General features: G+C 42.5%; 4 protein-coding genes and 1 pseudogene across 14 annotated transcripts; 3 read left to right on the forward strand and 2 right to left on the reverse strand.

The window, feature by feature from the left end:
* Nucleotides 1–15,764: 15,764 nt before the first annotated feature.
* Nucleotides 15,765–17,694, reverse strand: LOC137375703 (adipogenesis regulatory factor-like). Its single transcript, XM_068043089.1, has 3 exons — nucleotides 17,616–17,694; nucleotides 17,448–17,510; nucleotides 15,765–15,868 (listed from the first exon to the last, which is right to left on the reverse strand). The coding sequence occupies exons 1-3, from the start codon at nucleotides 17,692–17,694 to the stop codon at nucleotides 15,765–15,767; spliced, it is 246 nt and encodes an 81-aa protein (XP_067899190.1).
* Nucleotides 17,695–21,577: 3,883 nt separating this feature from the next.
* On the forward strand, nucleotides 21,578–163,326 carry LOC137375880 (eukaryotic translation initiation factor 4E-1A-like). 10 transcript variants are annotated; one of them, XM_068043503.1, is made up of 10 exons: nucleotides 21,578–21,666; nucleotides 46,168–46,286; nucleotides 121,097–121,151; nucleotides 128,570–128,684; nucleotides 144,374–144,474; nucleotides 147,513–147,608; nucleotides 149,979–150,042; nucleotides 150,784–150,897; nucleotides 151,794–151,933; nucleotides 162,074–163,326. In XM_068043503.1, exons 5-10 carry the CDS (start codon nucleotides 144,452–144,454, stop codon nucleotides 162,186–162,188), a joined length of 552 nt encoding a protein of 183 aa, XP_067899604.1. In that variant the 5' UTR covers nucleotides 21,578–21,666; nucleotides 46,168–46,286; nucleotides 121,097–121,151; nucleotides 128,570–128,684; nucleotides 144,374–144,451; the 3' UTR covers nucleotides 162,189–163,326. The 10 variants fall into 10 exon arrangements, with proteins under 10 accessions (XP_067899604.1, XP_067899600.1, XP_067899602.1 ...); XM_068043499.1 differs by lacking the exon at nucleotides 21,578–21,666 and adding an exon at nucleotides 42,712–42,800; XM_068043502.1 differs by lacking the exon at nucleotides 21,578–21,666 and adding an exon at nucleotides 42,823–43,140.
* Nucleotides 67,078–126,402, reverse strand: sncb (synuclein, beta). Its single transcript, XM_068043090.1, has 6 exons — nucleotides 126,231–126,402; nucleotides 125,663–125,701; nucleotides 120,643–120,788; nucleotides 73,279–73,287; nucleotides 68,294–68,395; nucleotides 67,078–67,134 (listed from the first exon to the last, which is right to left on the reverse strand). Exons 1-6 carry the CDS (start codon nucleotides 126,349–126,351, stop codon nucleotides 67,078–67,080), a joined length of 474 nt encoding a protein of 157 aa, XP_067899191.1. The 5' UTR covers nucleotides 126,352–126,402.
* A 5,332-nt stretch (nucleotides 163,327–168,658) lies between the features above and the next one.
* LOC137375879 (tetraspanin-17) lies at nucleotides 168,659–229,761 on the forward strand. 2 transcript variants are annotated; one of them, XM_068043496.1, is made up of 10 exons: nucleotides 168,659–169,041; nucleotides 179,340–179,390; nucleotides 188,535–188,681; nucleotides 197,685–197,855; nucleotides 206,240–206,365; nucleotides 208,821–208,868; nucleotides 213,502–213,618; nucleotides 213,908–213,969; nucleotides 214,639–214,759; nucleotides 229,578–229,761. In XM_068043496.1, the coding sequence occupies exons 1-9, from the start codon at nucleotides 168,961–168,963 to the stop codon at nucleotides 214,733–214,735; spliced, it is 900 nt and encodes a 299-aa protein (XP_067899597.1). In that variant the 5' UTR covers nucleotides 168,659–168,960; the 3' UTR covers nucleotides 214,736–214,759; nucleotides 229,578–229,761. The 2 variants fall into 2 exon arrangements, with proteins under 2 accessions (XP_067899597.1, XP_067899596.1); XM_068043495.1 differs by lacking the exon at nucleotides 229,578–229,761 and having other exon boundaries at nucleotides 214,639–215,391.
* A 31,194-nt stretch (nucleotides 229,762–260,955) lies between these two features.
* On the forward strand, nucleotides 260,956–261,258 carry LOC137375705 (macrophage migration inhibitory factor pseudogene; annotated as a pseudogene).
* Nucleotides 261,259–288,358: the final 27,100 nt, after the last annotated feature.

Genomic DNA, 288,358 nt, shown 5'->3' on the forward strand with positions numbered 1-288,358 from the left:
TCCCTGCCGCCAAGAGCTGCCAGCCAATCAGAGGGCCAGCATCTTGGCAGTACAGACAGTGCCACTGGGAGCGGTGGCCAGTGCCGGTGCTGCAGAGGCTTTGGACTCAGGCCCAGCGGTGGAACCCTGAAACAGAGGTAGGTGAGGTGTAGTTGTCAGGGCTCGTCTGGAAGGCCCCGGCAAGGGCGGGTAGGGGGCTTGTTCAGTCCAGGTGAGGGGTTCATGGAGAGGTTAAGCTGGTCCTGGAGGAGGTCCTCCAGGGGCCACAAATTGCCCTCAGAGGAGGAACCCCCCCCCGCCCCCCCAAGCCTGTAGGGAGGGTGCCTTGTTTTAAGATGTAAGATCTCAGCAGCAGCAGGAAGAGGCCCTTAATTGTCAATTAATAGGCCACTTAAGGGCCTCAATTGGCCTCAGGGCGGGAAGGCTATTGTTGGCCTATCCTTCCCCCAGGAAGATCGCTGAGCAACGGGGAGGTGACTGACCCTCTGCCCTGCTGCCCCCTCCGCCACCCATCGTGATACTTCATGCCTGCCCCCCTGTCTCCAATCCCACCTCGGGGTGGGACCTTAAAATCCTGGCCTTTGTGTGGCAGCACGGCTTTCATCGTCTGCATGTTATACATTTTTGTGTGAGTTGCGCCCGGAGTCATAATTCATGTCACCAGAGTGTTGCCAAGTTGCTATCCTTTGCTAATCCTTGCTGGCTCAACTGCAACTGGCACTTGAACTGCTGCGGAATGAAGGCATCATCAATGCTGACACAAGGCAGTGACCTACATGATTTGCTGCCTATGGTCACACGTTGGTTGGACATTGAGGTAGTGGATTCCCTTTTGTTTTCGGTACAGGGCAGTGTTGACAGTAGCACCCACAAAGCAATGGGCATGCAGTCTACAGCACCCTGCACCATAGGGAAACCTGTACTCCTAGCAAAATGGCATGCTCGCTCTGCCTGCTTCTGTCTGGTAAGAGGGATGAAATGTAGTTAGCTCTCTAAGTAGAGAGCCTCAGTGACCTACCTTCTGCAACAGTGGATGGCAAAACATGAGATGTTGCAATTATCTCCACTTCCAGTATGGAAGGAGCCAGACACATAAAAGTTCATTGCCATGGCCACCTTCACAACCACTGGAAATATGGTACTTGCCCTGCTCTGAGGTTGTAGTTATGGCTGCAGAAAGTGGCAGTATTCAGTTCGGACATTGTTACTGAAATGCAGATGTCTTGCACATTGTTTTTTTGCTGTGATTGCTCCCAAACAACCTGGGCAGATATAGTTTCCTTCTGAGATCCCTTCTCCCCCCACTCCTCCTCCTCCTCCCTCTTCCAGCAGCTTATGGCCTCTGTTCATTCTACAGGTAAAGCTGTATTCATGCTGGAGGGGAATGCCTACTAGCGCATTCATGTTTGGGGGCAATTGGTTTGTGCGAAAGTCAGCAACAACTCCTTCAGCAGCTGCTACACCACTCACTGCAGCTTTTGCAACTTGAAACAACTATAGGTAGCAACAAACACTTGTACAATTGTCGTAAAAGCCAAACAATTACTTTAAATAACCCTAGTGGGGTGTCCTTCCAACTACATTAGAGAGGATGTCAGCTGGAACGTTGACCTCCAAAATGACATCTCTGGCATCAAATCAACATTGCACGCTGATGGGCATCATGTTTGGCCTGCTTTGGATATTTCTGATGGGCATTCACTGCACGCGCTAATGCCTGCATCAATATGGTGTCTGGCGTGATTCACTCCAGAAGTGTGCATGCGCGTGCCATTTTGGAGCTCTAAGGGCACTTATTTGCCCAAATAATGAGCAAAAGGAGCTCAGTTTCTCGCTCTATTTGTTTTGTTTCTGTAATCTTATGATTTTTTTGATGATTTGTGCAGACCCTGATGTATCTGCTACTCAGGCCCGTTAAAATATTGCAATCTGTTACTCCTGTAATGGACTTATTTTTCCTGTATGAATAAATTTTGTACTGCTGACATGCCCACCCATTTGAGCTTTCCTTTGAACTGTAAAATAATCTGAACATGCAGATGGAGAAATGTTTTGGCATTTCCAATGTGCACAGAACAGATATCTTTACACAACCAAAGACGGCAATATTTCATTACTTTGAAGAAAGGTAGAACAAGGTCAAGTAGAAAAGGAATAATTTCTGTTGCATTTTCTGAGTTTTTGAAACAGTCTATGCTGTAGAATATATTTAGAGTGGTGATATTGTCAGTTTAAATGTAACTAGACAACTCTTCTGCTTTAAGATAAGAATTCAATAGAACCATTATTGTTTTTTTTTATTTTGCCACAGTCTCAGAATAATCAAGTAATTGTGTACAATATTAGCTCAAATTGGTACCTAGAGCTTTGGTAGTGTTGGTATACATTCTGTCTGTATGCCAGTATAGGCAAAGTTTGTCAGTTGGTTAGAAAAGAAATAAAATTGATCAAATGAGATTAAATATTCTAAAATTGATGAACACAGTAGTTTTGAATTTGCCTTTTATTATGAAATTGTGTTAATGCCTCTTATGATCAATCCCATAAAATTGCACCTCTTCCAATTGTTGCCATTGGCACAGCTGCAAGCCATGTGAACCCCAATGTGTGTTGATCGGTTAGCGTTTTTCTCATCTCTTATTTTTCCCCATCTTGATGAAGTATTGCTGTCTGCATCCTATTACAGCCAAGGTGGAGTGGGTTGTACATTTCTCCGTGACTGTGAGTCCATAATAAACAATGATTCAATCAAGATGCACAGATAATATCAGTTTTTTCTCTCGTGATAGAACAGCATTTTGTAATTTAGTGAAGAATAAATGAAACATACTAAACTGAGACAAGCAAGCTTAAATGACAGGGGGGCCTGGTGTCCAGCACTCATCCCGTTAAGGTACTGTGCTGCCAGGATTGTGCAGATCAGGAACTGATGTTATAACATTTCTTCCTACCCCCTCCCAGTGCAGGGAAACTAAAGCCAATTTTAGGCCCACAGAGCAACAAAGCACATTGTTCATACTCACAAAACGTGAATGGAGTCCTCAAGCCTACTTTGTATTGTGCTTTATTAACCATTACAGAAAGGTTTTCTGAAAAATTATTTTGAAACTTAAGGATGTAATATTTTTGAAAGTGGAAAGGCTGCTTCAGATTGTCAGGTTTGGGCACACTGACTCGTATTAACTAATGTGCATATTTTTCCTCAGTAATAGGAGTGAGTAAAATTACAGCAATCGATTTCTGCTTGTGGAAAGGACAAGTGACCTGTTAAATAAACTGATTGAATTTACTAAATTGAACTATGAATTCAGTAAAAATGACAAAACTAGCAACCTACTTACAACATTTATGAATGGCCAGAAACTGAATTTCCAAAAATACTCATTTTCAATATCTGGATCCAAAGATGTATATTATTTGGATACTCCTTGTATTGTGACCGAGCAATTTGATTGCCCAATGCAGAATAATATAACAGAACTATCTTGGAGACAGAATAGCATCTTTTAATTCCAGCAGCAGGAGAAAGAGAGGCAACCAAAAGGATTGCTTTGTGGATGAAAGCAAAGTTATGGTTGAACATTAATGATGTATTTACCCCATAGGACTATCTCAGGGTTGGATGCTGCATCATGCATAATGGAAATTTGCTTAATTCACAGCGAGGTGAGAGTGACTGCCCTTGACATCAAGGCAGCATTTGATCAGGTATAGCATCAAGGAGACCTAGCAAAACTGAAGTCAATGGGAATCGGGGAAAACTCTCCGCTGGTTGGAGTCATACCAAGCGCAAAGGAAGTTAGTTGTGGTTGTTGGAGGTCAATCCTCTGAGCTCCAGGACATCACTGCAGGAGTTCCTCAGGATAGTGTCCTAAGCCCAACCATCTTCAGCTGCTTTATCAATGACCTTACTTCAATCATAAGGTCAGAAATGGGGATGCTCGCTGATGATTGCACAATGTTCAGCACCATTCATGACTCCACAGATGTTGAAGCAGTCTGTGTAGAAATGCAGCAAGATCTGGACAATATCCAGGCTTGGGCTGATAAGTGGCAAGTAACATTTGCACCACACAAGTGCCAGGCAATGACCATCTCCAACAAGAGAGAATCTAATCATCTCCCCTTGACATTCAATGGCATTACAATCGCTGAATCCCCCATTATCAACAGCCTGGGGTTACCATTGACTAGAAACTGAACTGGAGTAAGCCATTTAAATACCGTGGCTACAAGAGCAGATCAGAGGCTAGGAAACCTGCGGTGAGTAACTCACCTCCTGAATCCCAAAGCCTGTCCATCATCTACAAGGCACAAGTCAGGAGTGTGATGGAATACTCTCCACTTGCCTGGATGGGTGCAGCTCCAACAACACGCAAGAAGTTCAACACCATCCGGGACAAAGCAGCCCACTTGATTGGCACACCATCCACAAACATTCACTTCCTCCACCACCAATGCACAGTGGCAGCAGTGTGTATCATCTACAAGATCACTGCAGCAATGCACCAAGGCTCCTTAGACAGCACTTTCCAAACCTGCGACTTCTACCACCTCGAAGGACAAGGGCAGCAGATACATGGGAACACCACCACCTGTAATTCCCCTTCAAGTCACACACCATCCTGACTTGGAACTATATCGCTGTTCCTTCACTGTCACTGGGTCAAAATCCTGGAACTCCCTTCCTAACAGCAGTGTTGGTGCACCTATCCCACATAATCTGCAGCTGTTCAAGATGGCAGTGCAACACCACCTTCTCAAGAGCAATTAGGGGTGGGCAATAAATGCTGGCCTAGCCAGCAATGCCCACGTCCCATGAACGATAAAAAGTAAGATTTTCTAATTGTCAAAGAGGCAATTGAATTACATTTCATCCTACCTATACTATTTTGTTAGAAATTAGTATTATGCCTAGTGAGTGTATATCAACCTGAAATAGGTAAAGGAATAGGATCCTGTTGTAAGTTTTGTTTTCCTAGAAACTGCTTAAGGATTTGTTTCTCTAGAAAGAAACAAATTAGTAGAATGTTTTTTTTAGGTGATGACAGCTGTACCTAGCCCAGAAAGGGGCCATGGTCAGACGAGGCCTAGTGGGAGAGCAACTGGGTAGATTCTTAAAACAAGCAACTATACCAGAAAGCTGTCATAGTCATAGAGTCAAAGAGTTATACAGCACAGAAACAAGCCCTTCAGCCCATCGTGTCTGTGCTGGCCATACAGCACCCAACTATTCTAATCCCATATTCCTGCACTTGGCCTGTAGCCCTGTATGTTATGGCGTTTCAAGTGCTCATCTAAATACTTCTTAAATGTTGTGAGGGTTCCTGCCTCCACTACCTCTTCAGGTAGTGCGTTCCAGATTCCAACCACCCTCCGGTGAAAAAATGTTGCCTCAAATCTCCCCTAAACCTCCTGCTCCTTACCCTAAATCTATGCCCCCTGGTTCTTGACCCCTCCGCTAAGGGAAAAAGTTTCTTCCTATCTAACCTATCAATGCACCTCATAATCTTGTACACCTCAATCATGTCTCCCCTCAGCCTTCTCTGCCCCAAGGAAAACAACCCTAACCTTTTCAGTCTCTCTTCATAGCTGAAATGCTCCAGCCCAGGCAACATCCTGGTGAATCTCCTCTGCACCCTCTCCAGTGCAATCACATCCTTCCTGTAGTGTGGTGCCCAGAACTGTACACAGTACTCCAGCTGTGGCTGAATTAGCGTTTTATACAGTTTCATCATAACCTCCCTGCTCTTATATTCTATGCCTCAGCCAATAAAGACAAATATCCCATATAAAGAACAAAGAAAGAACAAAGAAAATTACAGCACAGGAACAGGCCCTTCGGCCCTCCAAGCCTACGCCGATCCAGATCCTCTATCTAAACCTGTCGCCTATTTTCTAAGGGTCTGTATCTCTTTACTTCCTGCCCATTCATGTATCTGTCCAGATACATCTTAAAAGACGCTATCGTGCCCGCGTCTACCACCTCTGCTGGCAACGCATTCCAGGCACCCACCACCCTCTGCGTAAAGAACTTTCCACGCATATCCCCCCTAAACTTTTCCCCTTTCACTTTGAACTCGTGTCACCTAGTAATTGAATCACCCACTCTGGGAAAAAGCTTCTTGCTATCCAACCTGTCTATACCTCTCATGATTTTGTACACCTCAATCAGGTCCCCCCTCAACCTCCGTCTTTCTAATGAAAATAATCCTAATCTACACAACCTCTCTTCATAGCTAGCACCCTGCATACCAGGCAACATCCTGGTGAACCTCCTCTGCACCGTCTCCAAAGCATCCACATCCTTTTGGTAATGTGGGGACCAGAACTGCACGCAGTATTCCAAATGTGGCCGAACCAAAGTCTTATACAACTGTAACATGACCTGCCAACCCTTGTACTCAATACCCCGCCCGATGAAGGAAAGCATGCCGTATGCCTTCTTGACCACTCTATTGACCTGCGTTGCCACCTTCAGGGAACAATGGACCCGAACACCCAAATCTCTCTGTACATCAATATTCCCCAGGACTTTTCCATTTACTGTATAGTTCACTCTTGAATTGGATCTTCCAAAATGCATCACCTCGCATTTGCCCTGATTGAACTCCATCTGCCATTTCTCAGCCCAACTCTCCAGTCTATCTATATTCTGCTGTATTCTCTGACAGTCCCCTTCAGTATCTGCTCCTCCACCAATCTTAGTGTCGTCTGCAAACTTGCTAATCAGACCACCTATACTTTCCTCCAAATCATTTATGTATATCACAAACAACAGTGGTCCCAGCACGGATCCCTGTGGAACACCACTGGTCACACATCTCCATTTTGAAAAACTCCCTTCCACTGCTACTCTCTGTCTCCTGTTGCCCAGCCAGTTCTTTATCCATCTAGCTAGTACACCTTGGACCCCATGCGCCTTCACTTTCTCCATCAGCCTACCATGGGGAACCTTATCGAACGCCTTACTGAAGTCCATGTATATGACATCTACAGCCCTTCCCTCATCAATCAACTTTGTCACTTCCTCAAAGAATTCTATTAAGTTGGTAAGACATGACCTTCCCTGCACAAAACCATGTTGCCCATCACTGATGGGCCCATTTTCTTCCAAATGGGAATAGATCCTATCCCTCAGTATCCTCTCCAGCAGCTTCCCTACCACTGACGTCAGGCTCACCGGTCTATAATTACCTGGATTATCCCTGCTACCCTTCTTAAACAAGGGGACAACATCAGCAATTCTCAAGTCCTCCGGGACCTCACCCGTGTTTAAGGATGCTGCAAAGATATCTGTTAAGGCCCCAGCTATTTCCTCTCTCGCTTCCCTCAGTAACCTGGGATAGATCCCATCCGGACCTGGGGACTTGTCCACCTTAATGCCTTTTAGAATACCCAACACTTCCTCCCTCCTTATGCCGACTTGACCGAGAGTAATCAAACATCTGTCCCTAACCTCAACATCCGTCATGTCCCTCTCCTCGGTGAATACCGATGCAAAGTACTCGTTTAGAATCTCACCCATTTTCTCTGACTCCACGCATAACTTTCCTCCTTTGTCCTTGAGTGGGCCAATCCTTTCCCTAGTTACCCTCTTGCTCCTTATATATGAATAAAAGAATTTGGGATTTTCCTTAACCTTGTTTGCTAAAGATATTTCATGACCCCTTTTAGCGCTCTTAATTCCTCGTTTCAGATTAGTCCGACAATCCCGATATTCTTTCAAAGCTTCGTCTTTCTTCAGCCGCCTAGACCTTATGTATGCTTCCTTTTTCCTCTTAGCTGGTCTCACAATTTCACCTGTCATCCTTGGTTCCCTAATCTTGCCATTTCTATCCCTCATTTTCACAGGAACATGTCTCTCCTGCACGCTAATCAACCTCTCTTTAAAAGCCTCCCACATATCACATGTGGATTTACCTTCAAACAGCTGTTCCCAATCTACATTCCCCAGCTCCTGCCGAATTATGGTATAGTTGGCCTTCCCCCAATTTAGCACTCTTCATTTAGGACCACTCTCATCTTTGTCCATGAGCATTCTAAAACTTACGGAATTGTGATCACTATTCCCAAAGTAGTCCCCTACTGAAACTTCAACCACCTGGCCGGGCTCATTCCCCAACACCAGGTCTAGTATGGCCCCTTGCCGAGTTGGACTATTTACATACTGCTCTAGAAAACCCTCCTGGATGCTCCTGACAAATTCTGCTCCATCTCGACCTCTAACACTAAGTGAATCCCAGTCAATGTTGGGAAAATTAAAATCTCCTATCACAACCACCCTGTTGCTCCTACATCATTCCATAATCTGTTTACATATTTGTACCTCTAGCTCACGCTCGCTGTTGGGAGGCCTGTAGTACAGCCCCAACATTGTTACCGCAGCCTTCCTATTTCTGAGTTCTGCCCATATTGCCTCACAGTTCGAGTCCTCCATAGTGCCTTCCTTCAGCACAGCTGTGATATCCTCTTTGACCAGTACTGCAACTCCTCCACCCCTTTTACCTCCCTCTCTATCCCGCCTGAAGCATCGATATCCTGGGATATTTAGTTGCCAATCATGCCCTTCCCTCAACCAAGTCTCAGTAATAGCAATAACATCATACTCCCAGGTACTAATCCAAGCCCTAAGTTCATCTGCCTTACCTACTACACTTCTTGCATTAAAACAAATGCACCTCAGACCACCAGTCCCTTTGCTTTCATCATCTGCTCCCTGCCTACTCTTTCCCTTAGTCACGCTGACTTCATTATCTAGTTCCTTACAGGCTTTAGTTACTACCTCCTTACTGTCCACTGACCTCATTTGGTTCCCATCCCCCTGCCACATTAGTTTAAACCCTCCCCAACAGTGTTAGCAAAAGCACCCCCAAGGACATTGGTTCCAGTCCGGCCCAGGTGTAGACCATCCAATTTGTAATAGTCCCACCTCCCCCAGAACTGGTCCCAATGTCCCAAAAATCTGAACCCCTCCCTCATGCACCATCTCTCAAGCCACGCATTCATCCTGACTATTCTTTCATTTCTACTCTGACTATCACGTGGCACTGGTAGCAATCCTGAGATTACTACCTCTGAGGTCCTACTTTTTAACTTAGCTCCTAACTCCCTAAATTCTGCTTGTAGGACCTCATCCCGTTTTTTACCTATATCATTAGTGCCTATGTGCACAACGACAACTGGCTGTTCACCCTCCCCCTTCAGAATGTTCTGCAGCTGATCTGAGACTCCCTCTTCAGAATGTTCTGCAGCTGATCTGAGACATCCCTGACCCGTGCACCTGGGAGGCAACATACCATTCGGGAGTCTCGTTTTCGACCACAGAACCGCCTATCTACTCCCCTTACAATCGAATCCCCTATGACTATAGCCCTTCCACTCTTTTTCCCGCCCTTCTGAGCAGCAGAGCCAGCCACGGTGCCATGAACCTGGCGACTGCTGCCTTCCCCTAGTGAGCCATCTCCCTCAACAGTATCCAAAACGGTATACCTGTTTTGGAGGGAGATGACCACAGGTGACACCTGCACTGCCTTCCTGCTCTTTCTCTGCCTTTTGGTCACCCATTCCCTTTCTCCCTCAGCAATCCTAATCTGCGGTGTGACCAATTCGCTAAACGTGCTATCCACTACCTCCTCAGCATCGCGGATGCTCCAAAGTGAGTCCATCCGCAGCTCCAGAGCCGTCATGCGATCTAACAAGAGCTGCAGCTGGACACACTTCCTGTACGTGAAGGAGTCTTCCTAACTACCTTATTTACCTGTGCTGCTGCCTTCAGTGATCTATGGACAAGTACACCAAGATCCGTCTGACTTTCTGTACTTCCTAGGGTCCTACCATCCATTGTGTATTCCCTTGCCTTGTTAGTCCTCCCAAAATGCATGACCTCACACTTTTCAGGATTAAATTCCATTTGCCACTGCTCTGCCCATCTTACCAGCCCATCTATATCTCCCTGTAATCTAAGGATTTCCTCCTCACTACTTACAAGACCACCAATGTTCGTGTGATCTGCGAACTTACTGATCATACCTCCTATATTCACGTCTAAATCATTAATGTACACTACAAACAGCAAGGGTCCCAACACTGATCCCTGTGGTACACCACTGGTCACAGGCTTCCAATCGCAAAAATAGCCCTCGACCATTACCCTCTGCCTCCTGCCACTAAGCCAATTTTGGATCCAATTTACTAAATTGCCCTGGATCCCATGGACTCTTACCTTCTTAACCAATCTCCCATGTGGGACCTTATCAAAAGCCTTACTGAAGTCCATGTATACTCCATCTACTGCTTTACCCTCATCTACACATCTAGTCACCTCCTCGAAACATTCAATCAAGTTAGTTAGACACGCTCTCCCCCTAACAAAGCCATGTTGAATGTCCCTGATTAATCCCTGCCTCTCCAAGTCGAGATTAATCCTGTCCCTCAAAACCTTTTCAAATAGTTTCCCAACCACTGATGTTAGGCTCACCGGCCTGTAATTACCTGGTTTATCCCTACTACCCTTCTTGAATAATGATACCACATTCGCTGTCTTCCAGTCCTCTGGTACCTCTCCTGTGGCCAAAGAGGATTTGAAAATTTGTGTCAAAGCCCCTGCTATCTCCCCCCTTGCCTCACATAACAGCCTGGGATACATCTCATCTGGGCCTGAGGATTTATCCACTTTTAAGCCTGCTAAAACAGCTAATATTTCCTCCCTTTCAATGCTAATATGTTCAAGTATATCACAATCCCCGTCCCTGATCTCTACACCTACATCGTCCTTCTACATAGTGAACACCGATGAAAAGTAATCATTTGAAACCTCACCTATGTTCTCTGGCTTCACACAAAGATTGCCACGTTGGTCCCTAATGGGCCCTACTCTTTCCTGGTTATCCTCTTACCCTTAATATACTTACAAAACGCCTTGGGATTTTCCTTTATCTTGCCCGCCAGTGGTTTTTCATGCCCCCTCTTCGCTCTCCTAATTACTTTTTTAAGTGCCACCCTATGCTTTCCATACTCCTGTAGTGCCTCCGCTATTTTCAGTGCTTGGGATATGCCGTAAGCCTCCTTTTTTTTCCTGATCCAATGCTCTATATCCCTTGACATCCAGGGTTCCCTGGGCCTGTTAGTCCTACCCTTCACCTTAACGGGTACATGTTGGCTCTGGACTCTCACTATTTCCTCTTTGAATGACTCCCACTGATGCAATGTAGACTTTCCTACAAGTAGCTGCTCCCAGTCCACTTTGGCCAGATCCTGTTTTACATTTTGAAATCGGCCTTCCCCCAATTCAGTACCTTTATTTCTGGTCCATCTTTGTCCTTTTCCATAACTACCTTAAGTCTTACAGATTTATGGTCACTGTCCCTGAAATGCTCCCCCACTGTCACTTCTACCACTTGACCGGCTTCATTCCCTAGGATTAGGTCCAGTACTGCCCCTTCTCTTGTAAGACTTTCTACATAGTGGCTCAAAAAGCTCTCCTGTATGCATTTTAAGAATTCCGCCCCTTTTAAGCCTTTTGCACTAAGACTATCCCAGTTAATATTGGGGAAGTTGAAATCCCCTACTATTATGACGCTATTATTTTCACACCACTCAGAGATTTGCCTACATATCTGCTACTCTATCTCTTCTGATCCTCTATCTCTGTGTTAGGCTTTTCATTTAAACTTGCCTAATTGCTTACTGAAATATGTAAATTCATTAGTGTGTGGAAGTAGAATAGAAGTTACTTTAGTGAACAACACTATGGTGCAATAGTCTGATAAGAAATGAGAATAGCTCAATAACAGGCCTTACAAACAGCTTAGCGCATAAGTAACTGGAGATAAGACAGATACTGATAATGAAACTTTTGGGAATTAGTTTGATGCTGGAGTGGAATGTTACTGGGGAGGATGGAACTAGTTGGGGAGAACATCTTGAGATTCAATAAGGATGAGGTAAGAGTGATTGATTAAGGATAGAAGGTACATCTGAAGGCTCAAGAAGCTAATGACAGGTGAATGACATTAAAGGCGGGGTTTTCAACCCATAGTTTAGCAAACGAATTCAACATTTTATAAGGTATTTCAATATATGGTAAGGCCAAAAGACCTTGTCAATAATCCATCTAGGTGTCCTCCCCTAAAAAAAGGTATGAAGACTTTGGGAGACCTCAGCGCAGTTAGGCGGTGGTTCAAAACTCAACAAGGAGTTGAGAAAACCTGGGGCATTTAGAAGAAATGGAAGAAGAAGAAAGAGCTGTTCATGCATCCTGTCCAATCTGGACTGGTACTCACTGCTTGTCATGTTTTTTTTTAAACTATATAATTAGTATGGGGGAGATAGTGGTGCAGTGGCAATGTCACTGGACTAGGAATCCAGAAGTTTAGGCTTTTGTCCTAGGGACATGGGTTCAAATACCACCATGGCAGCTGGTGGAATTTAAATTTAATTACTAAAATTCAATTAATTAATAGAAATCTGGAATTGAAAGCTAGTCTCAGTAATCGTGACCATGAAACTATCATCGATTGTTGTAAAAACTCATCTGGTTCACTAACGTCACAAGGATGGTACCAGCAATGCACAGGTATTAGGAATTGATGAAGAGTCTGGGTATCTTTGGTCTTGAAAAGAGAAGGTTGAGTGGTGACCTAATGGAGGTCTTTAAAATTATGAAAGGTTTTGATACAGTAGATACAGAGTGAGTGTTTCTATTTGTGGGGCGGAGCAAAACTAGAGACCATCAATATACCATATTCAGCAACAAATCAAATAGGAAACTTTTTACCCAGAGAGTGGTGAGAATGTGGAACTTGCTACCACAGGGAGTAGTTGGGGTTAATAATATAGATATATCTAAGGGGAGGCTAGATAAGCATATGAGGGAGAAGAGAACAGAGGGTTATGCTGATCGAGTTAGATAAGGAAAGATGGAAGGAGAGCCGAATGGAGTGTAAACACAGGCATGCATTGGTTGGACTAAATGGCCTGTTTCTCTGCTGTATATTCTATGTAATAGTTTCAATATTAAAAATTACCCCAATGTTTTTAACAACTATTGTCTCCATATTTTCAAATATTGCTTTTCAAATTTTCAATTCCTTTTCTCCTATAATATTTACAGACATTATTCTACTGGTGTTCTTCCTCCAAACAGATGGTCATGAACTCATATGTTGTATATTTCAATTGATTATTTTCCACTAACAGAATTTATAATGTTGTGTGGCAGTCTTGGAAAACCATCCACAATTAGCTGTTGTCAATGTGGATAGAATGTGCTTTCAGACAATTCAATGTGATATATTAAAAATGTTTAATATCATCTCAGCAGCAGTCAGCTAGAAACTATATACAGGGAAACTACATATCAAATTATATGATTTTCAAATGCACAGAAATCAAATATATTCTGAATTATGTAGGTTGCTTTCAGTATAATAGAGACCACATTATGGTATAATATTGACCACATTACGATTTTATAATTAAAAGTCTTACATCAGCCTTTAGCCCATGAATGTTAGTCTTTTTTACCTGTAGCATTTACACAAGACTAATCCAGAATTTAACAGTAAGTTCACCCTATTATCAAAATCCAATTGGAAACTAAAAAACACTCAAACCATCCTTACCACAGAACCAAAATATATTGTACAGTACTGAAAATCATTGCTACCAGATTTAACATTTTTATGAACACAGTGCCTTTTTTGCATTCCATTTCAGGTTTTCATGTTGTTTTCCAGCTTTCACTATTTCTTGTCTGGAACAGATGGATGTTCTGAAGAAGGCGCTTCCGTGGCTGATTTTTGGCACCATTAATAATAGTATGTTAATATACACCCAGGCTCAGTAACTCTCCTCCTACACGCCCCCACTACTACCCTTCCCCATCAAATCCACAAATAGTATTAACAGCATTCAATGTTTATAGAGAAAAATATAAAAAACACAGAAAAGACAAAATGATGCTTTTGTTAATCCTAAATCTTTTTAACAGTTTTAAATGTAGCATTAAAAATGAGATGCCCTCGAACACATATCCGTTAGCATTTTTCAACTGAAATTATATTTAGAAACACACTCGGTGAAATGATTCTGATTGAAAATCTATTTCAAATGGTAATATATGGATCAGTAATTTACAAATAGATTTATCTAATTTCAATATTATATGGTATAATGAGAAATAAACAAAACTATGAAAGATCAATGTTAAATTTTAAATTAAAGTTACTATTTTAACAATTACTGATGAGAAGGAGGAAACTGTTCATCAAAGTATCCGAGGAAAAAGTTGTTGGAAAACTAAGAATGAACATTAGTGAAATGCTATGATAAAATCCTAGGTATATGTATTGTGAACTTTAAGTAACAATTTTAGCAAGGCATTCATCAGCAGACCTTGTTTCATTTTTCAGGTTTTAATTGTGAATGTTTTAACTTTAGAGTTGGGGTTTCTCCCACAGATACTAGCTTGTGCAATTGTGATTTTGTGATAAACTAATGGTAAAATTAGCAACACTCAATGTGATCTTTATCCATGGATGTTAGGATAGTAGATTATTGGCAATGGTATCATGCATTTTCAGATATTCCTGCGCACATGTATTTTTTTTAATAGACAGGCATATCTTAGCCCGACAGGATCTAATTTGGGCCACTATCAAGTGTAGCATTCGATCCTCTTCTCAATGTACTGATGTTTCAATGTATAATATAATGAGTGATAGCATATATAACATCCAGATAGCTCTTATTTATAAACAGAATGTGATTTGGTCAGGCTCAGCAGCTGACTGGCCTGTTCCCTTTTCACTTTTCCTTATATTACTGCTATGAAATTAGTTTATGTTCTGAGTGAAAGCATTGTTCCATTTCCCAACCCATTTACTCCTTATTTTGATCAGCAAAAGTACATTGTTCACAATGAGATAAAAAATTACCTTTCATATATGTGGAAAATGCTAAAAGCCCTTGAAGGCTGGAAGACTTTTAGTTTCTAAGGAAGAAATATTTTTCATCACATCTTTTTCTAAAATTATGTTCTTCCAAATCAGAACAAAAGGAAATAAGTTGCAGAAATGGTGAAATGTCTCTCTACTTTAAATGCTGATGATCTTACAATGTTCCAGTTTAGTACTTTTGAACATAATTGAACACCTATTGTCACCTTCAATAGCTTAGCATGAAATGCTTCTTTTGCATTCAATTAAATTCTTTTGTGAATGTTTTTCTCTTTAGAGAATTATACATACAGCTACAAGGTAAAACTTTGTCCTGGGCCAAGGGTTATGTTCATGTAATTAAGAAAGTTTTCTGTTCATATGTAAGTTGGGTACACATTTTAAATTCTGAAGTTCTACTTTTTATGCTCGTGCTGCTTTGACATTACTGCTCCTATCAGAGATTCAGTTTTTTAAAAAATAGTTTCCCTTAGTTTCATATATAAAGTGCTGCCTTAAAACTTGGGAGTTTGTTTAATCTGCTAAATACTAAATATGGTAAAACTCCAAAAGTATAGATTACATTATCTTATTACTTAAAATTATTTGTGCCTGTAATGATCCAGAGTGAGATGGAAGGCAGAGCAGTATTCACCTTATAATTGTCAAAGGGGAAAATGCATGAGTCCTGAATTAGGATTTCATTAGAAACTGTGTTCTGTTTCATATTCTTTTTGAAGTTCTAAGTATTATATCTAATGTAATCCATTGTGCAGAATTGCACGGTACTACGTGTGAAAATATTTGCGCAAGACAAACAAAAGTTCATTTCTGCACAAGTCTCTGCCCGAGACCCTTGATGCTGTCCTGTGCTTTGGAAGCAACAGAGTTGATAGCAGTTTGCGTTTGTTTTGATGCTTCTTCAGTAGCTATGGACACACATGAAAACAAAAATAGGTGAATCGCATTCAGTACCTCTACAAAGTCACTGTAAGCCCCCGTCTTATATCAGCTGACACTTTCGAAATAGCAGTATTGGAGCTCCTATGATAGCTCAGTAAATAGCTGAGCCCAGAAGACTAGTAAGTTCCCAGGTTTGATCCATGGAATGTGCTAAATCACCTGCCCACAGCCAGGATGGCAGCAGCAGCACTAGAGTTGGCCTAAGGACCCCTGGATTATGCAGTAGCGAATTGACCAAAGTTTCCACTGCTGATTATGATCCAGTGATTGCTGTGGAAGTGCAAGTGATGTTGGGTGAGGGCAGAATCAGCCCTTGTTGTGTGGGATGCCAGCTGAGCATATTACTTAGTCCAGGCACAGACATTGATAGACCATTTACAGTAGCATTAATTTTAATCGTTTTGTTTTCTTCTCTAAATAACTACATATTTGCCAGATGTAGCCAGTAGTTCAAAAGGTGGCAATACTACCAATGAGCATGGGTTCAGAGAAAGTCTAATGTCATTACCTAAACATGAAGATGTATGGGAGAAACCAGCATCTTAAGTATGGTCAGAAAAAGCAGTTAAAAAGTTAGTGATTTGGAAGTTAATACTGATATCGCTCTTTCTCTTTCAGATGCTGGTAGTTGTACTTATAGAGCACTTTCTATTTTTATTTAAAAAGAACAACGTCATTCAAGAATATTGCATCAAGAGTTGAGATGTACATCATGATCCAAAACTTAACAAATTAAATAAAAAATTCAAATAATGTTCCCAGAATTTCAATGAGGAGGCTCAGGTTGATGTTAGGACCACATCTCTCCCATTTAAAATTATAACATTAAAATTCTATATTCATTGAATCAATAATTATTTACATCTCTGAACTGGAGGCCAAAACTGTATATTAGGATTCGGTAAGGCAACTGGATTGTTATGGCTAACAGACCAAACAGAAAATTAAATGCTAAAACATTCATTAGTAAGTTAAGCTGTTCCATTAAACTAAGTAATTCTACAATGATACAAAAGCAAAATACTGTGGATGCTGTAATTCTGAAATAAAAACAGAAAATGCTGGAAATACTCAACTAGTTAGGCAGCATCTGTGGAGAGAGAAACAGAGTTAACATTTCAGGTTGATGACATTTCATCAGAATTCTGATGAAATGTCACCGACCTAAAATATTAACTCTTTTTCTCTTCACTGATGCTGCCTGACCTGCTGAGCATTTTAGCATTTTCTGTTTTAATTCTATAATGAACTGGCTTTAACATTTAAATGATAATATTCGAATGCAGTAGTATATTTGTGTACTATGTATTACAACAGAACATTATGTTTCAAAACTTGCCTTGAAAAAACTGATGTATATTTTATAATTTTACTATGTTAAAGTAGTGTTTCTGATCAATTTTCTGTCATTTAATTCCTTTCATATCATTACATGTAATGGAGAAGCAGAATATTTCAAACAACATTTTACACTGCAATGATGCTTCTCAATGTTTGTGAAAGATTGAGTTGTCAAGCAATGGAGAGCTCAGTTCACTGAGATACCTGTTTTAGTAGTTTCCTTGGATGATTCGGCCACCTGTTGAACTGCTTCTTGAGCTGCCTGCACTAAAAGGTGAGGAAAAAGTTTAACTTTAAAAAGAAGTAACGTGATTATACTCTTCTGAGGTTCCATATGAACCCCCCCTCCACTTTGTGTGTCCAGTTACTAACCTGTTGTGTCTGCCATTCCCTTTGCAGCTGTCTGTGTTGTGCTCTTCAGCTCTTCAAATGATTTTTTCACTGATGCCATATTATTCCGTTCTTTCCTGCTCTATTGCAGTATATGAACTCGCAGCAACTTCACCTGGGGGATCTGCTCTGGTGCAAGCGGTTTAATAGTTTTGCTGTGAATGCCCCAAGGCAGAAATTTGACACGGCTACACAAACCATGATTAGTGGTGCAGTTTTCTTTGAAAAGGATGAGATTAATAGAGTGTTCAGTAAAGGCAGCTTAGGCATGTGTTTTGTTTATCTCTATTTGCAAACTAATGCATTTTTAAATGGAGTTGCTGATTTAGCATTTTACAGTAGAATTTGAGCTCATGCAGTAGAGCTTGTTGCCAATGAAAATGGCATCATCTGATTCCTAAATGGCTCAGTCTGAAAATGACAGCTGCTGTAATTGTTGGATCTAGTTGACACTAGCTCAGTAATAGTGAGTACCATATGGGTTGGGCAAGTTGTGAACTGCACTAATTGGTAAGCCTATTTGGAAAAGCAACACAGGTTAATGGTTTGGTATTTTTAAAGAGGTTTTTGTATGTTTTTCTCATAGCTGGTCTTTGATATTTCTCTGTAGCATTGAAAATTAGATATTAATGTGAACTTTTATTCTAGAATACTTGTACTATTGGGTGGTCTTTTAACATAGCAACAAAATTGTTCATTTTCCAATGCTTTCTTTCATGGGTGCATGTTTCATCACTGGCTGGTGCTCAGATTTGGCAGTCAGGATAACTGGTGTGTTTTGTCAGGTTCTGACTGGATTGCTAGCTGATTATTCCATCACAGAGAAAGGAGCCGCCCTGATACCTATGGCTGAGCACCTCACGCTGAGCCAGAAGGTGCAGAATCTGGCTCTATTGTTTGTCTCTGAGCTCAGGTTCCTCCCCATATTTGCTCCATTATCAAAAGCAATGTCTTCCACCTCTGCAATATTGCTTACCCACCCCTCATTATTCTCCACTGAAAAAACCTGAGGCTTTGTCTTCATTGCCTCAAGGTTCAACTTAGTTAACACTTTCCCAGCAGCCTTCCTGTCTCATTCCTCCACAAGCTTCAGCTTCCCCAAAATCTTGCCCTTCCATCACCATAATTCTCCCCAAACTTCACTGGCTCCAAGTATCCCAAGAAATTGACTTCAACTTCTTTGCCCTGGCTGTCAGAACTCTCCATTGTTATAGCCCACTCTATATTAGTGTGCTCTTTTGTCTTGTGTCCCTGTTTCTCGATGTTTTTCTTGTATTCATTCACTGTGAGTGAGTGTCGCTGGCAAGGCCAACATTTATTGCCCATTCCTAATTTCCCTTGAGAAGGTAGTGCCTTCTTGAATTGCTACAGCCTGTCTGATGTAAGTACACTTATGGTGCTGTTAGATCAGGAGTTCCAGGTTTTTGACCCAGTGATGATGAAGGAATGGTGCTATATTTCCAAGTCAGGATGGTATGTGACTTGGAGGGGTACTTGCTGGTTTTGCAGTTCCTATGCATCTGCTTCCCTTGTCCTACTAGGCAGTAGATATGGAAGGTGCTGTCAAAGAAGTCTTGGCAAGATGGTACAGACTGCAGCCATGCTCCATTGTGATGGAGGGAGTAAATAGTTAAGGTGATGGATAGGGTGCCAATCGAGCAGGCTGCTTTGTCCTAGATAATGTTGAGCTTCTTTAGTGTTGCACTCATCCAGGCAAGTGGAGAGTATTCCATCAAACTCCTGACTTGTGCTTTGTAATTGGTGGAACAGCATTAGGTAAGTGAGTCACTTACCACAAAATATCCAGCCTCTGACCTGCTTTTGTAGCCACAATATTTATGAGACAGGTCCAGCTATGTTGCTGGTCAATGGTGACCCTGCTCCCCACCCCCCCACCCCCACCAGGATATTGATGGTGGAGGTTTCAGCGATCATAATGCCATTGAATGTTGAAGGGAGGTGGTCAGATGATCATTGCCTGGCACTTGTGTGGAATGAATGTTACATATGCCACTTACCATCCCAAGCCTGAATGTTGTCCAGGACTTTCTGCATGCGGGCATGGATTGCTTCATGATCTGAAGAGTTGCGAATGGAACTGAATACTGTGCAACCATCAGTTAACATCCCCACTTATTACCTTATGATAGAAGAAAGGATATTGTTGAAGCAGCTGCAGATGGTTGGGCCTAGGACACTGCCCTGAGGAACTCCCGCAGTGATGGCCTGGGGTTGAAATGATTGGCCTCCAACAGCCACAACCATCTTCTTTTGTGCTAGATATGACTCCAGCCACTGGAACATTTTCCCCTTGATTCCCATTGACTTCAATTTTACTAGGGCTCCTTGATGCCACATTTGGTCAAATGCTGCCTTGACGTCAAAGGCAGTCACTCTCACCTCACCTTTGGAATTTATCTCTTTTATCCAGGTTTGGACCAAGACAGTTATAAGGTCTGGAGCCGAGGGCCCTGGCAGAATCTAAACTGAACATTGGTGGGCAGATTATTGGTGTGTAAGTTTCACTTGATAGCACTGTCAACAATATCTTCTGTCACCTTGCTTATGATTGAGAGTAAATTGATGGGGCGGCAATTGGCCAGATTGGATTTGCCCGGCTTTTTGTAGACCAGACACACCTGGGCAATTTTACACTTTGTTGAGTAGATGTCAGTGCTGTAGCTGTACTCGAACAGCTTGGCTAGAGGCACAGATCGTTCTGGAGCATGTCTTCAACACTTCAGCCGTGAAGTTATCAGGATCCATAGCCTTTGCTGTATCTAGTACACTCAGCTGTTTCTTGATGTCATGTGGAGTGAATCAAATTGGCTGAAGACTGGCATCTATGATACTGGGGACTTCAGGAGGAGACCAAGATGGATCATCCATGATGGATCAACTTGGCACTTTTGGCTGAAGATGATTGCAAATAATTTAGTCTTATCTTTTGCATTCACGTGCTGGACTCCACCATTATTGAGGATGGGGATGTTTATGGTCCTGTTAGTTGTTTAATTGTCCACCACCATTCACAACTGGATGGGGCAGGTCTGTAGAACTTTGATTTGATCTGTTGGTTGTGGGATCGCTTAGTGATTTGATCTGTTGGTTGTGGGATCACTTAGCTCTCTCTGTATCATGCTAGTTCTGCTGTTTAGCATGCATGTAGACATGTGTTATAGATTCATCAGGTTGGCACCTCATTTTTATGTATGCAAGTGCTGCTCCTGGCATGATCTCTTACACTTCTCATTGAACCAGTGTTGATCCCCTGGCTTGATGGTAATGGTAGAGTGAGGGGTATGCTGGGCCATGAGGTTACAGATTGTGGTTGAAGACAATTCTGTTGCTGCTGATAGCCTGCAGAGCCTCATGGATGCCCAGTTTTGAGCTGCTAGATCGGTTCTGAATCTAACCCATTTAGCATCATGGTAGTGGCACACAACTTGACGTCTTCACTGTGAAAATAGATCTTCATCTCCGCAAGGATGTGCAGTGGTCTGTCCTACCAATACTTGTCTGCTGCCTCATCATTGGTAACCGTTCCTTTAGCCACTCTATCCCCCTACCCTCCTGAATTTCCTGCCCAGTTACCTCTATCTTGCCAGCTCCCTCCATGTTTTCAAAAATCTTCTCCAAACTCTGTTTGACTTTGGTTCCCCCAAACTAAACCTCTCCATTTTGTCCTTTTTCTCAATGCTCAGCATCCATTGTTTTGTGCCCCTTAATGTACAACCTTTTTGTGATATCTTTCTGTACATGAGGAGTACTAGAGAAATATAATTTGTTTTTCATTTTTGGGAACATGGAGAAGAACTTGGAAAGTTCTCGTAGAGTGCAAATTAGGCAATCAGGCTTTTTGGTTCTTAACAGCCCTGGTTCTTAAGTGTTAGTCAACTATGCATTTCAGCTTGTACACAAGAGGGACAGAATACTGCGGATGCTGGAAATCTGAAAGAAAAACAAGAAATGCTGGAAATACTCAACAGGTCTGGCAGCATCTGTGGAGAGAGAAGCAGTGTTAACGTTTCAGGTCAGTGACTCTTCTTCAGAACCATTGAGAAAAAGGACAAATGGAGAGGTTTAGTTTGGGGGAACCAAAGTCAAACAGAGTTTTGAGAAGATTTTTGAATTTATCACAGGTGATTATGTTGTTTGGGAGATACTTTCATAGGCAGGAACTGCACTTTACCTGGTATTGTATGTGTAATTTTTTTTATCAATACAAAATGTTAAGCTGCAGCTGCAGCAGCTCTTGCAATCCTGACATAAACATGGGAAACTAATTTAATGACCAGCAGCTTTTGTGGTGCCTATCCTGTCACATTAATGGAAGTCTGATGGGCTGGTCACAGTTCTCTGACATTGTAGGATGTAAACTCTTGTTATGGAGTATTCCTCATCAAATCCACTGATATTCAGCCTGTTGATAACCCAGTATAATTTTTCCTTTTGTGCTATCTTCAGTCCCATCTGTTTGATGATATTCACGTACACGCATGTGAGGTTGGTATCATCACAGTCAGTCTTTCTTGATTGAGCTGGTTATCTCAAAACTGAAGATATCACACCATTTGCCGACTGGATTTGATTTACTATTTTAGAAACCCAATCAATGGGTTTTTAAAGTTAAACAAATTAGCCTTTAATAACTCATTAAGGAACTAGTTTGTGTCACAATTCTTCACTTATTGACACTATCATTCAACAAAAATATAAATGTAATTAATTGGTGCCAGCATATAGTCTTAACTGCTAATAACAGAGACATGCTGTCTAATTCAGTTGCATCTCAGGGTGCTAATTTTAAAGGATGGTTATATTTGCAATGCCAGTGAGTGACAGAATTTTACACTAGAAGTGTGACTACTGTGTTGTACTGTCAGAGCCATATATAACAGATTTTCACTTCCCCATATCCTCAAGTATTCATAATTTTAACTTTTTATAATTATAAACCAATTTTGCAATCTAATAATAACAATATAATTGACAGCCAAATGTAAAATGACAGGTCTTAAAGCATTTTATTTGTGTCATGCAGTTCCCTTTCCAGCTATTTGTGATTAATTCTCTAAAGTCATCATTTTCGTCCGACTTGGCATGCGTTTTTTTCCCCCAGAATATTCTGCTAAACCTGTTAACTTTGTAGTTAAAGAAAGTTCTGAACATAGTTTTCCTTGCCCATTTCTAACCGACAATACATTTTGTATTTTATATTTCACAGCACGTAATATTTTCAGAGTTCTGAATAGCAATTGGAATTAGCAAGTAGCTGTAGTAGACTTTTAGATACCTTGGGAATAAATAGTAACTGTCATTAACCAAGTACAAATGTATCAGTAATGTAATAAATTAGTATTAGCTCGGTGGCACACTAGGCTAGTGTGCTTGTAGTGCCAATGAGTGCGAGCAGTCTTGTCTCATTCTCCAGTAATGTGAAAGTCTGATCTTAAATGGAGCCTGTTGGTGAGTTCTGTAAAATTCTGAAAGTTGGTCTTCGAACATTAAAAAATAGATGTTGTAATGCACAATTATATGAGTTAAGAATGTAGCAGCTCCCAACAAAAATAAAGTTTACAAACAGCCTTTGGACACAAGCTTCATTCAACATTTGATTAACTCACTGATTTATAAATAAGAGGCATGAAATTCAGATCTGTAGCACCATGGAAGTTGAACACCCTCCAGCCCCTTCCAACTTGGGCCCTGCAGCGCAGTATGTTGAGAAGCATGTCTGTATGGACATTCCCTTCATGTGCCCGATTCAGTGGGAAAACTGTCCGCTGGTTGGAGTCATACCTAGCGCAAAGGAAGATGGCTGTGGTTGTTGGAGGTCAAACGTCTGAGCTCCAGGACATCACTGCAGGAGTTCCTCAGGGTAGTGCCCTAGGCCCAACCATCTTCAGCTGCTTCATCAATGACCTTCCTTCAATCATATAGTCAGAGTGGGGATGTTCGCTGATGATTGCACAATGTTCAGCATCATTCGCGATTCCTCAGATACTGAAGCAGTCCATGTAGAAATGCAGCAAGACCTGGACAATATCCAGGCTTGGGCTGATAAGTGGCAAGTAACATTTGCGCCACACAAGTGCCAGGCAATGACCGTCTCCAACAAGAGAGAATCTAACCATCTTCCCTTGACATTCAATGGCATTACCATCGCTGAATCCCTCACTATCAAAATCCTAGGAGTTACCATTGACCAGAAACTGAACTGAAGTAGCCATATAAATACTGTGGCTACGAGAGCAAGTCAGAGGCTAGAAACAAACAGAATAGGAGCAGGAGTAGGCCATTCGGCCCTTTGGGCCTGCTCCGCCATTCAAAAAAGATCATGACTCACTTATGACTCCCCAAAGCCTGTCCACCATCTAGAAGACAAGAGTCAGGAGTGTGATGGAATACTCTCCACTTGCCTGGATGGGTGCAGCTCCAACAACACTCAAGAAACTCGACAACATCCAGGACAAAGCAGCCCGCTTGATTGGCACCCCATCCACAAACATTCACTTCCTCCACCACCGACGCACAGTGGCAGCAGTGTGTATCATCTACAAGATGCACTGCAGCAACGCACCAAGGCTCCTTAGACAGCACTTTCCAAACTTGCAACCTCTACAAACTAGAAGGACAAGGGCAGCAAATGCATGGGAACACCACCACCTGCAAGTTCCCCTCCAAGTCACACACCATCCTGACTTGGAACTATAGCGCCGTTCTTTCACTGTTGCTGGGTCAAAATCTTGGAACTCCCTTCCTAACAGCACTGTGGGTGTACCTCCTTCACATGGACTATAGTGGTTCAAGAAGGCAGCTCACCACCACCTTCTCAAGGGCAATTAGGGATGGGCAATAAATGCTGGCCAAGCCAGTGATGCCTACATCCCATGAATGAATAAAAACAAGTAGCTGACCTGGTGCTATCCTGGCCTCACATAACCCTACTGGCAGATAAGATATCCATTTTCCAAATCTGGACCCATGCAGGTTCATTCAATGAAATCACTTCTTGCTCATCAAAGATTAAGCATTCAGTTTCAAGAGGGGCCCAACACTAGAGTTATTTAAAGGACCAGGCACCCAAACTTGCAGTTCAGGTAATTTTGAATAAATTCTGCTATTGCAAAGACTCTGGAAGAACTCTGGAGTGTTTTTGGAGCTGTTGTGGTGAGTTCCTGGAGTTAGCAGATACTGTTGCTGCATCTTCATAGGGAGGGCAGAAGATTTGAGGACTTGTCTAGACAAAGGCTGCAATAGGAATGGTTGCTGCAGTTGCAGTGCTTCTGGATCTGCAGCACATCACGGAGGTTCTGTGCGAAGCCATCTACCAACTTGGAGTCGGACTCCTCTGTGCTTCATAGTGACAGGAGGCTGTCTGGCAGGCCAACCAATGCACCCAGTATCTGTGTGAATGCCCATCAGCATTCTTTTGTGTATCACCCCTTGTCTGGGTCCCCATAGCAGAACTCATCTGTGACCTTGCCCTCCAGTGGGATGACAAACAAACTATCCTTTACCCTTAGCCTGGCTGTAGCCCATTCATGCCTGGCAAATCACTACCTGCTAATCCCAACTTGAAGGTACAAGCAGTGCCAGTATATGAGCTGGTGGCTGCGAGTATCAGATCAAGTGATGTGTTGTTGCTCTCTCTCCTCCTCCTCCTCGGTCTACTGTGGCTGAGCAGGCAGCTGTTTTGGATATCTGAAATCAGAAAATCAGAAGGGGAATGTTGCGGTGAGGGCAGTAGGGTTCGGCTGGAAAGCAAGAGGTCCATGGTGACACCAACTGCAACTTGTTCACCATTCCAGGTGGCAGGGTGAGGGTGATCTGGGAGCTGAGAAGGGGCATAGGTAGGAACATACCAGCATTCTCAATGTTCTCAATGATGCCACAGCCTCTCTTGCAGCCAGCCCCATATGCTAAGAGCCATTGCCTTAGGGCTCCGGTGATGTAGGCATCCATGTTCATCACCAGCTTTGTTCTGCTCCTTTTTATTGTGTGTTACCTTGTCCTGCAAAAGAGATGGAAGAATGCCATTGATTGTGTAGCACTGTGTTTGGGTTATGTGTCTGCCATAGATGAATAGCTGGAGGTATGTGGAGGCAGCGAGGTAGGTGTGAGGCTGGCAACATTGGTAGGTGTGTGAGGATAAGATGGAGTTTCTGGATGTTAGGTATGAGTTCTGAGTGCCAGGGAGTGTGACTGAGCTAAGGGACTGTGCTACATTGAGCAGCATGAGAAGCTGGTGGAGGAATGGATAGGAGATGTCATGTGAAGATGCATTCACTAATCTTGACCACCCGCATGTGGTTGTTAGGGTCATTAGACTACTTGCAGCACTGCTACCATGTCCTTAGGACCAGATGCTGGGCATTGATCTTCCTGGCCACCTGCTCCAAATCTGAGGGTGGTTCTTAAGGGCTTCAGTCCCCATGGAACCATTATGTCTGCCTCCTGTACACCTCCAGCACTAAGGCCTTCAGCACCACATTTGTGAACTTGAAACCTTCTCTCTGCCCTATTATTTCATTTCGTCATTTACAATCATAGAAATAGTATTCAGCAGCTTCCTGTGATTCAGTGCAGCTACCCTTTAAGCCTTTAAGGCTGGCTGCATCACATGCTATTAGTATATGCTGCCTGGCTCCCTGGCAAGCAAAGAGGCAGCCAGCAGCACATAAACATTTGGCCCAATGCTAGAATCAGGTAAATGAGGTGGCAGCACAAAATTTGCCTGCTGTCTACCTTCACCTGAACAGGAACGGGCAGGTCACAATCCCCACCCCCCACCCAACCAAAAAAAACAGTATGGACCAATTTTTAGTCCAATCTCTTCTCAGCAGGTAGTAGATGAATGGTTGAACAGCAAGACGTACACTGGAATATATGCAAGTAACTGTTTGTGGTATTAGTGCTAATTGATGATGTTATGCTGATTACTGTATAACACTAAGCAACTTTCTTCTGCAACCCTTAGCTATGCAGCCTACTAAGGCGTGCCGAGCCATAAGTGTGACTGCTTCATATTGGATAAGGACAAAAAGGTGTCCATTTAACCACACTTGAAGCAGGTGTTAGACTCCATTTTTGCATATGCAAACAGCCTAACGCCTGCTTGAGGTCCCCACTCCAACATTAGTTTGCACTGAGGAAGCTAGCACCATCGCAGACTGCACTTAGGAAAACTAGCCCTATGTAATGCCTGCCAACCAAGAAGGTAAGTTACCAGAAGCAGGAACCACTTACAATTAATATTCAAACGTGCTAAATATTTGAAGTAGAGACAGGAAAATAAAACAGATGGCCAATAATCAGTCTTTAAGACCAATCCCACTGAAACCTCCTAACTTCAAAGGAGTAGAATATCAGCACGGGTTCTCCAATCTTCCTCTATTTACCCTATTTTGCTGAGGCTTCTGCCAATCTCCCACTGAATTTACAGTTGGGGATTGGGAGCTGGACCACAGAAATTACTGGCGAAGATGTTTGCAAGTCTGAATATTTACAGAAAAGTCTACCCATTTTCCATTCCTCTGTTTTTGTATTGTAGTGAGTGACACATGACTATGAAACAAAGAACCTTTACTAAAGTTATGTGCTATGTTCTATATCAGTCAACAATAACACTAGTATATTTCACAACTTGGTTTATGTTAAGAATATAAGAAAAGTCTGGGATGAGACAAGCCCATTCATACCCTTGAACTTTGTCCCTCAATACATTGTTTCTCCTGTTGTGGCATTTAATTCTGCGAAATTTGTTTTTGCCAAAATCTTATTAGTGATGGATGAGTAATTACGTTTATTAACCAAACATTTTATACAGTAAATTACCATTAGTTTAAAGTTTTATTTGAGGAATCAATCAACTCTCCCTGTTACTATGAAGAAGTGCAGCAAATGATGAGCAATTTTTCCGATTTAAAAGTGTAACATAGAAAGTGACTTGATATGTAATTGATAAGCAGCTTCCTCGTTTCTTTCGATTTATATCCCATACTTGTAAAAGTCTAGAAACATTATGAAACCAACACATTGTGGTTCTAGCACTTTATTTACAGGTAGACCTTCTTCTCAGCACAAAGACATATCCCTGTTCAATCTCCTTAATTTAGGACTCACCTGGACGCTTTTATGCCACAATTCAGGATAATAAACATTTTACTCAGTTCCCATTTGATGGTTACAACAAACAACATTGAGGTAAAACAATGTATAAAAAATCAGTCAATATGAAACACCTAGTCACATACAAGCAATGTACAGCTAGATAGCTATCCAATTTAAAGTTCAAAATTGAAGTTTGCAATAACATTGGTCCTTTTTCAAAACACAAAATCACACATAGAAACAGTTTGAAAACAATGTCATCTCTACTAAGTCAAGGTCTCATTTCAGTGGGAGGGATTCAGTGAAATGAGCCATTGCAGATAGAATTGTATAACACTAGTATGGCTAACAAAGAGTCCTTTTACACTGTATAACAAAATAACAAAAGTTAAAGAATCATCGGGTAAATAGAAGACAGTTACAGTAATCATTTTATACCAATTTCTTTTTTATCTTGTTGGTCACATTTTGCTTTATGCCTCTGGTTCGTATTCCTGATACTCCTCCTAAGATGTAAAGAAACAAAAATATCCATTGTTTCCAAAAGTTTATGAATAATTGGTTAGCATTTTCTTTCCACAAAGACAAAATAGCATTAATAATTTTTGAAGTTTTCTCTTTTTATCATATACAGTATATATATACATACATCGATTTAGTTCATATCTTCCAATCGGCTATGGCTTCTCAAGAGTTGAAACTGCCACTATTAATTGTCTGGATTCGTTCAGCAGCTGATTGATATTTCCCTTGGCCAATACTCCAAGCCAATTAAACTCAGATATATGTTGTGTACTTGATACACTGTGAAGCCCTCCACACAAAAAGAATGGGACATTTCACTTTAAATTTTCTCTCTTTGTTGACTGAAGGTCCTTCACTAATTGTCTGCGCTGTGTCAACACCATTTGAAGTAGGAACAAGTTCAAAGCCTAGGATTTTCCATAATTCTGCACTAATTGTGGTGGTGCAAGAAATAGAAGCAAACTGCTTGTCCATGAAAAGTTCTGTGGTGAATTTGTGGTTCTGGAACATTGTGGGGTAATAACAGAGGGCCTTTAACTTCACCCTAACCAATGTTTTACATTTATGCTGACACCAAGTATTAAAATATTCCATTAATTATGATAATTTAATTTAAAATGGGACAATTTTTCATTAAAAATCAATTACAGAATAAATATGGTGAAATATACAAATGACAGATCTCAAATTTAATCTTATGTCCATTTTCTCTAATTAGCATAATATTTGTCTGTTAAGTTCTGCCCAGTTTTATAGTTGCCATTTTATGGCATGTCTTTAATGTTTGACAGCAAGAATGCAGCTGCCTGATCAAATGCTTGAAGCCTTCAGAAGAATTGACATGTTTTGAGAGTGGCAAATGATCATAAGGGAATGCACGTTTTTTAATGGGGCTTTAAAATTACTACTGTTATTAGTTTGTAGTATATGGAGAGTGGTTGATGGGGAAAATTGGAATAGTCCCCAAAAACAGACACGGGGATCATGCTGTGTGATTAACCTGCAATCATTCCTTCCGATGCAGGCAATGTGCAAACTTTGTACTGCCTTCTCATAAACATGATTGTAGTATGCTGGCAGCACTTAAAAACCCCGTTGAGTGGCTGCATGCCTTAGCAGGGGGCTCAAGTTCGTGCAAGGCCAGCATTACTTAAAGCCAGCCTGAACCTCTGGCTTCAGCAGATGCTGGAAGTGATTAGACACAGCACTGGAAACCTTGGTGCAGAGGGTGGACAGGAGGAGAGAGGTCCTTTATTCGTAAGGCACCAGGAGGGCCTCCAGACAGACACTGAGGAGGCAGGGGAACAGACAGCCATCATGGTCAAGGCCAACAGTTTAGCCCCCAAGTCCTAGATGCAGTGCTGCAAAAAAGTTCAATGATCTCACACAAGTGGTCAAGGTGAGAGAATGCATCTTCAAATGCTATATCCTTACAATTAGAGCACTAGCCACTGAACTACTGAACACTGCTCTTCACCACCTGCCTCTTCACTCACCAAAAAACAATTTCTATCAGCCATGACTCATACCTAACATTCATAGATTCATCTCACTCTCACACAATTAGCACTGTTGCAAGCCTCACACCCAAATCTCACAGTTTACACACATTGCCAGCTATTGAAGCACAACAGGCACATCACACAGATTGCACCATGCTCACTGATACATTTTCCTCCCTGCTGCAGGACAAGACGGTGCACAACCACAGGCAGCAACACTTAACCCTCAGGAGACAGGCAGGGCTGTATCTCCTTACCCTGATGGAGGAGATGGTGGTCGCCATAATTGAAGTGGCTATGAATGAGGCCATGGCAGCAGCAGGGTTGACACCATCGAAGGTGACGATATGCTCATACCTAATCTTCCTTTTCACATTCAACCTCCCCTCCACAATCTCTTCTGATTTACAAGCCACAGATGGTCTAAGCATGTACCTTTGTCTTTCCCCTCACCACAACCCTACACTGTGCCTTTAGATACCCAAGTACTACAACCTGGCCAGGCAGTGGCGCAGGAGCAAGAAGTGGAACAGGAAGGAAGGACTGATGATGAAGAGATGCTGTCACTCGATCCCACACTCGCAGGCACCTGTTCAGATACTGACCCAGCTCGTACTTTAGAGGATATCTTAGAGGTGGGATCTGTCTGTGGTGAGTTACCGACATGAATGAGCTGCAGCCAGGCAGGGGAAAAGGGTAGCATATGTACCAGCTCGCCAGAGGGCAAAGCCACACACAAGGTCAGTTGCAGAGGACTCCGATGAGAACTTTGATGGGGCAGTGTAAAGAAAAATGCTGATGGATATGCACAAAGAAATGCTTGGTGAATTAGCAGGCCTGCCAGAAAGCCTGTGGTCACTGACAAGGAGCAGGAAGAGTCCAGCATCAACTCTCCACAGGGCTTTGTGCTGTGCTTGGAGCCCATTCTTTCCAGCGTGGAAGTGCTGGCCAATTCATCACCACACTTGTGGACCCAACCATGATGCAACGTTAGGTGGTCAATGTCTCAGCATCCATTGCAGAAGTCATGCAATGTCTGAGTGCAGCAATGGAAACGCAGACTGAAGTCATGCAAGTTCACCTTGTCATGCAAGTACAGCTTGTTGCCACATAAACTTAGACTGCTCCCATCATGGCTGTGGGATACCAGTTTTCAAAGGGGCTTGCAGGGTCTCACAGCAGTCCAGCGATCCATTCTCCAACACATTGCTAGGATTCCTGAGGCACCTGGAGGAGTGGCATTAACTCTCTCAGGATGATGGCAGTCATCTGCTCATCGCTGCCACTCTGCCAGTGCCTTTGCTGTTGCCTGTCAGCCAGCCAGCCCAGAATGCTGCTGCCCATACTGAAGTGATGCAGTCCAAAGCTGGGCCTTCTAGGGCCAGAGATGCTTGAGCTTGTCCTCCAAGACCACCTGCAGTTCCCCCCCACTGAAAGTCCTCCACCAGACATGCTGCAGCCACTGGGATAGTATTGCATAGGAGCCCTAGGCCAGGCAAATGCACATGGAAGGCAGGCACTAAGCAAATGCACAAAGGTGATTATTTGACTTTTGTAAGGAATATTGAAAGGTTTGATTTATAAAGTTGGTTCAGGAAGTTGATTTATTGGTATCGTTTATTTTAGCATTGTGGCCAAGAGGTTGTTGTGATGCTCAGTAACAGAGGGAAGGTAAGGTGTGAGCCTGTTGGTAAATAGGGAATTAGCATTCTGTGCACTGGCACTGCAGTTGGATGAGCTGATCATGGATAGCTCTGCCAAAAAGGGCAAGTGTTGCCTCCCCCCTCCCTCCTGTTTCTCCTCTTTGCCCTGCTCCTCCTTAACTGGTCGCTGTACACCTGGTGACATGGGCTGTGCCCTCATGAGGTTGTGCAGAATGTAGCAGACCATGATAAATTGTGACATGCATTCTGGAGAGTACTGCAGAGTCCTCCGGAGTGGTCTAGGCAATGGAGGCATTGTTTAAGCCCCCCAATGATTTGCTTGTAAACATTTTGTGTGGCAGCATGGCTTTCATTGCAAACCTGGTGCCCAGATGTGTGTAGGTTGTGCAGTGCAGTGGTCAGCAGATAGCCCTTGTCGCCCAGTAGCCACCCTCTAGTTTCTCATGGTGGTTCAAATGGTGATGATACAGCAGCTGCCACAGAGTAAAGGCATCATGACTGCTGCTGGGATACCGGGCATTGACCTGAATGATGTGCTGAGTATGGCCACACACCAGTTGAATTATGAGGGAGTGGAACACCTTCTGGTTTCGGTACATGGGTATACTTGCACTGGTGGCAGTGCAGCAAAGATTTACTAAATTGGTCCCTGGGATGAGAGGCTGAGTAAATTGGGCCTCTATTCTCTGGAGTTTAGAAAAATGAGAAGTGATCTAATTGAGACATACAAGATTCTGAAAGGGCTTGATAGAGTAGAAGCTGAGAGATTGTTCCCACTGGTCAGGGAATCTAGAACACGGGGACACAATCTCAGGATAAGAGGTCAATCATTCAGGACTGAGATGAGGAGAAATTACTTCACTCAAAGGGTTGTGAATCTTTGGAATGCCCTATCCCAGAGGGTTGTGGATGCTCCATCATTTAAGGCTGGGATAGATTTTTGGTCTCGCAGGGAATCATGAGATATGGGGAGTGGGCAGGAAAGTGGAATTGAAGCCCATGATCAGCCATGATCATATTGAATGGTTCGATGGACCATATGGTCTACTTCTGCTCCTATTTCTTGTGTTCTTGTGTATAAAGTGGCATGTGTGCAGCCAATGGCTCCCTGCACCATACGGAAGCCTTTAAATTTTGCAAAGCTGTGTGATTGCTCCTCCTGCTTCTCTCTGGCAAGAGAGGATGAATTTTATTCAGCTCTATTTTGGAATGCACAGCCTCAATTACCCCACTCATGCAACAGTGGATGGAGAACTGGAAGATGTTGCAAATATTACCTACTTCAGCCTAGAAGGAGCCCAGCGCTCCTTTGGCTCCCTGCTACCCAAAATTGTGCCTGGCGTGGTCCGCACCAGAAATGTGCGCAGTCAGCTCAGAAGCCATTCTGATACCGAAATGGCACCCATAGTGCTGAAAATATGGGCGTTACACAACCAAACTTTGTGGACTTTGTCTTTCAGTAATATTATTTGCATATGAACAGGAGTGACTGAGAAACACACCCTAGACATGCCATCAACCAACAAATCATCTATTGCACTGCACATAGTAAACTAGAAGATACAATGTTATGCTGTTTTACAGTGACAGGAGTATTATATTATGTAGTGAACAATGTATTATTCTGTTGTTAAACTGGACCTTTGTTTTAATGAGAGTTGTCCCTTTAAAGCTGGAAAGTAAACTGAATTTCGATAAAGTTACAGCAGAGCAGTAGCAGATTGTCCAAGGAAATTCAGTCTTTTATTTCTTTTATCAAATAAGGTATTTAAATGAACTGAGCAACTTGTACAGATCACAGCTTTTTGTTACTTTATTCCTTTTAAATCCGACATGGAAATTTATTGTGTAATATTAAAGTGTGGTAGCCAGAAAATGCATGCTGGACATATTGGGGTAGAAATTCCACTTATATGGTCAGTGTTTGTGATTTTCCATTCATTAAAATGTGTTGGTAGAAAATCTCGGGCTGGTGAGTGCAGTGGAATCTTACCCCACTGTTTTTATTACATTACAAGGCGATTTCTTGTTGCATTGCACATGGGGTGTTGTGATCAAGTACTATCTTCAGGTGAAGCAGGGCTTGAATGGGAGATAAGTAGACCATAGCCAGGAAAGGTTACAATGTTGGAAGTCAAAAGGTGAAGGTACAGCATGGTTAAGGGGGGTGGATGCAGCTACAGGCCAAGGGAAAGCAAGGGAGGGTTGGAAGCCAGAACAGGGGCGAGGGTTAAAGGGTGGGGGGCAAGGTTGGATTAGAGGTCAGAGGACAGAAAAGGTAGAACAAAGTTAGAGGTTGTGAGGCAGAGTGAATTATCAGCCCATTTAGCAATGCTGGATGTGTCTTTTCAGAATGTTACTATGTATGAGTTCACTGAGTTGGGAGGGTGGGGTGAGGATGGTGGACAGTTATGAATTCATTGCCTCTTGTGGCATACCCATCAAAGGATACCTTTAAGAAGATAATTAATGTCTTAACATGGAAAGCTGTGACATGATTGACTTCTTCATTTGATATTACAAAACATTGGCCCAGCTGCTTAACTTTAGTTTAGTTTACTTATGTCCTTAATCTCCATGAGATTGACTTAGAAATCATATCAAATGCATGACAGTGAATTGGGAATTTGAGGCCGGAATCCACTCGGCCCCACGGTGGTTGGTCTGGAGGTTGGGGAGTGCCGGGAAAGTTGCGTAAAACCGTGTCGGGACGGCTTCCCGACATGGTCCTGCCTCTGGGCGTGTTTCCCAGGATGGGCTGCCACTGGAATCGGCAGCCTACTCCATGGAGGCAGGTAGGCAATCAACATAATCAATCAAATGCCATTTTCTGTCAATACTGGAATTTTCCTGGCGGCAAACAGGCCACCCACTGTGTTGGGAGCCTGGCAACTTTTGGAGGCTGCCTCTTGGGTTTCTCCTCCACTCTGAGTCCCCTCACAGTTCTGGCCCTTGTTTTTGTAAACTGAGTTTGGAGCCTTTTGTAAGCACCTCCATTTTGAGGCATCCCCCAGGTGCACATCAGCACTCACCTCTCCCAGTGAGGTTGCTGGCCAGACATTCCTACAGGCCCTCTCATTGGCCCTATCACCTCCCTGTTCTGCCTGCTGTCCTTAATTGGACAGTGAATGCGGAGGTGGCCTGCTAATTGCCTGCCTCCCAGAAGATCTCCCGTGCAGGCGCATCACTGAACCAAGTGTGGTTGGGACCCGGAAATGGTCTCGATGCCGAAACTTTTATAAGTGCCTTTCTAGAGACATGAGCACAAAAAGCTACTGGAAGCATTGCATTGTTGGAGATGCTGTCTTTTGGATGAGATGTTATAATGTGGCCCTGTCTGCCTTCTCAGGTGGATGTAAAAGATTCCATTACACTATTTGATGAACAGCAAAAACAAAATTTGTAATGTACACCATTTATATACACTACCTAAAAACCTGCGACAATGGAAGTCACAGAAAGTCCTCAGGTGAACAAAATAATGCCTTTCTTTTGCTGCTGCTGAATGAATACTGTGGAATGCACATAAATTAATTGGTATCTGAGCAAATATTTCCTTTAAATTAATAATCCTCCAGCTGTGCACTGAGAACTCTAATGTGCCAAAAATATGAAATTTAATGGATGACTTTGAAAATAGCAGAATAAAAAAACTCATCAAATGAAAATATGTGACAGTCCAAAGCTCAACAACATGAAATAATCACCACAGCACTCAATTTAGCTTTTCAGACATGTGCTGGTCTCCTTGTCACTGCAGTATCCCTTACTCTTGAAATTTTAATATATCAATATTTTAGATAGTTTGAAATGCCACTTTATGACTGAGTAAAGACTTCAGATGTTATTTGAAATTATTTCTGGCATTTCCTATTGCTGTGTGTGGAGTAACAGTGAGACATCATGGTCGACGTGGCTTTACTTCAGCCACAAAAAAGTTACCTTCACTATGGACCACTTTGTTTCACAATGACTGATAAATAGATCTCAAAACTTAAATATAATTCTTGTCACTACTCTCCTTCATATAAAGTTAAAGCAGTGATATAAAATATTGTATGGACAATTGAAATATGTATTTCCACTGCAAAAAATGAAAAAATGCAATTTTTTACTTTGAAGCCAATGCGCTAATTTCACAATTTTTAATCCATATAATTTTCATATTTTTAGTGTTCAAAAGATGCTAAATCAAAACAAATATAATGCTAAGTTGTACAGTAGAGTACATGTTAGACGAACTCATGCACAAGCTGTATAGTCCTCTGGTCAGACCACAACTTGAGTACTGCATCCAGTTCTGGTCACTGAGACTAGAGGAAGGGAAACATTAAACCCCCAAAGTGAGTGCAGAAAAGACCATGGGTCTGTTCCCTGGTCTTGGAAGTCTAAGTTATGAGGAAAAACTGGGGAACTTGAGAACTTTGGACATTTCAGTCTTGAGAGAGGAGTTTTTGTAGCAAAATTTAAAATAATAAATGGTAATCCATAATTATTTCAAACCAAATTGAGGGTAGTACAAGGGAACATAAGTTCAAACTAGTAAAAGGCAAATTTAGGACTGACCTCAGAGGTTTTCTTCACACAGATTGAACAATGTAGTGAATGGACTTCACTGAAGGCTGGTGCAGAGAAAGGGAGGTGAAAGCTCTGGAATTATTTGAACAACAGCAACAACTTGTATTAAATCTTTAATATAGAATAAAGCCCCAAGATGTTTCTTGGAAGCGCAATTAGACAAAAATGGCTACCAAGTCAAAGAAAGAGATATTAGGAAGGGTGACCAATAGATTGGTCAAAGAGGTGGAATTTAAGGAGGGTCTTAAAGAAAAGAGAAAAGTGGAGAACGAGAGGGGTTTGTGGAAGGAATTGTAGAGCATGGCGGCTGATGAGCAGGGTTTGGGTGGGATATGGGAAAGGACATGTTGGATGAACTGAAATTTGCAGAGCACGTGGAAATATGACATGCTGGCCAGCAGAGAATTAGGATAGTGGGATCTGAAATTATAAGGGCATGAATAAGGGTTTCTTATGGCTTCAGTCTCCTAATTTTAAGTAGTGAGAAATTGTGGTGCTCTGATAACAGAGGTAGTGGAGGAGTTGAGAAAGATAGTAGAGAGGGAGAGTTATGCTTCTTCATCATGCATGTTGTTACAGTCAGGTGAGGCGGGATTGAAGGCCTTTCCATTTCCCCCCTCCCTGTTTGACCACAACAGGTTGAAATCTTTTTTAAAGTGGATGTACCGGCCAATTCAGTAGTTGTTTGATTACTTACTTGCTATGATCATAAAAAGAATCAATCAGATAGGTTTTCTTGAGTTTAACAAAGAAAGAGATTAACTTTATGTACCTAAACCAAACTAATGAAAATAAGAAACTATGTACCAACCTTCACACACACACACGCACACACTAAAGATGTACACACACACAAATAAGTTACAGAGTGGGAAAAGGTAGATTGGTTGAGTTAGAGTCCATAGAAAAAAGGGGTATACAGTCTGTGGCATTGGTGATTCAACTGACTTCCAACTGAATTCGGTGGTCCTGAGGCTTTTAGTTTGAAGAAGATGATGACTGGTTTGGTGGGTCTCTTGGAGACAGTGATGCAGATGATTTCCTCCAAAGGGGTTTCTGATTGTAGCTGGAGTATGCAAAGGTGGTCAGTCAACAGGCAGAGTTCGAAACTTATAAGCGGAAATGGAGAGAGAGAGAAAGAGGGACCCCTACTTGGGTTAGCATGTGTCAGAGTCCGGAAGCTTCTCCTTGCTGCTATAGAGAAACACAAGCTTAAAAGTACAGCTGAGGAGGGGCTTGTCATATGACAGTCACCTAGCAATTCTCTTCTTGCTAAAAACAACAGGTAGTTCCCTTAAACCTCCTGGGTCTTGGTCCTTGCTGGGATGAACAGCCATTTTGTCTCCACCTCACAAGCCTTGCAATGTAGGATACAGTGTTGCAAATTAGATGCCCATCTTAAGCTGATAGCAAAGTCATCTTTTTTATCTGTTCTTTTTATAATTTCCTCAAAAAATATAAATTCAGATCTTCAGTCAGTGGATTGAAGAAAATTATCGTTCAACAAAGCAAGTTGGTGTGATAATGTGACAGCTGATCTTATGTTTTTGTGGCTTAAAATGGGTTTCTCATGTTTGTGCTTTTGGCTAGGGCTCTTCATTATTCTGTCATTAACACCCTCTGTGCACTAATGCTTTGTCTTTCAGCACACCATTAGCACACTCTCTTTGCCTTTGCCTCATGACCTCCTTGTCAGTTAATCTCCCTAGCCCTCTGTCCAACCACACACCTTCCCTTTTGTTCTCTTCTCCCCACCCCCGCTTTACTTGCTTAAAACCTATTACATTTCTAACGTTTGCCAGTTCTGATGAAAAGTCACAACCTGAAACGGTAACTCGACTTCTCTTTCCACAGATGCTGCCAGATCTGATGAGTATTTCTAGCACTTTCTGTTTTTATTTCAGCTTTCCAGCATCCACAGTATTTTGCTTTTATTTTGTCTTTGGAAGGTGTAGATGAAGTGATGGGGCCAAGGATAGATTTTTGGACCAGGTGGGTGTGAGTAGAATACAGGGTAGGAAGAGAAGTCATTACTAAAGGTGTTTTCACTGTGATAGGTAAAAGTAAGGGCAATCCCACTGATTTGCACAACAGCAGAAAGATGTTTAAGGATGAAGATGTGGTTGATCATTCAAAAGCTGCAGAGACAAGGGATAATGCACCACAGTCACAGAATGTCAGTTTTGACTTTAGTTAGGGTTGTATCAATATTTGAAATTCAAGGGATTGTAGGAAAGTTAAGTAATCACCCAAAAGCCCCTTAGAATTAGGATTTTGCATTCTGAATTTCATGATATTATCTAGGAGCTAGGTGAAGCTTTGGAGGGTATGATCAATTGTTTATTCCTGAGTTCTTACAATTTAGTCTAACAGCCTACAGATTAAGTAATGTTACTTCAAATATAATTTCATCAAAAAATTGTGAAGAGGAACAGACAGTTGAAGAGAAGGTGTCCATGCTTTGAAATCTGAAATAGAAATATTTTATTTCCTCAGCCAATGCCCAATGATCTGTACTATAGCTTTCTAACCTAACATTCAGGGATTTTATTCCCATTACAGATCAATTAACAATTTTTCACTGTTGATTTCAAATAATCCTTTTAATCCTTCCTTTTTGTATATGTTTCCTTTTCATTTTATTCTTTAGAATCAGTCAACCTTTCAGTTGCGTCAGTGTTTTTATAAAACTGTGATGGGATGTATCAAAGAAGGTCACATGCATTCATTCACAGTGCAAAATCGCCTCTCCAAGGTGATATCTTAGTTCTGTGGTTATTTGTTAATTTTAAAATTTTATATCTCATCCTCATTTTAACGTGTAACATTCTGTGACTCAGCACATGGGCAAGTAACCTATCTTGAGCTTCTTCCAGCCCTCTCACAGGAGATTACATGGCTGTGGATGAGGGAGAGAGTGTTTAGTTATGATGCTCTGGCCATCATGGTGTGGGGTAGATTTGATGGACCTGGTGGTCTTTTCCTATTCATCATTATATGTTTTCCAGTTTTACTCTTAACGGCAATTGCACCATTTGTGTGACCAACTGGGGAGCACCCTGGCAATCCTCGCGTTTCAGCAGCAAATAGGCTAAAGCTATTGCGAGGCCTGGGCCACATTAATATAGAACTAAGAAGCAACTTGCTGGTTCAGGCTGGTGCGATGTCAGACAGCCCAGAAGCCAACCAGATGGTAGCAAGATAAGTCCAAGGGGAGAGTGAGGAGTGGAGATTGGGGCTGGGTGGTCCTGATCACTCAGAGAGGGGATTCCGAGGCAACAGTGGCCCAGATCATTTTGGTGCAGCATTGGTAGCCCCAGAAATATATATATACATATATAAAAATGTTACACTGTGGCGTCTTCTGCTATGTTGCCTCTGAAACTTGGCAGAGAGTGCACATCTAACCAGTTTTGCCCTTTTTAACAATTCTATTTTTATTCTTTCATGGGATATGGGTGACATTTGTTGCCCATCCCTAATTGCCCTTGACAACTGAGTGGTTGGCTATGCCATTTAAGACAGCAGTTAAGAGTCAACCATATTGCTGTAGGTCTGAAGTCACCTGACAGCAGATTTCCTTTCCTAAAGGGCATTAGTGAACCAGATGGGTTTTTAACAACAGTTGATGATAGTTTCATGGCACCATTACTGAGACAAGCTATCAGTTTCCTTATTAAGGAGTTGAATGCATTGATTACTTGAATTTAAATATCACCAGCTGCTAGGTGGGACTTGAACCCAGGTCCCCAGAGCATTAGCCTGGGCCTCTGTATTACAATCCACTACACCACTGTCTCCCCTGTAATGACAAGTAGGGTTCTATGTATGTCATTGGGCCCCAAATTACATATTGAACCAATGACAATGGACAGAATATTGGAATTAATAGACCATTAATATCTACCCACCAAATTTTGAAGCCATTACCACCCTGTTGATACTGATTTCAGCAATTGAAAATCACCATCTTAATCTTTGATGAGGTATACAGTTTGACTCCCTTTGACTTTACTTTAGTCTTTCTTAACTCTCAATGTGCTACTACAAAGTGCAGCATAATAAAATACCAGCATGCTGTGCCACTAAGCTGTTCAAAATGTTTTATTTCATTACTTAACTGTGTCATCTACCTCCGAATTGTTCCTCAAACTGCCTTTGCTAAGGTGCCTTTATGTCATCCTCAATTTTTCAACAAACTTTTATTTGAAACTCTATTAGAGGTATAAGTTTTGAAGAGTGCGTGCTTGTTTGTTGACAAGTTTCTACACAGCAAGATTCCATAAAATGACTCAATAAACTGCTTTTTGGTGCTGTTGCTTGAGTTATAAATGTTGGCTGGGGCACAAACAAAACTCCAAAGTTCTTCTTTGAAAATACCACCAGATCTATAAAAGCAGGAACACAGAGCCCTGGTTTAACATTCCATCTGAAAGACAGGACCTCCAACAATGTAGCACACTCCTGAAATGTTAGCCTAGATTACGGGGTGGAATTTTCTCACCTTAGTCCCTGCTGAAACGGCAGGACCATTAGCGGGTCAGGAACCCTTTGAACTCTTTAGTGGGCTTTGTTGAGACTCTTTAACTGAGCCACAGTATTAGCATCCCGCTTCCAGGTTCCCCAACGAATCAGGGAGGGTGGGCGGGATGACCTGTCGAATCTGTCAAAGGAAGGATTTCTCATTAAAGGCAACCTAGCATGGGTTACAAGGACCCACCAGCACTTAGATTTTTGAGGCTGCAGCAACCACAGGAATGGAGAGGAGACCTGGGAAGGCTCTCTTACCAGGTGGTCCTGCTGCAGGATCTGAGGGACTGCAGTGAGGTGATATTTCCCAAGGACGGGAAAAAGAGGACAAAACCTATAACTATGCAGGTGTGAATGGAAACAGCTGAGTAAATCATCAGCAGAAGTGTGGTCCCTCCAACCTGGATCCAGGACCTCAGGAGGGTGGGAAAAGTGAGCGGCGTAACACTTTCAGATGCCAAGCCTCACACTCTGACTTTCCCAGCATTCTCCTGCACAGCATTGCTCAGAACGCCACACCTTGTAGTCCACTCATTCCTCTCTCTCCAGGCATCTCACATCCCCATCTGAACTACTTGATGGCCTACTCCTGATCCTATATTCCTATGTGAACAGCCAACACTCACACTCCCCCTCATCCTTTTTCTCTCTTTCACCCATGCCTCACAGTCACCCTCATAAATGCTGTCCTTTCCTGCTACTTGCACAAGCCATTGCTAACACTCATAACTCTCAGATTTCTCTCCTTGCAGAAGAAAGCGAAGAAACTCAGGGAGAGGCAGTGCCCCAGGTGATGGCTCTCCACCTGTCAAGCACTGAAAGCACTCTCTGAGGAGTGCTGTGAGCAGCAGCCTCTCACCTGACCATGGCTGCAACTCTTCAGTTTTACTGATCAAGGCTTCCCAGCCTGTCAGTTTCACTGAAGAAGAACTCCTTGCAGTGCACTTGCTTCAATGACCCTGTTGAGGTTCACGCAGCTTGGAAAATAGGCCTGCTGGCTGTTAGATGCAGAATGCTTGAATAAAACTGAACTTAATTGCTTATTATAGCATTTAAATGCCTTATTCGACAGCTGTACAGGGCTCCCCCACTTGACTTTAAACCCACCTGGGTAAAGCTGGAAGTGAGTGGGATGATGTTGGGTTCTTAGCACAACATCACTTTTAAGGTAATTTAATAACCTGCATGCACCCAAGCCCCACCTCCTCTGATCCAGGAAAATTCTCCCTATGTATTCAGGTCCTGGAATGGGATTGAACCTAAGATCTTCTGACTTGGTGGCAAACATACTGCACTGAGCCAAAGCTGAAACACATTGATGAAGAGGGGGAGTAGGGGGTGGGACACTTCACTGAGGTACAGAAAATAATAAATTGTACAGATATTGTTCAGCTCAGGAAAGGAATATTACGAGAATTTGTTTACTAAAAGAATGGTAAGTGTTTAGAATGGGAGGGTTTAGAATGTGCCAAGGAGAGAGAGAAATATTTGGGGTTTCAGAATGCAACTGGGTACTATAATAGGAGAGTTTGGCTTTTGGAGGGATAAATTTCAATGGGATGAATTTCCTTTTATCAACTTAGATTTTCCTTATGTCCTTATGAGTATGTTTTGATGTACATGTTATGACACATATATGTGTGCAAATGCTTGTTCATTTGTTTTCATATCAACTAATAGCATTCACTGCTCGATTGGGGTTAGCAAATATTCTGATTGACCTTGGGCTGGATTTTATTTTCCCGCCGCAGAATAAATGGCGCACTGCATGTAAGGACTGTGCGCCGCCATGCCGCCGCGATCTAGCGCATGGTGGCTCATTATAATATGTAGGACGGCTGCTCCTCCAATCACGTAGTAGGGGCGGTCTCAGCAACACCATCAACGGTGTCGCCTGCTTCTGCGCAGGTGCCATTTTAAAAGGGCTGCTAGGTCTGTGTTGACAGATCAAGGTTGTCCCTGTTTCCCCCCCGCCCCCCCCAACTGCAACAAAAAATAAAGTTTGACCTACCCCTCCCCCCACCAACTAGAGCAGAAAAGCCCACATTACCCCTTTTTGATCCCAACTGTACTAAGTGCGGAGTTGATTCCTTTCACCCCCCACCACTGACTTACGTGCAGAGTTCAACCATTCCCCTCCCCCCCGCCCACTATGCTGACAATGCAGAGTTGACCCCTTCCCCCCACTTTCCCTGGACGGGAAAGGGAAGGCGCGGAGTGCTGCACGTTGCTCAGAAGAACAGGAACTGCCAGTAAGATTGCTCCAACTTCCATTTAAATGTATTTAAATCGGTTATTTGAATAGTGAAATCCGGGGCCAGCTGTGGAACGGCGGATGTGCCGCCACAGAACTTCCCCGCTGCCGGGCGTGGCATTCCAGGATTCGGACACCGTGGCGGGCTGCGGGTCACTGCCACTGCAATCTTCTGGCACCACCGTACCCACCGTCGCGGAGCCCAACATCGGGAGCTCAACAAAATTCAGTCGCTTATGTGTAAAGCTTCAAAGAATTAACAAAAATTGATTTAAATGCCAGTAATAAAATAGCAACTGTACAGGTGCACTGAATTAAGTAGATGTGGAGAGTGGAAGGTCGGTATAACTTTTCAGATTCTGCTTTGACTAGAAAGTACAGATCTTCAATTAACATAGCTATGAAAATGAGAAAAAGCCACATTTGGCTGTGTTCTTTGTTACCCATTGCTCTTGTAGAATCTCTGCTTTCTCAATTCATTGTTACAACATAATCATCTCTTAATGAGCAGGTAGCATACCTGAAAATAAAACAGCAACTTTATCTCAAATTTTGGCTGTACCCTACTTTTCAAAACAAACACTGAATAGCATTTTTTATGATCAAAGTATAAGCACACAATTCAGTTTGAAAGTAGGTCAGCTAAAATTGAGCAAGGAAAGGGCTGCATTTCTCACAGTCTTTTTTTGCCAGCATCTTTAATCGGAATACTGTTAATCTCCACGGTACTGAAAAGCTTGGAGTGCACACTGTAATTTTACGATCTTGCACACCATCATTATTGATACTAGAAAATATGTTTGGCATTATAAAGGGATGACATCTAGAAGGAAGATTATTGGCTGTCAACACTTGTTTAATAGCCATGGCATTTAATGCCGGTATATGTAATTGTGTTGCCGTGAGAAAGGACTGGTGCAGATGTTTGCTTTATTGCACATTCATCCAGTTCCAACTAGGATCATAGTATTAGACTCAGCATTCTCTCCATGTTTAAAATGACAATGCCTATTTTAGGGCAAATTTATGCCTGAGTTCCATTTCCAACATTTTCAAACTATGGATTAGTATTTCTATTAGAAATTTCATTTCATATTCATATCATATCCATATTATTGTGACAATGGCAATTCTGAAATATAGAATACTTCCACTATTCCATCCAACAGTTTAAAGTATTTGGATGTCACACAAATTAATCCTTAGGTCTAACTTCAGAGGATCAGTCTTACTTCATCAGCCTGCTATGTCCTTCCTCTGCATTACCTGTGTTGTTTTATGCTTGGAATAAGACTATTGAGTAATAGGAAATCCTAGCTGTGCAGAGTGGCAACAGTAACATGAAGCATGCTTTTCAAACATGTTATCCAGCAAGAAAAAGAAATGTTGACTGTGGTAGACCTCTCAAGATGAATAGGAACTAAAATACTTTTTTTGTCAAATTGGTGTTTCTTTTTGTCTTATTATTGTTGTGCTGAAAAAATGTAATCTCAAGGGACATTATAATATACAACATGGAAAATCACTAACTCGACGATTATATACCTGACAAAAAACTTCACATGCTGCAAGAAGGCTTTGTAAATCTGTAAAATATTTTTGAGAAGTCAGATCAGTTATATGGCTGTGAATATTAGATATGTGGTTAGATGGCTCATAGCCTACCAATTGAAGCTGTTCAAAATGTATAAAGTACTATAAATCATGCTTTGTGGTATGACAGTTTTATGAATGATATCATTGTTACATTCATGTATGGTAATGCAAATATTGGTAGCATTTATTTGTTTTCAATCTTTTCTGTGTGATATCTTGGATGCTCTGGCAGAGTCAGTGTGGACTTCTACTTGAAATATGGTTGATAATCAAGATATATAACTCCAACAGGAAAAGGTAGGGATTTACACATAGAATGACACAGGGAGAAACAAAAGCTACAAAGTAAAGGAAATAGCAAGAGACAAAGAAAAATGGCAGAAAGACAGCGAATCAAATAATTATGAAGCTAAAGAAGGATGGAGGAAGAGATAAAGAGCTACAAAATGAAAAAAGCACAGCAAGGGAAGAAGATAAAAGTGGGAACAAACAGATCTAAAGGGTGAAAGAAAGAAAATATAAACATCTGAAGTAAAATCAGAGCCAGAAATCTACAGGTATATCAGCCTGACATCTATTATTAGGAAGATGCTGCAAGGAATCGTAAGAGATGCCCTTTTTGAACACTGGGAAAGGGAAGGGGGCTATTAGAAAGTCACAACATGGCTTCTAAAAAAAGGTTGTGTCTAATGAAATTTTAATGAGATTTTTCAGGAAGTCAGTAGGGTAGGGAATGAGGGAAATCCAATAGACATTGCGCATCAGGACTTTCTGAAAGTTTTGATGAGGTACCTCACACAATGTTACTTCAAAAGATGGAAACTTGGGGTATCAGTAGAAATTTGAAATGCTGGATTAGGAATTGGCTCCAATGGTGCAACCAAGTAGTTGTCACGAATAGATGTAGTTCTGCTTGGAGACATGTTACTAGTGGTGTTGCCCAGGTATCGGTCCTAAGCCTGTTACTCTTCATGGTCTTTATTAATGACCCGGACACCAGTATTGACATTGTACTCCAGATACGGTCTGACCAGTGACCTATATAGTATCAAAATGGTGTCCTTTGATTTATACTCAATGGTTCTATTAATATAACCCAATATAGTAAGCAAGTTTCCAAAATCTGTCTAAGGGTTAAGATGATTGAGAAGTGCAATCAAATTTAAAAAATTTAGATGTACTAGGGAAGTGGGACATACATTTGCAAATAGCATTTAATTTAGATAAAGTGTCATACATGTTGGTCGAGCCAACATAGAGTACTCGTATCATTTACAGAGAACAACAATGAAAGAGGTTGAGAGAAAGATTTTGCTGTTTTTGTGCATAATTCACTGAAGTTTCATGACCAATGTAGAGAAACTGTAGTTAAAGCTAACAAACTATTGGGTTATATTAATAGAACCATTGAGTATAATTCAAAGGACACCATTTTGATACTGTATAGGTCACTGGCCAGACTGTATCTGGAGTACGGTGCCCAGTTTAGGTTCACCTACATGGTGGGATACAATGGCCTTGGAAAAAGTCCATGGGAGAGCTACAAGAATTATTCCTATCTTAAAGAAACTCAGCTACTCATATAGACTCAAGGACCTCAGTTTATTTACTTTAGAGCAATGTAGACTTAGAAGTGTTTTTGATAGAGGTCTATAAAATAATTAAAGGGCTGGATAATGTCTCTATTGATAGAATATTCCAGTTTAACAGATTGTGAAGAATTTAAGAGTAGGAATAGACTGAATGTTAGGAAATTCTTCTTTTTCCAGAGAATTGTGAGTCTCTGGAATACATTGACAGCTGGTGTGGTGGGTGCTGACTCTTTGTACACCATCAAGAGGAAGCTGGACCGGTTCCTGATTGGGACAAAGATTGCATCAAATAGAAGGTAAGTTATTTAGCTAATACTTGGTCCATGTGATCTCCTGGACTCATTTCAATTACCTGAGGGAATTGGAGAGGAATTTTACAGAATATTTTTTCCCTTACTGACCCTGTCTTTTTTATATCTTGTTTGTCTCACACAAGAGTTTATATGGGTGGAAGGGTAGATATGAGGTGTTGGTGGGTGGTGGAATTCAGGGGATGGGAAGGAGTGTTTAGCTATAATGGTCTACCCATTGTGGTGTGGGGCAGGCTTGATGGACCAGCTGGTCTTTTTCTGCCTGTTATTTTCATATGTGTGTCTGAAACAATGATGAAAATATATTTTTTTAAACTGAAGGAAGGAGGTATATCATAAAATTGTAAAATGTGAATTTGGGCTTCTAATTTCCTGATCTTAACTATGTGATCTGAAAAGGTAGGGAAGTCACCTTTTGCAGCAGGCACTCATCCCCACGGAATAATCTATATTGGATACATTTAAAAGTGCCATTAAGGAGCACATATACTGCCTTATTCTTTTGTTCTCCCTGTTGTGGGCATGTTTATATCCTGCTTGTGAAGTATGTCAATGTTTCAATGTTAGGATAGAAAGTTATGCTTTCCACACTTATTGAATATTAGAACAGTGAAAAACAAATGAGGAAGAATGAACCATCATCAGCACTTTCTGAATATATCAGCCTGATTTGAGAACACAGTAAGGTCAAATAGAAGATTGTTTTTTGCTGGTTTGAATGTAATACTGTTAGGTTGTTTACATATATTATTACATCGCCATTATCATTAATGTATTTTCCTTGTAAAGTTAAGAAGTGCTAATGGAATGCTAGTTAGACGTGCACTATTCCACCTCAGTTTTGGCTTAGTGGTAGCACTTTTGTCTCTGACTTAGCAGGTTGTGGGTTCAAGGCCCACTCCGGAACCATGAAGACATGGTTTAGGCTGACACATAGTACAGTACTGAGGGAGAGGTGCTAGCTTTTGAATCAGATAGTAAACTGCGGCCCAGACTGCCCCCTCAGATCAATGCAAAGGATCCCATGGCACTATTCAAAGGAGATAGGTGAATTCTGCAACTGTCCTGACCAACATTTATCCCTCAAATAACTTCACTTAAAAAAAAACAGTCAGTAATTTCTTTTCTGTTTGCGAAAGCTTGCAAATTGCCTAAGGTTATCAACTCAAACCATGTAGTGATTTCTGATGAACAAAGATATAAAAATAAACAAGTATCGATATATTGGGTCAAATTTCAGTTTATGTATTCTACACAGTATCTATTTGGAAATTAATGTTATGGCTTTAATTTGAAAAGAAACAAGGTGTGAGAACAATTTTATTCTCATCGGTTTCAGCATACCAACATTTCCCTGAAAAGAATGTTCAAGGACACAGTGGCGCAGTGGTTAGCCCTGCAGCCTCACAGCTCCAGTGACCCAGGTTCAGTTCTGGGTACTGCCTGTGTGGAGTTTACAAGTTCTCCCTGGGACTGTGTGGGTTTCCACTGGGTGCTCTGGTTTCCTCCCACAGCCAAAGACTTGCAGGTTGATAGGTAAATTGGCCATGGTAAATTGTCCCTAGTGTAGGTAGGTGGTAGGAGAATTAAGGGAAGGTGGGGATGTGGTAGGGAATATGGGATTAATATAGGATTAGTATAAATGGGTGGTGGTTGATCAGTACAGACTCGGTAGGCTGAAGGGCCTGTTTCAGTGCTGTATCTCTCTAAACCCCAGAGCATCAATGTGTGCTTTGACATAACAACAACCACTTATATTTATATAGCACCTTTCATGTAATAAAACACCCCAAGGCACTTCACAGGAGCATTATAAAACAAAATATGACAGTGAGACACAAAAGGAGATATTAGGTTAGATGACCAAAGGTTTGGTCAAAGAGGTAGGATTTAAGGAGTGTCTTAAAGAAGGAAAGTGAGGTGGAGAGATGTTGGGAAGGTATACCAGAGCTTTGGGCACAGTCACCAATGGTGGAATGATTAAAATTGGGCTGGTCAAGACGCCAGAATTAGAGGAGCACAGATATCTTGGAGGGTTGTGGTGCTGGAGGAGATTACAGAGATAGGGAGGGACAAGGCCATGGATGGATTTGAAAACAAGTATGCAAATTTTAAAATCATGGCTTGATCAGGAGCCAATGTAGGTCAGCGAGCACAGGGTGATGGAACTAGGTGCAAGTTAAGACACAGGCAGCAGATTTTTGGATGACCTCAAGTTTATAGATAGTAGAATGTGTTAGACCAAACAGAACTGCATTGGAATTGGCAAGCCTAGAGGTAATGAAGGCATGATTGAGGGTTTCAGCAGCAGATGAGTTGAGATTGGGGCGAAGTCGGGAATGTTACAGAGGTGGAAATAGACCATCTTACAGATGACGTGAACATGAGGTCAGAAGCTCATCTGGGGGTTAAATGGGTTTAATCTCAGACTGTTGCCAGGGAGAGGGATGGAGTCAGTGGCTGGGGAACAGAGTTTGGAGCAGGGACTGAAAACGATGGCTTTAGTCTTCCCAATATTTTATTGGAGGAAAATTCTTCTTGTCCAGTGCTGGTTGTCGATAAGCAGTCTGATAATTTAGCAACAGTGGAGGAGTCAAGGGAGATGGTGGTGAGGTAGAACTGAGTGTCGTCAACGTACATGCGGAAACTAACAATGTGCTTCGGATGATGTTACCGAGGAACAGCATGCAGATGAGAAATAGGAAGGGCCAAGGGGGGACATCAGAGGTATTGGTGCATCGAGGACATCAGAGTATACAATGAGTAATTTGTTACATTAATCTTGCTGTCATGATGCAAATTCCCACACAGCTGTTAATATAATATTATATTGTCCTTCAAAATATCCTGAGGAGCTTCTACTCTTTCTTCCTTGAATAGAATGTTAATTACCAGCAGAGACCTGCAAAACATTTGCTGTCAAATTAGTATCTATGCAACAGTACTTCTTTAAATACAGGATTTCTAGTTATTCTTTCACTAAAGACAAACAGAGCCAAAACTTCTCACTCTGGGAAAAAGCTACATAAAGCTGTCCGTGTGTAAAAGCAGACTGAGGAATATAAATAAAACTTTGTGAAGAGTATGGCCTTGTGATTTGTTTATAGTCATAGAATATGAAAGTCTAATTGGGAACTGATTTCTGCTGAGTTGAAAAGGCAGGTTTATATGAGATGGGCTCAATATTATTCGAGGAATAAATATTCTATTTCCTTGAAATCTGCCAGTTATAATTTCAGCATCGAAGAAAACAGCTTCCTAACTACCATCTTGTCCAATGACAAAGTCCTTGGGTGGTATTTTATGAGCGGCGCGGCGTTTCCGACCTCAGAACTGGAAGTTGGCGGCACTTCCACTTACGCCCTTTTACTCAGTTCGCACGCAATTACAAATATAAATTAAAGGTCTAGTGGCAGACACGGGAGACACGTGCAATCATGTGGCAGGGACGGACTTTCATTGACAGAACCTGCCGTCATTCTTCAAAACACCACGGCTATAAATCATTTGGTGTTGCAAGCCTGAAAGATCAGCAGCCTTAGTGTTTTTGAAGCATCTGCTGAGAAAACCCATTAAAATAGCTGATCATTTATTTCCTGGTTCGTCCTTTGTGCTTTCTCTCACCCCAGAACCAAATCCCCCTCATATTTTTGTTTTTGTTCCAGCAACACCCATAACCATGTCAGGCAGCAGGCAGCGTCACAGCCCCTGGTTAACTGATACCTCCCTGCAAGTTCTCCTCCAGGCCATCAGAGAAAGGAGGAGGTCCTCTTCCCTGCAGATGATCTTAGAAGAACCTCCTGCCTGACCAATGCAGCTTGGATGAAGGTGAAGGAGGAGGTCTTGAACTGTGGGGTAGTGTGCCGGACCTGGGTGCAGTGTCGGAAACGCATTAATGGGCTGGACTTTACAGACTCCATGACATCATGGCGGGGGGTTGGGGGAGGGCTGGAAAATGCCTCCGGGAGAGGCCTTCCATGGGCCTTGACGCTGGGAAGGCCCAGCCCCAGCAGCGGCGAGGCCGCGTGGCAGCACCACCAAACCCCCCCCGCCACTCGGTGACGGGAAACATTACCATAGTCAAAAAAATGCTAATCAATGAATTAAATACTTATCTGCTCCAGCCATCTATTCCGGTGTCATATTGGTGGCGGCGGCTGACACTGCCGCGCCTTTGGATCTCCGTTCGGAGATCCAATGCGGGACACTGATGGGGAAAGGGGGGCAGTTAAGTATTTCAGTGTGGGGGTGGGGTGGAAGGAGCGGGGAGAAACTCTTCTGATTGGTGGAGGGGATGGTGGGAAGGAGTTGAAGGTAAAACTTAATGAACTTTGGGGGGTGAAGGTCAGGTACACAAAGTAAGCATTTTAGGGGGTTAGAGGGCAAGGAGTGAACAAAATGGATATTGGGAGAGTGGGAAAAGGGATAGAAACAGTTCTTTAATTTTTTTAATTAAATCGAAAGTGCATATTACTTTAAAAATTGAAATTAAATATAAGGGCTGGAAGCCCTTTAAAAATGGCGTCGGCGTTGCGCAGTGGTGCCGGACGCCATTGCCGGGGATGGACCACCCACCCCGTGCACGTCATGAGGGGGGACGGTCCACCCCAGCCATGCACATGAGCCGCCGAATTTAATATCGCAGCAGCTCCGCGGAGTAAAGCCTGCGCATGTGCGCCACCATCTTTGAAGCTAGCCGCCGCATGTAAAATGCTGCCTAATGACTTGCTCAGATCGGCAATGGTAAGTGATATTGCCGAAGCTGTTGTAATGTTTTCCTCCTTGGTTCAGTGTGTTTAAGACAGTGACAGACAAGGGATGCATTTGAATGCATGATCAGCCTTGGTGCCATACATCAAATGATTGTGCAGAATAGTGACATCTGTCTTATTTTTTGTGCTTGGATGCATCCTGCGACAGTCATTCCAGAATGAGTGATGTTGACGCATGTAGACAATGGGTGTGATGCACCTTTTGACAAGTCATTAAATCTGCACTGTCTCCTGCAGAATAAATGCACCCATAACCAGCATCAGTGGGCAAAGACAGGTGGAGGATCCCAGACATCAGGGTGCTGACACTGGCTGAGGAGGAGGCAGCAGAGATTGCAAGAGAGGAGGGAGGCAGTGCCATCGCAGACGATGAGGCAAGATCCTCAAGACGTAAGGATGAAGCGTCAACTTTAGTCTTGCAGCCAGATGTGAACACAAGACGAACGTGTTGAAAGTGTTGACCTCATGTTCTGATGACACGTAATGTGCCTCTTTTTTTTATCCACTGCAAATGCCCGCACTCGAGCGACAGAATGCCATGAGGCTCAGGACTCCACCTCTGGGGAGGATGCTGCCAATGCCGCAGAGGGTGCACCATCACCTGCATCTTCTACCACCTCTACCAGCGCCGATAAATCCACACAGTCTTCAGGGGGGTTTAAGATTGGAATCTGGGTCACAATCTGATGGGCACGACATAGATACATCCCAGCAGCTGAGGAAGCATGTGCCAGCTGGGCCCCCTGATAATTGGAGGACATCTGGGGCCCAAGCCCCTGCTCAGCCCCATTCTGATGATGATCCCCTGTTTGTTGCTATGCGAAGTCTGCTGGGCATGCACAAACAGATGTGGAAAATATGTTGGAGATGACTGAGGTCATGCGTGGCTTTGTGTGTGCAATGGAGATGTCCATGCAGGCCATGATGTCTATCATATCCCAGGCATATGAGTGTATGTCTTCTCAGTCGAGAGTTTGGCGAGCTCTGTGGTGAGTCTGATTAAGCACTTGTGCCAATCCATTCTGACTTGCACTCCATCACTGTAGCCATGGGCTCTATGCAGCAGAGTCTATGTGAGAGGGCGATGAGGAATCTGGACCTCCTTCTGGGTGCTCCTTCGCCTCAGGTAGACAGGCATGTGTCATCATGCACCCAGATGGAGGAGGAGCATGTGCCAGCTGCGCCAGGGCCTTCCTCTCAGGACACCCCCAGGGTAAGCAGCATCTCGTCCTCCCCCCTGACATTGACCCCCTTACCTCCAGCAGGCGGGCACAAGGGGGAGACTCAAGCACCAGTGCTGCAGACCCCCAGCAGGATGGAGCCATCAAGGCCCTATACCTCGCGAGGATGCCCACCATGGTCATCCAAAGCAAAGGGGCAGCGCAATGAGAAGACTGCCTCTACCTCAACTGCTAATGTCAGGGTAGCGCCTAGACGTAGTTGTAGAAAATGTAAAATTAAGAAATTATGCACCGAAGGTGGCAGGGGTGATGTAAATATTGTAAATAGCAGTATAGTTTTTCAAAATACATTTATTTGTTTTAATTTTTGTTACAATCTCATACACCATTCGAAGAGTTCCAGCTGAAAAGAAAAATGATTATTGGAGCCCTATGGCTGGCATGCATTTATACTTGCAAAGCATTTCTGGAAGTGTCCAGCATGTCTGTATCCTTGACATTTTTGCCTTCAGTCTTCAACGATGGCTGCTTGTCGTTTGAAGAATTTGCGCTTTATTCCTTAGCAACATGCCTTCCAATGTAAGTTCTGTTGTCCCTTCCCAACATTCCTTGCATAGGAGCTGTTGTGGCTCCATCATAACCCAGATTCGTTTGGATGAGCTGGTCAAATCAAGGTGCTGCAAAGTTGTAGCATCCTCTGTCTGAGGGGTATTGCCTTGATGCAGGGCACTATTTCCATTGAGATGCAGGTAGTTTTCAATGAAGTTTATAGCAGACAGGGCATTAAGCACATTGCCAATGCAGGTTCAAGTGTTGCTGTTAAAAGAGGCCTGCTTTTCGATTACAGCAATGATTCAGGTCACAGAGATATGTGAACATTTGTGGAGATTTAACTTTTTTTTTCCTTCAAGCTTTAATTTAGCAAATGCCTCACTCTTGGCTGAAATGTGCAAAGATAAGGTTCTCTCTGATGTCCCTTGCATGTCTCTCCATGGCCCTAAAATCCATAAAATTCTCATTAGTATTATTGTCCTCCCCTCAGGCTCTTCATAGTCATCCTCATCTGAAGAGGACTGTTGTTCCACTGGTTCCTCTGCATGCAAATTTTTTCTGCGTTGAATTGTCAGGTTGTGCAATGCACAGCAAACAACAATTATTCATGAGACCCTCTATGGTGCACACCGAAAAGCCCCTCCAGACCAGTCAAGGCAGCGGAAGTGCATTTTCAGCATGTTTGATGATGTTTCTGGTGGAGGCGTGAGCAACATTGTGTCGCTCTTCAGCTGTGCTTTGGGGATGCTACATTGGTGTTATTAACCATGTCCAAGGTGGGTAACCCTTGTCACCCAGGATCCAGCCATCAACTTGGGCTGGAACTTCAAACATTCCTGGCAGCTGTGAGTTCCGCAAAATGTATGAGTTGTGACAGCTCCCGCAGAAACGAGCATAGACCTGCAAAATTTGTCTCCTGTGGTCACAAACCAGTTGCATGTTCAAAGAGTGAAAGCCTTTGTGATTGACAAATGCAGCAGGCTGGTCCTGGGGAGCTCTAATGGCCACATGAGTGCAGTCAATCACCCCTTGCACTCTAGGGAAATGAGAGATGGCGGTGAAGGCTGCTGACCTTGCTGTGTGGCTGTCCTCATCTACGAGGAAATAGATGAAAGCATTGACATGACAAAATAGGGCATTGGTCACCTCTTTGATGCACCTATGAGTCGCAGCCTATGAGATGCCACATATGTCACCAGTTAATCCCTGGAAGGCACTGCTAGCAAAAAAATTGAGTGCAGCAGTAACCTTGAGGGCAACTGGCATAGGATTCCCACCAAAACAACGCAGTTGAAGGTCATGCTGAATGATCCTACAAATTTCAGTGGCCATCTCATGTGACATCCTCACGTGTCTCTGGCATTGCCTCTCTGATATCTGAAGGTAATTTATTCTTATCCTGAGGATGTGATGACGTGCCAGTGCCTGCCTTCAGTAATGTCTTTTCTGGATGGCATCATTCTGAGCAGCCTCACCCTCTTGTGCTGCCTGTTGTTGGTGTTGCAGCATCATTCACTGAATGGCAAGATCCCTCCTCAGTCACATCCTCTGCTTATCTTCCCATGGGTAGGAGAAAAATTGAGTCTATGAGACCCATGTGTTTGCAGATTTGCAACTGTTGAAATGAGAAAAGCATTCTAAATCAGCCTTCTTTTGCAGTATCCTTCATCAAAATACTGCGTGAGATTCCAGGCAAGTTTCCCCACCTTCCAATCTCCTCCTGCCATATGCACCCATCATCCTTGACCCACCCCATGTTACCTTACACCCTCCCTCTGTGACTATTGAACCTCCCTCCCATTACTTTGGATTGGATCACTATCAACTTATTCAAGCCATCCCTTCACCCGTTCCTAATCCCGTGACCATCCAACTGCCGACTCTCACCCTTGACCCTCCTAAAATCCACCTTGAAAGTAGTGCCAAGACCTGTTCCCCTCCCTATGATGCCATTGAATACCCAACCCTAAGTCTTGACCTTCCCTCCCCTAAGAAATCCAATTGCCCCCTGTGACTGTGACCATTCCCTCTGCCAGCCAGTACCCTGATTTCGCCCCACAGGACCCTGACGTGGACAGCACTCACCCCTCCCTTTAGGCTCCTCATGACCATCAGTTTACTGTTACGCTCAAAACAACCCCCTTCCCACCCACAGCCAACTTCTGCATCAATAACAACTAGTACACATCCTGGACGCTGCACTCCACCCTCCCCTGCACTTCCACCCACCTGAGACCCCACCCTGTGTCCTGCCCGACTACACACCCCTGCTCCTCCATGAACATGAGACCTCCCCAGCTCCTCCAAGCACGCGATAACCCCACCCTGTGTCCTCTCCATCCCCATGCCTTCCCCACCATCCCCTGAGCAGAATTGCCCTTGCTGGTGCTGAGTTTGGAGCCAAACATCCATTCCAATGTTGACCTTCCTTGTGCCAATGAGTTCAAGAAATGAAACCACTGACTTCAGACACAACTGCACAAAGCCGACTGGTGTATGCTACCTTTAAACAAATGTGAAATGCATGCCACGGGAATATTGTCCGCTGCTAACTTAATCTAGCAGGTAGACTTAATTTGAAATAATTGTAGGTTAATGAGTATTCATGCTGTGGAAATGTATGCAAATCTGCAATTCGCCACAGTGCCAGGTGAACCCTGAACTGCTGCAAACACGCCGCTGACTTAACTGCAAAACAAAAACCCGCCATTGGGAAACTGAAATAACAACTCATGCCTAATTAAGTCACCAAAACCGCTCTTGTAGGGCCCATAAAAGTAACCCCCACCCCCTTTTGTTTCATATCAACATTATAATTGCTCCTTCCTTGAGTCTAAGTTTGTGTGGTGCCCATTGGGGTTGGACTGTGTAGGAACTCTGGAGAGCGTAGACTGTTATCATCTTCTTCATCTACAGAAAGAACATTGATGTTTTCTTTTAACTCATCCGATAGCTTTTCCAAAACTTTTTCATTCAAATCCAGTGAACCTTCATTTTTAGCACAAAGAATAGCTTTTGAATAATAAGTTGCATCAAATAATTGTCCTTGCCATTTTGCCACGCTTAACAAATTCCATCATCTCATCAACCCCTCCCATGCCATTCGCTCCCTCCCATACCATCCGATTCTTCCCATGCCATCCCTCTCTCCATCCCCATCCCATTCCTTCCATCCCTCTCATGCTCTTCCCATCCATCCCATCTCATCCCTCAAGGAAACAATCTCTCCAGCCAGGGTAAATTTGTTGTTGGGATCTCCTTACCTTCAGCTGTTTATATTCTCCACCAACACCACCATCTTGCCACTGCTGCCACCACTAACCATTGGCAACCACATGTGCATCACGCACGCCAGTCCTCTGTGCGGCCCATGTGCCTCTGCGTGTGCCAGGTAGCATCCACTAAATAAACCCGGCAACAGATGTGCTCTTTAAACTGACCAAGCAGTTTGCACAGGCAAAAACTGATTATAATTATTATAGATTTGCAGTGGAAGCTTCTAGATTTTTTTTTAAGTCATAGTGACTTTTAATATTCTTCCTTCACTGTTTGTTACATCATCAATGACCAGAGCATCTCCCTTCTGGAATTCTAATTATTTGACTACTTAATCTTACTGCCCTAAAATTTACTGGGACACTGAAGTAAAGTGCTGAGGTTTTATAAGTTAACTTAGATACAGATGCCTCCATTTCTCTTGAAGGAACAAATTGCACTTCAAATTGAACTTCACCTAGCTGACAATGTCGCCTTTGCCTAGAGTGTAATTAGAGACCTTTTAGTAAATTGAAGATGGAAAAATGGATTCTCTTTGTCGCTCTCCTTTTAGAAATTTTTAAGAAAGACTTTCAAGCATCTTCCAAGACTAAGACCGATGTAGTTATGTGGATAATGTGTGACCCTACAGCGAGATCAGTTCATGCAATGTCTTGATTTTTCTTGACAATATTCTTCCTAGCATAAAATTTGCCATGTAACTGTTGTAATGAGCTTCACAGGCTGAATGGCCTACTTCCATTCCTATGAGATATTGTTCCTATGCACCTTATGACAAACTTTGTTTTTAACATGTACAGTCAAATGTGTACCCAATTAGGACCACTATCTCAACAGCAATAAATTGACGGTTGTAACCTTCTGCATATATAAAGCTTTTGATTTAATTTTTTTAATTCATGCAATATACAAAGTATTAACAGTACAGAAACAGGTCATTTGGCCCAACAGGTCCATGCCGGTGATTATGCTCCACATGCATCTCCTACCACCCTTCTTCATCTAACCCCATCAACATATCCTTCAATTCCTTTTCCAGCCACTCTCTGGGCAAAGACCGTTCTCCTGAATTTGCTATTGGATTTATTAGTGGCCACCTTATATTTATGGCCCAAAAACAAGAAATGCTGGAATCACTCAGCAGGTCTGGCAGCATCTGTGGAAAGAGAAGCAGAGTTAATGTTTCGGGTCAGTGACCCTTCTTCGGAACTCAGTTCCGAAGAAGGGTCACTGACCCGAAACGTTAACTCTGCTTCTCTTTCCACAGATGCTGCCAGACCTGCTGAGTGATTCCAGCATTTCTTGTTTTTGTTTCAGATTTCCAGCATCCGCAGTATTTTGCTTTTATTATATTTATGGCCCTTAGTTCTCATCTTTTGCCCGCAAGTGGAAACAACTTTATGTCTTCCTATCAAACCCTTTTATCATTTTAAAGACCTCTATTAGGTTACCCCTCAGTCTTCTCTTTTCTAGAGAAAAGCCTGTTCAATCTTTCCTGATAGGTAAAATCTCTCAGTTCTTGTAGGATTGTAATACTTTTTTGTGCCATCTCCAGTGCTTCTATATTATTTTTATAATATGGACACCAGAACTGTTCACAGTGCTCCAAGTGTGAGCTAACCAAAGTTCTATACAAGTTTAACATTAACTTTTCTGCTTCTGAATTCTATCCCTCTAGAAATGGACTCCAGGGCTTTGTTTGCTTTTTTATGGTTTTATTAACCTCCATGGCTACTTCTAGTGATCTGTGTATCTGTACCTCAGATCCCACCGTTCCTGTACACCATTTAGACACTTATTTTTCAGGGAGTATGCGGGCTCCTTACTTTTTGTACCAAAATGTATGACCTTACATTTATTTATATTGATGTTAATTTGCCAATTACACACCATTCTGCAAGTTTATTAATGCCTTGCTGTACATTGCAGCAGTCCTCCTCTGTATTAATGAAACCCCCCCCAAAATTTGATGTTGTTCGCAAATTTTAAAATTGTATTTCCAATTCCCAAGTCCAAATTGTTTACATAAATGGTGAACAACTGTGGTCCCAGTACTGATCCTTGTGGATCACCACATCCTACCAATGGCCAATCTGAGTAACTACCTGTAACCCCCTACTCTCTAAAATAAAAGCAAAATACTGCGGATGCTGGAAATCTGAAATAAAAACAAGAAACGCTGGAACCACTCAGCAGGTCTGGCAGCATCTGTGGAAAGAGAAGCAGAGTTAACGTTTCAGGTCAGTGACCCTTCATCAGTTCCGATGAAGGGTCACTGACCCGAAACGTTAACTCAGCTTCTCTTTCCACAGATGCTGCCAGACCTGCTGAGTGGTTCCAGCATTTCTTGTTTTTATTACCCCCTACTCTCTGCTTTCTGTTTTGTAGCCAGCATGCTATCCATTCAGCTACTTGTCCCCTGACTCCAAATGTTCCGACCTTAGTTATAAGTCTACTAATAAATCGAATAGGGAATTCAGAAGAAACTTCTTCATCTAGAGAGTGGCCAAAATGTGGAACACGTTACCACAGGGAGTAGTGGAGACAAACAGCAGGGATGCATTCAAGGACAATCTAGACAAGATCAGGAGGTCACCCCTTTTTGAAGGCTTTTTGCAAATCAAAATATATTATGGCTACTACATAACCCTTATATATCCTTCTGTTACTTTTTAAAGAATTCAATAAGGTTGGTCAAGCATAAACTTTCCTTTTGGAATCTGTGATGACTACTCTTGATTATATTTTCAGTTTCCAGAGGTTTTTCTATTGCATCTTTGATTGAGGATTCTTTGAGCTTTCCTCCCACTGACATTAAGCTAATTGGTCTATAGGTCCCTGGGCTTGCTCAATCTCCCTTTTTATATATAGGAATCACATTAGCTGTCCATCAGTCCTCTAGCACTGTTCCCTTTCTATTTTTATATATATATTATGACCAAGGCAGGAGTAGTGCACTGTTAATTCAGTCCCACTGTTCCACAGGTCATAGCATATCAAGAAAGTTTTTCACCCACCAAAGAATAGCCAAATTAAACACTCTATTTGTCCCCCAGAATAAAGCACATCAAAACCAGGTTTCTTTAAACAACAAAAACATTAACTATTTAATAGAAAAGAAATAATAAGTCTTAACTACTAACGAGATAAATCAATATATATGAAAAACTTCTTATTTTCTCATGCACACACACATACATTCAAAAAAAAACCTGGTTAACCAGGGAAAATGGATTTTGGTTTACAGCTGTTTCTTAGGAATAGAAGGAATAATAAAAATAATTGAGTTTATCATGTTCTGATAGGATGTTTTCAGTACAGTGAGGTGTCCCAGAGTTGAATAGTTGGATGCCACTTGCAGTCTCCCCAGGCGAGGTTGATGAACAGTCTGTTATGGGTAGGCATTCACGGCAATTTAACTGCAGCAGGCGTCACATAGGTCTTCCATCAGGGTGTAGCAACAGGTCTGCTTAGGTCAGCAGCAGTCTAGCAGTAGAAGAATTCTTCAGATTTCAGGATTTCTTAGATCACTTCCAATTTCTAGTTTGTCTGTGGGTCGAATCCCAATGCTAGTCCTCTAATTTCTATTATAACCAGGTGTGAAAGGGGTCTAGGGGTTCCCTCTCAATCTTTGCCTGCTTTAACCGTAACAGGGTTTAATTTTTAAAAATGCCATGTTTTTAGCTCCCCCTCAGTGAATTCTTGTTCACTGCTCTCCAATTGTAAGGCAAAAAAATCAACCAGACAGGTTTTCTTAGATTTAAACAAGAAAGGTGGAAGTTTATTAACCTTAAAACTCTAATTCGGTTAAAACGACTACGAATACGTGACACGACCACGCTAACATACATACGTGATAAACACACACGCAGATAGAGAAAGAAAAGTAGAAAGAATAAAGGGGAAAAGTTTGAAGCATTAGCTGGGGTTTATTTACTGTCCTTTGAGTTCGATGTAGAGTCTTTGATTGCAGGTAAATCTTGACGTTTCGTTAGGGCCCAGTGGACACTTTCTTACTTGTTTCGATGTAGAAGTCTTCTTTCTTGAGGTTTAAGTGTCTTCAGTTGATCTGGAAATTAATGAGAGAGAGAGAGAGAGAGAGAGCCAGGCAGGAGGCAGACTCTTTCTTCAAATTCAGTTGCAGTCTGACCCAAACTGTTCTGTGAGCAGTTCAAAACCAAACCTGGGCCAGCAGGTTAGTAATGTTCCGATGAAGGGTCACTGACCCGAAACGTTAACTCTGCTTCTCTTTCCACAGATGCTGCCAGACCTGCTGAGTGGTTCCAGCATTTCTTGTTTTTATTTCAGATTTCCAGCATCCGCAGTATTTTGCTTTTATTATAGTAGTGTGAGTAGTTGTTTTTTTAACAAACCCTCCTGCATTTTTGTGGATTCCTTTTATCTTAGCAGACACCCGCAGTGGGGGGTGGTGGGGGGCGGGGGGAGTGGTGGTGGTGTAATGGAATGCCGGCTTGTTCCACATTCAATGTCTCATGATCAAAATCCATTTAGGTTAATTGGATCAGGGAACAGTTCTATTGTCTCTCTAGGCAACTGTCTCTTAGTATGTAAAAACATTTCCAGTCACTGCTGAGATTTCTTTAAGCAAGTTATCTTTTCATTCCAACAACAATTTAAAATTAATGTTCACATGACGAAATTAATATGCCTCATTCTTGGCAGGTGGGGTCTTCATGACAATGCCTTTTTCTTTAGTTTCAATTTTGCCCTTATTTCATTTTTCATCTATCTATTTCAGTTCTATTTAGATGGCAAGTGAAACCAATGAACAGCAAATTGGTTAACTATTCTCCCTTCCTATTGAGATACGCTCAAATTCTATTCCTCATCACCTGTCTCTCATTTAAAAAAAATATATTATGTGCATGCATATATATTCAGCAGTACTTGTCTGGACATTTGTAATGTTAGGACACAACTCTATGGGTACTGGTCAGTCTCCAATGCATCATCAAAGTGGCTATGTTTCATGTATCAGCCTAGACAGAGAGTACGGACAGCTTTCATTCTTTTGATTGCAGTAGCCTGATCTAGTCCTCATCTGTAGCTTATCAAATTGCACTGTCCTTCAGAGTTCAATAGATAGAATGCAGAAGCCCTGACTAAATCCTTTTAAAAATTCATTCCCAGCATGTGGGCATAGTTGGCAAAGCCAGCATTTATTGCTCATCCACAGTTGCCCTTGAGAAAGTGGCAGTGATCTTACTTCCAAGGTTTGATACAACTGAATGGCTTGTTACACCACTTCAGAGGACAGTTAAGAATCAACCATATTAGTGTGGGGCTCAAGTCACATACAGGCCAGACCAGGTGTGGATGGCAGGTTTCCTCCCTTAAAGAACAATAACGAATAAGCTCTGCCTCCATTAATATAAAATTATCTTCTGCATGTCCTATTTCACTATGCCCATTGTCATACAGACCTCCAGCTGCCAAGAATGAGGCATGTTAATTTTGCCATATGACTATTGATTTTAAACTGTTGCTGGAGTGAGGAAATGACTTGTTAAGCAGATCAGCCATGGCTGGAAAAAACATTTACATACTAACAGACAGTGCTTGTGGAGACAAAGGACCATTCCTTGACATAGTCAACCTACAATGGACTTTGATCACCATACATTGAAGGTGAAGAAGCTCACAATCCAGAATGACTGTTGAGATGGCTGAATCCACAAACAGCCATGGTCAAACCAGCTAGTCACATGACTAACCTGCTGGGCAACCTGAATTTTTTTGAATTGTATAAACAGCTTGAGAGAGAGAGACTGTTTGCTCCTAGACTGAGAAGACCTCTCCTGTCTGCTCCTATCTCTTTCTCACGGAACTACAAATCCACTGAAGACGTGAACCTCAAGAGCGAAAAGTCTCCTACATTGAACAAGGTTTAAGAAGAATACTGGGCCCCAATGAAAAGCTAGATCTACCTACAATCAAGGACTCTACAGCGAGCTGGAAAAACAGTAACCAAAACCATCTTCAGATATTGCCTCAAACTTTTCCACTTTATTTCTTCTATTCTTTTCTGTCTCTCTCTGCATTCGTGTATCGCATATGCATGCTAGCGTGTGTGCGTTGCATATCCTTGAGCGTTAACCGAATTAGAGTTTAAGTTTAATAAAGTTCAACCTTTCTTCTTTAAACCTACGAAAACCTGTTTGGCTGGTTTCTTTGCCTTATAATAAGAAAGCAGTGAACAAGGATTCACTAATGAGGAGCTAAAAACACGGTGTGTTTAAAATTAAACCCTGTTACGGTAAGAACAGGTGAAGGCTGAGAGGGAACCCTAGATCCTCTTCTCACCTGGTCGTAACATCATAGATCATTGTGTCTTTTATCATTTACCTCATCAACTTCGACACCACTTCATCTCCAGCATTTCTCTTCTGAAATCCATTTTCATTGCAATGCTCTCTTCTAGTTTTTCTATTTCTGTCATAATAAAGACATAATATTCCCAATTGCTTCTCCACCTCTGCCTCTAAGATCATTTCCAGAAAGAAGAGATGCCATGGCTCCTTCCTTGGCCCCATTCTTTAACTCATTTATATTGCCTCCCTTGGCCATGTAATGCAGAAATCTTCTTATCTTCTTCTTTGGCCTCCTTGTCTCGAGAGACAATGGGTAAGCGCCTGGAGGTGGTCAGTGGTTTGTGGAGCAGCACCTGGAGTGGCGAGAGTGACAGACTCTTCCACAGGTGCTGCAGATAAAATTGGTTGTCAGGGCTGTTTCGCAGTTGGCTCTCCCCTCGCGCTTCTGTCTTTTTTCCTGCCAACTGCTAAGTCTCTTCGACTCGTCACACTTTAGCCCCGCCTTTATGGCTGCCCGCCAGCTCTGGCGATCGCTGGCAACTGACTCCCATGACTTGTGATCAACAGGACTTCATGTCGCGTTTGCAGACGTCTTTAAGGTGGAGACATGGACGGCTGGTGGGTCTGATACCAGTGGCGAGCTCGCTGTACAATGTGTCCTTGGGGATCCTGCCATCTTCCATGCGGCTCACATGGCCAAGCTTCAGTTTCCACACATTGACTTATGTCTCTCAGCTGTATATCCCTATCTTTTCCATTAATACAAACCTGTAAATATATTCAAAAGAAAACTACTGCTCATGCTGGAAATCTGAAATAAATACAGAAAAAGCTGGAAATACTCAGCAGGTCAGGCAGCATCAGTGGAGAGAGAAACAGAGTTAACATTTCAGGTCAGTGACCTTTCATCAGAACAGTTTGACTGGCAGAGCAGGCTCGATGGGCTGAATGACCTACTCCTGATCCTATGTTCCTATGATCCCATGATCCTTCCCTTATCCTCCTCTTCCTCCTCCCTCTGACATTCCCTCTGAAGGCCTGTTGATAAGGGCTGCATCTTCATGATCACAAGGTTGTGGAGCAGCGCCAGACCACCACAAACTTGGTAACACGCTCTGGCAAGTAAAGGAGGGCTCCCTCCAAGTGGTCCAGGCAGCAGACCCATTGTTTCAGGATGCCAATGGTTTGCTCCATGAGTTTCTCATGGTTGGATGGATCTTACTGTAGGCAGGCGTCCATATAGGTGGCAGAAGGGAGTCATGAGCCAAGTGTAGAGTAAGTATCTCTTTTCACCCAGCAGCCAGCCTCTGGTTCTTTGTTGTGGCCCAAAGATGACTGACTGGTCCAGGATGAATGCATCATGGTTGTTGCCAGGATAGCAGGCATTCACCAACAGAATCTTCTGGGTATGGTTGCACACCAACTGCATGTTCAATGATTGATAGCACTTGCCTTTGCGATGAAATCTCCTTCTGTACAGGGCTTCTGTCACCACCTGATGCAGTGATGAACAGGGGGTGGGGGGTGGGGGAGAGTGGTGAATTGTGAAATGTTGCTAACGTTGCCTGCTCCAGCCTGGAAGGATCTTCTGGGATAGAAATTTAGGGCCACAATGATCATCACATGCACCAGCAGCACTGTCCTCATCCTGCTGTGCCACTGCGGGTCAGGTTGTAGGAGGTGGTACAGGTCTTTCATCACCTCCTTGGTGATAGGCCCCTCAGACACTGCTCCTGGTTGAGGTGGAGGTAGAAGTTCTCACTAAAGACATTTGATGGGTAGGGTCTTCTGTTGAGAACCCTCCTTCTCCTCAGTCTGTGCACAACTTCCCATCTCTGCTGCCTGTGCTCCATTTCCAAACAATGCTGCAGCCCAAGAGGATCTACAACAATATCCCCCATTACTGAAAGTATGCTTTCTCGTGACAGCCTTCCAACAACTCTGACCTCCTTGTCAAAGTCCAGCATCACTCCCTTATATATCCAAAAGGTTTTCCAAACTGCTCCAATAACACTCAACAGAGTATTTACACTAACGCTACATCGGCAAAAGAAAGTTCGAATCATCTCACCTGGAAGTCCCCTGGTGCTGCCTTTAAATAGAGCTAGTAGGGGAGTCCCTTGTGTAGCTGAACACATGCTCAGGTGCGAGTGTTTAAGAGGGGGCATTAACAGGATCTGTGAGGTCCAAAATGGCAGTTCTTGCGCCAAATCAGCATTAGACATTAATGCCACAATCAGCTCACACAGCATGCTTCTGCTACTTACAGGGCAGGCCTGCGCTTGCACCCTTACAGTGAGTGGCCGCTGCACAGGCCGTGTCAGCAGGCCGGAAGCATTCCAGCCAACATTTTTAGACTTTCATGCTTCCGTAGTGACAGCACGAGCAGCCTTCATCTTTAGCAAGCTATCAAGTTTACATGCATATCAGACAATCTTAATTTGGTCATCAACACTATGACACCGTCAATCTGCAGGTATCTATTTCCACAATTAGATGGCGTTTCATGAAATCCAGAAGCTCCAGTTCTCATACCAATTCCTACAGCATCCACTGTTCAGACAGCCACACCACAGCTCCAGGACACTGCAAGCATTCCTATCCTTCCTGCTGGGTAACACTGTTTGGAAAAACTACTCAGAATTTTTCCTTAATAAAAACAGAAAGTGCTGGAAAAACTCAGCAAATCTGGCAGCATCTGTGGATAGAGAAGCAGAGTTAACGTTTCAGGTCAGTGACCCTTCTTGATTTTTCCTTTCCTTCTAATAGTTCACCATGTTCTATGCTTAAGTAAATGATTCATGAAACATGAACATTTTTCTTACATTGATTCTGCAGGCTATTCCCACCACTTCTCCCACCTCCAGGACCCATTTCCCATCCTTCTGGAGCTTCCTGCTACAAGTATAGCGATGAGTTGATGCATCATTGCATGGCATACTCCAGTTTTGCATCCTTTTCTTAGTCTGTGAGTTGTGAACCTTAGCTTGCGAATTATGTATAGTTTCAGCACTTGAGGGACAGGTGCTACATGAGCTGGAATTTACTGAGGAGGCGGTGGCCCTGCCCACCTGCTGGACAGTCAGGGGTGAGCCTGCCTCTGCCGGTCCTGGAAGCCACAATGTTATTTTGCGTGGCTCAGGCAATTAATTGCCTGAAGTTGTGGTTTTGCCCCTCTGAGGCAGGATGTCCCACCTCCTAGAGCTGCCAACCAATCAGAGGGTTGGCAGCTCTTCAGTCCCAGCAGGGCTACCGGGAGCCCCAGAGAGCAGGTAAGTGGGGTCGTGGCTTGCTAGGGCCAATCAGCCAGGACCAGGCAAGGTGGATGGGTGGTCAATTGCGATTGTTGGCGGGGTCTTCCAACGAGGGTGTCTGTGTCACTGGAAAGACCCTCCATGGAACACAGGTTGCCTGATCAGGGGGGACCACCGCCCCCCCCCCCCACCACCCCTCCACAGCCTGCAGGGAGGATGACACGTTTTACTGGGTGACCTCCTCAGGTGGTGAAGTGCGTATACCAGTGATGGTGGGAAGAGGCCCTTAAGTGACCATTATTGGTCAATTTAGGAGCTCAATTGGCTAAGGGTGGGCAAGTCACCCACCACCTCCCCCGCTACTGGGGGAAATACCAGCAGAGGCAGGTAGGCAAAGGCACAGCAGTCATCTGCCTCCCACCTGATTTTACGCCGCTCCCCCACCTCGCAGCCTGTGTAATGAGATGCTTTTCATATTGTCTGATGCAACATAAAGGAGTTGCATGGAGTTCAGTTGATTGAAGATCTCAAACAGATTTATTAACAGCTAACAAGTAAGTATATACAGTGCAGAGCTATCTATTTACTGGACTTGCCACTTGGTGTTACAGTTACAGAGTGAGACTGACATGAAGTCACATGACCATGTCCTGGTACTCAGCTCATTAGCATACTAAGCTCTTAAAGGTATATTATTCTTAAAGGCAATCACATAATAGCCTGCTCCCGGTGTGGGGCGTAAAATTCTGGCTATAGTTTCACCCATGGAGGAAGGGAAGATCGATATCCAAATAATTAAGGTTGCTTTCATATGGCACCTAATGAACAGTTTTGTGAGGATATTGGTAGAGGACTAAAGTCAGAACACCTGTCAGCTTTTAGTCTGGAAAATTTAGAGAATAACCTGAAACGGGAGCATGTAAATTCCAGCACTAGACTATTGGAATAACAAAAAAGGTGCTTCTGCCATACTGACTTCATTTCACATTAAAATTTTCCAGGCATGTCATCATTTACTCTCACAAAATAGGAAATTGAAATTGACATTATGTAAATTTATGTAAGCATGCAGTACATTGGGGAATCTAAGAGATCCCTATAAGGTAGGACTTGCCTCTTCTATGAAAAATGTTACACCAGAGAGCAGTGGAGGCTGAGTCATGAACATATTCAAGCTGAGTCAGACAGATTTTGGATATACAAGGTAGTCGAGGGTTATGGGGGGGCAGGGGTGGGGGCAGCAAGAAAGTGGAGTTGAGGCCACAATCAGATCAGCTATGATCTTATTGAATGTGGAGCAAGCTCAAGGGGCCAAATGGCCTACTCCGACTCCTATTTCTTATGTTCTTATGTTTTTATATTCATTGTGGGCTTGTGCCAAATCTGACAAGATTTATACTCAGATTCTGTTATGTAAATCCTACTAAATCCTTAATGTTGGAATCAGGGTCACCTTCATTTGTAATCTTTAAATGTTTTGAAATGAAATGTATTATTCTACCCAGAAGACCATTCTGTATACCTTCCAGAAAACTCTGATTCCTCACATCCGTGATTGTAACTAAAATCAAATCCTGCTGATTTCCTGCTAATTCTGGTTCTTGCTAAATTTTTACTTTATGGGTCTCAAAGATTGCTCTTCTGCCTCTAATTGAACTCACAACAGAACATATGAAACATACTAGATGGATGCTTGATATTGACTGTTAGCACTTTGGGAATGGGTTGGTGGGGGGAGGGGATAATTACCAACAAAATTTATAGTGTGTTGGAAAGCTGGCTCCAACTTGCCAATTTCCACATTTGATTCCAATATGTTTAGCTTGTTAGGTTAACTCACACTGTCCTATATTTACTTAAACAATAATATCCCCCTATGATTGGAATCAAATAAGTGTAACTTGCATATTGAATGTGGATATAAAATTAGTCCAATAATACTAATTGTATTCTATATTTGTGCAGGGCAACACTAAAAGTAGTATCATTCTATAGTTAGAAATAAGAAGATGCACTTGACTGAAGATTATATGTTACCACTAACACAGCTTCCAGTGTTAATGATGTTCAACTACGAATAATTGACGATATGTTGTATTACACACACATAAATTCTTCAATATTTTAGGGTATCTATTGCTTTATAATATCAATATAACTGGTCTTATACTCTAGTTTCATTGTATAATGATAAAGCTGTTTAAGTGCCTTCAATGTTTCACATTTTTATTCACTTAATAACAATTTTATTATTCAATTTAATTATATTTTTGTGTGTAGAATACAGAATTACTTTTTGGGGATTTTTTCCCATTATTTCCCTTATGAAGCAGATTTTCTAAATCAGTTGTGACTTTGTCACTTCTTGTCAATCATCAGTTATTAGAGCTATAAATACTGTTTCATAAATCTCCAGCAAGTATCTTTAATCTGATCAATCATTTTTTACAGGCTGTTGGTTGAAGATACTCATCAAAGCAGTATTAGTGTGCGTGATGTAGATTCAAATCAAACCCTGTTTAGAGTGAAAAGCTGTCCTAAGGTTCAATGCTATTAGTTCCAATAGAGCAACTTCACAAATGTATTTACATCAGTCACCTACAGTTAAATATGTGCCTATCTTACCTGTGGAGCCTCTTCATAAGTTTCAGGACCAATTTCTCCTTCTGATTCCATTGTACTTTCCCCTATGATTTCTTCAGCAGCTTCTTCCCCAACCTCTTCAGGCTGTCAATGGAGAAGAAAATAAATATATACTCACAATTTTACACATACAATTACATCACTTGAAGATACAATTATAGTCATAAGGGCTAATTTCAAAGCTGCCAACATGGCAGAAACAGGGCAGGCAGGCAGTATAATCACCCATGGGACTCCCACACCAATCTCACAGGTTCTGATTGTGACCAGCTTTTCTGAGCAACAAGAAGGACACGTGCTGGAAGCCACTGGAGTCCTTCTTTAAATATGCAGATCAGGCTTCACTGGCAGCATTAGAGCCCAACTACTATTTTACCAGAGACCAGCTGGGAAAACCTTCTCGTGGCTTTTTACCCAGGACAAGGTAGCAGAAAGAGGAATCAGGCCAGAAGAGTCCCAAACTTTTAAGCTGTTTTTTCATTCTTTTTTAAACTTTCCTAGTGGGACCTGAAGGAGTAGGGATGCTCCTCCATGCCTGACAAGGTAAGTTTAAATCTCCCCCTGTGCTGATTTGCCTTCCCCCTGTGAGGTACCAGAATGCTGGGGATCATTCCTTTGGTTCCCCAGCAGTGACCTATCACTCACTGGCCAGCTTTCAATCTCACTGATCTAGGGCTTGGGACTGATGGAGACTATGCAGATTATGCCCAGATGTTTAAATTTCCCACAGCCCAGTTCGAGATGGTTTGCCACTCCATCTCGTCTCGTGCACATCCTGCTCCCATTCCACTCCCATTCCAAGTTTAAATCAAGGCTCCAATGCCTTCCAAATATTTATCAATAGGGAGAACTAATTTTTCATTGTATCTGTATGCCATGGTTTTTCTCATAGGATGAGGGTGAAGTGAGCAAATTTCCTTCTATAAGTGTTGCTCTGGATATGGAGGTGAGGCTTAAAGCAGAGTCAGGAATATTTTTTTTTTTTTAGAATATTACAGCGCAGTACAGGCCCTTCGGCCCTCGATGTTGCGCCGATCATCTGACCTACACTATTCCATTTACATCCATATGTCTATCCAATGACCACTTAAATGCCCTTAAAGTTGGCGAGTCTACTACTGTTGCAGGCAGGGCGTTCCACGCCCCTACTACTCTCTGCGTAAATATTTCATCCTAATTTTCATTTTGTGGTAAGTTTGCAGTTGCACCTGCAAGTTTCCCTCCAAGTCACATACCATCCTGACTTGGAAATATATCACCGTTCCTTCATTGTCGCTGGGTCAAAATCCTGGAACTCCTGACCTTACAGCAATGTGGGTGTACCTGCACTCCACGGACTTCAGCGATTCAAGTAGGCGGCTCACCATCACCTTCTCAAGGGCAATTAGGGATGGGCAACAAATACCTGCTTTCCAGTGATGCCCACATCCCATGAATGTATGATAATAAAATAAGTACTATCACCACTGTCCAAGGAACAAGGAATCCATTGAGAGTAGTCATTGTGGATTTAGGAGTATTAAGAGATGGAATGTTACTAGTCTGCTAGAATTCATTCAGCAACTAACTAAACTAGTTGATGAGGAATATTCAAAGGATAAGATTTATTTGAATTTTCAAAAGGTACTTCATAAAGATCACATACAAGATTTTTAAATAGGGTAAACAATGATGGGATTATTTACAATGAACGAGATAAATTAAAAAACTGGTCTAACAATTGGAAACAAAAAACATTGGGAAATGATTAAAATCTCTACCTGTGATGAATGAAATTCTGCAGGGGTCTATTCTGGACGTCTTGTGGTTCCTCATTTAAGATAGCAAGCAGGTTATTAATTTTGTGTTAAATCATTGAATGCTATTAGTTTTGCACTTTTAATCATCTTTTTCTTTGGCCTCCTTGTCTCGAGAGACAATGGGTAAGCGCCTGGAGGTGGTCAGTGGTTTGTGAAGCAGCGCCTGGAGTGGCTATAAAGGCCAATTCTAGAGTGACAGACTCTTCCACAGGTGCTGCAGATGAAATTGGTTGTCGGGGCTGTTGCACAGTTGGCTCTCTCCTTGCGCTTCTGTCTTTTTTCCTGCCAACTGCTAAGTCTCTTCGACTCGCCATGCTTTAGTCCCTCCTTTATGGCTGCCCGCCAGCTCTGGCGAACGCTGGCAACTGACTCCCACGACTTGTGATCAATGTCACAGGATTTCATGGCGCGTTTGCAGAAGTCTTTAAAGCGAAGCCATGGACGGCCGGTGGGTCTGGTACCAGTGACAAGCTCGCTGTACAATGTGTCCTTGGGGATCCTGCCATCTTCCATGTGGCTCACATGGCCAAGCCATCTCAAGCGCCACTGGCTCAGTAGGGTGCATATGCTGGGGATGTTGGCTGCCTCGAGGACTTGTGTGTTGGAGATACAGTCCTGCCACCTGATGCCAAGGATTCTTCGGAGACAGCGAAGGTGGAATGAATTGAGACGTCGCTCTTGGCTGACATACGTTGTCCAGGCCTCGCTGCCGTAGAGCAAGGTACTGAGGACACAGGCTTGATACACTCGGACGTTTGTGTTCCGTGTCAGTGCGCCATTTTCCCACACTGTCTTGGCCAGACTGGACATAGCAGTGGAAGCCTTTCCCATGCGCTTGTTGATTTCTGCATCGAGAGACAGGTTACTGGTGATAGTTGAGCCTAGGTAGGTAAACTCTTGAACCACTTCCAGAGCGTGGTCGCCAATATTGATGGATGGAGCATTTCTGATTTAATCATAGAGTGACGGATAACAGTTAATTGCTATTCTCAATGAGAAGAATTGCCTTTTCTCATTTCGCTTTTTTACTGCTTAGTTATGATGTATCTTGAAGATAGACGTTTGTCAGGGCCCAATGCACTTTACTGTTAAAATAAATGCTGTGCTTTAATGATTAACCCTAAATATAGATCGATGTTTTTCAGAGCATCTGTTAATTATATGAATCAAAATGCTGCTTTAATCTTGCTCTAAACTGTGACCTGATATATATGGTTCTAAATGTAAAAATTGTGTTCAAGTCAAAAATGTAAATTTGTACTCACAGATTCAGTCATTACGGCACAATTATAAGAAACAGTGCACATATCCGATCAACAGATAATAATTCATTGCAATACATGATTTAGATACCAAATTTTACATATGTAAATGAACTTTTCTTTAAATGCGTGAAAAAAGCTTCCACTTTCTCTTTTTGTCACTCTGTCACTTCATGGTGTCTTACTGAATGCTTACACTTTCATTGCTGATGCTAGCTAGGAGGGATACGTAAACTTAATTGAAAATCCAAGACTGTATTTTCTTCCATTTAATACCTTTAGGAAATATGAAATATGTTTTGAGAGTTTAAACCACGAAATATTATCTTACACTCCAATGTGTTAAAATATTGAAACGTATTAAACGTATTAAAATTTTGCATATCTTGACAATTTTAATGCAAAGTGGTTTTCAATGCAAAAATGGTAGTATAACTCAAGAAGGAGCTCAGTGATCTGTGAGTCACATTATGAGAAGACCTTTGGTCTGCTCCAAATCTGGCTGGGGTGGGGAATTAGGGCAAACAAAAAACCTATTAGAACAGGCTGCCGAGGAAGGCAGTTAACTCAAATAGTATTGATTCATTCAAATGTAAATTAGGTAGACTTCTTATGGAATATTATAATTTAGGATACAGTGGGCTGGATTTTACCTTAGGCAGACGGGAATTCAACACCAACATAAAAGTTGGTGGCGAACCCGCTTCTGCCTAGCCTGGGGATTCGTCCCACATTTTACAGGCCCCTGGGCTTTAATTGTCCAGAGGCGGGACTTACACCTGCCTGAGGGAGGAAGTTCCTCCTCATTGAGCTGCCGGCCAATCAGCGTGCCTGCAGCTCTTAGCCCAGCTGACCAGATGGAGCCAGGAGTGAAGGTAAGTTGGGCATGCCTCACCAGGGGGATCGGTCCTTCCCTAGTAAAGCTGGAGTGGTCATTTGTGGGAGGGGTGGGGTGGTTTGGAAGGTGGGGGCGGCCCTCAATCGGCACCCTGTGTCCGGCTGCCATGCCCCCCCCCCCCCACAGCACGCAGAAAGGCCGGCAGCTATCGCTGGGTGGCCTTTCACGTCCCCACGTCCCCAGCACGCTCGGTTGCCACAGGTAAAATACCCATGGAGGCGGGCGAGGGTCCTTAAGTAGCCACTCAACAGCCACTTAAGAGCCTTGATTGGCCTTGGGCGGGTGGGCTGTTTCCACCCCCCTCCCCCCCCAACGCCCCCTCCCCCCCAGCCCAACCGCTGTAAAGTTGACCAGAGGTAGGAGTGGAGTGGGTAGGCCTCCAGTTGCCTCCCGATGAATTTTACGTTGCCCTCATGCCACCATCCAACCCGCTGGGGTGGCGTAAAATTCAATCCAGTATATCAGTAATTTGAAATATGACGTGGTAAGTGGGATACTTGGTAGTAAGAGGTGACCTTGGACCTATGGTTTCGAAACGTTTTCACCTTGTGGTTTTCTTTGCCTCATGCCTCGGCCTGTTATAGACAGGTCAATTGCTATGATGCGTCAACAACTTCATTATCATTGTATCATGCAACTACCAGGGTAGTAGAAGGTGAACTAGATGGCTCTTTGTACACATGCACAATGGAAAATGGACTCAATCATGCATCTGTAAAATGTGTCTTTTCGAGCATTACACAGTCTGTAAAAAAAAAGCAGAAATTATAAGCCAGCCTATTCCTGCTTTTTCAATGCTAACCCTATCAACTGGCCGTTCCTAAAACCAAACTGTCCAGTTCAAAACTGAATAGTTGGTCACTGTAGGTAAGAGGCACAAAGCTAACTCAGGTAGATAAGGTTTCACACCAGTTGTAGGAGTCTAAGTGCAGTCCAGTGTGTGAAGCAAATTTTAAAAACGCCCCAGAATTGGGCCACTCATTAAAATTAATTTTAAATCTTTTTTACCTTTAGTTGCTCGTCAAAGAGGGATGCAAGAGCTGTAACATAAATCTGGTGGGCCTGCTAATGCTATAGATACCTATTGTATTGTTTCCCACAATAATGGAAGACAATTAAATTACTAACTATTTGAGCATAACCCCCAAAAAGTAGGATTTTTTGATTAAAGTCTTTCTATGTTACCAACATGAGGGTTGATTTTTGTATGACATCTCTTTTTTCAGTTGCATCTAGCAGCATGCTGTCAGTTTATTTAATATACAAACATGAGTTCTGAAGTAGAACTGCAGGATAAAATTATATGCTTACATTTGATTTATTTTATATTGGACTATTTCTCTAGAGTGCTTAAAAATCAAAATGGTAGCTAAACTTCACAGTATTCTGGTAACGTTTTGCACTTTAGTTAAAATCTTGGTGTAACGCTATGATAAATGTTTTTTAAATTCAGCGCTTTATTTTTATTTCACTTTCTGAATACTGATTGTAACAGCTGATGGAAAACTATGTTGGAAAGATTACAAGGAAGCTCAATACTCAAAGGGTTAACATGGATTTGTTCCTATGGAATTGAGGTTGACATGATGTAGAAGCAATTTGAAGTAATTAATGGGAGCAGATGGTGTTAATCATTTGAGACACTTATTTAAGTCATCCTTGTTTTCCTCAGAATGGTGAACTCAAATGCAGTCCAGGCAACAGAACCAATCAGTGAATAATAATGAGGATGCAAAGGAAATCTTATTTTGGGAGTCTCTATCCAGTTAAAAATAACTATTAGTCTACAGCAAGAATCACTTCTAATTCAGCTGTTTGAACAGTTAGTGGTCTATATTCTCTGAGGAATGTGCTTTACTAATCAGAGGAAATTATTCTCCAGGGCACCAAGGGCATTGAAAGCTTGAATAGTTGCTTTCCATGCATTAAATGCAAATCTGCTTTCAATATAACTAAATAGCGTAACGGTTATATTTTTACTTCAGCCCAGCAATTATTGATTGGCTAGAGCATAGACTATGTAAAGAATAAAGCCTTTCAAACCTACAGTTGAGAAGTTAAAATATTTTCTCAGACATTACAAAATTCTGGTAACTAATGCCACTCTTTTTAATTAAATAAACAACCAAATAAAGGTTATAAATAAATAAAATAAATCCAGGTGTCAGATTATCAGCACTGAGCTAGGAGGTTGTCACTATGAACCAATCAGATCAGTTGGGAGGGCAGAAATGAAAGCTGTTAGAACCGTTTTGTCTCCACTATTGGCTGTGCATAGAGAGAGTAAAACATTTAAGTTGAACTGATAGTTTTTGAGAATTTTATCTGTAAAGTATTTGCAAAGGAATTATCTTATAACAAATATATAGTTACATATAACAAATCTCAATGGACCTTTCTAAGGCATTCGCAGCCTCATTGATGTTTTACGTGATCAGTTCCAGGCATTTTTTAGCGATAAGGAGGGAGGAGATGAATTTCCATGGACATTCTCTTAATCGTCTGCAGTATCTTCAGCAGAAAATTCAAAGAAACCCCAGAAAAATGGTGTAAACAGCATTACTTAATTTTTGGGGGCTTCCACAGATCTTCCGCCAAAGTTACACTGGACAATCAGGAGAACAGCCAGAGAAATTCAACTCAAATATTGTTTCATACAAACATATGAATTAGGAGCAGGAGTAGGCCACTTGGCCTTCAAGCCTGCTCCGCCATTCAATAGGTTCATGGCCGAACTGATCACTCCACATTTCCACCTACCCCCGATAATCTTCAACCCCCTCGTTTATCAAAAATCTATCCACCACTGCCTTAAAAATATTCAAAGACTCTGTTTCCACCACCTTTTGAGGAAGAGAATTCCAAAGACTCACGACACTCTGAGAGAAAAAATTTCTCCTCATCTCTGCCTTAAATGGGCGGCCCCTTATTTTTAAACAGCAACCCCTAGTTCTAGGTTCTCCCACAAGGGGAAACATCCTTTCCACATCCACCCTGTCAAGCCCTCTCAGGACCTTATATGCTTCAATCAAATCGTCTCTTACTCTTCTAAATTCTAGCAGATACAAGCCTACCCTGTCCAATCTTTCCTCATTAGACAGCCCACCCATTCCAAATATTAGTCTAGTAAACCTTCTCTATATTGCCTCCAATGCATTTACATCCTTCCTTAAATAAGGAAACCAGTACTGTACACAGTACTCCAGGTGTGATCTCACCAATGCCCTGTATAGCTGAAGCATAACTTCCCTACTTTTGTATTCAATTCCTCTCACGATCAACGATTTCAGCTATGAAGAGAGACTGAAAAGGCTAGGGTTGTTTTCCTTAGAACAGAGAAGGATGAGGGGGGACATGATTGAGGTATACAAAATTATGAGGGGCATTGATAGGTAGATAGGAAGAGACATTTTCCCTTGGCGGAGGGGTCAATAACCGGGGGGCATAGATTTAAGGTAAGGGGCAGGAGGTTTAGATGGAATTTGAGGAAAAAAATTTTCACCCAGAGGGTGGTTGGAATCTGGAATACACTGCCTGAAGTGGTGGTAGAGGCAGGAACCCTCACAACATTTAAGAAGTATTTAGATGAGCACTTGAAACGCCATAGCATACAAGGCTATGGGCCAAATGCTGGAAAGTGGGACGAGAATAAGTTAGGTGCTTGATGGCCGGCACAGACACGATGGGCTGAAGGGCCTGTTTCTGTGCTGTATAACTCTATGACTCTATGACACTAACATTCTATTAGCTTTCCTAGTTACGTGCTGTACCTGTATACCAACCTTTTGCAATTCATGCATTAGGACACCCAGATCCCTCTGCATCTCAGAGCTTTGCAATCTCTCAGCATTTAGATAATATGCTTCTTTTTTATCCTTCCTGCCAAAGTGGACAATTTCACACTTTCCCACATTATACTCCATTTGCCAGGTCTTTGCCCACTCACTTAACCTATCTATATCCCTTTGTAGCCTCCTTATGTGCTCTTCACAATTTACTTTCCTACCTATCTTTGTGTCATCAGCAAATTTAGCAACCATACCTTCAGTCCCTTCATCCAAGTCATTTATATAAATTGTAAAAAGTTGAGGCCCCAGCACAGATCCCTGTGGCACACCACTCAATACATCTTACCAACCAGAAAATGACCCATTTATGCCTACTCTCTGTTTCCTGTTAGCTAACCAATCTTCTATCCATGCCAATATGTCACCCCCTACACCATGAGCTTTTACTTTCTGCAATAACCTCTGATGTGGCCCCTTATCAAATGCCTTCTGGAAATCTAAGTACAGTGCATCCACCAGTTCCCCTTTATCCACAGCACATGTTACTTCTTCAAACAACTCCAATAAATTGGTTAAACATGATTTCCCTTTCACAAAACCATGTTAACTCTGCCTAATTACCTCAAATTTTTCTAAATGCCCTGTATAACATCTTTAATAATAGCTTCTAACATTTTCCCTAAGATAGATGCAAAGCTAGCTGGCCTGTAGTTTCCTGCTTTCTGTCTCCCTCCCTTTTTGAATAAAGGCGTTACTTTCGCTATTTTCCAATCTAATGGAACCTTCCCAAAATCTAGGGAATTTTGGAAAATTAAAATGAGCGCATCAACTATCTCACTAGCCACTTCTGCTAACACCCTAGGATGAAATCCATCAGGACCCGGGGACTTGTCAGCCTGCTGTGCCAACAATTTGTTCAGTACCACTTCCCTGGTGATTGTAATTTTCTTGAGTTCCTCCCTCCCTTCCATTTCCTGACTTACAGCTAATACTGGGATGTTACTTGTATCCTCAATAATGAAGCCCAATGCAAAATATCTGTTCAATTCATCTGTCATCCCTTATTATCTATTATTAATTCCCTAGACTCATTTTTTATAGGACCAACGCTCACTTTGTTAACTCTTCTTTTTAAAATATCTATAAAACTCTTACTGTCTTTATAGTTCTAGCTGGCTTTCTCTCATACTCTAATTTTACCTTCCTTATGTGAAGACTTGAACTCACTTCAGTGAACATTCTTGGTTTTGCACTGATGGAATCCACAAGGCTTTGAAATAATGATTGGGGATTTTCTTACAGTATATTGCTGTGAGGTGTGATATCGACCATTATTTTGTTGGGATTTGAATCATGTGACTGGTTAGGTTTTGTAATTTAACTGTCCCTTTATTCCCACAGAGAAAACAGGGAGAGACCCTACTCCATCTATATTAGAGCAGTTAACATTCAAGGAGAAACAGGGGGCTAGATTGTATTTCCGCGACAGGTGTGCCGGCGATGGGCCAGAAGGTGGGGGGTTAGTGGGTGTGACCCCACCTCGGTACTTTATCGGACGCCTGGCCAAATTCAACTGCGGACGGACAATTAGCTGCCCGCCATCAGGGATACCGTCCCTTTAAGAGACAAGATCTTGCCCCAAGGGTGGCCAGCCAATCAAGGGGGCCGGCAGCCCAGCAGCACCACCGGGAGCAGTAGCCACTGCTGGTACTGTAAGAGGCCAGGAGCAGCTTGATGGAAGAGGCCCCAGGTCGGGCTTGCCAGGGCCTCAGGCAGGAACTGGCGACGGGGGGGGGCGACTATTGAAGGAAGGCGGGGTCTTTCAGCGAGCAGGGGGGCAGCCCTTGCCACAGTGGCGGCCATCCATGAGCCACAGAGTAGCCGAGTAGAAGGGCTCACCCCCGAGCTTACTAGGAGGCTCCTGCAGTGTCTCCACGTGGCCCATCTGATGTTGGCTGTATGCCAGCAGAGGTGGGAGGCGGCCCTTATGTGGCCCATTTAAGTAGCTCAAGCAGGCACAAAGGTAGCAGCTTGTGACTGAGTGCAGCTCAAGCCAGAGTGATAGCTTGAGAATTTGGTAAGTGAGGGAATTTGGTGCAGTGAGGGAGGAGGTACTGTTCTGACCTTTTACAAAAAAGGAGTGATCTGAGAAAGAGAGCCACAGACCAGCAGCAAGATATAAGAGCTGAAGCCCTGAATCATTAATTAGGAGAGCAGGCAGGTGAGTGGTTGGTGAGTTTTAAGTTTTTTCTCTCAAAACGTGGGCAGTCGTTTAAACTGGTACTGGGGAGATATAAGTATTGCATTAAATTTATAGCTTATGTTACGGTCAAGTGAGGAGGGGTTAAAAGGCTGCGCTCTTTTCCCTCCCCTTGTCTGACCACAACAAGTTTAATTCTTTCTTAAAGTGGATGTACTGGCCAATTCAGTTGGTATTTGATTACTTACTTGCTATGATCAAAACGGGAACTAATTGGACAGGTTTTCTTGAATTTAACAAAGAAAGAGATTAACTTTATTGTACCTAAACCGAACTTTCTTTTCTTTCTTTTGGGCCTCCTTATCTCGAGAGACAATGGATATGTGCCTGGAGGTGGTCAGTGGTTTGTGAAGCAGCGCCTGGAGTGGCTATAAAGGCCAATTCTAGAGTGACAGGCTCTTCCACAGGTGCTGCAGAGAAATTTGTTTGTTGGGGCTGTTGCACAGTTGGCTCTCCCCTTGCGCCTCTGTCTTTTTTCCTGCCAACTACTAAGTCTCTTCGACTCGCCACATTTTAGCCCTGTCTTTATGGCTGCCCGCCAGCTCTGGCGAACGCTGGCAACTGACTCCCACGACTTGTGATCAATGTCACAGGATTTCATGTCGCGTTTGCAGACATCTTTAAAGCGGAGACGTGGACAGCCGGTGGGTCTGATACCAGTGGCGAGCTCGCTGTACAATGTGTCTTTGGGGATCCTGCCATCTTCCATGCGGCTCACATGGCCAAGCCATCTCAAGCGCCACTGACTCAGTAGTGTGTACAAGCTGGGGATGTTGGCCACCTCGAGGACTTCTGTGTTGGAGATACGGTCCTGCCACCTGATGCCAAGTATTCTCCGGAGGCAGTGAAGATGGAATGAATTGAGACGTCGCTCTTGGCTGGCATACGTTGTCCAGGCCTCGCTGCCATAGAGCAAGGTACTGAGGACACAGGCCTGATACACTCGGACTTTTGTGTTCCGTGTCAGTGCGCCATTTTCCCACACTCTCTTGGCCAGTCTGGACATAGCAGTGGAAGCCTTTGCCATGCGCTTGTTGATTTCTACATCTAGAGACAGGTTACTGGTGATAGTTGAGCCTAGGTAGGTGAACTCTTGAACCACTTCCAGAGCGTGGTCGCCAATATTGATGGATGGAGCATTTCTGACACTAATGAAAATAATAAGCTACGTGTCAACTTTCACTCACACACACAAACACACACTAGAAGTTTACACATACATAAATAGGTTACAGAGTGGGGAAAGGTAGATTGGTTGAGTTAGAGTCCATAGAAAAAAGGGGTATACAGTCGGTGGGGTTTGGTGATTTGGCTGGCTTCTAGCTGAATTTGGTGGTCCTGAGACTTATAGTTTGAAGAGGTAGATGACTAGTTCGGTGGGTCTCCTCGAGACAGCAATGTGGATGATTTCCTGCAATGGGGTTTCTGATTGTAGCCAGAGTATGCTAAGGTGGTCAGTCAACAGACAGAGTTAGAAGGTTGTAAGCTGAAATTGAGAGAGAGAGAGGGACCCCTATTTAGGTATGCACGTGTCAGAGTCCAGAAGCTTCTCTTTGCTGCTGTAGAGAAAACACAAGCTTAAAACCACAGATGGGGAGGGCCTTGTCATATGACAGTCACTCATAGATTCAAGCAAGATAGCAGTGTTTCTCTTCTTGCTAAAAGGAACAGGTAGTTCCCTTAAACATCCTGGGTCTTGGTTCTTGCTGGGATGAGCAGCCACTTCACAAGCCTTGCAATGTAGGATACAGAGTTGAATGTATGGCTCAAAGATTGGTGTAGGAGAAGTGGGTTTTGATTCATGGGGCACTGACACTAGTATTGGGTAAAGATGTAGCTGTACTATTGGGACAGCCTTCACCTGAACAGCGCTGGGACCAGTGTCCTGGAAAACTGTATAACTAGGGCGGTAGACAGGACTTTAAACTAAATAGTGGTGGTGGGGGGAGGGTTCACATGAGGGGAGATTTGGAAAGTTAGAGAGAAAGGACAAGGAAATAGTGTAGGGTAATGATACGGATAATGAGAACCAGAGTGTGACACGAAGGGACAGAGCGTACCAACATAAAAGTGCACCAGCAAATAAGGTCAAAGGGGGCAAAAATGGTAAGAAGACAGAATTAAAGTCTCTTTATCTGAATGCTTGTAGCATTGGTAAGAAGATGGATGAATTGATAGCACAAATAGAAATAAATGAATGATATGATAGCCATTACAGAGACATGGTTGCAAGGTGACCAAGGTTGGGACCTGAATATTCAAGGATATTTGATGTTTCAGAATGACAGGAGGAAAGGAAAAGGAGGTAGCTCTGTTAATAAAGGATTGAGATCAGTACAATAGTGAGAAATGATCTTCGTTTAGAAGATCAAGATGTAGAATCAGTTTGGGTGGAGATAAAAAGCTGCAAAGGTGGGAGTAATTTATAGGCCCCCTAACAGTAGCTACAAGGTAGAACAAAGTATACATTAAGAAATAATGGGGGCTTGCAAGAAAGGTACGACAACAATCATGGATGATTTTACTCTTCACGTCGATTGGACAAATCAAATTGGCAAATGTAGCCTGAAGGATGAGTTCATAGAGTGTATTTGGGACAGTTTCTTAGAGTAGTACATTCTAGAACCTATTAGGCCCCAGGCTATTTTAGACTTGGTAATGTGCAATGAGACTGGATTAATGACGTTATAGTAAAGGATCCTCTAGGCAGGTGTGATCATAACTTGATAGAATTTCACATTCAGTTTGAGGGTGAGAAATGTGGGTTCAAAACTAGAGTCTTAAACTTAAATAAAGGCAATTACAAAGTTATGAAGACATAGTTGGCTAAAGAGAACTGGAAAATAGGTTAAAAATGAAGAAGGTAGAGAAGCAGTGGCTGACATTTAAGGAAATATTTCATAACTCACAACAAAAATATATTCTTTTGAGGAAGAAAGATTCTACCAGAAGGATTCACCATCCATGGCTAACTAAGGATGTTAAGGGTGATACCAAATTGAAAGAAAAGGCAAACAATGCTGTGAAGATTAATGGTAGGCCAGAAGATTGGGAAAATTTTCGAAACCAGCAAAGGGTGACTTAAAAAAAAGGAGACATTGGAGTATGAGAGAAAACTAGTAAGAAATATAAAAACAGACAGTAAAAGCTTTTACAAATATATAAAAAGGAAAAGAGTAGCTAAAGTGAGCATGGGTTCCTTAGAAGGTGAGACTGGGGAATTAAGGGCATTTAAGTGGTCATTGGATAGACATATGGATGAAAATGGAATAGTGTAGGCCAGATGGTTTCACAGGTCGGCGCAACATCGAGGGCCGAAGGGCCTGTACTGCGCTGTAATGTTCTAATTCTAATTCTAATTCTAATAATGGGAAATGAGAAATGGCAGAGGAAGAAGACACAAAAATCATCCCAAGAATAGTAGAAAATCAGAAGGCGAAAGGGAAGAACTTAAAACAATCACTATCACTAGAGAAAAAGAAACGGGAATACTAATGGGACTAAAGGCTGACAAGTTCCCTGGACCTGACAGCCTGCATCCTAGGATCTTAAAGCAAGTGACTGCAGACATAGCAGATACAATGGTCATAATCTTCCAAAATTCCCTCGATTTTGGAAACGTCTCAGCTGATTGGAAAACCTCAAATGTAACACCTCTGTTTAAGCAAGGTGGAAGACAAAGCCGGAAATTATCGGCCAGTTAGCCAAACATCTCTTGTTTGGGAAAATGCTACAATCCATTATGAAAAAGGTAGTAGAAGGACATCTAGAAAATCACAATACGATCAGGCAGAGTCAACATGGTTTTGTGAAAAGGAAATCGTGTTTGACAAATTTATTAGAGAAACAGAGTGTCAGGATAAATGCGTCATTTTCAGGATGGCAAACTGTAATTAGTAGAGTGCCACAGGGATCGGTGCTGGGGCCACAACTATTTACAATGTATATTAATGACTTGGATGAAGGGATTGACTGTACTGTAGCCAAATTTGCTGACTATACAAAGATAAGTGGGAAAGCACGTTGTGAGGACACAAAGGGCTGAATTTTACAGACCCCCCCCACCCCCCTACCGATGCCGGGGGTCATGGTGGGGGGAGGGGGCCGGTAAATGTCTCTGGGAGTGGCCCACCATGGATCTCGATGCTGGGAAGGCCAGGCCCAATATTGCCGGCGGCAGAGAGGCCCCCCACCATCACCGCTCGGCGACGGGAACCCAATTTAAATATTTAAATTCCTTTAAATAAATAAATTAATTACTGCTACGTTCCTGCCATCCGTCCCAGAGTGATCTTCGTGCTGGTGGCCGGCGTTCCTGTGCCTGCGGATTCCCATCCAGAGAACCGAGACAGAACACTGGTGGGGAGGGGGAAGCAGGTAAATGTTTCAGTGCGGGAGAGGGTGGGAGCGGGGTCAAAGTCATATTATTGGTGTAGGGAATGGTGAGAAGGGTTATAGTGTAAAGACTATGCACTTTGGGGCAGAGGATGGAAGGCCAGCTGGACAAGGTAAATGTTTTGGGGGTGGAGGACAAGTAATTTATTCTACAGTTATTGGGGGGGGGGGGCGGTGGGAGAGGGGCAAAATAAATTTATTCAATTTTTTCCATCAATGTACCTTTAAATATTTAAATGAATGTTTGGTCTCAAAGCCCTTTAAAAATGGCATCAGCGCCTGTGTACAGGCAGCTGACGCCACTGCTGTGGACGGACAGCCCCCCCCCCTCCACATCATCAGCGGTGGGGGGCGGTCCACCCCGGCTATTAAAATGAGCCACCGCGCTTAATATTGCAGCAGCTCCGTGACATGCAGCTCTCAAGAGCAGGCCGCCATTGTTTTATTGGCAGTGGGACTATAAATTTCAGCTCAAAGAGTCTGCAAAGGGATATAGATAGGTTAAATGAGAAGGCAAAAGTTTGGCAGATGGAGTATAATGTGGGAAAATGTGAGCTTGTCCACTTTGACATGAAGAATAAAAAAGCAGAATATTATTTAAATGGAGAGAGAATATAGAATGCTGCAGTACAGAGGGGGCTGTTTGCTGTAAAATGTACATGGCATGTAAAATAAAATAGAAGAGTTGTGAGGCAACTCACTCCTGTATTGAAGGAAACTGATCTCCTTTGCACTCTTTGTATTGTTTGACTTGGTCCTTTTTGGAACTGTTTTGTAATGTATTTTTTTTACAGATTTTTATGAATAAAGTATATTTTGGAAATAAAAAAAGGTCCCAAGGTCCAGGACTACGTGCTGAGGGACGCATTAAAGCTTGGGGCAGCCGCGGCAAAGGCTCAATGGGGAAAGACTACTGTGTAAGGTCCCCCCACCAAGGTGAACTGAGGGGCTGGATCCATGGAAAACCCCTCGAACTGTATCCAGAAAATAATTGTTTGCTGAAAAATGTACATAGCATGCAAAATGAAATGGAAGGGTTGTGAGTAAAGTCACTCCTGTATTGAAAAAAAAAGCAGTACAGAGGACCCTGGGTGTCCTTGTCATGAATCATTAAAAGGCATGAAGGTCAGCATGTAATTATAAAGGCAGATGGGATGGAGTATAAAAGTAGGGAAATCTTGCTACAACTGCACAGGGCATTGGTGAGAATGCATCTACAGTACTGTGTACAGTTTTGGTCACCTTATTTAAGGAGGGACTTACTTGCATTGGAAGTAGTTCAGAGAAGGTTCACTAGGCTGATTCCTGGAATGAGGGGTTTGTCTTATGAGGAAAGGTTGAGCAGGTTGTTCCTATACTCATTGGAGTTTAGAAGATTGAGAGGTGATCTTATTGAAACGTATAAGATTCTGAGGAGACTTGATAGGGTAGTTGCTGAGAACATGTTTCCCCTCATGGGGGAATCTACAACTAGCGCGTACAGTTTCAAATTAAAGGGTCTCCCATTGAAGATGGAGATGAGGAGGAATCTCTTCTCTTAGAGGGTCATTAGTGTTTGGAATTCTCTTCCCCAGTGAGCAGTGGAGGCTGGGTCACTGGATATATTCAAAGCTGAGTTAGACAGATTTTTGATCTACAAGGGAGTCAAGGGTTATGGGGGATAGGCAGGGAAGTGGACTTAAAGCCACAATCAGATCAGCCATGATCTTGTTGAATGGCAGAGCAGCTCAAGGGGCCGAATGGCCTACTCCTGCTCCTATTTCTTATTTTCTTATGTTCTTATTGACATCACAGCAAACTTCCCGTCTATCACTGTGCCCACCACAGACAAAATGGCATAGGGCAGGACAACATCGGGCATGCCACCCGAGGCCAGCTCATGCCATTTTGTCTGCACCCCCCGCCCCCACCGCCTCCCAGCCCATCTCCAAGGGCCAGATAAAATCCATCCCAGGAAGATTGAGATTAAAAATCAATATAAATGTAATTGAATCCAAACCCTGGGCTGGAAACAATCTATCAGTTACAGTTGACAGCTCAAATATCAACTCTCCATGTTTGTTCCTGGAAACCACACCAAATTTACTTTAGTTTGATAATTGCAATGGATATTTATCTTTTTATTTCCAGTAGAAGAAAATGAACATTTTGAGAGATTGTTACGATCGAGGCGGGAGGAGTGCATTGTCTTTTCTAGTCCCACTTCTCTTCAGGTCACAACATAGATTTTAAAAATGTTTACCCTTTTACCAAGTCAGTCAGTCATTACTCTTTATCCCAGAATAAAATACACCAACCATATTTCTTTAATAAACAACAAAATTATCAGCTTATTGTCAAATAAGACTTATCCAGTAATGAAGCAAAGCATTAATACACAGATTGAAATATAAAAGTTCCCTGACACACACACACACACACACACACACACACACACACACACACACACTGAAAAAATACAGAAATTCTCTCTATAGAGGTCTGTTACAAAAAAAAGTATGAAAAAAAATACTTTGGCCAAATACTTGCTAATTCTTGAAGAAAAAAGAGACGATATGGAAGGAAGTCAGTTGTCCCTTTTGGTCTGGCATCTGCGTATACAGAGACGAATCACTAGGATATTTTCTGAAGCAGGTCTTTTCAGGCAGCATTGAGAATTAATCTGGCAGGTTTTTCCAGCTTCTCGGGAGAGATGCAGCACAGAGGATTTTAGCTCTCCCACACGGATCTTTGCAGGGTTTCTTCAAAGAGGTAGAGGAAGAGGTGAGCTGGATGTTTTTTCCTTGGCAAGTTAATCTCCAACTGTCTTCAAAACAGTTCACACCCCAAACAGAAAGTCAACCTCCTGACCTCCATAAACCTTGACATATGGCTTCTCCGTAAACATCTTCCCCAGGTCATCAGGGTTTCTGCTGTTTATTGAGCTTAAAGCACATGATTTCCAGCACAGGTTGCTTTCAAACAGCATCGCAAGTGTCCTTTCAGTGAACTTGGTAAAAAAACACATCATGGAATCTTTTCAGTTTTAATACAAGACGTCAAAAACAAAATATTAAAAAATGGAAGCACTTTCATAACAAGGTTCAAAACACAGCAATTACTGTTAGCGATAATAAAGGGCAAAAATGTACTATGTTGATCAAACATTCCTCTGTATATTTTAACGGGAGGTCATTAACTCAGTTATTTTGACTTTACCCTGAAAAGTTGGATTAAAGTCTCTACAACTATCTTTAGTTTCTGACTTAAAATGGCTCAAACTTTTCAGGAGAAACTATTTTTGGTTCACAAAGCATAATTATAGCACGATTCAAAATGCAACAAAATACACAAAAATGAAGTGTCAGAAATCAAAACCTCTTTGGGGAGGGGGGAGGGGGCATGGAACATGTCCCTAGATTCCCAAAGAAAATAGATATCCCACCTTCAGCACTTACATCTTCCTTCAGTACTATTGGTACAAAGTGTGCTTTTGTATAATTTGGGAATTTTCTCCTCCAACAAATTATTACATTTTAAGCATACCTGTAGTTTAAGTTATCACCTGCCTACCTCCCATTGCACTTTCAACTTTCAGTAAAACCTGTCATCTTCATATGCCATAAAGTTGTCATTTTTTCTGGGCTTTGTGAAGCTGATGTCAACTTTTTCCTCATTCTCTAGGTTGGTGTGTATGCAGCATCACTTGGTTCTTGATTAGCATATAATAACTGGACAGCAGGATCTTCAGGCACAGTTCATCTGGTGGTAGCCTGCAAATCCTGATCTGACTGATTATCCCTTGACCTCGGAATGAATTAGAGCTGTCTCTGGTTGCTGTGAATAATGCCTTTTGCTGCCTGCGCAATGAACAATCTAGGAGTTCTTTCTTTGCATTTCATTGTAACAGGATTTCCCCATCTTTTCTATTTACCAATCTAATGCTTACTCATCACTAGGTTCTAATACTTGGAGTATTCTCACCAAACATTGCTGATTAAGATAAGGCTGCTTACTTTTATTGTTGGTCCTTACTATTTTCCTTCTTAGCTATTTTTACTTATATGGTAGAATTTCAAATTCAGTTTTTGGGCGAGCAACTCGGGTCTCAAACCAGTGTCCTCAACTTAAACAAGGGCAATTACAGAAGTATGAAGAAAGAGTTGTCTAAAGTGGGCTGGGAAAATAGACTAAGGGGAAGGTTAGTGGATGAGCAGTGGCAGACATTTAAGCAGATATTTCATAACGCTCAGCAAAAATTTATCCCAGTCAAAAAGAAGGATTCGATGAGAAGGATGAACCACTTGTGGTTAACAAAGGCAGTCAAGGAGCCTATCCAATCAAAAACTAAGACCTACAAAGCAGCGAAAACTAGTGGTAGGCCAGAGGATTGGGAATTTTGTAGGAACCAGCAGCGGAGGACTAAAAAGCTAAAGAGGGAGAAAATTGATTATGAAAGTAAATTGGCAAGAAATATAAAAACAAACAGCAAGAGCTTCTACGGGTATATAAAAAGAGAGTAGCTAAAGTGAGCGTGGGACCCTTGGAGGATGCGACTGGAGAACTGATAATGGGGAACAGGGAAATGGCAGATAATTTAAACCAATATTTTGCATCGGTCTTCACGGTGGAGGACACTATAAACATCCCATAGATATCAGATAAGCAAGGAGCTAATGTGAGGAAAGATCTTGTAACAGTCTCTTATCACGAGGGACAATGTATTTAACAAACTAATGGGACTAAAGGCAGACAAGTCGGCAGGACCTGATGGCCTACATCCAAGGGTTTTAAAGGAAGTGGCTGCAAAGATAGTGGACGCATTGGTCGAAATATTCCAGAACTCACTGGATTCCGGGAGGGTCCCAGCGGATTGGAAAACCGCTAATGTGACACCCCTGTTCAAGAAGGCAGGGAGACAAAAAGCAGGAAACTATTAAAAAAAACTATTGAAAAAAAATTGCGCCTAGTGTAGGTAGGTGGTAGGAGAATTGAGAGAACATGGGGATGTGAGAGGGAAAAGTGGGATTAATGTAGGATTAGTATAAATGGGTGGTTGATGGTCGGCGCGGACTCGTTGAGCCGAAGGGCCTGTTTTGGTGCTGTATCTGTCTATGACTCTATGACTCTATAGGCCAATCAGCCTAACATCGGTCAGTGGGAAAATGCTAGAGTGGGCAAAAACTTGGCAGATGGACTTTAATGTAGGAAAGTATGAGGTCATGCACTTTGGTAGGAAGAATCAAAAGGTAGACTATTATTTAAATGGAGAGAGACTTCAAAAAAAGTGCAGCACAGAGGAATATGGGTGTTCTTGTGTATGAAACACAAAAGGTTAGCATGCAGGTGCAGCAAGTAATTAAGAAAACAAATGGAATTTTGGCCTTTATTGCTAGGGGGTTGGAGTTTAAAAATAGGGAAGTCTTGTTACAACTGTACAGGGTGTTGGTGAGGCTGCACCTGGAGTACTGTGTACAGTTTTGGTCCCCGTATTTAAGAAAGGATATACTGGCATTGGAGGCAGTTCAAAAGAGATTCACTAGTCTGATTCCTAGGATGAAGAGGTTGACTTATCAAGACCGGCTAAACAAGTTAGGCCTTTATTCATTACAGTTTAAAAGAATGAGGGGTGATCTTATTGAAACGTACAAGATTCTGAGGGGGCTTGAAAGGGTAGATGTTGAGAAGATGTTTCCACTAGTGGGGGAATCTCGAACTAGGGGACATAGTTACAGAATAAGGAGACACTCATTTAAAACTGAGATGCGAAGGAATTTCTTCTCTCAGAGGGTAGGGAATGTCTGGAATTCTCTACCCTAGAGAGTTGTGGAGGCTAGATCACTGAAAGTATTTGAAGAGGAGGTAGAAAGATTTTTGAAATATCGGGGAGTTGAGGGCTATGAGGAGCTGGCACGAAAGAGGAGTTGAGGTCTGGGGCAGATCAGCCATGATCTTATTGAATGGCGGGGCAGGCTTGAGGGGCCGAATGGCTTACTCCTGTTCCTGTTTCTTATGTTCTTATGTACTTTAGACTTTTATCTAATATTATGAATTATAGCTTTTATCTGTTGTTTTATCATGAACTGAACTATACTGTTACCTGACCGAATAATATGGCTAGTTATATTTGCCAGATGACTGATTTCAAAAAGTTTGGAATAATAGTCAATAATTACATGGTGCCTTTGTCCCCTGCAACCTTCTGCCAAGGTTGCTGCAGTAATAGTGTGGCTTGTTATTGTGGCAAAACTCACATAAAGATACCTTGAGCCAGATTTACAAAGGGCCATGGGGTAGGGAACCAGGCTGGGCCCGATTTCAAAATTGCATTCCCGAAGATCAGCTGAGGATCTTGATGCCCCCGGGACAGACTGTAATTTTGAAAGGGCCAGCGGGGTGTCGTGGGGAGGGAATGAGAAACCCATTCGCTGCCAATTAATGGCCTCTTAAGCTCCTGAAGGAGCTTGTTAAAGGGCCTGCCTGGTGCAGAATGTAATTTTGAATTTTATTTTGGTGAATCCGAACAGTCCGGCGCATATTAGTGCACATCTGTGGCTCGCCGCAGGGCCAAATACAGCTCATTACTCTTTGTCTTGAGACTGTTTTCTAATGTACCTTCTCGCGCTGGATGTTCATTTTTCCTTCTGGGCTGCTTCTATCCCTGGGGACGCTGCTGGCCTGGTAAGGAGCTGCCTGCTCTCTTCAACAAAGCAGCGTCAGCCCCCAGCATGGCCAGCACCTGCCTTTGCCGCTGGCGCCAGACAGGCGGCTCCTGCCTCCTGGAGGCACTCAGTGCCACTAATTGGGTGCCAAGCTTGCCTCCTGCCTAATTAGGGCATTTAAATTTAAAAATGGCATCACGAGAGTGACACAGCTGAGATGCGGGGTCAGAACCCGGACATCATCTGGTCATCTGGTTCACGACCCCGATTTGAAAATCCAACCCCTTCTCTCTCTGATATCTGGCCACTACTAGGATATGCTTGCCTGTTCTTGGCAGATCATAATACCCTGATGGACATCATGTATTTGGACAAGAATATTGCTCCTTGATGTAGCAGAGATAACTATCCCAGTAGAGTAACAAGTTATTAATTACTGAGCATTCTCCTCCTACAGTATCATATTTTCTCAATTAATCAGAGATACCTTAGGCCACCATTCACTAATGTGCTTTTTAATCTCCCATTGTTGCCTCTGTTTGTAAGTGTAATTTTGTACCCAAACATCGATTTGTTAGTCTTTAACTACCTCAACATAGATTTATATCTCTCAATACAGCATGTTAATTTCAATTCTGACAAATGGATATTGATCCCTAGAGCAAACATTAATTTTTATTTTGTTGCAACATCATCTATCAGTGAATGATGAGGCATTGTGAAAAAGAGAAACTCCCATCAAGATATTCCAGTTTGCACAGATGTGGTGCAGTTAACTACAGGAGTAATCTTTTGATTTTTCTGCTTGTGTAGTAATCTGACGGAGCAAATCATCTGCTTGTTATGGATCCATTAATCTCAATGGAATGTAAATCAAACAGGTTGCATATTGCTCTGCCACAATACTGCCCAGATAGTGAAGATGAAAATCCATCCTACAGAGCGTACATAAGGATTTTAGATCTAGTAACCCACAGGCACTGTCGGTTTTAAATTATGAACCCCCTTGGGAATTTTAAGCACTACAGTCTAGATTTTCCTTTGTGCCATTGCTTCTGCCAGGGGATCATCAGTACAGGATTTCTGCTTGCAGTTACTACCCTGCTCCGACCCCATCTGTTTTCCTGGTTTGGGACTATTATCATATTCAGGGTAGGCTCCCAGTTTAGTAAAGGATGTCAGTTAATTGGAATGAACAAACCCCTAATCCGAAAGGTACATATTATACCTCCATTCAAGCATTATTTAACTGCCTATTTAGATTTCAGACTTAACACTTCCCATTTTAAAAAAACTGCATTTTTCTCTTGCCAACATTATTACAGCTAATTGCATTCCTTATAATGTTTGAACTGACTTTGTCATTGTCCCATATTAGAAAAGCATAAACTTTGTTTGCTGTTCCTCCAGATTATATTACCTTTAAAAAGGTGAGAAACAAAGAAAGTAAATTAAAAGCTGGGTCCTGCAGTTCAAGCCAATTACAGAACATAAAGAAAGCATCATGCTGAACCTATTACTGGGTGAGTTATGTTGATCCTGAACCTGGCCACGGAGCTGTTGTCCATCCTTTTATCATCTAGACCACCTTTTATGCTATTTCCAGGCCCAGCCCATACCAAGAGGTTAGACTCCAAACATCTAATCCATTGCATTACATTGTTCATTACTCTCAAAGTCACCACTTTAATGTAATAATCAACATTATCCTCTCTTCAAATGCTTTATTTTGGAAGATTTTTCACACTTTTTGCTGTAGCTACCCCAACGTTCACATCCAAGAATGACTAAGGGTGTGCAGTTTCACATGACCCTGTTACATTATCTCTGACTGCTCACTACTGTTATGCCATCTTGTATACAAATAAAATAATTTTATATCATGAATATAGCTGATAACTGGGTAAGTTAATATGAAGGCTTCATGATGCAAAGTGTTGGCTCAGTTAGTCTTGGAAGTGAGGATGTTATAAATGTTGATGATGTCTAGGTAATAAAATTGACTATCCAATTCTCTCTCATAAACTTGATATATGTGCTGAATTATTTTAATACTTTCAGAAACTGTTTTAAATTATAAGCCTGGAGTTTCCTGTGGAGGCATAATCAGGATGTTATGTGTGATTATGCATCCGTTTATGTGCCCATTTTGCCACTGACAAATTCCTGTGAGCCTAATTTGACAGTACTGGAATGTGAGAGTCAGTGTAAATAAGCAGCTGGATTTAAGCAAAGCCACTAAGGTCCCAGGGAAAATTGGGCAGAGCGTTGGGGGAGTGAGGAGAAATCTTAACTTTGAAGTGAAGCCGGGGATTGCAAAGTAAATGGCTCACAGCTCCATCTCTTCAAATTCCTCTTTTATTAATTTAAGTTCCTCAATAGACAATCTCCATTGTCTCAAGTTTATACCTTCTTATAGATGAGATGCTGAAAATGTTGAATCTTGGGCGAAGGCCACGAGGAAAACGGCCTGCAAATTTGTGCAGTGTGGCCTGCAGGCCTTCATGAACAAATTTGAAGGGCGGGTGGGACTGGCTCCTCACTCCTCTTCGTCCCAGACCTCATGTGGCCAAGAGGTAGGTGTGATGGAACAAAGTTCTGCCTTTAAAGAAGAGATAGTTCAGGCAGTGTCGAGGTACATTCCCATGAGGGGGAAAGGTAGGGTAAACAAACCCAGAGCTTCCTGAATGAAAGAAGAGATAGAGAGTAAGATGAAGTAGAAAAAGAATGCATATGAAAAATGTCAGGTGCATAATACAGTTGAGAAACAGGCTGAATATAGAAGGTTCAGAGGGGAAGTGAAAAAAAACAAGTAGGAGAAACAAAGAGAGAGTATGAGAAGAGACTAGCAGCTAACATAAAAGAGAAACCAAAAATCTTCTATAGGTATATTGTTACGACCAGGTGAAAAAGGCACCGAGGGGTCTTTTTTAGCCTTCACCTGGTCTTATTGTAACAGGTTTTAATTTTAAACACATCGTGTTTTGAGCTCCCCCTTGGTGAATCCTTGTTCACCGCTTTCCAATTATAAGGCAAAGAAATGAGCACAAACAGGCTTTCTTAGGTTTAAAGACGAAAAGTAAAATTTATTAAAACTTAAACTTAAACTCTAATTCGGTTAACGCCTACGGATACATGCCGTGCCCCACGCTAGCATGCATACACGATACGCACACACAAATAGAGACAGAAAAGAGCAGAAGAAAAAATGAAGTAGAGAGATTTGAGGCGATCTCTGAAGAGGGGCTTTTTGTTACTGTACTTCGAGCTTGCTGTAGTCCTTGCTTGTAGGTAGATCGTGCTTTTCGTTTGGGCCCAGTATTCTTCTTAAACTTTGCTCACTGTAGGAGACTTTTCTCTCGTGGGGTTCAAATGTCTTCAATGGTTTCTGAAGCTGGTGAGAGAGATGACAGCAGAAAGGAGAGAAGTCTTTTCCAGTCCAGGAGCAAACAGCTTTCTGAGTTTTAAAACTCTGTGGCAAGTTCAAATTCAAAAATCTCTAACAGCCAGTTAGTCATGTGACTAAACTGGTCTGACCACGTCTGTTTGTGTATTCGGCCATCTTAGCACCTTCTCCACCTTCAACGTCTGGTAATCAAAAGTCCATTGTGGATTAAATTGGAGCAGAGAGTGGCCCGTTGTCCTTTCCAAGTACAGTCTGTTACTGTGCAAATGTCTTTTCAGTCAAGGGTCTGGTGTTTTTTTAAAAAAAAAACAAGTTCTTTCTTTATTCCAGTAACAGTTTAAAAATCAATGTTCATGTGGCAAAATTAAAGTGTCTCATTCTTGGCAGGTGGGGGTCTTCATGACAATATAAATAGTAAAAGGCTGGTAAAAGGAAGAGTGGGGCCGATTAGGAACCTAAAAGGCGATTTACACATGTAGGCGGCAGCATTGCTGAGGTACTAAATGAATACATTGCATCTGTCTTTACCAAGGAAGAAGATACTGCCCAAGTCATAGTGAAAGAGAAGGTAGTTCAGACACTAGACAGGATAAAAATTGATAAAGAGGTATTATATAGGCTGGCTGTACGCAAAGTTAATAAGTGACCAGGATTGGATGAAATACATTCAAGAATACTGAGGGAAGTAAGGGTGGAAATGGTGGAGGCACTCGCCATAATCTTCCAAACCTGCTTAGATACAGGGCTGGTACCAGAGGACACTCAAAAAAGGGTGTAAGGATAAGCCCAGCAACTACAGACAAGTCAGTTTAACCTCGGTGATGGGAAAGCTTTAAGAAACAATGGGCTGAATTTTATGCTCCATTAGAAGACGTGTTTTATGGCGGAGGGACAGAGAATCGGCGCGGAGTCATTCATTACAGTTTTCTCGGAGGCGGCAAAGTTCCGTAGCAACACCTCCACCGCAACAGACAGGATCATAATTTAAATTTGTTACATACTGTTTTGCATGAATTTGTATCTAAGTCGCAGTGATCCTATGAGATGTTTGTGTTACATGCGGCACTCACATGCTTCACTTTCCCGTCTTTGAAAAGCTGGCGCCACCAAGGTGGGAGTCATTGGTGCCTCCAAAGGTTACTTAAGTTATCTGTTGTTATCTTGTGGAATTTTTTTCCACATTGGACATCGCCGCTGAGCTCAGTCTGCAGATGTGAGCGAAGGAGGGAACTCTGCAAGTGGATATTGGGGGGAAAGGAGGGGCCTCTGCAAGTGGATACAGTTGGTGGGGGAAGGAGGGAACTCTGCAAGTGGATATTGTTGGGGGGAAAGGAGGGGCCTCTGCAAGTGGATACAGTTGGTGGGGGGAGGGAACTCTGCAAGTGTATACTGTTGGGGGGGGGGAAGGATGGACACCTGCAAGTGAATATAGTTGGGGGGAGGGTGGAACTCTGTAATCCAACATCAGGAGACGCCTTTAATGGCACCGCCAATGCGGCATGTGATTGGGGGGACGGCCACCATCATTATGCTAAATGGCCACCCGCCGTGTCACTGCTGTGGTGCAGCCGCTAGCCTCACAGGCACGACTGCCACAATTTTGTGCACCCTCTGCCGCTCTCGGCAGCAGGATAATTAAATCCAGCCCAATAATTCGGGACAAAATTAACAGCCAGTTTGACAAATGTGGATTAATCAAGGAAAGCCAGCATGGATTTATTAAGGACAAATCATGTTTAATCAACTTGATTGAGTTTTTTGATGACGTAACTGAGAAGGTTGATGAGGGTCATGCAATTGATGTGGTGTACATGGACTTCCAAAAGGCATTTGATAATGTGCCAGATAACAGGCCTGTCTGCAAAATTAGTGCTCTTGGAATAAAAGGAACAGTAGCAGCATGGATATGAAATTGGCTGAGTCAAAGGAAACAGAGAATAGTGGTGAACTGTTGTTTTTCATACAGGTGGAAGGTATATTGTGGAGTTCCCCAGGGGTCAGTGTTAGGATGTTTACTAGGCAGGTGCTTTAACCAACTATGCCACTGAGCCAAAGCACAAATCCCAGTAGTGCCTTACTGTTTAGTGGCTAACAAAATAAATTAAAGATTGCATTAGATCAAAGGAAGTGGCTTATAAGGTTACCAGAAAAAGTGGTAAGACCGAGGATTGGGAGCAATTTAGAATCAAGAGGATTCAAGAAACTGATGAAAGAGAAAAAAGAATATGAATGCAAGCTAGCTAGAAACATAAAGGTGGACTGTAAAAGCTTCTTTAGCTATGTGAAAAAGAAAAGATTAGCAAGGACAAATGTTGGTCCATTACAGGAGGAGACAGGAGAATTTGTGGTCGAGAATAGGGAAATGGCAGGGAGACTATACAATTGCTTTGTGTCTGTCTTCACAGAGGAAGATATAGAAAATGTCCCAGAAATATTAGGGAACCAAGGGACTTGTAAAAATGAGGAACTAAAAGACATTAGTATAAATAAAGGACTCAAAAAATTAATTGGATTGAAAGTTGATAAATCCCCTGGACCAGATGAACTACATCCCATAGTATTGAAGGAAATGGCGATAGAGATAATGGATGCATTAGTGGTGTTCTTTCAAAATTCTACAGATTCTGGAAGGGTTCCTGCAGATTGGAAAGTAGCAAATGTAACCCCACTATTTAAGAAGGGAGCAAGAGAGGAAACAGAGAACTACAGACCTGTTAGTTTGACATCAGTAGTAGGGAAAATGTTAGAACCTATACAAAGGATGTGATAACTGAACACTTGGAGAGCCAACATTGATTTATGAAAGGGAAATCATGTTTGACAAACCTGTTGATGTTTTTTGAGGATGCTACTTGTAGCATTGATAAAGGAGAACCAGTGGATGTGGTGTATTTGGATTTTCAGAAGTCTTTTGATAAGGTCCCACACAGGAGGTTAGTGAACAAAGTTAGAGCACATGGGATTGGGGATAATATATTGCTATGGATTGAGAATTGGTTAACAGACAGAAAGCAGAGAGTAAGAATAAACGAGTCATTCTCAGGATAGCAGGCTGTTACTTGTGAGGCATCCCAAGGATCAGTGCTTGCGCCACAGCTGTTCACAATATATATAAATTATTTGGATGTGGGGATCAAATGTAATATTTCCAAATTTGCTGATGACACAAAACTAGGTGGGAATGTGAGTTGTGAGGAGGATGGAAGGAGATTTCAAAGGGACTTGGACAGGCTAAATGAATGGGCAGGAACATGGCAGATGTAATAGGAACATAGAAAATAAGAGTAGGAGTAGACCATTCGGCCCATTGAGCCTACTCCGCCATTCAAACAGATCATGGCTGATCATCTACTTCTATGCCATTTTTCCCCACTATCCCCATATCCCTTGATGTCATCAGTATCCAGAAATCTATCGATTTCTATCTTGAACAAGATGAATATAATGTGAATAAGGATGAAGTGATCCACTTTGATAGAAAAAAACAGAAAGACAGAGTATTTCTTAAATAGTGAGAGGTTGGGAAGTGTTGATGTCCAAAGGGACATGGGTGTCCTTGTTCATGAGTCACCATAAGCTAGTACGCAAGTGCGGCAAGCAATTAGGAAGACAAATGGTATGTTGACCTTCATTGCAAGGGGATTTGAGTACATGAGTAAAAATGTCTTGCTGTAATTCTATAGAGCCTTAGTGAGTCTGCACCTGGAGTATTGTGTACAGTTTTGATCTCCATATTTAAGGAAGGATATACATGCCATAGAGGAGTGCAACGGAGGTTCACCAGTCTAATCCCTGGGATGGCGGGATTGTTTTATGAGGAGAGAATGCAGAAACTGGGCCTATATTCTCCAGAGTTTCGAAGAATAAGAGGTGATCTCATTGAAACTTATGAAATTCTGAAAATGCGTGACAGGGTAGATGTGAATAGGATGTTTCCGCTGGCTGGTGAGTCTAGAACTGGGGACACAGTCTCAGAATAAGGGGCAGGCCATTTTAAACTGAGATGAGGAGGAATTTCTTTACTCAGCGGGTGGTGAATCTGTGAAATTCTCTACCCCTGAGGGCTGTGGAAGCTCAGTCATTGAGCATAGCATGTTCAAGACAGAAATCAATAGATTTCTGGATACTAATGACATCAAAGGATATGGGGATAGTGGGGAAAAATGGCGTAGAGGTAGATGATCAGCCAAGATCTGTTTGAATGGTGGAGCAGGCTCGAGGGGCCGAATAGCCTATTCCTGCTCCTATTTCCTATGTTCTTATGACCCCTGCTTTTCTTGATATATATTAATGACCGAGACTTGGGTGTACAGGGCACAATTTCAAAATTTGTGGATAACACAAAACTTGGAAGTATTGTGAACTGTGAGGAAGATAGTGATAAACTTTCAAAGGACATAGGCTGGTGGAATTAGCAGACAGGCGGCAGATGAAATTTGATGCAGAGAAATGTGAAGTGATTCATTTTGGTAGGAAGAATGAAGAAAGGCAATATAAAATAAAGGGTAAAATTCTGAAGGGAATGCAGAAGCAGGAGGACCTGGGGGTATATGTATGCAAATCATTGAAGGTAGCAGGACAGGTTGAGAAAATGTTTCATAAATCATATGGGATCCTGGGCTTTATAAATAGGGGGCTAGAGTACAAAAGCAAGGAAGTTATGATAAACCTATATAAAACACTGGTTTGACCTCAACTGGAGTATGGTGTTCAGTTCTGGGCATTACATTTTAGGGAGGAAGTGAAGGCATTAGAGAGGGGGCAGAAAAGATTCACGAGACTATTTCCAAGTATGAAGAACTTCAATAATGTGGATAGATTGGAGAAGCTGGGTCTGTTCTCCTTGCAGAAGAGAAGATTCAGAGGAGATTTGATAGAAGTGTTCAAAATCATGAGGGGTCTGAACAGAGAAACTGTACCCATTGGCAGAAGGGTGGAGAACCAGAGGATACTGATTTAAGGCCAAAGAAGTAATGGCAACATGGGGAAATTTTTTTACTTAGCAGGTAATTAGGATCTGGAATGCATTGCCTAAGTGTGGTGGAGGCAGATTTGATTGAGGCCTTCAAAAGAGAATTGGATAATTATCTGAAGAGAAAGAAATTTGCAGGGCTGGAGCATGGACCAAAGGTAAGTGAGGCGGGGTCACTGGAGACAGACTGGCAGGCCCCTGTGAGGAGAGGGCGAGGGAGAAGGGGGCTGTTTAGTGCAAGGGGATGGGTGGGTGGTTAACGTATGTGGTGTTTTTCCCAGCTGGGTCCCTCCATGGGCTACAGATTGCCCACAGAGGAGGGCTCCCACCCACCTGAGCCCACAGGGAGGTCGCCTTGTTTTACTGAGTGACTTCCCCATGTGGTGGAGGCCCCCGCCGCTGCCGGTTAAATCCCAGTGGCAGCAGGAAGAGGCCCTTAAGTGGCCCAATGCCCCTCCTGCCTCCCATTGCAATTCTATGACCCCCACCTCCAAAACCGTCTTGGGTGACCCATAAGATTCAGCCCTAGGTATCATTCTGGCAAATCTATGCTGTACTCCCTCCAAGATCAATATATCCTTCCTAAGTTGTGATGCTCAGAACTGCTCACTGCACTCTGGGTGTGTTTTAACCAGGGCTTTGTATAGCTGAAGATGACTTCTACCACCTTATATTCTAGTCCTCTAGATATAAAGGCCAGCATGCCATTAGCCTTTTTGATGATTTTCAGTACCTGTTGATGACATTTTAAAGATCGATCTATCTGGACCCCCATGTCTCTTTGGACCTCCACTGTTTCTAGCTTTTCACCATTTAGAAAATACCCCCCTGTTCTATCCTTTTTGGGTCCAAAGTAGATGATCTCACATTTGCCTACATTGAAATCCAATTGCTTCACTTTTGCCCATTCACTTAATCTGTCAATATCTCATTGTAATGTTATGTTTCTAGCTACACTGAGGACAATGCTGCGTATCTATGTGTCATCAACAAATTTGGATGTGTAGCTTTCTATCCCATCATTTAGGTTGTTAATAAATATGGTGAATAGTTGAGGCCCTAACACACTATTCACATCCTGTCAATGAGAGCATCTACCCATTCTCCCTAATCTTTGTCTCCTGCTGTTCAGACAATTTCCTAACCAAGTCAATAATTTGCCTTCAATTCCATGAGCTTCAACCTAAGCTAACAGTCTTTTATGAGGGCCTTTCTCAGATTTCTTCTGGAAGACATTCCTCTGTCCACTACTTTAATCACCTCTTCAAAAAGTTCAATCAGGTTCATCAGGCATGACGTACCCTTTACAAATCTCTCTGATCAGCTGAAAGTTTTCAAGGTGTTCACTCACCCTATCAAGTAATTTTCTGACAACAGATGTTAGGCTAATTGGTCTCTAATTCCCTGGTTTCTGGCTTTCACCTTTTTTTAAAAGCAGAGTGACATGCACAATTTTCCAATCTAAAGGAACTTTTGGAAGATTAGAGTTATGACAAACAAAAATCACCAACATGGTGCTCAAATTTATGACCCAGGAGTAAAGTTACGAGACACATCTGAATGCAAAGGGAGGTAGAAGTATTGAAATCTCTCTCAAAAAAAGCAGTAGATGCTAACACAATTAATCATTTTAAATCTGAGATCAATAAATTTGTGTTAGCCAAGATATAAAAAGATATAAATGGTCAAGTAAGGTGGATGGAGTCAAGATACAGATCAGCTATGATCTTATTGGCATAGGCTGGAGGAACTGAATGGCCTATTACTGATCCCATGTTCTTCGCAGGTGTCTGTCTGTCTGCAACTCTGGACTTAATTTTATACCCACCCTGAACGAGAGCAATTGCAGGAAATTTGTGTACCGCTGTTTAGCTTGGGGGCTGAGCCATTATAGTGAGTGCAATGTATCTGGGTGCACAGCTTGCCAAACAGGCATAAAAGATAGGGGAAATTTGAGATAGCGTAAGTATTTGTGTGATACACACACAAATTTACTCAATCTTTTCTACCTGTTTATCAAGCCCCGCACCTGGACACATCATGGCTCAGTGTGTAACACATGAACAGATTTCCTCAATCTTTAATGCTGGAATTGGCTTTTATAACCTAATTGCATGAATCTTTCGGCCAAATTCACGGGAAAATCTGATCCATAATTTAACAACCATAAAATACTTGTTTTGGTAATAGGTTGCAGCCTGTTTATTGCTAGTTTGTACATGATGTATTTTCTTTTATTTGAGCAGTATGCAGATTTGAAACCCCACTGCAACTAGCAAAAATTATGCCTGGAATTGTTATGTTTCTTTGGATTTCCTAGCATCATACCACCTTTTATCATCCTGCGTAGTAGTCTTGTTTTACATTAAGTTAATTAAGTATACCTTAAGTAAGACTTTTAAACTTGAATGCATTGAGTCTTAAATTATACACCTGAAAATATAATACTTGTTAAATGCCTATTGTGTATGAAAATACATTTCAGTCACTGTGTTTAACCATTAAATGGTGGTGTGTTTTTATCATATTGCTAGTGCTCTCATCTAAGATTTTTTTATATCTATGCGTAATGTTCTAATCATTTCAGGGAAGTAAATATTTCTAGATATTAAAGGCATCAAGGGACATGGAAATAGTGTGAGAAAATGGCGTTGAGGTCAAAGATCGGCCTTGATCTAGTTGCATGGCAGAGCAGACTCGAGGGGCTGAATGGCCTATTCCTGCTCCCATTTCCTATGTTCCAAATGCAATTATTATGTTTAGATTATGTATAACACTTATAAATAGTAAAACTTGAAATAAATCAGAAAATGCTGGAAATATTCAGCAGGTCAGGCAGCATCTGTGGAGAGAGAAACAATGTTAATGTTTCAGATCTGATGAAAAGTTCTTGACCTTAAACATTAACTTTGTTTCCCTCTATGCAGATGCTGCCTGATCTGCTGAGTACTTCCAGTATTTTCTCTTTTTATTTCAGATTTTCAGCATCCACAGTATTTTGCACTTGAAACTTGTAATTTTTGTTCTTAGACCAAAGCAGAGGGGTTATCCTCAGTGTCCTGGCCAGTATTTGTCCTTCGGCCAACATACCAGAAGCAGATTGTCTGGTCATTACAATATTGCTTTTTTTTGGAGCTTGCTGCGCGTGGGTTGGCTGCCACGTTTTCTGCATTGCAGCAGTGACTGCGCTTCGACTGCTTCATTGGCTTTGGAGCACTTTTGGATGTCCTCTGTTCATGAGGGATGCTGCATAAATGCAAGTCTTTTTTTTTCTTTGATGCATGTTGCTCTGGGTTGCAGGACACCCAATGGATGTAGAAACTTTTAGAGGAGAAGGCCTCGTTACTGGAATACAGGTAGGCCAGCTTCACCCCACGTCTGCATTAAACCTGGCTGCAGCAGTCAGACGTGCATTGTTGCTAAAATGTAGTTGACTTACAACAATGACACATGTAGCTTCTTTCCTGGCATGCTTCAGTCCCTGTGCAGGCAAGAGTGCAAGTGACTCTGCGACACTGAGGAGGAGAACAGCTTCTTCCTTCAGGATGTCTGTACATCGGGCTGACTCACAGTATACCACCAGTGTCTGTGGCACTACCATATCTAATATACCATCAGCTTTGTTATCTTACCAAGTCTGATAATCCGCAACCTCTTGATATAGCACTCATAATGGTACATCACCACTTTAACATAAGTATATGTTGCTGGTTAATGGAGAAGCCATATAGCACAACCCTCTCTGTAAGAAGTCTCCGATGCACCACATCCTCTGCTACAATACTGAAATCATACTTATGTCATTCTCACTGTTCAAGAAAACCCCATATGCCAAATGAGACATATTAATTTCATTGGTTGAAAACTTACATTAGACTTTTAATGGAAAAAATCCTACAGTAACTTATAAAAAACTAGCAGCCAAGATGGCCACTGCCATTTGCATTTGAAATACCAGGATATTGAACTGCAAACAGAAATCTGAGGACCCCTGGACCCAGAACAATGGCTTGCTCTAAGTAATTGAATTACCTAGGATTGCTTCATTAACACAATAGTCAAGGCCATCCTGACACATTGACTTTGAAAGAGCAAACCCCTCTGAGTGTAAATATTGGCATCCTGGAAACTGTGAAGCCAATTGTGAACCTTGTAGCTCATTAAAAACAAAGGGGATTGAGAGAGCCATGTGACTGTCTGTCCATCCCTGAAAAAACAAAAGCTTTGTTACAATCAGAGGAGACAAACAGTAACTGAGACTGCAGAAGCAGAGAAAGCTGCGTACTTCCTTTCTCCCTCTTTCTCTCTCTCCAGAAAACGTAAGTTTGAAAACCGTCTGCAGCTGTGGACCCTCCAAGCCTACAAACTGCTACAACCAGTGACCAGGGGAAGACAGCCAATTGCTCGCGGATAGTTTGCGGATGACACAAAGATTGGCCGAGTGGTTAACAGTGAGGTGGAGTGTCTTAGGTTACAGGAGGATATAGATTGGATGGTCAAATGGGCAGAAAAGTGGCATTGGAATTTAACGCTGAAAAGTGTGAGGTGATGCAATTTGGAAGGAGTAATGTGACACGGAAATATTCAATGAATGGCCTGACACTGGGAAGTTCCGAGGAACAAAGGGACCTTGGCGTGTTTGTCCATAGATCTCTGAAGGCAGAAGGGCAGGTTAATAGGGTGGTGAAAAAGGCATATGGGACACTTGCCTTTATCAATCGAGGCATAGATTACAAAAGCAGGGAGGTCATGTTGGAGTTGTTACAGAACTTTGGTAAGGCCACAGCTGGAGTACTGTGTGCAATTCTGGTCGCCACATTATAGGAAGGATGTAATTGCATTGGAGGGGGTGCAGAAGCGATTCACCAGGATGTTGCCTGGGATGGAACATTTAAGCTATGAAGGGAGGTTGGAAAAGCTTGGGTTGTTTTCGCTGGAGCAGAGAAGACTGAGGGGTGACCTGATCGAGATTATGAGGGGCATGGACAAGGTGGATAGGGAGCAGCTGTTCCCCTTAGTTGAAGGGTCAGTTACAAGGGGTCACAAGTTTAAGGTGAGGGGTGGGAGGTTTAAGGGGGACTTGAGGAAGAACGTTTTTACCCAGAGGGTGGTGACGGTCTGGAATGCTCTGCCTGGGAGGGTGGTAGATGCAGGTTGCCTCACATCCTTTAAAAAGTACCTGGATGAGCACTTGGCACGTCATAACATTCAAGGCTATGGGCCAAGTGCTGGCAAATGGGATTACGTAGACAGGTCAGGTGTTTTAATGCATCGGTGCAGACTCGATGGGCCGAAGGGCCTCTTCTGCACTGTATTATTCTGTGATTCTGTGATTCTGTGAATTGCAATTCTGCCTTCAAGAAAACACTGAGCAAAGCAGGTCAACCATAGAGTGCACTTTGACCAGTGAGGACTTCAATAATACAGCTTCAGCTGAGGACGACTGGATCATCCACTTCACAGAATGTGTATTTAAGTTCCATTTATTGTGGACTTTAATCCAACCACAAATTCTATTTTTCCCTCTGTAATCCATTTGTGTGTGTGTGTGATTCTTGTGTAAGATGGAGTATGAATTAAGCAGGCTGTTTTGTCCTGGCTTACAAAAAGTTCAATCTGTTTGGCAACAGATTGCTGTATAAACAGATACCTTCTTCACTGCTTTAGTCTTTATTTTTCCTATGTAGCTAATTGGCGTAAATGAAATAGGCCTCAGAAATGTTCATATATTAAAATTGCAGAACAATGCTGCCTCGTAAATTTTTAAATGGCCTTTTTGTTGCTTCATAGAACTGAAAATCATGGTGACCATCCAGACAAGTCACAGTCAATCTGGAAACAGTCATTAAATAAAGACCTTTATTCTAATTTTTATAATGTAATCAAATTTATTTCCATTCTCTTTATCTCTTTCAACACCATCCAATCTTTGATAGATTCCCTGACCATAGGTCTGAACCAATGTCACATTTGAGCTGGCTTTAGGAAGTGTGTAAGGGGTGACTTTCCCTTCTGTTATCACTCCTCTATTTTGATTTTGGTGCTTGTTTTGATTGGCTTCAAGAAGACCAGCACACGACAGCCAGTTCCTTGTGCTTACGTTAAAACCAGTTTCCTTTTCCTGGCAGCTGAGCAGTAGATTCAGCTCTTCCAAAATCTGACCTAAACAAGTATCAATATAAAAGCAGCTTCTGTGGAAATATACCTAGTGTCATTTTGCTGCTTTCCTGCTGAAAGTGCACCAAAACTAGAAAGTCGGTGTGGAGAAAGCACAGGGGAGAACATCACTTTGCAGTACAGTGCATCAAAATAACAATATTTGTATCATCTCATTCTCAACTTTTCAGAATTAAAAAATGATTGTGGTTTTATCAGAGTCTCATCTTTTAAACACTTGATTTGATATAGTCCTAGAATTGCTCCAAGAAACAGTGTTCTACTTAAACTACAGCTGTCTGAAAATAATCTTACAGATTAGCCATCCAAACCATCCATGAAGGAGATTGAATGTTCTCAGATTCATCCAAATTCCCAAACCAACGAGGTTTTTTTTATTCATTTGTGGAATGTGGGCGTCACTGGCTAGGCCAGCATTTATTGCCCATCCTTAATTGCCCTTCAACTGAGTGGCTTGCTAGGCCATTTCAGAGGCAACCACATTGCTGTGGATCTGGAGTCACATGTAGGCCAGACCAGGTAAGGACGACAGATTTTCTTCCCTAAAGGACATTAGTGAGTCAGATGGATTTTTACAACAATCGACAATGGTTCATGGTCACAATTAGACTCGCTTTTAATTCCAGATTTATTAATGGAATTCAAATTTCACCAGCTGCTGTGGTGGGATTCGAACTCATGTCCCCAGAGCATTATCCTGGGCTCTAGATTACTTGTCCACTGACATTACTCTTACGCCACCACCTCCCTAATATAATATTGATCGCTAAATAGTTGCAAGTTAGTGTAATAGAAGTAGTTATATAATTTGAAATACAACTTATACCAATGGGTATAACTGCTTCAGTACTGGTCCTCACACTTAATGGGCAGAAAATGTCAAACTCGATGAAAAATGTTTCCTGATTGTGACGTTGCTAGTAAGCCATTCAAATGGGTCACTGTCGGTATTGTAATCAGAAAACCTAGGCACCCCAAAATCTGCAAAGGTTTTGATGGTGTTCTTCTTGCTTCTTTTAAAAATAAATTTTGCATTTATAAAATGGCTGCTGATGGTTTCCATCCCAGAGATTAAAAGAAACTGGTGAGGAAATTGAAGGTGCATTACTCAAATGACCTGGAAGCACCATGGTTTACAGTCCTGATTTTAATCAGATCTAATTCATCAGATTAATTCAAGTCCAGCAATATCCCTCTTAATATTGAAAGAATCTGGAACACTTGCAGCTCAATATTTGGACAGACTGTTTCCCATAATTTTCCAAAGGAGGAATGCAAGATTTCATGATATGCTGTTAATAACTGGGCTCAATAAGCTTTCTCCCTCCCTCCCTCCTATCTTAAATAGTGGAGTGACATTTGCAATTTTACAATCTAACTGCACAAATTCTGAATCTAGGGAGCTTTGGAAAATTATGACAAACTCACCTGCAATTTCCTCACCTGTGTTTTTTAATACCCGGGGGTGGAAGCCATCAGGTCCTGAACATTTGTCTTAAATCCCATTATTTTCTCCATTACAATATTTTTACTTTATTAAGTCCACTAAGTTCCTCTCCTTGACTTATTTTTAGGTTCCCTTGTACCACAAGTACTCATTTATCAAGTCTACTATTTCCTTATTGCTCGTTATAGATTCTCCTGCATCTGCCTTAAATGAGCCCAAATTTTCCTTTACTGTCTTAATATATTTATTTTTAAAAAATTATTGTTAGATTTGATATTCCTTGCAAATTTTTTTTGCAAATTCTCTTTTTGCATCCATTACTTTCCTTGTATCTCTTTGTTGCTCTCCCTGTCTGCTGGATTTCCACTTTTCCTTGCATTTGTGAATGCCTTTCTTTGTAGCTTGACAAAGATACAAGAAATTAGGAGTCAATGGTTGATTTATTGTGGAATTAAAGACAAATGTCAAATGATCATTACAGGGGCAACACATTACATTGGTACAGCTGTAAAGCACTACAACTGTTGGGGAAAGCAGTTAGATTTAGATCATTTAGATCATTTTCCTGGGCTCTTCTGAAAGCAGTAGTGCTACTATTGTTTCTTCAGCAATTGGGGAAGGCCCATGGCCAGAACTTTAAATTAGAATTTGCAGTTGCAACTTTTAACAGCTGCACGATGACATGGTAGTCATGACGCCATCTACTCTACAGATCATTACTTCTGGTTCCTATGATCCATGAACAACAGCAGCAAACTTCATAGACTTTTTGTAATAGTCATAATTTTCCTAAGGCCCTCAGTGCAGTAGATTATAAAATATTATCAGTGTCTGTTGCTGATTCATCCTGACTCCTGTCATGATTCATTTGTTCTGCCTCAGCCTTTCCTCTGTATGAGATTTGAAACCAACTCAAATTGTAAGGATGGGCATCGAAGGACTGTGAATCCAGGTTGCAGACCCCACCCCTCAATCTATAAGTCCGGTATGATCTGACATGTCAATCTGCTGATAAAATAACCATGCACTTCAGATGCCCACTATTGTATAGTATTTAGTTTAGAGATACAGCACTGAAACAGGCCCTTCGGCCCACCGAGTCTGTGCCGACCATCAACCCCCATTTATACTAATCCTACACTAATCCCATATTCCTACCACATCCCCATCTGTCCCTATATTTCCCTACCACCAACCTATACTAGGGGCAATTTATAATGGCCAATTTACCTACCAACCTGCAAGTCTTTTGGCTTGTGGGAAGAAACCGGAGCACCCGGAGAAAACCCACGCAGACACAAGGAGAACTTGCAAACTCCACACAGGCAGTACCCAGAATTGAACCCGGGTCACTGGAGCTGTGAGGCTGCAGTGCTAACCACTGCGCCACTGTGCCGCCCATCATGTTTCCAGACATATACATTAGACTCAAGTCCACATCTCAAGTGCATAATCAGATTGAGAGATTCTGAAATATCGTATAACCTGAGATTCAGAAGATATGCCAGACTTTCTAACATAACTTGTACTCAAGAATGTTGCCAGTTACTGTGGGGTTTTGATACCTATTCCAAAGGTTAGATTGGGTGTTTGTGGACAACAAGCAGCCAGCTTTCATATTTTTGCTCTGATGGATGTAGGAACAGATAGGACTAGCTCCATAAATGCAGGCATAATCTGACCAGCATTTTAATTATAACTAGGTATCAGAAACCTATTTTATGTGCTTTGTATTTAACAGATTTGTCTCTGGACTGCTATTAACATAAGTTTCTCACTCTGTGCTCGGGGCAGACCCATACACTTAATTGCAATATGTGAAAACCTCCCGAACTACCAAGAGGCAAGAGGAATGAAATATTTGCATGGTCCATTAGAATAGCAGAATTGGCTTGGGAGGCGAAATAGCCTACTCCTCTTCCTATATGTTGGGAGTTTTTTTTAAATGATGTTCATGTCAGTAGTTCAGAAATTCTTATCATTTTTTACCAAATTGTGCATAACTATCAGATATCCTGTCAACACAAAATGCACCATTGAACAACAAATTTTTTTATTTTATTCATGTATCAGGTAGCTCATTTTCCCTGCTAATGCATGACACCAAATTCTTCTCAGACAGATAGATATTAACATTGTAGTAATAGTAGCATAACAACAGTTTAAGGCAGGAGAAGACCTTTGACAATCTAGCCCACCTACCCACAGTGTTCCTTGCATGCATTTCTAATAACCCTGAATCTCATTTGTTGACAAGAACCTGTCATTTTACACACCCATGGCTGGATTTTATTATCCCGCTGCTGGGAGCTGTGGCGGGTGTGCAAAATGGCGGCGATTATGCCTGTGATGTTTACGGCTGCGCACAGTGATTACGCAGCAGGTGGCCATTTAGCATAAATGATGGCAGCTATCCCTCCGATCACGTGGCACGGGAGGCATTGGCACGCATTTAATGGCGTCACCTAATGTGCTGGCACGATCTTTAAATGACTGTCGGCCCTGCATTTACTCACCTTGCATTAATAGCAGCTTACTGCAGCAACGCTTCTATGGTTTGCTATAATTTTGCAACTCAGCAAGCATCCTCCCCCCCCCCCCACAGGCATCCTTCTGACCATGCCAGATGTCAGAGCAAGGGTGGCCCCATGGTTCAGTGATGCCTCCCTGCTGATTCTCTGCCAGGCTGCCAGGGAAAGACACAGGCCTCTTCCCCAGTGATGGCAAGAAGAGGTCTTTCTGCCTTATCAAAAGTTAATAGGATTCCTGAAGGTTATCAGGGTTTTGTATCTGAAGGGGAAGTAACCCCATATCCCTCAAGTGGGGCAAGCAAGCCCATAGTGATTCTCAGGGGCACAGGGGCCACTAGGTCTCTTTTTCTGAGAAAAGGCCTAACCTTTCCCCCAGAGAGTGCAGTGAACACCAAAATGGTGGTGAATGGTATTGGAGGGCAGTGTATGCCTGTACCTGTACACCGGGTGCACCTGGAGTGTGACCTAGTTTCGGGACTAGTGACTGTAGGGATTTTGTCCCTAGTTTGCCTATAGACGGCGTTGACCTGCTCCTAGGTAATGATCTGGCAGGGGTGAAGGTGGTAGCCACCCCAGTAGTGAAAGAAAGACCACAGGAGGTCAGAGAGACAGGGCGGTGGCAGGAGACTATCTCATGCAGAGATCCTGAATGTGTAGTGGGTCAAGCCATGATCAAACCAGCTACCCCAGAGGAGACTGCATTGGCACTGCAGACAAATGACCATGAGGTCTGCCTGGCCGAGACTTTCTTTGGAAAGTTAGGAGACCCAGGGAATGAATTAAATGGATTTTCCCTAGCTGAAGCTCAGCGAGCCGACCCAGCATTGCAAGGGTTAGCAAAGATTGTCCAATCTGAAAGTGAAGCAGGTGGAGTCCCTGACTGACAGAATGAGGTACTGATGAGGAAATGGAGTTCTCCTCACAGACCTGAGGGCTAGAAATGGACAGTAGTTCACCAGTTAGTGGTGCTACAGAGGTACTGGGGAAAAATATTAAGAAGGGGCCACGAGACTACAGCGGCTGTACATGCTGGTATAGGAAAGGCCAAAACCCGCATAAGGCAGCAGCTTGACTGGCCAGAACTCCACAAGGAGGATGTGGCAGAGTATTGCAGGAGTTGACACATGTGCCAGGTTGAAGGGAAACCCCAACCTACAGTGAAACCTGTGCCCCTAAGTCCTGTACCAGTGTTAGGAGGACCCTCCAGCAGACGGCTGGTGACCTGTTAGCGACCCCCGCCAAGAACAAAAGGAGACAGGCAGGCACAAAGCTGGCAAAAATTTTGAAAGAGAAGGGGAAAAAGTGACTCAGAGGGCAGGTTAAAGGAAGTCCGGGCAGAATCCCGGATGAAAACCCCTACCACCTTGTCAACCAACCCCGAAAAATGTGAAAAGTTAGATCCCACATCCTCCTATGTAAATGCAGACTCTAGGAGCACCCCACCAGAGTTGCTAATGGCATTTACAGGAACCTGCAGAGACAAAGAGAGACCTCTAGGGGGCAAAGATGCCTCATCTACTCGAAGAGTCATCGGAGAATGCAGTTAAGTCTGCACCAATACCTGCGGGTAGGAATGACCCAGAGAACAAAGGGGAGAGTAACAGAGATTCCTCCCCCACAGTCAGATGAGAAAGGAACCACCCAACCCCTGAAGCCAAAAGTCCTTGCCTGAATCAGGGCGTTCAGGATGGACACCACCACCTCCACCCCCCCACACCCCACACTACTAACGCTCCTGGAGAAAAAAAAGGGGAATTTAAAGCAGCCCTGCCCCCACCCCCAGAACAGACCATCTTAATGAGCTTCAAGACTGGTGAGTGAATGGAAATGAATGAGAGAAATGCATGGTTTTCTTTCTGTATCTTATATTTCCCTCAAACTCTGTAATGAAATGCGCCATTTTCTTCAAATCACATTTCATTCCCCTGGGTGTGGAGGTGTCAGGCAAATCCCACCTGCCAAGACTGAGGCAAACATTATTTCGCCACATGAACATTAAAACTTTAAAAATTGCAATCTCTGACTGGAAGGACACTTGCATAGTACCAGACAATGTGGAAAAAAAGGGAGCCAGTCCCTGTTCCTCCAATACATAGAAGTGATCAGACCAATTTTTGTCACATAACTGACTGGCTGTGGCAGAGTTTTTGAATTCCCAACAAAGGGATTACCAGGCAGAAAAAGCCTTGTGCTCATGGAGTAAACACCACTCCTGGAACAGAAGCAAGAATTACAGCCTGTCCGGCTTGCCTGCCTTCATCTCTTCCCACGGAACTGATTCTTGTGAAAACACATGAAACTTAAAGAGAGAAAGGTTTGCCACATGAACAAAGTTTTAAGAAGATTACTGGGCCCCAATGGAATGTAAGATCATATCTTCAATCAAGGATTACAGCGAGCTCAAGAAACAATAACAAGATATTGCCTCAACCTGTTCTACTTATCTTTTCTTCTGCTCTTTTCTATTCCTATCTGCACGTTTATATCATGTGTGCATGCTAGCATGAGCGCGTCGTATATCCGTAGGCATGATCCATATTAGAGCTTAAGTTTAAGGTTTAAAAAATTTCATCTTTCTTCTTTAAACCAAAGGAAACCTGTTTGTGCTCAGTTCTTTGCCTTATAATTGGAAACTGTGAACAAGCATTCACACAAAGAGGGAGCTCAAAACACAATGTGTTTAAACTTAAATCCTGTTAAAATAAGACCAGGTAAAGACAGCCAAAGACCCCTAGGCACATTGTTCATTGGGTCATAACACTATCCTAGCCCAATTGAGACTCATGACAGGTAGAGCAGTTTCAGAGCAGCGACATGCTCCAGGTGCAGAAGAGGGGCCCATGTTACCACTGACATAATGTAGAGATGTTTGGAACTTAATAATAACTGCATCCTTGATCCTTCAGGAGAAGAGGGCCCACAACAAAACTAAGGTGGCCAGGACAAATGGTGGGTTGCCCGACCTGCGCCCTCTGTCTCAAGCCGAAGTGGAGGTGCTTGAGTTAGCCAGGAGCCAAAGAGGACATGCTATGTCGGACATCGAGCTCAGGGTCCCAGTTGAAGAGAGTGATTATTGACAAACACAGAATGAATCAAAATTACATTTTATAGAGAAATGCAATGCTGTCATCATTGGGACATGTGTACCATAACAGCTAAATGTCTGTTCTTTACATTGTATCTTGCAGATCAGCACTCGCAAATGCTTAGAGACAATGAAGAAACAATGACAACGTCTGAGGAAGAGCAACACTTAGCGGATGCACCATCCCATGACTCTCCTGCATTTTTTACCAGCACAAATACTCTCACCTCGGTGGGTATCCGATTGGCATTAGATTCGGTGTTACAAGCTGGTGAGAGCACCACACACGCACATGAGCAGCTGGCTAAGGCTGAGACAACCGAGGCCTCTGACAGTTGGAGGATGGTGGGTGTCCAGGCCTATGCTGAGCCCCAGGCTGATGACGAGTCTCTAGTCTCGATAGGACAGGGCATGCTGGAGTTGAAGGGAGAGGTAAGGCAACATCTGGCAGAGATGCCAGAGGCCATACATTCCACAGATGCACAATGATCTGCAAATCCTTGCCTTGGCAATGACTTCAAATCAGCAGTGGCAGGGTGAGAGAAGGACCAGGAGCCTGGAGAGTGTTCCCACTCCTAGTCCTTCCCCAGAGTGCAAGGAGATTCCAACGTGCCTTGAGAGGGAGGAGGAGTGGCTGTGCTCCACATCTGGGGTCTCCCCTCAGGATGATTCAAGTGTGGACACATGCTCCTCAGCCCCATCACCAGTGACTCCAGCTCCAGCAGCCGCAATACCTGAGGACAGCTCTGCACCAGTGCAGGAAGACTTCAGGCAGCCAGGAGGGCCCTCTAGGTCTCATGCTCCCAGAGGACGATGGCCAAGTCATCCCAGGCATAGGGGTGTTCTGACCAGCAGCCTGCCTCCAGTCCAGCTGCTAGCGCAGAGGTAACACCACGAAGGAGCACTCGCGGACATATTAAAAAGACACCTTCACACAAATGGGCATTCACTGGTGAGACAGATATGTCATGTGTACTTTAATTAAATGTGTTTCCCCGCCAATCATCAGCCTTTATTGTCTGAAAACCACATTCCACCATGAAGTGCTTATATATCTTTCAATTACATCATAGGCCTTACAGCATTGCCAATGTGACCATTGACATCATTAGCATGCCAATATGCATGATGTTTAATTTTATGAATGATGTCACATGGGCAATGGCTTAGTGTGTCGCTGCCATTCATGCTGGAGAGACTGATGTTACAAAGGCAGAGGACTTGATGGTGAGTTTTGTTAGCAAACATATTTGTTGAAATTCGTGGATTGTGGAAATGCGCAATTATTAGTCTCTGCCTTGCCTCCCTTGCTCGCTGCTCACCATGTCTGGCCTCCATCACTGCTCTCTGATTTTCCATGGAGGATGTCTCATGCCCCCCGTACTTCTTCATCTTGCAAGGCCTCCCCCCTCTGTAGTGCGATGTGTACAATGATGCGCACAACCCTGTCTGGTGCATATCTAAGGGCTCCACCAGATCTATCGAGGCAGCAGAATCACAACTTCAGCATACCAATGGCCTGCTCAATGGTTGCTCGGGTAGAGCTGTGGCAGATGTTGTAACACTCTTCAGTATCATTGCTGGGATTCCTTACTGGCATCAGAAGCCATATCATCAAGGAGTAGCCCTTATCCCCAAGATTCCACCCCTGAAGGTGAATGGGGGGAGTGAAAAGTAGTGGCATCTGGGACTGATGCAGTATATATGAGTCATGGCAGCTGCCCAGGAAGCTGGCGCACACTTGTAGGAAGCACTTTCTGTGGTCGCATACCAGTTAGACATCAATTGAATGGAACCCCTTTCTGTTTATGAAGGCAGCTGGTTGGTCCTTGGGAGCCTAGATGGCCACATGCGTGCAGTCGATCACACCTTGGACCTGTGGGAATCTCACAATGGCCCCAAATCCAATTACCCTCTCGGCCTGTCTCTCAGGGTTTGTCCTGTCACGGACATAGACACTGGCCCTCCTGAACAGATCATTGCTCACCTCCTTGATGCAGCAGTGCACTGCGGATTGAGGGACCCCACACATGTCGTTGGTGGATCCCTGGAATGATCCAGAGGCTTAAATTCATTGGTTTCCAATCATCATTCAGCAGTGCGCAGAGGTGTGTGGACGGCCTCTATGGACTTCCGCAGTCGTCTCTGGCACTGGCGCTCAGACATCTGTGGTTATGTCATCCAAGTCCCATAGACGCGCTGGCGTACCTGGGCTCTTCTTTGCCTTGGTGGCTCCTGCAGCTCGTATCCAGGAGCTTCTTCTTGAGCCACAGCTGCCTCTTGGGCTCACCTCCAGTGGAGATGCCTCAGCACAGCAAGGGGATCCAGGAATACAAGGTGAATCATGCCCATCTTTATCCTCCTTGTAACTTCGGCTTCCTTCAAAAGGTCAAGTACGCCAGTCTGTGCAAAGATCTGTGTTAATTTTGATTCTGCAGGATTCCGGCATGAGCTCTATGATATGGCTTGATGTTGCTCTCATAACTTTCAATAAGTGCGAGCCATCATGACCATATCAATACCGTATAAGAATTGCCAGACCTTGGCTGAAAAAAAAACATATACATATTAACAGACAGTGCTTGTAGACAAAGGAGCTATTTCCTGCTCCAATTCAATCCACAAATTGATATGATAAGACCAGTTTGTCACATGACTAACTGGCTGCTGCAGAGTTGGAACTGAGAGCCTGCAGAAAACTGTTTGCTCCTGGATTGAAAAGACCTCTCCTGGCTGGCTCGGCACAGCTTCTCCTGTCTGCTCCCATCTCTTGCTCACAGAACCCCAAATCCACTGAAGACACATGAACCCCAAGAGTGAAAAGTCTCCTTCAGTGAACAAGGTTTAAGAAGAATACTGGGCCCCAACAAAAAGCAAGATCGACCTTGAAGGCTGAAAGACCTCTTTCTCATCTGGTCGTAACAGTAATTTGGGTGCTAGCGTCCGGAATTGACCCACAGACAAATGAGAGAAATTGGAAGTGAGAAGCCAAATTGCTCCCAATCAAAATAAAAGCAAGATTTCAATACAGGTTTTCTTGTGGTTGTGCGTCCTTGAATACTAACATGTCTACAACTGAAGCTATTTGCTCTCCAAGCCAGGGTGAACTAACTTGGGATAAGTTAAAAGCACCGTCTGTGGAGGAGTTGAGAAAAATGGCAGAGCAGTGTGGGATCACTGTACACGGCATGGCTAGGAAGTCCGAACTCCTAAGACTAATGGCCAACCATTTTTCCCTTGAATCTGAAGAAGCAGAAACAGGGTATTGCTAGCAAAGATACAATTGGAACAAAGGAAACTTGAATTAGAAGACAGGGAATGAGAAAGAGAAAGAAAAAGACAGGAGAGGGAGAAAGAGACAGCCTTTCAGAAGGAACGTGAAGTAAAGCCTGGTTCAGGTATTAAATTAAAACCTGACCCGGGCCTGACCTAACAAAAGCCAAACCGAACCCGATGCGGGCCCGAGTCCTTTAATTTTTTTAAATGCCCGACCTGACCCCGAATGCTGGACGCAGAATACAGACCCGACCCGAACCCGACACATATAGTCAGCTTTGGTCGGGCTCGGGTTCGGGTCGGGGCGCCAGGCTTTAGCTCATGGTCCCGCTCCCCATTACTTACCCCTCCCCCCCCCCAAACAGCTCTGAGACGTATTGAGACTGGGAGCAGCCCTGTCTCAGCCCATGGTCCCACTCCCCATTATTGACCCCACAGGTGTGAGACACTGGCAGTACCTGCAGCGCCTTTTCCATCCGGAGACGGGGAAGAAACTGCTGCTCAGCCGGAGCCGTGGGAAAGGATGTTGAATGGCGGGGCCTGGCGAGGGGCGTGACCTGGGGAATGGGGTGTGGCCTGTATCTGCATCTGGTCCCATGGTGTGGGGAGAAGGTGTTGGTCTGAGGTAAAGCCTGGCTCGGGTATAAAATTAAAACCCGAGCCAGGCCCGACTCAACAACAGCCAACCCAAACCCGACCCTGACCCAAATACTTTAATTTTTTTAAATCGCCCAACCCGACTCAAACCCGACACATGTAGTCGGGTTTGGTTGGGTTTGGGTCAGGTAGCCAGGCTTTAATGTGAAGGAAAAGAGAGAGAGGAGAGAGAGAAAGACAGGAGAAGGAACAAGAGCGAGAGGAGAAAGAATATTCCAGAAAGAATGCAAAGAAAGAGAGCTGAAGTGGCTTGAGTTAACTCGAGGGTGACAGAGTAACCCCAGTGAGAGCATGGTCAATATGGAGCAGTGTAATTCAGGGCTGGGTACAGAATTGTTAAAACTAGCTCATCTAATCCCAGTATTCAATGAGGAAGATGTGGAAGTATTTTCTGTGTCATTTGAGAAACTGGCAAGGCAGCTAAAATAGCCAGCTGAGACCTGGCTTCTTTTACTGCAAAGTAAGCTAACTGGAAAAGCCCATGAGGTTTTTTTTAGTTTTAGAGATACAGCACTGAAACAGGCCCTTCGGCCCACCGGGTCTGTGCCGACCATCAACCACCCATTTATACTAATCCTACACTAATTCCATATTCCTACCACATCCCCACCTGTCTTTTATTCCCTGTTGCCAGATGAGAGTTCATCAAATTATGAACTGACTGAAAAAGCTATCCTCGGGGCATATGAATTAGTATCCGAAGCCTATCGCCAAAAGTTTAGAAGCCTCAAGAAGAAAGCTAATCAAACCTATCTGGAGTTTGAAAGAAGTAAGCAGCTGGCTTTTGACCAGTGGCTGAGGGGTCTTAAAGTACAGATCAGCTACGAGAATCTCAGAGAAGTAATTCTGTTAGAGGAATTTAAACACTCTCTCCCACTCTCCATAAAGACTCATGTAGAGGAGCAGTGGGTCCAGAGAACCCGGCAAGCGGCCGTTCTGGCAGATGAGTTTGCTTTAATTTATGAGATGGTTTCCCAGGGGAGAACCTTTCCTAATCACCCCCACAAATCCGAAAAGGACAAAGGCTGGGAAGCTGATAGCAGCCCAGGCACTCCTGGGAGAGAAAGGAAAGCAGGAGATACAGTGGGCCCTCCTCCAGCCAAAAGGGAAGGTGCTGTGAGCAAGAGTGAGACCCGGAAATCTGTGTGCTTCCATTGTAATAAAGCAGGGCATTTAAAAGATGATTGCTGGTAACTAAAGGGAAAACTAGTAGGGTTGATCAGGACACACCCTCTCAGTGAAGAACAGACCCTAATGGAAAGCACAGCAGAACAAACAGTGACTTTAACTGCAATAAGAGTGAGACCCAGGAAGGTTACTCCTGCAAGTGCAGGAAAATTTAATGGGATTTCTGAAGGTTATCAGGGTTTTGTATCTGAAGGGAAAGTAACCCCATACCCCTTGAGTGGGGCAAGCAAGCCCATAGTGATTCTCAGGGATACAGGGACCACTAGATCCCTTCTACTGGGAAAAGGCGTGACCTTTACCCTAGAGAGTGCAGTGACCACCAAAATGGGAGTGAATGGTATTGGAGGGCAGTGTATGCCTGTGCCTTTACATCGGGTGCACCTAGAGTACGACCTAGTTTTGGGACCGGTGACCATAAGGATAGTCCCTACATTGCCTGTGGACGGCGTTAACCTGCTCCTAGGTAATGATCTGGCAGGGGTGAAGGTGGTAGCTCTCCGAGTAGTGAAAGAAAGACCGCAGGAGGTCAGAGGGACAGGGCAGTGATGGGACACGGACCCCTGCAGTTTCCCTGAATGTGTAGTGGATCAGGCCATGATCAAACCAGTTCCACCAGAGGAGACTGAATTAGCACTGCAGGCAGATGACCAGGTCTGTCTGTCTGAGACTTTCTTTGGAAAGTTAGGAGACCCAGGGAATGAATTAAATGGATTTTCCCTAGCTGAGGCTCAGCGAGCCAACCCAGTATTGCGAGAGTTATCACAGGCTGCACAGTCTGAAAGTGAAGCAGAGGGCGTCCCTGATTGCTACTACTTAAAGAATGAAGTACTGATGAGGAAATGGAGTTCTCCTCACAGGCCTGAGAGCAAGGAGTGGCTAGTAGTTCGCCAGTTAGTGGTGCCACAGAGGTACCAGGAGAAATATTAAGAAGGCCGGTATACGAAAGACCGAAGCCCGCATAAGACAACAGTTTGACTGGCCAAAACTTCACAAAGATGTGGTGGAGTACTGCAAGAGTTGCCACATGTGCCAGGTTGAGGGGAAACCCCAGCCCACAGTAAAACCTGCATGCCTAAGTCTTGTACCAGTGTTAGGAGGACCTCCAGCAGAGGGCTGGTGAACTGTAAGGGACACCGCTGAAAACAAAAGGGGACAGGCAGGCACAAGGCTGGCAAAAGTTCAGAAAGGGAAGGGGAAAAACTGACCAAGAGGGCAGGTTAAAGGAAGTCCAGGAGGAATCTCAGATGAAAACCCCTATTGTCTGGTCAGCCAACCGCGGAAAATGTGAAAAGCTAGACCCCACATCCTCCTATATAAATGCAGACACTAGAAGCACCCCACCAGAGCTGCTAACAGCATTTACAGGAACCTTCAGAGACAAAGAAAGACCTCCAGGGAGCAGAGAAACCATGAGGGTGTCATAGGGGAGTGCAGTAGAGTTTGCACACATGCCTGCAGGCAGGAGTTTCCCAGAGAACAAAAGGGAGATTAACAAAGAATCCTCCCCCACAGTCAGAGGAAAAGGGAACCACCCTTTCCCTGAAGTCAAATGCCTTCGCATGACTCAGAAAAGCACTGAAAGAGAGTTCAGAATAGACACACCCACGACTGACTCTCTTGGAAAAAATTGCAATTTAGGGCTAATTAAATCTAACTCCCCCCCCCCCCCCCCCCCACCACCCTTGGCAAACCTCAACAGGAACAAAGACCCCAGGCAGTCATGGCAATGGGCAAACTGAAGAAACACTGCCCCATAGAACTACATGTTTACTGGGATGCCAAAAAGGGGGCAATTAAAGCAGCACTGGCACCAAGAAGAGAAAGGCAATTTTAATAAGCTTTAGGATTTATGAATGAATGGAAATGAATGAGAGAAATGCATTTTTTTTCTGTATCTTACATTTTTCTCAACGCTTTTAATCAAATGCGCCTTTTCTCAAATCCTATTTAATTCCCCAGGATGTGGAGGTGTCATGCAGGCCCCCACTTGCCAAGAATGAGGCACATTAATTTTGACACATGGACATTAAATTTCAAATTGTTGCTGGGAAGAAGAAAAGGCCTGTTACAAGAATTGTCAGACCTTGGCTGTAAAAAACATTTACATATTAACAGACAGTGCTTGTAGACAAAGGAACTATTCCCTGCTCCAATTCAATCCACAAACAGATGTGGTCAGACCAGTTAGTCCCATCTCTTTCTCACGGAACTCCAAAAACCCACTGAAGGCATATGAACCTCAAGAGACAAAAGTCTCCTACAGTGAACAAGGTTTAAGAAGAATAGTGGGCCCCAACAAAAAGCCAGATCTACCAACAATTAAGGACTCTACAGTGACCTCGAAGAACCATAACAACAACTCTTTGGATATTGCCTCAACCTTTTCCACTTTATTTTTTCTTCTGCTCTTTTCTGTCTCTTGCATGTGTGTATCGTGTATGCATGCTAGCATGGGCGTGTCGTGTATTCGTAGGCGTCATCTGAACTAAAGTTTAAGTTTAATAAATTCAATCTTTCTTCTTTAAACCTAAGCAAAGCTGTTTGTGCTGGTTTCTTTGCGTTATAATTGGAAAGTGGTGAGCAAGAATTCACCAAGGGGGAGTTAAAAACAATGTTAAAATTAAATCCTGTTACAGTAAGACCAGGTGAAGGCTGAAAGGGAACCCTATACCTCTTTCTCACCTGGTCGTAACACTAAGATAGAGGAGGGATCTGGACATAGTGAGACACCAGACACAAGTTCACAGGTGCCAGGGCAGAGGAAAGGATAGTGCAGGTGCCAGCTTACCGGAGGGTGAGATTGCTCACTAGTTCTGTTGCAGAGGAGTTAGATGGGCCAGGCTACTGAAGAAGGTTGATGAATGTGCACAACCAAATGCTTGATGCACTGGAAAGCCTGCCAGAAAGCCTGTGCACAATGTCAAGGAGCATGGAGGAGTTTAGAACCAACTTGGCACAGGGCTTTGTGCAGAGCTTGGAGCCCACCCTTTCCAACATGAAACGGGTGGTCACCTCCATTAGGATGGTGGAACTTACCATGATTCAGTGTCTGATGGCTGATGTCAAAGTTTGCATTTCAGAACCAACAGTTTCCACTGCAGCACAAACAGCTAACATTAAAGGTATTAGTGTTGCATTGGTAGCTCAGACTTTTGCCTTGTGAGCTCAGATTGCTGCAATCGTGATTCTGGTTACCTCTGTTCAAAGGGGCTTTCAGGGCCTCACAGCATTCCATCAATCTGTCTTCCAACAAATCAGTAGGATTGCAGAGGCAGCACCTTAGGAGAGTAACAGTGGCTTGATGGAGCACAAACCTGTTATCCACTATCAGGATGACACCATTTGTGTCCACTCCTGTCACTCAGCCAGTGCTCTTGCTGTTGCCCATCAGCCAGCCAGCCTGACTGTTGTAGCCCAGGCTGAGATAGTACAATCTGAAGTTGGTGCCCTTTAGGCACAGAGCTGCTTGAGGTCACCCTCCAATGTCATCTGCAGTCTTCTCAATTGAAGCTTAGCAACCTTCCATTACCTATCCTGCAGCCACTGCGGAAGCACCATCTATGAGCTTTGGGATAGACAAAGGCTATACAGCACCCTGCAGACTATTCAAACTTTAGTCAAGCATTGGAAAGTCTCCAAAAATACATACAATTGTCCCGACACAACCAGAAGAAATAATCCAGCAACTAATCTGTAAGTAGTTCATGATCCCTTTAAGTAGCACTGGTTTGAGAGCTGTGGGTGAGGGGATTGGTCCTTCATTCCATTTTAAGTCGTGTTTGTAGTATAATGTAATATAGGGTTGTTACTGGGCAGAATATGTAAATAGACTGTGAGCATCATCACTGGAAGTAATGTACACTGGAATTTGTACAGAACCTCATGTAGATTGTAAGTGGAAGCTGAGTGCAAGACTTGTGTAAATAAACTTCTGTTCCTCGAACCGTCAGACTCTTAGATATTCTGTACTAAGCCTTAGTAAGTATCAAACTATTTCAGTGTTCAGCTGTGCAAGGTTAAGACAGGGCATTGGCTGGAGTGTGGAGTTTGAAAATCACAGCAACGGTGTTAAATCAGTGTTGCACACTAATTGACATCATAATTTGGCTGCTCTTCATGCTGCCAGCAGTCATTAGATGTGCATGCACAAACCCCTTCACCAAGATGGCATCCTGTGCATTTCCTATTAGATGTCAGCACACGCATCATGGACCCTACTTTTGTGCGTTAGGTGGCTGCATTGTGCTTAAAAATGGTGCTACACAGCCAAAGTTAGCTCCCATTGAATTTCTACATTAACTTGTGCCTATAATGGAAATTATTAGGAAGAATATATCTCAAATCCCAAGACATATAAAACAGCTTGCAGATATTAATATCTAAATAAAATTAAGATCTTCAGTTTCCCATATTGTGTATTCATTGTATGCTGGGTGTTCCATGTTTTTTTTAAGCATACAATGTAGCATTAGTTCAATCTGAATGGTTTGATGTATGATTACAACAGCAGAGGGAAGGGTGTGCATGCTTGATGAAGGCTGACCTTTACTTCAGATGGGAAGTCTTCCTTTTTCACCAGACCAGTGGCTGCAGCGATGTTCCCAGCACCATCCACTGTCTTCTGAGCCACAGCTGAGACCCCAGTGATAACAGCACCACCCACCAAAGAGGCCTGTTCCTTTGTCTTCTCAGCCACTAAAAAGCAAACATTTTTATACTTTGATTCTTATTCTGAGAGAGATTTTCTTATTTCTGTTCCTTCTTTCCACAGTCACTTTTCAAATCAATTTAGAATTAATTGCTTAAACTGAATCTATGTCTTCAATGGATTTTAAAAAATAACCCTGTATCTATTTCTTCAATGCAAGCCCAAATTCAATGAAAAGTGTTTCATTTCAATGTAAATTAATTTTGGCATGGAGAAAATAGAATTAATTTATGAATACAGGAATATTTTAAACAAGTTGTCTGACCTTTCACTGTTAAGTTCTATCATTTTTTAGCAGGCAAGACAGAAAGTTCCACCCATAAACACCGATTAGCGTGAGTGCACAAAAGGTAGGAATGTGAATGTGCATATCTTTATAAATATTAGAATAACATGGTTTTGAAGAACTTTAACAATTCAATAGCGTGAACAGTTCAAGATGGTCAGTATGGCATCCTTCAAACTTTTCAGAAACAATGTGAATGTAAATATTACTACAGTGATCATCTGATCTTTCTATTATGGTTTAAGTAGAGTAATTTTGTATCTAGAAATTCAGAAAACAATGCTTCTTTACATAAGTAAAGCTTAACAGTTTCTTACTACACTGAGTATGTTTGTTATCCCTTAATTATTTGAAAATATCATTGTAGTATCTTCCTTCTAAAAAAAACACAAACTTTTTAATCACACAACTCTGTTTTCTCTTCCCCTTTTCTTTTGGTCACTTTGAGCAACAGCAACTATTCCCTGGTCAAATGGCAAGCATAAGATATGGAACAGATTTTGTATTGTAATTTTAAAAAATAAGAATACGCCTGAAAGAAAACTCATATACCTTTAAAGATGGAGTTTGGTACACCATGTTTAGCTCAATAGTGATGTAAACAGATTGACAAATTTGGGAATTTTACATGAAAAACTCTATATGAATGCAGTTTCTATATAGTCTTTTTAGGCTGCAGTTATACTGTCACTTCTATGACTCTGTGGCAGCAAAGCTCTGGGGTCCAGTCGATTCTGTGGTGTTTTAAAGTAGGAGAAATAAAATCCTTGGTGGTTATAAGGTTCAAACACATTTTTCAATTTACAGGAGGAATTATAAGGCTGGTCTCCTAGAATTTGGAAATGTACAACCCCAAATTGCAACTCAGCAATGAAGCATATTTAAAACATACTAATTTTTTTGTATTAATAACATTAATTTTGTCCTTGATTTTATATTTTCACTTGTTATGGGTATGATTTGCATTTATATGCATCACATTTATGTCCATAGTATGCACATAGGTATACACCCTGAATTTTTCTTTTATTCGTTCCTGGGTTGTGGGCATTGCTGGCTAGGTCAGCATTTATTGCCCATCCCTAATTGCCTTGAGAAGGTGGTGGTAAGCTGCTTTCTTGAACCACTGCAGTCCATGTGGGGTAGCTACACCTACAGTTAGGAAGGGAGTTCCAGGATTTTGACCCAGCGACAGTGAAGGACCGGCAATATAGTTCCATGTCAGGATGGTGTGTGGCTTGGAGGGGAACTTACAGGTGGTGGTGTTCCCATGCATCTGCAGCCCTTGTCCTTCTAGTTGGTAGAGGTCACCGGTTTGAAACATGCTATCTAAAGAACCTTGGTGCATTGCTGCCACTATGCGTCGGTGGTGGAGGGAGTGAATGTTTGTGGGTAGGGTGCCAATCAAGCAGGCAGCTTTGTCCTGGATGGTGTCGAGCGTCTTGATTGTTTTTGGAGCTGCACCCGTCGAGGCAACTGGAGAGTATTCCATCACACTCCTGACTTGTGCATTATAGATGGTGGACAGACTTTGGGGAGTCAGGAAGTGAGTTACTCGACACATGATTCCTAGCCTCTGGCCTACTCTTGTAAGCATAGTATTTATATGACTACTCCAGTTCAGTTTCTGGTCAATAGTAACCCCCAGGATGTTGATAGTGGGAGTTCAGCAATCGTAATGCCATTGAATGTCAAGGGGAGATGGTTAGATTCTTTCTTGTTGGAGATGATCATTGCCTGGCACTTGTGTGGCATGAATGTTACTTGCCACTTATCAGTCCAAGCCTGGATATTGTCCAGGTCTTGCTGCATTTCTACATGGACGGCTTCAGTATCTGAGGAGTCACGAATGGTGCTGAACATTGTGCAATCATCAGCGAACATCCCCACTTCTGACCTTATGATTAAAGGAAGGTCATTGATGAAGCAGCTGAAAATGGTTGGGCCTAGGACACTACCCTGAGGAACTCCTGTGGTGATGTCCTGGAGCAGAGATGACTGACCTCCAACAACCACAACCATCTTCCTTTGTGCTAGGTATGACTCCAACCAGTGGAGAGTTCCCCTTGATTCCCATTGACTCAAGTGCTCCTTGATGCCATACTCGGTCAAATGCTGCCTTGATGTCAAGGGCAGTCATTCTCACCTCACCTCTTGAATTCAGCTCCATGTTTGAACCAAGGCTGTAATGAGGTCTGGAGCTGAGTGGCCCTGATGGAACCCAAACTGCGCATCAGTGAGCAGGTTATTGCTAAGCAAGTGCTGCTTGATAGCACTAGCAATGACACCTTCCATTACTTTACTGATGATTGAGAGTAGACTGATGGGGCAGTAGTTGGCCAGTTTGGACTTGTCCTGCTTTTTGTGTACAGGACATACCTGGGAAAATTTCCACATTGCCCAGTAGATGCCAGTGTTGTAGCTGTACTGGAACAGCTTGGCTAGGGGCACGGAAAGTTCGGAAGCACATGTCTTCAGTACTATTGCCAGAATGTTTTCAGGGCCTATAGCCTTTGCATTATTCAGTGCCTTTAGTCATTTCTTGATATCATGTGGAGTGAATCGAATTGGCTGAAGACTGGCATCTGTGATGCTGGGGGCTTCAGGAGGAGGCCGAGATAGATCATCAACTCGGCACTTCTAGCTGAATATTGTTGCAAATGCTTCAGTCTTATCTTTTGTACTGATGTGCTGGGCTCCCCCGTCATTGAGGATGGGGATATTTGTGGAGCCACCTCCTCCAATTAGTAGTTTAATTGTCCACCACCATTCACGATTGGATGTTGCACGACTGTAGAGCTTAGAGCTGATCCGTTGGTTATGGGATCGCTTAATTCTGTCGATCGCATACTGCTTACGCTGTTTAGCATGCAAGTAGTCTTAGATTATAGCTAAAACGGGTTGACAACTCATTTTGAGGTATGCCTGGTGCCGCTCCTGGCATGGCCTCCTGCACTTTTCATTGAATCAGGGTTGATCTCCTGGCTTGATGGTAATGGTAGAGTGGAGGATATACCAGGCCATGAGGTTACAAATTGTGGTTGAGTACAATTCTGCTGCTGCTGATGGCACAGCGCCTCATGGATGACCAGTTTTGCATTGCGAGATCTGATCGAAATCTATCCCATTTAGCACGGTGATAGTGCCACACAACACGATGGAAGGTATCCTCAATGTGAAGATGGGACTTTGTCTCCACAAGGACTGTGCGGTGGTCACTCCTACTAATACTGTCATGGACAGATGCATCTGCGGCAGGCAGATTGGTGAGGACGAGGTCAAGTATATTTTTTCCTCTTGTTGGTTCCCTCACCACCTGCCGCATACCCAATCTAGCAGATATGTCCTTTAGGACTCGGCCAGCTCGGTCAGTAGTGGTGCTAGCGAGCCACTCTTGGTGATGGACATTGAAGTCTCCCACCCAGAGTATATTCTTCACCCTTGCCACCCTTAGTGCTTCCTCCGAGTGGTGTTCAACATGGAAAAGTACTGATTCGTCAGCTGAGCAGGGCTGGGGTAGGGGTGGGGGGGGGGGGGTGCAGTAGGTGGTAATCAGCAAGAGGTTTCCTTGCCAGTGTTTGACTTGATGTCATGAAATTTCATGGGGTCTGGAGTCGATGTTGAGGACTCCCAGGGCAACTCCCTCCTGACTGTATATCACTGTGCCACCACCTCTACTGGGTCTGTCCTGCTAGTGGGACAGGACATACCCAGGGATGGTGATGACGGTGTCTGGGACATTGTCTGTAAGGTATGATTCTGTGAGCATGACTAGGTCAGGCTGTTGCTTGACTAGTCTGTGGGACAGCTCTCCCAACATTGGCACAAGCCCCCAGATGTTGGTAAGGAGGACTTTGCAGGGTCGACAGGGCTGGGTTTGCCATTTTCATTTCCAGTGCCTCGGTATTGGGTATGGAAACACTAAAACATAACTCTGGTATCTAAACCATTTGAACACAGACAGTTTTCAGTCCAGTATGTGCAATATAACTGCAGTTTTAAATTATTAACAGACCTCTTGGTAACCTTATTTAACCAAATTCAAGTTGTTCCTGAAAACAACAGCCTAGAATTATTGAATGCAATATTAGCAAACGTGCAGTTAAAATGTTAGTATGACTTTTTAAAAAAACATGGAATTTAAACCTGTTTATTTTAAATGGTTAAGGCGCCCCATAAAATAGTTGACAAAGCAATGTTACACGAATATATTAAGTATTCATACATTAATATCACACAGGGTAATTCCAAACTTCTATATATGTTTATAACTGCACATTGTATAAGGCAGGTTAATCAGTACATTCATGTACAGGGCAATCTTTCTAAGGAACATTTCATTTTAATTCGTGCATTAAACTTCGCCATTTGCAACACACAGTTACTGTCCACGGATGTACAGGATGACCAGTTACTCATTCAGCTGCAGGTACACTGTAAATACACTCCTGATAAATCCATTCGATTTTCACGCCAGGTTATGTTGAAGTATAAGAATTACTGGTATATTCCACACCGTGTTAATGGATTGATTACTTTCTGAAATTAACATTGTGAACATTCGTGTGAATTTACCTGAAACGACACTTGAAACACCTTCTTTGGTTTTGGACCCTAAGAAAAGGTTAAATATAAACATCATTATCTTAGGGCAATTGTCTGAATTCATAATTTTGCACGCGATCCCTTAAGAATTTAACATTTTTTGCTCTATGTCACGATTTTTTTTTTACTATGTTTAAGGCAGTCGTGTGATATGAATGTGTTGGATGCCACATCCTTGGAAAGAGGATATTTTAGTCTGGGCTGGTAGAGAGTGCCATATGGCTAGTCCATCTGCTTAGCGGAAATAAGACCCATGAATCAGACCGCAGCCAACAACGAAAGCAGCTCTAGATGGAGAGTAGGTCGATCTCTCGAGATTAGACGCTTTCCGTTTATTTTTACCAACTAATATAGTTAATTTGTATTTGTAATATTGAATAAAAAGGCCTCTTTAGTCCATTATAATGCCACGACTGTAAAAGTCACCCATTAGTGACTGTCGAAAGGAACGTTTCATTGTATAACTGGAAGGGACGACACTACCTTTTATATTCTACACTCACTGGCTTTAAATTCAGGATGCCTAATTTGTACATACCAACGTATAGCACTCCCTCTTTAGTCTTCTCTGCCGCTTCTGCTACACCCTGCTTGGTTTTTTCAGCTGCAGCAGCCACTCCTTCCTTAGCTTTGGACAATCCTTTCATGAAAACATCCATTTTGGTCTTCGATCAGTGGAACACTGTGGAATAAGCATCTACTAAATCTGATTTATTCACCCTCAAATAGCCAAACATCAGTGAAGATAACAGGCACCGACAGAAAATTATGCAAGTATCAGTACTGACCTTTGTCAAACTGGATAATAACGAATTGAAAAGATTTGATCAAAACATCGTGTGTGTGTGGCGGGGGGTGGGGGGGGGGGGGGGGGGGGGTACTTTCAGATTAATCGAGAATTAAGATCATCCCGTTCGGCAGTGATGATGCCACCGATTAACTGACCTGTCTGACTGAAGCTGCTGTGTTGTCGTCTGTTGTGTGCTCCCTCCGAGGCTCTTTCCGTCCTCTTCTGTACCTATTGCTCTCCAGAAAGAGCGTGTGATTTCATCAAAGTGCCGTGCAATCACACACGGACACTTGCACATCTTCGCACTCCCCCCTCGTGCATTGTAATTCCCCTAAGACAAGTTACATTATTTTCACCAGTGATCATTTGTCCTCTGTATTACCCTGACTTCTGTCCTTTCAATATATCAAGTGTTTTCAGTTTCATGGTGAGAGGGAGGAATCTCCAGCTTTTTTTCAAATGTATTTGAGCAGTTCCGCTCACCCTCAAATTGTATTACGAACATACATAAACGATGAAATTGGGATAAAAACAATCCGTCAGCACAGCCTGCTCCATAAATTCTGCATTGTACATAAATATGTCATGGATAAAATTTAAAATATAGTGCCTCAGGAACGTGTTCAATTTGGGGCACTTTAGCCTCGTCATATTTATTTTCCAAAGTAAAGTTTCCAACACGTTAGAAACCCACGATAACAACAGGCTATTCGTGAATATGGAAACTTACATAATTCATCGTTCTTATACAAAATTAAAAAGTTTTGCAATTATGCACATTTCCTGCTGTTGTGCCTGTGTCGTGATTTTATATCGTTGTCTCACACCCAAGAGTAACGTTCTATAATCATAGAATGGTTACAGCATATTCGGTCCGTCTTGTCTGTGCTGGCTCTCTGCAAGAGCAAATCAACTAGTCCCACTCCGCTGTCTTTTCCCCATTGCTCTGCATTTTTCTCTTCAACAGTTATATCATTCTCTTTAGAAAGCCATGATTGAATTTGCCGCCACCATACTCTCAGGCAGTGCATTCCAGGTCTAACCACTTAGAACCATAAAAAAGTTATGGTACAGAAAGAAGCCATTCAGCCCATGTCTGCACTGGCTGAAAAAACTGGTCACCCATTCCATTCCCACCTTTCAGCACCTGGCCCATAGCCTTGCAGGTTACAGCACTTCATGTGCAGGTCCAGATACCTTTTAAATGAGTCGAGGGTTTCTGCCTCCACCTCTGATCCGGGCAGCGAACTCCAGACACCCACCACCCACTGGTAAAAAAGATTTTCCTCATGTTGTCTTTGGTTCTTTTGCCATCCACCTTAAATCTGTGTCCTCTGGTTCTCGACCCTTCTGCCAATGGGAACAGTTTCTCTCTATCTACTCTGTCCAGACCCCTCATGATTTTGAACACTCTATCAAATCTCCTCTCAGCCTTCTCTTCTCTAAAGAAAAAAAAAGACTTTGGTAAAGTATTAATTGAAGCTTTCTGATCACCTGAACTCCAGTTGTTGGTTCATCCCATGTGACCTCTTATTCACCTACCTCCGTTTTCACATCTATCAGCATGCCTGTCCCTTTGAAGCCAATTTAATTTTCTCTTGAGCCATCAGACAGCCTGTCCACAAGTTCCGAGCAGGGAACAGTATTTTATTTCTCTTTGGCTGAGCTGGCCTTTTCCCATGTTGCCTCAGCTTCAGACTGGTGTATACTTTTAATTTTTTCTTCAGTTCACTTGGCTGTGTGCTGAGTCAAAGTTATGATTTTTAAAATTCATTTCTTAACATTAACATTGGCCTATTTTTTGTTCAAAGTCACCGTCTTCTTCAGAAAATTACAAGACCTTTATACTGTCAAAGTATTTAAGATCAGGACATTTCCAGCAGTAGTTACAGTGATGTAGCTCATGCTACAGCATATATTTTTCTCATGCAATTAGATCCTTACAAGTATTCTGCTAGCTTTCTATATCTAATTAGAAGGAGGGCACTATATTGTAGGATGGGATATTCTAGATTGTTGCCCAGGGCACGCAAAAATCTTTATATTTATAATGTGCGTCTGTCTTACTTTTCCCTTTCTGCTTGCAGCAACTCATTACTTCCACCTGGATGGAGAGGATGGGTGAAGAAGAGAGGTGAATTCACTGACCACAAATGGGCTGGAGCAGAAGGTGCAGGCAAAGAAGGGGCCTCATACTAGAAGGCAAGGGCACCTCTGGTAACAGCTGTATAGCTAGTGGGTTCAGATCCCTGAGGTATTGATTTCAAAAGGCAAATGCCTCTCAGCATTAACACTCCTCAAAACCATCTTTACCAGTCCTTCAAGCCTGCAATAAAAAAAAAGTCTAACCAACATACATATACTGACATCTACCAATGCTACTATGTAACCACGCTGTAGACAAAGTCACAAAGTCAAAGGCCGTGATTTTTTTTAATGGCTGACAAGAAAACATCATCGGCCATTATTAGCTGTAGCAGGGCACCTAATGGGATCTATTGGGCACTTATTCTTGCACATTTAGGGTTTTTTGGCAAGTTGCTGAAAGTGTGAGCTGATGTCACAGTGAGGGAAACAGGGCATCTGGAATCTGAGTGAACAGGCTAAGCAACTGTGTATATCTGTAACCGATCAGAGTGAAGGACTGAGAGATTAACAGTGCAAGGACTGAGCAGGAAGTGTAAACTAGAATGGGTGAATTCAATGTCAAATCCAATACAGAAAGAGAAATAAAGAAAGAGAAAGAAAGATTGGATTACCGAAGAAAGAAAAAGAGACAGAAAGGAAAAGTAAAATACAAGTAAAAAAATCCAACAACAATTAAAACTTGAAAGAATGCGTTTGTAATAGTTAATTTTCAGTCTCATAGATGTTGATTGGCAGTAATTTTTATTTATCACATTGTTAAAAGGGTGTTTGAAATGGCTTGACTTAGATTTCTATGGTGAGTTTAACTCATATCTACTGCACAAGTTCCACAATCTCATGATATTCAATATACTTCAAAAGCGAGGCAGTAGCTAGATGCCATTTTTGTGAAGCTAACAGTGAACCAGTACAACTTAGCAACTTTTGGGTTTTAGAGTTTAAATACACATTTGCTCCTGTCTGTAGTTGAGCTATTATTTTTACCATGAGCCTCACCATTATTTTGACAGCAAATCCAGTCCCCTATTTACACCAATGTATTCATCCAAATTGCATTTGTTAAATGACTTCTTGCCTATATTTGTGCTCCCAATAACTTCAGCAAGGGCAGTGAAATTGCTAATGCAATGTGCAACATTTGTGCCACAGAAATGCCAGGCAATGACCATCTCTAACAAGAAAGAATCTAACCATCTTCCCTTGACGTTCAGCATGTGGTGGGGGGGGGGGGGGGGGGGGGGGTTTACCATTGACTAGCAACTTAACTAGACCAGTCATAAAAATAGTGACTACAGCAGCAGATCAGAGGCCAGGAATTCTCTGGTGAATAACTCATCTCCTGACTCCCCAAAGCCTGTCCACCATCTACAAGGCACAAATCAGGAGTGCAATGGAATACTCTCCACTTACCTGAATAAGTGCAGCTCCAACAACACTCAAGAAGCTCAACATCATCCAGGACACCCCATTCATCACCTTCAACATTCACTCTCTCCACCACCAACAAAGTGGCAGCATTGTGTACCATCGACAGCGCCTTCCAAACCCGTGACCTCTATCACCTAGAAGGACAAGCGCAGCAGATGCATGGGAACACCACCATCTGCATGCTGTCTTCCAAGTCACACAACAACCTGACTTGGAAATATATTCCTGTTCCTTCACTGCCGCTGGGTCAAAATCCTGGAAATCCCTTCCTAACTGCACTATGGGTGTACCTAAATCACATGGACTACAGCAGTTCAAGAAAGCGGTTCACCACCACCTTCTCAAGGGCAATTAGGGATGGTCAATAACCCACATCCATGAACAAATAATAGAAAAAAAAATGCTCAGATGAGGGTCCCTGCTGGGAGCTCCAGAATTCAGCTGCAGATTGCAACATCTCAACTGCTGACAGGGCAGACTAGCCCAGCTGGTTTTAGAGCACTTTTATGGCCATTGATTGAAGAGTTGGTGACCAAACAGACCTACTGTAATTTTGAGTAAGCGAACTACATAAAACAACACATGGGGCTGTGGTTCCTCACTCTCACTGATCTGTGGGAAAGTGGATTCTAGGAGATCCATAAAGTGGTTGCAGCCCCTATCAACATATTCACAAAATCTTTCGAATGCAGTGGAGGTGGAGGTGGTGCAGCCAAAATCCTGAATAGCACTAGTTTCAATCAACTTTTCAAGAACTAGTGACACAATCTCCTGCCATGAGGGGCTGGCACAGTGTCCAGAGAGGAACATAGGAACAGGAGTAGGCCATTTAGCCCCTAGAACCTGTTTCACTATTCAAGGAGCTCATGCTTGAGATGTGATCTAACTCCATATACCCACCTTTATCCCATTTCCCTTAATACCTTTGGTTAACAGAAATCTGTCAATCTCAATTAAAACTAACAGCTGACTCAACATCAACTGCTGTTTGTGGAAGAGAGTTCCAAATTTTCCCACCCTATGCATGAGAAGTTTTTCCTAACTTGATTCCTGAAAGGCCCGGCTCTAAGTTTCAGGCTATGTCCTCAGTTCTACATTCCTTAACTAGCAGAATAAATTTTTCTCTATCTACTCTATTGGTTCTGATTAATATCTTGGAAAGTTCAATGAAGTCACCCCATAATCTTCTAAATTCCAGGGAAGACGACTCTACTCCTTGCAATTTAATCCTTGGAGCTCAGATATCATTTTAGTGAACCTGCACTGCATTCCCTCCAAAGGCAATATACCCTTCCTGAGGTGTGGTGCCCAGAACTGAACACAGTATTTGAGGTGTGGTCTAACCATGGCTTTCTCTAGTTGCAGCATGACTTCTAACCTCTTGTATTCTAGTCTTGTAGGTATTAAGGCCATCATCTATTAGCATTTTTGATTATTTTTGTACCTATCCAAGCTATTTTGATGATCTATGCACATGGACCCGACAACTCTTTATTCCTCCATTTCTTCTAGGTTTTCACCATGAAGAAATTACTCAGATTACTTTGGACCTTTTTTGGTCCAAAGACGATGACCTCACACTTGCCTTTTTTGACATCTATTTGCCACAGTTTTTCCCATTCATTTAATCTATTAATATCACTTTGTATCTCTTTGTAATTTCGTGTTTCACCTTAGCTGTGTTGTGATCACCTTCAAGATTGCAGAGTGTTGATGTCTTGCAACAGAACACTATACAAGCTGAAAACAGACTCTCCTATACTCATAGACATGCTGCAGCAGCTCCTGAGCATACTTTCCAGTACCTTGTACAATTACAAGTTTGCGGAAAGGTTTCTGGTAAGGCTGGGTCCCTAAAGTCAACATCACTGTCCTCTTCAGCAGAGTGAAGAGCTGAGCTCATTCTCCAGTGAACCATCTCCACAAGCACCTTCTTCTGTTTACTTGTGCTCTGTGATTCACCATGTAGAGACCCCTGTAAATCATTATCTATCCCACCTGGGGTGCAAATTACTGTGCTGATACTTTGGAGGGATGGAACAAATGCCAGTGTAGAAAAAATTGATCGTATATTTTTATCTTGAGTTAATTAGTTTATTGGTAATAATTGATAATTGGCTTTGACATTCACATTAAAACAATTCAAGTAAGAGAAAAGAGACCTGGATGCGCCCTGATCTGCTTTGAAATAATATTGCAGTTTCTTTTATGTCCATGAACATTTCATCCAAGAGATACATCTCTGACAGTGCAGTATTCCCTCAGTACTGCACTGAAGTCTTCTTCTTCTTAGGCAGCCCCTCGGGAACGAGGATGACTTTCTTCCGCTCCAGGGTTGTGGGTCCTTAGGTAACTGAATAGTTCAATTCTAGATCCGCACACTCTGCCACAGGTGGGGCAGGTTGTGTTTGGTGAGGGGAGTGAATGGGATGCTCGAATTTCTGAATGTTCCTTCCGCTGTTTGCACTTGGTCGCTGCCTGGGTATGTCGACGTTGTTCGAACTGGTAGGTAACACTAAAGCCCTGTAGACCATGAGCTTGGTGCCAGGTTTGAGATCTTTGTATTCGAACAAGCTTTTCCTCAGACAACCGAAAGCTGTGCTCGCACACTGGAGGTGATGCTGAATTTCATTGTCGATATCTGCCCTTGCTGAGAGGAGGCTCCTAAGGTATGAGAAGTGATCCACATTGTCCAGTGATTCGCCGTGGATCTTGATCGTCGGGGGGCAGTATTGTGCTGCGGGAGCAGCCTGGTAGAGGACCTTTGTCTTCCGGATGTTTAGCTTAAGGCCCATTCTTTCATACGCATCCGTGAATGCATCAACTAGGGTTTGAAGTTCGATCTCTGAGTGTGCGCGTACACAAGCATTGTCAGCATACAGCAGCTCGATGACAGAGGTTGGAGTAGCCTTGGTTCTGGACTGGAGGGACGTAGGTTAAATAGTTTCCCACTCGTCCTGTAGAGTAAGTCTACTCTGGCCGGGAGCTTCATGGAGACGAAGTGGGGTGTTGCAGAGATCTTCGAAGATCTTCTCAATCATGACTCAGTCCTTGATGCGAGTGCCCTCGACCACATTCCACAGCATGCTATCCACCACAACCTCAGCACAACCCCAGCCAGACATTAGATCGAAAAGGCTATCTGACAGCTAAAGTAACAAATAAGGCCGCTGGCATAGACGAAATTCCTGCCAAAATTCTAAAATACAACGGAGAAGTACTCTTGACACAAATGCATGGTCTCATCTCCAGGGTATCTCCGAGATTCCGTAATTGCGACCATTCTTCAAAAAAGGTGACAAGACCGGCTGTGTTAACTACAGAGGGGTATCCCTGCTGTCTGCCACAGGGAAGGTCATTGCAAGAGCCCTTCTCAACCGCCTTCTCCCTGCTAAAGAGCTCCAACCGGAATCACAATGTGGATTCCGTTCATCAAGAGGCACAGTGGACATGATCTTCACAGCAAGACAACTCCAAGAAAAATGTTGGGTGCAGCAGCAACCTTTATACATGGCCTTCTTTGACCTCACAAAGACCTTCTACTCTATCAACTGGGAAGGATTATGGACATCGTCTTCAAATTTGGCTTCCCGGAGAAATTTGTTACCGTCCTCCACCTGCATGACGACATGCAAGCTGTAATGCTTGCCAAAGGATCTGTCACTGACCTTAACCGAGTGCAAACTGGGGTCAAGCAAGGCTGTGTCATCGCACCAATGCTCTTTTCCACCTTCCTCGCACTGAAGTGCCAACCTAGTGTCAGCCTGCTCAAGTCTCTTGAGTACAACTTGAACCTTCTGACTCAGAGGTGAGAGTACTACCAACTGAGCCATGGCTTACATTCTGTCTTACCTTAAAATAGCAAGTGTTTTGCATGACATGATAAGGAAGATTTGCTAATCAGTTATACCTGATTAGTACAGGTGAAGTGGGCATAACTAACTAACCAGAAAAATGGGCAGAGATCTCAACCAATTTTCAGTTGGAGTTTGTACTGGAACAGGGTATGATAGCTTAGTGGTTATCTTACTAGACTAGACAAGCTAGAGGTTGGGCGTTCAAAATCTCACTATACCACCAAGTTATGAAATTGAACTCCATCTGGCAATTTGTAGGTCAGCATCAGAAAATGACTATAAATGCTACTGTCATAAATAATGAATGTGGTTCACTAATCCCTTAAGGAAGGATGCATCCACCCTACCTGGCGTGACCTTCATGTGACTCAGTCCTACACTATATGGTTGATTCTTAGTGCCCATAGGTGATTGAGAATTGGGTAATAAGTACTGGTGTTGTCCAACTGCAGCACGGTTGTTTGCAAGAACTGCAAGGAGGAAGGCCATCAGACCAAGGACTGTAAGCAGACTAAGTGTTGCAACTTGTGCGGCGCGGCAGGCCATCTCTACAAGACCTGCCCCAAACGTTGCCTCAGCTATGCTCAGGCGGCAAGGTCCAAGGAAAGGCCGGGAGAAGGTTCAACGAAGGCGTCCGCTGTTCGAAAGGAGACCAGCAACCTTCTCCGCAGTGAGGAACTTCAACCTGAGAAGGAAGGGGAGGCGGCTGAAACCAACGACCCAGCACCTACCCAGCGCCCGGAAACCCCTCCTCCACAGACAGAATCAATGGAGGAGGAGGCAGCAGATGGACAAACAGGTCAGTGGCAAGTGGTCCAGAGGAAAACCACAAAGAAAAAACATCCCAAAGCCACCACCCAAACCAGTGGCAAGAGGAGGCTCTCTTCTGAATCAGACTGCAACAACTCCTCTTCACTGGACGGGGAAATGCTGGAACGACAGCTCCTTCAAAAGAGGCGGCAGAACTCCGAGATGGATGATAAGGCATCCGAGCCCCCGGGCACTGGAAGCTGTGATGGGCCCGGCGTGCCCCAACCCCAATGCCCCACACGTAACGACGTGGCCAACGCATCTCAGCTCCGGGACACCGGGAGCAAAGACACGTCTGGCGCACCTGAGCTCCGGGAGACCGGGAGCTGTGATGTTTTCGAGGAGGAACAGATGGAAGCAGCTGAGGACAACCCAATCCTCTCTGCCTACAAGACCCCCCCGATGTCACCCGAGCGGCACAAACCCTGCATGAAAAATCAGGAGGGGTTTCTGAGCCCAACCAACGTGAAACTGCTTGCGCACACGATGGGTATGCAGGAACATCCCGAAGGACTGGGACTAGCGAGGACAAATGGTATGGGAAGCAACAACTAATTTTTAGTAAAAAATGGGTGTAAGAATTGCTTCCATTAATGTGCGTAGCATTAAATCTACTACGCGATGTGTTTCAACCTTGGATTACCTTGCCAAGGTCAAAGCTGACCTACTGTTTCTGCAGGAGTGTGGAATACCACACCTCAGCACCTACAGGCAGTGGTCGCGATGGTGGTCCCACGGGCCATCAATCTGGTCAGGGGGAAATGACTGCCGTTCCTCCGGCCTGGGTATTCTGCTGCGGGGAGGTAACTTCACCATCTCCGAAGTTAAGGAGGTGGTGGGCGGCCGCCTCCTCGTAGCAGACGTGATGTACAACAACGCTCCGCTCCGGTTGATCAACGTGTACGCCCCGGTACAACGCAGCGAGCGGCTGACCGTCTTCCAGCAGCTCCCACTGCTGCTGGCGATGTCCAGGCTGGTCATTCTAGGCGGTGACTTCAACTGCATCATCGATGCGGCTGGACGATCCGGCAGTGACGACAGCAAACTGGACGCTACGTCCAGATTCCTAATAGAAACAGTTAAAGATGCCAAACTGCACGACGTCTTCAGCAAACCTGCAGACGGAGCGCAGCGCAGATACACATGGTCAAGATCGGACGGGTCTGCCCGTTCCAGGATTGACCTCCTGTTTTTGTCCCGTGCTGTCACGGTCGGATCCACCGACGTCAAGCCGGTGTTCTTCTCCGACCACTGCCTCTTACTGGCCGACTGTCACTTACAGGACGACCAGCGGGTTGGCAGAGGGACGTGGAAGCTCAATGCGACACTGCTGACCCCAGAGAACGTTGAGGAACTCAAAAGGGATTACAAAGGTTGGAGGACCGTGAAACCCCTCTTTGAGTCTCCAGTTCACTGGTGGGAAGCGATTAAGGAGAACATCAAGAGATTCTTCATCCACAAAGGTGTTCAGAAGGCGAGAGAGAGACAGAGGGAACTGTCCCGACTCCAGAAAATTATGCAAAATCTACTCCGGTTACAGTCAATGGGGGTCGAGGTCAAGGAGGACCTCCAAGAGGTGAAGAGCCAGCAGGCCTCGCTCTTTGCCAAGGAGGCCTCCAAGATCATCTTCTGGTCCAGAGTCCGCTCCATCGAGCAGGATGAGACGTGCTCGCGTTACTTCTTCCAAAAGGTACACAGAGAGAGCTCTGTTATCAGCAGCCTGAAGGAAGAAGATGGCTCGGTAACGTCTTCGCAGTCCGACATACTAAGGATCAGCAAATCCTTTTATGCTGGGCTGTATGACGCGAAGCCCACAGACAGCAGAGCCTCCCAGTCCTTCCTGTCATCTATCACAGAGGTCTTAGATGACAGCAGGAGGGAGGGACTGGACAAGCCGCTAACTCTGGACGAGCTGACAAAGGCCGTCGAGTCTTTCGAGACGAGTAAAACTCGCGGGAGCGACGGCTTACCGGTCGAGTTGTACTCGGCCCTGTGGGACTGGGTCGGCCCGGACCTGCTGGAAGTATACGAGAGTATGCTCCTGGCCGGCAGCATGTCAGAATCCATGAGAAAAGGCATCATCACCCTCATTTACAAGCAGAAGGGGGAGAGGGCAGAAATCAGAAATTGGCGGCCCATCTCACTGCTTAATGTTGATTACAAGATTCTGTCCAAAGTCATAGCCAGTCGAGTCAAGTCTGCTCTGGAGTTGGTGATTCACCCCGATCAGACCTGTACTGTACCCAGCAGGAAGATCTCTGATAGTCTCGCGCTACTCAGGGATACGATCGCCTACGTACGGGACAGGAGGGTGGACACCTGCCTCATCAGCCTGGACCAGGAGAAGGCTTTTGACAGAATATCGCACACCTACATGATGGACGTGCTTTCCAAAATGGGGTTTGGGGTGGGAATCTGCAATTGGATCCAACTGCTCTACACAAACATCAATAGCGCAGTCTCAATCAACGGGTGGGAATCGGAAAGTTTCCCGATCAAATCTGGAGTCAGACAGGGCTGTCCTCTGTCCCCGGTCTTGTTTGTTTGCTGTATTGAACCCTTTGCTGAGTCTATTAGGAAGGATGCGAGCATAAGAGGGGTGACAATCCAGGCAGCGGAGGCACTCAGGTCAAAACCTCCCTGTACATGGATGACGTCGCCGTTTTCTGCTCGGATCCGCTGTCCGTGCGCAGACTGATGAGCATCTGCGACCAGTTCGAACTGGCCTCGGGAGCCAAAGTTAACCACGGCAAGAGCGAGGCCATGTTCTTTGGCAACTGGGCTGACCGATCCTTTGTCCCCTTCACCGTCAGGTCAGATTACCTGAAGGTGCTGGGGATATGGTTCGGAAGGGCCGGGGCGTGCACCAAAACATGGGAGGAGCGAGTAGCCAAGGTACGACAAAAGTTGGGCATGTGGGGGCAGCGATCTCTCTCCATTGTGGGTAAGAACCTGGTCATCAGGTGCGAGGCACTCACGTTGTTGCTCTACGTGGCGCAGGTCTGGCCCATACCCCACTCCTGCGCCGTGGCAGTCACCCGAGCCATTTTCCACTTCGTCTGGGGATCTAAAATGGACCGGGTCCGGAGGGACACGATGTTCAAATCTCTGGACAAGGGCAGGAAAAATGTACCCAACGTGGCCCTCATCCTGATGACCACCTTCGTGTGCGGCTGCATCAAGCTGTGTGTAGATCCCCAGTACGCAAACTCCAAGTGTCACTACGTGCTGAGGTTCTATCTGTCCCCGGTGTTGCGAAGGATGGGCCTGGTCACATTGCCGCGGAACGCTCCGTGCAGTTGGGCGGTGCCGTACCACCTATCCTTCGTGGAGCAGTTTCTGCGGGAAAACACCTTTGACCACCGGTCCATCAGGCAGTGGTCTGCACGGAATGTCCTCAAGGCCCTACGGGAAAAGGAAAAGGTGGATCCTGTCGGATGGTTCCCCGAGCAGACCGTCAAAGTCATTTGGCGGAATGCCTCATCACCAGAACTTTCAAACAAGCACCAAGACGTAGCTTGGCTGGTGGTGAGAAGGGCCCTCCCCGTCAGATCCTTCATGCACACCCGAAGTCTCGCCCCCTCCGCACAGTGCCCCCGCGTTGGCTGTGGTGGGGAAGAGACGGTCGCCCACCTCCTCCTGGAATGTGCCTTTGCAAAGCAGGTGTGGAAAGAGATGCAGTGGTTTTTGTCAAGGTTCATCCCAAGCAGCTCTGTAACACAGGAGTCTGTGCTCTACGGGCTGTTCCCAGGGACGCACACCGAGACAAACATCAACTGCTGCTGGAGGACTATCAATTCGGTGAAAGACGCCCTTTGGTCTGCCCGAAACTTGCTGGTCTTCCAGCGCAAAGAGTTGTCCACCGCCGAATGTTGCAGACTGGCACATTCCAAGGTCCAGGACTACGTGCTGAGGGACGCACTAAAGCTTGGGGCAGCCGCAGCAAAGGCTCAATGGGGAAAGACCACAGTGTAAGGTTCCCCCACCAAGCTGGACTGAGGGGCTGGATCCATGGGAAACCCATCGAACTGTATCGTTAATATTCTCAATTGCTGTAAATGTAAAACTGTAATTGACATGACAATTGTGAAACGGAAGGGTTGGGAAGAAACTCATGACAGTATTGAAGGAAACTGATCTCCCTTGCAATGTTTGTATTTTTTGGTGCTGTTTGGAAACTGTTTGGCAATGTAATTGTTACAGATTTTTATGAATAAAGTATATTTTGGAAATTAAAAAAAAAAATCTCAAAGCTGTGGTGGGGAAGAGACGGTTGCCCACCTCCTCCTGGAATGTGTCTTTGCAAAGCAGGCGTGGAAAGAGATGCAGTGGTTTTTGTCAAGGTTCATCCCAAGCAGCTCTGTAACACAGGAGTCTGTGCTCTATGGGCTGTTCCCAGGGAAGCACACCGAGACAAACATCAACTGCTGCTGGAGGACTATCAATTCGGTGAAAGACATCCTTTGGTCTGCCCGAAACTTGCTGGTCTTCCAGCACAAAGAGTTGTCCATGACCGAATGTTGCAGACTGGCACATTCCAAGGTCCAGGACTACATGCTGAGGGACGCACTAAAGCTTGGGGCAGCCACAGCAAAGGCTCAATGGGGAAAGACCACAGTGTAAGGTCCCCCCACCAAGATGAACTGAGGGGCTGGATCCATGGGAAACCCCTCGAACTGTATCGAGAAAATTTTGTGTGCTGTAAAATGTAAAAATGTATATGGCATGACAAATGAAATGGAAGGGTTGTGAGGCAACTCAGGATTGTATTGAAGGAAACTGATCACCTTTGTACTGTTGGTAATTTTTGACTTGGTGTTTTTTGAAACTGGTAATGTAATTTTTACAGATTTTTATGAATAAAGTATATTTTGGAAATAAAAATTTAAAAAAAATCTCAAGGAAAAAAAGATCCTAGCAGCACTCACCAGTTAAATTAGCCTCATATGAATCACACATTTTCTGGTGTTTATGCCACTAGAGCATTCAGTCATTATACTTGTCCATGTAAAATGAGCATCTGTGGCTGCCGGATGTGTAGTGCTTATGCAAAAGCCTTTAAAGAGACCCAGTTTTAACAGCATTGTAAGGCTATTTCTGATTTTTTTTATTGGTCAGGTGCCTTGTGTCAAGTACTCTAACACTACCATTGTTTTAGTACATCCAAGATATCAATATGGTGAAATTGTAATGGGTATTTGCCTTTACTAATGCTTTTTGGAGGAAGGAGGAACAATGGAGAGAAGCCAGGTAAGTCTAATTGCTCCAGAAGATTGTGTCTATCTGTTAATGTCCTCCTTCTTGGCTATAATGGTATAGAAATATCTACATGGGCTCTCTATCAGTAGACAGCAAGATACAAATAATGTGCAATCTTCCCTAAAGGTACCTGCACTTATCATGCACTAAAAGGGTCAGCAGTACCAGGTTTCACCTCAAATTTCTCTTCTTCCATCTCCTTCAAATGCATGCTCTAAAACTGTTCTATCGGGTGCAGCCCTGCTTGCTATAATTTCTAATCTGAACCATCTCTTCTTTTCCAGTCACGTAATTAGAATTAGAAAATTGCACTGCTCCAGCAATTAGCCAAAGACTTGGTTTCTTGACGGTACATGCCATTCATTGTACTTTGCTGGGATTTTTTTGTTACCCAATCTGAAAATACTAAATGAAAGATATTAGCAACCTATGTAAAAGATACTGTTTATGCATTTACCTTTAAGCGGCCTTATCCCAATAAATTTGCCTATCACGCAGCTGTTTACTAGCAATTTTCTACCCCTTTGACAAACTCTCCAAATCAGGCCCACTTTAAGTGGGGGGTTTTCCACATTATGTAAATGAGGTTAAGCATGCAAAATCAGGTGAAGCCTGAAAAAATATGGAATCATTAGATGATTTACTATAATTTTATTAGAGACGAACTTAAGGTTTCTATTGCCGTTCCCAAATCAGAAAACGCAGCTGGAATAGAATTCCTTCAGCAAGTGATAAATAACCCCATAAATGTGGGAATAGGCAGGCAATTTGACGACTTCATATTCCATTATGGCGGTAACACAGCCGGTGAGTCAGTTTGCTATGGGGTGGAGGAAGAGGGGAGGGAAAGTATGGTAGAGCTTGGTTAGGGAGTGTTTGTTGTGCGGTGGTGGGCTGGGAAATAGCGGTGTCATACCCTATCTGGAAAAGCACCCGATAATGTTGCATTGAATTCCCCCCCCCCCCCCCTCCATTTAATTTGTTGGAGGATTTCGTTCAACGAAATTGAAATTGGAGAGAAACAACTGACGTTTTAAGTCGGATATGACTCTTCAGAACCGCTCTTTCTCCTTTCAAGCTTGCTATAAGTAAGCCTTGGGTGAAGTCGAGCAGGAACGGACTAGAGAGTGGAAAAGTCTAATTTTGCATGTGGCATATTGAAGTAAGCTTTGCCTTTTAGTCCTTTTATCTGCTGTTAATTAAAACACTGATAATTATTTCCCCTGGTTAATCAGAACAAGACATAAATCTACATGTAAATTGTGGCACATTGTTGTAAACGGGAACAAAGAACAGCACAGGAACAGGCTATTCAGCCCTCCAAGCCTGTGCTGATCTTGATGCCTGCCTAAACTAAAACCTTCTGCACTTCTGGGGACCGTATCCCTCTATTCCCATCCTAGTCCTGTATTTGTCAAATGCCTCTTAAACGTTGCTATGGTACCTGCTTCCACCACCTCCCCTGGCAGCAAGTTCCAGGCACTCGCCACCCTCTGTGTAAAGAACTTGCCTTGCACATCCCCTCTAAACTTTGCCCCTCTCACCTTAAACCTATGTCCCCTAGTAACTGACTCTTCCACCCTGGGAAAAAGCTTCTGACTATCCACTCTGCCCATGCCGCTCATAACTTTGTAAACCTCTATCATGTAACCCCTCCACCTCCATTGTTCCAGTGAAAACAATGAGTTTATCCAACCTCTCCTCGTAGCTAATGCCCTCCCGACCAGGCAACATCCTGGTAAACCTCTTTTGTACCCTCTCCAAAGCCTTCACGTCCTTCTGGTAGTGTGGTGACCAGAATTGCACGCAATATTCTAGGTGTGGCCTAACTAAAGTTCTGTACAGCTGCAGCATAACTTGCCAATTTTTATACTCTATGCCCCGACCGATGAAGGCAAGCATGCCGTATGCCTTCTTGATTACCTTATCCACCTGCGTTGCCACTTTGTGACCTGTATGCCCAGATCTCTCTGCCTGCCAATACTCCTAAGGGATCTTAACTCATTATAAGTGCCACTATGTTAATTTATTTGGGAGCAGATCTTTTGCTCTGTAGTCTTAAAGACGTTATAGTGGGGCACTTAGAAAAATTCAAGGTAATTGGGCAGAGGTAACATGGTTTTGTGAAAGGGAAATCGTGTTTTACCAATTTATTGGAGTTGTTTGAAGAAGTAACATGTGCTGTGGATATACTGTACTTTGATGTCATACCATATCAAATGCTGTCTGGAAATCTAAGGTTACTGTGGAAAATAAAAGCTCATGGTGTAGGGGTAACATTGGCATGGATAGAAGATTGGCTAGCAAATAGGAAATGGAGAGTAGGCATAAATGGGTGACTTTCTTGGTGGCATGATGTAACTAGTGGTGTGCCACAAGGATCTGTGCTGGGGCCTCACCATTTTACAATTTATATAAATGACTTGGATGAAGGGACTGAAGGTATGGTTGCTAAAATTTGCTGATGACACAAAGATAGGTAGAAAAGTAAGTTGTGAAGAGGACATGAGACTACAAAGGGATATAGATAGGTTAAGTGAGTGGGCAAAGATCTGGCAAATGGAGTATAAATGTGGCAAGATGTGAAATTGTCCATTTTTGGCAGGAAGAATAAAAAGCATATCTAAATGTGAGAGATTGCAGAGCTCTGGGATGCAGTGGGATCTGGGTGTCCTCGTGCATGAATCTCAAAAGGTTAGTATGCAGGTTCAGCAAGTAATTAGGAAAGATAATAGAGTGGTTATTGTGAGGGGAATTGAATACAAAAGTAGGGAGATTATGCTTCAGTTATACAGGGAATTGGTGAGACCACATCTGGAGTACTGTATACAGTATTGGCTGCTTATTTAAGGAAGGATGTAAATGCATTGGAAGCAGTTCAAAGAAGGTTTACTAAACTAATACCTGGAATGGGCAGGTTGTCTTGTGAGGAAAGGTTGAACAGGCTAGGCTTGTATCTGCTGGAGTTTAGAAGAGTAAGAGGCGACTTGATTGAAACATAAAATCCCTGAGGGGTCTTGACAGTGTGGATCTGGAAAGGATGTTTTTCCTTGTGGGAGATTTTAGAACTAGGGGTCACGATTTAAAGACCGAGGAGAAATTTTTTCTGAGGGTCAAGAGTCTTTGGCACTCTCTTCCTCGAAAGGCGGTGGAAATGGAGTCTGTAAATATTTTTAAGGCAGAGGTAGATAGATTCTTGACTAGCAAGGGGTGAAAGGTTGTTGGGGTAGGTGGGAATGTGGAGTTGAAGTTGCAATCAGATCAGCCATGATATTGAATGACGGAGCAGGCTTCAAGGGGCCGAGTGGCCTACTCCTCCTTATTCAAATGTTCACGTGTAAAACTGAGCTAATTTTAAACGTTGAGGGAATGCTGAAATCAAAGTTGAGAAAAGTGGGTTTGTTCAATCTTTTCCTAGAATGGAGTGGCAACACTATAAATGTACCTGGATAAAGGTGTGCAGCACCTTAACTGCCTCAAAGCTATGAAAAAGCTGCTCGATAAATCTTTTGTTTGGTTTCTAAATACCACCGTGTTTGAATTCTTCCTGAACTTGAGGAGGATCTGGGTGTCGCTGGCTAAGCCAGCATTTATTGCCCATCCCCAATTGCCCTTGAGAAGGTGGTGGTGAGCTGCCTTCTTGAACCGCTGCAGTCCATGTGAGGTAGGTACACCCACAGTGCTGTTAGGAAGGGAGTTCCAGGATTTTGACCCAGCGACAGTGAAGGAACGTCGATATAGTTCCAAGTCAGGATGGTGTGTGACTTGGAGGGGAACTTGCAGATGGTGGTGTTCCCATGCATTTGCTGCCCTTGTCCTTCTGGTTGGTAGGGGTTGCGTTACAGGCCTGCTGGAATGTAGATGCTTACAGAAGAAAGTGCATGTCATGGGCTAGAAGGAAAGGATGGTGAGTTAAATTGATTTGATGCCATAAGTTAGATATGAATATGGATGGCAAGTATATCCATAAACCATCTACAGTCCATCTAGTCTTCCATTTTTGTTGAATAATTCTCTGATTTTTGCCTTTGTTCTCCTACCCCGAAGTACATGTTTTTTTCAGATTGAGTGATAATCTCTTGCATATGTCTTAAATTTGCCCGTGGAGCTTGTTCACCCCTTTTTTTTCCTGAAGCCTTTTCTTTGAGGATAAAACAACAAAATTGTATGGGGGCTATTCTGCTTTAATTCCAAATAAAAGAAACTTTTGTAAACAAGTCATTCTTGCATCAATTCCAGGTCTATGGTGTAATGTACAATAATGACTTAGATGATTGATCGAAGTAGAAAAATCTTGTTTTGAAGCAGTTTTATAAGACTTGAGAAATACGTAGAGTTCATAATTTAATGATGGTATTTTATTTATTTTTTGTGCATTGGCATATTAAGGTTTACCTGGCAGTTCTGAAGGAATCTGAAAAAACTAAGAAGTCACCTAGGAAAGGGAATCTAACTGTTCAACCATATATGAAGCATCCTTTGCAGAACCGGTATAATCTTTGTTATGTTATGCTGTGAACCTTTTCTGTTGCTTGTTAAATATTTAAATGAGAAAAATGGAGCTTGATATTTGCCACTTAAAATAAGTAACTTTTTTTGTTCACATAAAAGATAATGGGCATAGTTTCATGGATGGAAGTCAAATAGTGTCTTTAAAATGTAAAATTAAACAATGAGTGCTAATATGCTGTTCATTGTGCAGGCTGTTACAGTTCAGCCCAATCAAAGCCTTGACAGACATCCACATGTCTGTTTTCCAGCATGAGTGAATTGTGATTTCTGTTCCTCCCCACCCCCATCAACTGGTGTCTTGATATGGAATTGGATGGAACTTGTGCCCTTCTGGTCTGTAACACTTTATAATGCACCATGTAGATGAGCTCTTCTGACAATGCTGATTTTAATCTGTGGCTGAATTTGCCACTATTTTAAACCAAATGCTACTTGTATATGGCTTAGGGGCCACTTGTGATCTACATCCAACATTATGCATTTATATAACATTGGCTGGAATTTAACGCCCCCCCCCCCCCCCCCCCACCAACGTGTGGGGTGGTGGTGTTGAGGAGCGGGGGGGGGGTGGGGTGTGAGCAGGCGCAGGGGGTGTAAAATTGAGTGGGGGATGTTCCTGACCACCACTTGCCAATTTATGTGGGGCTGCAATGGGAAATGGCCTGCTCACCCCAGGCCAATCAAGGCCTTTAACTGGCACTTAAGGGGCTCCTCCCACCACCATGGGTATTTTACCCTTGCTGGCAGGCGAGCCTCAAAAAGCCCATCTGATGAAACCAGGTGGCGGCCTTGTGGGCTGGGGGCGGGGGCCTTCCTGATCAGGCACCCTGTGCCCCATGGAGGGCTGCCCTCCCAAGGCCCCGACCGCCCCCAACGCATGACATTTCCCCCGCTGACAGGACCCCAATCATCTTTCAGCATCATATGCTGGGAGTACACTCAGCCAGTGGCCACAGCTCCCAGTGGTGCTGCTGGGACTGAGCAGCCAGCCTGCTGATTGGCTGGCAGCTCACTAGATGGGACTTCCTTCCTCAAGGAGGTGGTAATCCCGCTCATGTCCAGTTAATGGCCCGGGGAATGAAAAATTCCGGGCTCGTCTCTGTTCGGCTGGTAGATGGGGCCTCCCGCCCAATGAAAAATCCCAGCCATAATTTTTTCTAATGCAGCAAAACACCACAAAGCATTTCAAAGCATTATCAAATAAAATTTGATAGTGACCCATGTCGAGATATTAGGACAGGTGACCAAAAGCTTGGTTATACAGGGATGTGGTTAAGAGGAAAGAAAAGTTTAGGGATGGAATTCCAAAACTTGGGCCTTGCAAAAGCAAGGTCGCCAATGGTGGGGCGATGGTTAACAGATATGCTGGAGGTCAAAATTGGAGGGATGCAGAGACTTTGGCGGGATTTATTTATCCAATCAAGTAAGATCAAAGCTAATTAGTAATTTGGTATTTTGTCTTTGGCCCTCAGCCGACAAGCTACTGCTTGTTTCTCTGCACCTTTTTTCTGTAACTTGTGAGCTCTGATGCTGCCGTTGTAATTTAAAAGTTTAAAAATAGATTGTGGCACACTCAAAATATAGACTAAGTCTGAAGAAACTTTATGCAGTTACAGTTTGACAAAGAAGGAAATCTGAAAGATACATGTTGTATATTTCCTTTTTTGAGGGTCTTTTGAGCACACCAAAATATCAGTTGGCTGAAATTGGATGCTGCAATTTATTTCTTTGAAGGAAAATATAGAAACTGAGAAGGTGCACATAGGGGTTAATTCCACTCTTGTTGTAACTATGGATCCTTTTGTCAAATTACATCTGCTGCCAACATAGTGCAACCTAAATGCACCATCAGCCATCTTCTGCTCCCATACAGGCTTCTGGTAAATTCATCTCTTGCCCTCAGAGGCAATCCAGTAAGCTTCGGGTGAGCAGGGTAACTGTAACTGGTTCCAATTAGCCTGTCTACCTTCTATGAATTCAATTTCCAGGAATTCAGTTATTCAATATTACCACCACCATCCACATCAATGCCCTTCTTTCCCCACCACCATCCCCCACCCCCCCCCCCCCCCCCCCCCCAAACTTTCCCAGCCTACAGTGAATGTACACTTGCTGCACTTAATGGCTGCACTTAATCATATTCCACAGATCAATAACTCTCCAGCAGATACCACCATTCTTGGCCTCTAATCTAACTTTACTTTTTTTTTTAATGACTTGTTAATGGGATGTGTGTGTCGCTGGTAAGGCCAGCATTTATTGCACGTCCCTAACTGCCCTTGTGAAGGTGGTGAGCCTTCACCTTGAACCACTGCAGCCCGTGAAACACGATCAGCTGAATAGTCCACCTCGGGACCTTCTCCAAAGCCCCCTCCCCTGCAATGTGAGGGGACCAAGACTGAACCACGTTCTAGATGCAGCCAAATGCAAGTCCTTGCAGAAGGCAAGAACTGCACTTCTAGTATTGCATTTTAATTGTCCAAGAAATATGACTGCATGTGACTTTTTTTTTATTTCATCTTTTCTGGGCCATTGAGTATATAGAAAATACAGCACAGAACAGGCCCTTCGGCCCACGATGTTGTGCCGATCCTTTGTCCTCTGTCAAGGACAATTTAATCTATACCCCATCATTCTCCTTTATCCATATACCTATCTAAAAGCCGTTTGAAAGTCCCTAAAGTTTCTATAGAACATAGAGCTTTGAAATTTGGGGAAGAGAGCCAAATTTCACTTCTTACCTGGGATTTGGGGTTTTTAATTAATTATGTTGATATTTAATGATTCTATCCACTTTTTGGTGAAAACTAAACTAATCATGCCCATTTTAAAGCAACTTTTCAATAGTGCTTAATATTCCTACATCTTGTAGTAATGGAGATGGCTTTGGTGGTGGTACTAGATGGTAGCTATTTATGTAGCTGCATAGTTGGTTGACTAATCATGGCTTTGAAACAGGAAAATTGTTCTAAATTGTCTAGAATATTTCACTTTGTGTATATTCCTCCAAATACAGGTGGACCCTCTGGTTTTTCAAAAATGATAAGAGCAAACCTTGGCAGGCAAATCTTCGTCTTGTTACTAAATTTGACACCGTGGAAGATTTTTGGGCGTAAGTATTTATATTTTAATTCGAACAGAAAGTGGATAACCGTTTTAACATGGAAATATTTCTAATAAGGTTCAATTTTGAAATCATGACTGCTTCATGTCTGGGTGGGTGTCAGTTTCAGCTTTAGGATGAGATATTGTCTGTAGTGAGTGAGAGACTAGTTGCTTGCAGCAACAGCTGATTTTGTTGGCGAGTGTTATAGCATCTGATCTGAGACAAATGAGACTGAATCAGTGTTAACTCTAAATTTTCCTAAATTCTCGAAGCCAAATGTACTTGATACTTGCTTAAAAGATTGCTGCAATTATGGATTTGGTCCTTCAGTCAACCATGCTATATAAAGTTGGCCACTTGAAACACCCCATATGTGTTCAGTGTAGTGAAGTTTCACTATATCTCTACCTTTTTAAATTGTTACTTTGTGCTATAGTTCTGCTGATGTACTAGCATTTTGAGTGGGTTTTCAGTATATTGTTGCGACCCGGTGAGAAAGGGGTCTAGGGTTCCCTCTCAGCCTTCACCTAGTCTTACTGTAACAGGGTTTAATTTTAAACACCATGTTTTTAGCTCCCCCTTGGTGAATCCTTGTTCACTGCTTTCCAATTATAAGGCAAAGAAACCAGCACAAACAGGATTTCTTGGGTTTAAAGAGGAAAGGTTGAAATTTATTAATCTTGAACTTGAACTCTAATTCGGTTAATGCCTACAGATAGATGACGTGCCTACACATGCAGATAGACAGAAAAGAGAAGAAGAAAAATAGTGGAAATGTTTGAGGCAATCTCTGAAGATGGTTTTTGTTATGGTTCTTACTGTAGAATTCTTGACTGTAGGTAGATCTTGCTCTTCGTTGGGGCCCAGTTTAATTCTTAAACCTTGTTTGCTGTAGGAGACCTTTTTCTTTCGGTGTTCATGTGTCTTTGGTTGATTTGGAGTTCTGAGAAAGAGGGAGAGCCAGACAGGAGACGTCTTCAGTCCAGGAGCATATTGCAGTCTCTCTGTTCAAAAACTCTGTGCAATTCAGAAAAACCAGGTTGCTAAGCAGGCTAGTCATGTGACTAGCTAGTCTGAACCCATCTGTTTGTGGATTTGGCCATCCCAGCAGTCATCCTGAAATTTGAGCTCCTCACCTTCAATATCTGGTCTCAAAGTCCATTGTGGGTTAAATTGGATGAGGGAAGTAACCCTTTTGTCTACACAAGCACAGTCTGCTAATATGCAAATGTCTTTCCAGCCAAGGGCCTGGTGATTTTCTTTTTTAAACAAGTCCTTTCTTCAAGAGTTTTCAAATCAATGTTCATATTACAAAATTAACATGCCTCATTCTTGGCAGGTGGGGGGGGTCTGCATGACAACATTTTGACAAGATTTAAATTTGGGGTTTTGAGAAGCCCAAAGGATGATTGCAATAGCATTTGACATTCTATACCTAGCCTCCTGACAACTTTAAAAAAAAAACTCTTATTGCTTCTCCAACACTCTATGCTTTTGACCAGTGCAGGAGTGAAAATAAGTAGCTTATTAATGTGTTCTACTTGAGATTTGTTGCTGCCTCGAGATGCACTTTAGAGCATGGTGTGGAAGAAAATAACCAAGATTCTACAATTTTTCCCCCTGCTTGTTTGTGGGGATATGATCTTAAGCACTGGATTAGTGTTTTTTCAGGAGCATATTGAGAAATCATTGATATGGGGACATAAATTTTGTAATAAAGTTTTAAACTCTTTCACAGCAAATTCTTTTTGGAGAAACTTATGCTACTTGTTAATTAATTATTTATAAATGTAAAACAAAGGAACGTGGACGAGTTGCATTCTCTTACAATTGTTTGTGGACCTTCCATGCTGCTTATGATTCTGGAGCATAATTTTCATGTCTAGTTAATCATGTCCATTTTTAAGGCTATAGTTTGGTATGCCATTTGGTAGTACAGATTATTGGTAGCTGTTAATTCGATCAGTAAATTCTTGCTCTCGCATATTCATGACAATTGTATTCAACTGTTTGGCACTTTGATTCCTGCAGTCTCTTGCTAATTGCTATTTTAATGCTCTTCCATTTCCAGCATATCTATCTTTTTCCAATTTTGTTCTACACTGGTTATTCTCGTCTCAGTTCAGTAAACTGAACTAAGTGACTGCTGAGTCTACTGGCCTAGGATCACTACGTAGTGCTGGTTACTGTGGCCCTTGAAGCTGCTTTGACGAGTTTGATCCACATATGGGTGCGCCTGCTTTTTTTTTCTAGTTTACTGCAGTCAACCTCTGGTCAATGCTGAGTCCAAGGTTCTGTTGCAGTTTTCTTCATGTATCAAAGGGTGATTTATTTTTTCTCTAACTGAATTTTTTTTTTGTTTCTTTGCTTCAATAGATTATACAGTCACATTCAACTTGCCAGTCGGCTGATGTCAGGTTGTGATTACTCTCTTTTTAAGGTTTGTAGATTTGATATCTTTATGCAAAGTTAGCAATTGTTCCTGAAGAAATATATCCACGAGAGCCCTCTGGAAAGAATGAATGCTGAATGTGATTCACCTTGTTTATAGTGCCCCCATGAGGAAGTGTGGAAAAACTTGAATTCCTTACTGAAGTAATCAGGGTTTTCAGTCCAATGAATGTTTTGAGAACAGTGTCAAGTCCTGTCTGCACAAATAGTGCCTGCACCTAACATTTCATTCCCAAACAGGAATTTCAAAAACCATAGCGTCAAAACCTTTTCTTTGATCTGGATCAAAAACTTTCCCTGTTCTATTGCAAAGAAAAAGCTTTCTAAATTAGTTGCAGAAATTTCTAAATGAGGAGTTTTCAGCCCAACTGTTGCTTTTGCTTCAGCTGGCTGGCTGACTCATCATTGGCAAGGTGTGGGAATTCCATTGTTGAAATTTATCATTTCAAAGTTGTGTGGAGACAAGAAAGTAGTACAAAAAGTTTAAACTTGACAGCACTCACCTTGGTGGTCACAATGTGAACTAAGTGGGACAGCAAGTTCATTACCATTTATTTTCTTTTAATAAGTAAACCAGACAATTTTTATATTTGGCTTTCCTTTTGATTTACGAAAGGATTTAAGATAATTTCACTACTTGCAGTCTTGAAATAATTAGAGATTTAAGATTTGAAACTCCTTGAACTGGATCTGTTGCAACAATTTAGTAATTTTGATTTGTATTATGTAGGACGGTATTGAACCTATGTGGGAGGACAACCGAAACAAGTGTGGTGGAAGATGGTTAATCACACTGTCTAAGCAGCAAAGGATGCTTGAACTAGATCAATTCTGGCTAGAAACAGTGAGTTAATTTAAAAACCAATTATGATTGTGATTTTAGGCAGTGCATCCAAGTGATGAGTCATAGGCAGTTCCAAAATACTTATTAACTTTCATCCTCATCTAACGTTACAAACTGCAGCAGCCCTTTGAGACAAACACCATTTAATTTTCTATTGTGTAGTGACGTGAGTTATTGCACCTGTTAAGCAAATTTTAACCACTGACATTAAGATATCAAAGTTGCTTGAATTTAAATCTTTGACAATTTACAGTTCGTGATTTTATATGGATTCCTTTTCACAGCTGTAGACCAGTTGGTAACACTCGTGCCTCTGAGTCAGAAGGTTGTAGATTCAAACCCCACTCCAGGAACTTAAGCACAATCTAGGTTAACACTCGAGTGCAATACTGAGGGAGTCCTGCACTGTTGGAGGTGCTGTTCTTTCAGATGAGATGCTAAACCAAGGCTTCGTCTGCCCTTTTGGGTCCTGTGACAGTTTTTATTTTTGAAGAACAGTAGGGGAGTTATCCCCAGTGTCCTGGACAATATTTATCCCTCAATCAAAATCACAAACAATTTATCTGGCCATTGTAACATTGCTGTTTGTGGGAGCTTGCTGTGTGCAAATTGGCTGCCATGTTTCCTACACTACAATAGTGACTACATTTCATTTGCTGTAATACAATTTTTAGGATGTCCTGAAGCCACTTTATCTGGGTATTGAAGTTAGACTGAACTTCTCCAGTCTTTAAACTTTTAAGTCTTTATGTTCTATACTGCAAAGATATATATGCTGTAGTTGTCCATGGAACAATTAAGCATTCTGAATCTGTTTAGTTTTATCTTCCCACCATTTTTAAAGTGCAGATAACTTGAGACTTTATATTAATCTTTGCATTTAATATCTTTGCAAGCTGCTGTGCCTTATTGGAGAAGCTTTTGATGATTATAGCAATGATGTATGTGGTGGAGTAATTAATGTTCGAGCAAAAGGAGATAAAATAGCAATATGGACCCGTGACACTGAAAATGAAGAAGCGGTTTTACATATAGGGTAAGTTAATGCTTTTGAAGGATGTATGTGTTCTGTTACCTTAACACTGGATTCTAGTTCCTTGAAGATCTCTAGAAAGTTTATTAACAGCTAAACTAGTATATACAGTACAGAGGAAACTATTTACAGAACCTTTGTCTAGGGTGTTATAGTGCAGAGTGACTATGGCTTCTAGTCACGACTAAATCCTGGTACTTAGCTCATTAGCATACTAAGGTCTTAAAGAGACCTCACTCTTGAGGCAAAGGTAATCATACAACATCCCTTTTCTTTCTATCCAAAGTTAAGTGTCCTATTCTACAGGTAAAAACACACAATTGGATAACATCAAAATTGATTATACAGGATAGAGATTAAAAAAATTTGAGTGCAAAAGCTTGAGTCCATATTAGTTCGGTGGTTTGACAACTCTTCCAGATCTTGTTATGGTATAACCTTCTGGGGATTTGGATTTTACCATTGGCTGTTTTTGGTTTGCAGGCATGTCAATGTGTCGGTTGTTCTGTCACACCCTCATCGAAGTGTGTTCTTGCGAGTCTGCTGTTGCACACTTTTCTCTTAATTGGTTTTGGTTCCTCCTCAACACTGCTCCACATGATGTTGTAACCTTGTAGGACTCCAGCTCATTGCATACTTTAGATACCTCTGTGGGTAACCATGTTCTCATTGTGGAGTGTATGACCCAAACTTTTGTCCTACATGTAGCTGAGGTAGTTCTGCCCCTGCATGCACCATCTTCATTTCTCCCTTGTTATTTGAGCAGTGTTTCCTGCATCTGAGAATTTGGACAGATGATGGCTTGGCAGAATTGTTTGCATTTGTCTGCCAAACATGATCTCTGTTTGTGACGGCAAGCCCATATCCATAGCTGTAGCCCTGAGGTGTAACAAGGCAACATGAAAATCTTGTTTCATTGTCCTATGCTTCAGGATAAGTGACTTAACTGTGTGAACCATTTGCTCAGCAAGACCACTAAATCCAGGGTAATATGGTGAGGACGTCACATGGTTTACAGCCCATTTGGTGCACCATCCCTGAAGGGTCTGCCCATATGCTGTGGCCCATTGTTAGAAATAACTTCTTCAGGTGCACTGAATAGACTGAATATGGCACTCAATGTTTCTGCAACGACTGTGCTTGAAGTGTCTTTTCCCTGTCTAACAGTTGGAAATTTGGAGAAATAATCGGTGACTAAGATGAAGTTGTCTCCATTCACAGAAAATGGACCAATGGACTGACAGAATCTCGTGAGGGTGTAGAGATTCTTCGCATTGTTGTGGTTGGTGGCTCTGGCATGCCTTGCACATCTTCTCTAACTTTTCAATGTCATTGATCCCTGGCCAATCAAGTGTCTCATGCCAGTCATCTTGTTCTCCCTATGCCCATATGGCCTTGGTGAAGTTGTGACAAGTTGTCCTGTCTGAGAGCTTTGGGCACAATCACCTGTTTTCCCTTCAAGGTGACACCTCTCGAGATATAGTTTATCTCCATAAGGCCAAAAGTATCTGAGGGTTTCTGGCACCTCTTACCATATCAGGTGAACCTTCTATGAGGGTTCTGGGAGGGTTGATTGTTGGAATTGCGTCCTTTCTCGGGTGCAGTACGGCATCGCCTTTGTAATCTCCTATGGTGTCAAACCTGTCTGGGTTATTTTTTTGTAGGCTGCGGATTGATTTCTGCAGGTACCCTTTGTCTCTTCTGTAATGGGTACCTTGATGACCTCCTGGATAGTCACAATGTTGAGGTCTTTACATGCTGGTAGTCCTGCCATTGCTTGTGTCAACCAAGTAAATTATTTGTGGTTTCCACGCTGACTTGTCATAGCTGCGTTTGTGTTGTTGGTGTACCGCTGCAAGGGATGGGTGACCATTATATGCAGCTAGCTTTGCAGTTGTATCATTGATTTCCAACGATCCTGGTACACACCCTGCAGGATTCAGATTGGTAGGATATATGCACAAATGTTACGACTGACCGCTCCAGTCAAAGCCCCCAATCAAAATATACAATTCTGATTGTCGTGGGAGAAACGCACTGATAATTCAATCCCGTCGCTCCACAGATCGCCTAACATATCATTTTAAAAACTTCCCAAATTAAAGAAAGACCCAGCCAAATTGTACCACCTACTAACCCCCAAATGAGGCTAACCAAACCAGGTGTCTTTAAAACAACAAATTAAGAATTTAGTTCTTTTCATTAGTTAAACACTATGAAGATATAAACAACATTTAAAATAGAGTCCTTGCAAACTTACAGTCCAATGTTGCTTGAAGTCCTCACAATGTTTTCCTTCTCCAGCGAATAATGACTTGCAAACACTTTCAACAGAATCGAGCTGAATTTAGAGTTTTTGAGGGATAAAAGATTGTCACAGTCTAGCTCTCTCCCTTCAGTTTAATTACCAGAGATCTCTGTTTTGGATTGACTTTTTTTAGAATTTTGAGATGATTAAACAGACTAAAATCCTATTCCTTCATTTTAATGGTTGAGAGCTCTTTTTTTCTGGGTGCTGTCATCACAGCTGTCTGTGTCCTCTGTCGTCAGAAAAACTGTCTTCAACTAAAAGCCAGTTCAAAACTGAATTGTAACAAATGTATCACATGAGACTCCCTCCCAATGGCTGTATCTATGGCAATGAGAATGCTGCCTTTGAATCGCAGTCTCCAAATGGCTGTTTCTAAGGCAATGAAAATGCACCTCCCTGTAAGTCCTGAGGCTTGCTGGTTCTTAAAGCAATACTGATCCTTGGCAAGCCTTAAAGGCAAACTGCATCTTCTCCCTCCAAAAAAAAACTACAGGACCATGACACAAACTCCTGTCAATCTTAGTCCTGAGTGTGTTCTTGCCAACTTTCTTTGCGCACATGATATTGTTAGCAAAAGCCAAGATGTGAACCTGAAGCACTGTGTTGATGAAATCTAGTGTGAAACTCCTGATTGTCTTCTGGCTGAGACTCGCTCCACTCTGAGCCTTATCTCTAGTCTATTTTGCTGTGGATTTTGTTTATTGTATTACATTTACACAGGCCTCTGGCACTCTTCCTTGCTGCTATTGCCATATTGCTGCGCTTGTCTTTTGGTTGTTTGTGTCCTATTGTGACTTCTGGCTGAGTCTTTGGAGCCAGTTTTCTTGCATAGGTGGGCCCAGTGTCCTTTTGCACTGCATGTTTTGCACAGGTCTTTAAATGCAGGACAACTTTGCAGTGAGTGGGACAAAGCATACTTGCCAGCTTTCTTGTTTGCTTTTTACAATCTGCTTATCGTGCGATACTATCGGCTATACCTACTATTTGCAGATGCTATTGTCCAGCTACAATGGCTTCGTATTTCCTGCTATCTCCTAGCAGCACATCAATGTTGTGACCTTTCTTGTTTCCCCAACAGGTCTTTTGAAATGTTTCGATGGGTGTTGAGACATTTCATTCCAACACCTCCCCCTTAAAAGTTGTGTTTATTGCCCTAATTACAGCATCTACTGAAAAATTAATCTATTGATTCCTGTAGCTGTTGCCTGTAGGACACCAATTCCAGGCAATGAATTCTAAGATTCACTCTTAGCTGAAGCTGATCTTGTAGCACTTTCCATATCACTGCAGGATCTTTCTGTTCCTCTGCAGATAAGCCAGAGGTATTGATTCTTTAGAACACCTCATTTCCAAGTTGTCATGCTAGACCCCCACCTGTCAAGAATGAGGCACATTAATTTTGCCATGAACATTTGATTTTGAACTGCTACTGGAGTGAAGAAAGAACTTGTTAAACAGATCAGCTGTGGCTGGAGAAGACATTTTCATGTTAACAGTTGATGATTGGAAGGACAAAGGACCATTCCCTGACACATTCAACCCACAATGGACGTTGATCACCAGGTATTGTGTGTAAGAAGAGGAGCATTCCAGAGACTGCTGTAATCCAAGATGTGGTCAGACCAATTAGTCACATGACTAACCTGTTTGGCAACCTGGGTTTTACTGAATTGTACAAACAGTTTGAACTCTGAGAAATTCTGTTTGCCCCTGAACTGAAGATCTCTCCTCGGGGTAATACAGCACAGAAATGGGCCCTTCGGCCCATCGTGTCTGTGCTGACCAAGCACAGTTCTATTCTAATCCCATTTTCTAGCACTTGGCCTGTAGCCTTGTATGCAATTGTATTTCAAGTGCTCATTTAAATACTTCAATATTGAGGGTTCCTGCCTCTACCACCCCTTCAGGCAGTATGTTCCAGATTCTAATCACCCTCTGGGTGAAAATCTTTTTCCTCAAATCCCCTCGAAACCACCTGTCCCTTACCTTAAATCTGTGCCCCCTGGTTATTGATCTCTCCGCTAAGGGAAAAAGTTTCTTCCTATCTAATCTATCAATGCCCCTCAATTTTGTATACCTCAATCATGTCCCCCCTCAGCCTTCTCTGCTCTAAGGAAAACAACCCTAGCCTATCCAGTCTCTCTTCACAGCTGAAATGCTCCAGCCCAGGCAACATCCTGGTGAATCTCCTCTGCACCCTCTCCAGTGCAATCACATCCTTCCTATTGTCTGGTCCCCAGAACTGTACACAGTACTCCAGCTGTGGCCGAACTAGCATTTTATGCAGCTCCATCATAACCTCCCTGCTGTTATATTCTAGGCCTTCCTAACCACCTTATCTACCTGTACTGCTGCCTTCAGTGATCTATGGACAAGTACACCAAGGTCCCGCTGACCTTCTGTACTTCCTAGAGTCCTACCATACATTGTATATTCCCTTGCCTTGTTAGTCCTCCCAAAATGCATCACCTCACATTTCTCAGGATTAAATTCCATTTGCCACTGCTCTGCCCATCTTACCAGCCCATCTATATCATCCTGTAATCTAAGGCGTTCTTCCTCTCTATTTACGACACCACCAATTTTAGTGTTGTCTGCAAACTTGCTCATCATACCTCTTTTATTAATGTCTAAATCATTAACATACACTACAAACATCAAGGGTCCCAGCACCGATCCCTGCAGTAAACCACTGGTCACAGGCTTCCACGCACAAAAAAAAAACCCTCAACCATCACCCTCTACCTCCTGCCACTAAGCCAGTTTTTGGATCCAATTAGCCAAATTGCCCTGGATCCCATGAGATCTTACTTTCTTAACCAGTCTCACATGTGGGACCTTATCAAAAGCCTTACTGCAGTCCATGTAGACATCAACCGCTTTACCCTCATCTACCCATCCAGTCACTGCCTCTCAAAATTCAATCAAGTTTGTTAGACATGATCTCCCCCTGCAAAGTCATGTTGACTATCCCTGATTAATCCCTGCCTCTCCCAGTGGAGATTAATCCTGTTCCTCAGAATTTTTTCTAATAGTTTCCCTACCACTGATGTTAGACTCTCAGACCTACAATTACCTGGTTTATCCCTGCTACCCTTATTGAATAATGGTACCATATTCACTGTTCTCCAGTCCTCTGGTACCTCTCTAGTGGCCAGAGAGGATCTGGAAACTTGTGTCCGAGCCCCTGCTATCTCCTCCCTGGCCTCACATAGCAGCCTGGCAACATCTCATCTGGACCTGGGGATTTATCCACTTTTAAGCCTACTAAAACCGCTAATACTTCCTCCCTTTCAAAGCTAATTTGTTCAAGTATATCACAATTCCCCTCCCTGATCTCCACACCTGCATTGTCCTCCTGTCTGCCCCCATCTCTTTCTCACCAGCCTTTGAATCCACTGAAGACCCATGAACCCCAAGAGAGAAAAGTCTCCTACAGCAAACAAGGTTTAAGAAGAATACTGGGTCCCAATGAAAAGCAAGATTTTCCTACAATCCAAGGACTCTACAGTGAGCTCAAAGAACCATAACACAAACTCTTCAGATATTGCCTCAAACATTTCACTTTATTTTTCTTCTCTTTTCTGTCTCTATTTGTATGTGTGTATTGCGTATGCATGCTAGCATGGGTGGGTCATGTATTTGTAGGTGTTAACCGAATTAGAGTTTAAGTTTTAATAAATTTCAACTTCTTTAAACCCAAGAAAGCCTGTTTGTGCTTATTTCTTTGTCTTCTAATTGCAAAGTGGTGAACAAGGATTCACCAAGGTGAGCTAAAAACAGTGTTTAAAATTAAACCCTGTTACGGTAAGACCAGGTGAAAGCTGAGAGGGACCCCCAGACACCTTTCTCACCTGGTCGTAACAAACTATCAGTATTTTCACAGCCTGCTTCTCTAGTTCTACAACTGCTTGGCCTGTGAAGCATAACTGCTTTCTTTGTTTCAAAGTTTGAACTCTGATAGGATCTCAATGGCCTTCCAATTCATGCTGGGAAATTTGATATCCATCCTTCTCTTTTACTTCCTGATCTGTATATTAATTTTTCAGCTCGATCTATGTCAGCAGCACTGTATTGTGACTTTTTTCTATTTGTGGCTTGGTTTGAAACTTTAAAAAAAAAAATTTGTTCATTAACTCCAGTTTTCCCCTTTAAGAAATAATTTTCTTGAGGCTGGTTGCTTTGATAGAATGTTTGAATCTTGTGGGGGCATCTCTTTGGGGAGAGGTTTAGATGCCTCTGATCTAGACACAACCAGATTGCTCCATTCTTCTTCAGTAGACCCATAATTGAGCTGCACCAGTCTCTGAGGAGGCACATGACAGATAATGCCATTGCATTTCATGTCATCCAACTCATGCTTAAGCTTTTCTTGTACTCACACTTTGGGAGGGTTGAGTGACGGAATTGCATCCTCTGAGGTGCAATATGGCATCATCTTTGAAATCTCCTATGGCATCAAACCTGTCTGGGTACTTTTTTTTTGGTGTAACAGGTACTTGACACTGTTCTGTTTTGCTTTCAGCACTTCAGCTTGTCTGTTTACACAGCTGTTTGAGCAGTTCAGGGCTTTCCCTTTTGCTTTTTTTTTTGCTTGTGTTTATTCATCACGGTTGAGGTGGTTTAATGAAATTGGAGATTCTGCAGTGTTCGGGGGTTCTCTGTGCATTTTTTCCCAGATGCCTCCTGTAACAGCGCCGACTGCAATCAGCCTGAGAGGATTTGGGTTTTTCCATTTTTCTCTCTCCCACTCTCTCTCTAATCTTCGAGCTGGTCATTTCACCATGCCTGCCACCATGTCATGTGTTCAGTTATCTAACTGTTATTTACTTAAGGTATGTGGATTCTGGTTCCTTGAAGATCTTGAAAGGTTTATTAACATCTAAACTAGTATATACAATAAAGAGCAAACTATTTACAGAACCTTTGTCTAGGGTGTTACAGTTGCAGAGTGACTCTGGTTTCTGGTCACATGACTACATCCTGGTACTTAACTCATTAGCATAGAGTTCTTGAAGGAACATCTCTCATGAGGCAAATCATACAATAAAGGATTTGCTGTATTAAAATTGTATCCATTTCTGATCACTATTTTGTGCTATTCCCTCAGAAGTGGAAGATTTGTGACCATTTCTCAGTCAATTGCCTGAATTTTTCATTATCTGCTTAGCATTTTCCCCAACAGTCAATTTTAGCTTCATTTAGTTTTTTTTTATTGATGGCTTGCAGGTCTGTCTTTTTGAAAAAATAAAAGACCTTTGCTTGATTTTTGTGTGCATCATTTCCATTTCCCTCTGTTTTGAGGTGTATCATTACTTATACCCTTGAGTTTACATTTTTAGCATTTTATTTTGGAAAGCTGGACATTGAGACACTTGTTAGGAAAACATCTCCAAACTGTTGACTTTTTAAAAATTGTATGATCCATAATCTAAACTTGTTTTTTTTTTAAATGAACTGTTTATACAATGGCCATTTCACCCTCCTCATCCTTTGTAATGGTACTATTTAAATAAATTTGAACTCGTGAAAGACATTTTTTAAAGCAAAAACTTGCACTTGTATAGTTTCTTTAATACAGCAAAATGACACAAGGTGCAACAGGAGTTATCGATCAAAATTTGACAGTTACAGAAAAGGATATTGGGACTGATGAGAGGTCTCTCTTTTAAGGAGCATTTTAATGGATGATGGAGGAAGAGGTAAAGAGGCAGCGTTTAGGGAGTGAATTCCAGAGCTTGGGGCCCAGGCAGCTGAAAGCATTGCTGCCAATAGTGGAGTTTTTTTTAAATCAAGATCCTAGGATTGGAGGAGAACAGAACTTGAAGGCTTAATGGGGCTGGAGGATATTGGAGATGGGAAGGGATGAGGTCATGGAAGAATTTCAAATCTAGGATTGGAATTTTAAAATTGTGTTGCTGGACCAGGAGCCTATGTATGTCAGTAACACATCAATAATGTATGAATATGACTTCAAGATACAGGCAGCAGAGTTTTGGAAGTTTATGAAGGATGAAATATGGGAGGTCAGCCAGAGGCATTGGAAAACTCAAATGTTGAGGTAACAAATGCATGGATGAGTGTTTCAGTAGCAAAGGGACTGAGATGGGTCCCACATAGGGTGATAAGAGATTGAAGTAGCTATTTGGTCTTGGTGATGGAGGAGACATGGTCGGAAGCTCATCATATGGCCAAACACTGCACCAAGGTTGCGAATATTCTGGCTCCATTTCAAGCAGTTAGCAGAGAGAAGGATGGAAATGGTGAACGAGGAACAGAGTTTGTGGTGGAGACCAATTTTTTTTTAAGTTCCTTCATGGGATGAGTAGTGCTGGCAAAGCCAGCATTTGTTGCCCATCCCTAATTACCCTTGAAGGTGGTGGTGAGCTGCTGCCTTGAACCACTGTAGTCCATCTGGTGCAGGTACACCTACGGAGTTAAATATGATGGCTTCAGCCTTCCTGATATTTAGAGGAAATTTCCACTCGTCCAATCTTGGACGAGATAAGCAGTTTGCCAGATCAGACAGTGGAAAGGTCAAGAGAAGTGGTGGTGAGATGGAGTTGTGTGTCATCTGGGAACATGTGGCACCTGGCAAGCATTTAGGATTTCAGCAGGGGATGAACATAGGAGGCCAAGGATAGATTCTTGCACTGATACCTCTGGTATCCTCCAAGAGTGGGAAGAGAAGTCATTGCTGGTGATTCTCTGGGTATGACTGGATAAATAAAACTGCAACTGGGTAAGGGCAGTTTTGGCCAGCTAGATGAGGGAGGGGAGGTATTTGAGGAGGATGGTGTGGGGGAGAAGTGAGGAAAGGGCAAGATTGGTCAAGTAGCACTTGGCTTTAATTTAACTTCAACAACTGAATTGTTAATAGAAAATAAAGCAAAATTAAATACAAAACTAGTTGTCTTGGATGCATTGAGGTATCTTATTACTATTCATATTAAATACAGCCTTCACTATTGTGAAGTGACTTGAGTTGTAGGCTGGAGTTTTATGCCTTCCCATAGGAGCAGGCTGTTGGTATGGGAGGTGTTCCCCAACGCCTTCCTGCCCAACTACAATTTTACCACAGGTGGTGGCAAGAAATGGCCCACCTGCCCAGGCCAATCAAGCCCTTAAGTGGCTAACTGCCACTTAAGGGCCTACATCTACTCCCTGCTGCCACTGGTATTTTACCAGGGTCGTGGGTGAGGGGGCTTTCCTGATTTGGGCACCTTGCACAACCACCCCCACTGAAATAAAGTTGTCCTCCCCCCTCTCTCACCCCCTTGCCTCGCTAGGGCCTGGCTTTTTTTTGGGCCTTTCCGGTAACAATTACCTTTTTTTTTTCTAGGGCTGTGCCCATGATCCTGTTGCTGAATGCAGTCCCAGCAGTGGCCACCATTCCCAGTGACACTGCTGGGACTGAGCTGATGGCCTGCTGACTGGCCGACAGCTCTTGGAGGTGTAACTTTCTGCTTTAGAAGTGTAAGTCCCACCCAATCAATTTAAGGGGCTGGGCCACTTAAAACCCTTGCATGGCTCCCAGGCTTGGCGGAAGCGGGCTCACCTCAACTTTTTGGCCAATGGGCAGGGCCTCCCTCCCAACATACATTTACCATCAGAATTGTATCTCAAATTTGGGCAATACTTGAGACTTAATCCTAAAGTTAGTTTAAATGTTTAGCTATTTAACATTAATCAAACTATGGCATGTTAGTAGTATGTGTACTCTCCATGAAAAAGCAGTGTTTGGAACATAATTGCCAAAAAGGGGGTATATTGAATGAACTTTAAATTTGGGTTAAAGCTTTTTTACAAATGAATTTTTCTTTTTGCTTTAGAAAAACATACAAGGAAAGGCTAGGCCTTCCTGTGAAGATTGTGATTGGTTATCAAGCACATGCAGATACTGCTACGAAGAGTGGAGTGGGAGTTAAAAACAAATTTGTTGTTTGAGAAGTCTTGAGTAAGTGTCTTAAATTGGGCCAAGCTTTAAAGCTGTATAAACTGAACTTGTGCAGCACTTAAATCAGTATTGCACTTTACTTTTTGCAATTAATTTGGGATGATATGTATTTTTGAAATTGACCTGTTGTAATTATCTTTATGCAAGACAATTGTTAAATATTCTTTTGTGCAAGATATTTGTTTAAATCATGCAATTCAAAATTTTCATCGAATGAATTGATTATACTTCTGTTGTATGTTCAGTTGCCTTCTTATGTTGATCAAGAGGAGTATCGTCGATAAATGAAACATTGTGTATGATCTTCGGGGCTCCTGCTATTCAATACAATGGGCACTAGACCATGGAATTTTAAATCTTCTCAAATTCCATGATAATTCTAACTCAAAATTGCCAGCAATTACTCTTCTGTTTTGAATCCACTTTTGTTTGCTCCAAGTGCATAGGGATGGGTAGGAACTTAAATCATTGTCAATGTATAGTGTTTAAATGCTGCATTCTATTTCTAAACTTTGTTAAATTAAAGCTTTCCTTCTGGTTTTTTTTTTAACTCTTTGCATGAATTTGCAACTAACTAGATTGGTTGCTGATGGTTATAACTAAGTAACACTGGCCCTGATGATTTGAGCACAAGGACAAATGAATTGTATGATCCTTGTATATTTTGCCTGTTTCCCCCTCTGTAACTGTAAAGAACCATTTAGTTAACTTTGAAGGATGTTTTGAATGTAACTACACCATAATTCTGCTCTTGTCTATAAGACAATGATTATCTTGGCCTATGGCTGCTTTGAATAATCTCTTCACATTCAAATACGAGATGGTTCTGGAGGTGGAAGAAGAGATTTGGCAACTGAAAGAATTTTGTTTGTTTTTTAAAAAACACAATCAAAAGACCAGGCTTAAAATCTGTTCAGTTTTATGATAGGTAAACTATCTGCTCTTCCATGTGACTGTCTAGGAAATGGCCTGGCTCTAATTTTAAAGGCTGTGCCCCTTTGTCCTAAAAGCTTTTTCCCACCAGTGGGGAATTCTATCTATCCAACCCTATCAATTCCTTTCAAAATCCAGGTGCCCAATTTAAAAGGGATTAACTATGTCTTTGGCCGTTCATACAGTGTCCTAGCCTAGGATATGGGATGTTTTGGAAAGACTTATTGTTATTGCTATTACTGAGACTTGGTTGAGGGAAGGGCATGATTGGCAACTAAATATCCCAGGATATTGATGCTTCCGGTAGGATAGAGAGGGAGGTAAAAGGGGTGGAGTTGCAGTACTGGTCAAAGAGGATATCACAGCTGTGCTGAAGAAGGGCACTATGGAGGACTCGAGCAGTGAGGCAATATGGGCAGAACTCAGAAATAGGAAGGGTGCGGTAACAATATTGGGGCTGTACTACAGGCCTCCCAACAGCGCGCGTGAGATAGAGGTACAAATATGTAAACAGATTATGGAAAGATGTAGGAGCAACAGGGTGGTGGTGATAGTCAATGTTGGGAAAATTAAAATATCCTAAGTGAATCCCAGTGTTAGAGGTCCAGATGGAGCAGAATTTGTAAGGAGCATCCAGGAGGGTTTTCTAGAGCAGTATGTAAATAGTCCAACTCGGGAAGGGGCCATACTGGACCTGGTGTTGGGGAATGAGCCCGGCCAGCTGGTTGAAGTTTCAGTAGGGGACTACTTTGGGAATAGTGATCACAATTCCATAAGTTTTAGAATACTCATGGACAAAGACAAGAGTGGTCCCAAACGAAGAGCGCTAAATTGGGGGAAGGCCAACTATACCAAAATTCGGCAGGAGCTGGGGAATGTAGATTGGGAACAGCTGTTTGAAGGTAAATCCACATGTGATATGTGGGAGGCTTTTAAAGAGAGGTTGATTAGCGTGCAGGAGAGACATGCTCCTGTGAAAATGAGGGATAGAAATGGCAAGATTAGGGAACCATGGATGACAGGTGAAATTGTGAGACTAGCTAAGAGGAAAAAGGAAGCATACATAAGGTCTAGGAGGCTGAAGAAAGACGAAGCTTTGAAAGAATATTGGGAATGTAGGACCAATCTGAAACGAGGAATTAAGAGGGCTAAAAGGGGTCATGAAATATCTTTAGCAAACAGGGTTAAGGAAAATCCCAAAGCCTTTTATTCATAAGGAGCAAGAGGGTAACTAGAGAAAGGATTGGCCCACTAAAGGACAAAGGAAAGTTATGCGTGGAGTCAGAGAAAATGGGTGAGATTCTAAACGAGTACTTTGCATCGGTATTCACCGAGGAGAGGGACATGACGGATGTTGAGGTTAGGGACAGATGTTTGATTACTCTAGGTCAAGTCGGCATAAGGAGGGAGGAAGTGTTGGGTATTCTAAAAGGCATTAAGGTGGACAAGTCCCCAGGTCCGGATGGGATCTATCCCAGGTTACTGAGGGAAGCAAGAGAGGAAATAGCTGGGGCCTTAACAGATATCTTTGCAGCATCCTTAAACACGGGTGAGGTCCCGGAGGACTGGAGAATTGCTAATGTTGTCCCCTTGTTTAAGAAGGGTAGCAGGGAAAATCCAGGTAATTATAGACCGGTGAGCCTGACGTCAGTGGTCGGGAAGCTGCTGGAGAAGTTACTGAGGGATAGGATCTATTCCCATTTGGAAGAAAATGGGCCCATCAGTGATGGGCAACATGGTTTTGTGCAGGGAAGGTCATGTCTTACCAACTTAATAGAATTCTTTGAGGAAGTGACAAAGTTGATTGATGAGGGAAGGGCTGTAGATGTCATATACATGGACTTCAGTAAGGCGTTTGATAAGGTTCCCCATGGTAGGCTGATGGAGAAAGTGAAGTCGCATGGGGTCCAGGGTGTACTAGCTAGATGGATAAAGAACTGGCTGGGCAACAGGAGACAGAGAGTAGCAGTGGAAGGGAGTTTCTCAAAATGGAGACGTGTGACCAGTGGTGTTCCACAGGGATCTGTGCTGGGACCACTGTTGTTTGTGATATACATAAATGATTTGGAGGAAAGTATAGGTGGTCTGATTAGCAAGTTTGCAGACGACACTACGATTGGTGGAGTAGCAGATAGTGAAGGGGACTGTCAGAATATAGATAGATTGGAGAGTTGGGCAGAGAAATGGCAGATGGAGTTCAATCAGGGCAAATGTGAGCTGATGCATTTTGGAAGATCCAATTCAAGAGTGAACTACACAATAAATGGAAAAGTCCTGGGGAAAATTGATGTACAGAGAGATTTGGGTGTCCAGGTCCATTGTTCCCTGAAGGTGGCAACGCAGGTCAATAGAGTGGTCAAGAAGGCATACGGCATGCTTTCCTTCATCGGACGGGGTATTGAGTACAAGGGTTGGCAGGTCATGTTACAGTTGTATAAGACTTTGGTTCGGCTACATTTGGAATATTGCGTGCAGTTCTGGTCGCCACATTACCAAAAGGATGTAGATGCTTTGGAGCGGGTGCAGAGGAGGTTAACCAGGATGTTGCCTGGTATGGAGGGCGCTAGCTATGAAGAGAGGTTGAGTAGATTAGGATTATTTTCATTAGAAAGACGGAGGTTGAGGGGGGACCTGATTGAGGTGTACAAAATCATGAGAGGTATAGACAGGGTGGCTAGCAAGAAGCTTTTTCCCAGAGTGGGGGATTCAATTACGAGGTCAAAGTGAGAGGGGAAACGTTTAGGGGGGATATGCGGGGAAACGTTTAGGGGGGATATGCGTGGAAAGTTCTTTACGCAGAGGGTGGTGGGTGCCTGGAACGCGTTGCCAGTGGAGATGGTAGACGCGGGCACGATAGTGTCTTTTAAGATGTATCTAGACATACATGAATGGGCAGGAAGCAAAGCGATACAGACCCTTAGAAAATAGGCGACATGTTTAGAGGATCTGGATCGGCGCAGGCTTGGAGGGCCGAAGGGCCTGTTCCTGTGCTGTAATTTTCTTTGTTCTTTGACTAGAAGGGGAAAGAGGGCAGCCAGTTATTGTGGTTTATATGGCAGCCATTCCTCATGGGAAAGGAAAGGCCTGAACGCTTGGAAGACAAGATTTAGAAAGTAGGATTAAGAATGCTACTTTTAATCGGCATAAAAATTGAAAAAATATACTCAAATTTGCATTTTGAGTTACACAAATGAAACAGTACAAATACTTTACATCGTTGTAAATAAACCGAAGCATTTAAAATTAAACCATTTACTAAGAAAATAATCAATAGTGAATTGCATCGTACTTAACTAGATGGGAAGAAAGAGATTGGGAAGAATAATTTGGGAATGTCGAGGGCTCCCGTGCTCTTTAAAGTGACCTTTGATTCATACTGTTTTCCTTACTGAAAAACATGCCGTATTACTCGGCTGCTCACAGTTTGTACTCCAATAACACAGAAACCAAATTAAAATACTGCGGATGTCTGAAATAAAAACAAGAAATGCTGGAACCACTCAGCAGGTCTGGCAGCATCTGTGGAAAGAGAAGCAGAGTTAACGTTTCGGGTCAGTGACCCTTCTTTGGAACTGACAAATATTAGAAAAGTCACAGGTTATAAGCAGGTGCGGGTGGGGTAAGAGTTAACAAAGGAGGTGTCGATTGGACCAGGCCACATAGCTGACCAAAAGGTCACGGAGCAAAGGCAAACAATATGTTAATGGTGTGTTGAAAGACAAAGCATTAGTACAGATTAAGTGTTAATGCACTGAATATTGAACAACAGCAAGTGCAAACCTGAAAAAAAAAGTGGGTAAGCAAACTGAACAAACTAAGATGAAATGAAATAATTGTAAAAAATAAAAAGAAAAAATAACTAAAAATGAAAGTAAAATGGGGGGGCTGTCATGCTCTGAAATTATTGATCTCAATGTTCAGTCCGGTAGGCTGTAGTGTGCCTAATCGGTAGATGAGATGCTGTTCCTCGAGCTTGCGTTGATGTTCACTGGAAAACTGCAGCAATCCCAGGACAGAGATGTGAGCATGAGAGCAGGGGGGAGTGCTGAAATGGCAAGCAACCGGAAGCTCAGGGTCCTGCTTGCGGACTGAGCGGAGATGTTCCGCAAAGCGGTCACCCAGTCTGCGCTTGGTCTCCCCAATGTAGAGGAGATCACGCTGTGAGCAGTGAATACAGTATACTACATTGAAAGAGGTACAAGCAAATCGCTGCTTCACCTGAAAGGAGTGTTTGGGGCCTGGGATAGTGAGGAGGTAAATGGGCAGGTATTTGCAGGAAATTTGTAGATTAACTGGACACTCATCTTGCTGGTGGGCTCTTACTGTGCAAATTGACTGCTGTCCTTATCTAGTCTAGTTGGATTAAGTGCCAGTTCCCGGACAATAATTGGCTGCGCTTGGTTACGTCGTGACTACTTTCTCACACTGAAGAGTGCCTGCAGAGTCTCATCGACAGGTTTGCGGCTGCCTGCAATGAACTTGGCCTAACCATCAGCCTCAAGAAAACGAACATCATGGGGCAGGACGTCAGAAATGCTCCATCCATCAATATTGGTGACCACGCTCTGGAAGTGGCTCAACTATCACCAGTAACCTGTCTCTAGATGTAGAAATCAACAAGCGCATGGGAAAGGCTTCCACTGCTATGTCCAGACTGGCCAAAAGAGTGTGGGGAAATGGCGCACTGACACGGAACACAAAAGTCCGAGTGTTTCAAGCCTGTGTCCTCAGTACCTTGCTCTACAGCAGTGAGGCCTGGACAACGTATGCCAGCCAAGAGCGACGTCTCAATTCATTCCATCTTCGCTGCCTCCGGAGAATACTTGGCATCAGGTGGCAGGATCGTATCTCCAACACAGAAGTCCTCGAGGCGGCCAACATCCCCAGATTGTACACACTACTGAGACAGCGGCGCTTGAGATGGCTTGACCATGTGAACTGCATGGAAGATGGCAGGATCCTCAAAGACACATTGTACAGCGAGCTCGCCACTGGTATCAGACCCACCGGCTGTCCATGTCTCCGCTTTAAAGACGTCTGCAAACGCGACATGAAATCCTGTGACATTGATCACAAGTCGTGGGAGTTAGTTGCCAGCGTTCGCCAGAGCTGGCGGGCAGCCATAAAGACGGGGCTAAAATTTGGCGAGTCGAAGAGACTTAGTAGTTGGCAGGAAAAAAGACAGAGGCGCAAGGGGAGAGCCAACTGTGCAACAGCCCCGACAAACAAATTTCTCTGCAGCACCTGTGGAATAGTCTGTCACTCTAGAATTGGCCTTTATCGCCACTCCAGGCGCTGCTTCACAAACCACTGACCACCTCCAGGCGCGTATCCATTGTCTCTCGAGATAAGGAGGCCAAAGAAGATAGACTTTCCTTACGTAATTCATTGGCTGAGCTCAGCTTTGGGCCTGTCTAGGACGCGTCATGCACGCTGTGGCCCCGCGCGTCTGCGTGCCCATATTGGTCGTGTCTTCCGGTACGCATGCGCGCCCCTGCTGGCCGAGGCTCCCGCGCGTGCTCAGTTTGGAACTGGGCCGCGCAGCGCGTTCATGCGGGCACACGCTGTAAAGCGCAGGCGTAGTGATGATATGGTCTATGGCGGCGGCTTGTCGGTGAATAGGGGCTAAATCGAAGGAGCTGTGTACAGGATCGAAGTCGCCGCCTTCCCCGCTCCCTCTTGAGCGAAGCCCGATGTTTGTCCAGTCGGTGTCCTGATGCGGCGGGCGGGCTTCGGTCCCTGGCTTCTCATGTTCGCTGTTGAGCCTCAGTGAAGGCGACTGCCCGGCTCTCGGTTTCGCTGTTTACCCCTCGTCAGTCCCAGCTCACCATGTCTGGCAAACATTTCAAAGGACCTGAAGTTAGTTGTTGCGTTAAATATGTCCTGTTCGGCTTCAACATAGTGTTTTGGGTAAGTTGCATGGTGTTGGTTGTGCTGAGTGGCGGGGCAGTCGGAGCCTTTTGTCTGCCTCCGGACCTCGGTGCTTGTCCTTATCTGCAGGAACATGTTTGAACAAAAAAAAACTTCAAATCCCCACCGCCAGCTTCTGTATTAAGAGTCCGCCGTTTGTAAATTGTGGACGATTTTGCAACAGGTAGTAGCAGCTTTTTAGTACTGAAAGGTGACAAAAGCCGAACATGATGCCTAGTTTAAGAGGTACCGTTATTACCAATGTTGTACTTTGAGTTTGTTTTCCAGCTCATCAGTTGCTCAAAGCTGTTTTCCCCGTTGACTGACCACTGTTGCCTCTTTTGTTTAATACAGAAGGGCAAAGTGGTCAGTAGGAACATAATTTTTTTTAAAAAATCCCATAATTAGTCTATAGATTTCAACAGCCAACATCTCTAAAATAGCAACTTTTAAATTTTAAAATCATCTGGTCGGTGATTGAAATAGTAGACGCAGCAAAGTGTCTTTTCACTTTGGAAATAACATTTAGTCATTTATAGATCTGGCATTGTCCGATTTTAAGGCCTTGGGTACAAGTTAATGATTTTAAAATAACATTTTAAAAAAATAAAGCTTTGAATTTTTAAGGCATACAGATAAAAAGTTATGAATAGACTAATAAAAAGGAGGCTTTTAACAATAGTCTAGAAAGAATTAGATTTGTTGCATGTGCTAAGCATCCTTTGGTTATGAATAGAATACACATTTGTGTTTGTCTGATCCCCATTAAAATGTATTGCCAAGAAAAGGTGCTGTTTGAACATTTACTTAAGGTACTTAACGGACTTGAATTAATATGATGCAAACTTTTTCAAATACAAAGATTAAAAATAGATGCATTACAAGTATGTTTTTGTTTTGAGGTTATAGCAGTTCTTTAGCACTAGTTGCCTTCTTGCAATGATTTGTAAAATTATAATGCCTTTTTGCTCATTGTTTAACTATTCTGCAGCATAAGGAGGGCAGCCATATCTCTAATATTACTTTAATCTAGAACCTTTGATTTAAATTTGCTAATTTATATGGTTGGAAATTTGCTAGTGTGTAACTATATTGCTAATGTTGGCAGATAGCAATTTATGGGTTATCATGATTAAAGACATATATTTTAGATGGTAAGGAAAAGAGGGAGGTCATCTGGTCAGTGATTAAAATTGTAAGGACAGCAAAGTTTGTAGGCTACTTTCTTTGGAAATAACAGTTTGCTTTTAGTTATCTAAAGATATGTTTCTTCCCAATCTTGAGCTCTTGGGTGCAAGCTAATATTTTAAAATGTATAGATTTTTAAAGTTCCATGGGATTAAAAATAAGTATCAGTAGATTAAGGAAAAGGGCAGCATACAGACTGGCCAAATTCCTGTCATTAATTGTGGGGTCTCTGATCCATGGTGTCACACAGTGAGCTTGGATCAATATTTGGGTCTGAATGGTTGTTATTGTGCAGTTATCCTGAAACAACAGATGCTACAAACGTTACAATCTGCAAAAAAAAAGTGTAAAAATCAAAATTAATAAAGATATAGATTCTCCACTCTTGCAGCTAGTTGTTCTTGATGCTGTTTAAAATTGTGCATTTGTGAACTGTATTTAGTGGAATATAGACAAATGATTTCTGAAACTTGCAGAATATCTGAGCCTGTGGTGAAGACCCAGTAGTAATAAAGCTATGTGGTGACCGGGCTACTGAGCCTAATCAGCTTTGGAAGGATACAGAGGGAACAGAGGTAATAATCCTGAATCTGGGATAAGATGGGGTCATTGAGGTACTTGTTCAGGATTGAGAGACTTCATGTTCTTTTTGGGTTTAGATTGGGAAGATACAGTAATGGGTGTGTCTATATGCATTTAATCAGAGGTAGGCTGACACTTCTTTGCTCATTTCAGTTTCTTTACTGAATTTTCTAGCAAAGTATTATATGGTGTCATTGAGATGTTCATATTTAGGTAGTGGATTACTAAAAAGTGCACTGTTCTACTTAAATTTATAGTACATTTTATGCCACATCTGACAGGCGTGATATTTCATAGAATGACCTATAGTGTCATCTGTGGCTCAGTGGGTAGCACTCTTGCCTCTTGAGTCAAAAAGTTGAGTTCAAGTTGCACTGCAGACACTTGAGCATAAAAAATCTAGGCTGACACACCAGTGCAGTACTAAGAGAATACTGTCTTGCATAAGATCCCATGGCACTAGTTTGAAGAAGAGCAGAGGAGTTATCTCTGGTGCCCTGGCCAATGGATATCTCTCAACATCTCCAAAAACAGATTATTTGGTCATTATCACATTGTGGGACCTTGCTGTGCGCAAATTGGCTGCTGTGTATCCTATGTTGCAACAGTGGCTACACTTCAGAAGTATTTCATAGGATGTCCCAAAGCACTTTACAACCAAAGGTCATGAAAGGCAGTATATACATGCAAGGCTTTCTTTACAAAATTCTGGACAATTATGAATTCCATCAACTATATTTCTGTGCTGATTGTACCTATCTGTAGATATTTTTTAAACAAACGAAATGAGCAACATACACACACCATAAAATGAGGCTGCAATAGCTAAGGGTGTAACTGGAAAAGATGTACGGCATTAGTATACACTTTTACTTGCCGAGATGCTGTGGAGCAGCAATTAATTAATCAAATAAAATGTTGAATTACATAGGGGATATGGTACAAATCCAAGGACATATGTGTTTAATATAATGCTAAAACTGTGCAGTATTTTGCTCAGATTGTGTGATGAGTACTGTTCATTTATGGCCATTGAAGAACAAGGGAGACATTCAGTCCCTGGAGGAGAGCCATGAAGCTGATCCCTAATGTCAAAGGACTGATTGTGCAGCTACAAAACAACATTCTTCCCTTTAGAGAATCGTGTGAAGTAGTGGAAGGATTCATAGGCTAACTTAACAGTTTGACAGTCCTTGATGTGAATGCACCTTCCATGACCGCAACCCTCTTTATGCCAACTGATGGTTAGTTCTTTGAGCACAGGAGTGATGGGTGAATGGGGCTTGGTGCGAGTTAGGATACAGACAGCAGAGGTTTGGAAGTTTATGGAGGACGGAAGATGGGAAGCCAGCCTCACGATCGTCAAATCTGGAGTTAACAAAGGCAACAGAGCTTTGGATGGCCTCAAGTTTATAGAGGCTGGAAGATGGGATGCTGACCAAGAGCATGTTGGAATAGTCAAATCTAGAGGTAGCAAACTATGAAATTGGGGGCAGGACATCTATACTCATTGAACCTGAGTATCTTGTTGGATATCAATCCATAATTCAAAGCTGAAGGTTCGGTTTCTCATCGCCAGGACTAAGGACTAATTTATAAGGAAAAATTGGCTGCCTCAGTCTTGAAGGAGGTGATCAGGCGGGAACTTCATAAAAGCATACAGGATTGTAAGAAGAATTTATGTTCTCCTTTAGAGTAATTTTTTTTTTTGTTATCTCAAGGAAATGAGTGAGTTAAGAGGATTTGGTGTGTGGTAGAACCTGGATGGACTGAAAGCTCTCCACACCTGTATCCAACTTGTTAACCGGTTTGCCGAGAAATACTCGTGTTTAAGTCTGGGTGTGCCTCTTGATATGACATGGTTTCATTTGCTTTCAGTAGAAGTCCTGTATTATACTGGGTGTGGTTGCAATACTGCCAACTGGCAATATATGCTATAATGGAATCTACCCAAATTCATTATATCGCTTCTGAAAAATGTGATGCTATGATTGCAATGCAGGTGGATCTGTACATCCAGATATGCCAATCCAAGTAAGGTGTATTAATGTCGTAGTTTTAAAGCATCAGGCCCATGTCTAAATGTTTAATTAGAAATAACAAGGAATTAATTTCTTTAGAGTTTAGTGTTTTTCAAAAAAATTCAAAACTTCAAATAGAATAAATCAAATTAGAAAAACATTTTATTTTACACTGAGGTCATTAGTATTAGTACTGAAATATTAAAATAGTTTGAGCATGCTAGAAAAATGGTATTCATTCTGAAATATGCACTTTATCAAACGGCCTGTAATACAAACTATGCATGTAGGTCTGCTTACTCAAGGTGACTGAAATGATTTGTGAATTTTTACTGCTTTGGGGATTGAATTCTAGGATTCTGCCCTTTTTCTGTGAATACCATGTTCTTGATCACCGTTAGTAATTTATTTCAAATGCTTTACTTTGCAAAATTACTTGTAGCTGATCCTGTTAGAGCAAGAGCAAATGGAAAATTGACTGGAAAATGAAGAACATATTGCTACATTTATGGTATCGCTTTCATCTGTCCTGAGTTTTATAGTTACAATAACAGAAAATGCTGGAAATACTCAGCAGGGCAAGCCTCATCTGAGGAGAGGAAATCAGAGTTGATGTTTTAGGTAGATGACCTTTCATGGAAAAAGTTTGGTGTAACAGGTTTTAAGCAAGGACAGAGGCAGGGATAGAGGGGAGGGAATCAAAGAACAAAAAGGAAGGCTGTGATAGGGTGGAAGGCAGAAGAGGTTAAAAGACAAAAGGGATGATGATGCAAGGCAAAAGGGAGTGGTAATGGGACAAGTAAAGAAACAAAAGATGGGTCCCAGAGGAGGTGAATGTGGTGTTATGAAGGTGCGTCTATTTTTTTCGAGCATTCATTTGTTAGAATTGTGGAGATGGATTCATTGGAGAACTGAAGTAATTCCATTGATGTTGGAAATGTGCAATTGTAAGTAGGGTAATAATAATTGAAAAGGCAAAAGGAAAAAAAAAACAGTTTTCTTGTGCATTGGAGTAAAGTTTACACTGCTAGAATGCCTGTCATTTGCTACAACCTTTCTGGAGAAGGAGGACTTATCCCTGAGTGATTTGAGAAACTTAACCAAGGTTAAGCTAATAGCATTGGCAGGGAAAATTGGAGATAGAGTTAAAACCAGCAGCTATGAAAGCAGACATAATTTAATAGCACAACATTTGAAATTGGGAGCAGAAAAAAGTGATCCAGATAGTAGTTCAGTTGAATTAGCTAGGATTCAGTTGCAATTGGAAATGAAAAAAACTTGAGCTTTAAAGAGAATTGACAATGAAGAAACTTGAACTTGAGGAAAAGGAAAGAGAGAAAAAGAGAAAGAAGGGAATATGAATTAAAAATGGAACTAAGACAAAGGGGAGGTCTTGACTCCAATGAAAGTTCTGGTGAGGAAGGATCTGACCTCAGCCCAGGACTCAGTGGAGAGCTGTTTAAATTTGTGCAAGCTCTTCTGAAGTTTGAGGAAAGGGACATAGAGGCATTTTTCATTTCTTTTGAAAAAGATAGCCAGACAGATGAAGTGGCTGAAGGAAAGCTGGACACTGCTTATGCAAAGCAGGTCGCTGGGCAGAGCTCATGAAGTTTATGCAATGCTTTCTGAGGAGGTTTCTGCAGATTGAGATGGCAAAAGAGGCTATTCTCACTGCATATGAGTTAGTCTCTGAAGCTTATCGGCAGAAATTTTGGAACCTCCGGAGACAGCCTGGGCAGACTTGTATAGAATTTGAGAGGGTAAAGCAAATAAATGTTGGCTGTTGGATGTGGGCACGAAAGGTAGACGCCACATATGAGAATCTTGGGGAAATAATTCTCCTGGAAGAAGTTAAAATTCACTTCCTCCGTTGGTAAGAATCCATGTAGCGAACTAGAAGGTTTCAACATCCTGAAAGGCAGCTGAGATTGCTGATGATTGACCTTGTTTACAAGCCCAAAGCCTTTGTCCATCACCCCCACAAACCCTAGAAGGATTGAAAGGTGGGAGGGTGAAAGGATGGCAAGTAGCCGGGGACAAGAAGGGACAGCTGGGAACGTCCTACGATGATCTCCTCAGGCCAGAAAGGAAAATGCTGAGGGTGGAAGTGAGGTCCGAACGCCGAAGTATTACCATTGTCACAAGGTGGGACAGATTTGTATGGAATGCTGGAAGTTGCGGGGTAAACCCTTGGGAATTATTGGGATACACAGGCCAATGTAGAGAAAGGGACCCCGACCGACAATATGACAGATCAAGCTGTAGCTCTGACTGCATCCGTAAGGTCAGGTACAAAAACTGCTGTGAGTGTGGGGGACGTGAACAAGATACCCAAGAATTATAGGGAATTCTTGTCAAAAGGAAAAGTAGCTCCTTATCCCTCAAGTGAGGCAAATAAACCTATAGTTATACTTAGCGGATTCAGGAGCCACCCAAACATTCTTGCTGGGGAAAGGCATAACTTTTCCACCAGAGAGCGCAGTGAATGCCAAGGTTTTAGTGCATGGTATTGGAGGGGAGTATATACCCGTACCTTTGTATTGGGTGCACTTGGAGTGTAACTTAATGTCTGGAACGGTGTCCATAGTTTGCCTATAGATAGAGTTGACCTACTCCTGGGGAATGATTTGGCTGGAGCGAAGGTAGTAGCTTCTCCAGTAGTCACGGAAAGAGCAAGTGAAGTCAAAGAGACGGAACAGTTGCAGGAAAAGGTTCCAGGAATTTTTCCTTCACGTAATGACCTGAGCAATGGCTTAAGCAAGTTCTATTGTCGGAGGAAAATTGGCAACACAGACAGATAGCTGAATATCTGAAACTTTCTTTGGGGATTTGGATAATCCAAAGGAAATGGTGAGTAAGTCTTCTCTTATCGAGGCTCAGCAAGCCGATCCAGAGTTAAATAAAGTGGCATAATTGGCTCGAACGGAAGCTGAGGCAAATGAAGTTCCAGAAGGCTACTAAATGTGCCAGATTGTGGGAAAACCGCAACCTGCCATAAAACTGGCACCTCTAATTCCCATACCAGTTTTTGGAGAACCATTTAATAGGGTTTGGTAGACTGTGTAGGACTTTTACTGAAAACAAAAGCAGGCCACCAATATACACTCTTATGAATATGGCTACTTCGTTCCCAGAGACCATTTCCTTGAGAACAATTTCTGCTAAGGAAGTGGTAGAGAAGTTAACTCAGTTCTTCACTGGATATGGATTACCGATTGAGATTCAGTCAGATCAAGGTTCCAATTTTATGTCTAAAATTTTCCAGGAAGTTATGGGTAATTTGGGTATACCACAGTTAAAGTCTTCAGCATGCCACCCACAGACACAAGGGGCTGTAGAACGATACCATCAGACCCTCAAAACGATGAACAGGGCATACTGTCAAGAATATCCCCATGATTGGGATAAAGAGATAGAATTTCTTTAGGTGAATCCCTAGTGGCAAACCAATGAGTCTACCAGTTTTAGTCCCTTTGAATTAGTTTATGGACATGCGGTAAGAGGCCCTCAAACTAATTAAATAAATGTTTTTTTTAGAACAGAGGGATGAAACTTCTGTGTTTTATATCCGTGTTCTGGGCGCAGCTCCCGAGAGCCTGCAAAGTGTCTCAGGAACACACTGCAGCCTCACAGCTCCAGGGACCCGGGTTCAATTCTGGGTACTGCCTGTGTGGAGTTTGCAAGTTTTCCCTGTGACTGCGTGGGTTTTCGCCGGGTGCTCCGGTTTCGTCCCACAGCCAAAGACTTGCAGGTTGATGGGTAAATTGGCCATTGTAAAAATTGCCCCTGGTGTCGGTAGGTGTAAGGGAATATGGGATTACTGCAGGGTTAGTATAAATGGGTGATTGTTGGTGGGCTGAAGGGCCTGTTTCAGTGCTGTATCGCTAAATAAATAAATAAAATAAATAAACACTTGAAAGTTTCCCAAACAACCATGAAGAAATGGACAGAGGAGCATGCCAAGACCCTAACATTTCAACCATGGGATGAGGTGTTCGTATTACTGCCTTTACAGGGTGAACTGCTGAAAGCAGTGTTCAGTGGTCCATATAAAGTCAAAAGAACTGGTAAAGTAAATTATTTGATACCCCCAGATCGCCAGAAAAAGAATTGGCTGTGTCACATCTATATGTTGAAACAATATCATCGCTGGGAGGAGGATAAGCAAGCACAGGTATGTCAGGTAGTAAAGACAATGAAGGATGAAAGGGATAGTGAGGATGAGGCAGAAGGAGGCCTAGACAATTCTCAAATTGAATCTCCTAATATTCGGTTAGCTAATACTGAATTGTTAGGGAGATTGGACACTATGCTTGCATATTTAGATGCAGAACAATGAGAAGACCGAATAAGGCCTTATAGCATTTAAAAGAGTCTGTAGGGCCAAGCCAGAATATACAACCTTAGCCTTACATGGTGTGGATGTAGGGGAATCCTTTCCTAAAAACAGCATCCTTATCACTTAAGTTCAGAGAAACAGGCCCAGGTAAAAGCAGAAATCCAATACATGTTGGAAAACTACCTAATTGAACCCAGTCAAAGCAGCTGAAGTTCCCCAGTAGTGTTTGAGCCTAAACCTGATGGTTCAACTAGATTCTGCACAGACTGCAGAAAGGTTAATGCAGTCACAAAGGCAGACTCCTACCCAATTCCTTGCTTGGAAGACTGTATTGACAGAGTGGGCAGTGCCTCCCTCTGATCTGCCCTTGTAGCCACGGTATTAATGTGGCTGATCCAGTTAGGTTTCTGGTCAACAGTGACCCCCAGGATATTGATGGTGGGGAATTTAACAATGGTTATGCCGTTGGATGTCACTGGGAGATGTTTAGATTCCCTGTTGCTGGAGATGGTCATTGCTTGGCAGCTGTGTGGCATGAACGTTTCTTGCACGTGCAAGATGTATCAATACTTTTGATATATTAGTGTTGATGCTGCCTATAGTGAGCCAATGAAATGTGTCCCTTACCTGTTCCTGTCATATTCAGTGTCGTCTCTTCCTTTTGTCTTTGTCATCTACTTTTGCCATCCTTTTTCTCTCATATATGAGAAGTGATGGATCATTGGTACGGGGAGGCAAAGCACTTTCGATGTATTTATAATTCACCTGTTACTTGCCCCATACTGGATCATGTCCTTTAGTCTTTTCTGTCACCCACATTTTTAGGTTCCACTCTTGAGGAATGAGATCATAAGAAAAGGAGCAGGAGTAGGCCATTTGGTCCCTCAAGCCTGCTCTGCCATTCAATAAGATCATTGCGGCCTTAACCCCACTTTCCTGCTGGACCCCCATAATCCTTGACTCCCTTGCAGATCAAAAATCTGTCTAACTCAGCTTTGAATATATTCAATGACCCAGCCCCCACTGCTCGTTGGGGAAGAGAATTCCAAAGATTAACAACTCTGAGAGATGAAATTCCTCATCTCAGCCTTAAATGGGTGACCCCTTATTTTTAAACTCTGCCCCCTAGTTCTAGATTCCCCCATGAAGGGAAACATGCTCTTCAGCATCTACCCTGTCAAGCCCCCTCAGAATCTTGTAGGATTCTGTAAGATCACCTCTCTTCCTTCTGAACTCCAATGAGTATAGGCTCAACCTCTCCTCATAAGTCAACCCCCTCATCCCAGGAATCGGTCTACTGAACCTTCTCTGAACTGCTTCCAATGCAAGTATATCCCTCCTTTAAATAATAAGACCAAAACTGTAGGTAAGATCTCGCTAATGCCCTGTAGAGTTGTAGCAATACTTTAGTACATTTATACTCCAGCCCCCTTGTCATAAAGGCCAACATTCCATTTGCTTTCCTAATTACTTGTTCTACCTGCATGCTAACTTTTTGTGATTCATGTACAAGAACTCCCAGATCCTTCAGTACCGCAGCATTCTGCAGTCTCTCTCCATTTAAATAATGGAATGAAAGAAGAAAGAACTTGCATTTACGTGGAAACTTTTGTGACCCAAAGACCTTCAAAGCTAATGAAGTTCTTCTGAAATATAGTTACTGTTGTAATGTAAGCAAAGGTAGCAGTCAGAGATCCACTCTGTTGCTTTCTGAAAATTCAATTTCAGGCCCTTATAGGTATGAACAGCTAAATTTCTTTTACAAATGATTGACTTGGAAAACCAATAGTGCACACTGTTGACTGATGGAGAAAAATAGCAGAACATGAGATTGAAAAGAGAGGGCAAATTTTTACCAGAAGCTGGGAAGTGGCATTTCTAGTTCATGAATATTGGACATTTATCAGAAAATGAAAATGCAGCACTTAAAATAAAATAAAATAAAAAGGTGGGCGTGAGGTTAGCTTTTTTAGATAAATTACTTAAAATTGAATGTATGGAGATCTTAAGTACAAAGTATAACATGTTATATAATCTGGAGTATTGTCTCTCTAATTTTTGCGAAATGTACCCAGCAATGACTGCGAACTGATAACGCTCACTGTTATCGTATGCATGGATGTTCATATACTTACCTAATGTGTTATTGTATTTGTTTTGTTTTGCAGTTGCTGGGAGCAGCTTTTCTTGGAATAGGCCTCTGGGCATGGGCTGAAAAGGTATTTTGCATAAGCATGAACGTTATACAAGATATACTTGATAATTTACATAACTTTTGTAATCTATTCTCTAGAGGAAAAGATACATGATCTGTTGTAAGAATTAGTAACAGATGAAGGAAAAGGCATCATTTGTTGCAGTACATATAGTTTAGATTCAGTTCATGCTAATAAGCATTTTCACTTGAGTCTCGTTCTATTATTCATTCACGGGATGTGGGCATCACTGGCAAGGCTAGCATTTATTGCCCATTCTAATTGCCCATTGAGTAGGCGATGCTGTTGTGCTGTTAGGTATGGAGTTCCAGGATTTTGACCTAGTGACGATGAAGGAACGGAAGTATATTTCTAAGTCAGGACAGTGTGTGATCTGGAGGGAAACTTCCAGGTAGTGCTGTTCCCATCCGCCTGCTTGTACTTGTTCTAGGCATTAGAGGTTTCAGGATTGAGAGGGGTCCTTGAAGAAACATTGGGGATTTGCTGCAGAGCATCTTGTCAATGGTACATGCTGAAGCTACTTTGCGCCTGTGATGGAGGGAGTGGTGGATGGGGGACCAATCAAGCAGGCTGCTTTGTCCTGGATGGTGTCGAGCTTCTTGTAGTGTTGGAGCTGTACTCATCCATGGAAGTGGAGAGTATTCCATCACACTCCTGACTTGTACCTTGTAGATGGTGGAAAGACTTTGGGGAGTCAGGAGGTGAATTACTCACCGCAGAATACCCAGCCTCTGACTTCTTGTAGCTGCAGTATTAAGTGTTAAGTTTTTGGTCAATGGTGACACCTAGGATGTTGATGGTGGGTGATTCAGTGATGATGTCTTTTGAATGTCTTGGGGAGATGGTTAGATTCTCTCTTGTTGGCAATGGCACTTGTGTGATGCGAATATTACTTGCTACTTTGCCTAAGCCTGAATGTTATCCAGGTCCTGCTGCATGTGGGTGTGGACTGCTTCAATATGGAGCTGCAAGTGGAATTGAACTATCATTAGTGAACATCCCTACTCATAACCTTATGATGGTGTTATGCAGACCCCCACCTGCCAAAAATGAGGCATATTAATTTTGTCATGAGCATTGATTTTAAACTTGCTGAGAAGAAGAGAAGGCAAAATATGCTATCCTCGGGGCATATGAACTAGTACCCGAAGCCTATTGCCAAAGGTTTAGAACCCTCAAGAAGCAAGCTAATCAAACTTATCTGGAGTTTGAAAAAAGTAAGTGGCTGGCTTTTGACCAGTGGCTGAGGGCTCTTAAAGTACAGCCCTTCTATGAGAATCTCACAGAACCAATTCTATTAGAATTTAAAAACTCTCTACCACTCTCCATAAAGACCCATGGCGAGGAGCAGTGGGTTCAGAAAGCCCGACAAGCAGCTGTTCTGGCTGATGAGTTTGCTTTAATTTATAAGTGGGTTTCCCAGGGGAGAACCTTTCCTAATCAGCCCCACAAATCCAAAAAGGACAAAGGGTGGGAAGGTGATAGGAGCCCAAACAGTCCTGGGAGAGAAAGAAAAGCAGGAGACACGGGGTCCCCCTCCAGCCAAAAAAGAAGGTGCCATAAGCAGGACTGCGACCCGGAGACTTGTGTGCTTCCATTGTAATAAAGCAGGGCATTTAAAAGCTGACTGCTTGAAACTAAAGGGAAAATCTGTAGGGTTAATCAAGGCACACCCGCTCAGTGAAGAAGTGAATCTGATGGAAAGCACAGCAGAACAAGCTGTGGCTTTAACTGCAGTAAAAGTGAGACCCAGGAAGCTTATGGCTTCAAGTGCAGGAAAATTTAATAGGATTCCTGAAGGTTATCAGGGTTTCCCAGGATGGGAAAGTAACCCCTTGCCTCTTGAGTGGGGCATGCAAGCCCATAGTAATTCTCAGGGACATGGGCCCTAGATCCCTTATACTGGGAAAAGGCCTGACCTTTTCCCCCCCAGAGAGTGCAGTGAGCACCAGAATTGTGGTGAATGGTATTGGAGGGCAGTGTATGCCTCTATCTGTACACTGGGTGCACCTGGAGTGCGACCTAGTTTCAGGACTGGTGACCATAGGGATTGTGTCCCTAGTTTGCCCATAGATGGGGTTGACCTCCTAGGTAATGATCTGGCAGGGGTGGAGGTGGTAGCCCCCCCAGTAGTAAAAGAGAGACCGCAGGAGGTCAGAGAAACGGGGCAGTGGCAGGTAATGGTCCCCTGCAGTTTCCCTGAATGTGTAATGAATCAGGCCATGATCCAACCAGCTCCCCCAGAGGAGACAATTGGTATGGCAGGCAGATGGCCTTGAGGTCTGTTTGTCCAAGACTTTCTTTGGAAAGTTAGAAGACCCAGGAAATGAGTCAAATGGATTTTCCCTAGCTGAGGCTCAGCAAGCCGACCCCAGTATTGCGAGAGTTAGCACAGGCTGCCCGGTCTGAAAGTGAAGCAGAGGGAGCCCCTGAATACTACTATTTAAAGAATGAGGTACTGATGAGGAAATGGAGTGTTTCTCACAGACCTGAGAGCAAGGAGTGGACAGTGGTTCACCAGTTAGTGGTGCTGCAGAGGTACTGGAGAGAAATATTAAGAATGGCCCATGAGGCTACAGTGGCTGTACATGTCGGTATACGAAAGATCAAAGCTCACATAAGATAGCAGTTCGACTGGCCAAAACTCCACAAAGATGTGGTGGAGTACTGCAGGAGTTGCTACATGTGCCAGGTTGAGGGGAAACTCCAAGCTACAGTGAAACCTGCACCCCTAAATTCTGTACCAGTGTTAGGACCCTCCAGCAGAGGGCTGGTGAACTGTAAGGGACCCCAACCGAGAACAAAGGGGGACAGGCAGGCATAAGGCTGGCAAAAGGTTAGAAAGGGGGGGGAAGGGGAAAAAGTGACCAAGAGGGCAGGTTAAAAGAAGTCCAGGAGGAATCCCGAATAAAAACCCCTACTGTCAACCCCGAAAAATTTGAAAAGTTAGATCCAACATCCTCCTATGTAAATGCAGACACTAGACGCACCCCACCAGAGTTGCTAACAGCATTTACAGGAACTTGCAGAGACCAAGAAAGACCTCCTAGGGGGCAGAGAAACTGGGTGTAATACCTTGTCTAATTGAAGTGCCACGGGAGTACAGTAGAGCCTGCACAAATACCTGCAGGCAGGAATGTCCCAGAGGACAAAGGGGAGATCAGCAAAGAATCCTCCCCTGCAGTCCAAAAAAAAGAGTCCAAAAGCCTTTGCATGACTCAGGAAAGCACTGAAAGAGAATTCAGGGTAGACCCGCCCACTACTGACTCTCCTAGGAAAAAAAAAATCCAACTCGGGGCTAATTAAACCTAGCCATCTCAAAGACACCCTAGGCTGTCATAGAAATGGGCAAACTGAAGAAAAACCTCCCCAAAGAACCACATGTTTATGGGGATGCCAAAAAAGGGAAGTTTAAAGAAACACTGCCACTAAGAAAAGACAGGCTGTAATAAGTCTTAGGATTTATGAGTGAATGTGAATGACTGAGGGAGAGAGACGCATACGTTTTCCTGTCTTATATTTTCTCTCTCAATCCTTTTTAAAGCGCTGCCCCCACCTGCCAAGAATGAGGCATATTAATTTTGTCATATGAACATTGATTTTGAACTTGCTGGGAAGAAGAGAAGCCCTGTTACAAGGGCTGCCAGACACTTAGCTGAAAGACATTTGCACACTGACAGACAGTGCTTGTGGAGCCAAAAGGACCATTCCCTGACAAATTCAACCCACAATGGGTTTTGATCACCAGACGTTGAAGGTGTGAGGAGGAGCATTCCAGAAACTGCTAAGGTGATACAATCCACAAAAGCTAGGCCTGGTTAAATCAGCTGGTCACATGATTAACTGGCTGCTCCAGGTTATTTGAACTAGCCAGAGTTTTTGAACTCAGACTGTTTGCTCCTGCTGTGAGAAGACCTCTCTTGTCTGCTCCCTTCTCTTTCTCACAAACCTCTGGACCCATTGAGAACACATGAACATCAAGAGAGAAAAGTCTCCTACATCGAACAAGGTTTAAGAAGAATACTGAGCCCCAACAAAAAGCAAGACCTACCTACAATCAAGGACTTTGCAGCGAGCGCAAAGAACAGTAACCAAAACCATCTTCAGATATTGCCTCAAACGTTTCCGCTTTATTTCTTCACTTCTGTCTCTATCTGCATGTGTGTACTGTGTATGCATGCTAGCGTGGGTGCATATCCGTAGGCGTTAACGGAATTAGAGTTTAAGTTTAATAAAGTTCAACCTTTTTTCTTTAAACCTAAAAAAAAAACCTGTTTGGCTAGTTTCTTTGCCTTATAATTGGAAGTTAGTAAACAAGGAATCACTCGGGGAGCTAAAAAAAAAAATTAATTTTAAAGATCAGGTGAAGGCTGAGAGGGAACCCTAGTCCCATTTCTTACCTGGTCGTAACAATGGAGGGAAGGTCATTGATGAAGCAGCTGAAGTTGGTTGGGCCTAGGACGCTGTCCTGGTGAACTCCTGCAGTAATATCCTGGGGCTGAGATGATTGGCTTCCAACAGCCACAACCATCTTTCTTTGTACTAAGTATGACTTCAGCCAGTGGAGAGTTTGCCCTCCGATCCCCATTGACTTCAGTTTTACTAGGGCTTCTTGATGCCTCACTCGATCAAATGCTGCCTTGATGTCAAAGACAGTCACTCTCACCTCACTCCATAATTCAGCTCTTTTGTCCATGTTTGGACCAAGGCTGTAATGAGATCTGGAGCCGATTTGATCCTGGTGGAACCCAAACTGGGCGTCAGTGACAGATTATTGCTGAGTAAGTGCCGCTTGATAGAGCAGTTGACTACACCTGCTGTTACTTTATTGATTGCGAGTAGACTGATGGGTTGGTAATTGGGCTGGGTTGGATTTGCTTTTTATTTGGACAAGGCAAAACCTTGGAGACAGTCCCTTATTTGTCCCTGTCCCCACAGTTTGGTGCCTTGTTAAAAGGTTTTTGAAAGTGAAAACAAATTGACAACTGGTTTTGCGTCATCCACGAACCTGGTAACTTCCTCAAATGTTCAGTCAAGTTAGTGAGTCGTGACCTTTTCCAAAAGCCATGCTGAGAGCCTTTAATAATCCCTTCTCTGTCCAGGTGATCATACAAAATATTTCTATTGATTCCTTCTAGCAATGTGCTGAAATCAAGCTAATGGCCCTATAAATTATCTGGTTCTGACTTCTTGGAACAACATTAACCTCCTTCCAGTCTGTGGGAACAATCCCTGACTCTAGCACATGATTAAATATGTAAGTAAGCATCCTAATTCTTTGAGAAACCTTGTGTGAATGCTGTCAGAACCAGGAGCACAATCTGATTTGAGATACCTTACTCTTTCCAGGATTATATTGCCATCCACTTTGACATTTATAATTTCAGTGTCAACTGTACATTTCTTTAATTGTAATTAATCATAGTGTATCATGTGAAAACTGACAAATTAGCCATTTAACCTTTGGCATGCCTTAGGTGTTCACCTGAATTTGGCTTGAGGAATCCTTCATAGATACAGAATGAAGGAGGCCATTCGGCCCATCGCGTCTGTGCTGTCAGTCAGCAAGAGCAGTTCACCTAGTCCCACACCCCTGCTGTTTCCCAGCAGCCCTACAATTTTTAATCTCTTCAGATAATTATCCAATTCTCTTTTGAAGGCCTCAATTGAATCTCTCTCCGCTACACTCAGGCATGCATTCCAGATTTTAATCATTCGCTGCGTAAAAATTTTTTTTCTCATGTCACCGTTGTTTCTTTTGCTGGTCACCTTTAAATCGGTATCCTCCAGTTCTGGATCCTTTTGGCAGTAGGAACAGTTTCTCCCTATCTGCTCTGTCCATACCACATATAATTTTGAATACCTCTATTAAATCTCCTCTTAATCTTGAACGAGAGCAGCCTCAACTTCTCCAACCTATCCACGTAACTTAAGTTCCTCATCCCTCGAATCATTCTTGTGAATCTTCTCTGCACCCTGTCTAATGCCTTCACATCCTTCCTAAAGTGTGGTGCCCAAACTGGACACAGTATTCCAGTTGAGGCCAAACCAGTGCTTGATACAAGTTTATCATAACTTCTTTGTTCTTGTACTCTATCCCCTTATTAATAAAGCCCAGGATCCCATATGCTTTATTAACTGCTTTCTCAACCTGTCCTGCTCTGTCAATGGTTTGTGCACATATATATCCCCAGGTCCCTCTGCTCCTGAAATGCCTTTAGAATTGTACCCTTTTAATTTATGTTGCCTCTTCTCATTCTTCCTACCAAAATGAATCACTTCACACTTTTCAACATTAAATTTCATCTGTCACTTGTCCACCCATTCCACCAGTCTGTCTATGTTCTCTTGAAGTTTATCACCAGCCTACTCCGATCACAATTCTTCCAGGTTGTGTGTCATCCACAAATTTTGAAACTGTACCCGTACATTCAAGTCTAGGTCATTAATATATATCAAGAAAAGCAGGGGTCCTAGCATTGACCTCTGGGGAGCTCCACCTGTATGACTCCTCCACACCAAAACAAACCGTTCACAACTACTTCCCTGTCTGCCAATTTCGCATCCATGCTGATACTTTCCCTTTTATTCCATGAGTTCTAACTTTGCTAACAAGCCTGTTACATGACACTTTATCAGATGCCTTTTGGAAGTCCATCTGCACCACACCAACTGTATTACCCTCATCAACCCTCTGTTACCTCATCAAAAAACTCAAAACAAGTTAGTTAAACACAAAATAAAAAACATTTTAGAAAATGCTGGTAATACTGAGCAGCGTCAGTTCTGAAACGTTATTTCTCTTTCTCCACATATGCTGCCAGATCTGCTGAGTATTACCAGCACTTTCTGTTCTTATTTCAGATTTATTTTGCTTGAGCATGATTTGCCCTTCACATATCCATGCTGGCTTTCCTCAACTAATCCAAGTGACTCTTAACTTGGTTCTGAATTCTAAAAGCGTTTCCACCACTGAGGTGAAATTGACTGGCCTGTAGTTGCTGGGCTTATTCCTTACACCCTTTTTTGAAGAAGGGTGTGATATTTGCAATTCTCCAGTCTTTTGGCATCTGCTCTATATCTCAGAAGGATTGGAAGATTATGGCCAGTGCCACTGCAATTTCCACCCTTACTCCCCAAGAATCCTTGGATGTATCTCATCCCGGTCTGGTGACTTATCAACTGTAAGTATAGCCAGCCTATCTAATACCTCCTGTTTATCAATTTTTAGCCCATTCAGTGTCTCACCTACCACCTCCTTCACCATGACTTGGGCAGCATCTTCTTCCTTGGTAAAGACATGTGAAAAGTATTCATTTAGTACCTTAGCCATGCCACCTGCCTCCATGTGTAAATCTCCTTTTAGGTCCCTAATTTGCTCCGCTCCTCCTTTTACTACCCTTTTACGATTTATTTGCCCCTAGAAGAGTTTTAGATTCCTTTTTCATATTAGCCGTGAGTCTCTTCTCATACTCTGTCTTTACTTCTTTTGTTTGTTTTTCACTTCCCCTCTATACCTCCTATATTCAGCCTGGTTGTCAATTGTATTGTCCAACTTACATCTGTCACATGTGTCCCTTTTTTGCTTCATCTTATACTGTATCTCTTTCATCATCCAGGAAACTGAGGATCTGTTTGCCGTACCTTTTCTCCCTTATAGGGATGCACCTTGACTGCACCTGCCCTATTTCCTCTTTAATGGCAGCCTATTGTTCAGTTACAGTTTTGCCTTCCAATCTTTGATTTCAATTTACTTGTGCCAGCTCTGTTCTCGCTCCATTGAAGTTGGACCTTCCTCAATTAATTATCTTTACTCTGGATTGCTCCTTTTTTTTTTATAGCTAACCCAAACTTTACGATGTTATGGTCGCTGTCCCCTAAATGTTCCCCTATTGACATTTGATTCACCTGACCCACCTCATTCCCCAGAACCAGGTCCAGCGATGTCTCCTTCCTCGTTGGACTGGGAATCTACTGTGGAAACTCTTGCACCTCTCTGCCCTTTACCCTACAGGTCTGATGTCCAGAATCCGGCAACCTTGGGGCGGAGACTGTGCCGGATTCCGGATTTTGAACATCAGTACTTGGGATCATCCTTGTTGCTACATGCTTCTGCATGCATGAACATCCCTTTTGATCTAGGGGGATAAAGTTAAAAATTAAATAATAGGAATAATAAAACTAAACAAATCTGAATTTGGTGTTGTCTGCAAGTTTAGAAATTGTTTTTGATTCCAAAGTCTAAATTATTAATATAAATTGTGAACAACAGTGGTCCTAGCACTGATCCTCGTGGGATCCCACTTCCTACCTTCTGCCACTTTGAATTTGTATCCATTACCACTACATTCTGCTGTCTGCCTGCAGCCAGCTAGCTATTCATTCTGGGGCTTGTCCCCTGACTCTGCATACTCTGACCTTATTCCTGTGGGAGCTTATCAAATGCCTTTAAAAATCTAGATTACATCTTCTGCATTATTCCTGTCTACACTCTCTTACCTCTTCAAAGAATTCAGTTATGTTGGTCAAGACATTTCCTTTTGAAATCCATGTTTGCTATTCATCATTGTATTTTTGGTTTCTAGATATTTTTATGCTTTCTTCACTATTAGGGATACAATTTTTGCTACTAAGTCTAAGCTGACTGGCCTATAGTTCTCTGGACATGTTCTATCTCCCTGTTTAAATAAAGGTATAAAGTTGGCCCTCCGCCACTTATCTGAAACTGCACCTTTTTCTAACATTATTAAACATGTGTAATATTGCCCCTGCAATCTCTTAAAATGTGCAAATGCAATCCATCCGGGCCAGGAGTTTTATCCTCTGAGTTAAATTAGTTAATTTAATATTTCTTTATTTTAAATGCAGTTATATAATTTCTAATCTCATCTTTAGGTGTCATGTCCATCTGATCTGTCTCCCTGGTAAATACTGAAGCAAAATAACTATTTAATATTTCTGCCATTTTGCTATTGCTGCTTATGATTTTATTCTGACTGTCCCTTAGTGGCCCATTCCCATCCTGACTTTCTCTTTTTATTGTTTTTTGAAACGAAAAGTCAAGCGTAAAATGTAGGATAATCCAAAGCTAGTTAGAATGTTAGTATATCTTTGAATAATAATGTTATGCAATATTCTCTCTTTCAGGGTGTGCTTTCCAACATTTCCTCAATCACAGACCTGGGAGGGTTTGACCCAGTCTGGTTGTTCATTGTGGTGGGCGGAGTAATGTTTATTCTCGGATTTGCTGGCTGTATTGGTGCACTCCGTGAGAATACATTCCTGTTGAAGTTTGTAAGTATGTTTACATACTGTTAATATGTTGGAAAATTACCAAATAGGTGGTTTCTTAACTATAACTTTATTTTAAAAAATCTGAAGTTCAACAGTTCTTGAAAGAACAATTGTGTTTTAAGTAGTTTCTCAATTTAACACAAATTTGATGGTAGTAATTGATTTTTTTCTGTAAAAATGAGTTAGAAAAAAACCAAATGGTGCATGTTGGCATTCCTCCAAGTATTTATTGAATGATTTATAAACTTTGATCCACCCATCTTTGAACATATTTGGACAATTGTCTGGAATTCTAAGCAATAAGATTGTAAGCAACAGATTTTTTAAAAATAAAAATGAATCATTTTTTAGAAATTGCTCAGAAGCTAACTGCTTTAGATGTTGACCATTATGTTGTGAATATTACAATCCGATGCATCAAGGAGCCATACAGCAGTGCTACCTTTTGTCTCCTTGTGTTGTAGAAAATGAGGGCCAGAATTTTATGGCGCCCCCCCCCCCCCCAATGGATGGGGGGGTGGGGGGGGGGGGTGCCTGTTCCCGACCCGCTCCCGCTGCAATTTTACGTGGGGTGGTGGCGGTAAGAAATGGCTCGCCTGCCCCAGGCCAATCAAAGCCCTTAAGTCACCAATTAACTGCCACTTAAGGGCCTCATCCTGCCGCCGCAGCTATTTTACCCTCGGCGGCTGGACGGCAAAGGCCCCAGGCAGCCGCTGTGGGGAAGGGGTGGGGAGGTGCCTCTTGATTGGGCACCCTGTGCCCCACGGAGCAGTGCCCCTGAAGCTCCAGCTGCCCTCATCACACCACACTTTGCCCCCCTCCCCACTTAGCGTCACCGCGGTCCGGCCGATTGTCCCTGATGAGGCCCGAAAAACTTACCTGAGTTCCGGGGCCGTCCTTGCTGTTGCCTCCTATGACTGGGTGTAGTTCCAGCAATGGCCACTGCTCCCAGTGGTGCTGCTGAGACTAAGGGCTGCTGGCCCACTGATTGAGTTGCCAGCCAATTAGGTGGGATTTCCTGCCTCAAGGAGGTGGAAGTCCTGACCAAGACCAATTAAGGGCCTGGGGATCGAAAAATCCCGGCCTGGCTCCCCAGGCCCGGCGGAAGCGGGCTTGCCACTGACTTTTCGGCTAGTGGGCGGGGCCTCCCACTCAACGTAACGTAAAATTCCGGCTGAGGTTTTTATCCAGTTTTGATTTAATGGTTGTTCTTTTGAACCTATTCAAAGCACATGAACAACTAAAAACTCACTGCAGTTCAAATTCTTGTACCAACCTTGTTTTGATGGTGTGGCAAGTTTTGTCAGGTGAATAATCCAGATTCCGAGATATATGACTGACAGTTCCTTTTTAAATTTGAATGGTGGGAAATGCAAAATAACATGAATGCCTTTCTGCACTAATAATAGACTAATTTTGAATGGGAAGCTGATGTAGTTTCAAATCTCAGAAGGAACTGGTCAGTTTGATAAATTCAAGGAAAAAATTCAAGGAAAGGCAAAACAATTATTTCCAAGTTATTTACAAGCTTTAGTTTTTAAGAGTTCAAATCATTTTATAATTTTATCCGCTAGAGCTGGATGGAAGAATGTCTACTGCAGATATGTAACTACATGACTCTTGTTTGCCATGATGCTCTATTGTTTTCAAATGCTGGACATCTTAAGAGACATTGAGGCTTAAAAATGGTGATGATTGGGTGCTTAATATACAAGGATATAAAATGTTCAGAAAAGATAGAGAAGGAGAAAAGGGAGGTGGGGTGGCAGTACTGATTAGGGAAGTCATTGTAGTGTTGGAAAGAGGGGATGTCCTTGAGGGGGCAAAGACAGAATCCGTTTGGTTAGAGTTGAGAAGCAAAAAGGGTATAATCACTCTACTAGGGGTATTCTGGAGAAGACCAATTAAGGGCCTGGGGAGATAGAGGAGCAAATCTACAGGGAACTCTCAGAGCCATGCAACAACTGCAAAGTGGTGATACTGGGGGACTTTAATTACCCAAATATCGAGTGGGATAATTTTAGAGTAAAGGGAAAGGTGGGGGTGGAATTCCTGGATTTTGTTCAGGAGAACTTCCTTGATCAGTATGTTCTCGGCCTAGCTGGGAAGGAGGCATTGCTGGATCTAGTGCTGGGGAATGAGTTGGGCTAAGGTACAGGCTAGGTACATTGCAACAAGAGCGAAAGGTAAGGGAACCAAAAAAAGGGCTCCTTAGATGACGAAGGAGATAAGAGATTATGATCAAATAAAGAGCGTGTATGATGCATATCAGATGAATTCTTGAAGTGAGAACCAGGCCAAATACAATAAGTTAAGAGGGAAGGTGAAGTGGAAAATAAGACTGGCAGAGACAGAATATGAGAATACAGTCACCATAAAAGGTACACAAGAATCTTCTACCGGCATGTAAATAGTAAGAACACAAGAAGCAGGAGTAGGCCATTCAGCCCTTCAAGCCTGCCCCGACATTCAATAAGATCATGGCTGATCTGTCCCAGGCCTCAACTCCTCTTTCGGGCCTGATCCGCATAACCCTCGACTCCCCGAGATTACAAAAATCTGTCTACTTCCTCCTCAAATACTATTAGTGACCTAGCCTCCACAACTCTGAGGTAGAGAATTCCAGAGATTCACCACCCTCAGAGGAAATTCCTTCGCGTCTCAGTTTTAAATGTCTGCCCCCTTATTCTGTAACTATGTCCCCTAGTTCGAGATTCCCCCACCAGTGGAAACATATTCTTAACATCTACCCTGTCAAGCCCCCTTAGAATCTTAAATGTTTCAATAAGATCACCTCTCATTCTTCTAAACTCCAATGAATAAAGGCCTAACCTGTTTAGCCGTTCTTGATAAGACAATCCCTTCATCCCAGGAATTAGCCTAGTGAACCTTTTCTGAACTGCCTCCAATGCTAGTATATCCTTTCTTAAATACGGGGACCAAAACTGTACTCGCCAACATCCTGTACAGCTGTAATAAGACTTCCCTATTTTTAAACTCCAACCCCCTAGCAATAAAGGTAAGCCAGTAGTAAGAGGTATACTAGGGACAAAGGACATCCTTTGAGGTACAGGGCAAGACTAGAATACTTAATAAACACCAATACAAAGTACTCATTAAGGAAGAGGAATTTGACTATCGGTAGAAGCGGAGGGAGTAGAGGCAATGGATAGGGTAAAAATTGAGAGCGAGGAGATATTGGAAAGGCTGGCTATGGTTAGGGTAGATAGGTCACCTGGTCTGGATGGCTTACATCCCAGGTTGCGCAAGGAAGTTGGGGTAGCGATAGCAGAAGGGCTTGCCGTAATCTTCTAATCTTCACTAGATATGGGGATGGTGCCAGAGAATTGGAGAGTGGAGGGTGTAAGCACAGTCCTAGCAATTACAGACCAGTTAGTTTAACATCAGTGGTGGGTAAGGTTTTAGAAACCATAATCAGGGAAAAAAATCAACAGGCACTTCGAGAGATTTGAATTAATTCAGGATAGCCAGCACAGATTTGTAAAAGGCAGATTATGCTTGACAAACTAATTTAATTTTTCGATGAAGGGAATGCGGTGGATGTTTTCTATATGGATTTTAAGAAAGTATTTGATGAAGTACCACATAAAAGGCTTGTTAACAAAATTGAGGCTCTTGGAATAGGGAGGTCAGTGTCCATTTGGATAAAAACATTGACTTAAGGACAGAAAAGTGAGTTGTGGTAAATGATTGTTTTTCAGACTGGATGATAGTAGACAGTGTTGATACCCAAGTGTCCATGCTAGGATGACTGCTCTTTTTTTTTTGCTTGAATCTTGGAATGCAGAGCAGAATCTCAAAATTTGCTCATGATACCAAACTTGGAGTGGCAAACTGTGAGAATGATGCAAATTGCCTGCACCAGGCAGACAAGTGGCAGATGGAATTTAATGCAGACAAAACGTGAGGTGATGCATTTTGGCAAAAGGGAAAAGGTGAGGCAATATAGGCTTAATGGCACAGTTACAAACCGTGTGTAGGAACAGAGGGACCTAGGGGTGCATGTGCACTGATCTTTGAAGGTGGAAGTACATATTGAGAGAGTGATTAGCAAAGCATATGGGATCTTGGGCTTCATAAATAGAGGAATTGTGTACAAAAGCAAGGAAGTTATGCTGAACTTTTATAAAACTCTGATGAGGCCCCAACTAGAGTGTTGCATCCAGTTCAGGTCACCACACTTTAGGAAGGATGTGAAGGTCCTTGAGAGGGTGTAGAAGAGATTTGCCAGAATGGTTTTAGGGATGGGGGAATTTTAGTTAAAAGGTTAGGTTGGAAAAGCTGGAGTTGTTCTCCCTGGAGCAAAGGAGATTGAGGGGACATTTGATGGAGATGTACAAGATTATGACAGGCTTAGATAAGTTAGACAATTCCCATTAACTGATGGTGCAAGGACTAGGGGGAACAGATTGAAGGTTTTGGACAAGAGATGCAGGAGGAATGTGAGGAAGAACTTTTTTTAAGCAGTGAGTGGTAATGACCTGGAAAACTCTGCCACGAGGATGATGGAAGCGGAAACAATCACTGATTTCAGAAAGAAATTGGTTGGGCACTTAAGGGAAATAAGCTTGAAGGGCTACGGGGATTGAACAGGGGAGTGGGACGGACTGAATTGCTCTCTGGAGAGCCAGGATAGATTCGATGGGCTGAATGGCCTCCTAGGCCCTAAATGATTCCATGACTCTGACATAGGATAAGCCCAGCTGCTAAAAGCTACATGTTTATGACATGTAGTTTGTTCTTTATTTCTTTGCCATGTTACTGAAAACTCTCAAGACAAACATAGACATTTCTGAAGTTATGAGAAGTTGGATCGCGCACATGCGAGTAGCCTATGAAAAGATCTAGAATAGGAAGGTTAGTAAAGGTTTTGCTAGCTTTCATGGGTGTTAGTATTTCAGTCACCCAAGTAGTGCAGCCCAAAGACATGATATGTTGCCAGAGGAAGTACAGCCCAATATGTCTTGTGGTATTGTGCACTCAGACTTACTTTGTGTAGTTTGGTGCTGATGTCGGACTGCTGTCTGCAATAAACCAACAAAATAGATGATATGTAAAGCAACATTCAACCTAACATTGCTTTTAAGGAAGGGTGCCAGTTTATTGTTTTGACAAAGCATTATTCCTGAGACATTAGTTTTATTTTCTGCATAGATGCTGCCTGACCTGCTGAGTTTTCCCGGCATTGTCTATTTTTGTTTGCTTTCCAGCATTTGCGTATTTTGTTTTCGTCAGTTTGTGTTTGTTCCCTGTGGGGAAAAATAGTTTTCAAAAAACGTTGTTCTCTTATTGTTTACATTTTCAACTTTTTTGAATTTTCCCTGTTTTTGGTTTTATTTCCTACTAACAGCAGGTGTTTGACGCTAACGGTTATGTTCCATATCCTTGACTTATGACGATTATAATATTATTGCAGATTTAGTGAGAAATAATCCTTTAGTATGTTATTTGTAGGAAGCACAGTCTGCAGTATGTTTAAAAAGCAGCAGTGCATTGAAGAGTTTAAGATGACACCAAGAATCAAGTGTGGGAAACTAATACAGTTGCTCAACATTATCTCAATCATGCTTTATTACTGCTTTAGAACAGTCTGTTATACATCACTGTATCAATGCACTGTTTACCATGAGTGAGGGTGTCATGAGAACAAAATAATGGACAGATGGCTTTTCCAATTATCATCACTTCGATAGTTTATAATTTTGTGATCTTGTATCACAAAATTTAACACTCATTAAGATTTGTTTAACTCTGCTACAGTTCTTGCCTTCAAAAGTAATCTACACAAGTATGAAGTTTATCCCATTGGTCTTGTTTATGTAGCTGTAGACAATATTGTTTGGCGTATACACTTTTTTTGTAATTAAGGGAAAAAGATCGCATTTAGTAGAATTGGAACTGTTGCAGCGTACTCTTTATTCAAAAATCACTTAATTGGAGAAAAAATTGCAGTTTTTGTTAATTATCTAATTTGAATTTCTGGTTTAATTCAAAGTTTTTGAGCAAAAGAAACTAATTTCGCCTACCAGGAAAGAACTTGCATTTATATAGTGTCTGTCTTGTTCTCTGGGCACCACAAGCTCATCACAACCTATTAGGTAGTTTTTAAGTTGTAATGTAGGCAGATGCTGCAGTCAATTTGCATGCAACAAAGAACAATGAACAGGTAATCTTTTAGTCGTGTTAGTTGAGGGATAAACATTGGCCTGGACAGCATTAAAACTCTCCCATTGTTCAGATTCTGTCATAGGACTTTTGCGTACACCCATGCAGGCAGAGGTTCAGCGAAAGAATGTATTTAAACTCGAGGCTCACGGTCTACTACACAAACTCTGTTTGGATGTAGGGAAGAGGAAGAGCTTGGAGCTTCTAATATTTGGAACGGAAGGAATGCAAAAGAAAAGTTCAAACACTTGCTGACCATAGTATTGATGAGGTAGAGGAAAACAAGAAAAGCTATATTTGGGGGAGAGAGACATGACTTACCCATCTGGGTTACAAGGTTCTTGTATTCTGTCCAGTAGTGCTGAGAAGGTGCTTTAAGAGCTTCTCCTGCTTTGCTAGTAAAATTCCAAGTTTTGGCATGAATTTGGACACTATAGAAAGTTACAAAGTGTTGAGAAGCAATTAAACATTTGCAAAAGAGGGGAAAGCAAGGTCATAGGAAATGGTTACTTTAGAGACGCAAGAAACAAGACTTTCATTGCCCCATTTGTAAAGATTAAAATTCAGTGATTCACCTGAGTGTGTACTGCAGACACTGAACACTGTGGGTATCAAGTCTGAAGGAAGCATCATAGGAAAAGAGTAGATATGGTTGTTTGATGAATAAAAGATGTTATATAAACTTGGTTTGTATTCCCTTGAATGGGAAGGTTAAGGAATGATTTATTTGAGATCTTTAAAATGATTAACAGATTCAGTAGAGTAGATACAGAGAATCTATTTCCACTGGTGGGGGGAATCCAGAACGAAGAGACAATTAGAGCCAGGATATTTAGGTGATAAATCAGGATCAGTTTTTCACCAAAGAGTAGTGAAAATCTAGAACCCTCGTTCCCCAAAAGCCTGTAGGTATTCAGTTGAAATTTAAGACATATAGATCAATTTTTGTTAAGTAAACATTATCAAGGGAAATGGAGCAAAGACAGGTCAATAGCATTGAGGTACAAATCTGCCATGATCTAATTGAATGGCAGAATAGGCTCAAGAGGCTGAATGACCTATTCATGTTCCTACATCGTGTAGAGAATCAAAATTGGGAGAGGATAGACTTATCTGAAATCCTTGAGCTTATGGAAAATGTCAATGGATGACTCATCAACCAGGACATTAATGATTTCGGGAACCGGTCAAGAGCATAATTTTGGTGGGAGGCCATATAATCACTTGCTAAAGGTTTGTGGTGACAAACAAAGTAAAGACTCTATTCACCAAACTGTTAAGAATCGAGTTCAAATATGGTGTGATTTAGGGAACAAGATCGCAAGGGAATTTAAAAAAAAAAGTATTGCAAATGCTGAAAATGTGAAACAAAAACGAAAAGCTAGAATCATGCAGATGGTCAATTTGAATTTGTGGGAAGATAGAGACTGTATTTTAAGTAAGTACCTTCAGAACTAAAAAATAAGGCAGACAAGCTTATTAATAGGATCAGTTAAAGGGTCATTGTGAAGGGGAAGAAAGGCCAACACTCTGAGGGTCTATCAGTTGGGTAATGATTGGATGATCTAACAGATCACCACAGTAAAGCATTAAAGAATCATTCAGGAAACATAAGACATTAAAGGTATAAATGTGTAAGATAGGGAGATCCTCCGGCATCTGTTTCGCTTTTACTAGCTTTTGTCCGAAGTCACATCAGCTTCACATGGAATGACCTGGTCTGTTGTATTCCTTCGGCAATCCTATAAGCTGCTAGAAAGTGGCGCTAACACTTGTCCAATGAGATTGCCAAAAAGTGTCACTAGCATTTCCGAACACCAACCCTAACAATTCAAATGGGTCACATAATTGCTATTGGCTAACAAAATTGCTCAAAAGAAATAATACAATTTTCCCCCTTCCTTCTGGTAAAATAAATGAAATATAATATATGCAGGTTGGTTTTATTAACATGAGGATGAAACCACTTTCAGTTCTATAGATTGGATAGTTAGCCTTTCGATATGTGGAAATGTCAACGGGGCAAGTATAGTTTTTAGAGATACAGCACTGAAACAGGCCCTTCGGCCCACCGAGTCTGTGCCGACCATCAACCACCCATTTATACTAATCCTACACTAATTCCATATTGCTACCACATCCCCACCTGTCCCTATATTTCCCTACCACCTACCTATACTAGGGGCAATTTATAATGGCCAATTTACCTACCAACCTGCACGTCTTTGGCATGTGGGAGGAAACCGGAGCACCCGGAGGAAACCCACGCAGACACAGGGAGAACTTGCAAACTCCACACAGGCAGTACCCAGAATTGAACCCGGGTCGCTGGAGCTGTGAGGCTGCGGTGCTAACCACTGCGCCACTGTGCCGCCCCTATAGTGTAAGTTTATAAATAAAAGCATTTTTTAAAAGTAAAGGTGCTAAATTTGAAATAAATTATGTACTTTGTTTCAGTTTACGTTTATATTTTCAGTTCATTAAATACATTTTCATTGGATTTATGATGTGACAATTTCCAAAATCAGTTCTATGAACACACGGAGAAGGGACGGTAGTTGAGCAAGGAGCATTTTGGTGAACTTGGCTCATTATCTTAATTTTGGGGAGCAATTCCACCATGTTTATATTTTCGATTTCAGTAATATAGCAAATACAATAAAAAGAAATAGTTTGTTATAAAAATAATCCAGATGTTCTGATATTTTGAAAATTTAATTGTGGAAATGGTGTGCCATCTGAGTAAACATGCCACACTTCTGAATTTACAGTAAATTTTGGTATAAGATGCATTGTATTGAAAATTTTATTTTTCAGTTTTCAGTATTTTTAGGTCTAATTTTCTTCTTGGAGTTGACGACGGGGATACTAGCATTTGTCTTCAAGGACTGGATCAAGGACCAGCTCAATTTATTTATCAACAAAAATGTTCAAGCTTATAGGGATGACATAGATCTTCAAAACCTTATTGATTTTGCACAGGAATATGTAAGTAAATTGAATCATCTGTGTCTTAGGGTAAAATTGCTAAATAATTTCACATAAACCTTAAAAATGGGCACCTGAAATAACATGGTTACATTTAGGAAGCAGTAATTCCACTATTATGAAGTATTTTTATTTATATCGTGCTTCACAGCATGTATGCAGACAGCATAAGACTTACCTTGAAATTGATTTAACAACTACTCATCCCCTTCCCACTTGTAAATGTAGATAATGAAACAAAAGAATTGTTGATGAATTTACAGTGTTTTATCTCTACCTTCAATTTCATATCATTTAACTTTCCTCATTTATAGTCATTTGTCTGTTGGAGTAAGTAGGTTGCCCCTGTGTACAACTGACCTTTCGGTTGCAATTCACTCATGGGATTACAGGCAAAATTGGTAAAATCTTTTGGTTGTGGCAGTACAAAGTTGAGTGATTTGGAACATGAGTAAAGGCATTACTTGGACTAGTATTAAAGCATGCAAGCTAGAAGGTCCCAGATTATATTCCATGCCTAGTGATGGTGAATAGTATAGTCTGATGAGAATATAAAGATAATATTACAATGGAGTAATGCTTAATGTGTTTATTTTTTCATACGCCTTTTATATCGATTTGCAAGTCTGCACACTGTTCAGTTATGACGGAGCTTCCCATTTTTCTGGTCAGTTTTTCTTATTTGTTTGTTTTTAAGCACTATACCAAGAGATTTTCATACTGTAAGAAAATAAATGGGAGCAGGAGTATGCCATACGGCCCCTCGAGCCTACTGCATCATTCACGAAGATCATGGCTGATCTGAACTTGCCCTCTATGCCACTTTCTTGTCTGTTCCCCATAACCTTGACTCCCCATACAGAAATTCCTCATTTAAAACAGTAGATGCGTTCTTAGAAAATGCCACGTTAAGTGAAAATGTATTGGCAAAAACAAATACCCGTAAGAAATAATGGAAAAGGTGTAGGTTGAGAGAGGCTGGAGATACTACATGTAACAATTATTACTGCAACAAAATTTCACTAACCGGAAATGATGGTGGGTGGGGTGGAGAGGGTGAGTGGTGGAGTTATTGGGGGGGGGGGGGCGTCGAAGGCGTAGGGTCATCAGGATCATCAACTGATAATGAAGATGGAACATATGGGACTGTGCATCTTCTCCTTTGCAGGTCAAAGGCCTGGGAACATCAGGATGATCACTTGAGGATATCTTTTTAGTGGATTTTATAAGTTTATCAAGTGACAATTGTGTTGCTGGTCCCATTTTTTGTTTGTAAAGCTCACGATAGCAATGCATAGCGTCATTTCTTTAGTCTGGCTACTTTGGAACTGCATCATCTTTATCAAAGATTGCCAGTGCTTGCTCAACATGGTGGAAAGCTTTTGACGATTTCTTGGTCGTCAATATGTGAGCAGCAGGTGCAACATCAGCATTCCTTCTCTCGTTACTCATCAGTTGTGCCAACTTTTCATTCGACAATTCCTCGTTGTGTGATGCAATCAACTCCATGTCAGCCTCCTCCACCTCCTCAAAACCAACCTCTTTGGCTAACCTGATGATCTGACGTCTCACTTTGGTCACGCCTTGACCGTCCGGAAGCCCCTAAAGTCGCGAACACATTTCAGGCCGCAATTTTCACCAAACCCCATTCATGCAGGCAGATGATAATTCAGCCCACGACTCTTCAATGATATCGATAGCATCCTTGATATTGAAGGCATGCCAAAACTCCTTAATTGTGGGTTTCCCTTCACCATCTGTTGCCTTAATTAATTTGGCAAAGGTTCAGCGTAAATAATATGCCTTGAATGCAGCTATCACACTAATCCATGGGTTGGATCATGGACGTCGTGTTGGGTGGTAAGAGAATAACTTTAATATTCTCTGAAAGATCAACAATGTTTGGAGGATGACCGGGAGCATTATCAAGAATCAGGAGAATCTTGAAGGTAGATTTTCTCTTGCGTAGTATTCTTGCAGTTCTTTGTGAAGGTGAACAGTAAACCATTCTAGGAAAATATGCCGTCATCCAGCCTTTAGTGTTCAATCGCCAGATAACAGGAAGATGTTCCTTTTGAATAACCCCTTAACACTCTCGGTGTCTTCGAATGTTACACCATTAATGGTTTTAACTTGTCACCTTTAGCATTTCCACCAAACAGGAGAGTGCAATGATCTTTAGCAGATTTAAATCCAGGCGCATTTTTTCTTCTTTGGAGATGTATGTTGTTGATGGCATATCTTTCCAGTTAAGACCGGTCTCGTCAACATTCACCTGCTTAGCAGTATAGCCGCCATCTTCAATAATTTCTTCTGAGAGTTTGGGGAAATTTTCAGCTGCTTTGCTAGTAGCAGCAGCTTCACCAGTTACTTTAATATTATGCAAATTACTGCATCTCTTAAAGCGTTTGAACCACCCATGACTTGCTGCAACAAGATTTTGTTTTGTTTGCACCAGGTTCTTTCATCAAGTCTTCGTACAAGCTTTTAACTTTCTCCTGTATGACGAGCAAGCTTAGGGGTGCATTTTGTTGATTTTGGTGTTCAATCCAGGTACTCAACAGTCTTTGCATATTTTCCATTATGTTTGTTGTACTTCAAGGGGTCATACTTTTGCCACCTCCTTTAATCTTACCTGCATTTTCACAGATTGTCCTTAATGTTGATTGACTAGACAGAAAGCTTGTCCAATGTTGGCAGCATTCACCTTTCTCATATCTGTCTATTACATCCAATTTAACCTCCAACGAAATAGATTTCCTTCGGTTCTTGTTCATAGAAACACTCATCAGCTGTTGGTCACTTAGCTCTCATGATTTCAATGGATGGCACCCATAGAGCAGGATAAATCACAAAGTTTGGCAAGATCTGTACAATGACATGCACACTGTAAAGACGGCGGGACAAAGAACAGAGATGAGATCAGGATACGTGGTATACTGTATTCTTCCATGCGTAGACCCACAATTCCCGTACCGCTCAGCTGCGCAGCAAGTACCTATATTGTTGTTCATCATCAACTGACCGCTCAGAACAGCATTATAATGGGCGCATTCCGCATTGTGCGAAAAGTGTTTCCTAATTGAAAAACAATGTTATAACGCAAATGTGTTGTGCGAGGTATTTCTGTATTTCAAAAATCTGTCCTCTCAGCCTTGAACATATTCAGACTCAGCCTCCACAGTTCTCTAGGGTAGAGAATTCCAAAGATTCATGAGAAGAAATTCCTCCTCATGTGTCTTAATTAGACAACCCCTTATTCTGAAACCATGCCCCCTGAGGAGAAATATGCTTCCAGCATCTACCCTGTCAAGCCCCCTCAGAATCTTATATGTCTTAATAAGATCACCTCTCATTCTTCTAATCTGCAATGCATATAGGCCCAACCTGCTCAACTTTTCCTCATAAGATAACCCCATCATCCCAGGAATCAGCCTAGTGACCCTTCTCTGAACTGCCTCCAAGGCAAATATATCCCTCCCTTAAATAAGACCAAAACTGTATGCAGTACTCTAGGTGTGATTTCATCAACATCCTGTATAGTTGTAGTAAGACTTTTATACTCCATCCTCCTTGCAATAAAGGCCAACATTCCATTCGCCTTCCTAATTACTTGCTATACCTGTATACTAACTTTTTATGTTTTATGCACAAGGACATCCAGATCCCTCTGTACTACAGTATTCTGTAGTCTCTCTCCATTTAAATAATATTTTGCTTTTCTATTCTTCCTACTGAAGTGGATAGCCTCACATTGCACTCCATCTGCCAAATTTTTGCCCACTCATTTAACCTAAGTACTTTTGCAGACTTTGTCCTCCTCACAACTCGCTTTCCCACCTATCTTTGTATTGTCAGCAAATTTGGATACAGTAAACTTGGTCCCTTCATCCAAGTCATTGATGTAAATAGTTGAGGTCCCAGCACTGATCCCTGCGGCACTGCACTAGTTGCAGTTTGCCAACCTGAATATAACCTGTTTAACACCACACTCTCTTTTCTGTTTTCCAATCCTCTATCTGTGCTAATATATTGCCCCCAGTATTATGAGTTCTTAACCATGTACAGCAACCTTTTAAGCAGTACCTTGTCGAATGCCTTTTGGAAATCCAAATACTCTGTATCTATTGGTTTCTCTTTATCCACCCTGTTTGTTACAACCTCAGAGAACGCTGATAATCTTGTCAAACATGATTTCCCTTTCATATTGACTCAATGCTTGATTATATTAAGATTTTCTAAATGTTCTGCTACTACTTCCTTATTAATGGATTCTAAGACATTCCCAATGATAGTTGTTAGGCTAACTGGTCTATAGATAACTGCTTTCTGTGTCCCTCCTTTCTTGAATAGAGGCATTACATTTACAGTTTTCCATTCTGCTAGAACCTCTTCAGAATAGGGAATTTTCAAAGATTACAACCAATGCATCCACTATCTCCGCAGCCATTTCTTTTAAGACCCTAGAATGTAGGCTATCGCGTCCAGGAGACTTGTCAGCCTTTAGTTCCATGACTTTGCCTAGTACTTTTTATCCAGTAATAATTGTTTTAAGCTCCTCCCTCCCTTTTCCCCCTCTATTTTCTACTATTATTGAGATAATTTTAGTATCTTCTAATGTGAAATAGCAACAAAATATTTCCATACCAGCGTCTTATGGAGTATGGAACAAATATTAATGTGCAAATCTAATTTAATCTGAAATTGTCAAATGTGCGAGAACCCCAATATCTGCTCGATTGCTAAAGCTGCCTCCAAGAAGCTCGGTTTTCATTTTGGTCACAAATTCTTACATTTTACTCAACAACTCTCTAAGGCTCAAGCCTACGACTTGAATACTGTTCTCATATCTGAGAGGCCCTTGTAGCACCCCTCTCATTCTTGGGCCAGATACAAGGAAAAGCTTGTTTGTGTCTCACCTTTTATCTTCCAACCTCACACCAGTCTTTATTTTATCATTACTGTGACGGTCAGCGCTCTTGAACTTTCCTCTTATTCATAAGCTCCAAATAAACTATATTATGAACTCTTTATCCTCTTTTGATCCTTGCTTAAAATCAATATTGTTACGACCAGGTGAGAAAGAGGTCTAGGTTCCCTGTCAGCCTTCACCTAGTCTTACTGTAACAGGGTTTAATTTTAAACACAGCATGTTTTTAGCACCCCTTTGGTGAGTTCTTGTTCACTGCTTTCCAATTATAAGGCAAAGAAACCAGCACAGCAGGTTTTCTCAGATTTAAAGAAGAAAAGTGAAATTTATCAAACGTAAACTCTAATCTGGTTAACGCCTACGGATACACGCCGCGCCCACGCTAGCATGCATACGTGATACACACATGCAGATAGGGACAGAAAGAGCAGAAGGAAATAAAGTGCAAATGTTTGGGGCAATCTCTGAAGAGGATTTTTTGTTACTGTGCTTCAAGCTCGCTGTAGAGTCCTTGATTGTAGGTAGATCTTGCTTTTCGTTGGGGCGCAGTATTATTCTTAAACCTTGTTCACTAGGAGACTTCTCTCTTGGGGTTCATGTGTCTTCAGTGGGTTTTTGGAGTTCCATGAGAAAGAGATGGGAGCAGACAGGAGAGGCTGTGGTGAGCCAGCCAGGAGAGGTCTTTTCAATCCAGGAGCAAACAGCTTTCTGCAGACTCAGTTCAAACTGTACAATTCTGAAAAAAAACCCGGACTGCCAAGCAGGTTAGTCATGTGACGAACTGGTTTGACCGCGTCTGTTTGTGGATTGTATTGGAGCAGAGGATAGCTCCTTTGTTCCGAACGCGCTCTGTTAATATGCAAAAATGTCCTTCCAGCCAGAGGCCTGACAACCCCTTGTCATAGGCCTTCTCCTCTTCCCAGCAGCAATTTTAAATTTAATGTCCATGTGGCAAAATTAAAGTGCCTCATTCTTGGCAGGTGGGGGCCTGCATGGCAATATTCATCAAGCAGTCCCCTTCTCTAACTTACTCTTTCCCTGGACTCTTCTTTCAGTCTTTTTACAAATTTCAGACTTTTTAAATTCAAAATTGATATGTTATCACTACTTTCTGTTTGGCCCCATCTCTTTTCATACTGGTGGCGTTCTATACTATGGACCTAGTCTTTTTTTTTTCTTCCTCCTAAGTTTAATAAGGCGCAACATTTCCCAGATTTTTAATGCAAATTCTGGTTACACTGCCTGTTCAGACTTTGTGGATCCATATGAACTGTTAGCTGTGGCTCCCTTTTTCAGAGCTGAGATTGCCAATCACTTTCCTACTTAAGAGTCAGTACATAGTAGAATAGACAAGAGAAGAAAATGGAAAAATGCGCACTTATTCTGGCTGGAATCATGATGAGCATTAATTTATATATTCAATAGAATTTTGGTTATTCCAGTGTTGCAATATCAGCTGTTGGAAATTAATAGCCTTAGGGCACACCTTGAAACTTAAGATTTTAGATCACACACAGTCCTACTTATCACCTAGAATTTTCATCTCAGCAAGTTCACATGGGAGTTGGCTGTTTTCAAATTTGTGAAACTGGAAGTGTAGTATTTGAAAAATGCTGTACTGTTGCTTACTTTTTGTAATATAATTCAGTGATACAAATTGAGAAATAGCAGCTGTTGTATCTGTTTCTTCGTACATTATGAAGCCCTCAATGAAAGGTTTCTTAGCCACATGCATTTCATTTTCAAGACATGCAATTTCTTAATCTGAGTTTTATCTTGTAATGATTCTGTTCTGAAGTAATGGAATCTTCATGCACTGTTCTTAACCAAAAACAGTAGCAGCAAAAGAATTGGTCCTTGCTTTGAAAAGTTTTCACAAGTTATCCAATTCATCCAAATACAAAATATATGATCCAAACTGAATTAGAACTAAAGAGCACAGTACAAATGTGAATGGAGATTTTATTCATTTGACAGTGAGCAAGTTACAAATTGTCAGTAGTATTGCTACATAAAGAATAATGTAAGTTTGTCACAAGAAACGTCTGTAAATATAAATGTTGCCTGTGAGGCAGCATGCAAGAATAGATCTAAAATGTTTGGTAGTTCTGGTAAAATTTGATACAGTACATCAGTCAATTGTAAGAAATATGCCAGATTAGGCAAGTACCATTTGAGTTTACTACAAGCAAATATTCCTTTGAGTTGAATCTAAAATGTTTGGGTTCTAACACATTGCATTCTTCAAACAAAGTGAAGCAGTCCATCCATAGAAGAATAGGTGGGCTGCTTTGATAGTTCAATTTGCTGATGAAGTAAACTGAGTTTAGAATAACGTAAATCAATTTTGAGTAAATATGTACAGGATATTAAAGAGCAAAGGCTGGAAAATGTTTAGTCTGTATTCATTGTCGGTGTTTTCACAAATTTACTGATATTGCTGGAACCCAGATTAAACTTTGGTCTCCTTTTTAAAAACAAAACCAAACCACAAAGACTATAGTGTTTTTGTCCTTTTCTGATAGCGTTGATGGAATTTCCTGTTGAAGGTACAAATGCCTAGGCACAAAGAATTATATTACACTGAAGATTAAATGTTACTTGGATTATGCTGTACAGTGTCTGTGACTTGTTTTTAAAAGATAAGGAATTATTACTTTTACTTGTTTAGTAAATTGATATGACTCTGGTAGCTGAGAGTGTTGGCATTACATGCCTTGTACTATGAAAGAAAACACCTGTTTGCAGTGTGAATCTCCACATACTGTGTTAGTGATTGTAGAGAAGTTATTGAACAGAGTTGAGACTTCCCGTTACAACGATTAGCCACCCTAAATCTCATTTGGACCCTTCTGTGTTTTGAAGTTTTAGTAGTGCGGATATGGAAGTAGGTTCCCTTGCTTGCCTTTTGGTTGGGGATACTGCATGGAGTGGGAAGACTCAAGAAAGTGGAAAAAGAGGGAAGGTTTTTAAAGAATGCCACCTGCAACAAAAATGATTTGTGGAGGAAAGGAATGGTTTAATACTGTCTGGAGTTTGGGCTATTGGGCAGTTTTTTTTTAAATCTTCCTTTTAGTTTCCCATGCTACTAAAAATATTTATTTTCCCGACAGGGAGAAAGTATCACGTGTAAGACAATGTTCTTTCATGATAAACTGCTACATCAGCAACTCTAACATAATTTAGCAAAAATCTGATACAGTTTATTTCCTATTAGAAGATGAGAATTGAAAGAAATTGACTCTTTCAACACTACAGCACTCTGGAGATAACTTAGAAATTGCTAGCAGTACCTTTTGTCTGGGTCTGGTTTTATGTTTGACAGAATTTAGCACAGCTGTATTTATCTTGCATCCGTAGTCCACTTCAGTGGCAGTATACTTCAAGGATCGCATTGCAGTCTCATGCGTTAATGAAGCTGATATTTCATTTTAATTTTGTCTTTTTTTTTTAGTGGTTTTGCTGTGGTGCTCGAGGACCCATCGACTGGGACCTAAATATTTACTTTAACTGTACAGATTTTAACCCAAGCAGAGAGCGATGTGGTGTTCCATTTTCCTGCTGTATCAAAGACCCTGCGGTATGAATACTTCATAAATTTGCAGTTGTGTACTGTATGTAGGTTATAGCTGAGCTTGGTGAAATGGACATTGCATCCTTGAAGTGGAAAATGAACTGGGGATTAAAAGTCTTGATCCAAGTTTTTGAACTTTCAACCATGATAGTTGATTATGGATTCTGAATTCTTACATGCATGTTGTAATAGCATAAAAGTCTTGGTCAAAGAAAAAGGAACGCTGTAATAATGACTACATTTCAATACAAGTGACCCGACATTGAGCTACTGTAGTTAATTAAAATATTTAGCCTTCCAGAATAGTAACTTGTCTGCCCACCTAGACTAAATTGAAAATTACTGCTACAAACTAAAAAGAGGCAGAAATTACTTTGTTGGATGCTGTGACTCCATTTTTGCTTGATGTTAGCTCTGAAATTTTGCAGTGGTTGTGTACTGAAAAGATGCTTTCAACATTGAGTTCACATAAATGGTCTTTAAATCATAATCAGGGACAAAAATTGAAATTTGAAAATTGCAGAAACATTTAACTTGGGCACAGTGTTCATCATCCAATTTTTAAATAGAAATGCTGTCTGTATGTGATAGATGATGAATAGAAGAAAACATAATTCTATGCTGGTGCATTGTGGGTTTTATTATGGTAAAGCCTAAACTGGCTATTTTGTACAACGGCACAAATATTTGATTTGTTTATAATCACTTTATCTCCTAGCATGCTTTCATGTTGGTCAGTGTTTCTCCTGTGAAGAAATGACATAATAAGGTGTTTTTGTGACTTGATCAAAAGGTGGGATATTTCGCAATGGTTGTGATCTGTGCCAATATTGCCTGTAATTCCTCAATCTATTATGCTGATTCTGTCAAAGCCCTCTGCTGCTGTCCCCCTTTGGAAAAGTACAGCTCATGCCGATCTCAATTTATAGCAATTCTATACAGGCTGTATGCCTGTCGAACAGCGAAGATCAAAGTACGGAAAGTCCTCATCAGGGAACTCCCCTTTGCTGATGATGCTGCATTAACATCTCACACTGAAGAGTGTCTGCAGAGACTCATCGACAGGATTGCGGCTGCCTGCAACAAATTTGGCCTAACCATCAGCCTCAAGAAAACGAACATCATGGGACAGGATGTCAGAAATGCTCCATCCACGCTCTGGAAGTGGTTCAAGAGTTCACCTACCTAGGCTCAACTATCACCAGTAACCTGCCTCTTGATGCAGAAATCAGCAAGCGCATGGGAAAGGCTTCCACTGCTATGTCCAGACTAGTCAAGAGAGTGTGGGGAAAATGGCGCACTGACCAGGAACACAAAAGTCCGAGTGTATCAAGCTTCTGTCCTCAGTACCTTGCACTATGGCAGCGAGGCCTGGACAACGTATGTCAGCCAAGAGCGACGTCTCAATTCATTCCATCTTCGCTGCCTCCGGAGAATCCTTGGCATCAGGTGGCAGGACCGTATCTCCAACACAGAAGTCCTCGAGATGGCCAGCATCCCCAGCATATACACCCTACCGAGCCAGCGGCGCTTGAGATGGCTTGGCCATGTGAACTGCATGAAAGATGGCAGGATCCCCAAGGACACATTGTACAGCGAGCTCATAACTGGTATCAGACCCACCGGCCATCCATGTCTCCACTTTAAAGACGTCTGCAAACGTGACGTGAAGTTCTGTGACATTGATCACAAGTCGTGGGAGTCAGTTGCTAGTGATCGCCAGAGCTGGCTGGCAGCCATAAAGGCGGGGCTAAAGTGTGGCGAGTCGAAGAGACTTAGCAGCTGGCAGGAAAAAAAGACAGAAGCGCAAGGAGAGAGCCAACTGTGTAACAGCCCCGACAACCAATTTTATCTGCAGCACCTGTGGAAGAGTCTGTCATTCTAGAATTGGCCTTTATAGCCACTCCAGGCGCTGCTTCGCAAACCACTGACTACCTCTAGGCGCTTACCCATTGTCTCTAGAGACAAGGAGGCCAAAGAAAAAGTATGCCTAAAGTTTCAGGTGCAACATTATGCCATATTTCTGGGTCTTATTGGCAATTATATAGTGCAATTTTTATTTATTTAGGCACTTGCTTGGGGCCCTAATTGTTTGCTTTGATTTCCACTTTTTATATGTTCCAGTGTATGTTAATGAAATTGTCAGGAAATTTTGACATAACTCGGGGACAGGAAGATCGATGTAATCTTAGGTATAAGTCGCTGGTAATGCCATTTCAGGAAATTCCAGGCTCAGATGTTTATAATTACTATCTTCATCTCTCTGTGGGCAAGTTGCGTGCAGCACCTTTGGGTGGGTTGGGCTACTGTATTCTTTATACTGCTGCCTGAGAGTTCTGCCGTTGCCAGCATATTACTCAGTTCCTAAAAAGATGCACCAAACTAAATCATTTACTGAAATAAATCTGCTAAATATTTTGCTGTGATGGTGAAACATTTTAATGAATTTTGTTTTCTGCAGGAGGATGTCATTAACACCCAGTGTGGATATGATGTTCGGTTGAAAATGGTAAATGTGTACAATTCATTCCTTTATTGAAGGAAGGGGCAAAAGTTACAATTTGCTCTTTTTATCATTGAGGTCAAATAAACAGTATTTCTTGTTATCTTGGGATATGGCTGTCCACGTTGTTTCAGTTTTACAGGAAAATTGTGCACATATTATACTCTTAAAAGCAGTTTCAGGTTTCATCCTATATGCAGTTTTTCATTTCCTTTCTCAGTATTGTTGAAAGATACTAAAATAAAATTAGCTGAAAATTTCCACCTTTTTGGAAAAAAAAATCGGCATTACTGCACAAAATCCAAGGTGCAAAGAGCAAGTTTTATTTGTGATGAAGTAGTAAAGATCAGCAAATTCATTTTATGTTTACATTTTGTTCCACTTTATTCATATAAGCAATCCAAAAAACTGCCTTCAAAACCTGAACTGTGGCAAGTGCTCTTCTGAGTACAGTTTTTCTTTTGCTCATTAATAAGCTAGGTAATAGAATAGTTTTCAGTTTGCACATCCAGTATCATTGTTGATCATGGGCCACGTGAAAGTTTCAAAATACTTCTTACACTGCCTTAATCCAAGATCTGAAGCGTACCCTGCAATTATACCATTTTCCAAGCCAGCTATCCTATGATGTTGCTGAGTGATATTGCCATTCTAGTGCTGAGTTCCATCTCATGATATATGTGACTAGGAATGGAATTGACCCTGAGTATACACTTATATCAATCTTTGTAGCCAGTAAAGGAAATTTTCATCATAATTCCTTGAAAGTACAAACACGAGTAGATGAAGTTTTTTATTTAAAAAAAACCAACTGCACTTGGTATTTTATAGAGTACAAGAATGAAGTAATACAAAACATTAGTTAGGCTACAGTTAAAGAACTAATTGCAGTTTTGGGCATCCCACTACAGAAAGGATATCACCGAGAGCATGAGTGTAAATTCCCCAGGATTATGCGAGAGATGGAAGTTTAAAATTGGAAGACACTGGAATAGAGAAAAGAATTAGTAAATTTTTAGAACAATGAAAAATGTTGACAGTGAGCGATTGTGCAGGTTAGGAGAACTTTCTCATAAGGCTGAGGTTAGGAGAAATTTCTTTACACAGTGTTTCTGGGGTATGGGATCCTTGGACACTGGAGTGATTGAGGCAGAGAATATTGTAGCTATTGAGGGAAAATTGGATAAATATTTGAAGCAGGAGAGAGTATGGCAGTGGGATTAGTTTGAAGTGTTCCAGCAAAGAGAAATGGCGGGCCAAATTGCTGCCTCCTGCTCTACGAACTTATGTGGTTATCTTTCAAATCCGTGCCCTAGATAGACAATATAATAGTACTTGGAACCATGTACTCCTATACTGAATAGAATTTTAAAAGAATAGATTTACAGTTAATAAATTTTAAGTATTTTGCAAATGTCATACTATTTTTTCTAACCATTGAAGAGAGAGAACAACACTGAATATTGAGTTATTAAAGTTTTTCTTTTAACAGTAGAATATGTTGACTACTAGAAATTAAGTAAAGAAAATTTTATCTCCGGTTAATATTTTTTCCCAAAATTTTGAACTAATTTTTCTCTCCATCTAATGTCTTGTGCTATGGTAATTGACCATCTCCTAGGCCTCCTTTTCTCTTTGTAGCTGCTCTGATTGAGGGTGCATGGGTGCCAATTTTCTCTCTTTTGTGGAGAAATGCCTGGTCTCGGATGAGACCCTTCTAAAACCAATGTAAGAACTGGAAATATTTATTAACCCTCCAAGTCCTACTAGTATGTAGTGCTGCAAACATAGATCTGTCAGCTGTACACAACTGGCTCACCTAGTCCAGTATAATTCTATTTCCAATGAAGGAGCAGATCAAGTTCCCATTAGTGGGATTTGCATACAGTGAAACTGATTTATACTGTACTAGTACTGAATATGTCTGCAACAGGTTGGAATAAATGATAATGTAAGTGCATCAGATGCATAGAAGTAGATTACATTACAATGCTGTAAAATCATGGTTCTGGTTTTGGGCATGTAACTTAAGATCCAAGGCCATACTGTAAGGTTTAAAACCAATCCAAACCACGAAAATAATGTGATGAATTTATTGCATCATGGTCCAGGCTTGAGACTTTCAGCTACTTTATTAGTCTGCCCAGTCACTTGTCTTTATATGATTTAGTGACTTTTCAGTATCTCATCTTGTGTAAAATTATGGATAGCCCACAATCAGCTCAGGACAGTCTTAATTGATTTATCTTATTTACTAGAGACTTACTTGAATTAATTGAAGGAAGCAACTTACTCAGTATGTGTCAAAGTACCAATTAATTGTTTTATATGCCCCATAAAATACAGCTCAGTGTAAGATGTGCTTCCTAGTGAACATTCTTGTCTGCTAAAAATATCTCTTGCCTGTTTACCAGCGTCATTCCCGTCCTATTGATGGTTGATTCATTTCTAGGGTATCATGGGGAAAAAAGAGATGCATCTATTCAGAACCAGTAAATTAAGAGAAAAATATTAAAGTGTAATATTACATTTAAAAAGACAAATGGGTTAAATCTCATTACAAGGCTGTCATCCCATTGTGCAGATGCTCTTCACAAACCTTATTTTCTATCTACAAACCTTAGTTCTCAGTCATGATTGAGTTATGTTAACATTTAACATGGAAAATTATTACAAAAATTATATTGGCAAAGCCTAATCTAAATAATACATATTTATAATGAACTATGCTCAAAGAAACAGCAGGGATGGCTGTGATCCAACTTATTCAGTCCTGGTTTCATTCCTTTCCGTTCCATCACAATCTTGTCAGATCTATGGTCGGAGTATGCTGTCAGGATTGCAAGAAGAAATTAGCACATGTTCACGATAGATCATTTATTGCAGACGGAACATGTATATAAGTAACAATTTGCATATTGTGTAAATTACAGATTTTTAATTCAAACAAAATTTCAGACATGTTTTTGATATTCCAGCATAAGAAATAGGAGCCATTCAAAATGATAATGGCTGATCTTCTGCCTCAACTCCACTGGCTCTCCACATCCCTTAGTTCGCTGAAACCAAAAATCTATCTCTGCTTTAAAGCCTGGAGCATCCACAACCCTCCTTATTTCAGTCTTAAATGATTGATTCCTTATCTTGAGACTGTGCCTCTGTGTGCTAGATTCCCCAGCCAGGGGAAAATAACCTCTTGGTGTTTACCCTGTCAAGGCCCTTCAGAATTTTGCACGTTTCAGTGAAATCACCTCTCATTCTTCTAAACTTGAGTGACTATAGGCCCAATTTACTCCCCCTCATTATAGGACAACCCTCTCATCCCAGGAACCAATTTAGTGAACCTTCGCTACACTGCCTCCAATGCAAGTATATCCTTCCTTAAATATGGAGACCAAACCCTCACACACTACTGCAGGTATGGTATCACCAAAGCCCTGTACAATTGTATCAAGACTTCCTTATGCTTGTACTCCAATTCCCTTGCAATTAAGGCCATCACGCCTCTTACCTTCCTAATTGCTTGCTGTACCTGCATGGTAACTTTGTGTTCCTTGTATGAGTGCACCCGAGTCTCTCTGACCATCAACATTTAGAAGTTTCACATCTTTTGAAAAGTATTCTGCTTTTCCGTTCTTACTACCAAAGTGAATAACCTCACACTTCCCCACATTATACTGCATCTGCCGCCTTGTTGCCCATTCACTTAACCTGTCTATAATCTCTTTGCAGCCTTTGTGTCCTCCTCACAGCTTACATTACCACCTAGCTTTGTATTTATTGTTAGCAAACTCTCTCTTCATCTAAGTCAGTAATATAGATTGTGAATAGCTGAGGCCCCAGCAGAGATCCTTGCAGAACTCCATTAGTTACAGCCTGCCAACTTGAAAATGCCCTGTTTATCCTGACATTCTGCTTCCTGATCATTAACCAAACCTCCAACTCCATGCACCCTTATCTTGCATATTATTCTTCTGTGTGACACCTTATTTAATGCCTTTTGGAAATCTAAGTATACCATATCTACTGGTTTCCCCTTATCTACCCTACTAGCTACTTCCTCAAAAAACTCAATTTGTCAAACACAATTTCCCTTTCGTTAGACAATGTTAACTTTGTCTGATCATATTATGATTTTCTATGAGCATCGTTATGACTGCCTTAATAGATTCCAGCATTTTTCAGATGACTGTCAGGCTAACTGGCCTGTAGTTCCCTGTTTTCTCTCTCCCTCCTTTTCTTGAATAGCAGTGTTACATTTGCTCACTTCCAATCAGCTGGGACTGTTCTAAAATCTAGGACATTTTGGAAATTATAACCAGTGCATCCACTATCTCTACAGCTACCACATTTAGACCCCTAGGATATAGGCCATAAGGTCCTGGGGATTTGTCAGATTTTAGTCCCTTAACTTTCTCCAGTATTTTTCTCTGCTGTTATTAACCTTAAGTTTCTCAGTCTTACTGGCCCCTTGGTTGCCCTCTATTTCTGGTATGTAATTTGTGTCTTCTACTGTAAAGTCAGACACAAAATATTTGTTCAACATTTCTGCCATTTCCTTGTTCCCCATAATTTTTCCTGTCTCTGCCTCTAAGGGACCTTAGCTACTCTCTTAATATATTTGTAAAATTTATTGTAGGAAATAGATCAACAAGATTATATTTATACCAAAGGATGTGTTGGGCAGTTTGAGAAGTGGCTGCAGGAAAACTTGATAGTGGTTGCTGGAATCTTCATTGCTATTGCTTTACTACAGGTAAGCGGTTTATACAGAAATTACAGAATTCAAAAGATAAATCTACAAAAATAAGACATAAGAAAATGAATCCAGCATCTAAAAAACGGCAGCTTTCATGTTTTGGCAGGGGGAGGGGGGGCTTTTAGCATTTGCTGTTTTTTTTTTTCGTTTTGATGTGCAGTTTTTTTCGTCTTGATGTACAGAAATCAGTATAGATTTATGTATCACAATGTGGTCATTTCAATACTTTTAATAGAATTGCAATAGTGGTTAAAGTTTTTATATATTTGTTTGCTTTTTTTTTCAGATATTTGGAATTTGCCTGGCGCAGAATCTGGTGACTGACATTAAAGCTGTCAAAGCCAACTGGTAAAATTTTACTGAAAGTTATCAAGACATGTAGCAAACTTTGACAGAGCTGTGGAAAGCACATTTGTAAAAGCACAGTGGATGAAAGTCACCTATATAGCACTGTTTCATCTCTGATTCTATGAAACCTGTGGATGTAAACCATAAGGCTGCTGTACAGCGATTAGATTTTTACAATAACAGCAAGAAAAACCTTAAATTTTGTTAGCAGTTTTAAAGGGATTATTAGCAATTTGTAGTTAATGGATATTTTGAAATGTTACTTGTCTCTTGTGTATAGACTACCACAAATGTATTAAGTTTGTTACTGTTAAAGATAATGTGGTTTAGATGTTTTCTACGGGTTGGGTGAGTAAGGGGAGTTACAATTGCTGACTCGGTTGTAGTTAACAAAATACTTCTGGGCTATTAAATAGTCCAATCCTGTCTATAATGTGGAAATTTTGCAAGCTTTGTTACCTTAATCATCAATATAAAAAGAGATGCAGTGGCAGAATAATAAGCTAGGCCGATGTAAAGGTTTAGATCCATGTAGTACAAATTGACAATACTTATTATGTTCCGACAGTGAATTTAAATGGATATTGTTTTAACCTACATTTTTTGACTGTCTTTGTTATATAATAGAAGATGAATGTTTTACCATACCGACTCTTAACATTAACTTAGGTTATTGCCGATGGTTTTTATTCCAACGAGTACTGACAGGATTTACATATTAGGAAGAAGGGCCATAAGAAGATCAACTGTGTCAGATGCTTATTAAAATAGATTTACAGATAATAAATATGTAAGTGTTACTTGTTTCTTTTTTAAATAACTTTACAACATTGTTTGCACTAAAATGTCCTTTAAACTGGTAGTGCAAACTTGTCTACTCAGGAAGTTTACCTTAAATTATTTTACATGGTATTAAATGCTACATTGTTGTGTTTAATCTCCCAAGACTGCAAAGTGAGAAATACACAAACACCTATATCTCTGCTGCTACTTTTTAAACAACTAAACTATAACTGCATGAATATTTCATGTGGCTGTCACTACAAGTTTACAATTTTGATATATATGCCCAAAATTTCCATGAATGGTACAACTGGCAAGTTACTCCAAAATTTACACACTTTTTAATGCTTAATATGCTGAAAGATATTTGGTAATTTCTTGAGAATCTTACTAGCATATGTCAGAACGTAAAAGTTGTTGTAAACAAGTGAAGTCAGCATGAACAGTTGGGTTCAGAGGAAAGCGTGTATCTTTGGCTATATTTCTTTTAGTCCTCATGCATGAAAATTAAAGTTTGTAGCCATCAAACCATCGTTAATGCACGTTAGGCACAACATGTTTAAGACGATGTTTTACTGTACTTAAAGTTTATTAAAAATAAATTTACAGCCTGGTGAGATCTGGCATTAATGCAGAAAACTTGTCTGCTCTGGTCTTTTGCATGGGGGTGGAGTCATGTTAATGAGCAGCAGGAAGCGGAGGTTTTGCTGAATTGGCACAAGGAATTGAGCAAACTCGGGCATCTTTTTAAAAACTGATGTAAGTTACTTGCACGTGAATTTCCTCAACCTTTTACTCTGACAATTGGCATTATGCTATACTAACGCTGTTTCTACACTAGTTTAGAGGAAGTTTTGGATAGTAGTATTTGTATTTCATGTTTTTTTGCTTTCATGGTATCCTTCCCACTCTTTTAAACGAAAAGCATGGCGAGAGCATATGGTGAAAGCAAATAATGTTCATCAAACTAGGGTATTAACTTTCTAGCTGAAGAATTACTACACAGCTTTGGAGATTTATATTTGTCGTCATGCAAGTCCAGTAGAGAAATTAGACCCTGTTGATTAAATCAGTTTTGAATGTAAATAAAATCTTTCTAAAGCATTTTTATCCAATAAATGAATTTACGTTGTGAAGTAAGTTACTATTATACTGATAGGGGTTTGTCTACATTGATAAGTTGTAAAAAATGAGCCGTCGCATCAACTACACATCTCCTGTTAATATTTAAGGTTTGGTTAATGAACCTTGTTATTGTTACCTGCTAAAATTTGTCATGTAAACCCATATTCATCTCCTTTCAAAAATAAGTGTCCCTAAGCAGTGTATTAAGTTGAAATTTTCTTTTTGCCAACTTGTATCACATTTTGAACTGAATCGTACCATTTTTCAAGTGCATTTGTAAACTACAGCCATGTTTTAAAAGGCTTTTTATGATTGTAAATGTTCAGTTTTATGTGCATCACAACAATATTGCAAGAAATCTGTGGTGCTGGTCTACTGCAATATCAGACCAAAAACATTCTCGCTTGGTATTCTGCTGTCGCAAATACCACGAGTACTAACTTTCCCAAGCTTAGTTCATATACTTGCACTTTTCAGAATCATTGTTTGTAGAATATAATTTGTGTAGCTTTTTAAAGTATTCATGCAGTTTGGTGGAGCTGCCTCAGAGTTCCTTTGGAATGTTGCATAGCTGCATTTCTAAGCGACAGAAATTGATTACTGATCACTTCTGCCAAATCTCTGCTCAGTGCACATTCTAATTAATACTTGAGTCAGGAAATTGGTAATCAGTGAACCCACCTTATCATGATCTGCTTACATTAGTGTATTTTTTTGTAAGCCATTTTGGGACAATGAAATGCTTGTCATAGCTAGCTGAAGACCCTTAGAAACTCACTCATTTCTAACTTGTACAAACAGAGTACAAAGGAATCTAGTCCAGCTCTAAAGCCTCACTATGGTTGTTTATTTGGGGTTTTACATGTGATGTACAATAATAATAAGTTGTGCTGAAGGTGATGGCTTCATTTTGAAAACTGCTAATTTTACTAGTATTACAAGATTTTGGCTGGTTCTCCCACACAAAAATTATGTAACTAATCCTTTCTTATTTTGTGCACAGCATCTAGATAATTATGAAGGTCGTCTGATTTTAGTAGTTCCCAAAGTATAAAAAGGTTGTGTTACATCCTTTTAGCACAGTATTAAAGTTTTAGAAAACCATCATAGTGTGTACATTCTTTGCATGATTACTGAGCTTTCAGGATTACAATAAAGCTGTATCATTTACTTTTGTGTCCTACTGACAGCTAACCTATTTGACTTCTGCTGATGTGATTGAGTCGACCGTTACAATATGGGCTTAAAGATGGTTGCTTTATGTACTGTGTTCTCGAGTGATGATACAAATGAAAGGATTTTCAGCTTAATGTACATTTACTTTTGTAACTGTCCCAAGTTAGATGACAATAAAAACTTGCATTTTGCAGCCAATTTGTATTGTTTCTATATAGCTACAGGTGACTTTATCTTAAGGGCTTATCGTCCCCATTTATGTACAAGCTTCATTTCCATTTTCTTCTGACAAAAGTCCATTTAACAAGTAGTTTCATTTGAATATACAAATTTTGCTTTTTTTAAACACGTGTCAAATCCCTACCTTTGTATAGGCTGGTAACATGGAAAGAAACAAAGATCATGAAAAACAAATTGGTCAGTAAATCTGCATGAACAATCTTGGGCATTCACTGCTGGAGATCAAGAATGTGGGAGTGGGGGGTGCGTGGAGAGAACCTATCAGTTCAAAAGCAACTGCCCTTCCTGGTTTGGTATCGTTTGCAAATGTTGACTTTCTGAATATAACTCCTTGAAACTTATAGTTGTCCTAGTGCTAATCTGTGCTGCACCTCAATCAATCCTCTACTGTGACATAACCCCCTTTACATACATTCCTAAAGTTTGTCCTGGATCCACACTGCTTTGAATTTTTTTTTTATTAGAACATTACAGCGCAGTACAGGCCCTTCGGCCCTCGATGTTGCGCCGACCTGTGAAACCATCTGACCTACACTATTCCATTTTCATCCATATGTCTATCCAATGACCACTTAAATGCCCTTAAAGTTGGCGAGTCTACTACTGTTGCAGGCAGGGCATTCCACCCCCCTACTACTCTCTGAGTAAAGAAACTACCTCTAACATCTGTCCTATATCTATCACCCCTAAACTTAAAGCTATGTCCCCTCGTGTTTGCCATCACCATCCGAGGAAAAAGACTCTCACTATCCACCCTATCTAACCCTCTGATTATCTTATATGTCTCTATTAAGTCACCTCTCCTCCTCCTCTCCAACGAAAACAACCTCAAGTCCCTCAGCCTTTCCTCGTAAGACCTTCCCTCCATACCAGGCAACATCCTAGTAAATCTCCTCTGCACCCTTTCCATAGCTTCCACATCCTATAATGCGGTGACCAGAACTGCACGCAATACTCCAGATGCGGTCTCACCAGAGTTTTGTACAGCTGCAGCATGACCTCGTGGCTCCGAAACTTGATCCCCCTACTAATAAAAGCTAACACACCATATGCCTTCTTAACAGCCCTATTAACCTGGGTAGCAACTTTCAGGGATTTATGTACCTGGACACCAAGATCTCTCTGTTCATCTACACTACCAAGAATCTTCCCATTAGCCCAGTACTCTGCATTCCTGTTACTCCTTCCAAAGTGAATCACCTCACACTTTTCCGCATTAAACTCCATTTGCCATCTCTCAGCCCAGCTCTGCAGCCTATCTATGTCCCTCTGTACCCTACAACATCCTTCGGCACTATCCACAACTCCACCGACCTTCGTGTCATCCGCAAATTTACTAACCCACCCTTCTACACCCTCTTCTAGGTCATTTATAAAAATGACAAACAGCAGTGGCCCCAAAACAGATCCTTGCGGTACACCACTAATAACTAAACTCCAGGATGAACATTTGCCATCAACCACCACCCTCTGTCTTCTTTCAGCTAGCCAATTTCTGATCCAAAGCTCTAAATCACCTTCAACCCCATACTTCCGTATTTTCTGCAATAGCCTACCGTGGGGAACCTTATCAAACGCCTTACTGAAATCCATATACACCACATCCACTGCTTTACCCTCATCCACCTGTTTGGTCACCTTCTCGAAAAACTCAATAAGGTTTGTGAGGCACGACCTACCCTTCACAAAACCGTGCTGACTATCGCTAATGAACTTATTCTTTTCAAGATGATTATAAATCCTGTCTCTTATAACCTTTTCCAACATTTTACCCGCAGCTGAAGTCAGGCTCACAGGTCTATAATTACCAGGGCTGTCTCTACTCCCCTTCTTGAACAAGGGGACAACATTTGCTATCCTCCAGTCTTCCGGCACTATTCCTGTCGACAATGACGACATAAAGATCAAGGACAAAGGCTCTGCAATCTCCTCCCTGGCTTCCCAGAGAATCCTAGGATAAATCCCATCTGGCCCAGGGGACTTATCTATTTTCACACTTTCCAAAATTGCTAACACCTCCTCCTTGTGAACCTCAATCCCATCTAGCCTAGTAGTCTGAATCTCAGTATTCTCCTCGACAACATTTTCTTTCTCTACTGTAAATACTGACGAAAAATATTCATTTAACGCTTCCCCTATCTCCTCTGATTCCACACACAACTTCCCACTACTATCCTTGATTGGCCCTAATCCCATGAAGCTTTGATCCTAAGATAAACCTTTTCTTTGGGAACTTTTGGAAATTTTGGTACCCTGTTTGTAAGGTATCCATAGTTCGCTTGGAATATCACTTCCTCAGAAAACTGGAGACGTGATCTTTACCCATTGAATCCATGTTGACTGCTGTTTACTATTGTTGTACAGATAATCCTCAAGTTTGGTTCCAGAGCACGCACTAGAAAATGAATATATGCCGATTTGAAACATAGAACTTCTGTAAAGTCCAGTTAGACTAATAATCACAAAACACACAACTATGTTATATAAATATATAACAACTAATTTGAGACGAAGGTAATAAAGAATGCACACCCAGTTGGAGGTTTTTAATGCATTGATTGTTCCAACCCAGTTCCTGTTTTGGAATCGGGAAGGCTTTTTTTTTATTGCAATTACTCTGATTAGATACTATTTTAGCTGGCTTTCAGTATATAACAGCATGGCATCAAGTGAGGTATTGCATGAATAACAATATTGTAATCATACAATGTTAATAATGGAAAATAATTGTTTTAAAGCAATCAATATTATGTGCTGATGGGAACTTCTTTCGTTATCAATAGTTTGCCTTCAGTAATATGTGCCATTAAATAGAAATTTCGTCCTGATTTGAGTTCAGTGTTTCTGAACCAGACGGCTAGTAGTGCATCAATTTTCATCAGTTTCCACCTCTGGCAGTAGTTGGTGTTTGTATGATTATTTAATTTTCTACCTGGCAGACTTTTGACACTAGATTGCTATTTCAAAAGTTGTTGCTAATGGTGTGTAGAGGGCCTATGTCTCCCATGAAGCCATTTGAACACATGGCCAACATTCTATCCTGTTTGAATATAGGACTTCAACCATGTTTGAACAGAGAATGTAAAACAACAAAATAATTTAGTTTTACTCCAGATTGCCACCTAAAGCAAATTGAGGACCTGGTATTGTGAAATTTAGATAGAAACATCCCAAGAGCTTCTTTTGAGCCACTATAAGAAGTGTTATTATTGACTGCTTCAAGACTTCCATTCATACTGCCTACATGGCGGGGCTGTGCCAGAAATTATGCATTGCCCTCTACAAGGGAGATGTACAACATAAAACTGCACTTTTGCTGCTACAAAGACAACAAAACACAGGTGCTCTGGGGAACTGTAGCTGAGTTGCTGTTGCATCTATAGTATGGAGGCATCTAGAATCAATTGTCAAAGATAAGTTGGCAATTTGTTTACAGAAACAGATTAATTGGAAATAAAGAGCAGATTTACAAAAGGGGAGTCTAACCAATTTTATCAGATTTCCTGATCATATAGATAAGGGCAGAGATAAGAGTGACAGTGCACATGTTGTTTACTTAAATTTTAATACTTTTCATAAGGTGTCTTGTGCAAAACTAAGAACTGTAACAGGTTACAGCATTGGCAGCAATTTACAGAGGCACTTGATTTGGATAGGTGAACTTAGAATTGGCAGATGTAGCTTGAGTAATTAAGTGAAAAGTTGATTAATGAATTGTAGAATTATTCAGAGAATACTGTCAAAGACAAATTAGGAAAGGGACCTGGAAGCCATAGTAGATAAATCTGCCAAAATATCATGCGGATGTCTGGGTATTGCCAAGAAATCAAATGTGATATCGTGTAAAAAGAGGAATAGAATGTAGACTAAAGGATATTATCCTGTCATTTTGTTAGGTATTGGTCTGGTTGCACCTGCCTCTTCCGACATGAAGGATATAGCTAAACTTTGAAAGGTGCATAGTAGAGTTATGTGAGTGATCATGGGACTAGAGTGGAAAACATTTGCTTGGACTCACTAGAGAGCTGGCGATATGATTGAGGTATTCACAGTAAGTCAAGGGATGTAAAGGATTAGTCAGTGATCCTAGATTTGCAACAGGATAGTAGAATATAAGCGAAAGAGAGATCATTTTGGATGCAACACAAGAAGAATGGTTGATTTTTGTATTCATTTATCAAGAGGTAGGGTCAAATAGCTGTGATCCCTTCAAAGGGAATTAGGCAAGTATCAGAGAAACATGCAGTTGGTTCCAACTGCGAGAGGAGCTAGATGAACTAATTTGGCCCTATGGTATTTTTCAGGCTTGAAATTTTCTGTGACTCCATAAATTGTTTATGAATTAAATTTCACCTAAGTTGGGAAAATTCTGTATATCAATTCAGCTAATCTTAAAAATTGAAGGCAAATTATTGTATATTATCACGTAAAAATTCTTCCCACTTCTTGACAGAAGAGGGAGACATTTTGTATCCAAATGCTGAGCAGTGTTTGTGCATTTCACATTACTGGGCAGGTTACTTGAATAATTTTTCATACCATAACATCAGATTGCAAATGTAATAAGCTGCACACACAAGTGAATTCTGGTATATTTTTAGGGTCTATCAATATTGTTTCTATGCAAAACTACTATCAACAATTCAGCTAAATCTTCTGGCCTGTGATGTAACTTACTATATCCTGAACTGTTTTTTTAAAAAAAGGTATAAAGTTAACTACTTGGTTAAATGAGCTTTTAATACTAATCAAGGCCCATATAATTATGACATTAATCATAAAATCCAAGACCAAAAATATCACTTATCTGTAACAAAAAAACAAGTTAGCAAACCTACAAAATGTGTGAAGCAGAAAAATAGTTGAACTATAGAAGTTTCTTTGCAATTTGGGCTGAGGAATTGGAAATGTAAAATTAAGAGTGCAGTCTACCACTGTTAGGGTGTAATTACAGTGATAAATATGCACAGACATTGAGACTTTGACGAAATATAATGCACTGTGAGAAGGTTAAAGTCACTTCAACCAGTTATCTCTCAATTGAAGTAAGCTCTTATTGTATCCTTAGGCTAAGTTCAATTGGGGGGAAAAATGTTAGTCTAAATAGAGGATTGTAGTGAACAAGTTCTTGAAAAGGGAGCTAGCTGAGTTTCTGAGAAAGGGGGACATCTCAAGTTATCGAAAGTAGATGAGGGGGAGCTGAGATTAGTGATGAGAGTTACTGTTGTTTCCTGGAACTTGCTTTGATTGCCTTTGGAGGTCAGAGAGGAATATCAACAGAGTTTACCTAAATTGACCTTTTTATTTCCTTAGGGGTTTTAATTTTTAATTTTAATTTTTTAAATTTAATTTTAATTTAATTTTTTAATTTTAATTCTAAAATTTAAAAAAATTGTCATTGAGTTGGGTTCATGATGCAAGTAAGTGACTGGAAGAGATGAGGACAATAAACCAGATGGTCCTTCCTTGTTTTTCATATATTTGTATTCTTTGATTTTGAAATATTCTCATCAAAATAATTCAAATTACAGATCTGTAATTGGTTCGTATTCTTTTGACGGTTATTGGTTGCGATTGTGTTTGAAGACCCTGTTTATTTTATAGGCTGTTTACTTGCTTTTAGTGTCTGTGAAGTTTTGTTTTAGCACTTAAAACTCCAGGATGTTCTGTTGGTGAGCTAATCAGAATTGGGACTTTTGGTTCAATATCATGTTAATTTAGTGTTCTTTTATCATAAATCTGTAATCGTTCAAGTTTCTACTTCTAAAGCATTTATTTCTGTGAGGAACTGCAACGAGCCTATGGGTAAACTCTAAACTATAATCCATTATGTATGGTGGTGTTTTGTGTGTTTTTCTGTTGTGAATATTAGTTTCTGCTTTGTTTCCATGTGATTGGGTTGTGATAATTGCTACGGAAATAGTAGCATAAAGTCACCATGGGGTGACATATACTGCTGGGAATTTTGGGTAATTGGTTCAAATGTTGCACAAACAAGGTTTCCATTAGATAGTTATTTTTGAAAACTATTTCTGTTTAGATTTGTTTAATAAAATGAAGTCTTTTGTGATTAAAAATAGATTATTTGTGTTATTTTTTCCAACATTTATAGCAGAATTTCATGTCTCGCGTCTCTGAAATATCTTGGGACATTGTTCTATGTTAAGGTGCTATATAAATGCAAATTATTGTGGTAGTCAAGCGACACTGAATAAATTCTTTTCACGATAACCTTAAAGTATGTTGGATTCAATTCATTATCATTGTGTATTTTGCACTGTATTTCAGCAACTAGTGTAAAATTAATTGTTGGAAGTGTATTGAATTCTATGGTTGTATTGAGCAGTGATGCATACCAGTTACACTGTTACATAGGTATCCATAGGAACACTTCTTTTTCACAAGAAGTAAAAGTTATAGAAGGGAAGCTAGGATTTGTTTTTCTGACTTTTGGCCAGTATTTCTACTCACTCTTTAAGCACTTTTTTTTTAAAGGTGATGACTCTTTCCCAGGATCTAACTCCAGAGAAGCTTCCAAGGTCCCTCTCTCTTCCCTACCATCATCTCTCTTCTGCCCCCCCATTCTTCATGTGTGAAACATGAAACTGAGTGTTAGGCTGCTTGATGAGATCCAAAACCCATATATGCTCACCCCTACTACTTAAATACAAACTGGAGTATCAAACCCGGACCTTACATTATATTTTATCATACATTCTCACTGACATATTTATTATTTGGTTCTTGTTATGGCCAAGTGAGGAGGGGAGGGGGGGGGGGGGGGGGGGGGGTGGGTGTCACAGTCGTTCTCTTGCCCTTCCTCTTATTTGACCGCAACAGGGTTTATTCCTTTAAACGATGGTTGTGCTTACCACCTCTGTGAATGTTTTACCTTTTATCTTTATTGTGATCATGAAAGAACCAATTGGACAGATTTTGTTGAATTTAAACAAGAAAGAGGTAAGTTTTATTATACTTAACAATCTAACCCAGATTTAAAAATAATAAAATAGGTAAAAGAAGAAGGTAGATGGGTTACCGTCAGGGGAAGGAGAGGGAACCAGCAGGTAGTGCAGGGATCCCCTGTGGCCGTTTCCCTCAACAACAGGTATACCGTTTTGGATACTGTTGGGGGAGACGACTTACCAGGGGTAGGCAATGGGATACAGGTCTCTGGCGCAGAGTCTGTCCCTGTTGCTCAGAAGGGAAGGGGTAAGAGGAGCAGAGCATTAGTCATTGGGGACTCCATAGTTAGGGGAGCAGATAGGAGGTTTTGTGGGAACGAGAGAGACTCACGGTTGGTGTGTTGCCTCCCAGGTGCCAGGGTACGTGATGTCTCGGATCGCGTTTTTGGGATCCTCAAGGGGGAGGGGGAGCAGCCCCAAGTCGTGGTACACATAGGCACCAACGACATAGGTAGGAAGACAGATGGGGATTTAAGGCAGAAATTCAGGGAGCTAGGGTGGAAGCTTAGAGCGAGAACAAACAGAGTTGTTATCACTGGGTTGTTGCCCGTGCCACGTGCTAGCGAAGTGAGGAATAGGGAGAGAGAGGAGTTGAACACGTGGCTGCAGGGATGGTGAGGGAGGGTTTTGGTTTCCTGGATAATTGGGGCTCTTTCTGGGGTAGGTGGGACCTCTACAAACAGGATGGTCTTCACCTGAACCAGAGGGGTACCAATATCCTGGGGGGGAGATTTGCTAGTGCTCTTCGGTGGGGTTTAAACTAATTCAGCAGGGGGATGGGAACCTAAATTGTAGTTCCAGTGTGCAGGATGTTGAGAGTAGTGAGGTCAGGGATAAGGTTATAAGGACACAAGAAAGCACTGGCAAGCAAGAGCTTGGTTTAAAATGTGTCTACTTCAACGCCAGGAGCATCCGGAATAAGGTGGGTGAGCTTGCAGCATGGGTTGGTACCTGGGACCTCGATGTTGTGGCCATTTCAGAGATATGGGTAGAGCAGGGACAGGAATGGATGTTGCGGGTTCCGGGATTTAGATGTTTCACTAAGACCAGAGAAGAGGGTAAAAGAGGGGGGGGGGGGGGGGGGGGGTGGTGTGGCATTGTTAATCAAGGAAAGTATTACAGCAGCAGAAAGGACATTCGAGGACTCGTCTACTGAGGTAGTCTGGGCCGAGGTTAGAAATAGGGGAGGAGAGGTCACCCTGTTGGGAGTTTTCTATAGACCTCCAAATAGTTCCAGAGATGTAGAGGAAAGGATAGCAAAGATGATTCTTGACAGGAGCGAGAGTAACAGGGTAGTGGTTATGGGGGACTTTAACTTTCCAAATATTGACTGGAAATACTATAGTTCGAGTACTTTAGATGGGTCTGTTTTTGTCCAGTGTGTGCAGGAGGGTTTTCTGACACAGTATGTAGACAGGCCAACCAGGGGCGATGCCACATTGGATTTGGTACTGGGTAATGAACCCGGCCAGGTGTTAGATTTAGAAGTTGGTGAGCACTTTGTTGATAGTGATCACAATTCGGTTAGGTTTACCTTAGCGATGGGCAGGGACAGGCATATACAGCAGGGCAAGAATTATAGCTGGGGGAAAGGAAATTATGATGCGATTAGGCAAGATTTAGGATGCGTAGGATGGGGAAGGAAACTGCAGGGGATGGGCACAATCGAAATGTGGAGCTTATTCAAGGAGCAGCTACTGCGTGTCCTTGATAAGTATGTACCTGTCAGGCAGGGAGGAAGTTGTCGAGCGAGGGAGCCGTGGTTTACTAAAGAAGTTGAAGAGCTTGTCAAGAGGAAGAAGAAGGCTTATGTTAGGATGAGACGTGAAGGCTCGGTTAGGGCACTTGAGAGTTACAAGCTCGCCAGGAAGGATCTAAAGGGAGAGATAAGAAGAGCAAGGAGAGGACATGAGAAGTCATTGGCGGATAGGATCAAAGAAAACCCTAAGGCTTTCTATAGGTATATCAGGAATAAAAGAATGACTAGAGATAGGTTAGGGCCAATCAAGGGTAGTAGTGGGAAGTTGTGTGTGGAATCGGAGGAGATAGGGGAAGTGTTAAATGAATATTTTTCGTCAGTATTTACAGTGGAGAAAGAAAATGTTGTCGAGGAGAATACTGAGATCCAGACTACTAGGCTAGATGGGATTGAGGTTCACAAGGAGGAGGTGTTAGCAATTTTGGAAAGTGTGAAAATAGATAAGTCCCCTGGGCCAGATGGGATTTATCCTAGGATTCTCTGGGAAGCCAGGGAGGAGATTGCAGAGCCTTTGTCCTTGATTTTTATGTCGTCATTGTCGACAGGAATAGTGCCGGAAGACTGGAGGATAGCAAATGTTGTCCCCTTGTTCAATAAGGGGAGTAGAGACAGCCCTGATAATTATAGACCTGTGAGCCTTACTTCGGTTGTGGGTAAAATGTTGGAAAAGGTTATAAGAGATAGGATTTATAATCATCTTGCAAAGAATAAGTTCATTAGCGATAGTCAGCACGGTTTTGTGAAGGGTAGGTCGTGCCTCACAAACCTTATTGAGTTTTTTGACAAGGTGACCAAACAGGTGGATGAGGGTAAAGCCGTGGATGTGGTCTATATGGATTTCAGTAAGGCATTTGATAAAGTTCCCCATGGTAGGCTATTGCAGAAAATACGGAAGTATGGGGTTGAAGGTGAATTAGTGCTTTGGATCAGAAATTGGCTAGCTGAAAGAAGACAGAGGGTGGTGGTTGATGGTAAATGTTTATCCTGGAGTATAGTTTCTAGTGGTGTACCGCAAGGATCTGTTTTGGGGCCACTGCTGTTTGTCATTTTTATAAATGACCTGGATGAGGGTGTAGAAGGGTGGGTTAGTAAATTTGCGGATGACACGAAGGTCGGTGGAGTTGTGGATAGTGCCGAAGGATGTTGTAGGTTACAGAGGGACATAGATAGGCTGCAGAGCTGGGCTGAGAGATGGCAAATGGAGTTTAATGCGGAAAAGTGTGAGGTGATTCACTTCGGAAGGAGTAACAGGAATGCAGAATACTGGGCTAATGGGAAGATTCTTGGTAGTGTAGATGAACAGAGAGATCTTGGTGTCCAGGTACATAAATCCCTGAAAGTTGCCACCCAGGTTAATAGAGCTGTTAAGAAGGCATATGGTGTGTTAGCTTTTATTAGTAGGGGGATCGAGTTTAGGAGCCACGAGGTCATGCTGCAGCTGTACAGAACTCTGGTGCGGCCGCACCTGGAGTATTGCATGCAGTTCTGGTCACCGCATTATAGGAAGGATGTGGAAGCTTTGGAAAAGGTGCAGAGGAGATTTACTAGGATGTTGCCTGGTATGGAGGGAAGGCCTTACGAGGAAAGGCTGAGGGACTTGAGGTTGTTTTCTTTCGAGAGAAGGAGGAGAAGAGGTGACTTAATAGAGACGTATAAGATAATCAGAGGGTTGGACAGGGTGGATAGTGAGAGCCTTTTTCCTCGGATGGTGATGGCAAACACGAGGGGACATAGCTTTAAGTTGAGGGGTGATAGATATAGGACAGATGTCAGAGGTAGTTTCTTTACACAGAGAGTAGTAAGGGCGTGGAACGCCCTGCCTGCAGCAGTAGTAGACTTGCCAACTTTAAGGGCATTTAAGTGGTCATTAGATAGACATATGGATGAAAATGGAATAGTGTAGGTCAGATGGTTTCACAGGTCGGCGCAACATCGAGGGCTGAAGGGCCTGTACTGCGCTGTAATGTTCTATGTAATGTTCTATGTTCTAATAAAAAAAATGCTACAAATTCACATGAGAATCTCTCGCTCACTCTCTCTCTCTCTCTCTCTCTCTCTCTTTCTCACACACACACACACACACATTACAGAGGGAAAATAGATTTGGTGGTTGAATTGGAGTCCAGAATAATTGGAACTTGTATTTAAGTTCTGTGAAGTGGATGATCCGGTAGTCTTACGGATGAAGTTGTATTCTTGAAGGCCTTGGCTGGTCAAAGTGTACTTTGTGGTTAGCCTGCTTTGCTCGGGGTTTTCTTAAAGGCAGACTGGTAGGTGGCTCTCTTCCCTGGTCTCTGGCTGTAGCAATTGGCAGGCTTGGAGGGTCCACAGTGGCAGATTGTTTTAAAACCTGATGTTTTCTAAGGACAGAGAAAGGGAGAAATGCAGCCTTTTCCTGCTGCATAGTCTGAATTACCACTCGTCTCTTGTGAGTATAACAAAACTCCCATTTTTGCTTTCAGAGATGGATGGGCAGTCGCGTGATTCTCTCAATCTCCTTTGTTTTTAATGAGGTCCAAAGTCTAAAGTCCAAAAGCGCTCTCGGGTGCTGGTGTCAGTATTCATCTCCTGGAGGGATGTCTCCACTTATGAATGCCTCAAGATTGCTTTGAATGTAGCCAAAGCATTGTTCTGGTTGGGCTTCTTGTTAGACTTCTGGCTCTGGTTGGAGCCTTGTAATGTGCAAAGGTGTTTCAAATGCAAATTGCAGTGGCCATCTTGGCTTCCAAGTTTTTTTTTAAAAAAAGTTAACTAAGATTTTCTCCATTAGAGGTTTAATATAAGTTTTCCACCAATGAATTAACAATTCCTCATTTGGCATATTGTGTTTACTTGACACACTCAAAGGACCATTGTATGGTTGCTCAGCAGAATTATATAAATTCTCAACTGCACCAATATACTGTACATGTGTTTTATGTACGAGCTTAATATAAAATTGTGAAAATGTCATATTAAAGTTACATTTGTAATGGATGTAAAATAGTTAAATGTTAAAACTGAATTTAGAATTGAACAGATGGAAGAAGTTTTATTTGCAATTAACACACTGGAGGTGTAACCTCACCAACAACTCTCTTGTACCCGAGGTGTAATGCATCATAGTGAGATATGAGATAAACCATGTGTTCAACAGCTGGAAGGAGATAGTAATAGCTGTACACATTGGTTCCATGTGCAAGTTTTGGACACTTCGGGTGTCATTGTAATTGTCCCTGGTTTAAAGGGCATGCTAGATTTAAAAACAGGGTTATATATTAATAGCGAAATTAAGATGTGACCCAATTAAAGTATTGTTCTAGTAAAATACAGCTTTTGAATTGAAACTATCTAAAAGTATTAACTGCTAAGTTGGCCTAACCATCTATGCATCACAAATTTTAGTCACAGCCATAGGAGTTTTGGTAGTGAACATGATGAAATGTAGTTACCAGCTTATCAAGAATATTAAACAATACAACTCTGCTATTGATCGTAAATGATAGCATTAAGTAACAGTTTTTTAACAAATTTGATATTGAACTTTAGTAATAATGGATGATTTTATGACATTGCTGCAGGGAAGTAAAGACACCTATCTGGTAGAGGCCTGTGCTTACGATCATGTAACCGAATACAAAGTGAATGGGGAAGAAATGGGAAAGTGCAACTAAATGCATGGTGACTGGTTGAGACACTGAAATAGATACAAAGGATTGTGTCAAAAGATGGCAAAAAGAAAATACAAAATGAGATTGATATGTGTGTGCGCACATGCATATGTACATGTGCGCAAAGTGACAGGCACTTCCTCACACTGTTCTATGGTCTTGAATCAAATTTTAAATAAAGTGATTCATTATCAGACTTCTATTGTGTTATTGTAAATGGGTGGAGGTGTTATTTTCTTTCAACTACCACATCTACATGTAATATATTGCTGAAGGTCAAGGATAAACTTTGTGGATTAGATGAAGATGCGGACTGTTAAACCTATTATGTCTACTGGCAGGAGCACTACAGAAGTAATAGGAAAGGAAAGAGCAATTATATTATCGTGAATGCGGAGCAATTGGAGAAGATAAAGTCAAAAGATCAAGTTGAAAAAAAAATGAAAAAATTAAGTTAAAGTATGAAGTCCACCCTAAAAGTAATAGCAAAAATGAAATGTAAAGTTGGGAATAATATACAAGGCCCAATACTACTGTTACCCCACAACTGCACAGTTATGTTTTCCAGCAGTAGCCATTGGCATTTTATCAGGAGGTTAAACTCTTCCTCCATCAATGATTCAGATAGCTAAAGTAGTGAATAGCCGAGTCCATATAGACCAGGAAGGTGCCAGGTTGCATCCCCAGTCTTTGTTGAGTCAACTGACCTCAGATGGGCCAGTAGTGGGGTTGCAAAAGTTGTCCTCTGCAGCCCTGGGGGAGGGGAAATTTGGTTGGGTTTTCAACTGCTGATAACTATTCACCAACACCTGCTGGAAACACAGGTGAGGAAAGAATCATACTTTCTATCATGCCCTGCTCACTGGGGCTGTATTTTTTAAGCCCGCTGCTGAAATGATGGCACGCACAGCCAAAGAGCCACTGCGATTCCAAGCACGGCGGCTCATTTAAATAGCTGGAGTGGGCAGCCTGCAAGCCCACCCCCCCACCACCCCCCCCCCCAACCCCAGATCTCGTGGAGGGGGTGGGCAGTCTGTCCCAGGCAATGGCGTCAGCTGCATGTGTGCAGGCCCCGACGCCATTTTTAAAGGGCTGTCAGCCCTACCGACATATTTAAACATGTCAAGAAACATTTAATGAAATTAAATAAATACATCTCTTTTGTCCCCTCACAACCCCCAATAACAAATTAATTATTTGTCCTTCTCCCCACCCCCCCAAAAAAACACATCTTTACCATCTAACCTCCCCCCCTCCCCCACAAACTTTAAGCTTCAACTCTTGCCACCGTCCCTTTCACCCATGATGTTAATTTGACCCTGTCCCTTGACCCCGCATTGAGAAACTTGCCTCCTTCCCCGCCAGTGTTGCGCCTCGTTTCCCCAGAGGGAGATCCACTGGTGCAGGAGCGCCGGCCGCCATGCCGAAGATCGCGGCTGAACGTCAGGAAGCGACGTAATTTTATCGAAATTAATTATTTTATTTAGTTAAATATTCAAATTGCGGTCCCATCGTCAGGTGGCATAGGGATGCCGCCACGATGACTCGCCGCCGCCGGCAATATTGGACTGGGCCCTACCACCATCAAGATCCATGGCGGGTCTCATCCGGGGCTGTGTTCAGGGACACCACCCCCCCCACCACCAAGGATCCTGACATCAAGGGCTCCTTAAAATCCAGCCCACTGTCTGGGTGACCTACCAAAGTGCAACTGCCATCCACTAAACTATACCCTAGCAAGGTGTTGATATCTTCAGTAGTGAAGAAACCTGGCAGGAAAAGGAGAAAGGAAAAAAAATGTTAGGAAAATAATCTTCAGCTCATTATCACCATCCCAGTTAAGATCAACTGATTGATTTCTTCTAATGAACGCATTTAAGGGAAAGCTAAACAACCATATGAGAGAAAAGGGATTAAAGGTTTATGACGATAGATGTAGATGAGGAAAAATGGGAAGGAGGCTCGAGTGGAGCATAAATGTCGGCGTGGGCTGGTTGGGCTGAATGGTCTGTTACTCTGCCGTATATCCTATGTAATCCTATGAATCTTGCTCTTTCCAGTTTGGTTCCACTCTATGCTTAGCGTTTGAGTTACCAGGGAAAATGCGGGGGAGTGACTGGTTTTATCATGGCATACTAAATTTTTGCTTTAAGTTGCACTACTGATATTTCTACTCCATCCAAAGAGCACCAGGAGCAGAAATCCCTTTGTCATACTGTTAGCAGCTACGTATACCACTCAATCTGAATTTGCATGACTAGACTACTCATATGGTTAAGAAACTACAATTATGAATATATACTTGAGATCCTGGGACTTTATTTTAAATTCTGAAAATTTTTGGTAGGCTGGAAAGGAAAGAATTTGGATGGGTAGTCATCTATGAAGATCATTTTATTTGCGTTAATTAGAGGGTGACGAGCGGGCCTAGGACAACTTCCTTAATGCAGGAAATGTTAGACCATGGAATGCTTTGCCACAAAAAATATCCGAGGCAGTGATCATTGCAACGTTTAAGTTGAGTAGATAAAAATGAAGTCAAAGGAAGATGCAGAGCCACAGGAAGGGGATTAGCTGTGAATTGCTCCAACAAAGATTCAACGCAAACATGATTGGTCTAATCTCTTTATGATACATTTCTATGGTTCGTTGTAACATATTTATAGTGATAATCTAGTCACCCATGTTACAAGTATCCTTTGCATTTGTACAATTTATAATTTTTAAGGTTTTGCATGATAGTCCACTATGTCCAATAGGTGGCCTCAGAGCTCAAGATATTTCAGAATTTACATTGTGCTGCTGCAAAAGGAGACCAGATTAAAGGTGCTTTATTTTTTGTTTGTAGAATCCACCCAAAAATCTAAAGATAGTTGTATAAAATTTATCTACAGATATTTTATCAAAGTTTTCAAATAATAAATATGTCGAAGTGGTTTTAAGCCCTAAATTTCATTAAGGAGGTTAATTACATGTATTTGAATTTCATTTAGTACATTCCCAAATTATAAGCCTAAACCAGAGATTCTTATTTCTGTCAAACATAGATCTCGGTGGGCCATCAATTTACACTAAAATTAGAAAATCACATTTATATATTTACAGTTAGTGATGTTTGAGAGTTGTTAAAATCCAACCAGCTGTTAATCATTTTTGTCATATTGCAGGTTCCTATAGTTTCCCTATCTAAAAGGTGCAATGGCACTATTGTATTCCTCATCAAGTTTCTAGTTGTGATTTCCTTTACACTTTATTCTTGTCAGAAAAATCTCAGATTTTTTTCATATAACATTGGTTCATATTGTTGGCCCAGAATCCGAGAGTGAATGAACCATTTTAGAAGTGCCAGTAGTAGCAATCTGTTAAAATTCCAACTGTTTTAGTCTGTACTTCATTAGGGAAACATCTGAGGCTGATAAAATGAATAAATTATTTTTGGCACTCATCAGGGAAAATTATAACACCAAAGCTGGGGCGAAATATCTCCCTTCCTATTTTTTTTTAGTATTTGTGGTGTGAGCTGCTGCAGTTGTGTTTACCTTACATTGGTTTCCCCTCTTTCAATACTGACCTCCTTAAAATCTTCTGTGTGTCTGTCACATTTGACAAGATACTTGGATTTCTGGTAGATAAAGAGTTAATTCCTTCTCTTCCAACTGACTTATCTGTTTACTGCACCTCTGTTTTTTTGGCATCTGAATCTTGAACCTGCTGAGTTAATGGTAAATGTGGGACAGTTCTCTGCTGTAAAATGATGTCCACTGGAGATTGGATTAATACTGACAGAACTCATCTCTCCTGTGAGTCATAAGAGCTATTTCAAAGAGACATAGAGGAGACTTCCATTCTCACTGTCTGAACTAGATATAACCCTGGTTCCCAATGGAGAAGTGACAGGTTTTAGAAGTGTGTGTTCTAAAAATGTTATGCTAGCCACTGACCCTTCAAACGTTTCTTATAAATGTTTGACCATGGCTACAAATTTAGAGAAAAACAAATCACTGTTTACTTTTGAATACACAATTTTTGTTTGGAAAGCTTTACAATCCATACCACCCAATTATTAGAATGTAGTCCTGATATTTGCTCACTGCTCAACCTAGCCTCTCAGTTACACACATCAAAGCAGAACAACCTTGGCTAACATTGATTATTGATGTCTTCTTGCTTTGAGGGCTTCTCTGCTTTGTTGTATGAATATTAGTGTGTATTGAGAAGCTGCTGATGTCTGGTAATACTGCAAATATTGATATCAGTCCCAAGTCTCTTACAAAAGAATTGGTCTGCTGCAAGTAACTTGTGTTATTAAAGGTCCTCCATTTTTCATTCAACAGAAGCATTTAATAAGCATTCTATATCTATCAGTTTCTTCAGTTCACCTTAAGACTTCTAATCCGGTAATTGTACTCATTTCAGCCCTTCACGTGTGCGAAAAGTCTTATTTACAATGATTAACTTTTTAAGCATGAATATTGGTAGCTAAATCCTGTATCAAAGTCAAGAAAGAAATGTCTTCAAAACATTTAAGCAACATAACAATGACATGCTTAGATAAAATGATAACCTGATTACATGGCTTTGAGCACTCATTTATATATCTATATTACATCTTGTATCAAGTTACTTAGAACCCTTACGGCCAAAAGAAAGATGAGACTTGCATACTAACAATTTGGGTTGTATTAATATCTGGGGCCAAAGAAGAAAACGTTTATCTAAACCACTGCACTACACTACGTCGCAATTTTTAAAAACAAAAGTAAAACAATTGTCTATTGTGGGAGGTGTGGGTTGGGCAGATGTGGAACTTCCATTCATTTTAGTTTTGTCTGACATGACCCTAGTGTAGGTAGATGGTAGGGGAGTTGAGGGAAGGTGGGGATGTGGTAGGAATATGGGATTAATGTAGGATTAGTATAAATGGGTGGTTGATGGTCGGCACAGACTCGGTGGGCCGAAGGACCTGTTTCCGTGCTGTATCTCTAAAATAAAATAAAAAAATAAAAATGTAGCCATTGTAGTACATGGTAAGAGCTAATCATTTTGCAATACTGCTCTCTCTTTGGGAGTATACATTGAATAATGGACTGAGACAACATTGCCGATTCAGTAGCGTCTATGGGCTGAATGTTATGAGCCCTCCGGGGTCGGGGGGTGGTGGCAGGGGGGCCCATAAAATTCTTCCGGGAGAGGCCCACTACAACCGCCAATGCCGAGAAGGCCCCTCAGTATTTTATCAGCCGTGGGGCCTTCATCTTAACATGCAAATGATATTACAATAAAATAAATAATTACCTACCTTGTCCCGATGGCCATCCCACGCTGATATTTCGCCACCAGCTGGAACTCCCATGCCTTCGGAACTCCATTCGGCGTTCTGAGGCATAACACTGGTGGGAGGGGAGAGGAGTGAGATTCTCAGGTCGGGGTCGGGAGTGGGGTGGGCGGTAGTAGGGAAACCTCTTTGTATTTGTGGGGGGGAGGGTGGGAAGGGATTGAGGGTTAAAGTTATTAAAGGTCGTGGGGGAAAGGTCATGATCTGAATCAAAGTTTTTTTGGGGGGAATGGGCTATTAATGATCTGAAAATTCCTTGGGGGTGTGGGTGAGGGAAGTGAAGATGTTATGTAATGTGAAACTTAAATTTTTAAAACTATTCCCTTTAAAAATTAAAATTTCTTCGAAGGGCTTGAAGCCCTTTAAAAATGGCGACGGCGCCTGCATGGTGGCACCAGATGCCATTGCCGGGGGCGGAGCGGCTGCCCCCTCTACATCACCAGGGATGGCCGCTCTACCCCCTCCATCTAAATGAGCCCCCGTGCAAAATATTGCAGGGGCTCAGCAACGGTGCATCCACGCCTGAAGACTGCCGACAGCAGAGTGCGACGCCGCGATTTGCGGTGCATGCATAAATTTCAGCCCTATGTGTGAATTATTTCCAGTCCAAACACAACAGAAAGATGGTGACAAAGAAGGGATGGGTTCTTTTCATGTTTCATTTGTTAGTCAAGTGAGGAGAGGTCGAAGGGCTTCCCTCCTTTCCCTCTCCTTGTTTGACCACAACAGGTTTAATTCTTTCTTAAAGTGGATGTACTGGCCAATTCAGTAGGTGTTCGATTACTTACGTGCTACGATCATTTTAAGAACCAATCGGACAGGTTTTTTTGAGTTAACAAAGAAAGAGGTTAACTTTATTGCACCTAAACCGAACTAATAAGATAATAACCAACACACCAACTTCCACTCACACACACACACACACGAATCGGTTATTGAGTGGGGAAAGGTAGATTGGTTGAGTTAAATTCCATAGAACAAAGGGGTATACAGTCTGTGATGTTTGGTGATTCAGCTGACTTCTAGCTGAATTCAATGCTGCTGAGGCTTTTAGTTTGAAGAGGTAGATGACTGGTTCGGTGGGTCCCTTGGAGCTAGCGATGTGGATGATTTCCACCAATGGCTTTCGGATTGTAGCCGGAGTATGCAAAGGTGGTCAGTCAACAAATTTGAAAGGATTTGAAAGCTTTCAAGCTGGAATGGAGAGAGAGAGAGGGACCTCCAAATAGGGTCTGCTCGTGTCAGAGTCCAGTTGCTTCTCCTCTACTGCAAAGAAAACACCAACTAACAACCACAAATGGGGAGGAGCTTGTCACATGACAGCAGTATTTCTCTGCTGGCTGAAATAAAGAGAACAAACAGTTCCCTTAAACTTCCTGGGTCTTGGTTCTTGCTGGGGAATTAGCAGACATTTCATCTCCCTCACAGTCCTTTGCAATGTAGGATACAGTGTTGCAAACTAGGTGATCATCTTCAGCTGCTAGCAGTCATCCTGTTTTAAATGTTCTTTTTAAATTTCTTCAAAAAAAGATTAATTCAGATCTCCAGTCAGTGGATCAAAGAAAATTATCATTCAACAAAACACATTGGCATAACACATTGGAATAATCAAGTTCTGGATAATATTGAGGCACTTTTTGGAATCCCTGAAGTTAAATTTGAAGATATTGAGCAGTTTAGAAAGATTGCTCCCTGTGCAGATGTTGCATTTCTGCACAGCTCATTGCATCAGGTATGAACTGTGTGCAGATGCGAATTCAGACTGAGTGGTATATATACTTGCATGAAAAAAAAGGCACAAAAAAGCTTATTCGGGGTCAATGGGGGAATTCAACCCTAACAATGAGGGCTGGGATAATTATGAATGAAGGCTTAACATTTGGATGAAAGTAAATAAAATAGGCGATGAGGATAATGTTAATGTCTCCCTCACCAGATGCTTTTGATGTAGTGTCTAACCACTGTTGACCAACAGATCCCAGTACTATGAGATACACCAAAATAAATTAGCTTTTGGTTTCTGATTATGGCATGATGTTATGACCACGTGAGAAAGAAGTCCAGGGTTCCCCTTCAGCCTTCAACTGGTCTTACTGTAACAGGGTTTTATTTTTAAACATACTGTGTTTTTAGCTCCCCCTCGGTGAATCCTTGTTCACCATTTTCCAATTATAAGGCAAAGAAACCAGTGCAAACAGGTCTTCTTAGCTTAAAAGAAGAAAGATTGAAATTTATTAAACTTAAACTCTAATTCAGTTAACGCCTACAGATACATGATGCACACATGCTAGCATGCATACGCGATACAAGCAGATAGGGACAGAAAAGAGCAGAAGAAATAAAGTGGAAAAGTTTAAGGCAATATCTGAAGAGTTTTTATTACAGGTCTTCAAGCTCACTGTACAGTCCTTAACTTGTAGGTAGATCTTGCTTTTCGTTGGGGTTTGGTATTCTTCTTTGTTCACTGTAGGAGACTTTTCTCTCTTGGGGTTCATGTATCTTCAATGGATTTGGAGTTCCGTGAGAAAGAGGTGGGAGCAGACAGACAGGCAGATGGTCTTCTTCAGTCCCAGAGCATTCTGCTTTCTGCCCAAACAGTTTGTACAAATTCAAAAAAACTCAAGTTGCCCAGCAGGTTTGTCACTGGTTTGACCATGTCCGTTTGTGTATTGTATTAGAGCAGGGGAAAGCTCCTTTGTTCCCAAACACTGTCTGTTAATATGTAAAAATGTCTTTCCAGCCAGGAGCTTGGCAATCCTTTGTCACAGGCCTTCTCTTCTTCCCAGCAACAATTTGAAATTTAATGTCCATGTGGCGAAATTAATGTGCCTCATTCTTGGCAGGTGGGGGGCCTATATGACACAGGACTAAGAGTGAAATCGCACAGAGAGTTGCATTCCGTCAAAGGAAACAGTTGCCAAGTGAATCTGTAGTAGATTACATTTTTGAGTTAAAGAAATTCTCCCGCCACTGTGAGTATGGTGCGAATTTAGAGATAAACTTTAGAGACAATTTTGCAGGAGGCCTGAAGAACAATAAAATCCAGACCAAGCTGTTGAATAAACAAAATAAGCTGATGACAAGGGAGGCCTGCAATGAGGCACAGCCATGGAAATGGCCGAAAAAGATACTTGCAAATTGCAAGGGAGTTCTTTTTCCAAGCTGTCAGATGAGAGCAACCAGATTTCAAAGGGATCCAGGTTTCAGCAGGCAGGTCCACAGTCTCAGGGTGAGAAGTTGAGATGTTACCATTGCCACGATAGTCACAAACCATCTCAATGTCTCCATTTCCAGTCAAAGTGCTCTGCCTGTGGTAAAGTTCATCATATTCAGCATCCCAGAGTAAAGGAATCAGTAATGCTCCAGGTCGAGGTCAAGCATCAGGTCAGGGCCAAGTGTCGGTTCGCGGTCAAGCAGCAGATGAGAGTTGCGGTAGATCAAAAGCTAGTTCAGGAGCCTGGAAGTCCTGAAATGTGCATATGGAAACAGAAGTTGATGTTATCGAGCAGGGAGATCAAGAGTTGTACTCCATCAGAGAGAAACAAAAACAACACACGGAAAATAGGGCTGAAGATATAATTCCAGTGCCGACAGTAGAAATGAAAGAAGATTCACAATTTACTTCCATCGTTGATACAGCTGCAGCAGTGTCTGTTAACTTGGAAGGAGAATACAAGAAATCCCTTAGTCACATTCCCTTACACAAAACTGGTGTGGAACTGACTAGTTATTCCGATAACACTATCCCAGTGGTAGGTCAAGTTAGTGTTAGGGTAGATTATGATAATGTATCCTATTACTTGCCATTGGTAGTAGTTGGAGGGAACAATGTATCCCTGATTGGAAGAAATTGGTTTAAGAAGATACAGTTAAACTGGGTTGAGTTATTTACAGTAGGGATCTGTAAGAATACATTTGACTTTGAGAAAGTGTTAAAAGCACAAAGTGTTTTTTATTTATTTTATTTTTATTTATTTAGAGATACAGCACTGAAACAGGCCCTTCGGCCCACCGAGTCAGTGCCGACCAACAACCACCCATTTATACTAATCCTACATTAATCCCATATTCTCTACCACATCCCCACCATTCTCCTACCACCTACCTACACTCGGGGCAATTTTTAATGGCCAATTTACCTACCAACCTGCAAGTCTTTGGAGGTGGGAGGAAACTGGAGCACCCGGCGGAAACCCACACAGACACAGGGAGAAGTTGCAAATTCCGCACAGGCAGTACCCAGAACTGAACCTGGGTCGCTGGAGCTGTGAGGCTGCGGTGCTAACCACTGCGCCACTGTGCCGCCCACAAGGAGCAAGGAAGACCAAATGATGACTTCAGCCTTGCGATGCCTAATTTTAAGATAAAGGACCATGTACAGCTGACATTTGTAAGGTTAGGTCAGTGCCTTATGCCAGTTAGAAGCAGTAAATGAAGAGTTAAATAGATTAGAAAGATCAGGGCAATTAAGAAGATGAAGAGCAGTGAATGAGCTGCACCCATTGTGATAGTTTAAAAAGTAGACAAGTCCGTTCAGATTTTTGGAGATTATAAGCAAACAGTAAATAATGTGATCGAAAATTATACTTACCCACTACCTACCAATGAAGATTTGTTTTCTAATTTAGCCAATGAGAAGATGTTCAGTAAGATAAATCTGTCAAAGATATACTTGCAATTAGAATTAACTGACAAGAGCAAGACGTTGCTTATCTTTCATACACACAAAGGCAGTACTAAAGGTTACCATTTGGGGTACCCAATGCTTTCACAACTTTTCAGACTGTTATGGATCAGGTACTGAGTGGGATGAAGGGATTGTGATGCTTCTTAGATGATATTCTAATTATCATTAAGACAGAGGTTGAAAAAAGTCCTAGATTGACTTCAAGAGTTTGGCATCAAAGCAGAAAAAAACACAAGTTGCTTCATGATGTCAAGAGTAACATACTTGGGTCACCAAATAGATGGTGAATGTAACCACCCAACACAGGTGAAGGTTGAGGGGATTTTGAAAGCAAAGAGAACAGATGTTGTGTGATTGCCATAGAGTGATATCCCTTTAAGATCTCAGTATGCTAATGAGCTAAGTACTAGGATGTAGTCATGTGACTCGAAGCCAGAGTCACTCTGCAGCTGTAACAAACAGATGGAGGTTCTCTAAATAGTTTGCTCTGTCCTGTATATAATGGTTTAGCTGTTAATAAACCTGTTTGAGATCATCAAAACTGGACTCCATGCATCTCATTTATGTTGCATCAAACAACATAAAGAACTCATTACATGGTGGTAGCTGTGGTGAAAAGACAAAATCTAAGTTTGAAGACCACAGGGAAAACAGCTTTGAAAATGACCCTTCCTACATCCAAAAGAGAGAAAGTTCAAAGCAAATACTGGCCCAAAAGCAGAAAGAAGAAAGAACCTACCTCCAGCTGTAGAAGACAAAACACAGAACGACAGCTGCAAGTAAATTCCTGTGATTGGGTGAGTCATTGTGTCAACAGTCGAGGAATCCCAATTAAAAAGAACAAGCTTTGAAGCGTTTATGAAATTGATTTTTTTTTTAAAGGCTTGATGGAAAAAAAAGTGGAAAACACGATTCCTCTCTCAGGCTGATCGGGGTGGCACCATTACAGGTGGTGTCTGATAACAAAAAGTGCGGGAAAACCCTGATCACTGCAGAGTCTCCGTTCACACAGCCACAGCTAGAAAAAATCATTAAACCACTCAAGCATGAAGAACATAAATAATCTCTTAAAAAAGCAATTAACTCAAGCTAGAGTGCTGAAAGCAAGATAAACAGAAAACTGCAAAAAGGAAGCATTTGAATCGCCTTTTGAACAGCTCGTAAACAGAAAGTCTTAAGTACTGAAAGCAAAATGAATACAGAACCCTGTCAAATACCTGCTCCTCTCCATCCAAGCAGCCAGTCTACATAACAGAGAATTTCTTAAAGGGGAAACAGTGCAGAGTGAATAGAACAAAGTTAAATATTGAGCAGAAAGAAAAATAACAGCAGAAAGATGGATACCAAATTTCCCAGCATGAACTGGAAGGCCATATGATATCCTATCTGAATTCAAACTTTTTAAAGAAAGAATGCAGTTATGCTTCACAGACCAAGTGATTGTCGAACCAGAGAAGCAGGCTGTAAAAATAATGATAGCAGTTGGAAATGAGGGGTTACACAGAATCAATGCCTCTGGCTTATCTGAAGAGGACCAGAAAGATCCTGCAAAGATATGGAAATTGATAGATTAGCTCCAATTAAGGGTGAATTTTAGAATTTGCCACCTGGAATTAATGTCCTACAGGCAAAAGCCACAGGAGTGAATAGGTCAGTTCATCAGTAGATGCTGTAGTAAGGGCAATGAATGCAATTTTTCAGAAACTGAGCTGTCAGAGCGACTAATGGAGCTGACGATTGTCGCAACACACATTGAAACGTTTCATAAAGACCTTTTGGGGGAAAAGACAGGTCACAGCCTTGATGCGCTGCTAGAAAATGGCAGGAAATACAAAGCCATTGTAGCTGGACAACAGCATCTGTAAGCACTAGTTTCAGTCAACAGTATCGGCACAATAACCAGGTTGAAAAAAGCAAGTAAGCTGTGTGGTAAGTGTGGTGTGACCCACTCACCGCGAAGTTGTCCTGAAATTCAAGACCTGTGCAAGGCGTGCAGTGAAAAATAACACTAGGCCCGCCGATGCAAGATGTCTGGCTCCAAAGACGCAGCTAGAACTCACAGTAGGACACAAGCAAACTGAAGACAGGCGCATCAACAGGGCAACAGAAGCAAGGAGAGCTCCAGCATCCTGCGTAAACACAAGTAGATGCATGAAGTCCACAGTGAAGAAGACATGAGACAAGACTCAGAGCGGAGCATTTGTCAGCCAGAAGACGAGCAGGCGTTCCACATTGTGAACTTGACACATTGTGTTGAATGAAGTCAAACAATTGGAAGCTTTTGCTACTATTAACATCATGTGCCCAAAGAATGTTGGCAAACACAAACTCAGGGTTAAGATTGACACCAGAGCAAGTGCAAATATCCTACCAGTCGAAATCCTGAAGGATATGTACGGGAGTCATTGGAAATCAATGATACAACCGACAACTGCAAAGTTATCTGCATACAACGGGTCACCCATTCCTTGTAGTGGCACACTAAATATGCAATGCAGCTGTGGCAAGTCAGTATGGAAACCGTAAATATTTTACCTGGTAGACACGAGCGGACCAACAGTAGCAGGACTACCACTGTGTAAGGACCTCAACATTGTGACTATCCATGAAGTTACCAAGGTACCGGTTACAGCAGAAGAGACCAAGGGTACCCGCAATAAGTCCACGATGTGCAACAAATGTACCCGGACTGGTTCGACGCCATAGGAGATTTCAAAGGTGATGTTGTACTGCACCTCAGAGAGGATGCAATCCCATCAATCACCCCTCCCAGAGAGTGCAGCGTCCACATACAAGAAAAGCTTAAGCACGAGTTAAATGACATGGAACGCAATACAAACATACGAATTAAGAGCAGAAGTAGGCCATTCGGCCTCTCTAGCCTCCTACGCCATTCAATAAAATCATGGCTGATCTGTTTGTGTCTCGAATTCCACGCGCTCATCTACCCCGATAATCTTTAATTCCCTTGCCTAACATTAATCTATCTATCCCCACCTTAAAATTATTCAAAGACCCTGCCTCCACCACCTTCTGAGGCAGAGAGTTCCAAAGTCGCACAAACATCTGAGAGAAAAAAATTCTCCTCATCTCTGTTCTAAAAGGGCGACCCCTAATTTTAAAAGTGCCACCTAGTTCTTGACTCACCCACAAGAGAAAACATCCTTTCCGCATCCATCTTGTCAAGACCATTCAGGATCTTACATACTTCAATCAAGTACTGCAATGGCATCATCCATCATATGCATCATCACACAGACAGGCGCAGCTTAATTATGTGCATACTGAAGAAGGATGGAGCAATCAGGGTGTGTCTAGATCCATGGCATCTAAACCTCTCCCTAAAGAGATGCCCCCACAAGATTCCGACACTAGAGGAATCGAACCCCAAGTTCACAGGAGCCAAATTCTTCTCCAAGTTGGATGCTAAACATGGATATTGGTCGGTACACCTAGCTGAGCAATCTCAGGAAGTCACCACCTTCAGAACACCATTTGAAGGATATTGCTTCCAGAGACTACCCTTCGACTTATCTGTCAGTCAAAATCTGTTTCAGCAGCATATGGACAGAATTACAGAAAACGTGCCTGGCTGTATATGCATTGCCGATGATATTGCGGTAATGGGTAAAACCAAAGAAGAACATGATTGAAATCTTCATTCACCGATGGCAGTAGCTTATCACAAAGGGCTTGTTTTTAACAGCAAGAAGTGCCAGGTGAATGTAAGTCAGATCAATTTCTTTGGCTCCATCTATTCAGGTTGTGGAATCCGTCCTGACCCAGGCAAAGACAAAAATGTAAGGCATATGCCTACCCCACAAGACAAAGATAATCTACAGAGATGTCTTGGATTTTCCGACTTCTTGGCAACATGCATTCCAAATTTCTGCGACAAAGTATCATCACTGAGAGAGCTCTTAAAGAAAGACATACCTTTTGTATAGCAGGAGGACCATCAGCACATGTTTGAGTCTCTCAAATAAGCATTGTCAGCAGAAGCCTATACCCTGCAGTAATATGATCCAAGGAAGAAGACAATCCTGGAAGTCGTGCCTCACAGAAAGGACTAATAGCATGCATCCTGTAGGATGGAAACCAATTACATTCGAGTCCAAATGTTTATCCTCAGCACAATCCAATTACTCAAAGATACAGTGTGAAACACTTGCTCTGGTGTTTGGGATCATGAGGTTCCACACTTACCTGTTTGATGCTGAGATCATCATGGATAGCACATTTAGTGAGGTGGGCACACCGCAGGCAAATGCTGCAAAGGCAGAAAGGGAATGGGTGACCACCAGGCAGAGTAGAGGAAGACAGGTATTGCACAATTCCCCTGTGGCCATCCACTGTCTAACAGATATACTGCTTTGGATATTGTTGGGGGAGATGGCTCAGGGGAAAGCAGCAAGAGCCAAGTTCCTGGCACCATGGGTGGCTCGGCTGCACAGGAGGGGAGGAAGAAGAGCGGCAGGGTTTAGTGATAGGGGATTCAATCATAAACGGAACAGATAGGCATTTCTGTGGCCGCAAAAGAGACTTCAGGATCGTATGTTGCCTCCCTGGTGTTAGGGCCAAAGATGTCTCTCAGCGGCCGCAGGACATTCTGAGGGGGGAGGGGGAGCAGCAAGTTGTCGTGGTACATATCAGTATCAATGACATAGGTAAAAAAAGGTATGAGGTCCTACAATCTGAATATAGGGAGTTAGGACAAAAATTAAAAAGTAGGACCTCACCAGTGCCACGTGCTAGTGAGAACAGAAATAGCAGGATATATCAGATTAATACGTGGCTGTAGAAATGGTGTAGGGGAGTGGGATTCAGATTCCTGGGACTTTGGGACCGGTTCTGCGGAAGGTGGGACCAGTACAAGCTGAACGGGTTGCATCTGGGCAGGACCAGGACCAATTTCCTCAGGGGGGTGTTTGCTAGTGCTGTCGGGGAGGGTTTAAACTAGTATGGCAGGGGGATGGGAATCTGAACAGTTGACAGAGGAAGGGAAACAAGGATAGAAATGAAAGACAGAAAGGTAAGAAGCAAAAGTGGAAGGCAGAGAAAACAAGGGCGAGAATCAAATGGGGCAATAGTGCAAAATAAAGCTAAGATGACTAACAATGTTAAAAAGTCAAATCTAAAGGCATTGTGTCTTAATGTGCGGAGCATTCACAATAAGGTAGATGAATGAGCAAATAGATATAAACAGTTATGATATAGTTGAGACAATGGAGACATGGCTGCAGGATGATCAAGGATGGGAACTGAATATCCAGGGGTATTCAATATTTAGGAAGGATGGGCAAAAAGGGAAAAGAGATGGGGTAGTGTTGTTAGTAAAGGAAGAAATCAATGCAATAGTGAGGAAGGATATTGGCTTGGAAAATCATGATGTGGAATCTGTATGGGTGGAGCTAAGAAACACCAAGGGGCAGAAAATGTTGGTGAGGTTTCTATAGGCCCACAAACAGTAGTGGAGATGTAAGGGATGGCATTAAGCAGGATATTAGAGATGCATGCAATCAGGGTACAACTGTAATCATGGGTGACGTTAATCTACATATAGATTGGTCAAACCAAATTAGCAATAATACTGTGGAGGAGGATTTCCTGGAGTGTGTATGTGACGTTTCTTAAGACCAATATGTTGAGGAACCAACCAGAAAACAGGCTATCCCAGACTGGATATTGTGCAATGAGAAAAGATTAATTAACAATCTTGTTGTGCGGGGTCCCTTGGGGAGGAGCCACTATAACATGATAGAATTCTTCATTTAAGATGGAGAGTGAAGTAGTTGAATCCGAAACTAGGGTCCTGAATATAAATAAAGGAAACTACGAAGGTATGAGGCGCAAGTTGGCTATGGTAGATTGGAGAACTTTACTAAAAGGGTTGACGGTGGATAGGCAATGGATAATATTTAAAGAACGTGTGCATGAATTACAACAATTATTCATTCCGATCTGGCGCAAATATAAAACCGGAATGGTGGCTCGACCGTGGCTTACAAAAGAAATTAGGGATAGTATCAGATCCAAAGAGGAGACATATAAAATTCCCAGAAAAATCAGGAAGTGTGAGGATTGGGAGCAGTTCAGAATTCAGCAAAGGAGGACAAAGAGGTTGATTAAGTGGGAGAAAATAGAGTATGAGAGTAAACTTGCGGGGAACAGTCAGAAACGAGGGAAATTATAATGGGGAACAAAGAAATGGCAGAACAATTAAACACATGCTTTGGTTCTGTCTTCACAAAGGAGGACACAAATAACCTCCCAGAAATGTTAGGGAACCAAGGGTCTAATAAGAGGGAGGAACTGAAGGAAATCAGTATTAGAAAAAAAAAGTGCTAGGGGAATTAATGGGGTTAAAGACTGACAAATCCCCAGGGCCTGATAATCTATATCCCAGAGTACTAAAGGAGGTGGCCCTGGAAATAATGGATGCATTGTTGGTCTTCTTCCAAAACTCTATAGACTCTGGAGCAATTCCTACAGATTGGAGGGTGGCAAATGTAACCCCATTATTTAAAAACCGGGAACAACAGACCAGTTAGCCTGACATCAGTAGTGGGGAAAATGCTAGAGTCTATTATAAAGGATGTGATAGCAGAACACCCAAGCAGAACAGGATTGGACAACGTCTGCATGGGTTTACGAAGGGGAAATCATGTTTACCAAATCTACTGGAGTTTTTTGAGGATGTAACTAGTAGAATAGATTAGGAAGAGCCAGTGGATGTGGTATATTTGGATTTTCAGAAGGCTTTTGATAAGGTCCCACATAAAAGGTTAGTGTGCAAAATTAAAGCACATGGGATTGGGGGTAATATACTGGCATGAATTGAGAATTGGTTAACAGACAGGAAACAGAAAATAGGAATAAATGGGTCTTTTTCTGGGTGGCAGGCATGACTAGTGGGGTCCCAGATATTCACAATATATATTAATGACTTGGGTGAGGAAACTAAATGTAACATTTCCAAGTTTGTAGATGATACAAAGCTGGGGGAGACTGTGAGCTGTGAGGAGGATGCACAGAGCTCCAATGTGATTTGGACAAGTTGGGTGAGTGGGCAAATGCAGGGCAGATGCAGTATAACATGGATAAATGTGAGGTTATCCACTTTGGTTGTAAAAACAAAAAGGCAGATTATTATCTGAATGGTCATAGATTGGGAAAGGGGGAGGTGAAACGAGACCTGGGTGTCCTTGTACACTAGTCGCTGAAAGCAAGTATTCAGGTGCAGCAAGCAGTTAGGAAGGCGAATGGTATGTTGGCCTTCATTGCAAGAGGATTTGAGTACAGGAGCAAGGATGTCTTATTGCAGTTATATAGGGCCTTGGTGAGATCACATCTGGAGTATTGTGTGCAGTTTTGGTCTTGACGTATGAGGAGAGATTGGGTCGACTAGGCTTATATTCACTAGAGTTTAGAAGAATGAGAGGGGATCTCATAGAAACCTATAACATTCTAACAGGACTAGACAGGCTAGATGCATGGAGGATGTTCCTGATGGCTGGGGAGTCCAGAACCAGGGGTCACAGTCTCAGGATACGGGGTATGCCATTTAGAACTGAGATGAACAGAAATTTCTTCACTCAGAGGGTGGTGAACCTGTGGAATTCTCTACTGCAGAAGGCAGTGGAGGTCAAGTCATTAAATATATTCAAGAAGGAGATAGATAGATTTCTTAATGCCAAAGGGATATGGGGAGAAAGCGGGAAAAGGGTACTGAATTAAACGATTAGCCATGATCTTTTCTGAATGGCGAATCAGGTCCGAAGGGCTGAATGTCCTACTCCTGCTCCTATTTTCTATATTTCTATGCAATTAGTTCACTGTGGGAACTCACCACAAACCACTGGAAATGATCTGGTACAAACCATTGACAAACGCACCATCCCGACTACAGCGACTCTTAGTGAAAGTATGGGGTACGGCTTCGACGTCTGCTACAAACCAGGTACCAACATGGTCACCTCCGATAAGCTTAGCAGATTGCCAAGTCCTAGCAAGAATGAAGTTGTTCCACTAGATCTACAAGTAGACAGCATGGACATCGAGGTGGAAGGTGTGATCAAAATTGTATTATTGCATTTTGGTCAGCACAAATGTGACCAACTATAATCAGAAACAGCCAATGACTCACAACTGAAGGCACTATGGTGAGTCATCACAGAAGATTGGCCTGATATAGTAAAAGAGATGTCAGAAACCTTCAGGTGCTTTTGCCCTTACAGGGATGAACTGAATATCTCGAGAGGCATCACCTTCAAGGGAAAACAAGTGATTGTGCCCAAAGATCTCTGACAGGACATCTTGTCACAACTTACCAAGGCCATATGGGCATAGAGCGAATAGGATGACTGGCACGAGACACTGTTTATTGGCCAGGGATCAACGGTAACATCGAAAGATTAGTGAGGATGTGCGAGGCATGCCAGAGCCATCAGCTGCAACAATTCACGAGATTCCATCAGTCCCTTGGTCCAAAATCGTCACCGATCTATTTTCCGTTAATGGAGACGAATTTATCTTCGTCACTGACTATGTCTCCAAATTGTCAGACAGGTAAAAGACACTTCAAATGCGGTTGTTGCAGACACATTGAGTGCCATATTCAGTCTATTCGGTGCACCTGAAGAAATCATTTCTGACAATGGGCCACAGTATATGGGCAAACCTTTCAGGAATAGGTGTGCCAAATGGGGTGTAAACCATGTGACGTCCTCACTACATTACCCTCGGTCTGCACTGAGGGTGACGACGGGAATTTGGTAAGTGACAGCATTTTAAGGGTTAATCTCTCTAGTCTAGTTTTTTTGCTTAAATTTAGAAATTAACTAAAACTACTTTTAAGTTAAGAGGCAAGATAAGTTCCTTACAGTTTTAAACTGGGATATACAAGCTCTCACAGGAGCTGTTGCTAGCTAATTAGGTAGCTAGCTTAAACTGGTTTCTGAGCTCTAGCAAGGTGATTCATCATTGTTTTCAGAGAATATAAATTCACGGGTCTCTGAGTGCTGCTGAGTACACAGAGTGTAAAGAAGGGAGTTTGGTAAGTGACAGAGTTCGCTAAGAACTATAAATTAATTAAGAAAAATCAATCTAATTTCATAGAGAGAGAGAGCGAGTAGGAGAGTTCACCGGGAATCAGCGAGAGAGGAGTGAGGCTAGCTGCTGCTGCTGCTGCCGCCAGTCTGCTGGTGTTTGGAGAGAAAAGTCGAGGTGTGACATCACAAGGAAGCAGGTAGATAATTGGCTGGGTGAGACTTCGGGGTTACAAACAATGCAAGAGGGGAGAGAGAGCGGCAAGGCACAGGGAGCTAGTTGTTGACTATCTGGTGGGTATTTTCTTTCCTTCCTTCCTTCCTTCCTTCCTTCCTTCCTTCCTTCCTTCCTGTTGATTTAAGTCCACGAAGTAGAAGCTAAAATACCAGTAGTCGGTAGGTGGTTACTCACTTGTTCATTCTATTTAGAACCATTTTGTTGCTGTTTAATTAACTTACACACCCATCGAATGCACATCCTGTGCCATGTGGGGAGTCCAGGACCCTAACATGTCCTGGACAATTACATGTGCAGAAAGTGCTACCAAATGCAATAATTCAAGCGCCGAATCTTGGAACCCGAGGAGCAGCTGGTGTCACTGAGGTGCATTCGTGAGGATGAGAGATACATGGATAGCATGTTTCAGGAGGCGAGCACCCCACAGCTTAAGAGAGCACAGGCAGTCAAGAAGGACAAGGCAGGCAGTGCAGGAGTCCCCGGAGGGCATCCCACTTTCTAACCAGTATTCAGTTCTGAGTACCGATGGGAGAGTGGATTCCTCTGGAGAGTGCAGCGAGAGTCATGACCAGAGCACCATGGGTGGCCCAGCTGTGCAGGAAGGGAGGAGAAAAGACAGGAGAGCAGTAGCGGATTCTATAGTTAGGGGAACAGTCAGGCGTTTCTGTGGTCACAGACATGAGTCCAGGATGATATGTTGCCTCCCTGGTGCAAGGGTCATGGATATCACAGAGCGGCTACAGAGCATTCTGGAGGGTGAGGGTGCACAGTCAGAGGTCGTGGTCCACATTGATACCAACAATATAGATAGAAAAGGGATGAGGTCCCGCAGGCTTAGTTTAGGGAGCTAGGAAAGAAATTAGCAAGCAGGACCTCAAAGGTAGTAATCTCCGGATTACTCCCAAGGTCACGTGCTAGTGATTATAGAAATAGTAGAATACACCAGATGAATGTGTTGCTGGAGAGATGGTGCAGGAGGGAGGGCTTCAGATTTCTGGGGCATTGGGACTAGTTCTGGGGAAGGTGGGACATGAACAGGACAGATGGGACAAACATCCTTACAGGAATGTTTGCTAGTGCTGTTGGGGATGGCTTAAACTAGATTGGTAGGGAGATGGCAAACTGAAGGCAGTGTCAGATAGGACAAATTCAGAGCAGGGAACGGGAGGCAGAAAATTAGCAAGTGACTCTGAAAGACAAAAGAAGCAAAGGTTAAACAGTGTACAGCACAGGAATTTGGCAGTGTTAAAAGGCATTTATTTAAATGAAAGGAGTATAACAAATAAATCTGATGAGCTGAGGGCACAGATAGACATATAGCAGCATGATATCATTGCTATAATGGAAACTTGGCTTAAAGAGGGGCAAAAATGGCAGCTCAATATCCCTGGAGTTTTCAGACAGGAAAGAGAGGAGGATAAAAAAGGAGGGGGTGTAGCATTATTGGTTAAAGAATTATTTACAGCTGTGAGGAGGGATGATGTGCTAAATGCATCATCAAATGAGGCCATATGGATTGAGCTCAGAAGTAAAAAAGGGACAGCCGCAGTATTAGGAGTGTACTAGGAGTGGCTACAGAGCATTCTGGACTGTGAGGGTGCACAGTCATGGTCCACATTGGTATCAACAATATAGGTAGAAAAGGAATGAGGTCCTGCAGGCTGAGTTTAGGAAGCTAGGAAAGAGATTAGCAAGCAGGACCCCCAAATAATGAGAAGCAGAATGAAGAACAAGTACGTAGGCAAATTTCTGAGTGCAAAAACTATAGGCAATAATAGTTGGGGATTTCAACTAACCTAATATCAATTGGGATACAAACAGTGTGAAGGGCACAGAGGGCACAAAATTGTTGAACTGAATTCAAGAGAACTTTTTTTTACCCAGTACATAACATGCCCAATGAGAAGGGGCGCAATTATAGATTTAGTCTTAGGAAATGAAGCTGGGCAAGTGGATGAAGTAGCAGTGGGTGACCGTTTTGGAGATAGTGACCATAATACAGTAATGGTGGTCGCAATGATGTTGCAGATGCGGACTGCTGCATAACAGGTGAACGAGGGTGCTATGTGGTTTGCAGAGCCCATGGTGGTTCCTTTGAGAGAACCTTTGATCAATAAGGTGTTGCTGTGCATCTCTTGCTCGCTGCTTGCCCTGCATGTGATGCCTGGATGCTCTCTGTCCTCCTGTGTGCCTTTCCTGCTGTAAGATCTCAGCGTCCTCATCATCTGAGGAGGAGGCCTGCTCACGTCTATCCTCATCCTGCAAGGCCTCCCCCTATTGAGTGCGTAGTTGTGCAGAGCACAGTAAACAGCAACGATACGAGCTACCCTTTCCGGCTCCGATCTATGAAGGCAGTGGAAGTGCATTTTCAGCATGCTGATCACGTGCTCAATGGTGATTCTTGTAGCTCCATGGCTGGTGTTGTATCTCTCCTCTGCAGCAATGGTGGGGTGTCTTACTGGTGTCAGGAGCCATGTCTGCAAGGTGTAGCCCTTGTCTCCAAGAAGCCACCCCTCCATCTGAGCCAGTTCAGTGTGCAGCAGTGCCAGTTGGGACTGGTACAGGATGAAGGCGTCATGGCAGCTGCAAAGAAAGTGGGCACAGATTTGCATAAAGTTGTTATGGTGATCACATACTAACTGTACGTTGAGCGAGTGGAAGCCCTTATGATTTACTTATGCAGCTGGTTACCCGGCAGGAGCCTTGAAGGCCACATGAGTGTAGTCTATGACCCCTTGCACCTGTGGGAATCCCGAGATGGAGCCGAAACCGATGGCCCTCTGGGCCTTCCTCTCAGGGTCTGTTGTGAAGCGGACATAGTCACTGGCCCTCAGGTACAGGGCATCGGTGACCTCCCTGATGGAGTGGTGCACTGCTAACTGAATGACTCCACAAAGGTCTCCGGTGGGCCCCTGAAATGATGCTGAGGGGTAAAGGTTTAGAGCCACTGTCACTTTGAGGGCCACAGGCATAAGATGTTCACCAAAGCCCATGGGCTACAGGTCATCGTTAGGCAGGGCATAGAGATGTGTCACCGCCTCTCTCGACATCTGCAATCATCTTTGACACTGGCACTCGGACATCTGAAGGTGTCATGTGGGACCTGTAGATGTGACACGATCTGTAGTGGCGAGCTCTCCTTGGGGGCAGCTGCTGCTCATGACCGGGGGTTTCCACATGGGCTGCACCTGCCTGCTGGTTTTGCCTGCAGCGCATAGGGATCCTCACTAGAAGTGGATCAATTAATATAGTTTGAACCATTCCCATCTCCAAGTTGCAGCTAAACTCAGTTCCTTCACTTCTTCGACGGTTCCTAACTGGGCAGCCATTGATGTTCATTGGTACATCAGGTGCTTTCATGCATTAAATATATGGCATGGCCTGGCATTGCCCGTCTTAATTCCCACTAAGAGTGGCACAGCTTGACCACATTAAGATTGTAACAGCTGCATCGATTGCCCCACCAGCCAGATAACCTTTACATGCCTACCATTTCTGGAACCCTCCCCACACACAGGGTGACTGGAGTACCATTGCTCCTTCACTCACACAAACAAACAATGGCGCAGAGTGGGCCACCATTTACGGAGGGAGGATATGCAGTATCTCCCTTCATGCCTGCAGAGCTGTGCCCCCAATAATTACATCCCCCCTCCCACCTCCCTTCAAGTATGCAGACTTGTGCCCCCAATAATAATATTCCCCCTCCCCCCCACCTTCCTTAAAGTATGCAGAGTTGAGACCCCGGTAATCCCATCCCCATCCATCATATATGGTGTTACAAAGTCCCACTAGTACCTGTATGGTAGGAAATTCACTTGGTTACCGGACTGCCAAGCCCTTACGATTATGTAGGAGCCACACAAACTCTATTGCTGGGGAAAGGCATAACATTTCCACCAGAGAGCGCACTGAATGCTAATGTTTTAATGAATGGTATTGGCGAGGAGTATATACCTATCCTTTGTATCGGGTGCACCGAGAGTGTGACCAAATGTCGGGAATGGTAGCTGTGGGAGTTGTCCATCATTTGCCAGTAGATGGAGTTGATCTACTCCTGGGGAATGAAATAGGCTGAAGCGAAGGTAGTAGCTTCTCCAGTAGTCACGGAAAAACCAAGTGAAGTTAAAGAGACCGAACAGTTGCAGGAAAAGGTTCCAAGAATTTTTCCTTCATGTGTAGTAACCTGAGAAATGGCTAAACAAGTTCCATTGTCAGAGGTAAAATTGGCACCATCAGATAGTCGAATATCTGAAACTTTCTTTAGGGATTTGGATAATCTGAAGGAAATATTTAATAAGTCTTCTCTGATCAAGGCTCAGCAAGCTGATCCAGAATTAAGTAAAGTGGCACAATCAACTGTAACTGACATTGAGGCAAAGGAAGTTCCAGAAGGCTATTATATTAAAGATGGGATTCTGATGAGGAAGTGGAGACCGCCTCACAGACCTGTGGACGAAGAATGGACAGTTGTTCATCAGATAGTGGTACCGCCAAAGTATTGGCAGGAATTGTTAAGGATAGTGCATGTAATTCCTATAGCAAGGCATGTGGGGATCCAGAAGACCAAATCACATATATGTCGACATTTTTACTGGCCAGGTCTTTCCAAGGATGGGTGCAGTTTTGTAAAATGTGCCATACATGCTAGATTGTGGGAAAACTGCAACCTGCCATAAAACCAGCACCTTTAATTCCCATACCAGTTATTGGGGAACCATTTAGTAGGGTGTTGGTAGACTGTGTAGGACCTTTACCGAAAACAAAAGCAGGACACTGATATATACTCACTATCATGGATATGGCTACTAGGTTCCCAAAGGGCATTCCCTTGAGAACAATATCTGCTAAGACAATGGTAGAGAAGTTAACCCAGTTCTTCACTGGATATGGATTACTGATTGAGATTCAGTTGGATCAAGGTTCCAATTTTATGTTTAAAGTTTATCAGTACGTTAGGGGTAATTTGGGCAGAACACAGCTAAAGTCTTCAGCAAACCACCCACAAACACAAGGAGAAGTTTAGTACAACAGTTTTATTTAGACATCAAATAAGTACAAGTCTCACTTCTTGTACAAGATACAGAAGATTTGTGCAAAACAAGATCATGTGAGTCATGGGTTGAGTAATGAGCCTTTGAAGAATATATAAGGGTTAATGCCAGAGTGTATTCTCGTCAAGAACCCGGGAACAACTCTTGAAGGCAGGACCGTGAGTCTGGAGGCTCTGTGATCAACCGTGACAAGAGACTGATCACCTCTGTGTTGACGGAGCCTCAGGGTCCTGCCTTCAAGAGTTGTTCCCGGGTTCTTGACGAGAATACACTCTGGCATTAACCCTTATATATTCTTCAAAGGCTCATTACTCAACCCATGACTCACATGATCTTGTTTTGCACAAATCTTCTGTATCTTGTACAAGAAGTGAGACTTGTACTTATTTGATGTCTAAATAAAACTGTTGTACTAAACTTCTCCTTGTCATATGTTTGTATTCCGGTGTCTGGTGCCTGGGAGTTTGACATAATTGGATAAAGGGGTCAATCTTCCCATCCTGAGTTAAATTAGGCACAACAGAATTGATGACAAGGATGGGATCCTGATAAGAAGCTTGTCTTAAGCTCGCAGGATCTGAACTTGACACTGAAAGGGGAAGTCAAGGATTCGGGGAATCCTCATGGGCCAGGGGTCCGTTGTGCAGGTTAATCAAGGATTTGGGGAATCTTCACAGGCCAGGGGTCCATTGTGCAGGTTCGTCAAGGATTTGGAGAATACTCATGGGCCAGGGGTCCGTTGTGTAGGTTAGTCAAGGATTTGGGGAATCCTCCAGTGAAAGTTAGTTCAGGATTCGGGGAATCCTCCAGCAGTGTAAGTTAGTATTAAAATGGCTCAGTCTCGGCACGATTGGGAATTGGAATTGAGGAGATACTTAGGTGACCCTCGTGGATAGATTTTGCAGTTAAACAGTACATGGGTCAGGGATTTGTAGGAGTGCAGCATTGGGAGGATGCTCGTACACACCAGGCTAAAAGAGCCCCTAAATTAGCAAAGGCAACGGCGATTGCCTCGTGTATGAGAGAATTGGCAGAGACACAAAAGGATAGGGATGTTTGGAAGGACCAAGTCCTCCAGCTAGAAAAAGAAAATAAGAAGTTCCAAGACGAACAACAGAAACAGTTAATCTTTTTGAGTCAGTTTCAAACTCAGGCCGAAAAAGCTGAACACAGTCACAGTAAGACTGAGAGGGAAGCGGACAAGGTGAAGGAACAGCTCACGAGCGGAACAGAAATGCTCTGATTTAGAGACCACAATGACGGTTCTGCACCACTCACAGACAGAGCGGGGGTACCAGTCAGCGGATCATACCAAATGTGAACAGGAGATAAATAAACTACAGTCTCAATTCTCAGCACAAAGGGGTATAATATGCATGTTTGTGGATAGGGAGGACAATGACAATGCCAACTTTAATCGGGCCGACTGGGTAGATAAGGCCAGTAAGTACCATAACAATGGTTATAATCCTTGGGATGACCACCCCCTGAACCGCCTGACCCCCATTTGAGCCTTCGGCCCCCACCTTGGCCTTACTTATGGTGCTATTAATAACTGGGGGGCGAGAGGGCTCAATGACTAAGTTTATGGCAGAGTAACATAAAAAGACTACGTTTTAGTGTAATTTCAAGTGAGTAAAAACAAGTTACTGTGTCTTTTGATTCGAATGTGTGAATGTTGGAAATCTCCACGAATGAAATGAATGTCCTTGGGATGTGCAGCTTGTGTGTTCCGTAGAATGGAAAGTTGTTAACTCTTTGTTGTCTGGCCATAATGATGAAAGCATGAGTCTGTTACTTGTTCTATTTTTTGTATACATGTATATTTTGTGGGAACCTTGAGTCATGTTTTGGTTGTGAACTAGTTGAACCTGTATGTGTTTATTTCAATTGGGACAGGGAATTTAACACAGATTTTGATACTTTGAATTCATCATTACAGGAATCAATTTTCTAAGTTGTTTGGAATTGAATGAGTATGAAAAGTGATTGTTCAGTGTGTCCATTTCAATTTACGATTGTGCACCCAGGAGTAGGATATAAATTGAATTATATTTTACATTAAAGTTTTTATTTTTATTTTAAAAGTTGGTTTTGCAACTGTGAAAGGCAATGAACAATTTTCTAAGAGATAAGCTTCAGACTTGAAGGTCTGAAGATGTCTGGCTGAAATCCAATTTGAAGTTTAAAACACTGCTAAAATCTGTTCTTGTTTTTTTGTTGGAGTTTAAATTAAAGACATGTTTTACTGACTGTTTTAAGTGGCAAATGTCAGGAATTGGATATTGGTTTATGGGAGAGGTGATATGGGAAAGATTCTGTCTGTTTAAAGTTTGTTTACGAAGCTGGTGGTAAATCTTTTGTTTTCTTTCTTTCTTTTGGGCCTCCTTATCTCGAGAGACAATGGATACGCGCCTGGAGGTGGTCAGTGGTTTGTGAAGCAGCGCCTGGAGTGCCGATAAAGGCCAATTCTAGAGTGACAGGCTGTTCCACAGGTGCTGCAGAGAAATGTGTTTGTCGGGGCTGTTGCACAGTTGGCTCTCCCCTTGCGCCTCTGTCTTTTTTCCTGCCAACTACTAAGTCTCTTCGACTCGCCACATTTTAGCCCCGTCTTTATGGCTGCCCGCCAGCTCTGGCGAACGCTGGCAACTGACTCCCACGACTTGTGATCAATGTCACAGGATTTCATGTCGCGTTTGCAGACGTCTTTATAGCGGAGCCATGGACGGCCGGTGGGTCTGATACCAGTGGCGAGCTCGCTGTACAATGTGTCTTTGGGGATCCTGCCATCTTCCATGCGGCTCACATGGCCAAGCCATCTCAAGCGCCGCTGACTCAGTAGTGTGTACAAGCTGGGGATGTTGGCCGCCTCGAGGACTTCTGTGTTGGAGATACGGTCCTGCCACCTGATGCCAAGTATTCTCCGGAGGCAGCGAAGATGGAATGAATTAAGACGTCGCTCTTGGCTGACATACGTTGTCCAGGCCTCGCTGCCATAGAGCAAGGTACTGAGGACACAGGCCTGATACACTCGGACTTTTGTGTTCCGTGTCAGTGTGCCATTTTCCCACACTCTCTTGGCCAGTCTGGACATAGCAGTGGAAGCCTTACCCATGCGCTTGTTGATTTCTACATCTAGAGACAGATTACTGGTGATAGTTGAGCCTAGGTAGGTGAACTCTTGAACCACTTCCAGAGCGTGGTCACCAATATTGATGGATGGAGCATTTCTGACATCCTGCCCCATGATGTTTGTTTTCTTGAGGCTGATGGTTAGGCCAAATTCATTGCAGGCAGCCGCAAACCAGTCGATGAGACTCTGCAGGCACTCTTCAGTGTGAGATGTTAAAGCAGCATCGTCAGCAAAGAGGAGTTCCCTGATGAGGACTTTCCGTACTTTGGACTTCACTCTTAGACGGGCAAGGTTGAACAACCTGCCCCCTGATCTTGTGTGGAGGAAAATTCCTTCTTCAGAGGACTTGAACTCATATGAAAGCAGCAGGGAGAAGAAAATCCCAAAAAGTGTGGGTGCGAGAACACCCTGTTTCACGCCACTCAGGATAGGAAAGGGCTCTGAGGAGGAGCCACCATGTTGAATTGTGCCTTTCATATTGTCATGGAATGAGGTGATGATACTTAGTAGCTTTGGTGGGCATCCAATCTTTTCTAGTAGTCTGAAGAGACCAAGTCTGCTGAGGTCAAAGGCTTTGGTGAGATCAATGAAAGCAATGTAGAGGGGCATCTGTTGTTCACGGCATTTCTCCTGTATCTGACGAAGGGAGAACAGCATGTCAACGGTCGATCTCTCTGCCCGAAAGCCACACTGTGCGTCAGGGTAGACGCGCTCGGCCAGCTTCTGGAGCCTGTTCAGAGCGACTCGAGCAAAGACTTTCCCCACTATGCTGAGCAGGGAGATTCCACGGTAGTTGTTGCAGTCACCGCGGTCACCTTTGTTTTTATAGAGGGTGATGATATTGGCATCACGCATGTCCTGGGGTACTGCTCCCTCGTCCCAGCACGGGCATAGCAGTTCATGTAGTGCTGAGAGTATAGCAGGCTTGGCACTCTTGATTATTTCAGGGGTAATGCTGTCCTTCCCAGGGGCTTTTCCGCTGGCTAGAGAATCAATGGCATCACTGAGTTCTGATTTGGTTGGCTGTATGTCCAGCTCATCCATGACTGGGAGAGGCTGGGCTGCATTGAAGGCAGTCTCAGTGACAGCATTCTCCCTGGAGTACAGTTCTAGGTGGTGCTCAACCCAGCAGTCCATTTGTTTGTGTTGGTCAGTGATTATGTCCCCTGATTTAGATTTGAGGGGGGCGATCTTCTTGATGGTTGGCCCAAGAGCTCTCTTCATGCCATCATACATTCCTCTGATGTTTCCGGTGTCTGAGGCCAGCTGAATATGACTGCACAGGTGTTGCCAGTAGTCGTTTGCGCAGCGCCTGGCTGTTCTTTGTGCAGTGCTTCTGGCTGCTTTTAGTGCTGCGGATGTAAAATCGCTGGGGGCTTTCTTGTAGTTCAACAGTGCAATGCGCTTAGCGGCTATGACAGGTTCCAGCTCTTCATTATGAGATTGAAACCAGTCTGCATTTCTCTTCGCACTTTTGCCGTAGGTGGTCAAAGCTGACTCATAGATGCCGTCTCTGATGTGGGCCCACTTGGTCTCAGCATCCCCTGTGGGAGTGTTTTGAAGGGCTGTTACAAGTGAATTTAGAAAAAAAGAATGTTAAATAACTTTTATTTTTAGTTTTTGGTTTTATTACAGTCATTTGAAAAGGCGCCTGAAGAAAGAACAAGAAAAATGATGTAATTTACCAATCTCTAAAAGAAAAAGCACATGCTATTCTGTTCTGTGCATAGTTAATAAGTATTATAAGTTAATACATCTGAATTAAGTTTATACTATTACGGTTAACGGACCTGTTAAGTTGAGAAAACTGGAAATTTCATTTGTGGCCACAATTAACTTTCAAGTTTATTATGTCAAGTTTTAAGGGAGTCTTTAATTCCGGACATAAGACTCGCTCATATAACATTGGAAACCTCTTAGAAAAAATGCAAAAAGTTTGGAAACAATTGGAGTTTAATCTAAAATGCTGTCTTTCCTGATAGAGATGCTTTCCTTTGAAGTTGATAATGTTACTAATAATTTTGTTGTTTTCAAACCCTAAGGATACCAAAAGAATTGAAAAAAATACAGTTTAAAATGGAGTGTAGTTCTTTTTGATCAGAAAAAAAGGGCTACGAAAAGTGACGGAACTGAGAATGTTTTGCTCCACCCTCTTGGAGACAAGCAAAGAAATAAACCCCGCTGCAGCTATTGCTTTTTCCATTTAATCTACCACACAATTTTTGCATTGCTGAGAGTAAAATTAACCCATTGAGCTTTGGGGCAGAGCCACAATGGATTCTGATGTCACAGCATCTGTTATCTGTGAGACAAAGTGCGTGAGCAGGAGAGATAGTTTCAAGCACTTCTGTCTTTAATTAAAAAAAAGCAACACCACCAATATGAAATTGGAATCTATAAACAAAATTTAATTGATATGAGTGATTATTTAAAGCACTCAAAGGGAAAGTTATCTGACATTTAAGAGGACAATCAAAGCTTTAGGCAAAAAAACCCCAAAAAGAGTCTAAGTGGTTTACTGTGTTGGACATTAGCAATGGGTTCTGGTCCATACCACTGGCACAAGAGTGTTAATATAAATTTGCGTTTATGTTCCAGGGACAACAGTACAGCTGGACGTGTCTCCCCCAGGGATTTCATAATAGTCCATCGATATTCCACCAGCAGTTGGCACAGGGGTTAAGTCCTTTCTCCCGATCAGAATGTCTGATCCAATATGTGGATGACCTACTACTCCAAACAGAGAGTAAGGAGGAGCACTTAGAGCTACTGGAGGAGCTCCTTTGACTCCTCTGGAAGGTCGGAGTGAAAGTTAACCCTAAAAAGACACAGATACTGAAAGACAAGGTTTCCTATTTGGGAATAGTAATAACACAGGGAAAACATGAGATAGAGCAAATGCGAGTACAGACAATCCTCAAACTCCCCCTACCACAAGATATTAAGACTCTGAGATAATTTTTTGGATCTCGTTGAGTATTGCAGGAACCATATGGATGGATTTGCCTTACAGGCAGCACCTTTATATGATCTCCTGAAAAAGAACGACTATGTGCCTGGCAGACAATTTAATCTACCAGGTCAATCCCCATAAGTGTCAGGTTTTGACAGCAAAGGCCCTCAAGGGACCTTTTGTGTCAAAATCATTGGGGGGTGTACAAGGGAAGGAGCCAGCAATCAAACCAGCACTAAAAATTGTTGTTGATGGTTCCTCTACAGTGGAGAACGGGATTAGACAGACAGGGTGTGGATTACATGTACAGGATCACAATGGAAAATCTATTAAAGATGTTGCCTTAAAGCTACCGGTGAGTCTAAGTGCGCAGGGTGCAGAACTATCTGCGGTTGCTTTTGTGGTAACACAACCACACATGCTCCCCCCACCGGTTGATATATATGTTCTGACAGTATGTACATGTGTAACAGTTTAACCGAGTACCTACCTCTGTGGGAAGCGAGAGGCTTTGTGTTTGTGCCATTACTGCAGAGAATAGTAGACGCAGCAAGGAAAGGGGAAGGTCAGTATGGGATCATCAAAGTAAAGGCTCATAGCAAGGAGACTCCCGAAGGAAATAGGAGGGCTGATGAGTTGGCAAAAATGGGGACGAGTGGTGGGTCTTTCTTGTAAACGTTACTTTCGGACAGTGGGTATGTATCGAATGCCAAGAAGGGACCCAGCAGGGGCCCCGAGTTCCCCGTATGGCAGTGCAATGATAAAGACTGTAGAAACCGATCAACGTGTGTGAAACCACTCAACATTGGGGGTTCTTGGCTCTATTGTATTGAGAAAGATGATGTCGATGCCTCTTGGCTCTGTACCGTGGGCGTATGGGGGCAAGAAGCTGGGCAAACCCAAGCAGTACATCGCAGTGCACATCGTGCCGGACCAGATGATTCAGTTCGTGGGATCCACTGAGCCCTGTGCTCTCGGATCCCTCTCCAGCATCGGCAAAATCGGCAGCAAGCAGAACAAAACTTACTCCAAAATTCTGTTCGAGCTGGTCAACAAGCACCTGCACATTTCTCCAGACACGATGTACATCGTGTTCCAAGACCTGGATGCTGCTAATGTTGGCTGGATTAGCACCACCTTCTGATCCAGAGCATTCCTAAATGATCACTGTAATGTTACCCCCACATCCGAATTACCAACCCAGCAGCCATAAGTGACTGATCTCACTTGCTCTACCTTAACTGCAGGACCAGGAAATAGACTTGCGATAATAAAAACTAATAAAATTGTATATGATAACATACAGCATGAGTTGGTACCGGTAATATGGAATATCTCAGATATCCAGCTACCTGACTGGTGCCCTGAGAAGACCCAAGAGTTGTACAAGGTGTTATTGCAATAATTGCTGGGACGAGAATTCAGGGATGAGGGAATAATAAAGGGAAAGAGACGTAAACGTAGTTTAGTGAGTGAAGCAGCCACAGTCTTTAATACGGGAACTTCAATTGTCAATACTATAGATTTGGAAAGTGTTGACCAGAAGGTTAGAACTCTCAGTCAGCTGGTAAAGGATATTTTGAGAAAGGAACAAAAGGGACAGAGTGGTGTAGCTAAAGTAGGACAGGATTTGACAAATGTAGTGACAGGACTGGTAAGAGTACTGGAAGGTCATGCTCATACTATTAATGATAGAATAGAAAAGGTAAAGGAGGTCCATGATATTTCAAATAATGAAAGTGTTTGTAGTACATATGGTTCATGGATGTTAGAACAAACTTAGGAAAATTTGAGGCAAATTGGTGTGGGACAGGTGCCAGTTTGGATAAATGATATCCAATTGGAGTACTTAGCTAGTCACACAAAGGATAAAATTACCAGGTGCCAACTCAGAAAACATGTTAAGGCATGGAAATGTCAGGAGTGTGTAAATACAGGGTCTATGAGTATTGCAGTAGTATTGGGAATACCTGTAATTCCAAGAGATAAGCTAGGGAGGCAATTATACGAAATTGAAAACATAGGGGTAACAAGGGGAAAACATTACATAAAGTAATAAAAGCAAAATACTGCGGATGCTGGAAATCTGAAATAAAAACAAGAAATGCTGGAACCACTCAGCAGGTCTGGCAGCATCTGTGGAAAGAGAAGCAGAGTTAATGTTTCGGGTCAGTGACCCTTCTTCGGAACTGACAAATATTAGAAAAGTCACAGGTTACAAGCAAGTGAGGTGGGGGTGGGGCAAGAGATAACAAAGGAGAAGGTGTAGATTGGACAAGGCCACATAGCTGACCAAAAGGTCATGGAGCAAAGGCAAACAATATGTTAATGGTGTGTTGAAAGACAAAGCATTAGTACAGATTAGGTGTTAACGGACTGAATATTGAACAGCAGCAAGTGCAAACCTGAGAAAAAACAGTGGGTAAGCAAACTGAACAAACTAAGATGAAATGAAATAAATGCAAAAAAAAAAGATTGTAAAAAATATAAAAAAGAAAAAAATAACGAAAAATGAAAGTAAAATGGGGGGCTGTCATGCTCTCAAATTATTGAACTCAATGTTCAGTCCGGCAGGCTGTAGTGTGCCTAATCGGTAGATGAGATGCTGTTCCTCGAGCTTGCGTTGATGTTCAGTGGAACACTGCAGCAATCCCAGGACAGAAATGTGAGCATGAGAGCAGGGGTGTGTGTTGAAATGGCAAGCAACCGGAAGCTCGGGGTCCTGCTTGCGGACTGAGCGGAGGTGTTCCGCAAAGCGGTCACCCAGTCTGCGCTTGGTCTCCCCAATGTAGAGGAGACCACATTGTGAGCAGCGAATACAGTATACTACATTGACAGAAGTACAAGCAAATCGCTGCTTCACCTGAAAGGAGTGTTTGGGGCCTGGGATACTGAGGAGAGAGGAGGTAAATGGGCAGGTATTTCACCTCCTGCGATTGCAGGGAAGGTGCCATGGGACGGGGACAAGGTGGTGGGGGTAATGGAGGAGTGGACCAGGGTGTCGCGGAGGGAGCGATCCCTTCGGAATTCTGACAGGGGAAGGGAGGGGAAGATGCGTTTGGTAATGGCATCATGCTGGAGGTGGCGGAAATGGCGGAGGATGATCTTTTGGATATGGAGGCTGATGGGGTGGAAAGTGAGGACAAGGGGAACCCTGTCACGGTTCTGGGAGGGAGGGGAAGGGGTGAAGGTAGAGGTGCGCGAAATGGGCCAGACACAGTTGAGGGCCCTGTCAACAACAGTGGGGGGAGATCCTCGGTTGAGGAAAAAGGAGGTCATATCAGAAGCACCACCATGGAAGGTAGCATCATCAGAGCAGATGCGTCGGAGAGGGAGAAACTGGGAGAATGGAATGGAGTCCTTACAGGAGGTAGGGTGTGAAGAAGTGTAGTTGAGGTTTACATAAAGTAATATGATATATTAACCTATGTTGCAGAAATCAGAAAGGAGATAATTAGGACAACCTTGTCTAAGTGTAGTCTGGAAAACCAGGTGGGCATATGTCCTCATCCTATATATAAAACAGCAGATTCAAAATGTGGATTTAGTGCCACTGTAAATTGCACCATGGAGGCGAGGAAAGCATTAGCAGGGCTAACACATGTGGCCTATATGGGGAAGGGGAGATAGTGCTTAACCACCACAGCGAAGGAATACCAGTATGGACATAACCGAACTTGCCCAGTGAGCAATCGTATGTTTTGTTTCAACCCACAACTACCAACTAGAGTAAGGAAGATGCAGTTGGTAGACATACATAAACAAAAAACAGAAACGATAACTATATCAAAACGTATTAAGGAAGACTTGATACATTACCTCCGGGAATACAAATATACTATTCAGCCATTGCCCACGCGCTTGGTTAAAGAGAGACATCAGCTAGAAGCCATTGCTGTAGTGTACTGCAATCTAGAACAACAATCGAAGAAGCTACAAGATGAGATTGACAAGATAAATGATTCTACTTGGTGGGAAGACTTATGGAACTGGGAGTCAAATGTGCAGCTACACCCCTGTTTTAGAATTATCTCCCATGTCCTGATAGTGGTTTTGGGTATCATGGTGTTATATGTGACATACTTAATTTGGAAAGTTAAGAAATTGATTAAGGAATGTGAGAGGATGTATGAACACAGGTTGGACAGCTACCTTAAAGGCAATCAGTCTTCGATCTTGCTCTATAAAAAGATAGACAAATAATTATGTAACACAAGCATATTTGTATAACCTATGAGTGGATACTTAAAAGGAATTAATGAATGATCAATGTACTCTAAAACAAAATCGCGACTGTATTATGTTGGCACAAGTGATTGATTATGTAATAGTGATGCTTATGTTGTGCTTTCTTTAACACTACACCGCTTATAAAATTGTAATTGTACAAGTGTACTACCTCAGAGTCATGAGAGTGCGATCCCTTGGGCATAGCCCTGCAGGATCAAAGGGGACTGTAGGCTTTGAAAAATTGGTGAAGTATTGTTCTATACCCAGCATGCTCAAAGGCAGCTAAAGATAAGCGCAGAACCTGCTGAAGTAAACTAGCAGACCTGTCAAAACTTGTGGTCAAGGATATGTGACCACTGGAATGAACTGTTGAACCAGAATAGATAAAGGGGAACAGATAAAGGGGAACTAACGATGGGTATCACAAACAAGTCTGGACATCTGTCCATGTGGCTAAATGGTTAATGCTTGCCAAAGATGAGCTAATGCTTGAAGATTTGTGCAAAACAAGATCATGTGAGTCATGGGTTGAGCAATGATCCTTTGAAAAATATATAAGGGTTAATGCTAGAGTGTATTCTCGGCAAGAACCTGGGAACAACTCTTGAAGGCAGGACCCTGAGTCTGGAGGCTCCGTGATCAACCGTGACAAGAGACTGATCACCTCTGTGTTGACGGGTAGTATCTTGTACAAGAAGTGAGACTTGTACTTATTTGATGTGTAAATAAAACTGTTGTACTAAACTTCTCCTTGTCATATGTTTGTATTCCGGTGTCTGGTGCCTGGGAGTTTGACATAATTGGATAAAGGGGTCAACCTTCCCATCCCGAGTTAAATTAGGCACAACATTTCATATTTAGATGCAGGACAACGAGAAGACCTAACAAGGTTACTCACAGCATTTAAAAGAGTCTGTAGGGATAATCCAGGATGTACAATCTTAGCCACACATGAAGTGGATTTAGGAAAATCCATTCCTATAAAACAGTAACCTTATCGCTTAAATCCGGAGAAGGAGGTCCAGGTAAAAGTAGAAATCCAATATGTTAGAAAATCATCTAATTGAACCCAGTTAAATCAGCTGGAGTTCGCCAGTGGTATTAGTGCATAAACGTGATGGTTGAACTCGACTTTGCATAGACTACAGAAATGTTAATGCAGTCACAAAGGCAGACTGCGACGCGATACCTCACTTGGAAGACTGTATTGACAGAGTGAGCAGTGCCATGTTTCCTACAAAAATAGATTTGTTAAAGGGATACTGCAAGTTCCTTTAACACCCCGAGCTAAAGGAATATTTGCCTTTGTCACACCGGATGGTCTTTTCCTAACTGTGTGGTTTACCTTGATGATGTGCTGGTCCATAGTGACACGTGGAAGGACAACTTGGAACATCTGGGGTGGGGGGTGGGGTGGCTCTGTTTGGAAGGTTGCAGTCAGCTGATTTGGTGATAAACTTCGTGGAAAAATTTAAAAACCAGAATGCCAGACTATTCCGATAGAGTTTACTATCAAAATCTTATCACTTAAAGATTATCCACATTGCAGGCAAAAATAATGTTATTGCAGATGCTTTATCGAGAATCTAATTTTGTTTTGAGTTATCAGAATGAAAAGAGGGTACCGACCAAAACTGTATTAACTATAGGCAAAGAGTGAATGGGGATGAGTGTGAAAGTGTGTTTTCAAATATTTTCATCTTCTATTTTTTTCCACACTTTGTAATAAAACACATTTAAAAATCATGTTTCATTCCTCCAAGGATGGAGGTGTTACAAAAGTTCCTCTGTGTTTTGTTAAATATATTTTTTGAGAATTCATTTTTGAAAGATTGAAGAAATGTTTAACTTAGATGTTTTCAAAGGGGGTCATGTAAAGGCCACTTGACTTTGAAAAAAAGTCACTGGCAATGTTTTTAAAAGGGGCACTGAGAGGTCTTGTGAGGAAAACAAGCTTTTCCAGGAAACCACCTGACTTCCAGCAACAACAACAAGCCTTTCCAAGAAACCACCTGACTTCCAGCTCAAGAAACAACAGAGAACTTTGGACACCTGACTAAGTTGTTTACAAAGAAGTGACAGGTCAAGATTGGTGGAAGTCAAAAGTTTGACCTCCTGTCGTAGGCTTTTCTTTTGAATTGTTTTGAGTTGTTGAACTGTCTAAAAAGGGATAGAACGTCAGACAGGAGAAGACAACTTCCAAGGAGAGAAGAGAACTTCCGAGATGAGAAGAGAATTTCTAAGGAAGGAGAGAAGACCTCAACACAGCTCAGCTTTCCAGCAACTCTCTAAAAGACCCTGAGAAGTCCACAATGTCAATTCATCTCCTCTCCTGTCTTTGAAGAAAAGCCTGCTAAATTAATTCTCAATGCCGCCTGTAAAGAACTGTTCTAAAAGATCCCAGTGACCTGTCTACGTGTACTCGGAGGTTAGATTGTATGCCAGTTTTGGAACACAACATATTCAAAAATGAGCAAGTATTCACCCGAAGTATTTTTTTTCCAGTTAACTGGTGTATGTGTGTGTGTAAGTCTGACAGGCTAAGGTAAAAATGGAATGTTAACATGTCCATCTGTGTGTTTATGCTTTACTTCATTACTGCATAAGACTTGTTTTACAATAAACTGATAATTTTGTTGTTATTAAAGAAACTTGGTTGGTGTGTTTTATTCTGGTAAAAATAGAGTATATTATTGACTGTACTGGTAAATGGGACAATTTAAATATATGTTTTGACCCTTTGAGAAGTGGAAGTAGAAAAAACAGTGCACTCCTCCTGTCTTGGTCTTAACAATAGTTCATATGAAAGAAGTAGCAAGAAGCTATTTTTGGTATCCAATGGTAGAGATATTGAAGAATTGGTGAAAAGTTGTGATGTATCTCAGAATGGGAAATGACCCACCCAAAGATCCTTTCATTCCATGGTCAAACACAAGGAAACCGTGGAATGAGTATATGATTTCTTTGAAGTAGAAGGAAAAGGGTACTTTGTTTAGATAGATAGCTATAGCAAGTGTGTTGGCACTAATTAAATAGCAGTGGCTTTTGTGGATTGGACACGTCGGCCGGTAGAAGATGGTTGCATACCCAAGAATTTAATGCCACATTAGCGGTGAAATATTTAGCAGTCAGATTTCATAATAAAATATGGAAGCAGGCATGCAAGGATTCTGGCCTCTCGTTTAGGAAGGGTAAAGCCATCAGGGTTTCTGATTTTGATTGCTATCCAGTAACTGCTGGAAGTGCACATGTGGATAATGTTGAGAATAGGATTGGATCAGCTTTGATACTCCCTTGTTTGAAAAGTCTGCTGTCAAAGTTCAGGCATGAATAGTAGTCACTTGGGCTGGATTTTATGGAGCCCTCAATGTCGGGATCTGTGGGGGATGGGGCCTGAAGATGGCCCCGGATGAGGCCCGCCACAGACCTCGACGCCATCAGGGACCAGCCCAAGATGCCGGCGGCGGTGAGACCTCGTGGCGGTGCCTCCCTCCCGGCCCCCAGCCGCTCGGCGACGGGACTGCAATTTAAATATTTAAATAGATCTTCAGCTGGCAGTGCCGCACCTTCAGATCCCCATCTGGGTATACGAGGTGGAGCACTTGTGGGGAGGGGGTGGAGGCAAGGTTAACAGTACGGGGCAGGGTGAAATGGGGCCAAATTAACGTCATGGGGGTAAGGATGGTGAAAAGTGTTGAAGTTGAAAGTTTGTGCTGTTTCGGGGGGGGAAGGTCAGATAGTAAAGCTAAGTGTTTTGGCGGGGAAAAGGGCAAATAATTAATTTAATTGTTATTGTGGGGGTGGGAGAGGGACAAAATAAATGTATTCATTTAATTTTATTCCATATATCTTTAAATATTTAAATTTCCTGATAGAGCTGATGGCCCTTTAAAAATGGAGTCAGCGCCTGCACACAGGCAGCTGACGCCATTGCTGGCGATGGACAGCCCGCCCCCACCAAGAGATTGGGCGAGGGGGGGTGGGCCTGCCCTGGCTATTTAAATGAACTGCCGTGCTTGGAATCGTGGTTCTCTTTTTTCTTTCACCCACCACTGATTTCACCGGCAGTCTTATAGAATTCAGCCCATAGACAAGGTACAAATGAGCAGCTGTTGAACTGTGACTGGCAAGGAGTGTCCTTAAAAAAAACCTTCATCTATTGATTTGAATGGATAAAGCACCGTATAAATAGGCCAATCACCTGACAATAGAAATTCACAGGAAACTTCCATTAATTCTGAAGGACATTGCACACATATTCTCATAAAATCCCTATAAATATCCATCTTCTAGTTTAACAAGATACCTATTGTACAAACAGTTGGTACTTTTATGAAGCATCAACACTTTCAGAAGGCACTTAACTGACCTGCCTTATTTTCCTTCTTTGTTGATCTATGTGTGGGATTGTAAGGACAGAATTTTAGTTTGCAAGTGTGGGGCCGGGGCTGGGGCTTGGTGGGTGCTGGTGTGGGCATACTATTCTCCTCAAGGCTAATGTCCATTTGGAAGGCAGGAGGCAATGATGAGATGAGTGGATGAACGAGTTTTGAATTAAAGTGCATGATTCATGAACATTTTGAAATAAATTAAGACAGTGACATTGTTATAAATACCCAAGTAAATCCCCTTGTCCAACTAAAAAGTCTTTCTTTCCATTTCCTATTACTTCTATGTACTACCCCTGTAGTTTCAGCAGGGCTAGAGGCAGGCTGCTCATTTCCCTGACAGCTGAGATGCCCATGGCAGACGTCCTCTTGGGTTCTTGAAACCGTGAGAACTCTACCAAAGATTGCAGGGGCAGACTCAACCACTGAGACAGGAAGCAGCATACTGAGAGTGGTGGGGTAGGGGTGGCAAGGCATGTAAAGTGGCAGCGCCATGAGCAGTCTTCTCCGCTTCCTTGTGTCCTTTCTGCATCTTTCCTCTTATGGTCCACCTGCATTTCCTGCTAGCCAAGAGCTGGAGAGCACTTTGCTGCACTTCACTAAGGCACTCAATGGCTAAGGCAAGGTGAGGCTTTGGTGAGGTGACAGCCATGACTTCAGTTGGTAGCACGCTTGCCTCTGAGTCACAAGTTCCGGGTACAAGTCCCACTCCAGGACTTGAGCACAAAATCAAGGCTGACACTCCAGCGCAGTATTGAGGGAGTGTGGAGCTGGCTTTCTGTCTTTCAGATGAGATGTTAAACCGAGGTGCCGACAACTTTCTCAGTTTGATGTAAAAGGTCCCATGGCATTACTTCCAGTGTCCTGGCCAATATATATCCCTCAACATCGCAAAAGCAGATTATCTGGTCATTATCACATTGCTCTTTATGGGAGCTGTCTGTGTACAAATTGGCTGCTGTGTTTCCTACATTACACCAGTGACTACATTTCAAAAGTATTTCATTTGCTGTAAAGTGCTTTGAAATGTCTGGCGGTCATGAAAAATACTATATAAATGGAAGTCTTTTTTTCTTTCCTCCATCCTATTTAAAGTAGCAGACTGAGTGTGCAGGTCATTGTTCAGGACAAGTATGCATTTGGTTGTTTGGCACATCTGATGCTCCATCGAGATGAACATCATACACAAATGCTTGAGACATCAATGTGCTCATGTTTGAGACAAACTCCTCCAGTCTCTCTCCAATGATGTGCAGTTCCTCTGCAAATGCTGACAAGACCTCACACATTTTCTGTTGCTGCTCCAGAATAGTCCTCTTCTTGGATTATGCTGAGGCTCAGCATCTGCATCCAGTTGAGCCGAGCTTGGCGTGTTCTGCACCCTCTGACAGGGTCTCTTCACTGCTCTCCTTGTCTCCAACACCTGTGCTTCGAGTTCGCTGTAGAGTCCTTAATTGTGGGTAGTCTTACTTTTTGTTGGGGCCCAGTATTCTTCTTAAACCTTGTTCACTGTAGGAGACTTTTCTCTCTTGGGGTTCATGTGTCTTCAATGGGTCTTCAATTCCGTGAGAAAGAGATGTTCTTAGTCCAGGAGCAAAGAGCTTTCTGTCTTCAAAACACTATTTCTCCAATTTAAAACTCCCCCAGTTGGCCAGCAGGTGGTCACGTGACCAACTGGTTTGACCAGGTCTCTTCCGTGTATTGGGGCAGCGACTGGTTCCTTCGTTCCAACACTGTCTGCTAGTATGAAAAAAAAGTCTTTCCAGCCAGGGGTTTGGCAACCTCTTGTTACAGGCCTTCCTTTTTCCCAGAAACAATTTAAAAATTGAATGTCCATGTGGCAAAATTAATGTGCCTCATTCTTGGCAGGTTTTTAAATTTTATTTTTATTTAGAGATACAGCACTGAAACAGGCCCTTCAGCCCACCAAGTCTGTGCCAACCATCAACCACCCATTTATACTAATCCCATATTCCTACCACATCCCCTACCTATACAAGGGGCAATTTATAATGGCCAATTTACCTATCAACCTGCAAGTCTTTGGCTGTGGGAGGAAACCGGAGTACCCGGCGAAAACCCACACGGTCACAGGGAGAACTTGCAAACTCTGCACAGGCAGTACCCAGAACCAAACCCGGGTCGCTGTGAGGCTGTGGTGCTAACCACTGCGCCACTGTGCCACAGGTGGGGGGGCCTGTATGACAAAAGTCATTATTCTGTAGATGTTCATTTTTAAAGTAGTGAGGACAGCAAATCCACATGACTGATTGTTCTGTGCCATGTGGTAGTGTGATATGTAATTCTGTCACCAAGCATCTGGGACACTCCCATCTCTCCATTGGCAATGGCCATGTATTCTGCCATCCTACCGGTCTCCATGGGTTCCTCCTCTGCAGCGGTGAGGGTGGCTATCAATGGAGGGCCAACCCCAGTTCTCTGTCTCTCCCTGGAGTTCGATGTTTTTTTCTCCTGCAAGGAACAAAAGCAGAGAGTTTTGTGAGTATGAGAGTGCAAGGTGTCTTGTTCTGAGGAGTGCTGAGCGGAAGAATGCTGGGAATTCAGAATGTGGGTGTTGGAAAATGAATGTGGGATGCCACTCACTTTCCTGTCCTCTTGAAGTTATTGAATCATTGAACCTCTTGCAGTACTGTATCCAGCGCTGAGGGACACACTCCTGCTTCCCAGTTTGCCAACCCCTTCCAGAGAGACATCTATTTGGTTTGTGAGGCTGGCCTCTTCCTCCCATCTGCAGGGAATGGTACTTCTCTGTGCACTCTCACAGACTGCCAGAGACCTCCAGAGAATTGTCAGAGAACTGGGGGTGGGTCAGCCTTCCCATGTTGTGTTTCCATTCCTCTGGTTGCTGAAACCTCACTAATAAATCTCCACTGGAGCCATTCTGACTCCTGCCGGTGTCCCTTTCGATAAAAACCCTTCCATTGACAGATGTGGGCCATCATCATGCCAAGACCTGTAACTGGACAGGGAAATGGGATGCTATTGCTATGGCTGAGGTAACAGCCAGGCAAAGCCCGCTATACTCAGATTTGGGTTCCTGACCCACTGCTGGCAACCAACACCCCCAACCACAGTTGTGCGCACATCAGTTCCATTCAAATTCTTCCCTACATTTCCAGTGGTACACACTCAGCTGCCTAATAGATGGGTCCAAACAGAAGGCTGGCAACAGCAGAAATCACAATCTCAATTGGAGGAACAGCTGCATCAGAATGTCAAGTGGGCTAGAGTGCAGCAGACATTTCATTGAATTAATTGATATGACTGTTAACCATTTTTAAAGTTGGTAGCAGCTATTTTAACACTGCAATCTGCAATTGAACACAATTCAAACAGTAAGTCCCATTTCTTTGCTTAAGAAAACAACGTTGCAATTATCTAAATTCTCCAGCAATAATGGAAAAAATTCATTTCCATGGGAACGATGGAGTGGTTTTCTGCTGACTCTGGGAGCAAAGAACAAAATAATTAAAAATTTAAGTAGTTTAACTTGTGAGCAAATGAAATGCATTAAACAAATAACATTCAGGGAGCTCCAACTGAATCTATGAAAGTGAACTATGTTGATATGATTGAGCCACTGCTTACCATCAAACTTGCTATTAACTCTTGGTAGTGATTTGTACTGTTATTCAAAACTAAATTGTATTAAACTAATTACTACATTCATTTTATTGAGTTAGCGAATTATAATCCAGTGCCCAGTAGACATTAACCCACAACATGCATCTGACTAGAATTCTACACTTACCAATATTTGCTGCAATAGAATTTGCTGCTCGGAGGCTGAGAGAGTAAGCTCTGAATTGGAACTGATCTGGGTTATGTCTGACCTAATGCTGTTAATTGACATTAAGTTGCATTAATGCTGCAATCCTGTATCTTGCTGAGTGCAACATTTACAAAGAACTGTAGACAGAAAACACAATTTATTATTGTGATGTTTAATTCTCATTGTGCATGAAATTTATCATTTTAGATCTAATAATTTGTGGGTGGCTCAGTGGCGCAGTGGTTAGCACTGCAGCCTCATAGCTGTAGTGACCCGGGTTTGGTTCTGGATACTGCCTGTGCGGAGTTTGCAAGTTCTCCCTGTGACTGGGTTTCTGCTGGGTGCTCTGGTTTCCTCCCACAGCCAGACTTGCAGTTTGATAGGTAAATTGGCCATTGTAAATTGCCCCTTGTGTAGGTAGGTGGTAAGAGAATGGTGGGGGTGTGGTAGGGAATATGGGATTAATGTAGGATTAAGTATAAATGGGTGGTTGTTGGTCAGCACAGACTCAGTGGGCTGAAGGGCCTGTTTCAGTGCTGTATCTCTCTATGACCCTCTATTTATAATCCAAAGTCCCATTTGGGTATTGAAGTACTAAATCCACATTCCTGATATTTTTTAAGCACCAACAAAATGTTGAAATGAAAATGATTTCAAGACCAGTTAAAAATGACTAAATGCTCTTTACTTTATTTAGAGATACAGCACTGAAACAGGCCCTTCGGCCCACCGAGTCTGTGCCGACCAACAACCACCCATTTATACTAACCCTACAGTAATCCCATATGCCCTACCACCTACCTACACTAGGGGCAATTTATAACAGCCAATTTACCTATCACCTGCAAGTCTTTGGCGGTGGGAGGAAACTGGAGCACCCGGAGGAAACCCACACAGACACAGGGAGAACTTGCAAACTCTGCACAAACAGTACCCAGAATTGAACCCGGGTCCCTGGAGCTGTGAGGCTGTGGTGCTAACCACTGCGCCACTGTGGCGCCCAGAGGGCTGAGGACACAGTTTAGCAGCATGACAGATGGTGACACTTCTCAGTAACAGAGTCCCATCACTGACAAGAATTTCAATGATGCCAAATAGCATTTCCAGTAAGAAATGGAGTTTGATTTTCACAACAATAAGTAAGAACGTACCAGTGCAAATACTAACCTAGGCTGATATGCATTATGGGAAATTCTAATTCCGTATTGTGAACAATACAAATCATTTAGCTTTAAAAGTATGTTGATTAGAGGGCAAGAGCCTTGTAGACGAAATAATGTTTGCAAGACATGTTTGCAACTGTGTGCAGGAGAGAAAGGTGGAATTACACACTAAGAGGCTATTGTCTTTAAATGATGCAGCATCACCAATCTGTATTTGTAATGAACACAAATCTTCAAGCTGATATGAATGGGTTTGGTTAATCAGGTTTTCTAAAATGGGGTAGTTGTCAGTTGTATAGGAAATAACTTTGTGGCTGACCCACAAGTTCCAGTTCAGATGTGATAGGGAGGGGGATAAGAAAGGAGGGGGAGTGGCAATTTTGGTCAAAGAAACAATTACAGCTCGAAGGAAGGATATGTTGCAAAGTTCATCACATGAGGCCATGTGGATTGAGCTAAGGAACAAAAAAGTGGCAATCACACTGCTGGGAGTGTATTACAGAGCCCCAAACAGTCAGAGGGAGATAGAAGAGCAGATATGTAGGCACATCTCTGAGAAGTGAAAAAAGAATAGGGCAGTAGTAGTAGTGGATTTTAACTATCCCATTATTAACTGGAAAGTTTTAGTGTGAAAGGAACTGAGGGAGCAGAATTCTTGAGGTGCATTCAAAAGGACTTTTTTGACCAGTATGTAGCAAGTCCAACAACAGAGGGTACAGTTTTAGACTTAGTTTTAGGAAATGAAGATGGGCAGGATGGGAAGGAGTGGCAGTGGGGGAGCATTTTGGTGGTAGTGATCATAATACAGTCAGTTTCAACATAATTATGGAAAATAACAAGGATAGTTCTCAATTGGGACAAGGCCAATTTTACTAAGCTGAAGAGAGATTTAGCGAAAGTAGACTGGAAACAGCGACTTGAAGGTAAATCAGTGTCAGAGCAGTGGGAGGCATTCAAAGGGGAGATTCAAGGGGTTCAGAGTAAACAGGTTCTCACAAAGAAAAAGGGTGGCACAGCCAAATCTACAGCCCCATGGATGTCAAGGAGCTTACAGGGTAAGATAAGGCAGAAAAGGAAAGCTTATGTCTGACAGCGAGAACTCAATACTACAGAAAACCGAGAGGAGTATAGAATGTGGAGGGCTAAAATCAAAAAGGAAGTTAGGAAAGCTAAGAGAGGGCATGAAAGAATATTGGCAAGCAAAATCAAGGTCAACCCAAAGATGTTTTATCAGTTGTCACAAGAGTTTTTTTTTATTTGAAATCTTAGAATTCTGTGTGTTTTTAAAAAGACTGCGAAAAAGGATTTTCTGTGAGCAATGAATGCAGAAACTTGGGGCAGAGTTTTAAAGCCCCTCCATCGTCGGGAACTGTGGTGGGTGGGCAATGAAGATCGGTGCGGCAGAGGCCCGCCACTGACCCCCAATGGCGTCAGGCCCCGTACTGATCTCGGCGGCGATGGTGAGGCCTTGTGGGGGCCGCCATGCTGCTCACCGATGGGACCCCCATTTCAATATGCAAATTAATTTACATACCTGATTTAATGAGGGTCCCATCGCCTACTTAATTGCTGCACCGATCTTCATTCGGGCGGCCGACAATGCTGCGCCTTTGAATGCCCATTCGGGGAAACGTGGTGCGACACCTGTGGGGAGTGTGGAGGAGGATTGTTTCGCTGTGCGGTGGGGGGGAGTGGGGTAACAACAGTGTGGATTGGTCACGGGTGCTGATGTGAAGGGGTAAAGGGCAAAGTTGCTGAACTTTGGGGGGGGTGGAGGTCAAATTCTCATTAATTGAATTCTGGGGGGGAAAAGGGCACGAATGTCTGGAAATGCCATGGGGGGGGGGGGGGGGAAATGAATTTAAAGGTAATTTAATTCTGTTTTTTGGTCATTGAACTGACCTGGCCCTTTAATTTTTAAATCTCCATTGAGGGCTATTCTTTTAGGCCTCCTTATCTCGAGAGACAATGGATATGCGCCTGGAGGTGGTCAGTGGTTTGTGAAGCGGCGCCTGGAGTGGCTATAAAGGCCAATTCTGGAGTGACAGGCTCTTCCACAGGTGCTGCAGAGAAATTTGTTTGTCGGGGCTGTTGCACAGTTGGCTCTCCCCTTGCGCCTCTGTCTTTTTTCCTGCCAACTACTAAGTCTCTTCGACTCGCCACAATTTAGCCCTGTCTTTATGGCTGCCCGCCAGCTCTGGCGAACGCTGGCAACTGACTCCCACGACTTGTGATCAATGTCACAGGATTTCATGTCGCGTTTGCAGACGTCTTTATAGCGGAGACATGGACGGCCGGTGGGTCTGATACCAGTGGCGAGCTCGCTGTACAATGTGTCTTTGGGGATCCTGCCATCTTCCATGCGGCTCACATGGCCAAGCCATCTCAAGCGCCGCTGACTCAGTAGTGTGTATAAGCTGGGGGTGTTGGCCGCTTCAAGGACTTCTGTGTTGGAGATATAGTCCTGCCACCTGATGCCAAGTATTCTCCGAAGACAGCGAAGATGGAATGAATTGAGACGTCGCTCTTGGCTGGCATACGTTGTCCAGGCCTCGCTGCCGTAGAGCAAGGTACTGAGGACACAGGCCTGATACACTCGGACTTTTGTGTTCCATGTCAGTGCGCCATTTTCCCACACTCTCTTGGCCAGTCTGGACATAGCAGTGGAAGCCTTACCCATGCGCTTGTTGATTTCTGCATCTAGAGACAGGTTACTGGTGATAGTTGAGCCTAGGTAGGTGAACTCTTGAACCACTTCCAGAGCGTGGTCGCCAATATTGATGGATGGAGCATTTCTGACGTCCTGCCCCATGATGTTCGTTTTCTTGAGGCTGATGGTTAGGCCAAATTCATTGCAGGCAGACGCAAACCTGTCGATGAGACTCTGCAGGCACTCTTCAGTGTGAGATGTTAAAGCAGCATCGTCAGCAAAGAGGAGTTCTCTGATGAGGACTTTCCGTACTTTGGACTTCGCTCTTAGACGGGCAAGGTTGAACAACCTGCCCCCTGATCTTGTGTGGAGGAAAATTCCCTCTTCAGAGGATTTGAACGCATGTGAAAGCAGCAGGGAGAAGAAAATCCCAAAAAGTGTGGGTGCGAGAACACAGCCCTGTTTCACACCACTCAGGATAGGAAAGGGCTCTGATGAGGAGCCACCATGTTGAATTGTGCCTTTCATATTGTCATGGAATGAGGTGATGATACTTAGTAGCTTTGGTGGACATCCGATCTTTTCTAGTAGTCTGAAGAGACCACGTCTGCTGACGAGGTCAAAGGCTTTGGTGAGATCAATGAAAGCAATGTAGAGGGGCATCTGTTGTTCACGGTATTTCTCCTGTATCTGACGAAGGGAGAACAGCATGTCAATGGTCGATCTCTCTGCATGAAAGCCACACTGTGCCTCAGGGTAGACGCGCTCGGCCAGCTTCTGGAGCCTGTTCAGAGCGACTCGAGCAAAGACTTTCCCCACTATGCTGAGCAGGGAGATTCCACGGTAGTTGTTGCAGTCACCGCGGTCACCATTGTTTTTATAGAGGGTGATGATGTTGGCATCGCGCATGTTCCATTGAGGGCTATAAGCCCTTTTAAAATGGTACCAGCGCCTGCACATTGGGACGCCATTGCCGGCGATGGCTCACCCATCCCCTCCACATCATTGCAGGAGGTGGGTGCTGCAGCCATGCAAATGAGCCACCGCAGTTGAAATTGTGGCAGCTCCATGACGCGATGCCCATGCAGGCAGGCCACATTTTTTTCTGTCTTTGGCGGTGGACTCTTAAAATGCAGCCCTTGGTGTTTGAACTGAGTGGGATAGACTGCAGGACACCTGTTCCAAACAACAGCATGGGAAATGACAGATCCCGTGACTTATTGTTAAGAGTTTCAATTTCACTTTTGCTTTGTGGAGACCAGAAAGCTGGACAGGCAGGAGACAGAACAAACTTGCTGGGACCAGTTTTTTTGCAGACCAGATAATAGACCTCTGCCTGCAAAAGAAGGCTTGCCTCTCTTGTAACAAAGAAATTCTACTTTTGAGGTGGTGGCTGTGGTCTGCCTGGAGAGAGAAAAGACCCAAGGAGAGGAAAAGACCAAGAGAAAGAGGAATTGCTTCTCTCTGTGGAGAAAGGCCCCTTTGCTGAGAGAAAGCCCTGCATTTCTAAAGGTAGCAGTTTCCTATTGCCTCCAGTCTCTGGAAAATCTCTGCCTCTGGAGTGATTCCTGTTGCCTCTTATGTTTTGGGAGATCCTGAAAGTTCAAGAAAGCTTCTATTGTTAGACTGCTATGTCAAAACCCAAGTAGACCTGTTGCTACACCCTTTGCTGAAAGATCTGTGTGATGCCTGCTGTAGACGAAGTGCCTGGAATGCCTACCCATCACAGACTATTTATCAACCTCACCTGGAAAGACTTCGAGTGGCATCTGACTATTCAACTCTGGGACACGTCACCGACCCAGAAATATCCTACCAGTATGTGACAACCTAATTATTTTATTATTGCCAAGAAACAGTTGCAATCCAGAACATCCTTCTAAAACCAGTTAACTGTTTTTTTTAAATGTATGTGTGTGTGCATGAGGGTTAGGAAGTATAAGAAGTTTGAAAAGAATCCTTTCACATATAGAGTTATCTCATTATTGTTTAAGACTTAGATTATTAATAAATAGTTAATGTTGTTGTTGTTTAAAGATACCTGCTTTGGTGTGCTTTATTCTGGGGGACAAATAGAGTGTTTAATTTGGCTATTTTCCAGTAGGTGGGAAACTTTACTAACATGCTATGACCTGTGGAGTAGTGGGACTGAATTAACAGTGCATTACTCTCACCTTGGTCATAGCACAGTAAATTAAGAGTAAGAGGATAATTAAGGAAAGAGTAAGGCCCATAAAAGACCAAAAAGGTAACCTATGTATAAGATGTTGGTATTGTTCTTAATGAATACTTTGCGTCTGTCTTCACAAAACAGGGGGATGCTGCAGATATTGTCATTAATGAAAAGGGGTGTGAAGTATTGGATGTGATAAACATAAGGAGAGAAGAAGTATTAATGGGATTAGCATTCTTGAAAGTTGATAAATCATCAGGGCCCGATGAAACGTACCCCAGGCTGTTAAAAGAAGCAAGAGAGGAAATAGCAGAAGATCTGACCATCAATTTTCAGTTCTCACTGGATACAACTGTGGTGTTGGAGGATTGGAGGACTGCTAGCATTGTACCTCTGTTTAAAAAGGGAGCGAGGGATAGACCGAATATTTACAGGCCAGTCAGTTCAACCTCAGTAGTGGGAAAATTTTTGGAATCAATTCTGAGAGACAGGATAAATTGTCACTTAGAAGGACACATTAATCAAGGATAGTCAGCATGGATTTGTTAACAAAAGATCTTGTCTGACCAACTTGATCAAATTTTTGGAAGAAGGAACAAGGAAGGTTGATGAGGGTAGTGCAGATGTGGTCTTCATGGATTTTAGCAAAGCTTTTGACAAGGTCCCACGTGGCAGACTGGCTAAAAATAAAAGTCCATGGGATCCAAGGAAATGTAGCAAGGTGGATACAACATTGGCTCAGTGGCAGGAAACATACGAACATACGAATTAGGAACAGAAGTAGGCCATTAGGCCCCTCGAACCCACCCCACCACTCAACAAGATCATGGCTGATCCATTTATGTATCGAATTCCACACTCCCATCTACCCCCAATAACCTTTGATTCCCTTGGTTAACAAGAATCTATCAACCTTCGCCTTAAAAATATTCAATGGCCCCGTCTCCACCACCTTCTGAGGCAGAGAGTTCCAAAGTCGCATAACCCTCTGAGAGAAAAAAGTTCTCCTCATCTCTGTCCTAAAAGGGCGATCCCTAATTTTAAAACAGTGCCCCCTAATTCTGGACTTATCCACAAGAGGAAACATCCTTTCCACTTCCACCTTGTCAAGACCATCCAGGATCTTATATACTGCAATCAAGACTCCCCTCATCTTCTAAACTCCTGTGAAAATAAGCCCAGTCTGTCCAAGCTTTCCTCATAAGACAACCCGCTCATTCCAGGTATCAATCTCGTAAACCTCCTCTGAACCACCTCCAACGCATTTACACCCTTCCTTCAATATGGAGACCAAAACTGCACACAGTATTTGAGATGTGGTCTCACCAATGCCCTGTATAACTGAAGCATAACATCCTTATTTTTATTTTCAATTCCTCTGGGAATAAAGGATCACATTCCTTTAACCTTCTTTATGACTTGCTGTACCTGCATAGTAACTTTTTGTGACTCATGCACCAGAACACCCAGATCCCTCCGCACCTCGGAATTCTGCAGTTGTTCTCCGTTTAAGTAATACTCTGCTTTTTCATTCTTCCTGCCAAAATGAACAACTCCACATTTTCCAACATTATACTCGATCTGCCAGATTTTTGCCCACTCACTCAACCTATCTATATCAGTCTGCAACCTCCTTATGTCCTCTTCATAAGATACTTTCCTACCTTTCTTTGCGTCATCTGCAAATTTAGCTACCAAGCCATTGCTCCCCTCATCTAAGTCATTGATATTAATTGTAAAAGGCTGATGCCCCAGCACAGATAAACAAAGTATAATTGTTGACAGGTGTTTTTGCAACTGGAGAGCTGTTTCCAGTGGAGCAGGGCTCAGTAGTTCTTGTGGTATATATTAACGATTTGGACATAAATGTAGGGGGCATGATCAAGAAGTTTGCAGATGACACAAAGATTGGCCATGCGATAGATAGCGAGGAGGATATATGTAGGCTGCAGAAAGATATCGATGGACTGGTCAGGTGGGCAGAAAAGTGGCAAATGGAATTCAACCTGGAGAAGTGTGATGTGTTGCATTTGGGGAGGTCAAACAAGGCAAAGGAATACACGATTAGTGGGAGAATACTGAGAGGTGTAGAGGAAGTGAGGGACCTTGGAGTAAATGTCCACAGATCCCTGAAGGGAGCAGGACAGGTCGATAAGGTGGTTAAGAAGGCATATGGAATCCTTTCCTTCATTAGCCGAGGTATAGAATATAAGAGCAGGGAGGTTATGCTGGAACTGTATAAATAATTAATTAGGCTGCAACTTGAGTACTGTGTGCGGTTCTGGTCACCTCATTACAGAAAGGATGTAATTGCACTAGAGAGGGTACAGAGGAGATTTACGAGGATGTTGCCAGGGCTGGAAAAATGCAGCTATGAGGAAAGATTGGATAGGCTGGGGTTGTTCTCCTTGGAACAGAGAAGGCTCAGGGCAGATCTGATTGAAATGTACAAAATTGTGAGGGACCTGGATAGAGTGGATGTGAAGGGCCTTTGTACATTCAGTGAGGTCAATGATGAGGGGGCATAGATTTAAAGTGATTGGTAGAAAGATTAGTGCAGAGATGAGGGAAAGAATTTTCAGCCAGAGAGTGGTGGGGGTTTGGAACTCACTGCCTGAAATGATAGTGGAGGCAGAAACCCTCAACTCATTTAAAAGGTGTCTGGATATGCACCTAAAGTGCCATAACCTGCAGGGATATGAACAAAATGCTGGAAGGTGGGATTAGAATGGGTTACTCATTTTTTGGCCAGCACAGACACATTGGGCCAAGTGGCCTCCTTCTGTGCCATAAACGTTCTATGATTCTATGAATTGTTTTTATGAACATACGAATTATGAGCAGGAGTAGGTCACTCTGCCACTTGAGCCTGCTCCGCCATTCAATAAGATCATGGCTGATCTGACTGTAATCTCAACTCCACATTTGCATCAGCCCCAATAACCTTTCAACCCTTTGCTTATCAAGAATCTATCTACCTCTGCCTTAAAGATATTTAAATACTCTGCTTCCACTGCCTTTTGAGGAAGAGTTCCAAAGACTCATGACCTTCTGAAAGAAAAAGTTTCTCCTCATCTCTGTCTTAAATGGGCGACCCATTATTTTCAAACAGTGACCCCTACTTCTAGATTCTCCCACAACAGGAAACATCCTTTCCACATTCACCGTCTCAAGATCCTTTAGGATCTTATATGTTTCAATCAAGTCGCCTCTTACTCTTCTAAATTCCAGCGGATACAAACCTAACCTGTCCAACCTTTCCTCATAAGACAACCTGCGCATTCCAGGTATTAGTCTAGTAAACCTTCTCTGAACTGCTTCCAATGCATTTACATCTTTCCTTAAATAAGCAGCCAATACTGTACACAATACTCCAGATGTGGTCTCACCAATGCCTTGCATAACTGAAGCATAACCTCCCTACTTTTGTATTCAATTTCCCTCACAATAAACAATAACATTCTATTAGCTTTCCTAATTACTTGCTGAACCTGCATACTAACCTTTTGCGATTCATGCACTAGGACATCCGGATCCCTCTGCATCTCAGAGCTCTGCAGTCTCTCACTATTTAGATAATATGCTTCTTTTTTATTCTTCCTGCCAAAATGGACAATTTCACATTTTCCCACATTATACTCCATTTGCTAGATCTTTTCCCACTCACTTAACCTATCTATATCCCTTTGTAGCCTCCTTTTGTCCTCTTCACAACTTACTTTCCTACCTATCTTGTGACATCAGCAAATTTAACAACCATATCTTCGGTCCCTTCATCTAAGTCATTTATATAAATTGTAAAAAGTTGAGGCCCCTGCACAGATCCCTGTGGCACACCACTTGTTACATCTTGCCAACCAGAAAATGACCCATTTATGCCTATTCTCTGTTTCCTGTTAGCAAGCCAATCTTCTATTCATGTCAATATGTTACCCCTTACACCATGAGCTTTTATTTCCTGCAATAACCTTTGATGTGGCACCTTATCAAATGCCTTCCGGAAATCTAAATACAGTACATCCACCAATCCCCCTTTATCCACAGCACATGTTACTTCTTCAAAGAACTCCAATAAATTGGTAAAATCTGATTTTCCTTTCACAAAACAATGCCTGATTACCTTGATTTTTCTCAATGCCCTGCTATATTGTTTTAATATATTCCCTATGATAGATGTTAAGCTAACTGGCCTGTAATTTCCTGCTTTCTGTCTCCTTCCATTTTTGAATAAAGGCTTTACATTCGCTATTTTTCAATCTAATGGAACCTTCCCAAAATCTAGTGAATTTTGGAAAATTAAAACTAACTTATCAACTATCTCACTAGGCACTTCTTTTAGGACCCTAGGATGAAGTCCATCAGGACCCGGGGACTTGTCAGCCTGCAGCTCCAACAATTAGCTCAGTACCACTTGCCTACTGATTGTAATTTTCTTGACTTCCATTTCCTGATTTACAGCTATTTCTGGGATGTTACTTGTATCCTCTATAGTGAAGACCAATGCAAAATACCTGTTCAGTTCATATGCCATCTCCTTATTTTCCCTTATTTTATGAGTCATTTCCTTTTTTTGGATTGCATTATAAGTTTGACAGCAATTACATTTTTTAGATAACATTTTTTACATATTACCAGTTTGTACAATTGGGTGAAAGGTATATAAGCAAATATATTATCAAGACCAATCAGAAGATAAAATAGCCAAATCCTACCTAATACAGGGGAGGTGATGGCGTAGTGGTATTGTCGCTCATGGGACATGGGTTTGAATCCCACCACAGCAGAAAGTGGAATTTGAATTCAATTCATAAATTTGGAATTAAAAAAACTGTTCTAATGATGAAAAGGAAACCATTATCGATTGTTGTAAAAACCCATCTGGTTCACTAATGTCCTTTACCTGGTCTGGCCTACATATGACTCCAGACCCACAGCAATGTGGTTGACTCTTAAATTCCCTCTAAAATCATCTAGCAAGCTATTCAGTTGTACCTAACCGCTACGAAGTCAATAAAGAATGAAACTGTACGGACCACCCAGCATCGACCTAGGCACTGGAAACGACAACAGCAAACCCAGCCCTGTCGCCCCTGCAAAGTTCTCCTTACTAACATCTGGGGGCTTGTGCCAAAGTTGGGAGAGCTGTCCCACAGACTAGTTAAGCAGCAGCCTGACATAATCATACTCACGGAATCATACCTTACAAACAATGTCCCAGACACCGCCATCACCATCCCTGGGTACATCCTGTCCCACCGGCAGGATAGACCCAGAAGAGGCGGCGACACAATGGTATACAGTTGGGAGGGAGTTGCCTGGGAGTCCTCAACATCGACTCCAGACCCCATGATGTCTCATGGGCAAGGAAACCTCCGGCTGGTTACCAGCTACCGTCCTCCATCAACTGTTGACTGTTTTCAGTACTCCTCCATGTTGAACACCACTTGTTGGAAGCACTGAGGGTGGCAAGGGCACAGAATGTACTAGGGTGGGGGACTTCAATGCCCATCACCACGAGTGGCTCGGTAGCACCACTACTGACTGAGCTGGCCGAGTCCTAAAGGACATAGCTGCTAGACTGGATATGCGGCAGGTGGTGACGGAACCAACAAGAAGAAAAAACCTACTTGACCTTGTCCTCCCAATCTGCCTGCTGAAGATGCATTTGTCCATGATATTTTTGGGAGGAGTGACCACCGCACAGTCCTTGTGGAGATGAATTCCCACCTTCACATTGAGGATACCCACCATTGTTTTGTGTGGCACTACCACTGTGCTAAATGGGATAGATTTCGAACAGATCTGGGCAAAACTGGGTATCCATGAGGCGCTGTGAGCCATCAGCAGCAGCAGCAGAATTGTACTCAACCATTATCTGTAACCTCATGGCCCGGCATATCCCCAACTCTACCATTACCATCAAGCCGGGAGACCAAACCTGGTTCATTGAAGAGTGCAGAAGGGCATGCCAGGAGCAACACCAGGCATACCTCAAAATGAGGTGTCAACCTGGTGAAGCTACAACTCAGGACTATCCGTGTGCCAAACTGCATAAGCAGCATGCAATAGACAGAGCTAAGCGATCCTATCAGCAACGAATCAGATCTAAGCTCTGCAGTCCTGCCACGTCCAGCCGTGAATGGTGGTGGACAATTAAACAACTAACTGGAGGAGGTAGATCCACAAATATCCCCATCCTCAACAATAAGGAGCCCAGCACATCAATGCAAAAGATTAAAGCAAAATACTGCAGATGCTGGAAATCTGAAATAAAAACAAGAAATGCTGGAAATACTCAGCAAGTCTGGCAGCATCTGTGGAGAGAGAAGCAGAGTTAATGTTTCAGGTCAGTGACCGTTCATCAAAATTAGCAAATGTTAGAAATGTAATAGATTTTAAGTAAATAAAGTGGGGGTGGAGCAAGAGACAACAAAAGGCAAGGTGTGCTAGGACAAATGGTCACAGAGAAATTATTATTTGTGCAAAAGATAAGGCTGAAGCATTTGCAACAATCTTCAGCCAGAAGTGCCGAGTTGATGATCCATCCATCACAGATGCCAAACTTCAGCTAATTCAATTCACTGCGCATGATATCAAGCAACGACTGAAGGCACTGGATACTGCAAAGGCTATGGGCCCTGACAATATTCCGGCAATAGTACTGAAGACCTGTGCTCCAGAACTTGCCACGCCCCTGGCCAAGCTGTTCCAATACAGCGACAACACTGGCATCCACCCGGCAATGTGGAAATTACCCAGGTATGTCCTGTACACAAAAAGCAGGACAAGTCCGACCCAGCCAATTACCACCACATCAGTCTGCTCTCAATCATCAGTAAAGTGATGGAAGGTGTCATCGACAGTGTTACAGAGCGGCACTTGCTTAGCAATAACCTACTCAGTGACGCTCGGTTTGGGTTCCGCCAGGGCCACTCAGCTCTTGACCTCATTACAGCCTTGGTTCAAACATGGACAAAAGAGCTGAGCTCAAGAGGTGAAGTGAGAGTGACTGCCCTTGACATCAAGGCAGCATTTGACCAAGTATGGCATCAAGGAGCCCTAGCAAAACTGGAGTCAATGGGAATCGGGGGGAAAACTCTCCACTGGTTGGAGTCATACCTAGCGCAAAGGAAGATGGTTGTGGTTGTTGGAGGTCAATCATCTGAGCTCCAGGACATCACTTCAGGAGTTCCTCAGGGTAGTGTCCTAGGCCCAACCATCTTCAGCTGCTTCATCAGTGACCTTCCTTCAATCATAAGGTCAGAAGTGAGGATGTTCGCTGATGATTGCACAATGTTCAGCACCATTCGCGACACCTCAGATACTGAAGCAGTCTGTGCAGCAGTGCAACAAGACCTGGACAATATCCAGACTTGGGCTGATAAGTGGCAAGTAACATTTGTGCCACACAAGTGCCAGGCAATGACCATCTCAAACAAGAGAGATCTAACAATCTCCCCTTGACAGTCAACGGCATTACGATCGCTGAATCCCCCACTATCAACATCCTAGGGGTTACCATTGACCAGAAACTGAACTGGAGTAGCCATATAAATACTGTGGCTACCAGATTAGGTCAGAGGCTAGGAATCCTGCGGCGAGTAACTCACCTCCTGACTCTCCAAAGTCTGTCTACCATTTAGAAGGCACAAGTCAGGAGTGTGATGGAATACTCTCCAATTGCCTGGATGGATGCAGCTCCAACAATACTCAAGAAGCTCAACACCATCCAGGACAAAGCAGCCCACTTGATTGGCATCCCATCCACAAACACTCACTCCACCACCGAGGCACAGTGGCAGCAGTGTGTACCATCTACAATTTGCACTGCAGCAACGCACCAAGGCTCCTTAGACAGCACCTTCCAAACTCGTGACCTCTACCAGCTAGAAGGACAAGGGCAGCAAATGCATGGGGAACACCACCACCTGCAAGTTCCCCATCAAGCCACACACCATTCTGACTTGGAGCTATATCGCCATTCCTTCACTGTCGCTGGGTCAAAATCCTGGAACTCCCTTCCGAACAGCACTGTGGGTGTACCTACCCCACATGGACTGCAGTGGTTTAAGAAGGCAGCTCACCACCACCTTCTGAAGGGCAATTAGGGATGGGCAATAAATGCTGGCCTGGCCAGTGATGCCCATATCCCGTGAATGAATAAAAAAGAAACATAGACAATATCGAAAGTTAAGTGGTTGAATTTACTAATACATAAACTTCCAAAACCAAATCCATACGAAAACCGGAGTTTTCCGAGGTCAGTACATCTATTAGTTAAGTGTAAGATTAGATTGAATGAGTTCTGAAATACAGTGGGGGTGTTTTCAACTGTCCTCCAGCCTGTTAACAAGGCACTGAGCAGCTGAAAATGGCAGAGAAATGGTAACGGCTCCAATGATGTCCATGTCCAGCCTGATCCAATTTTCAGGTAGGCCTGTAAATGGGCATCCAGCACTACCACCTAAAAATGGTGGGAGGTTGTTTGCATATGCAAATCAGCACATTGCACTCCTTCTCGGATCATGTTTGTTATTTTCAAGTACTAATAAGTGGAGCATATGCTGCACACGCTCCCCCTGTTTGTACTGGGCTGCAAGCAGCCTAATCATTAGAGGCTGCTCCAAAAATAGCCTGGAACTTGTTTGGGGCAATATTTGTGGGGCTAGAAAAAGCAGAAATGCTCCACTTAGCCATAAAAAGTGTGGCTCACTGCCAGTCGCTGGGTGGCCTTCCTCCTCTCCCACCGCACACTTGCTCCTTTCCCACTATTACAGACAGCTTCTAACTCAACTCACTCAAATACATCGATTTTTAGCCTTCCGTGTACCCCGTCCCCAACCCCCCAACACCCCCCCAATTTAGTGAGTTGCCTGCTAGGCTTATTGAGTATTAATGGGAAGCTCACTGATGGTATTCTATTGTATTTGGTTCTGCGCTCCTGCTGACTGACTTGGGTGAGATCAATGAACAGATGCCTGTTTTGAACATGTGCTTCAAATCACTCTTAAGCGTTGAGATGTGTTTTATGAAGTAGAAATAAGGATGTTGTAACCATGTTGTAAAGAGCAGACATCTTTATAAATTCACCTCGACTAGGATATGGGTTCAGTGGCTATCCCATGATGTAGCTCATGATAAGTTAGAGAATGTGGTCTCTCCCTTCCCTATCTCTGTCATGTTTGTGTTTCTCTTTATACACTGTCCTTACTCTTTCTCCTGATCATTTGTGCTTTTTCTTGTCTCTTTTTGTTTTTCTCTTTTTTTTTCTTTCCTTGTAGATGGGATAGCTGAGAAAACTGAACACTGCCGGTTTCATTTTCCATGACAGATGTGCAGAAAATATGTCTTGGAGACTTCGCCAGTTACTTTACATTCCTTCCTGTTTCCACCCATCCTCATTGCACTCACCTTGCATACTGCTTTCCTTCTCATGACCTTCAACTGCCAACCCCCTCTTTCCTACCACCCTTCCTTCCATCACCTACATCACAACACCTGATATCCCTCCAACCCTTAGTAATATATAGATTATTACAGGTACAAGCTTGCTGTATGTGACCAGTTTTGTTTAACCTGCAGAAAAATGTGAGTTGGGAAAATAAAAATGCCAGCATTATAGGCTGATAATGAGACTGGGATAGGAAAATACTTTCAGGGGATTTTAACATAATAAAAACACTGCTACTTCTGTCCTTATGGCTCTAGTTATCTTTCTTAGTGCATTTCCCTCTCGGAGTGTGTCTTGTGTAAGTGCCAAATTGCTGGTAATTCCCTTCCTGCTACTTTCCTTCCAAGATCCCTTCTATGGATTTGTAAAAGGCAGATCATGCTTGACTAATCTAAT

Source organism: Heterodontus francisci, chromosome 12 (genome assembly GCF_036365525.1).
Source record: "Heterodontus francisci isolate sHetFra1 chromosome 12, sHetFra1.hap1, whole genome shotgun sequence".
NCBI lineage: Eukaryota > Metazoa > Chordata > Chondrichthyes > Heterodontiformes > Heterodontidae > Heterodontus > Heterodontus francisci.

Coding starts and splice junctions, on each gene's coding strand:
- LOC137375703 (XM_068043089.1), bottom strand. CDS start 17,694: ATGGCATCAGTGAAAAAATCATTTGAAGAGCTGAAGAGCACAACACAG. Junction 17,511..17,615: donor GGGAATGGCAGACACAACAG/GTTAGTAACTGG, acceptor CTCACCTTTTAG/TGCAGGCAGCTCAAGAAGCA. Junction 15,869..17,447: donor CAAGGAAACTACTAAAACAG/GTATCTCAGTGA, acceptor GTGTGTCCATAG/CTACTGAAGAAGCATCAAAA.
- sncb (XM_068043090.1), bottom strand. CDS start 126,351: ATGGATGTTTTCATGAAAGGATTGTCCAAAGCTAAGGAAGGAGTGGCT. Junction 125,702..126,230: donor AGAGGGAGTGCTATACGTTG/GTATGTACAAAT, acceptor ACCTTTTCTTAG/GGTCCAAAACCAAAGAAGGT. Junction 120,789..125,662: donor TGTTTCAAGTGTCGTTTCAG/GTAAATTCACAC, acceptor TTTGCTTTTTAG/TGGCTGAGAAGACAAAGGAA.
- LOC137375880 (XM_068043497.1), top strand. Junction 147,609..149,978: donor ACCGTGGAAGATTTTTGGGC/GTAAGTATTTAT, acceptor TTGCTTCAATAG/ATTATACAGTCACATTCAAC. Junction 151,934..162,073: donor GAAGCGGTTTTACATATAGG/GTAAGTTAATGC, acceptor TTTTTGCTTTAG/AAAAACATACAAGGAAAGGC.
- LOC137375879 (XM_068043496.1), top strand. CDS start 168,961: ATGTCTGGCAAACATTTCAAAGGACCTGAAGTTAGTTGTTGCGTTAAA. Junction 197,856..206,239: donor TTGATTTTGCACAGGAATAT/GTAAGTAAATTG, acceptor TTTTTTTTTTAG/TGGTTTTGCTGTGGTGCTCG. Junction 206,366..208,820: donor GCTGTATCAAAGACCCTGCG/GTATGAATACTT, acceptor TGTTTTCTGCAG/GAGGATGTCATTAACACCCA.